The sequence below is a fragment of the Panthera tigris genome, chromosome A2, assembly GCF_018350195.1.
Source record: "Panthera tigris isolate Pti1 chromosome A2, P.tigris_Pti1_mat1.1, whole genome shotgun sequence".
NCBI classification, from domain to species: Eukaryota; Metazoa; Chordata; class Mammalia; order Carnivora; family Felidae; genus Panthera; species Panthera tigris.
Genome location: NC_056661.1, coordinates 94,762,395 through 95,023,375, shown reverse-complemented (window position 1 = coordinate 95,023,375; position 260,981 = coordinate 94,762,395). Strand labels below are relative to the sequence as shown.

Genomic DNA, 260,981 nt, shown 5'->3' with positions numbered 1-260,981 from the left:
GGAAGCAAGATCCATAGCGAGTACTTACGATGTTATTTCAGGGCCCTTTCCCTAGACACCTGGCTTCCTCTTTCTTTGACCTAGACCTGAGACTGGGTCAGGTGCCATGACTATGTTGTGACGACTCCTATCAGACCTTTGTTTATTAAGTGGAAGATTTTTAAATTCTAAAAATCAAATAGGATCTTTGACCATCTATTTTGGTCTTCAGGACCCCACAATTAGTTGGGCAGCACCAAAGAACCCTGTGGGTCAGACCCTTGTAATAAATGCACTGTCTTCTGGTTATGGTAGCCACATCCACCTGGCTTCACACATTGCAGCTACCTGGTCTCTGCTATCCCAGGATCCACTCATCCCCACTGAAACCAGAAAGCCCATTTGTACTGCAGTGTCTCCCTATCAATTGCATCTCCCACCAGTTGTCACAGTTTCTACGGACAGAGTCACTCAACAATCTTTCCAGCACTCTCTCCCTTGCCTTCCTGTGCTCCTTGGCAAGTGAATTACTGAGTCACGTGATTTCCATTACAGCCACACATGGCTATGTGACATAGTTCTAGATAGCACAAGGAAGTAGAAATCCCTGGGACAGGCTTTCTTCCTGAAATGAGGGCACAACGTTTAGAGATGCAGCAACCGTCTTCAAACATGAAGGTGAGAACCATGGGTGACTGAGGCAGTGCAAGAACACAAGGAGCCTGTTTCCCTGAGAGCACCACTGAGGTGACCTACTAGCCCTAGATGTCCTATGCCCAGATTTTTTTATATGCTAGAGACAGATAAACCTCTTGATTACTTCTCTGAGTAGGGTACCTGTTACAACCAAGATCAATCCTAACAAATACACCAGTGTATTTCTAAGGCCTTGTTGAGGGAGTATTTTCTGACACCCTCTCTATCTTGGGGGACATGGTTAGGTAGTGGTAAGTTGGTGAGTTAGACATGATTCATTCACTCAACATGTCTATCTCACAGTCTTTGAATTTCTTCCTTTATGTTACACAAAGGTATTTCAGCCATCTCAGTGAGGTAGGAGGGCTAAAAGGACTCCACTTATTTTTATTTATTACTTTTTCAAAGAAAGTTTTGGTTTATCATTTATTTGAGAGAAAGAGCATGTGCGCACATGAGCAGGAGAGAGGGGAAAACGGAAACAAACAGGCTCCACACTCAGCACAGAGCCCTACTCGGGGCTCTATCCCATGACCATGAGATCATGACCTGAGCCAAAATAAAGTCAGAGGCTTAACTGAGCTACCCAGGTGGGTAGCTACCCAGGTGGGACCCCTAAAGGGTTCCATTTTATAAAGGCTCCATCCCTGCTGTTTTTCTGCTAGGCCTCATTTACTTGTATTCCATATTTTGCCTCTGAAGAAGCCCAAGCAGCCATGTTCTCACTTCAAGGAGGAATCAAGAAAGTCAATCCTTTCCTGAGTTTTGTCCTAGGCCCCCAAACACCTGATGACATCTAAGAAGATCCAGATCCCAAACATGTTCTAAGACATTAGCTTCAAACAAATCTTAGGTTACACTGGCATCAAAACCCCTTACCTTCGGTAATTTATGGAATAACACCTGTAGTTCACCTGACACGCACCTTTGGTCAGATCCTACCCTGGATTCCCCCGGGGAAACATGTACCCTAGATTCCTCCCTTCCAGTACAAACCCCTAACCCCAAGTGACAGACATTCTTTCCTTTCTGAGTCTCCCAGACCTCCATCTGCTACTCTCTACCTGTCACACCACTCAATAAACTCTGTTTTCACTTTCTCTGGCTCATGTTTGATTTCTATCCTGCATAAAGCCAAGGACCCTCCTCTGGGTCCTTGGACCTGGCTTACCTGCATCATATTTTGATGACATGAAGGAACCCTTAGAGGAACAACGGTACCCCAAACTACATCTGTGTAGTACAATTTGACCTCCTCACCATGCAGGGGTACTGGTATGTTCCTCCTCTGGGAAACAGAGTTGGAAAGTACAGGGTTACTTCCTATCTCTGTACTTTTTCTGTGAACTGGACTGTTCTCTGGGAAGAAGGAAATGTGGAAAAACATGTCTGGGGACCTGTTCTCACTCTCTCCTCTCCTGGTGCACCTCCGGGGATCCCAAGACAGAGCAGAATCTCATGGTGGTGCACCAGGGCTCACTGGTGCATTTCCCCGGGCTAGTAACTCAGATGACCACAGGAGGTTCCTCCTGCTCTCTGTGTGCTCTGCTGGCTCCAAGTTTTACTTTCACCACAAACTCTCTCCACTCTGGCTTTTGGACAATTTCAAGGTTGTTGGTTGGCATAAGAGACTGAGTCACTAGCTCTGAAGAAATGGGACTCTTGCTTCTTTTCCCCGAAGGGAACAGTCCTATAGGGAACTCTCTCTCATGGCAACTAATTTCTGGCTCGGCCAGGAATGCACATGGAAGGATCCATTGCTGTGACAAACCCTTACAGCAGTTTTAGACTGCTGCTTGGGAGAAACCAAGACACATCAAAGAGGAAGATCAGTTCCTTGGTGACTATCTGAGAAGTTGTCCCCGTAAGTAGCCCATTCCACCCACCACTTTGTTCCCCTAGAATAGACTCCTCACTGTCTCTTTACTTTTTTGTCCACTGTCAGGTGACTGTGTCATTGCAGCTCTGGTACATCAAGATTGAATTGAGGCAATTACGGGACAGAACTGCCTTAAAGATTGTTGGACAATCCTGTTGTTGGACCAAAGGATGGTCCTGCCACCCCAGTTGCACTGGGTTATTGGATGATGGTAGAGGAGACACACGGCGGGCTGGAAATGTGGCAGGTATGAAGGAGTGGGATTTACACCCAGGCTGGTTTTCTGTCTTTTGTAGACCACACCCTCCTACTCACAGTGCCAGACCTTATCATGCTGCTGTGTCTGCTGTGTCACAGGCTCAGTGGCATCGCTGGGCATGTCCAGAGATGTCTACTTCCTCCCATCCATCTTCTTCTTCCCACTTACCTTTGAGCTGTTTGCTTCACTATTGTTTACAAGCACATTGGAAACTATCCCATTTATAGGATTTGGTTTGTCTGTATTACTATCGTCACATTGATGAATGGCATAATTCCTCGTCCCTCAGAACCTCTCTCTCTCTCTTCGGTTTCTAGGAAACCCTGTGACTTTCATGCACCTCACTCAGCTGGGACCACCAAGGCCAGGAACTCTTTACTCTACCTTAGCTCTCTGGCATTCCTGACAATACTTTCCTAGAATCTTATCCTCCCTCTGTACCCAACCTGATTTTTGTTTAATGCAACACAACTGTTTGACTTCTGTTGTGCATTTGGATCCTTTTGTTGTATTTGCCTGGAAGGACAACATCCAGACCTGTCCTTTGTCTATTTCTGCCTCAAGTGCCATTTAAAACATCTGTTTTGCCAGATTCCCTATTCTGGGCTAGCAAGTCAAATTTCCTCTACCCATTTATATTATACACTTAATTTCAGGATAATTATCTAGCAGACTCCATCTAAAACTTTAGCAGAGTGAACTGCTGTTGCTTTCCTCTTGTGCCTGGAAAGATAAAGGCAGGAAAACAAAGTGCAGAATCTGGGTCTTATGTGACTGAGGGAAACCATAGTGTCACGGAAGAATCCCCACATGCAGGTCCTAAATGGGGCTGCTATGAACATCCCAAGGATGCACTAGGGTGCATCCTAGAGAATTGGGCACAATTTAAATTGGGTAATTTAAAGAGAAACAAATTAATATTGCACTGTAATGAAACTTGGCTTCAATATCAACTGCATGTCGCTGTCCAGGTTTCCCAGCACCACTTGCTGAAGAGACTGTCTTTATTCCATTGGATATTCTTTCCTGCTTTGTCAAAGATTAGTTGGCCATACGCTTGTGGGTCCATTTCTGGGTTCTCTATTCTGTTCCATTGATCTGAGTGTCTGTTTTTGTGCCAGTAAGTACTGTCTGGATGATTACAGCTTTATAATACACCTTGAAGTCCAGGATTATTGATGCCTCCTGCTTTGGTTTTCTTTTTCAAGATTGCTTTGGCTATTTGGGTCTTTTTTGGTTCCATACAAATTTTAGGATTGTTTGTTCTAGCTCTGTGAAGAGTGCTGGTGTTATTTTGATAGGTGTTGCATGGAATATGTAGATTGCTTTGGGTAGTATTGACATTTTAACCATATTTGTTCTTCCTATCCAGGAGCATGGAATATTTTTCCTTTTTTTGTGTGTCTTCTTCTATTTCTTTCATAAGCTTTCTACAGTTTTCAGTGTATGGGTTTTTCACCTCTTTGGTTAGATTTATTCCTAGGTATTTTATGGGTTTTGGTGCAACTGTAAATGGGATCGATTCCTTGATTTCTCTTTCTGTTGCTTCATTATTGGTGTATAGGAATGTGACCGATTGCTGTGCACTATTTTATATCCTGTAATGTTGCTGAATTCATGGATCAGTTCTAGAAGTTTGTTTGTTTGTTTGTTTGTGTGTTTGTTTGTTTTGGTGGAATCTTTTGGGTTTTCCACATAGAGTATCATGTCATCTGTGAAGAGTGAAAGTTTGACCTCCTCCTGGCCAATTTGGATGCCTTTTATTGCTTTGTGCTGTCTGATTACTGAGGCTAAGACTTCCAACACTGTGTTGAATAACAGTGGCGACAGTGGACAGCCTTATCTTGTTCCTGACTTTAGGGGGAAAGCTCTCAGTTTCTCCCCATTGAGGATGATATTAGCGGCAGGTCGTTCATATATGGCTTTTCTGATCCCGAGGTATGCTCCTTCTGTCCCTACTTTCCTGAGGGTTTTTATCAAGAAAGGATGCTGTATTTTGTCAAATGCTTTCTCTGCATCTATGGAGAGGATCATGTGGTTCTTGTCCTTTCTTTTATTGATGTGAAGAATCACACTGATTGTGTTGCAGATATTGAACCAGCCCTGCATCCCAGGTATCAATCCCACTTTGTCATAGTGCATAATTTTTTTAATGTATTGTTGGATCCAGTTGGCTAATACCTTGTTGAGGACTTTTTGCCTCCATGTTCATTAGGGAAATTGGTCTATAGTTCTCCTTCTTAGTGGGGTCTTTGGTTTTGGAATCAAGGTAATGCTGGCTTCATAGAAAGAGTTTAGAAGTTTTCCTTACATTTCTATTTTTGGGAACAGCTTCAGGAGAATAGGTGTTAACTCTTGCTTAAATGTTTGGTAGAATTCCCCCGGAGAGCCATCTGGCCCTGGACTCTTGGGTTTTTTGTTTGTTTGTTTTGTTTGTTTTTGTTTTGTTTTGTTTGTTCAGTTTCTTTACTGGTTATGGTACTGTTCAAATTTTCTACTTCTTCCTGTTTCAGTTTTGGTAGTTTATATGTTTCTAGGAATTTGTCCATTTCTTCCAGATTGCCCATTTTATTGGCATATAATTGCTCATAATATTCTCTTATTATTGTTTTTATTTCTGCTGTGTTGGAGGTGATCTCTCCTCTTTCATTCTTGATTTTATTTGTTTGGGTCCTTTCCTTTTTCCGTTTGATCAGACCGGCCAGGGATTTATCAATTTTGTTAATTCTGTCAAAGAACCAGCTTCTGGTTTCATTGATCTGTTCTACTGGGTTTTTTTTGGGTTCGATAGCATGGATTTCTGCCCTAATCTTTATTATTTCCTGTCTTCTACTGGTTTGGGGTTTTATCTTGCTGTTCTTTTTCCAGCTCCTTAAGGTGTAAGGTTAGGCTGTGTATCAGAGACCTTCCTTACCTCTTTAGGAAGGCCTGGATTGCTATATACTTCCCTCCTATGACTGCCTTTGCTGTGTCCTGGAGGTTGTGGGCTGTGGTGTTATCATTTTCATTGGCTTCCATGTACTTTTTAACTTCCTCTTTAACTTCTTGTTTAGCCCACTCATTCTTCAGTAGGATGTTCTTTCGTCTCCAAGTATTTGTTATCTTTCCAAGTTTTTTCTGGTTGTTGATTACGAGTTTCATGGTGTTGTGGTCTGAAAATATGCATGGTATGATCTCGACTTTTTTGTACTTGTTGAGGGCTGATTTGTGTCCCAGTATGTGATGTATTCTGGAGAACGTTCCATGTGCACTGAAGAAGAATGTATATTCCACTGCTTTAGGATGAAATGTTTTGACTATCTCTGTTAAGTCCATCGGGTCCAGTGTGTCATTCAAAGCCATTGTTTCCTTGTTGATTTTGTGTTTAGATGATCTGTCCATTGTTGTCAGTGGGGTGTTGAAGTCCCCTACTATTATGGTATTGTTATCAATGAGTTTCTTTATGTTTGTGGCTAATTGATTTATCTATTTGGGTGCTCTCACATTTGGAGCATACATGTTTACAATTGTCAGGTCTTCTTGGTGGGTAGACCCCTTAATTATGATATAATGCCATTCTTCATCTCTTGTTACAGTCTTTATTTAAAGTCTAGATTGTCTGATATAAGTATGGCTACTCTGGCTTTCTTTTGGTGACCGTTAGCATGATAGAGCGTTCTCCATCCCCTTACTTTCAGTCTGAAGGTGTCGTTAGGTCTAAAGTGGGTCTCTTGTAAACAGCACATATAGATGGATCTCGTTTTCTTATCCATTCTGTTACCCTATGTCTTTTGATTGGAGCATTTAGTCCTTTGACGTTTAGAGTGAGTACTGAAAGGTATGAATTTATTGCCATTATGTTTCTTATAGAGTTGGAGTGTCTGGTGGTGTTCTCTGGTCCTTTCTAGGACCTTTGTAGTTTTTGGTCTGTCTGTCTGTCTGTCTGTCTGTCTCTCTCTTTTCTCTTCGACTTTTATCCCCTCAGAAACTCCCCCTAAAAATTTCTTGCAGGGCTGATTTAGTGGTCCCAAGCTCCTTTAATATTTGTTTGTGTGGGAAACTTTTAATCTCTCCCTCCATTTTGAATGACAGCCTTGCTGGATAAAGAATTCTTGGCTGCATATTTTTCAGATTCAGCACATTGAATATATCCTGCCACTCCTTTCTGGCCTGCCAAGTTTCTGTGGCTAGGTCTGCTGCAAACCTACCTGATCTGTCTTCCCTTGTAGGTTAAGGACTTTTTTCCCCTTGCTGCTTTCATGATCCTTTCCTTGCCTGAGTATTTTGTGAATTTGACTATAATATGCCTTGCTGATGGTCGGTTTTTGTTGAATCTGACAGGAGTCCTCTGTGCTTCCTGGATTTTGATGTCTGTGTCTTTCCCCAGCTAAGGAAAGTTTTCTGCTGTGATTTGCTCACATAATGCTTCCACCCCTTTTTCCCCTCTCTTAATCTTCTGGGACCCCCCTATGATTCTAATGTTGTTCCTTTTTAATAAGTCACTGATTTCTCTAATACTTAATCGTGCTCTTTTGCCTTAGTCTCCCTCTTTTTTTCTGCTTCATTATTCTCCATAAGTTTGTCCTCTGTATCACTGATTCGCTGTTCTGCCTCATCCATCCATGCTGCTGTGGCATCCACTCGAGATTGCAGCTCAGTTGTGGCATTTTTTATTTCATCTTGACTAGCTTTTCCTTCTTTATCTCTGCAGCAAGGGATTCTAATCTATTTTCGACCCCAGCTGGTATTCTTATCATCATAATTCTAAATTCTAGTTCAGACTTCTTGCTTGTATCTGTGTTGAGTAAGTCCCTGGCTGTCGTTTCTTCCTGCTCTTGCTTTTGGGGTGAATTCCTTCGTTTCATCATTTTGAAGGAAGAAAAGAAATTAATAAGGTAAAAAAATTAAAATTAAAAAATTTAAAATAACACACACACACACACGCACGCACACACACAAATCAAATAAATGATGCTAGATCCTAGGTGTGTTTTGGTCTGGGTGTTTAAAGGAGCTTGATAGATTAGAGAAAAAGTGGAAAAAATAAAAGGAAAATGTTTGAAAATTTGAGAAAATGAATACAATGAAATAGAATAAAATGAAATGATGGAAGTAAAATAGAATTTGAAATATTTACAAAGAATTAAACAATATAGTAGAAAAAATAAAAATATTTTTAATAAAAATTGAACAGAAAAATAATTTTTTTCTCTTTCTGTATTCATGAAAAAGAAATGAAAAAGAAAAAAAGAAAATTAATAGATGGACCAGCAAACGGACTGAAATTCGTGAAATTACATTGTTTTCCCGTTGAAGTCAAGTTATTAGGCACTTTATATTCCGGACACTAACCAGGCGGAGAGACATGTGGTGTTCCTGAAGAGCAAGGTTGGCCCAATTTGGGGGGCTTAGTGCAACGGCTCCGTTCCCCACTAGATGGCGCTGCTTAGCTTACTGGGGTGGATTGTTGTGGTGCTTGTAGGTGTGTAAGCACATGTGCGGGGAAGGGTGGAAATGGTGTCACCCAGCTACCCAGTGTCTAGTATCGTAACTCTGCTCTCCCCAACCAGCAATCGCGTACCCATCCTTTGTCTCTGGCTTCCATCCACTGCCTGCTTTTACAGTCTGTGACCAAGCCATCAGGTTGCCAGGTGGCACCTCCCTCCTGAGTTTTATCTCAATTGCGGCTGTTTTTCCTGCCCCTTGCTTCTGAGGGACGGAAGCTTTGACCTGTTCTGACCCTCTGGGGGAGGGTCTCACTGAGCAAGGCTGAGTGCCGGCCACACCCAGGAATGTTTGCAGGACCATGCTGTTGCCAATGGCCAGAGACTGCAGTTGGGTGGCAGCCTGACCCAATACAAGTTCATGGGATCGTGTAGCAGCAGTGTTTCATGGATTATGGAAAATCACAACACACATCTGGCACCAGGCTTAACCCTTAACAATCTTGTTCCAGCATCAGCAAATATGGTTGTTTTCCAGGGTCCACTGGGGCCTTTGCCTGTGGGGGGAGCCACACAGTCTCTACCAAACAACCTCCCTGCAGTGGAATTGCCTCTCCCCATGTGGCTCAAGGACCCCTGGATTCACTCTGCTCCTGGGGATTTGCCCTTCTCGCCAGAGCACTGTCAGGTATTGACTTGCGGTGTTTCAGACTCTGTGCTATCCCTGTTTATAGAGTCTTAATGGAATTTAAACGCTCTCCTTTCTCCCCTTTTAGTTCAGTCCTTGTGGCTGTTTTCACTTTTCCACTTTCTCTCCAGTTGCTTTTGGTGTTGGTGGGGGGGGAGGGCTTTCCCATACTATCGCCCATCTTTGTCCTCTCTTTGCAAGCAAAAACAGCTCCCTGCCCTCCATGGTTTCCCTCTCCTGTTCACCTCTCTGCGCCTCGTACCTGCTGAGTTCTGTGGTTCGGGTTGTGTAGATTGTTGTGCTAATACTCCAATCAGTTTTCTAGGTGTGCAGGATGGTTTAGCATTGATCTGGCTGTATTTCATGGCTAAGAGACACACACAAAAAAACCTTCCATGCTGTTCTGCCGTCTTGGCTCCTCCCCTTCGTTTTAAATTTTTTTTAAAGTTTATTTTATTTTTTTGACAGAGAGTATGTGCACATGGGAGGGGCAGAGAGAGAAGGAGAGAGAGAATTCCAAGCAGGATCCTCACTGTCAGCACGGAGCCTGACTTGGGGTATGATCCTACACACTGGGAGATCATAACCTGAGCCAAAATCAAGAGCTGGATGCTCAACTGACTGAGTCATCCAGGCACCCTGGTTTTAATTTTGTATACACATTTTACTGACAGATAGAAATTTAAAAATTTTGGGGGGTACCTGGCTAGCTCAGTCTGTAAAGTCTGTTGAGGAAGAAAGTGAAAATTCAATCTTTATTTTAAAAGATACTACACAAGTATTTACCAATTTATAAACACATGGTATTTATTGTTTTTTCAATATTTCCTAACTTTATTAATTAATTTTTAAAAGATTTTAAGGAATCTCTACACCCAACATGAGGCTTGAACTTACAACCCCAGGACCAAGAGTACCATGCTCCCCTGACTGAACCAGCCAGGCCACCCCATTATTTTTACATTTTAATAAGTATCTTACATTAAGTATTTCTTTTCCCAAGTAGCCATTCTTTGAAATTTTCCTAAAATCAAGTATATGTTGATCAATCTGTTGCTCCAAATTAAGAGTATAACCTTGGTGTTTTCTATTTATACCATTAGAAAGCCCCACATTTAAATGTTTAAATGAAATAAATCCAAAGTGAATACAATATGAAAAATACATTTTAATCCAAAAGTTTGAATATTGGCACTTAGCTATTTACAATAGTATTTACAACAAATTTTACTGTAACTTTTGTAGAGATAACTATGTACATAGAACTATCTACAGTTGCTTGCTTCTAACATACAAACCATCACTGTGTAGAAAAATGTGAACAGGTAAAACTGCTACAACTCAAAATCACTATGATTAAATAAGATTCTGACAAATTTTCCTGGAGTTGAAAAATGCTGGTTAAGTCATGACAGAATTGGAGGCACGAGTGTATGGTCCCCACTTCTTCCCATTTTCACATTGTTGTCCCCTTACTTAGCTGGCCTGCATTTGAAGTAAAACTTATACCTGAATTCTGGACAATTTCATAGAAAACAGGGCTTCTAAGTCTAAGACTTTGTTTTAGGCCTGTTACTATGACTCTATAGCAGATGGTAGACTTTTTGAAGATATTAAATGCTTATGGCCCATTAATCATTTTTATGACTGCCAAAAGGTTGTTCTAATGGTAGTCAAGAAACTACCAAGTGGGATGCCTGAACACTAGGTGTCTCCTATGTGCTTTTCATGAAGTTCAGTCTGCTCTACAAAATTTTATTGTTTGATTGGAAACCTTAGTTTGAGAAAGGGAGGTAAAAACAATGAAGAATGAGCAGCTCTGTTAAGATCAACAAAATAATTCTGAATCTGTTTGCTGTAGAATAAAGTTTTAAAAAGCCCAGGCTAATACAATCATCCACCTATCAGTTTCTTTAAGGTTTAAGTGGCCAAGAGTGTACCTAGCATTTTCTAGATGAGAAAATAAAGCTTGTGTAACTTTGTGATAGATACAGTTGGTCATAGCTATATTTTATTTAAGTCCTTAGTCAGAAATCTAAACCTTAATTACCGTTTTGTTCTTGTAGAAAAATACAATCCATTTAGAGAAATACAATCCATGGAGAAAAACAGATACCACCTGTTCCTAATGGTCTCCCTGGAAATTATAGCCTTTGCCTGTAATTTAATTCCTTGTTATCCCTTTTCACTTTCCAAGTGACTAGTAATAAATAAGCTACTGGTTACTGGGTAGTAGAGAAAAACTTCTTAGTCTTCTTTCCATCTAGGAATTTCATGAAAGAAATATGTGGCAAGTCTTAGAGTACTATGAATCCAAGATAACTGGAAGTAAGTTTTACTTTCTAAACTACAAATGGTTGGCAACTGTTTCCTTAATAGTGATTGCAGGAGTAGGTCCAACATGAGTCCATATATAGCCCTTCTCTGGTCTGGTTGGAACCGTGGGAAATGGTGATGAACGTGACTTGAAATATTCAGAAGGTGCGTGACACACAAATTCCAAGTATTCCATCTTCCTTGGAAGATCCTCCTCTGGTCCTAAAAGGCAGTCAGTGGAAAGATTAAATATCTTTCGAACATATATGTCATTTTCACAAAGGGTTAAAATTCCTAAATGGTAGGGCAAACCACTCTGGTGACCTGACATTAGTCCTTGACACATGTATTACTCTGAAGTCACTCTCCACTACTTTTTCTACTTTACCTGTTTAACTCCCCCGAACAGTGACTCAATATAGGAAGGACTCTAAAAATATTAGCACACCAGTGTTTATTATCATGTGCCCATACTGTTCTAAGTACTACACATACACGGATACTTTGAGTCCTCACAACTTTGCTTGGAGGAAGGCACTATTATTATTCCTGTACTATGTATCAGGAAAATGAGGCAAGAGAGATTAAGGAACTTGCTCAGGGCCACACAACTAGTAAGTGCTTGGCTATGAGTCCAGACAGTCTGGCGCCAGCACCTGTGTTCTGAATCTCTATGCCATACTTCCCACTCTAGTATCTGAGGATTAGAGGAGGAGGTGGGAGAGGAGCCCCAGCAGTGATTCTTCACATCACCGCCTCTGCTGAGAACCCAGTCCTAGAAGTCAGGGAGATGAAAGTCCACTCTTCTATGTACCTACAAGCAGAAGACTTAGAACTGATTGTGTATCAAGCTTCACCCATAGGTGAGAATAACAGCAGTAGTTATTTGTCCCTGAGTTCCCTCTGGAAAAAACGAAAAACCCTTCATATGAAAAGTAATGCAAGTTCACTGCAGAAAGGTTGAAAATATGGGGTAATTTAAAAACTCTGAACACGTTTTAAACTGTATTAATCAGCAACTTCTTCCTGCAAGTCTATGAGAAACATTTATACCACTTCTTTTGTCAGCTTTGAAATGCATAAAAGTACAGTGGCTGCCATTCCAACTGTACACAATGACATCATAAACGTCTAGGATGAATATGTGTGACATGTGGAGGGATACGTAATGAAAATTTGTTAAGATGCCAGAAATAATAGAGACAGTTGCTTTTCAAATTATTTTTAACTAGATTTTTATAAGTCAATATGCCTAAATAAGCCTAACTCCTGAGCAATAAATTCTTTTAATAGAGTTTAACCTGGGTCGCTCAGAAAAATCTTATCCACATCACTTGTTAGTAGGTATGTATTGCCCTAACTCAAAAACTGATAGCACTCAAACCCCAACTACATAAAATATCTTTCATATTTTCTATCAAGTTCTTTCCTTTTTAACATTTAATGATGCTTATGTTTCTTTGCCATGGACTGAGTTATAGTCCCACAAATTCATATGTTGAGGTCCTAACCCCTGAAGTGATGGTGTTTAGAGATGGGGCCTTTAGGGAGATAATTAAGGTTAAATGAGGTCCTAGGTGGAAATGCAAGCTGGTGCAGCCACTCTGGAAAACAGTATGGAGGTTCCTCAAAAAACTAAAAATAGAACTACCCTACGACCCAGCAATTGCACTACTAGGCATTTATCCACGGGATACAGGTGTGCTGTCTCTAAGGGACACACGCACCCCAATGTTTATGGCAGCACTATCAACAACAGCCAAAGTTTGGAAAAAGCCCAAATGTCCATCGATGAATGAATGGATAAAGAAGATGTGGTGTATATATATACAATGGAATATTACTCGGCAATTAAAAAGAATGAAATCTTGCCATTTGCAACTACATGGATGGAGTTGGGAGGTATTATGCTAAGTGAAATTAGTCAGAGAAAGACAAAAATCATATGACTTAACTCATATGAGGACTTTAAGAGACAAAACAGATGACCATGAGAGAAGGGAAGCAAAAATAATATAAAAACAGGGAGGGGGACAAAACAGAAGAGACTCTTCAATATGGAGAACAAACTGAGGGTTACTGGAGGGGTTGTGGGAGGGGGGATGGGTTTAATGGGTAAGGGGCACTTAAAGAATCTAGTCCTGAAATCATTGTTGTACTATATGCTAACTAATTTGGATGTAAATTTTAAAAAATTAAAAAAAAAAACAAGTTAATGAAAAAAAAAATGAGGTCATAGGGTAGAGCCCTGATTTGCTAGGACTGATGTTCTTCTAAGGAGAGGAAGAGACACTAGGAGTGTGCACACACAGAGGAAAGGCCATTTGAGGTCTTAGGGAGAAGGTGGTGCCTACAAGCCAGGAAGAAAGCTCTTATCAGAAAGTGATCTTGACAGCACCTTGATCTTCAACTTCTGGCCTCCAGCATTGTGAGAAAACAGGTTTTGTGTTTATGGCACTCAGCCTGTGCTATTTTGTTATGGCAGCCTGAGCAGACTAATACATTCCTTTATGTAATAGTGGAGACTTACCTGTGCCACTTGTCATACTCACCGATGATGTAGGATGCAGGATCAAACTGGCCCCGGGGGCTAGAGAGGGTGGGAATGAGCCACGTCAGTGCGGCACTCTTCTCGCAATACTGGTCCTGGATGAAGCCCCTGATCTGAGCATAGTAGGGCTTTCCATCTTGTTCATCAATCACAGAAACAACGTCTCCAATTTGGTAATAGACTCCCTGGGGGAGACAGAAGATAACCCCATATTTGAAGTAAAAATAAAAACCACAGCTATGAACTGAAACCTCCTTAACATGAAATAAACAGTTTGCGAAGTGGTCAGTAAAACACCTTTGAGATGTTCTAATATGCATCAACATTTACACTGTTGATGCCAATCCTGAAGTTTTTCACTCTTGAATGAAAATTACACACACATGAAACTTGCATCTGGAAGAAACATTTATTATTTATAATGACACTTTGATTTCATATCAGAATTTTCATATCAGATTTTCATATCAGACTTGCTGAAGGCTACATAAGGCAGAGAACGCAGCTGGGGCTCCTTTATCAGCTCAGTGGTCCTTCTCTGTCCTGTACTGAAAAGCATTGCTTCCTGGATGAGAATATGCTTTACACATCTCCCTCATTGGCGTCCATAAAGAAAACGGACATGACAAATTCAAACCCAAAGAAATGACAGAAACTCTTCTGATTATAGTCAGTCTTCAGGATAGGTCTTTTCCCATTCACTTTGATATCCTCCCACAAGACAATTACCTGTATGTCTTTTTTTAATGTATTTTTTATTTATATTTATTTTTTTTAATGTTTATCTTTGGGGGGGAGTGCAGAGAGAATGGGAGACACAGAATCAGAAGCAGGCTCCAGATTCTGAGCTGTCTGCACAGAGCCTGACGCTCCAACTCACAGACTGCGAGATCATGACTTGAGTCAAAGCTGGATGCTTAACCGACTGAGCCACCCAGGTGCTCCTCAAGGCCTCATGTCTTATCCCCACTCTACTTCACAGCCAACTAACTAATCTGTACATGTCCCGTGTCTAGCCCTCCCTATGACTCTGTCTGCTATCTGTTATGTTTTCTCCCCTAGGTCTTGAAAAGGAAATAATCTCTCCTTCCAACACCTATAATGGCTGATCCAAATGATACTCAGCACTTCCTTAGGTACGTGTGGTTCTCAGCTGGTGAAGGAATCCTTGACTTGCAGGAACCAAGTGTGATTTATCACTGCTTCACTCAAAATAGGGCCTTGGCAGCCGGTAAAGCCATTAAAGATATTGTGCGTCTCAACCCTAAAAATAATTCTGAAGAAATACTTGCAGTGAGTGAACTGTGACAGGAGTTTCTCCAGGTGGATACTTCATTCATGTGTCTAAGGCTGACTGCTGTATGTAGATCACTATGGACAGGTAGGGTTAATGGGGGCTACCATCTGCTACTTCCTAGTTCACATCCATCATCATCTGGTCCTTGTAGACACTACTCAAAGTTCTTTGTCATATAAATACTTTACATTTATGGTTTACTTTGTCTACACATAGAATCATTATTCCCAAATTACCAATGATTAGTTTGTTTTTTCACACATAAAAAAACAGGACCTTGCTTATCATAGGCACTCAAATATATGCTTAATGAATATTAACTCAAAATATATAATCATGTGAAAACAGAACTGCAAGGCAAAGACAATATCTTGGTGAAAGATTCCAATGGCAAGCAGTACCTGGCACATGGTAAGTGTTTATTAACATGTGTTGTGTATGTACCTACATAGAGCAATGGACGTGACTAAGGTACTTGATCTAAAGAGTCCCTTCATTTGCAGGGAGGTTTCAGGGTTTTTGGCAGACAAGAAAGAAGGTCAACACAATATACTGAAGAACACTGGATTAGGAGTAAGCAGAGTGGTTCATGGAGCTCTTTTGCCACAGGAAGGCCATTTAACCATCTGGGGTCTTGGCTGCCCATACTCTTGGCCATCAGACCCAGTGGTTCCCACTCAGCTCCCCCTAGCATGCCTGATCTGGACTCCAGTTCAACAGATGGCAGTGACCTTTTAACTCTCCTGCCCTGGCGCTGACCACAGTGGCACTGCAGCGATGGCCTCTGCAGTACTGGGTATGATATCTGCAGCATTACCCGAATATCTGTTGCACTTTGTCCTTATTGTTTAACAAATGTGGATGGTAGACAGCAATAAGAAATCCTGATACTTGTGATAACAGGTCCCACATGCCATTGCCTTTTTGTCAGTTGAGACATGCGTGGAAATCACTAGTACACTAAATCCTTAGCCAAACCAGTTGCTTCTTTTTTTTTTTAAGTTTATTTATTTAAGTAAACCCCACATCCAGTGTGGAGATCCCCAAGATCAAGAGCCACATGCTCTTCTGACTGAGCCAGCCAGGTGCCCCCCAAACCAGCTGCTTCTGGACTCAATCTGTAAACTGTATGTTCAGCTGTGAGAGTGATACACAAATTTGAAAACATGATGGATATCAATTTCTACTCTTCATTGAGTGCTTACTCTGCTAAGTGCTTAACATACATGATCTTGCTTGACCCACTGAGGTAGCTGCTATTTACAATCCCTATTTTATAGATGAAGAAACACAAGAGAGGTTGCCACACAGCCACTTGCCAGTGCAGCCAGGAGCCGAGGTCGCTCCATGACTTGTTGACTATTTTATCTTTGACAAGTTCATTAATTTCCCTGTGCCTCACTATTTTCATCCATAAAGTGGGAATAACAGCAGCACTTCATGGAGGGGATTGAATGAAGTAAAGCATGTGACATGCTCACCTCGGTGGCTGATGCATAGCAAGCACATGCTAAACTTCAGCTATTTTATTCTTAACAATGATGAAAGGCTGGAAATACAGGACAGATGTTTGCCTGTGTATACAGACTGTTAGTCTAGGCTAACAAAAAAAAAAAGGTACACAGTATAACACTTGAGTTTCTCAGTGTTTGGTCCACTTCAGTCAGGTATGAAGCACTAATTTGTGTCACTGCCCCCCAAAAGATAATTCAGACCCCAAAACATCAACAATATTTAATGGCTGCTGCCTGTGCCAGGCCTGCAGGTTTTGGGGCTCTTTTCTATGTTGCAACTGCTTTCCTAAGGCTTCTGGTTAAAAAATAACAATAGGTCATGTCTCTCCGGAGTAGCAGATGTCTGTGGGCTTTGGATCCCAGGAAACCTGACTTCCTCACTCTTGTATCAAAACATTTTGGACTCTTTCACCATGGACTTCTAGTAGATGTTAATCACCACCACTATCCTTATTCCTCTCACTTCTCCTTAAAGGCATTTTAGAATCTCTGTGCCTCCTCTACCCACCAGATATCAGGTCTATACAATCTCTACTAGTCCAAGCCCCTACTCTGCTTTTCACACAGTGACTGTCACAGTGACTAGGATGGTTCACTCTTTCATGACTCCACACTATACGTTAGCATTTTGAGATACTTAAAATAGTTAAAAATAACACGTTTCAATAAGCAACTACCCCTCAGCTCTGGATGAGCTGTCTTATACCAGCCACCTATGAGGGAAAATAGTTTAGAAAAGAACAAAAAATAATCACATACCGTACAGAGGAGCAGAGACCTTTGGACTAACCCAACATTTGGCAGCATCTCACACAACAGGTCCAAATCTTCCCTCAGTGACCCTACAGGTGCTTACCTTGTAGAAGATTGATTCTGCAGTGATTATAGTGGAAACAGACTCAGGAGCTTTGATGGGCTAGGAAAAAAAACAAAAGCAAACATATTAGCACATTCATAGTGTATTATTATATGTGTGTAGTGTGTATAGACATTTTCCCAGCCATCTATGAGAATTCTGTAACTTCAGAAATCCTAAATCTATTTATTGACAAGGAGTGCAATAAAAAGACAAATGATTTTCTGAATGTAGTGGCAAGGCAGTTTGAATATTTCCACGGCTATTTCTGCTACCAGCAGCTTGAAAATTGCTGAGAACCAAAGCGCAAGCTTCTGATTATGCTGCTTAGATCCACTGCATGCACTCTCAAAGCTTTATTACATATTAACATTCTAGTTATAAAAATATCCTGGCTCCGATGGCCTGGGCATGATAGGAGTGGAAGTCATAAAAAATGTGTAGGTGAACACAAGGTGAAAAAGTGTCTCCTTTGAAGACATTTTCCATCTCAGCTTATCTGTGGAACTACTAGGATACTCATTGTCATCAGAAGTAATTTTCTAGCAAGGCTGAACTAAGGCTATATGAAGCTTCCTTGGGAGTTCTTAGTAAATTTGTCACCACCCAACCATTCCTGAAATCCCTTCTAAAGCTGCAGTATACGCTGTGTGCCACAACACAAAAACCAGGCCTCCCCAAATATGTCTTGGCATCATCCTTGAAGAAAGGGGTTGCTAGAGAAATTGATACTGAAATAACTGCAGGGCATATTCAGCCACACATGAGAGGAAAATATGTGTTTAAGTGACACAACTATAGTCAAATGCACATTTACTTAACATGCTTTGTCTAGTCAATAAATGCCTCATTTTAAGAAAACTAAATTATAAAAGTCTTAAGTAAATTAGGGGCAACTCTTCTCAATGGGAAAAGAATCTGCAATCTGCACAAGAATATACTGCAGGGCCCCTCTGTGTTTTACAAATGAATATGACCAACTTCAGAAATGCCTTTGCAGGTAAGTGAAACATTCCTGTTCTGAAAGAACACCATACTAAGGTTTATTTTATTTTATTTTTTTCACCATACTAAGGTTTAAAAAAAGTAGTCTACATTTGTGTTTGACCATTTTCCCCTTGTGTTTACAAAAATCCTGAGTATTTAACTGCAAAAAAAGGCGCTTTCAACTACCCCCAGCACAAGTCTGTCAACCATCTATTTTCTTATAGCAGAAGAAGAAAAGGTTAGCAAAATATTTGATTCATATTCATCAAACTGATCATCATAAATCAGTAAGATACATTTTCTGGGGCTGTAATAACAAACGTAAGTGAATAAGTTACGGTATTATTTACTTCAATCTTTAAAGAATAAAAAGAAATTTTTTTTTTCCTGATATACCTGGTGATACCAAGAACCATAATCCCACCTCCTCCTTTGCACAGAGGACCCAATAAAATGCATTTGAGGCTTAGGTTTCTTTTAGACTCATATTTTATATTTCCCAGTGGAAACAATTAAAAGCTAAAAAAGAGAGAAAGGATATTATTAACTATAAACAGTAAGCCTCCTGCAACAGTGTTAACTTCCTTTCAGGTAGTGTGGACCACTCCCCAGAATACTGCAAGAGCGAAGTCCAAATGAGAGATGAAGGCAGTGACAGACACACTACACACACAATGCCATTACCGTAAAAGACACTGTCCACAATCATCTTACATTTTTTAATTTAAAAATATGTCTTCTCCCTTTTCCTTTGGTGGAAACTTTCTTTTCAGCAGCTGGAGCAGATTTGTATTTAGTGTTTCTCAGCCGAGCAGACCTCCTGTGAATTTCCTGCTTACTCTGTTATATAAACAATTAAAGAACAAAAAAGATAAATAAAATTATAGAAAGACTGCTGTCCCGATACAACCATCTTACAATGACTCCAGAGTACGCACTTTATGCTGATTTATAAAAATTAAGTAAAAATGTACCTTTTCCTTTTATGCTGGGTAATCACAGGAACTGGGCTAATTAGAACGCCCTGGGCAAGCATCTCCATAGCCTCCAAAAACGTGTGAACTACTTAAAGAAGGGCAGGGGGGCAGGAGTGCGAGTAAGTCTAGGCCAAGGCAAGAACTATTCATTTGTTGACATTTATAGTAGTGAACAACCCTTAACGACTGAACTCTCCAGGGCGAGGGTTAGTTAGGTATGGCACTTCCTACAATGGAATACTTATGCTGCCATTTAAAGCAATGACAATGATATTACTTAATATGACATAATGGTAAAATCACTTTAACAGAGAAAGGTCCAGTAGCGTGATCCTGTTTAGTGTCTGTGTATACGTGTGTGTATTGAGATGTCTGGTTACTCCTGCAACTGTTATTACAATGAGGGCGATTTCTGAAGGGTTTTTAATTTTCTTACTTTCTGTACACTTGCAATTTCTGAAAATAACAAAAGGTGCTTACGATGGGCCAAATCAACGAAGATCTTTTCGTGGTGGGAGGAGGCGACCCGCTCTAGCAGGGTCCCACGGTCGGGGAAGGCCCCAGTGCGCGCCCCCTCCCCGCCCGGCCGGCCTCCGCCCACCTCAAGCCCAGTTGGCCTCCGCCTGCGGGAGGGGCCATTGGAGCTCACCTGCTTGCCGCCCCCGCCCCCGTTGCTCTGCGGAGGGGCAGCAGAGGTGCTAGCGAAGGTCGCTGCGCCGAAGCTGCCACCGCCGCTGCTGCCCCCCGTCCCGCCAGTCGCCCCTGTGCCGGCGCCCCCGCCGCCCGCGCCGCCCCGGCCCGTGCAGTGGTGGCAGAGGATCTCCCCTTGCGGGCCCTTCTTCCACATAGAGGACGACGTGGTCTTGCAGACGCTGCAGGTAGGCTTCAGGCCCAGTGGCATCGTGGCGGGCTCGGGCGGCCCCCGCGGGCGCAGCGACACGGGAATGGCGACCGCCGGCCCGGGCCGCCCGCTGGTCGGCCCGCCACTCCCAGCGACAGGAAGAGCGGCGCGGGCGCCGAGCTGTCCACGAAGGGACCAGAGCGCGGCCGCTGCCCCCTGGAGGCAGGAAGGCGGTTCCACCCGCTCTGCGCGGGACACCTACACTCGGAGGCTCTCAGCGCCGGGATGTGGGCTCGGAGGCGGGACCCGGCCTGGGAAACTTCCGGCGATGGGCGGGGCCTGCGCGGCGCTGGCCTGCCCTCCCATGACCGGAAGTGCCCCACCCGGGATTTCTGGAATTGGACCCTTGATCTCCTACTAGGGGAACTGATCTCCTACTAGGGCAGACTTTTGCAAACTTTTTGGCCTTAGGCATGGGACTGGCAGGTAAAATGCAGAATGCCAAATTAAATTTGAATTTCAGATAATATTTTGGTATGGGTGTATCCCATGCAGTATTTGTTTATCTGAAATTCAGATTTAACTGGGTGTGCTGTATTTTTATTTGCTAAATCTGGCGCTCCTACTGAGGACCCCTTTACGGTCTTAAAAATTATAATTTAGAACCCCCTCTCCCCCCCGCCCCCCAATACTCTTGTTTACAGGAGTTACATCCATGGACATTTATGCATTAGGAGTTGAAATACATTTTATTTATTTTTATTTTTATTTTTTTATTTCTTTTTTCAATATATGAAATTTATTGTCAAATTGGTTTCCATACAACACCCAGTGCTCATCCCAAAAGGTGCCCTCCTCAATGCCCATCACCCAACCTCCTCTCCCTCCCACCCCCCATCAACCCTCAGTTTGTTCTCAGTTTTTAAGAGTCTCTTATGCTTTGGCTCTCTCCCACTCTAACCTCTTTTTTTTTTTTTTTTCTTCCCCTCCCCCATGGGTTTCTGTTAAGTTTCTCAGGATCCACATAAGAGTGAAAACATATGGTATCTGTCTTTCTCTGTATGGCTTATTTCACTTAGCATCACACTCTCCAGTTCCATCCACGTTGCTACAAAAGGCCATATTTCATTCTTTCTCATTGCCATGTACTACTCCATTGTGTATATAAACCACAATTTCTTTATCCATTCATCCGTTGATGGACATTTAGGCTCTTTCCATAATTTGGCTATTGTTGAGAGTGCTGCTATAAACATTGGGGTACAAGTGCCCCTATGCATCAGTACTCCTGTATCCTTTGGGTTAATTCCTAGCAGTGCTATTGCTGGGTCATAGGGTAGGTCTATTTTTGATTTTCTGAGGAACCTCCACACTGTTTTCCAGAGTGGCTGCACCAATTTGCATTCCCACCAACAGTGCAAGAGGGTTCCCGTTTCTCCACATCCTCTCCAGCATCTATAGTCTCCTGATTTGTTCATTTTGGCCACTCTGACTGGCGTGAGGTGATATCTGAGTGTGGTTTTGATTTGTATTTCCCTGATAAGGAGCAACATTGAGCATCTTTTTATGTGCCTGTTGGCCATCCGGATGTCTTCTTTAGAGAAGTGTCTATTCATGTTTTCTGCCCATTTCTTCACTGGGTTATTTGTTTTTCGGGTGTGGAGTTTGGTGAGCTCTTTATCGATTTTAGATACTAGCCCTTTGTCCAATATGTCATTTGCAAATATCTTTTCCCATTCCGTTGGTTGCCTTTTAGTTTTGTTGGTTGTTTCCTTTGCTGTGCAGAAGCTTTTTATCATCATAAGGTCCCAGTAATTCACTTTTGCTTTTAATTCCCTTGCCTTTGGGGTTGTGTCAAGTAAGAGATTGCTACGGCTGAGGTCAGAGAGGTCTTTTCCTGCTTTCTCCTCTAGGGTTTTGATGGTTTCCTGTCTCACATTCAGGTCCTTTATCCATTTTGAGTTTATTTTTGTGAATGGTGTGAGAAAGTGGTCTAGTTTCAACCTTCTGCATGTTGCTGTCCAGTTCTCCCAGCACCATTTGTTGAAGAGACTGTCTTTTTTCCATTGGATGTTCTTTCCTGCTTTGTCAAAGATGAGTTGGCCATACGTTTGTGGGTCTAGTTCTGGGGTTTCTATTCTATTCCATTGGTCTGTGTGTCAGTTTTTGTGCCAATACCATGCTGTCTTGATGACAGCTTTGTAGTAGAGGCTAAAGTCTGGGATCGTGATGCCTCCCTCTTTGGTCTTCTTCTTCAGAATTACTTTGGCTATTTGGGGCCTTTTGTGGTTCCATATGAATTTTAGGATTGCTTGTTCCAGTTTCGAGAAAAATGCTGGTGCAATTTTGATTGGGATTGCATTGAGTGTGTAGATAGCTTTGGGTAGTATTGACATTTTGACAATATTTATTCTTCCAATCCATGAGCACGGAATGTTTTTCCATTTCTTTATATCTTCTTCAATTACCTTCATAAGCTTCTATAGTTTTCAGCATACAGATCTGTTACATCTTTGGTTAGCTTTATTCCTAGGTATTTTATGCTTCTTGGTGCAGTTGTGAATGGGATCAGTTTCTTTATTTGTCTTTCTGTTGCTTCATTGTTAGTGTATAAGAATGCAACTGACTTCTGTACATTGATTTTGTATCCTGCAACTTTGCTGAATTCATGTATCAGTTCTAGCAGACTTTTGGTGGAGTCTATTGGATTTTCCATGTATAGTATCATGTCATCTGCAAAAAGTGAAAGCTTGACTTCATCTTTGCCAATTTTGATGCCTTTGATTTCCTTTTGTTGTCTGCTTGCTGATGCTAGAACTTCCAACACTATGTTAAACAACAGCGGTGAGAGTGGGCATCCCTGTCGTGTTCCTGATCTCAGGGAAAAAGCTCTCAGTTTTTCCCCGTTGAGGATGATGTTAGCTGTGGGCTTTTCATGTATGGCTTTTATGATGTTTAAGTATGTTCCTTCTATCCCGACTTTCTCAAGGGTTTTTATTAAGAAAGGTGCTGAATCTTGTCAAAGGCCTTTTCTGCATCGATTGACAGGATCATATAGTTCTTATCTTTTCTTTTATTAATGTGATGTATCACGTTGATTGATTTGCAAATGTTGAACCAGCCCTGCATCCCAGGAATGAACCCCACTTGATCATGGTGAATAATTCTTTTTATATGTTGTTGAATTCGATTTGCTAGTATCTTGTTGAGAATTTTTGCATCCATATTCATCAGGGATATTGGCCTGTAGTTCTCTTTTTTTACTGGGTCTCTGTCTGGTTTAGGAATCAAAGTAATACTGGCTTCATAGAATGAGTCTTGAAGTTTTCCTTCCCTTTCTATTTCTTGGAATAGCTGAGAAGGATAGGTATTATCTCTGCTTTAAACGTCTGGTAGAACTCCCCTGGGAAGCCATCTGGTCCTGGACTCTTATTTGTTGGGAGATTTTTGATAACCGATTCAATTTCTTCTCTGGTGATGGGTCTGTTCAAGCTTTTTTTTTTTTTTTTAATTTTTTTTTTAACGTTTATTTATTTTTGAGACAAAGAGAGACAGAGCATGAACGGGGGAGGGGCAGAGAGAGAGGGAGACACAGAATCGGAAGCAGGCTCCAGGCTCCGAGCCATCAGCCCAGAGCCCGACGCGAGGCTCGAACTCACTGACCGCGAGATCCCGACCTGAGCTGAAGTCGGCCGCTCAACCGACTGAGCCACCCAGACGCCCCCTGTTCAAGCTTTCTATTTCCTCCTGATTGAGTTTTGGAAGCGTGTGGGTGTTTAGGAATTTGTCCATTTCTTCCAGGTTGTCCAATTTGTTGGCATATAATTTCTCATAGTATTCCCTGATAATTGTTTGTATCTCTGAGGGATTGGTTGTAATGATTCCATTTTCATTCATGATTTTATCTATTTGGGTCATCTCCCTTTTCTTTTTGAGAAGCCTGGCTAGAGGTTTGTCAATTTTGTTTATTTTTTCAAAAAACCAACTCTTGGTTTCGTTGATCTGCTCTACAGTTTTTTTTAGATTCTATATTGTTTACTTCTGCTCTGATCTTTATTATTTCTCTTCTTCTGCTGGAGTTAGGCTGTCTTTGCTGTTCTGCTTCTATTTCCTTTAGGTGTGCTGTTAGAGTTTGTATTTGGGATTTTTCTTGTTTCTTGAGATAGGCCTGGATTGCAATATATTTTCCTCTCAGGACTGCCTTCACTGCATCCCAAAGCGTTTGGGTTGTTGTATTTTCATTTTCGTTTGTTTCCATATATTTTTTAATTTCTTCTCTAATTGCCTGTTGACCCACTCATTCTTTAGTAGGGTGTTCCTTAACCTCCATGCTTTTGGAGGTTTTCCAGACTTTTTCCTATGGTTGATTTCAAGTTTCATAGCATTGTGGTCTGAAAGTATGTATGGTATGATTTCAATTCTTATATACTTATGAAGGGCTGTTTTGTGACCCAGTATGTGATCTATCTTGGAGAATGTTCCATGTGCACTTGAGAAGAAAGTATATTCTGTGGTTTTGGGATGCAGAGTTCTAAATATATCTGTCAAGTCCATCTGATCCAATGTATCATTCAGGGCCCTTGTTTCTTTATTGACCGTGTGTCTAGATGATCTATCCATTTCTGTAAGTGGAGTGTTAATGTCCCCTGCAATTACCACATCCTTATCAATAAGGTTGTTTATGTTTGTGAGTAATTGTTTTATATATTTGGGGGCTCCCGTATTCGGCGCATAGACATTTATAATTGTTAGCTCTTCCTGATGGATAGACCCTGTAATTATTATATAATGCCCTTCTTCATCTCTTGTTACAGCCTTTAATTTAAAGTCTAGTTTGTCTGATATAAGTGTGGCTACTCCAGCTTTCTTTTGGCTTCCAGTGACATGATAAATAGTTCTCCATCCCCTCACTCTCAATCTGAAGGTGTCCTCAGGTCTAAAATGAGTCTCTTGTAGACAGCAAATAGATGGGTCTTGTTTTTTTATCCATTCTGATACCCTATGTCTTTTGGTTGGCGCATTTAATCCATTTACATTCAGTGTTATTATAGAAAGATACGGGTTTAGAGTCATTGTGATGTCTGTATGTTTTATGCTTGTAGAGATGTCTCTGGTACTTTGTCTCACAGGATCCCCCTTAGGATCTCTTGTAGGGCTGGTTTAGTGGTGACGAATTCCTTCAGTTTGTGTTTGTTTGGGAAGACCTTTATCTCTCCGTCTATTCTAAATGACAGACTTGCTGGATAAAGGATTCTCGGCTGCATATTTTTTTCTGTTCAACACATTGAAGATCTCCTGCCAATCCTTTCTGGCCTGCCAAGTTTCAAAAGAGAGATCAGTCACGAATCTTATAGGTCTCCCTTTATATGTGAGGGCACGTTTATCCCTTGCTGCTTTCAGAATTTTCTCTTTATCCTTGTATTTTGCCAGTTTCACTATGATATGTCGTGCAGAAGATCGATTCAAGTTATGTCTGAAGGGAGTTCTCTGTGCCTCTTGGATTTCAATGCCTTTTTCCTTCCCCAGTTCACGGAAGTTCTCAGCTATTATTTCTTCAAGTACCCCTTCAGCACCTTTCCCTCTCTCTTCCTCCTCTGGGATACCAATTATGCGTATATTATTTCTTTTTAGTGTATCACTTAATTCTCTAATTTTCCCCTCATACTCCTGGATTTTTTTATCTCTCTTTTTCTCAGCTTCCATTTTTTCCATAATTTTATCTTCTAGTTCACCTATTCTCTCATCTGCCTCTTCAATCCGAGCCATTGTCGTTTCCATTTTATTTTGCGTCTCGTTTAAAGCGTTTTTCAGCTCCTCCTGGATGTTCCTTAGTCCCTTGATCTCTGTAGCAAGAGATTCTCTGCTGTCCTCTATACTGTTTTCAAGCCCAGCGATTAATTTTATGACTATTATTCTAAATTCACTTTCTGTTATATTATTTAAATCCTTTTTGATCAGTTCATTAGCTGTTGTTATTTCCTGGAGATTCTTTTGAGAGGAATTCTTCCGTTTGGTCATTTTGGATAGTCCCTGGAGTGGTGCAGACCTGCAGGGCACTTCCCCTGTGCTGTGTTGTATAACTGGAGTTGGTGGGCGGGGCTGCAGTCAGACCTGATGTCTGCCCCCAGCCCACCACTGGGGCCACAGTCAGACCGGTGTGTGCCTTCTCTTCCCCTCTCCTAGGGGCAGGATTCACTGTGTGGTGGCGTGGCCCATCTGGGATACTTGCACACTGCCAGGCTTGTGGTGCTGAGGATCTGATGTATTAGCTGGGGTGGGTAGGCAAGGTGTACGGGGGCAGGAGGAGTAGGCTTAGTTCGCTTCCCCTTAGGTGATCCACTTCAGGAGGGGCCCTGTGGCAGCAGGAGGGAGTCAGACCCGCTGCCGGAGGGTGGCTCCGCAGAAGCACAGTGTTGGGTGTTTGCACGGAGCAAGCAAGTTCCCTGGCAGGAACTGGTTCCCTTTGGGATTTTGGCTGGGGGATGGGCGGGGGGAGATGGCGCTGGCGAGCGCCTTTGTTCCCCGCCAAACTGAGCTCTGTCGTCCCGGGGCTCAGCAACTCTCCCTCCCTTTGTCCTCCAGCCTTCCCGCTTTCCTAGCAGAGCTGTTAACTTATGACTTCCCAGATGCTAAGTCGCGGTTGCTGTCGGAACACACTCCATCCGGCCCCTCCGCTTTTGCAAGCCAGACTCGGGGGCTCTGCTTGGCCGGCAGGCTGCCCCTCTACCCCGGCTCCCTCCCGCCAGTCCGTGTAGCGTGCACCGTCTCGCCGCCCTTCCTACCCTCTTGCGTGGGCCTCTCGTCTGCACTTGGCTCCAGACACTCCATTCTGCTAGTCTTCTGGAGGTTTTCTGGGTTATTTAGGCAGGTGTAGGTGGAATCTAAGTGATCAGCAGGACGCGTGGTGAGCCCAGCGTCCTCCTATGCCTCCATCTTCTCCACCCACATTTTCTGAAATACATTTTAAAGCCTACGATGTCAAGCATGTGTTCATTAGCTGTTGGGTGTTGATGTCGTCACACGCTCTGTAGCCTCTGATCTTGAGCACTCCACTGAAAGCATGAGAGTGGAAAGGCAAATAACTGGCTTGGCCTTGTTGGAAACACTTTTGACCAGGAGGACCTTCAGAAAGGGTCTTGGGGCCTCCCTGGGCCACACTGGCGAACAGCTGACCTAGTACGAGGGCATTATGACAAGCCAGCCCCCTTCTGTTAATATTGCCAGTCAAACAGGCTTCACCAGGCAAAGGGGTCTCTGCTTTTCAGCCTCACTTCATAGTGTAGTGGTTGCATACCTGTCTTCAAGACCCTGGGTTTTCTAGGCTTGATATACTTGGAGAGATCTCAATGAGTATGTTGGTGGCATCTCCCAAGGAGAAAAAGAAGAAAACTATACTGAAAGGCTATGATATCACAAAATCTCATTTAGTGCTTATGACAACCTTGAAAGGAGTTATTATCCCTATTTTATTGTTAACTGATGATTAACGGAGGACCATGATTTGGACCCGCTGCAGGCACATAGCCTCTGCTCTGGCACCACATCTGGAAAGACCTTCAAAGCAGGCTGTGGCTCAGGCATTCTTGCTCTGAGTCTAGGTTTCCCCAATAGTAAAACAAAATAGTAACTACTTTCCAGGACCGTTATGGGGATTAAGACCAAGTGTAAAAATGGTTGAGAAAAATAGGTAAGGACTATTGTCTCCTCATTTTAGAATAGTGCATTCTGTGAAGGGCACCTAGGTGGTGAATTTCATGCCCCCTAATGCATCTCTCTGTCTCCTAATGTACTTCTCTTTGCAGTTCATCTGCAGATTAGTCCCTCTCTTTCACTGAGAACCTTGACCCCTGGATCACCAGCTTCCTCTCCACCATAGGACACCATCCTGGGTTGGGTCAACATCCACATGTGTGAAAACACCCAACACTGTTTCCTCCATTCCTCCTCAGCCCATATCTCCATCTCCTGTTTTTGTCAGCTCCTACAGCTCCTGGTCATCTCCTTCTGAGATCATCAGGAAGAACTACATTTCCCTCCCTTTTATCACAAAGTAACTGGCCACCAAATCAAGAAATAGAACATTACCACCATGAAAGCCCCTACTTACCCCTTATCCAGAAATAACCAGGGTATTGGCCTCAGACACCATAGATTTTGTATATTCCTCTTGTTGGGTTAAGAAAGTTGCCTTCTGGTTCTACTTTCATCAGAAATGTATACAGTTTTATCAAATAGTTTTCTCTATGAGATGATCACAATGTTTTTTCTTCTTTATCAATGTGTGTGGATAACACGGGTAGATTTCTGAATGTTAAACTAACATTACAACTCCTGGAATGAATCCAACTTGGTTGTGATACACCATCCTTTTCACATATTGCTGGATTTGGTTCAGTAATATTTTTCAAATTTTGTGTCTATGTTCATGAGATGGGCTTATAATTTCCTTTCTTGTAATATCTTTGTCAAATTTTTGCATCAAGATTATGTTGGCCAAAGTAAGGACTTAGGATTTCATTCTGAGTGACACATGACTATTTGAGGCTCTTCTATGTGCTTATATGAAGATAAAGGAAAGAAAGCAATTTATAAAACAGTGTATAAAATATGATCATTTTGCATACATTTGAAAGCTATATGTGTGTGATGAGTATTTGTGTTAGTTGTTTAGAAAGAAAACTTGTCAGTTGATGGTAACAGAATTGGTGAGGGAGACTTTCACGTTTCATTTTGCATTGTTTGAATTCTTTTCACTACATCGCGTGTTCCTTTTATTTATTTTTTTTTATTAAAAAACTTTTTTAATGTTTATTTTTCAGAGAGTGAGACAGAGCATGAGCAGGGAGGATAGAGAGAAAGGGAGACACAGAATTCGAAGCAGACTCCAGACTCTGAGCTGTCAGCACAGAGCCCAATGTGGGGCTCAAACCCACAAACTGCGAGATCATGATCTGAGCCGAAGTCGGACGCTTAACCGACTGAGCCACCCAGGCACCCCATGTTCCTTTTCTTTTAAAAATAGAGAAAGTATCAAATGGGAAAAAAGGAAACACAGGCAGTTTTTCAGCCTTTAAAATCCTCTCCCAGCTGGAGATAGTGTGCAGTGGATTGGGTCTAGTTCAAGGACTGGCAGCCGGATCTCCTCCTGTGGCCCAGGTCCTTGTCTGTAAAGCAAGGATGGTATTGTCCACCTTAGGGCCGTGTGAAGATTTGATCAGTTCTTGTACTTGGTTCGTAGTTCTAAGTCAATAAGTGGGGCTTCTCCCCCAAGCAGCAAAGCTGTCAGTCCTGTGCAGACGTACTAGAGTGTAACAGAGTGGTGTGCTGTGGGGACAAACTGGGCTGCTAGGCAGAGAAGGTGATGCCGTCAGGGGTGGAGAGACAAGTCAGGAGGTGAGGGAAATGGGTGGGAGAAAAGAACTCAGGAAGGCAACTCGATGTAGGCTGTGACCCAATCCCCTGCTTCCTCACGGGTGCCTCAGTAAGAGCAAGAGCCACAATTGGCCAGGCTTGGCTCCCTGAGCTGCTAGAGGAGAGGTCTGAGACTGAAACAAAGACAGAGAGAGACACCCAGCCTGAACCCAAGCGAAGGGTTCAGTTGTTGCCCACAGAGACAAGTTGTACCTATGGGGATGCTTGAGAAAATTCTGTTCATGGTGTGTGTGTGTGTGTGTGTGTGTGTGTGTGTGTGAGAGAGAGAGAGAGAGAGAGAGAGCGCTTTGAAGAGAGAAATAAATACTTCCTAAGGTCTTAAAGTTAACACTAAGGGAAAGGAATAAAGCTTAATTCCCCAGGGAATTCTCAGTGTTGACAGTCTAATTTGCATGGTTCATTAATTTAAAGTCTTAAAATTAAAAAAAAAAGAGAGAGCAGATGCATGAAATATATCACAGGTTGGTTTCAAAGAGAATGCTATTCATCCCAGTGAATACGGGCAGCGTGGAACTCCTTGACCACTCATACCTTTGTCCTTTACATCTCAGGTGCAGAGCACCTGAGTCCCCACTTACTTACCTGTCAAAGGAGGATAATAAGAGCATATACTTCACAGGGTCAATGTGAGCAGTGAGTGAGTGCATGTGAGACTGTAAACGACTTCTGCATCTGATAAGTGCCCAATTTATTAATGTTGATTCTGAGGCCAATAAGAAAGGAGGGGAGGAGGAGGAGAAAGAGGAAGAGGAGGAGGAGGGGGAAGCATTTCTTTTGACCAGATTGGTCAAGGCATTAGTTCTACTCCCCCCTGACATGTAACCTTGGGAAAATGTAGTTAACTCAAGTTGTCAACTGACGACAAACTAGGGAGAGAGATTGTGGACGAGACAGAGATGGTGCAGGAGAGGAGAGCCTAGGCAGATACTCTTGCTGACCTTTCTCTTTGTCATCCTTAGGAGAGGCATCCTGATGTCCACATTCCCCCACAGACACACCTTCCGTGTCATAACCTAATACAGTTGTATGTGTGTCCCATGGCTCCCACCCCCGCGCCTGGAAGCCTTGGACCAAGGTTTTAGGACTCTCCTTCACCTGTAGTTGGTTTTGGAGGTTCAGGGGTAGGGCCTCATTGAGACTCAGGACACAGCACATCAGCCATGACCCTTTAACCACTGTGAGTCTAAGCATAGACTTGACTCAGAGCCCCACTCCTAGGCAGCAGGGACTCTGTCCCACCCCAGGTTCCAACTGCCACTCCCCTAACTGTCACTCAGAACTTCCCTTCTCAGCCTCAGGGTCTGCCTGTCCTTTGGATGACCTCTGGTTTAGGAGACAAGAAAGCTTTCTGAGGACCAGGTGAATGCCTTGTTCTAAGATTAAGGCAGGGCTGACTGTAGTTTCAGGAGAAGAGCTCAGCTGCCTTTGATCTTTGTTAGTTTGTTTTTGTTTTCAAGTGCTTTGAAACTCTTGCTGCCTCCCCAGCTTCTTATTTGCAGGACTGCCTGGGAGGAAACCAGCTCGGGTATTGAAGCAGCTTTCAGCGCTTGTGGGAGGACCGTTTTCCTCAGAGGAGCTCCAGACTTTATCAACACAGAGAAGTGTTTCTTTTTCTCTTCAAAATGTAAATATCTTTTTTTATATAAATAATAAATGCTCATTATAAAAATTCATACAACTCAGAGTGTATTCCCCAACTCTGCTGTTAGAGATAAACATACTAACAGTTTGTAGTATATGTCTTCAGTCTCTGGAAATTGTGTGTGTGTGTGGTGTATATAATTCAAAAGTGTATCGTAGTGAGCTTATGGCATGAATCCATGTATATCTACCTTTTCTTTGCCAAAATCAACCTAACCATTCCTTAATGGCTGATATTTAGTCTGTTTTAAAATTTGGGGCAGTAACAGTGAATAAGGTAATGAGCTCTCTTATACCTGTATCATTGCCTGTTCAGATATTTTTACGGGATAACCTCCTGAACATGTAATTGTTGGGCATTTTGAATCTGATGCTGCCAAATTAGAAGAAAAAGGTTTACACAGCTGCCAACTCCCTGAGGTTATCTCAGGGCTGACTTTGCCACTGGGCACAATAGGCACGTTGCCTAGGGCCCACTGTCTTTTAGGGGTCATGAAAAAATTTTAATTTCTTTTAAAATCAGAAAAAAAATGAATAAATAGTATACAATTAATCCAGCCTGGATTGTACTTTTTTTACACTAGTGCAGTCATAAAATGTATATTTTAATATTTTTTGTGTGGAGGGGGATCCTCAAAGGCAAATGCACGTAGGACCCCCACAAGTCGTAATGTGGCCCTGGGTTATCCATTTTTTCTATACCCTTGCGACTCTGAGATTTATCTTTTTAGTTTTCACCGGTCTTTTATGCCAAAAACAAAAACCACAATTGTTTTTACTTGAAGACAGTTCACAGTTGTTTTTACTTGCACTTCTTTGGATATTTGTGAGGGATTATCTCCTAAGTTCATTGACCATGTAACTTTCCTTTATGAATTTCCTATTTATATTCTTTTCTCATCTTTCTGTTGAATTGCTCATCTTTTCCTTGTTAGAAACTTCTTTTCACAGTAAACATTGCAAACTTTATTTTCACAATTTTGCATTTCAGACTTATTGGTATCTTTTTATAATGATATTTTAAGTGTTTTTGTACCCCAGATTTAGCAAGCCTTTCTTTTATGGTATCATTGTTCCAAAGGCCTATGAAGATTTTTTTGATATTTTCTTATAGAATATCTATGGCTATTAGATATTCTATATTTTATGAGATATTATAATATCTTTAATTCATCTGGAATACATTTTTGTAAAAGATGTGAAATGGTTCTTAACTTTGTTTTCCATGCATAGCTAATTGTTCCAACACCATGGGACAATAATTTCAAACTCCACCTTCATCAGATTTTAAATTCTCATATATACATGGGTCTATTTCTTAAATGTCTTCCATTCCATCAATCCATTTAGCTAGCACCACACTTTTAATTCTATAGCTTCATGATATTTTGGTGTTTGATAAGGTAAATCGCTACTCCCCACCTCCCCATAATCCTTCTTTCAATTTTTTTGATTATTCTCATATATTTACTCTTTCTGATGAACTCTAGAGTTAACGTTTTCAAGTACTAAAAAAAAAAAAAAATCCCAATGAATTTTGTAAAATTTAGAGATTAATTTGAAGAGAAGGACATCTTTACAAAATAGAATCTGTCTCTCCAAGAGTGTGGTGTTCTGTTCAGACCTTCTGTTTATGCCATTCCCAGTTGGTCTATGGTTTGCCCAATCCCTAGCCCTCTCAACAATCTCCTCAGACTTTGTGGGGCAGAAGGCCAGCAGCAAGGGCTTGTCTGAGTCTTTATGTCCTCCTGAGGTTAATGGCGGGGGGCCTTTATTTGCCACTTTTGGTTCATTTAGTTCTGGTTTTCTAAGAACTGTGTTCTGCTCTAAAGCACTGTGGCAGAGCCACCGTAATCTCTTATCTGGATTTCTGGTCTCTTTGCTTCTGTTTTTGCTTATTCTGGCTCTTTCTCCACACTGTGCCTAGTGCAACCTTTCTAGTCAGATCCCCATGGTGCCCTGCTAGAGAAGCTGCAGTAATTCCTCATTGTATTAGTTGTCTATGGCTGCTGTAACAAATTACTATAAACATGATGCCTTAAAACAATACATATTTTCATCTTACAGTCCTGCAAATCAGAAGTCCAAAATCAGTCTCATTGGGCTAAAACCAAAGTGTCAGCATTCCTTTCTGGAGATGCTAGGGGAGAATAAATGTATTCCTTATCTTTTCCAACTTCCAGAGACCTCCTGCATTCCTTGGCTCTTGGCCCCTCCCTCCATCTTCCAAGACAGCAACTCTATTACTCTGACCTCTGCTCCTGTGGTCACATCTCCTTCTGTGACTCTGATCCTCCAGCCTCCCTCTTATAGGTATAATCCTAAGGATGCTTGTGATTCAGCTGGGTCCTCCAGATAATCCTGGATCACATCCCTACATCAGAATCCTTAACTTACATCTGCAATGTTCTCTTTGCTATGGGAGGTAGCATTTGCCAGTTCCAGAGATTAGGATGTGCACCTCTTTGGGGGTGGGGGCATTTATTCTGCCTACCGCAGTCATTACCTTCAGGATGAATTTGGCTTGCCAGCCCCTCATTGACCTGCCCTAACTAGTCCTCTGTCTAACCTCATTCTGCTCTGGAACCTGACCTCTCTGCTGCTTCCAGTTCTGGTCCAGGCTGATTCCCCTGCCTTTCCCCACCTCTTACTCCTACTCATCTTCCAACTTTGGCTTAAACTTCACTTTCTCTGGAAGCTTTTGACAACCTCTTCTACTTCCTGCATATTCCTCCAGATTTCATTAGGGGTTCTCATATCATCCATTCTTCCTGACCCTGCTTATTTTGCCTTTTATATATGTGTTTTTTAATATGAAGTTTATTGTCAAATTTTGCCTTTTATATTATTGTTTGGTTATCTTCTCTTCCAAAATATAAGCACTTTGAGGGCAGAGGTGACGAGGACAGCTGCACACTTGGCACATAAGAGGGAGATTATTAAGTCTTTGCTGAATGAATTTATAAACATTAATTTTATAATAGAATGCAAGTTATTTTACTCTATAGACCTCATCTTAAAAGTATTCATCATTCATCCAATAAATATTTGTTAAGTACTGACTTGGTAAGTACTGAGCTAAGGCAGTTAAAATTAAGAAAAAAAATTCCTTGAATAGTATGAGGATGCTAAGGTTGTAGTGGGTTCATGAGCACAAGGACTTAAATAATGATTTTCGTCCTTCAGGAAAATGGACTTAGAGGTCAGTGAACCAATAGACTTTAGTTCTGGAGATCATCAGCGTCTGGTTCGGAAAGCAGTAGATAGTAACGTCCAGACCAAGTCTAGCGCCTCCACAAGTTCACCTTCATCTGAGCCGCAAAGAAATCATGGAGAACCACATGCAAAGACTAGAGAGCCCATGGATAGCTATGTGGTACAGATTTCAGAGGATACCACCCCAGAGTTCAGCAATACTTTAAGCCATCCGTTCTCAGATTCATCAATCCGCAGAGGTAAGAATAAAGAAATTAACTTTTTGGAACAGAAAAGCAAGTGTTCTCTTAAAATGTTTCCAGAGTGGACTGTTAGAAGACTTAACTTTGCCTTTACTTTTTCCCAGTCATACTTTTACCATGAAGCATGATGTAGAGCCACGATGTAGATGGCCCCAGAGTGGTCCAAGGCATTCAGAAGTTCATCACAAACATATAACTTGTGGTTATAACTTGTGGTTCCCTTAGGATATATGAATTACTCATTGATTGTGGAATGTTGTTACCTATGTACAACGTGATGCCATGATCCCGTCTTAAGTTTTAAAGCATACTAATTCAGTGCCCTAGACATTAATTTTGTATAGGAAATACATTCAGCTGTGAGCAACAGGAACCTAAAACACTATGGCTTAAATAAATATTTATTTTCTCTTTCATGAAATGGGAAATTTGAAGGTAGGCAGTTGAAGGCAAATGCTGCAGGTCCCCAATGATCACTTTGTCACACTTAGACCTTCTTAGGGCCTAGACAACTTAAAGGTGGACTGTGAACTTTGAATCCCATTGCCGACTCCCTGTGGCCCTCACCCCCCATCTTGTGGCTGGAAAGATGCCTTTTGGAGCTCTGGCCTTCCAGATAGGGAAAGGCAAGGGCAAAGAAAGGCCATGGCTGGTCTGCTGCCTTGACAACTGCAAGAGGTGCCATTCATGGGTCTCAGATGTCCTGAGAGTCAGCCAAATCTGACCTCTATTGAGAGGCTTTCCCAGAAACCACACCCACGAATTTCCAATCTCCTGTCATTGACCCTACCAGGATCATGTGGCCACCTCCACGTGTAGGTCTTCAGTTGGGCCCATTGCCATCTTTAACAAGATTTGGGGTGGATAGTGATGGAGCCAGGGAGAATGGATGTCACTAAGCAACTAGTCATCTCTGCCACAGATACCAATCTTTCATCACCAGGTGTTGTGCAAGAGGAATATTTTTGCGTTTGGTCCTTACAACAACCCTGTGAATGAAGTCGTTGTAGTGTTATTTAACAGATGAGGGAATCAGGTTTAAGGGGTTATATTGAAAACATATGTAAAGCCTCCTCACCACTGTTAGAGTTAATTATTTGCCTCTCCTGGAGGGCAGAGGCTGGGACCTTTCCCACTTAAAAAAAAAAATTATATGGTATATTGACAGCACTGTGGAAACAAAGGAAAAATATAGCAGGGTAATGGATTAAAAGTTATGGTAGGGGTGTCTGGGAGGCTCAGTAGGTTGAGCGTCCGATTTTGGTTCAGGCCATTATCTCATGGTTCGTGGGTCAAGCCCCGCGTCGGGCTCTGTGCTGACAGCTCAGAGTCTGAAGCCTGCTTCAAATTCTGTGTCTCACTCTCTGTCTGCCCCTTCCCTGCTCATGCTTTGTGTCTCTCACTCTCAAAAATAAATAAACATTAAAAAAAAAAAAAGTTATGGGGCTGGGGGGCTATAATTTTTTAAAGCAGCTTTATACAATTTATATATCATAAATTCACTCCTTTTAAGTGTACAATTCAATGATTTTTAGCATATTTACAGTTGTGCAACCACAAAAAGAAACCCATATCCATTAGCAGTCAGTCACCCCTCATCCCATCCTCCCCCTGGCCTCTGACAAACCACTAACCTACTTTCTGTCTCTATGAATTTTTGTATTCTGGATATTTCATATAAATGGGATCCTACAGTATGTGATCTTCTGTGATTGCCTTGTGCTTAGCATAATGTGTTCAGGGTTCACTCATGTTGTTGTACATGTCAGTACTTCCTTCTCTATGATCATATAGTAGTCTATGGCTTGGACAGAACACATTGTGGTTATTTTGTAGCAGGATTCTCACACAGAGTCCTGACCCTGAGGCTTTTCTTTCTAGGAAGCAACTTTATTCCTGCCAGCACCACTCAGTTGTGTTCTAACCCAAAGAAATGAGCCCTGAACGCCACGTGGAGTAGTTTTTTTAATGTATTTTTCACTTCTTTGTCTCCCATATATGGTAAAACACAAACATGCAGTCTGATTAAGTGGTCTCATGTTACAAGGTCCTGAGGGATGTTGTCAGGTAAGCGAAGAGCAAGGTTGCCTTGAGGATTTTATTTTTTTCTTTCCTTAGGGAGGGGACCCTACCACATTCCCCCCTTTGATGCTCAGACCCCTCTATTTAGGGTCAAAGAGCATCATCTTGGTTTAGAGGTTTATATAGGCTGTCCTTCCACATATCTAGTATATAGTCCACCTGGGGCCCACCACTTGATAGCTGCGTTGATGTTGTCCCAGGCCTCTCAGAGATGAGAGAAGTTAGACAAGGAGTGGGGATCTGGCTCAAGGTGATCTGGGTCCCCCACCATTGGGTTTTTCAGGCAGTTGAGTTAGAAAATGTTTGGCCTAGGCATGTTAAGTTTTTAACAGAGATGACGATGAGCTTTTTTCACACTAAGCAAGACAGTTTTTTTTCAATAATTGACATTTTGAGAAGCCAAACCCTGATAGTAGGACTGGGGTATTTTGTTTTACTATAAGTTTGTGGGGATCTAACTTTTTTAGTCTTTTATGGCCTTTGTTTCGCCATGTTGGTACCAACGAAGTATCCTATCCACAAAAGGAAGGTGAGTGTTAACAGAAACCTCTTATCACATTTTTAGCTGGCCGGAGCGGCCTCAGCCCATCCTATAGCAAAGAGTAGAGCAAGAATCATAATAGTGAGAAGCAAGGTGTGACAGTGCATCACAGTAAGGAAACATATAGAAAATAAGGAAAGTCTTTTGTTTCACTGGACTGTTGATTCCTCAGGCTTTTGCCCTGGGTAGATTAGTCAGCTTGTGGAGTGACTAAAGCGGGGCTGCAGTCTCCTGGAGCCTCTGGAGTTGCAGACCGCTTCTTCCATATGGTGAGCTTGCACAGCATTGATAGATCAGGAATGCACTCCCAGTTTCGAGATTCCAGCTTCACTCTGCTGTAGTGAATCCAGGGACCCACTTCAGCGATCTGTACTGCAGTAGGGGTGAACAAAATGACAGTGAATGTGCCCCTCCAGAGGGGTTTTAGGGGTTGGACATTTCATTCCTTTATCCATGTTGCATCTCCTGGTTAAAAGGGGTGAGTGTGTGTGGTCAGATTCACATGTAATCGCTCCCTGACCCAGTGGTCTAAGGTGGTTAAGGTAAAGCCAAGGCCCACATCTGTTGTCTTAGGGTTAGATTGTCTGTCTCATTTAGATCCCCCTGCCTTATGCCCTTGATAATGGGGGGAGGGCACCTATACAGGATTTTATAAAGGGAGAACCCCATCTGCTTCTTTAGCCTCCCACTGCAGCCGCAGTCTGCCTCCCTGGATGGCCCTTATATTTCCCTCCCTAATGTAACCCTTTCCCTATTTATTTCTCCCCTCGAATAGGGCCTGTAACTGCTGTTAGGGAACAGGAGCGATAACTGTTCTGGCTTCTCCAAGCTGGTAAGGGATGGTGTAGGGGTATAGCAGTTAGAGTCTACCCATGGGTCCGTCAAGTGGCCCACAGTATGGTTTTACAGGAAGGCTGGCAGGCATGAGGTGGCATAAACATTAGCAGATACCAAGAGAAAAACACAAAGTAAAGATTATACTGACCAATAAGATGGCATCTTAATGTCCACAGTTCCAAATCTGTCAAATAATCTAGGAGAGACCCTGACTTTGTAAACAATATATGTCAGGGAATCTCTCATAACCCAAGTGATGGAGAAGCAGGAGCAGTAAGTAATCAATGGTGGCTCTATTTCCAAGATTTTGGCCCTAACTGAATTAAAAAAAATTTTTTTAAGCATCTAATGCTTGTAAGGTGTTACTTAGAGTTTTGCTGAGTATACGCAGTTTGTTTTATTTTGAGTTGTAAAACTTTTTCAAGAGCCAGGAGTTCTACTAGAGAAAGAGTCAAGGCAGCCATTTACCATTATTAATTTGTAAATTTTCAGGTAAGCCATACCTGGGTATTATTTTATAAAGCAGAATTTTTATTACTTTTTGTCCCTTTTCTATCTTGTAGGGGAAAGCCTTTACCCAACTAGTAAAAGTATTAACCCCCACAAACAGATACTGGAATTTTTTTTTTTTTTTTTTTTTTACTTTGGCATCTGAGTGAGACCTTATTGTTAGTCTTTCCTGGATAGTCTCCAGTTCCTTGATTGTCTGGGAGAGCAAGTTTGTGGTTGAAAGGATTGTTTTTAAGACATACTTTACAGCCTGAAACTACTTGCAGAATTCTCCTTGACAAGTTTTTTCGAGTAAACATCCTTTGGGCCATTTGATAAGTTTTGTCCCTCCCTAAATGAAAGGCCTGGTGCTGTATTTTAATAATCTTTTGCTCTGTGAGCATGGTAACAGTAATTGCTCTGCTCTGTTTGTAACCATTCCAAGGACTGGAGACAGTGTCTAGAAGTCAGACCCCAGTTTATTTCGCAGGGGTGGGGGTGGGGGGGGGGTGCAGAGAGTAGGTGGGATTGAGTCTCCTTTAATAATTCATATAGGAGCCAACTATTTTCCCGAATCCTGTTATCTATAGCCTACAATATCCACTAATTTTCAAAAGCTCACATAATTGTTTATCTGTTTGTAGTTAGTAGCACCATAGTCTCTAATTTACTTATAATGTCTCTTTCTAGCTATGGAGTAAGGCTCTCTGGCATTATGAGGAAAGAATGAGAAGAAATTAGATTTCCCCATCTACATCCCAGGGGCTGAGAGAAAAATTTAGTTAGAAGTTTTCCAGAGGTCACGTTTGGGTAGTTGGCCTGGAGTGGAAAGGAGGACAGAAAAGGTAGCTCTGGTGTTAAGAAGGAAATCAACCAGTTTTTCCTTCTATATTTAGAGTTACCCGAGGCTCTGGGTTTCTGATAGACAGTTGGTTTAGGGGAGCCAGTGTGAAGAGCCCCAGGCCCTGGTTAGTCCCTTCCAGGGACATTGGTTATTTGAGCCCTCACAGATAGAGGTCCTGAGGGCATTCAGATCTCCCTCCAGTGATTGTTTCTATATAAGGGGCATGGATTATGGGGTTTTCATTTTGGTTGTCCCCTCTGAGGATGTTCTCATTTTAGTGCTCTGAACGGCCATATAAATGGCACTTGGTGCCAGGACCGCAGGAAGTCCAGTCTGACATAGTACATAAGGCCACAACTAAGGCCTCAGACTATTTTTTTTTTTTTTCTGGCCTCCTTTTCTGTTTTGTTTATAATATACCCAATTGGCAGCTCATAAGAGCTCCTCCAAGGATCCCTTCAAGGCCAACAGCCAATTTTTGCATTTTCTCTGAATATCTAGGGCTGATTGAGTGACAAATTTATCCTTTAAAATCATCTCAGCCTTAGGGGTGTCAGGGGAGATAGCCATATATTTGATGAGAGCCTCCCTCAACCTCTCCAGGAAGGCCATTGGGCTCCCATTTTGTGTTTGTAAAATAGTGGCTAATTTAGCATAATTTAAAGGCTAGATTTCCTTAAAATTTTTTTTCTCAAAACATCTATCTCATTAAGAGTCTGATTTAACAAAAGCGTTGTATCCTTCCAGGTCAACTCAAAAAAAAATATGTGATATTCTGGAAAGGCTTTATATGCTTACCTGATCGGACAATTTACCTACATCTCCTATTATCTGTCTTAAACCTTGTAATGTAAAAGTTTTTTCTTCTGGCATTCTAGCTTCTTGTAAGGGAAACATGCCTGTTACATTACAGGGAGGGCCTGGATAAGGTGGGTAGCAGGGAGCAGAATTGTATTTTTTTAGATAGATAGATAGATAGATAGATAGATAGATAGATAAAGGACCTGAAGAGGAGGAGGTTGAGGTGGAAGACTTCCCTTCCTCCTTCTCTAGGTCTGTTTTGGGTACAGGTAAGGGGCCCTTAATTGTTTCCCCTCCTGATTGCTGGACTTTAGAAAGGGTTGTTATTAAATTAGGATCCACCTTACATTGCTTACATATATCATATATATATGTAAACATATATCTGTAAGCATATATATATATATACATACATAAGATTTTTTTCTTAAGGCCCAAAAACAATGAACATAAGGGAATTCTCCCCATTTCCTTTCACATTTGTAAAACATGTCCAATTGTAGGGTTGTATTGTCATTGATAGTTTCCTCTGGTGTCCAGGTTCCCTTTTCCAATTTGTATTGGGGCCAAGCCTTGGTGCAAAAGAAAATGAATCATAATGCATTCCAAAGGAGTAATGGCCTTGGTTGGGGAATTACCCATCTATAGGAAAAAGGAAGAAAGTTGTCCCTTATCTCAATTTCCTATAGCCGGCCAGGAGAAACCTCATCTCCCTGGCCTCTTGTTTTGGCTGGCTATGCGACTGGCAGCCAAAAGCCCTGTCAGGCTTGTGAGGTGCTGGGAGTAGTCATTCTTACCCAGGCTTGACCTTACCTCTGAGAGCTGGCCTGGTCTTTCCAGTTTGTTTTGTTTTGTCTTGTCTTTTTGTTTGTTTGTTTGTTTGTTTGTTTGTTTTTACCCCTCTGTTTCCCACCTGTAGGACCTTGGGAGTATGGACTGTGACTAAGCAAGACTTTCCTGGTTGCCATAGGATGTACTAATTTTATTTTGGCCCAACAGTAACTTACATATAGATCATTGGCTATTGAGGGAAGGGGTTAAAGAGCCAAAGTCAAGGTCTATTCCCCTGCCTTTTTCAACAACGCCCACATAAATATGTTGCAGTCATGTGGAAATCCATTTTTGGCATGCAGTGGGCTACGTTTAGTAAAATGGCTCTCATGTATCTTAGTAAAAGCCCTTTGTATATTATCCATCCCTCATATGGCAGAGGCATCCATTCCTCTGCTAAATAGGAACAACACAAATATGAAGGATTTGGAGGACTGCATTAAGGGTATTGTCATCATTTTCCCAGCCTTTGGATCAAAGGAGGAAGAATTTTAATCTCAACCCTGTGTACTTTTAAAATCCATTTATTTTAACCTTAGTCCATCCTGACCACACATAAAATTTCTTTTTAAATATTTTCCTTCACGAACATTCTACAATTTTTCCTTGCATTTAGATTTTGTCCCAAGCCATTTCTCTCCGAATAACCAGTCTCATTTAGGACAAAATTACTTTCTTTTACCTTCAACAAAAATATATTTCCATTTCTTATATCTTTGTTTCATATCTACTACTTTCTACATACAGAGTTTCTTATTTTTATCAGTTTTAACTACATGTAGCAGAATTTTAACTCTTAGAAACCTTAGTCTTCAGTAAAAACTAAGTAGTAACCAGTTGTGAACTCTATGTTACATCAGAATTTTTTTAAATGGCAAACTTATGAATCCATTAAGCACAAAGCGTGTTTTTCAACAGTTCCAAATATCCTTTATTTCTGCAACAAGTCAAAAGCATAAACCTACATCTAGTAATTAGTGGTTTAGCCTCTTATCTCATTAGATATCAAATGAATTCAATCTCAATTTAGCATGCATGCAAGCAAAACTTTAACATTTTAGGTCACCAAAGACTTTAAAAGCTATCTTAACAATTCCGCATGAAAACTTAAGAGACCGACAAAATTAACCGTCACTTTAAGTCATCCTTTTGTTAACGAATTGGAACAGAGATAACATGAGCTTATTTGACCCTCAGCAAATCAAGGTAGAATAAAAGTTTTTTTAATGTTGATAAACATCATCTATCTCAAACCAACAAACTCAAATTAGCTTAAACACTGAACACATTTTACTTGAGTCCACATAAGACAATTTGTTCCCCTTGGTTAATTTTTACTTGCAACGTTGGTGGGGAAATCTGACATCGGTGGTCTTTGTTCCTGGACATCTAGGGTGGGAGGAGGGGCTGATGGTGCCCGAGGCATTGAGGAGCCAGTTGTGCCAGCCGCCCCTCAGGTGGTGCAGAAACAGGAGCGGGGAAGGGAAGGCAGAAGAGACAGGTGCCAGCGGAAGGCAGGGAAGAGAATTCCCAGTTTTAAATCTTGGCAGCTCAGACAGAGGAGCAGACTCCAGGTTTCTTTTGTTTTGTTTGCCACCAGTGGAATGAGACAGTCCATGTCAGTCCTGAGAAGACAGGGAATTTCCCTGAAACAAAAGGAGTTTCGGCAGCTGCTTGGGAATATTCCCTCAAGTCCCCGTTCTGAGGTAGAATAACCAGAGACAGTTGGCTCGAATTATAGTCGTTGACCAAGGAAATGAAGGAGACACAAGTCTCCATACACAGTCACGCGGCAACTCCAACCTGCTGCCCAGCACCAACACCTTAGTGTTGCAGCTTCGTTCCTCGTCCCTTGTGGAACTACTAGTGCACCTCTGGGAGGTGATCAGGCTCCCCTTCTGCCTCTTACGGGCAGGTCTGCCAAAACGAACCTGGGTTCTTAGAAGGCTGATGGGCATCCCTGAGCCGGTTCCTGGGCCTCTTGGGTTCCATGAGCACATACAGGGGTTGTTGCCCCAGTGTGCCAGGAGGGCTGGTCCCCTGTGGATCAAGCGGCCTGCTGGCACCAGGTGAGGCTGCCTCTCCCGGCACCCTGAGGTTTGCAGCCCCAGTGGCAAAGGAGGTGGAAATGTACTGTCTGAATCCCGAACGAGCCCCCCAGTAATGTAGCAGGATTCTTGCACAGACAGTCGTAACACCAAGGCTTTTCTTTCCAGGAAGCAACTTTATTCCTTCTGGCACCGCTCAGTTGGGTTCGTACCCAAAGAACTGAGCCCCAAACGCCACGTGGTGTAGTTTTCTATGTATTTTTTTACTTCGTCTCCCATATATGGTAACACACAAACATGTAGTCTGATTATGTGGTCTCATGTTACAAGGTCCTGAGGGATGTTGTCACCTATGCATATAGTCAGGTTGCCTTGAGGCTTTTTTTTTCTTTCCTTAGGGAGGGGACCCTACCACAATTTATCCTGCAGTTGATAGACATTTGGGTTGTTTCTACTTTTTGGTTATTATGAATAATGCTGTGGTCAATATTCATATTTGAGTTTTTGTGTAGAGATACATCTTCATTTCTCTTGGGTAGATACCTAGGACTTGCTGAGCTATGTGGTAACTCTGTTTAACATTAAGAGGAACTGCCAAACTTTTCCAAAGTGACTGCATCATTTACATTCCAACCAGCAATGTATGAGGTTTCCTATTTCTCCTAAGTCCTTGTCATCATTTCTTATTGTCTATCTTTTTAAAAAAAAAAAAATATTTATTTTGAGAGAGAGAGAGAGAGAGAAATCACCAATGGGGGAGGGGCAAAGAGAGAGAGAATCCCAAGCAGGCTTCGTGCTGACAATGCAGAGCCCAACATGAGACTTGAACTCACAGACCGGACTGTGAGATCATGACCTGAGCCGAAATCAAGAGTTGGACACTCAACCAACTGAGCCACCCAGGCCCCCCTCCATCCATTTTAAACTAATAATTAGTTTTTGTGTATGTATGACCTAAGGAAGGATCCAATTCACCCTTTTGTATGTATTCTCCCCCTCTCTTTGCCCCTCCTTCCTTCCCTCCCTCCATTTCTCTCTCTCTCTCTCTCTCTCTCTCTCTCTCTCTCTCTCTCTCTCTCTCTCTCTCTCTGTCAAAAATAAAATAAGCATTAAAAAAAGCATTCCCTCCCAGTCTCTGAGACATAGTAGAGGTGAAATAAATGTTGATTACATGAATGTTTTAATGTAGGCAGCCCAAAATCGGGCACATATGTTCTGGTATTTTTATTAAGATAGCTCAGTCCCATTTCTTTGTTGTCACCCTTCCTGTGCATAGAAACCACACAGCAAAACGGCACAGTTGACAGTCCTTTAAGTCATCTTTAAGCAGCACTCTCTGGTTTTTTTTCTCCTTTTAAAATAAAAAAAGCTACAAAACAGTTCATTGTCATCTCCAGCACCATATTCAGAGCACTCCAGAAAAACTTGTGCAGTAGGAAGTTAGCAAAAGGAGATGCCGACATGTTCTGTATTGTGCTTGGGAGTGCGGCTGGGAACCCCTTGGTCTTGTAATTCCTTGTGTTACCTGATGTCTGCTCGAGTAGAAGGGAAGGGAGTTGCTGAAGGCAGGAAGGCTGGCAAGAAAAGTGGTGGGAAATCTGCAAACTTCAGGGCAGCCCAAGGCCATCTCCAAGGGCTAACCACCCTCGCTACCCGCAGCTTTGAGGCCTCTCAGTGCTCCATTCTGCATGCATGGGGGAGCTGGATCCCTAGTAATGGCCTGCAATATTCAGAGACTTTCAGGTCACTTGTGGTCCTAAGGAGGACAGGGTGTGAATCATAAGGAATTAAGTTCCTGGGTTTGTCTTTTAGGTTTTTGGGACTTCTGTGGATAAATCCTCAGATGGCCAATAAAACACCTCTAACCATCCAAATGGAATATTTCCCACAAGTTCTGTAGAGCTGTATTTTTGTGGTTATTCCATTTGCTGACTCTAAACTACTACTCCTTTTCCAATCCTCAAAAAAAAAAAAAAAAATCAGAGGAAATATTCTTTTGTTAAGTATCAAAAATAGGTAATTACATTTCTATTAAAAATTTTTTTAATGTTTATTTTTGAGAGAGAGAGAGAGAGTGTGTGTGTGTGTGTGTGTGTGTGTGTGTGTGTGTGAGAGAAAGAGAGAGAGAGAGAGAGAGAGCAAGCGAGAGAGCTAGAGAGAGAGAGAGTAGGGGAAGGGCAGAGAGAGAGGGAGACACAGAATCTGAAGCAGGCTCCAGGCTCTGAGCTGTCACAGAGCCTGATTCAAGACTCGAACTCACAGACCGTGAGATCATGACCTGAGCCGAAGTGACCACTTAACCGACTGAGCCATGCAGACGCCCCTATATTTCTTTTTTTTACTTTTGAACATTGTATCATAAACATAATGTTTCTGTCTCTTCAGCTTTCATTATAAAAGTGTTCCTGATCCTGTCGGCTCAGTTGGTGGTCACTGGGGCGATTATCAGCGTGTTTATTTTCTGGTAAGTCTTTGTTACCGATGTAAATGAAATATTAAGTTGTTCACATTAATTCTTATCGAATCAACTCAATTTTGTTCATTAAAAATTATCTATTTTTTCTTAATCATTCATAGGATATAATATCTCTATGGCTTTGTTGTTTCTGAGGCAACTCTTAGACCAAGGTGTTGGTAGATTTCCACAGTTTTACTTCAACTTCCTAAGCCAAGATCTTTTTGTCTTAGTCTTTTTGGGGCGCTATTTCATTTTCTATTTTCCCTGGCTATTTCCACAGATGAAAGTGGATAAAGGAAAAAAGGTGAGATTATGGAGGCCTTGGAGACTTGGAATGTTGAAATTATTTCAGGGACTATGACCCATCACTGCTTAAACCTATCCTGTGAAAATCTCTATTTACAAAACAAATATATGAGAAATTGATTTTCTTTGCTTTGTACACTTAGCAGTATTTTTTAAAAATAAAAATGTCACCAGGACATTTGCATTCATACATATTTAACTTACAACTTATTATGACTATCTTTTTATAAATATATTTTAAGAAGCAAGGTATGGTTATATGTTTCACCATTTAACTCCTCATTTATCATTGCCAATGATTAAGGGTTTACCCCTTTCCCATGAGATTGTTTTACTTCTACTGAAATAATTACATTAGTTAGAAAAATAAACAATTTATCATTTAAAACTATATTAATTATTTTTTAACCAGGAAGGGTTTAAAAGCTTGGGTGCTCATGAATGCCTGGTTCACCTATGCAATCTTGTAAGTATTCTTGGATTTAATAAAATGTGGTTTTTTTTCTATTAGCTATTGACTGAGGTTCTTTATTAGAAATTAGGTGAAGGTATAACATTCTTGAAATGATAAAATCATAGAGATGGAAAACAAGCAACTTAGTGGTTCTAAGGAGCTAGGGGGTGTGTGTGTGTGTTGTGTACCATAAAGAGATGGCATGAAGGAGATCTTTGTTGAGGTTTTAATGATGGGATAGTTTCAAATCTTGATTGTGGTGCTGGTTACACATGTCTACTCATAGATTTGTGTCCAAGTTCTATGACATAGCATTATATATACCTTGTACCAATGTCAAATCACTGGCTTTGGTATTATATTTATGTAAGATGTAACCTTTGAGGGAAACTGAGTAAAGGATGCATGGGACCTCTGTCTCTTGGCAACTTTTTGTGAATCTATAATTATTTCAAAATAAAATTTTTTTAAATTCTATGGATGAAAATGAGAAAAGTTAGTTTTAAAAGCTAAAAAAAAAGAAGTAAAGGTAATAATCTGCATGCAGTTTTGTTTTATAATAGTGATTATCAGATAATAATGTATATTTCTGTCTCTATTCATCTACCTGTATCATTTGATAAAATCACTGGAAACAAATAACACATGGCTTTCAATTACCCTCAGGCCAGCATTTTTTGGTGTACTTATTGTATTTGCTTGTTGTGGGAATCTCCAGCGTCAGGTGCCTGTGAATTACATTCTCCTGGGAGTATTTGTAAGTAAACTTTGTTAGCATGTGTTGTTAGCTCACCTGTGAAATATATTTTTGACACATTACTAATTCTGCCTCTATCGTGGAAAATCTTCTTGTGGAATAATAGAGATAGAAATTATTTGTGAGATGTCCTCTGGGCTCAATCCTGGCTGTAACAAAGTCATAAACTTGTTTATGAGATCATATCCATGCCCTTTTACTAAAGCTAGAGAATCTGGGCACACTGAGCAAGTCCTTTTGCCAGCGACCTTGCCTCTGGGAGGCCACGTGGGGAACCTGCTCAGAATCCAGGCTTCATTTCAGGAACAGTTAACTTGACTGTTAATGGCCCTCTGCCGGGCACAACAAACACATTCTATTATGGAGAGTGGATTCCACATTTAGTTCACAAACTCATGTGTTTGAAGTATACTTTATTTTTGTAAGAGTTCTCTTATTTCTATTTCAAGTCTCACTGGGTGCAGAAACCCAGGTCAGCGCAGGTTCCCTTAGTTCCCCACCTTGCACCTCTGGCTTTTCCAGAGAGTTGGGGGTGAGGCTGGGGCTTCTGGTCCTGGGCTCTCCTCATTTCAGCACTGTCTGGTTCCTGTTTCACCAGTGCCTCCTGTGGGGCTTCCACTCACAAGGTCTCACCACATAGGTCCTTTCTTTGTGGATCAGTGCTGCTCTCTCTGGGCCACAGAAAATGTGTGGCTCCTTTTCTTGTAGCCAGTTCCTTTCTGTGCTGCCCACAAGGATTCCAGGAACTCAGCACCCTTCCATTGTGAAGATTTATGTACCAATTGATTTATTCCTCATCTGGTTCCATATGAGATTTGAGGTAGCTTATAAAAACACCCACAATATAAGAGGATAAGATAAACTGGTAGGGAAATCTGATGAAAGGAAAAATAAGGGTAGGAAAATAAAGTCAGTGGTTAGATTAGTGTACAAAATGCGTATGCTCCCTGAATAGCCAAAGCAATCTTGAGAAAGAAGAACAAAACTGGAGGTATCACCATTCCAGATTTCAAGATAATTCTAGATTTCAAGATACGCTACAAAGCTATAGGAATCAAAACAGTATGGTAGTGGCTCAAAACAGACACATAGATCAATGGAATAGAATAAATAAACCCACAATTATATGCTCAATTAATCTATAAAGGAGATGAAAATATACAATGGACAAAAGACAGTCTCTTCAACAAATGATGTTGGGAAAACTGGACAGCCATATGGAAGAAAGAATGACACTGGACTGCTTTCTTATACCATAAACAAAAATGAAATAAAAATGGATTAAATACCTAAGTGTAAGACCTGAAACTATAAAACTCTTAAAAGAAAACATAGGTAGTAAACTCTTGTAACATTGGCCTTAGCAATATTTTTTGGGATCAGTCTCCTCAGGCAAGGGAAACAAACAAACAAAAAAATTGGGACTACATCAGATTAAAAACTCTTGCACAGTGAAGGAAACCATCGTCAACAAAACAAAGAGGCAACCTACTGAATGGGAGAAGATATTTGCAAATGATTTATCTTAGAAGAAGCTAATATAGACCTATATCTTATCTGTATAGCTATATAGATAGATACTCATACAAATGAAATCTAAAAAAATCTACCAAAAAATCATACCAAAAAAATCTAATTAAAAATGCACAGAGAATCTGAATAGACATTTTTCCAGAGAAGACATATGGATGGCCGACAGATGAAGAGATGCTTAACGTCACTAGTTATGGAAATGCAATGAGATGTCACTTCACACGAGTCAGAATGGCTAGTATCAAAAAGACAAGAAATAAGTGGTGGCAAAAACGGAGCCCTCTTGGCCTGTTGATGGGAATATAAATTGGTACAGTCACTGTGGAAAACAGTATGGAGTTTCTCCAAAAATTTAAAATTAGAAATACCATATGATCCACTAATTCCACTTCTGGGTATCTTCCCAAAGAATGAAAACACTAATTGAAAAAGATATATGTACCCTATGTTTATTGCAGCATTATTTACAATAGCCAAGATATGGGGGCCCCTGGGTGGCTCAGTCCGTTGAGTGTGTCTAACTCTTGATTTCGGCTCAGGTCATGAGCCCAGGGTTGTGGGATCAAGCGCCCCATTGGGCTCCGCGCTGAGTATGGAGTCTGCTTAAGATCCTCTCTGTCTCCCTCTGCTCCTCTTCCCACCTCAAGTGCGCTCTCTCTCTCTCTCTCTCTCTCTCTAAAATAAGAACAACAACAAAACAATAGCCAAGATATGGAAGCAACCTAAGTGCTCACTGATAGATGAGTGGATAAAGAAGATGTGGACATATGTACAATGGAATGTTATTCAGGCATAGAAAGAATTAAATCTTGCCATCTGTGATAACATGGATGGACCTTGAGGGTAAGTGCAAAGTGAAATAAGTTAGAGAAAGACGAATATCATACGATTTCACTTATATGTGGAACCCAAAACAAAACACAACAAAACAAATGAATAAGCAAACAAAACAGAACCAGACTCACAAATACAGAGAAAAAGCTAGTGGTTGTGAATGGGAATGGGGTGGATAGGCAAAATAGGTGAAGGATTTTAAGAGTTACCAACTTCCAGTTATAAATGAATCAGAGGGATGGAAAGTTCCAGGGGAATATACTCAATAATATTGTATGATGGCAGTTGATACTGTATTTATTGTGGTAAGCATTTTGCAACATATATAATTGTCAAATCACTGTGCTATATACCTGAAACTAACACAGTATTGTATGTCAACTGTACTTCAATGAAAAAATTTTAAAATGCATAATCCTGTGCACTTGAGTGTGATGAGGCTAGATTTGGGCCTGTGCCTTCGGGTGGTCAAAGAGAGTAAGGACACATGACCAGTGGTGACATTCTCAGCATGCAGATAGCTCAGTGTCTAGTGTGATTTATATGTTGGGAAGCACATCTTCCTCTGGAGACTAGCTCTCTGATGCCCACGTCTGGGCATCTGGGCATTCCTTGGCTGCCAGTGCATTGAAAGGCCTTTCTTACCTGGCGTGGATACCTTGCTCGTCACTCGGGGGAGCAGATGGGGTTTCCTAGTTCCTGGACAGACTACACTCAGGAAGAAGTGCAGGTTAAAAGCCAGGCATAGAAAGATAACTATACTAGAGCCTAGTCCTAGAGCAGAGGTAATAGGATGGGGAGAGGAGGTACTTTTCTAAAAATACTTGAATTTTTTATTTAAAAAGTTTCCATGTTTTTAATGTTTATCACAAGAAGAGATCAAAGCTCTCATCTCTGAGGTTTTGTTGTTTATCCCGAAGCAGGGAACAGCTTAAGAGAAGAAATATACAGGGGCAAAAAATTAGATGCATTTTGTAGACTTTATGTTTTGGCTAAGTATTAGGAAATATATGGAGAAACCATTTCAGAAAAGGAGTTGAGGGGAAAAAAGCACACATACCAAAGACAGCTTTTGTCCCATAGAATTTTGAGCCTGTGTTCTGCGCTCTTGAAGCCATCAGGCAGGTTTGACTTCTAAGGCCTCTTGTTCTCCTCTTTGGAAAACTGAAGGGTGGTTTCCAGCTTTAAATCATTCTCTCTCCCTCTACTTCTGAGCCCTATCTTCCTCCCACTATCCTCTCCCCCCCCCCCCCCCCCACACACACACTTATGTGCTGCTAAAGATAGAAAAACATGAAGCATTTGAGCAAGTAGAAGAAGAAAATCTTAAGAGGAAGTTTGGAAGCAAGCACATTATTAAAATATCATGTGGGGGCACCTGGGTGGCTCAGTCGGTTGGGCATCGGACTCTGGATTTCAGCTCAGGTCATGATCTCACAGTTTGTGGGTTTGAGTCCTGTATCGGGTTCTGAGCTGACAGCACGGAACCTGCTTGGGATTTTCTCTCTCCCTCTTTCTCTGTTCCTCCCTCACTTTCTCTCTCTCTCTCAAATAAACTTAAAAAAAAAAAAATCATGTGTAGGGGCACCTAGGGGGTGGCTCAGTCAGATAAGCTTCCAAATTTGGCTCAGGTCATGATCCATGAGTTCAGGCTCCATGTCAGGCTCGTACTTACAATTCAGTCTCTGTCTCTCTCTCCCCCTCCCCCCAGAGTGTCACACTCTGTCTCTCTATCGAACATAAATAAACATTAAATTAAAAAAACAATCATGTATACATGGAACAGATACACTGTTTTTAATCTGTGGTGGAAATAAGGACAGCTTTGGTAGATTTAACAAAGAAGAGAATCAGGCAACTACTCACCGAGTCTGGGAAACACAAAGATGCAATCCAGGACTCTCAGGATTCCAGTTCTTCTCGTCTCTTATCCTATATGATGTTGGCCAGCTGGAGAAGTTCAAAGCCACTCTAGCAGTCCTTGCACCATGGTTAAAATGTGTCTTCATTTGTACTCCTGGAGACCAGAGCATTCTTTCCTGGCTCTTGCCATGGACCAGGGGGTTAGCCGAGTTTCTGGATTTGGCTCTGGTGGAGCTCCCTACCAGCTGGAGAATGTCCTCAGGCCCTTCAGCCACTGTTAACTGTTGCCTCACCCCACCTGCCCACCGTCCTGGAGCCTGACCACGAACCCAGCTACAACCTCATTGCCTTTTTTTGGTCTCTGGCTTGACCACCTGCTGACTCTCAGCACCTGCCCCTCTCCCACATGGCCCCAGCAGACCATGGAAACCCTCTGGCCTGATGCAACCTCAACGCAGCCCTCTTCCCAGCCCTGGATGGGCACCTACAGGTGCAGCCCCACCCTCTGTAGAGATCTGTCCTGGAGCCCCATCCCCAGTCCTGAAAAGGTCTCAATCCTCCTCCCTCATCTGAGGTTTGAAGTTTTCAACTCTCACCCAAGCCCTGTAGGAAAGGTCAGCACTTGAAACTGTTGGTGAAGAATTAGTAGAAACAGAATGTCCTGCTTTGATAAATTGTTAAGGTGTGTCTGTGTGGGTGGGCCCATTTGATCTGGTCTTACAGATAAACCTTTTATTATGGTTTCCATATTCCTAACTAACACATATTTAATGCAATCAATATGCTGAAAGTTACTCCTGCATTCTAAGGAATTTTTACTAATAGAAGAATCTTGTCAGGCTCGGGGGAATGTTAGGTAAATGTTTAGTTCTACTATTTTTGTCCCATAATTAACCTTCCCGTAGCTCTGGGCACCGGGGTTGTGCATATTCCCACTCCCTAGACCCCGCCAACACACACACTCTTTAAATCATCTCTGGATTCTGGGCCTATGGGACCAGGGTTCTGATTGTGAATTTTGTCTTTAGACAGTTCTTCAAGGTCTGCTGCTGGGAGCTGTTTCAGTGTAAGTCTTTGATACATATTTCCTTTCTCATGTGTGCTTTTCTTTGTATGTATGTGAACAATAATCACAGTCTCTGGTTTTAGTTTCTGTAATGCAGAGGAAGTGCTGTGGGCAACAGCAGCGACTGCTCTGGTGACGTTATCGCTCACTTTATTTGCTCTTCAAACAAAAGTATGTATCACCGAAAAAGATTTCTGTCACAAGGGAGTGTGTAGATGTGTTCCTTTGGCCCTTCCTGACCCATTCTTATCTCTCCTCCTTCCTGCTCACTGCTGTCCTGTGGGCCCACCTCCGTAGCTTCTTCGCCTTCTGGCTTCTGACTTTCCTAGTAACCACGTTAAAAAAACAAAACAAAACAAAACAAAAAGAAACAGGTGAATTTAATTTTAATCATATATTTTATTTAACCCAGTGTATGCAAGGTATTAACATTTCAGTAAACAATATAACGCAAATATTGAGACATTTTACGTTCTTTTTTGAGCTAAAATTCAAATTCAGTGTGTATTTTATTATACTTACAGCATACTTTACTTCAGACTAGCCACACTTTGAATGCTTACCTAGCCACAAGTATGGAATGCATAGCTCTAGACAAGTATTTAAAAACAATTTTTTGTAAAATGTTTATTTCTGAGAGAGAGAAAGCAGGGGAGTGGCAGAGTAAGAGGAAGACACAGAATCTGAAGCAGGCTCCAGGCTCCAAGCTGTCAGCACAGAGCCCAACGCGGGGCTCGAACCCACAAACTGTGAGATCATGACCTGAGCCGAAGTCAGATGCTTAACCGACTGAGCCACCCAGGTGGCCCTCTAGACATACATGTTTTATTTTATTTATTTATTTTTTTTAATTTTTTTTTTTTAATGTTTATTTATTTTTGAGACAGAGAGAGAGCATGAACGGGGGAGGATCAGAGAGAGGGAGACACAGAATCCGAAATAGGCTCCAGGCTCTGAGCTGTCAGCACAGAGCCCGACGCGGGGCTTGAACTCATGGACCGCGAGATCATGACCTGAGCCGAAGTCGGCCGCTCAACTGACTGAGCCACCCAGGCGCCCCTAGACATACATGTTTTAAACAGCCATCAGAATCCTCTGGAGGGTTTGTTAAAACACAGATTCTGGACACCCTGGAGTTGCTACTTCAGAAAGTCTGGGACACAGCCCAATAATTTGCATTTCCCAGATAGTGCTGGTTTGAGAACCACATGTGGAAACCTAGTGCTTCTAATTATTCTCTTGGTGTGCAAGAAGTAAGGAGTGAGGGGGGACATACAGGAGTTAGGAAAAAGCTCTTACAAGAAAGTATCCTGGATTCAAGGGTCTTCTTTTGCTGTATAATATCATTCTGTTCAGGTCAGAAGATGAATATTCCCCTTTGTTTAAAAAAATTCCTCAGCTTCCCCAGGCTGTTTTCATCCCTGATTTATGAAGGCAAAACCAAAAAGCATATTAATAAATTTCAAAATTACAAAAGAATCAGCAATAATTTTTGAAAGCTTAGTGTATATATTTTTATTAAAATATATGCATACAAACATGGAAAGGCACCCAGTTCATTGCTGTATTTTATGCACATGCTTTCAGAAATATGACCATACTGTACATACAAATTTACATTCTATTCAATGTACATTTTTATTAGGGGAAATGTCCTATAAATACAAAAATAGAATAGTATGATGAGCCCTCATGTATCCACGGCTCTTGTTATTTCATCCATACTCCTACCTTCTTCTCCCTCATGAAGCAAATTCCAGTCAACACCACACTTTTTTTTTTTTTTTTCAACGTTTTTTATTTATTTTTGGGACAGAGAGAGACAGAGCATGAACGGGGGAGGGGCAGAGAGAGAGGGAGACACAGAATCGGAAACAGGCTCCAGGCTCCGAGCCATCAGCCCAGAGCCTGACGCGGGGCTCGAACTCACGGACTGCGAGATCGTGACCTGGCTGAAGTCGGACGCTTAACCGACTGTGCCACCCAGGCGCCCCAACACCACACTTTTTAATGTAGCGTTTTTCAGTGATAGGGGCAAATGGATGTCTGTGGTTCTCAGAATTGTCCAGGGTAGATTATTAGCAAATGGGCCAATTTCTATCTATAGGACATAAGATGCATCTCTAAACCTCCTGAAATTCCTTCCAGATGATAAGTGAGCTGTTTTTGTGTTATATTTCCTCAGTGGGATTTCACCATGCTAAATGGGATGCTGTTCGTTTTTCTCTTCGTACTGTTAATCTATGGAATTTTCTTCCTCTTCATACGCTCATATGTAAGTGGGATCTCGTTTGGGAACCTCAGAGAATTGTTAGAGGGCAAAGTGCTGGTTGTGTTGGCCTAGATCTTCTGTGAAGCAGACACTCGGTTGGGTGAACTGGGTGAGGACTTGAACGGGAGAAGTGTCTGTGAGAGAAAAGGGGCTGGGGAGTCTCTGAGGGCTGGAAGACGTGCCCCACCACAGTAGCACACCTGACACCAGGTGAAGGGGAGGGAAGGTGGGCAGTGGGAACATTCTAGACATGAAGTCGAGGAAGGTTCAGCAAGGCTGTAGGGGGAGTGTGTGTGGGGGGTTCCTTGAGCTAAAGTTGACTGTAGTCAACTTTACAACTTTATTGTAGGAATAATACAAATATTTATTGTATTGTATTGTGTAGTTCTGTGTCTCCCAGGAAGTACTCTGCTGCTCCCCAGTGACTGACAAGTGACAGGCGTGGCCCAGAAACTCACTGCAGTGGGCTGCACAGCACAGCAGCCGGGCACCTCCCAGTAGCTGGAGGTCTGTGAGGCCTGTCCTTGCGGCCGCCCAGCGTGGTGTGGTTGGGGTCCTGTTGGAAGCGTGGGGCATGAAAACGGAGCTCCTTCTCTATACTATAGCTGTCTTTCCCTACGAGGGTCTTGGGGTGAACCTACCCACAGGGCTGGTCAGACTTCTATACCTGGGTGCTGCTTGTTTGAAGTAATGAAAGTGGAGTGATGGGCTTTTCAGACTTTCCCGATGGCAGCGTAGAGTAATTCCAGCTTGCTTGCTTGCTTTCCTTCCTTCCTTTCTTCCTTATATATATTCATTGACTTCTTACCAGATATCAGATATAAGCCTGTGGTTTTCTCGTAGGCATTACATTTAATTCTCATGACCTTTATGAAAAGTACATGTGTCATCTATTCTTTAGCTAAAAACACATGCTCAGAGAAATTAAATAATTCACCCAGGTCTACACAAGGAGTAAGTGGTAGGGGTGGGATGAAAGCCAGATCTGTGGGACGCCAGTGCCATGGTCTTCCCAGCACACAATCTGTGGATGGAGGCTAGAGGGGGTGTGGGCCCGGCTTGTCATTGGCCCCTGTGGGGAGACCCTATGGGCAGCCAGCTCCACTGAGGATTGGCCTGGAGCCTGTGACCTTTTGACTAAAGCCCTAAGGCCAACTTGGCCCAACTGCTGAATCCAAGAGTTTCTTTGACAACAAGTAGACTTGTTAAGTGATCTTCAGACAGATAACGAAGAGTTAAGCCTGAATTGGTTTAGCTTTATGAATGACTATATAGACTTATAGTTAGGGAGATTTTATTTTATTTTATTTTTATTTATTTTTGTAGCATCTATTTTTTAGAGGTAAACTCGAAGATATAACAAAGATGTGCCTTAAAAGGCCACACAGCTCTCTATTTATTATTATGGCTGGTAGCCATAATAATACAAATTGGTAGGAATAATATTGGTAGGAATAATACAAATATTTATTAGGTTGGTTCCATAGGTCTTTACAATACCATTTAGGTGCAGTTAAGAAACAGTGTTTCCTACTAGATAGACGAAACTTTGTTCCCCCTGTAAACTTCCTTTCACAAATATTTACAATATATAATCTTGCACACATGTTAAAATGGAAGGGAAGACTTTTGATAGAGCCTTGTTGTGAGTATACAGGCTTGTTTGACTTTGGCAATTTTGAATTCTTCAGACTCCAGTAATCAGGTATTTTCTTACTATTAGCTCATTCCAGAAATACTGTCCCTCCCACACTATGTCACTGACTCCTGGTTTATGTCATTGGCCAAGGATCTTCCCTGGTTAGCAGAATGCTCTATTTGTCTAGGATGAGCTTTCTTGTCCTGAAGAGTGAGTGACATTATTTTTCTCAGATGTTCTATACCACTTCTTTATCCTCTCCCTCTATAGAGCCAACCCCTTTGGCATTCACATCAGTCCCATATTCTGATCAGGGCTGTTTTGGTTGCAAGGAACAGACACTACCCAGACTAACTCGAGGCAAAGACCCAGGGAAGCTCATTGAACTCCTAGGTGGGAAGAAGCGGCAGGATTCACAGAAATGGAAATCCCACATTCCTCTCTTGGGCTGAGTTGATCAGCCTTTTCTGTATAGTAATAGCCCCAACAGTAGCTGATGATGCTACAGCCTCTGGGAATCAATTTCTGACTGGCCTGGTGCATCTGTTTGATCTTACTTTCTGGTCAGTCAAGAGAGTCACTACTGTTGGAGTAGACATCTTCCACCTCTTGTCAGTTAGCCCTAGCTAGGGTATATGAGGGTCACTATTTTCGCAGAGCCACCCATTCCAAGAGTGAGTATAGGGGCAGACGCCCTAGAAGGGCTATGCAATGGTGCATAAAGTGAACCGTATCTAGTATGTTCTACTTGTCCTACCATGCGTGAGATGTTTAGCACTTATCTAGCAAAACTGATTCGACAAGGGTAGCTTTCATGTATTTGCTGAATGGAATTGAGTAGATGCTGTTGACCACTATGTTCAAAAAGATGAAATTCCCCACAGATGTGACTTTCCTTAATACTGGGTCCTTATCTGACAGCAGTAAACTAAGTGAGCCCTTTCGTTATTCCAAACCTTTTTCTTAACATACAATTGTTTCTTCTCTTTGCAGTGGTTGCACCTATTGTATGCTGGTCTTGGAACTGTACTCTTCTCACTTGTGAGTCTAATTTCTCCCTCTCTTTGACAAAGAATATGGTCTGTGCATTGACAAGTGCTAGGCCCAGAGTCAAGTAGAGTCAGTATTTCATTTTCCCCTCCTATGCCTCCCCCTCTTCCTTTCCCTCCTTCTCCTTCTTCTTTTTCTTTTTTTAAAAAATTTGTTAAATGTTTATTTATTTTTGCCAGAGAGAGAGAGAGACAGAGCATGAGTGTGGGAGGGGCAGAGAGAGGGAGACACAGAATCCAAAGCAGGCTCCAGGCTCCGGGCTCCAAGGTCTCAGCACAGAGCCCGATGCAGGGGTCAAACTCATGGACTGCAAGATCATGACCTGAGCCAAAGTCAGACACTCAACCGAGCCACCCAGGCGCCCCTATTTTTCTTTATAAAGACAATTTTTAGAGCACTTTTAAGTTCACAGCAAAAGGGAGAGGAAGGCACAGACATTTCCCACATATCCCTTGCCCCCACACACGCATGGCCTCCCCCCCCCCGATCAACATCACTCACTAGGGTGGTACCTTTGTTACATTGCCGAACGTACATTGACACGTTATAATCACCTAAAGTTCACATTAGACTTTACTCTTGGTGTTGTACAGTCAGTCTATGGGTCTAGATAAATATATATTGAGAGGTTCCATCATTATGATATCATACAGAGTGTTTAAAAGCCCTAAAAGCCCTTTGTGTTCCACCTTTTGATTCCTCCCCTACCTCCAACTCCTAGCAACCACCAATCTTTTTCCTGTTGCCAAATTTTACCTTTTCCAGAATGTCATATAGTTGCACACCATATATAGCCTTTTCAGAATGGCTTATTTCACTTAGTGATGTGCACTTAAGGTTCTTCTGGGTCTTTTCATGACCTGATAGTTCATTTCTTTTTAGTGCTGAATAACATTCCATTGTCTAGATGTGCCACAGTTTATGTATCCATCCACCTATTGAAGGACATCTTGTTTGCTCCCAAGTTTTGGCAATTATGAATAAAGCTGCTGTAAACATCCCTGTGCAGGTTTTTCTGTGGAGTTTTCAACTCCAATGGGTAGATAGTAAGGAGTGTGATTACTGGATCAGATGGTAAAAAGTATGTTTAGTTTTTAAGAAACTGCCAAACTGTCTTCAAAAGTAGTTGTACCGTTTTGCATTCCCACAAGCAGTGAATAAGAATTTGTTACTTAACATCCTCAGCAGCATTTGATGTTGTAAGTGTTCCCGAATTTGGCCATTCTAATAGTGGTATCTTATTGTTGTTTCAATTTCCATTTCCCTTATGACGTATTATGAGGAGTATCTATTAATGTATTTATTTGCCATCCATGTATCTTCTTTGGTGAGGTATCGCCTATGTTTTTCAGCCCAGAGAACAAGTAATGATCTTTTTAAATCAGATTGTTTGCTTATTGTTGAGATGTGTGTGTGTGTGTGTGAGTGTGTGTGTGTGTGTGTGTGTGTGTGTGTGTATTTGGGGCAACAGTCCTTTATCAGATGTTTCTTTTGCAAATATTTTCTCCCATCTATGGCTTGTTTTCTCATTCTCTTGACATTGTCTTTCACAGAGCAGAAGTTTTTAATTTTAATGAACTTCAGCTTATGCATTATTTCTTTCATGGATTATACCTTTGGGGTCATATCTAAAAAGTCACCACCATACCTTAGGTAAAAGATCCTCTGTTATCTTCTAAGAGCTTTATAGTTTTGTGTTTTACACTTAGGTCAATGACAAAACAAATATTTGTGAAAGATGTTAGGTCTTTGTCTAAGTTTTTTGTTTTTTTTGCATATGGATGCCCAGTTTTTCCAGCACCATTTGTTGAAGAGATTATCTTTGCTCCATTGTATTTATTGCCTTTGCTCCTTTGTCAAAGATCACTTGACTATATTTACATGAATCTATTTCTGGGCTCTCTAGTCTGTTCTATTGATCTATTTGTTTCTTCTTTCATCAATACCATACTGTCTTACTCCATAGTAAGTCTTGAAGTCAGACAGAATCAGTCCTCCAATGTTGTTTTTTTCCTTTAATGTTGTGTTGGCCATTCACACCAACCCCCCCCCCCCAACCTTTCTTTTTAGTGTAATCATACTATATAGAAGGTTCTACCTTTACTTTTTCACTCAAAAATAATGGTATTCACATATTAGCAGTCATGGATTGATCTTATTCTTTTTTTTTTTTTTAAGTTTGTTTATTTATTTTTTTGAGAGAGAGAGAGAGATTGCAGGAGGGGCAGAGAGAGAGAGGGAAAGAGAGAATCCCAAGCAGGCTCCATGCTGTCAGCACAGAGCCTGATGTGGGGCTCAAACTCACAAACCATGAGATCATAACCTGACTAAAACCAAGAGTTGGACGCTTAGCTGACTGAGCCACCCAGGCACCCCAAGTTCATTCTTTCTTAAAGGCGCATGGTATTCCATTTTATGCTTTTATCATGTCACATATTTTAAGTTTTCCTTTAATTATTTTTGGCATTTCCAAACATACCCAGAAGTACCAAGAATGGAGTAATAAACTCCACATACTATCACCAGCTTAAAAATACCCACATTTTGCTTCATCACGTTCCTTTTTATTAGAATTATGTCCTGTCTATTTTCAAATGTCAGAAAAATTTAGACCAGGAAGTTATGTATGTATAATTCAGTTTTCTTATTTCTTCTCCTAATACCGAAAGGAACTAACTTGTGCTCATTTTCCTTTACTCTTATGCTCTCAGCCTTTGCATATTGATGCCTGCTGTTATATTTCTTGTGTCCTGTTTCAGGCATAGTTTGTTTCCATGCAAAAGTACATTGATGTTTCTGTTCCCAGTTTGGAGGCAGAGCAAAAATTCTTGTAGCCTCAGACAGGTCTACCCAACACTAAACAGATAAAGCAAGAGGGACATTGACATTTTTTCAGGGGGTGGGGAGGGGATGCTTAGCCACCAGAGTTGTAGGGAGTGAGGCAGGGTGTTACTCCCAAATGCTCCTGGGGATCTGAATCCCAACTGGGGCTTCCCTGTGGGCTGGCTGTGTCTTGGGTTGTGTCCTGAACCCCATTCTCCCTGAGGGGGAGGGGGACAGGTGGATCCCAGCTCATCTCACTCTCGCTTTCCTGTCTGCCTTCAAAAACATAATTTCACCTGGAAGGTGTACTCCTAACAACCAAGGCATGTCTGTGAAACGATTAGAAGTTATTATCCCTCTTATGAGAAGAAATAAGGTAAAGTCAGGAGTTCTTGGAGGGGATGAAGAGAGAAAAGCGCTTCTCTGTAGAAGTCAGGACCTCAGGGTTATAAATGAAGTCTGGAAGCTCAGCTGCTGTGCAGCCTGCTTTTTAGGGTGACCAACTGTCCTTGGTTTGCCTGGGACCGAGGGGTTTCTAAGGAAACCTCCTCTAATGTCCTCATGCTGCCCAGGGCTGCTCACCCAGCCACAAACACAAGGGTGAGCGAGCTCTCTGGCTCTTTTCCTGCAGTTTTAGGAGCTCCTCATTCTATCTACTGCAGCTGAGCTACACTTTTTATTTGGGGGAAATATTTAACTATATACAAATCCCACCTTCCCTTAATTCTATGTTTTGGAAATACTAACATCATCATAAAGCCATTCCAATGGCAAGGTTTGAAAAATGCTATCATCCAAAGCTCCAAGAATTTCAGCATTATTGCTGCACATCAATCTAAAGGTCAGGAACCATCTTTATTTTCATTCTTGGTTCACCAAGAACATGTGGGAAAATCACAAATACAGGGCAGTTTGTAGTTTATCTCTGTGTCCAATTGTCCCACCTCATTGGCTAAAGGAACAAAGTTTTCTGGATTTGGAAAGCCAAAGAAGGCTCACAGACTTGATCCTGCTGGCCTCAGGAGGATGAAGCACTTGTAATAGAGTACAAACTCCGGGACATAGTGAATGGTTGAGGCTGTAAAAATAACCTAACTTAGCCATAAATCGACTTTATGCAATATATTTTACTGATGCTAAAATATTTTCTCCAGGTAATTTAGGATACTTATTTGATAGAAATATACCATTTCTGTAGCTAATTCTTCCTTCTTTTCTTTAAGTACTTGGTGATGGATGTGCAGCTCATGGTGGGAGGGCGCCACCATCACTCTGACCTGCACCCCGAGGAGTATGTTTTTGCTGCCCTGAACATCTACTTGGACATAATCAACCTTTTCCTTTTTATTTTGGAACTGATTGGACTGGCACGGTAGTCATATGGCCAAACTGGTTCATGTTGAAAAAAGGGAAGGAGGGATGCTTCTGAAATGTTGCCAGGCTCAGACATGAGAAGGTTACCACTTCATAAACCTTTTGTTAACAAAAATATTTAAAGATACTTACTTTTTGTCAAATTAAATCAAGCATTCAGTAGATGGTAGCTGTAGCTGTGATATTTTTGGTTCTATTGTCACATTGCAAAACTATCTGGGGGACATTTCTAATTTTTATAAATTCAAAAGATGAGTATCAAAATTACATGCTTACAAACATTTGCAAGATGCCCATTACAGTGTTGAAGTTTTCCAGGCAGTATTTCAAGCAGTAAACAACATCTCTCTACATGAATAAATTTGATTACAGAAACCTATATGTACCCATTCTCTTCTCTTGGACATTCTGTGGACATTTTTGAATATTTTGGCATCTGACCTTTTTTTTTTTTTTTTTTTTTTTTTTTGAGTAAGATAAACTAAAGAATTCTGCCTTTTCCCTGTGTTCCAGAGTCAGACTGGAGAGAATAGTAGTATCTATCTAGTAGGGGTCAGAGGAAATTAAGAGAGTTAATGTGCAAAAAGGGCTCAAGATAGAGTATCAGCTATATTGTCACTGTCCCATCTATACTCCCGGGCTTAACTCAGCAACCACCTCCACTGATTGTCTGGAACAACTAAAAAAATAATCATGATAAAACACACATAACAAAATTTACCATCTTAACTATTCTTTTTTTTTTTTAATTTTTTTTTTAACGTTTATTTATTTTTGAGACAGAGAGAGACAGAGCATGAACGGGGGAGGGTCGGAGAGAGAGGGAGACACAGAATCTGAAGCAGGCTCCAGGCTCTGAGCTGTCAGCACAGAGCCTGACGCGGGGCTCGAACTCACGGACCGTGAGATCATGACCTGAGCCGAAGTCGGACGCTTAACCGACTGAGCCATCCAGGCGCCCCACCATCTTAACTATTCTTGTACGGTTCAGTAGTGTTAAGTACATTCACAGTATTGTGCAACCCATCTCCAACAAATGTTTCATCTTGCAAAAGTGAAGCTCCATACCCACTGCAGTAAGAAGTCTCATAGCATTTTCCATCACTTATTTATTTATACATATCTTATATAACTGGTTTGATTACGTTCCTGAAGGTCATAGATTAGACAGGTCTTTATATCCCTTCTGGAGTCTCTCACCTTGTTGGTGTGAGATGCTTGATGAGAAAATTTTCACTGAGATGTAAAAGTTCACAGTTTCAGAGCCATCCAAGTGAACCTGTGGCTACATCCTTGCCTCACTTGTTTCTAATTTCAGCCAGTCTCTGGTGCTCGCCCCAGCAGGAAGCATGTAAGTCACGTCTGCAGGATGAGCAAAGGCATGAAGCAGGCCCACACCTCGTGTGCTTCAGGTGGCTCAGGGAGGGAGTTGGAAAGAAAGATTTATGTAGAGGGATGGTTATGCCAGGTGATTAAGGACCTCAACTTTCAGGCTCAGGATTTCAGACCTTTATCTTGTAGGCATAAGATTTGGATTGCAGTATCATGGTGAAGGTAGTGCTTTAGGAGAATTAGTCTGCATTATGGTGGGTGGGTTAGAGTAGAGAAGGGAGGTGTTAGAGAGGAAGGTTGTATGAGAGCTAATCCAATACACGGAAGGCACGAAAGGACAGTTGATAAATGGGGTAGAATGAGTCAATCATATGTGACCATGATAATGGCCAAAAGGCTTGATGGAGGTTGAGGTATGACTGGATGATTCTTCAGGGCAGGTTTTTACTGTGGGTAATTGTCACTTACTAAAGTAAAGCCTTCTGAAGAAAGAAAGAAATGGCTTGGGGAGTTGTGAGGTGATGTGATAAAATTAGGTTTGGATATTTTGATTACTTGAAAAGAGAGGAAATGTTAATCTGGCAGAGTTTCAGGAGATGAAGCTTGGGGCTAGAGGTAATTGGGAGCCATCACAAGCAAGAACTGAGGCTGAGAGAACAGATGAAATAGGAATGACATAAATAGGGGAGTCCAAAGACCAAGTTTTGGAAATGCCATAATTAGGATATGGAAGGAAGAAAAAGAATGTGGGACATGAAAACAGAGCAGTGAAAGCATAACATTATGGAGGCCAGACAAGCCTTTCAGGAAGGTGTTGATGAAGTGTAGCTATAATTCACTTAGGGCTGTGGTGTTCTAGGCCCTTGAAAATACACATTGTTTCATTTAACCTACACTCAAAGGTCAAGGCACAAAAAAGCAATAACAAACCCAACAAATCTGACAACGACTGGATCACTGATCTGGAGAAGCAAGGAGAACAGAGTCCAGACTTCATGGAGGCAAAAATGGACATTGTGGAAGGAGAGGCCAGACCCTGAGAGAAGTCTGGTTGCTTCATCTCTGGAAGGAGAGAAACAGCAGGGGCAGGCAAAGGTTGTAGTTTTTTTTTTACTTTTTGGTTTTTCACTTTCCAGGACAGGGGAAATTTGGGGCATATTTGAAGGCAGAAGGAAGTGAAGGTACTAGAAATGGGAAAAAAAAAATCAAAATAAGTAGGGATATGAGGAGGGATGGCCTTGGACAGGCCCAGGGCCCTTTTTTCCAAAACTGGAGAAAAGCATTGGAACATTTACCTGTGGCAGCCTCTTTTGAGATCGAGCGGGGAGCTGTGGAGCAGAGGAAGCAGGGTCTGCAGAGCCCATGCTGGGGGAATCAGGGCTTAGAGAAGAATGGAAGAGGTTTGATCTGGCTGCCAGGGACTCTGCATTGGGAGTCAGCCAAAGAGAACTGGGAAAACTCCTTCCTCCTTAATCGAAAGTATTAGAGAAAATAAGGCTGCGAATCAGGCAAATGAACTTCTCAAAATTGATACTCCAGAGAGTTCCAGTTTGGGTAATGTTAGAACAACAGTGGATTACAATTCTGTGATGACTGGATCATGATAGCATAAATCTCTTATCATCAGTCTGAAATGGATCAATTGGCCAGAGATTTAGGCAAGTGTTGTCTGCACAGTCTGTTTGTGATGCTATGGTATTACAAATTAGACAAATAGAATAAAGTAGAATCAGATTGAAAAATCCGGGCTGGGGGAATAAAAAGCTTACTGGGGAAGGAAGTTTGATTCCATTCATTGAGGAGGTTAGTCTTGGTTCTTCAGAGGTCCACAGATAATCATAAAGAAGGCTAACGTGGAATTGAAGTGAACCTGACCGGGCAAAACAATTTGCAAATCCCACCTCTGTTTTCTGTTGGGGTCAGGCATCTGTCTCACAGATGAATTTACAGATCTCAAGTAATACATTTGAATTTAAGTACAAGCACTATAGTCATATACACCTGACTTTTTGGTTACCTATTGTTTCAGATTAGCCCTATCTCCACTACTTAAGTAGAGTTTCTTATGTGTTTATAACCACTTAATACTACTGGCAAAGTCCTGAAGATGAGCATAACCTCTGAAATATGGGCAAGTAGAAGACAAGGGACTTTTTCAAAGCCACCCAGCAAAAAATCTGGGAGGGCCCTCTAAAACTCCTGGGTCGGCATACATTAACAAACATTGCCACGTGTACAACTGCCAAAGGCTTTGGTAGCCAAGTCGTGGTGAATTAATTTAATAAAAGAAGAAAATTCAGCTGGGAAGCTTGAGGTTTTGCATACTCTCCTGGCATCAAGAAAACCTTCCTGCATATAATAGGACATGCTGGCCAATTTCGGTAAGTTTCTGCTGTCCCAGCACCACATTAGGTATTGTTTTAGCAATGTTCACAGCCACACACAGGCTATTGTGTGAGTCTACTGTGTATGCCATTACATAGCGGTGACTTGATTAAAAGAAATTCCAATATGTCTATGACAATCTTTTTTTTTTTTAATGACAATCTTTTGACTTTTGCATTTAGTAAGGACTCTGAGGAAGCCATACCTCTTGGCATCAGTCTATCCAGTGAGATAGACTATCCACTGAGATAATTTATTCACAGTATTAGAAATCTGGCTTTTGAGAAGAGTCCCCAGTTTGGAAATCTGTCAGGAGTGGTCTCTAATGTGTGACACACTTGAAAATCAACTCAGGATGTACTCAATAGGCAATGGAAGCTTACAGGAAAAGAGAGGAGAATCTATAGAATTCTATAATTTTAACTTCTTTTCTTATATTATCCCAAATGGGTTCCCTCATCTAGCTCTAGGTTTCTAGGTTGTGATGAGCACAAATATTTATCTACATACAAGTGGACCTTGCTGAAACTACTCATGTTAAAGGCTGTTGCACAGTCCACTTTGTTCATTTTTAAAAAATTTAGTTTGAGAGAGGAGCATGGGGGGGGGGAGGGGGCGGGGCGGGTGAGGAGGGCCAGAGAGGGAGAGAGAGAATCCCAAGCAGGTTCCATGTTGTCAACATGGAGCCCCATGCAGGGTTCGATCTCACAACTTTGAGATCATGACCTGAGCTAAAATCAAGAGTCGGATGCTTAACTGATTAAGCCAGGTGCCCAAGCTTTGTTGTTTTTAATATCAGTATGCCACTTGGCACTCTGTGGCTCAAAGAATGTCAATAGCTGAAATGCTGTGGCATATACTTGACATTGCTGTCAAGAACAAATGTTGGCAGTTTCAGTAGTTTCAGTAGGTTTACTTAATCCAAGTCATTGAAACAAGTCAACTGCTGAAGATCTCATCAATGGTTCCCAAGCTGCAGCACTACTGACAGCTCATTATGCACTAAGACAACATTTTATTTATGATTGTTGCTCTAAAGATGCGGTCAGCAAACTATAGCCTGCATGTCAAATTTGGCCTGGTTTTTTAATTTTTATTTTGAAATAATGACAGATTCACAGGAAGTTACAAAGAAAATGTAGAGAGGCCCTCTATACTCTTTACCCACTTTCCCCGATGGTTCTTACATAACATAAACACCAGAACCAGGAAACTGACATTGGTACGACATGTATGTATATAGTTCTATGTGACTGTACTACATAACCAAGGTAGCCAAGATAGACTATGACATCACCACAAAGATGACCCTTGTGCTACCCCTTGATGGTCACACACACTACTCCCTGCCCCCACCATCCCAAACTCTTGATAACCACTAATTTGTTTGCATCTCTATTTTGTATTTTCAAATATGATAAATGGAATCACACAATATGTGACATGTTGAGACTGGCTTCTTTCACTCAGCATAATGCCTTTGAGATCCTCCCCAGTTGTTACAAATTGGGTCAATTGTTCCTACCCTTTCATTGCTGAGTACTAATCTAATGCATGGATAGAACACAGTTAGCCATTCCTCTATTAGAGGACATTTTGGTGGATTCCAGTTTTTGGCTTCTATGAGTAAAGCTGTTCTCAACTGTTGTGTACAGGTTTTTACATGGACATGTTTCTCACTTTCACACTAGGTGTGTGGGTGCTGGGTCATATGGTAAGTGGATGCATGGTTTTTAAGGAAAATACCCAACTATTTTCCACTGTGGCTGTGCCATCATCTATTCCAACCAGCGGTGCATGAGTGACCCATTTCTCTTCCTCCTTGCAAGCATTTGGCGTTGATGCTATTTATTTTAGCCACTTTTATAGGTATGTAGTGTGTCCTATTGTGATTTCAATTTGCATTTCCTGATGGAGTAATGTGGAACTTTTCATATGCTTATATATTAGCCATGTATCTTTTTATGTCTGTGGTAAATATTTATTATCTTTCTCATATTTAAAAATGTTAAAATACCATTTTGAACATGAGTGATTCTAGTTTTATTTTATTTTTATTTAATTTTCTAATTTACATCCAGTGAGTTAGCATATAGTGCAACAATGATTTCAAGATTAGATTCCTTAATGCCCCTTACCCATTTAGCCCATCCCTCCTCCCACAACCCCGCCAGTAACCCTCTGTTTGTTCTCCATATTTAAGAGTCTCTTATGGTTTGTCCCCTTCCCTGTTTTTCTGTTATTTTTGCTTCCCTTCCCTTATGTTCATCTGTTTTGTATCTTAAAGCCCTCATATGAGTGAAATCATATGATATTTGCCTTTCTCTGACTAATTTCACTTAGCATAATACCCTCTAGTTCCATCCACGTAGTTGCAAACAGCAAGATTTCATTGTTTTTGACTGCCGACAGATACACACACACACACACACACACACACCCCACATCTTCTTTATCCATTCATCCATCGATGGACATTTGGGCTCTTTCCATACTTTGGCTATTGTTGATAGTGCTGCTATAAACATTGGGGTGCATGTGTCCCTTCGAAATAGCACACCTGTATACCTTGGATAAATACCTAGTACTGTAATTGCTGGGTCGTAAGGTAGTTCTATTTTTAATTGTTTGAGGAACTTCCATACTGTTTTCCAGAGTGGCTGTACCAGTTTGCATTCCCACCAGCAGTGCAAAAGAGACCCTCTTTCTCTGTTTCCTTGCCAACATCTGTTGTTGCCTGAGTTGTTCATGTTAGCCATTCTGACAGGTGTGAGGTGGTATCTCCTTGTGGTTTTAATTTGTATTTCCCTGATGATGAGTGATATTGAGTATTTTTTCCTGTGTCGGTTGACCATCTGGATGTTTTCTTTGGAGAAGTGTCTATTCGTGTCTTTTGCCCATTTCTTCCCTGGATTATTTGTTTTTTGGGTGTTGAGTTTGATAAGTTCTTTATAGATTTTGGATACTAACGCTTTATCTGATATGTCGTTTGCAAATAACTTCTCCCATTCCATCGGTTGCCTTTTAGTTTTGCTGATTGTTTGCTTCGCTGTGCAGAAGTTTTCTTTTGATGACGTCCCAATAGTTCCATTTTTGCTTTTGTTTCTCTTGCCTCCAGAGACGTGTTGAGTAAGAAGTTGCTGCGGCCAAGGTCAAAGAGGTTTTTGCCTGCTTTCTCCTCAAGGATTTTGATGGCTTCCTGTTTTAGGTTTAGGTCTTTCATCCATTTTGAGTTGATTTTTGTGTATGGTGTAAGAAAGTGATCCAGGTCCATTTTTCTGCATGTCGCCGTCCAGTTTTCCCAGCATCACTTGCTGAAGAGACTGTCTTTATTCCATTGGATATTGTTTCCTGCTTTGTCAAAGATTAGTTGGCCATATATTTTGGGTCCATTTCTGGGTTCTCTATTCTGTTCCACTGATCCGAGTGTCTGTTTTTGTGCCAGTACCATACTGTCTGGATGATTACAGCTTTGTAATACAGCTTGAAGTCCGGGATTGTTGATGCCTCCTGCTTTGGTTTTCTTTTTCAAGATTGCTTTGGCTATTTGGGGTCTTTTCTGGTTCCATACAAATTTTAGGCCTGTTTGTTCTAGCTCTGTGAAGAATGCTGGTGTTATTTTGATAGGTATTGTATGGAATATGTAGATTGCTTTGGGTAGTATTGACATTTTAACCATATTTGTTCTTCCTATCCAGGAGCATGGGATATTTTTCCTTTTTTTGTGTGTCTTCTACTATTTCTTTCATAAGCTTTCTATAGTTTTCAGTGTATAAATTTTTCACCTCTTTGGTTAGATTTATTCCTAAGTATTTTATGGGTTTTGGTGCAACTGTAAATGGGATCGATTCTTTGATTTCTCTTTCTGTTGCTTCATTATTGGTGTATAGGAATGCGACCAATTTCTGTGCACTGATTTTATATCCTGGTCATGTTACTGAATTCATGGATCAGTTCTAGCAGCTTGTTTGTTTGTTTGTTTGTTTGTTTATTTTGGTGGAATCTTTTGGGTTTTCCATATAGAGTATCATGTCATCTGCGAAGAGTGAAAGTTTGACCTCCTCCTGGCCGATTTGGATGCCTTTTATTGCTTTGTGCTGTCTGATTGCTGAGGCTAAGACTTCCAATACTGTGTTGAATAACAGTGGTGACAGTGGACAGCCCTGTATTGTTTCTGACCTTAGGGGGAAATCTCTCAGTTTCTCCCATTGAGGATGATATCAGCGGCGGTTCTTTCATATATGGCTTTTCTGATCTCGAGGTATGCTCCTTCTATCCCTACTTTCTTGAGGGTTTTTATTAAGAAAGGATGCTGTATTTTGTCAAATGCTTTCTCTGCATCCATGGAGAGGGTCATGTGGTTCTTGTCCTTTGTTTTATTGACATGAAGAATTACATTGATTGTTTTTGCGGATATTGAACCAGCCCTGCATCCCGGGTATAAATCCCACTTGGTCGTGGTGAATAATTTTTTTAATGTATTGTTGGATCCGGTTCGCTAATACCTTGTTGAGGATATTTTGCCTCCATGTTCATCAGGGAAATTGGCCTAGAGTTCTTCTTAGTGGGGTTTTTGTCTGGTTTTGGAATCAAGGTAATGCTGGCTTCATAGAAAGAGTTTGGAAGTTTTCCTTCTATTTCTATTTTTGGGAACAGCTTCAAGAGAATAGGTGTTAACTCTTGCTTAAATGTTTGGTAGAATTCCCCCGGAGAGCCATCTGGCCCTGGACTCTTGGTTTTTGGCAGGCTTTTGATTACTAATTCGATTTCCTTACTGGTTATGGGCCTGTTCAAATTTTCTACTTCTTCCTGTTTCAGTTTTGGTAGTTTATATGTTTCTAGGAATTTGTCCATTTCTTCCAGATTGCCCATTTTATTGGCATATAATTGCTCATAATATTCTCTTATTATTTTTTTATTTCTGCTGTGTTGGAGGTGATCTCTCCTCTTTCATTCTTGATTTTATTTGTTTGGGTCCTTTCCTTTTTCCGTTTGATCAGACCGGCCAGGGGTTTATCAATTTTGTTAATTCTGTCAAAGAACCAGCTTCTGGTTTCATTGATCTGTTTTACTGGTTTTTTTGGGGTTCGATAGCATGGATTTCTGCCCTAATCTTTATTATTTCCTGTCTTCTGCTGGTTTGGGGTTTTATCTTGCTGTTCTTTTTCCAGCTCCTTAAGGTGTAAGGTTAGGCTGTGTATCAGAGACCTTCCTTACCTCTTTAGGAAGGCCTGGATTGCTATATACTTCCCTCCTATGACTGCCTTTGCTGTGTCCTGGAGGTTGTGGGCTGTGGTGTTATCATTTTCATTGGCTTCCATGTACTTTTTAACTTCCTCTTTAACTTCTTGTTTAGCCCACTCATTCTTCAGTAGGATGTTCTTTCGTCTCCAAGTATTTGTTATCTTTCCAAGTTTTTTCTGGTTGTTGATTACGAGTTTCATGGTGTTGTGGTCTGAAAATATGCATGGTATGATCTCGACTTTTTTGTACTTGTTGAGGGCTGATTTGTGTCCCAGTATGTGATGTATTCTGGAGAACGTTCCATGTGCACTGAAGAAGAATGTATATTCCACTGCTTTAGGATGAAATGTTTTGACTATCTCTGTTAAGTCCATCGGGTCCAGTGTGTCATTCAAAGCCATTGTTTCCTTGTTGATTTTGTGTTTAGATGATCTGTCCATTGTTGTCAGTGGGGTGTTGAAGTCCCCTACTATTATGGTATTGTTATCAATGAGTTTCTTTATGTTTGTGGCTAATTGATTTATCTATTTGGGTGCTCTCACATTTGGAGCATGCATGTTTACAATTGTCAGGTCTTCTTGGTGGGTAGACCCCTTAATTATGATATAATGCCATTCTTCATCTCTTGTTACAGTCTTTATTTTAAAGTCTAGATTGTCTGATATAAGTATGGCTACTCTGGCTTTCTTTTGGTGACCGTTAGCATGATAGAGGGTTCTCCATCCCCTTACTTTCAGTCTGAAGGTGTCGTTAGGTCTAAAGTGGGTCTCTTGTAAACAGCACATATAGATGGATCTCGTTTTCTTATCCATTCTGTTACCCTATGTCTTTTGATTGGAGCATTTAGTCCTTTGACGTTTAGAGTGAGTACTGAAAGATATGAATTTATTGCCATTATGTTTCTTATAGAGTTGGAGTGTCTGGTGGTGTTCTCTGGTCCTTTCTAGGACCTTTGTAGTTTTTGGTCTGTCTGTCTGTCTGTCTCTCTCTTTTCTCTTCGACTTTTATCCCCTCAGAAACCCCCTAAAAATTTCTTGCAGGGCTGATTTAGTGGTCCCAAGCTCCTTTAATATTTGTTTGTGTGGGAAACTTTTAATCTCTCCCTCCATTTTGAATGACAGCCTTGCTGGATAAAGAATTCTTGGCTGCATATTTTTCAGATTCAGCACGTTGAATATATCCTGCCACTCCTTTCTGGCCTGCCAAGTTTCTGTGGCTAGGTCTGCTGCAAACCTACCTGATCTGTCTTCCTTTGTAGGTTAAGGACTTTTTTTCCCCTTGCTGCTTTCATGATCCTTTCCTTGCCTGAGTATTTTGTGAATTTGACAATGATATGCCTTGCTGATGGTTGGTTTTTGTTGAATCTGACAGGAGTCCTCTGTGCTTCCTGGATTTTGATGTCTGTGTCTTTCCCCAGGTTAGGGAAGTTTTCTGCTGTGATTTGCTCATGTAACCCTTCTACACCTCTTTCTCTCTCTTCATCTTCTGGGACCCCCTATGATTCTGATGTTGTTCCTATTTAATGAGTCACTGATCTCTAATACTTAAATCGTGCTCTTTTGCCTTAGTCTCCCTCTTTTTTTCTGCTTCATTATTCTCTGTAAGTTTGTCCTCTGTATAGCTGATTCGCTGTTCTGCCTCATCCATCCTTGCTGCCGTGGCATCTACTCGAGATTTCAGCTCAGTTATGGCGTTTTTTATTTCATCCTGACTAGCTTTTCCTTCTTTTATCTCCACGGAAAGGGATTCTAATCTATTTTTGACCCCAGCTGGTATTCTTATTATTGTGATTCTAAATTCTGGTTCAGACTTCTTGCTTGTATCTGTGTTAAGTCCCTGGCTGTTGTTTCTTCCTGCTCCTGCTTTTGGGGTGAATTCCTTTGTTTTGTCATTTTGAAGGAAGAAAAGGAATTAATAAGGTAAAAAAAAAAAACATTGAAATTAAAAAATTAGAAATGACACACACACACACACACACACACATGCACATGCACACACATATCAAATAAATGATGCTAGATCATTGGTGTGTTTTGGTCTGGTTATTGAAAGGAGGTTGAAAGTTTAGAGAAAAGGGGGGGAGGGAGGAAAACGTTTGAAAATTTGAGAAAATGAATGCAATGAAATAAAATGAAATGATGGAAGTAAAATAAAACTTGAAAAATGTACAAAAAAACAAAAAATATAGTAGAAAAAATATTTTAATAAGGATTGAAAATGAAAATAATTTTTTCCCTTTCTGTATTGAAGAAAAAGAAAAGAAACAGAAAAGAAAATAAAATTGAATAGATGGACCAGCAAACAGACTGAAATACGATTGATATTACGTCGTTTTCTCCTAGAAGTAAAACTATGAAGCACTTCATAGTCCGTAAAGTAAGCAGGCAGAGAGATTTGTGGTGTTCCTGAAGAGTGCAGTTGGCCCAGTTGGGTGGGGCTTAGTGCAACAGCTCCGTTCCCCACTAGATGGCACTGCTTAGCTTGCTTGGGTGTATTGTTGTGGCGCTTGTAGGTGTGTATGCACATGCGCGGGAGGGGTGACAATGGCCTCACCCAGGTACCCAGTCTCTAGAATTGGAACTCTCTGCTCTCCCCGATCCGCAATCGTGTACCCGTCCTTTGTCTCTGGCTTCTCCACTTTACCACTTTCTCTCTGGCTGCTTTGGGGGGGGGGGGGGGAGTAGTTTTCCTGTGCTCACCCCCGCCCACACACACATCCCCCTACTCCCGTCTCTGTCCTGTCTCCACACGCAAAAACAGCTCCCTGCCCTCCACGGCTTCTCTCTCCCCCAGTTCACCTCTCTGCACCATGTACCTGCTGAGTTCTGTGGTTCAGGTTGTGCAGATTGTTGTGTTAATCCTCAGATCAGTTTCCTAGGTGTGCAGGATGGTTTAGTGTTGATCTGGCTGTATTTCATGGACGCGAGATGCAAAGAAAACTTCCATGCTGTTCCACCATCTTTGCTCCTGTCCCTGAGTATTATAGTTTTGATGTTGGAAGGGATGCGTGCCACTTCTAAATAATAGTTTTTAGCTATTTTTGACTTTGTATATAAGTTTTCGAATATATCATCTATAGCTTAAAGCACTATTTCCTGGGATTTGGTAGGAGTTTCTGCTGAGCAATTGAATCAAGTGCAGGCCTTACTGTGTACTGAGACCCCCCACTAAGCCATTGCCTTTTTTTCAGGTTGAAGTAATACATCAAAGTATTTCCTGAAGGGGTACCTACTAATTTATTCATGTAAAATTGAGATACTTACTTCCTTGGTTACTTGGTTACTTGGTTACTTCCAAGTTAGCTGTACTCTCAATTATACCTCTTCTAACATAATTTCTATTTGACTTGCAGGGCCTGTTTGGCCTGTGTTAATTTTCTAATTCCAGCTAACTCACTTCAAATTGGAGAGGTCATCCCAATGAGTCACAAGGCCTCCATGGGTCAGGCATTCAGTTTCAACAAGGGCCTAGCAGCAGGTTGATAGGTGAATGTCTCTAAAATGGTTGTACTTAGTGGCTGCATCAGGCAGGTGGCAATGTTGTGCTGGGAAGTGGTCTGCATACTTTCACAGGAGTGATCTTCCTTTCTCCTGCTGGGGTTTCTTTTATTGTTTCTGTTGGACCACTGGAGAGGAGACAGCCGGGCTAACCGGGGAGCAATTTACATGCCCTACTGTTACTTCTCTGGGTATGGCAGTCCTTGAATGGGAGAAATCCCAGTGACAATTATGAGACAGGTAATCGTAAGCATTAACCCATCAATTCCACATTTGGATTTGGAACCTGCAACATTACACTGAATCACCCATAAGACCCCACTCATAAGGGAAGGCCTCCCTTCTCTGCTGTGGAGCTTGTGTGAACAGTGTAAAATATGTGTGAGTTGGGAGCTATAGCAGGTGGCATATGGGTGCAGGATCCTGCTATCCCCCTACCAAGAGAGTGGGAAACCTGAGGAGGTGGGAGAGGCTAACCTGTGGGGAAGAAACTGAACTGTTGGCTTTTTTCTCCTTTAGCCCCTCACTCCAGGGTCAGTGCTCCAACTAGCTCTCCCATGGCAGTGGTGATGCCTGTCAGCATCCAGAGAGAACCAGGGCCCAGAGGCTCCTTTCTTCTCCACGTGCCACAATGTGTTTTACCCACATTGTGAGGGCCGCCTGCCCTACACTCTCAGGCAAGGCTTTGCATGCACTTTTGCAGTTGAACAGTGTCACGACTGCTTGCAGCCCAACCAAACGAACCTTTAAAGTTTTTGGTCTACCTAAAGCTCTCAATCAAAAAGCAAGTTTCTTATTGCTGACAGCATTTATTTTATGTTTGGGGGCTCCTTGACTCAGGAACTACAGCAATATAACCTTTCAGATAGGGTCACAGGAATTGCTGATTGCTTGTCATGAAAATATTCCTTCCTCTGCCTGCCTGCAGGAATCACCAGCCATCAAGGTACCATTTGGGCAGCTTGTTTAATCCTAGCTTTTATGGTTAAGCCTTTAAACATTAGGTCAACTTCTGTTCAGCAGTAAGTAGGACAGAGGGAAGCCTTTCTCCCTCACCCCCAACCTGTCACCTGGGTGAGAGCATTCACTACCAGGTAGATTCTGGTGAGTCTTATATTCCCAAATCTGGCCCATGGTTCCTCTTCCAGAAAAATCATGTTTCTGTCAGCATTCCATCCCCATAGCCAAAATTGCCAGGTCTGGGATTTGATTTTACCCTATCAGTAAGAACCAGTAAGTTGACCTGTCACAGTATCATGGCTGCTGACAGAAGACACAAGACTCCTGGGTCAGAGGTCAAGGATTTTATTTAGCATTCTTAACACAGCCTGCAGAATGAACATTAGCATGTTTGTTGCAGTTCCCATTGTCCCTAGATCCACATGGGCAATGCACTGGGCCCGGAGAGATGTCAAGCATGCAATTGAGATACACTGAGGGTGAGGAATCCACTTTTACAGCAGGCCTGCTCCCTGTCCTCAAGGTTACTGACTACATACATCCTGAGAAATACCCAGGCAAAACTGTTGTCAGCCCTGTGGTCTTGGCCCACCCAGCAAAGTGTGTAGGTGCAGAAGAGGTGCAACAGAACTGGACAGTCTTGTCTGACAGCTTTTCCAATATTGTGTTTTGTTTGTTCTTTCGTGTATTTCTCTTTCATCCTCTCTGTAAGTGGACGCCCTGTGCAGGCTAGGCCCTTGGGGAATAGATGGCTACAAAATGATGTGTAGCCTAATCAAGAATGTTTTCAAATTATAGTTTCAAAAACTGAAGGATAAGTCCTTTAAAAGTGTGCCCACCACTCAGTATGTCAGCCACCTGTCAGTCCTAAGTGGGACAGAGAGCTAAAGAAAACTTTTCTGGTCCATCTCTCTTTAAGAATTAGGACTACTGCCAGTTTCTAAAATAAGGACAGTCACATAATAGTCTGGAAATGGCCACTTACATTTTTCTAGAAAGAAATCTATTCTGGTGAGAGGGTGATGACTGACAAGGCAGTAATATACCGTTGCTAAGGAGAAGACCCAATAATTATGCTGATGGTACAAGGCTGACATAATATAACTCAGCCCAAGTGTAGAGCATGTGACAATTTTTTTTTCTTACAGAGTTTTTATTTCAGCCTTAAAAAGACTCCCAAAATTTGTTATTTAGATTCCAAGATTTTACTCTTCAGAGATATACTGTTACTGTTTTAAAATTACAAAGCAAACTTCAGTTAAGTCTCAGCTTTTAATTCATGACAGGTAATAAGCAACAACATTTGAGAACTAAAAGGAGAACAAAAATGAGATCGGTGGCTGCAATAAACAACATCTGAAGAATCATTCAGTAGATGGACATTAGTGGTTAAGCTTCAGAGTCACACAATGAAAAACATAAATACATGACTAGTTATCCCTGGCAGACCCCACAAAGCCTGAAGTTCAGATGCAAAGGGCTGTTTTGGTAACTCAGAGGAGATAGAATAATACAATGATGGTGTTTCTATTCATTTGGCATAAACTCTTTTTCCTGTCCTAAGCAGTTTCACAAAACACTTTAAAATTCTATCTTTTCCTGTGTGTTTCTATTAGAGATTTCAAGGAAAAATCCTAACACTTTTCTCCTGAAAGTGATGAAAATAAAAGCACTGAAGTCACAATGTTTTAACACATTGTCATGCAGTGTTTCAGAGTTTATCTTTGGGGTATAAAATAGTAAGTGGGCTAGTGTAAAAAATATTATGCACTAATTAGTTACATGTAAGAACCAAATTAATCCCATTTTTTTTGCAGAGAATTTAATTTGAAGAAAATCAGCTTCCTGACTTGGTTAAAACAAAGACTATAATGTAATGAGACAAAAGTGAAGTAGTTTAAGTAATAAATGTTTAATCAAAGAATTTTACATATTAACAGCATTCATTTGGCCAAACATCTACACGTTTGTAGAATCCTACTGTATATAAAGTGGGAATGTATCAAGTATAGACTATGAAAGTGCAAATAACAAGTCAAGGTTAGAGTAATTTTTTTTTTTTTTTACATTATAAAATTAACTTGTTTACAAAATAGGCTTTGCCAAACTTTATTTCTGAACTGTAAAGTCAGTGACTGTGTTGTTTTTAAAATATGTACCAAGGAAATACAAATTGAATAATGATCATTTTTCATGCTCAGGAGATAGCACAGAAACAAAGGGTACTGCACAAGGCGCAAGGAACCAGAACCCATCACATACACTGTCTTCACACAGCGCACTCTTTCTCACCTTATTGCAGCTTCGCAAGACGCCTCAATGTGATACAAAGACTCTTTCTATTGAAAAGTTACAACTCGGTCTAAAAACTGATTGGTGTTGATATTTTTAATCCAAAATAAATTTGTAAAAAAATCCTTTAATGGACTGTTTCAGTTGAATATACAGTAATACACTGTAGACAAAGTCAGTATTTTCCCCAACTAATTTACTGGGGATTGATATCACTGTTTCTGAAGACCGGAGAAATAAAAGCTAATGTGGACCTTTGATATCCATGGCCTAGGAGCGATTCACACACAGTTTATTCTAAGGGAACCCGGGGAATATTAAGTACTCTAATAGAGTGTCCTAGCCATATGAATTCCAAGTACAAGAGTTTCAGAAACAGGTTTTGGAGGAAAAAAAACCGTAATCACAACTCACATGGATATCCATACTAATGTAACCTTTTACCCAGCCCAGGACTTGCCTGTACAAACTCAGTACTGAAATTTTGGTATCTGTAGATTTCTGGTAAGAATCTGGCAAAACATTAAATGGAGTGTTGCATATCTATTTTGTTTATGTTACGCTAGTTTTGATAATATGTAAGTAAAACAGCCATTCCAACAGTTTACTCTAGTTTTAATTACACACTGTATCACTGTATCTTAATTACAGCTAAGACCAGTATTTTCTTCACAGTAAGACACTGATAACTAGGAAGTTGATTTTTTTTCAACACTAAACAGTAATCACACAGCAAATGAGTATTGTGCAATAGAACAAACACATGTCAGCATTTGCTATTTAGGCAAACAAACCGATTGAACATTTAGTTGTTACATTTACTGTAAAGGCAAGGCCATGGGTGGTTTTATGGAGGTCTTTGCAATTCATAGCATAGTTATTTCAGAAGAGACACTGAAATTTCAATTACTCACTTATTTAACTGGCAACTATCCATTTAGTTAGGCAAAGGCACGGTAACATGTTGCGCAGGATGTTTCATTGAAATTTTTTAATAATTGTGGGATTTACTATAACTCATGAAAACTCCACTTTTTTTCTATTTTATAAAACACCATTAAAAGTAATTGCACCCATTAGTAATTAGAATGCACTGTAAAAGTGTGAAAACAAAGAACTATGATTGCACTTCCAATAAAGTGTCTCTTAAAATACAGCACCGCTGTTGCTAATCAACTGTATTTTAATATTAAAATAAACTGTTTTTAACAGCAGCATTAGGTTTAGTTAACTTAAGCTACAGGCTACATTTATTTAAATGCAGTCTCCATGGCAACAAAAGCCCATTATATTCTGGTACCAAGTGGCACCTTTAACTCCCGAGAAGGCTGAGACTACTCTGGAGCCCTCTAGGACACTACACACCTAAACGCCTTGTTAGTGCACGAGTCAGTTTGGCACAAGTGGACTGGAAATAGACATGAAAAGAAATCTTTGATTCATGTGAATATTAAAACTACACCGTGGTAGACGTAGCACTAAAGAGATGCCTTGGATACCTCAATTCACACCGCTCAGACAAAAAGGAATAAAGTTATAGAAGAGCACAGAGATCGAGGAACAACATGTTATTAGATCTGTCCAAAATAACTTCTAAAATGAAGAAAACTTTTTTCTTTAAAAGAGGAAAAAACCACCCAAGGATTAGGGAGTAAGCCTTTAATTTAAACATTCAATTTAAGTATCGCTGACTTTAGGCTAAACAGAGGACTGCATTTTCTCACAATGTGGAATCTAGCCTATTTATTCCATTTGTGTTTCTCTTACTCTTCTTTTTTGTCAGCCAAAGGGGAAAAGCTATCCAATTAAATACAAAAGAAATTCCCTCTAAGGTAAAAATCAGAAATGAAGCTACCATTCAAGGGAACTCCTTCGTATTCAATACTAATGTCAGTGGTTTATAATTGAGTTGGAATTAAGTGGATCAAGTCTCTACAAAGCATACTCCACTAGAATACCATCTGTACCTGTGATTCATTTAGAGCCCAGAGGTGTGCAGTTCACACTAAATGTACTTGTTCAAGCCAGTCACTTGAGGTCTGAGGTGTTTGGCTTGAAGCATCTGAACCATCCCCATTGTTGGCTGCCTCATTACTACTAATGCCAGCTTGAGATGCTGCTTCCCCAGCCAGAGTATTTTCTTCCAAAGGATTTTCTTCTTCTATTTGGGTTCCTCTACCTTCACTGACCACGGCATCTTGAAACACTGAATCTTCTGGTGGCACCAGCTCCACATCCCTCTTACCTTCTGATTCATCTTTGACACAGGGGAGCTGGGGATCTGCACTGATTTCTGTAACTGCTGGAGGAATCAGGGCGATACTCTGAGGATTCATGTCATGAAACCAAGCCATGATGTTGCCAAGAAGATTGTCATTGATGTTGGCATCCTGGCCAGCTGAGTCAGGGTCACTGGATGAGGGATAGAATTCACTTCTCGCCTCACTGAGAGGGTGTGAACTCAGAGTGTCAGTTGAAAATGGGTCACTCTCTGCTCCTAATCTCATGAGGCTGTCACCAAGTTCCAACAGCTCAGAGCTGCTCAGTGCAGCCCGAGGGCTATCTGTGTTCCTGGGGACCGAGTCTAGTCTGGAAGGTAAAGAGGTGCCTATCGCTCCTAAGGATGCTTCATTATTGAGGAAGTCTCTATTTTCCTCATCAATGGCCAGCCCGGATTCTTGCAATGACAATTGTATTGCAAGAAGTATATTGGGATCATCTTCATCCAAGGAACTCAGAGCCTGAGGCAACAGAAAGTTAAATCACTTTAAAATTTAAAAGGAAAAATTATTTAACCTAATGAAGTTTACCAACTATTCTTTCACCAGATAAATAATACTACCTCTATTTATACAGAATTATTGCTTTATCTACTCAAATCTTAATTTTTTCCTTGTCCATGCTAAAGAGAAAAAAAATTCCTTAAGATAACTCTGACATTTAGGAATCTTTTCCTGTAGTACATCTCTGAAACAAAGATTTTTAATGAAAGGAAGAAAAAGAGCAATAAAGTAAAAATAGGAAGTCAGGCTAAACAGAGAAAGAGCAAAAACAGGAACAATGAGGCTGCCCACAAAGGCTACCTGAAGAGAGTCCTGGTTTTCAGAGCGACTGGCAGGGGTGTAGTCACGCAGGGAAGAGCTGTGCAGCACGCTCATAGATGCGGAACTTACCACAGAGGCACCCGGCCTGCGGCCACTGCCACCATCTGGGATGTCTGTTTCAAAGCAAGTGGAACCAGAGACAATTCAGTCATACAAGATTTCACACATGTTTTTTGCACTTATTTTTTTAATTTTTATGTTAGCAAGCAGGGGAGAGGGGCAGAGGGACATAAAGGGAGAATCTTAAGCAGACTCCACGCTCAGCACAGAGCCCAATGCGGGGCTCAATCCCACAACCATGGGATCATGAGCCAAAATCAAGAGTCGGAAGCTTGGGGCGCCTGGGTGGCTCAGTAGATTCAATGTCCAACTCTTGATCTCTGCTCAGATCATGATCTCACAATTTGTGGGTTTGAGCCCCATGGTGGTGGGCTCTGTGCTGACAGGGTGCAGCCTGCTTCAGATTCTGTGTCTTCCCCTCTCTGCCCCTACCAGGTGCATGCCCATGTGCTGTCTCTTTGAAAATATATAAATAAGCTTTAAAAAAAAAAAAAAAAAAAAAAAAAGTCAGATGCTCAGTGGACTGAGCCATCCAGGAACCCCGACACATCTTTTTATTTTAGTCAATAATTTGTCTTTCAGTGCTGGTGAAAGCCTGTGTTCACATGTTCACTTAATCTTTCAGAGATTCTCCTCCCTATATGTCTCATCAAAATATATCTAATATTACCACTTCAAACACGATTGCTCTTTACGTTTTTGTTTGCATTACATATGGTTCTATTCATAAATGCAAGTGCTACCACCACTCTTGTTTTCTTAAGCAATAACAAAGGTATTTTAGTTTTCAAAGTTCTTAAAACTAAAGAATTTTGGAATTACAATAGCCTGAAGAACAAATCTTTAGGTTCATTGATCCTGATTTATTAAATATGATCTGCTGACATAAGAATTTGAAGATTTTCCATTAAGAATTTAACATTTAAAAGTTGATAATCAAAATAATTGATTTCTAGAGGTGCCTGGGTGGCTCAGTCAGTTAAGTGTCTGACTTTGGTTCAGGTCATGATCTCACAGTTTATGAGTTCAAGCCCTGCATAGGGCTCTGTGCTGACAGCTCAGAGCCTGAAGCCTGCCTTGGATTCTGTGTCAGGGAATCCCTCTCTCTCCCTGCCCCTCCCCTGCTCACATACTCCTTCTCTCTCTCAAAAATAAACATTAAAAAATACATTTTAAATGATTTCAGAAATTTTCTTTTAAAGAATGTTAACGGGAGAAGTGAAGCTAGGAGGAAAATATTCCATGAACACAGTAACAGTGATCAACAGCTACAATTTATTGAGTGCTCTCTAGGTGTTACTAGTGCTTAATTAAGGGTTTTATACACATTATCTCATTTAATGCTCACAATGAGCCCACAATGTGGCACTGTTTTTATTGCTTCTTAAAATGAGGGGACTAAATCTTAGAGAAGTTAAGTCAACCTGACTGAAGTCTTACACTGATACATAGAGATGGGGTCATGAATGCAGGTTCCAGCTGACTCCACAGCCCGTGTTCTTTTTTTTTTTTAATGTTTATTTATTTTTGAAAGAGACAGCGAGCAAGTGCAAGTGGGAGAGGGGCAAAGAGACAGGGAGACACAGAATCTGAAACAGGCTCCAGGCTCTGAGCTGTCAGCACAGAGCCCAATGCGGTGCACAAACCCACGAGTTGTAAGATCATGATCTGAGCCAAAGTCGGATGCTTAACCAACTGAGCCACCCAGATGCCACTCCACCGCCCATGTTCTTAACCTCTCTGGTTTTATGTATCCTGTGACATTCAAAGCATCTGCATATTGATTATATATCTACACTACAAACTATTTCACAAACATTTAAATTTGCCAGTTTTAAGAATAAATTCAAGAGAACTAAAAAGACTAAAACCGAGCCAACTTAAGAGCTTACCTAAAGTGCTTTCACTCGGCTCATCAGGGTCTGGAGGGTTACTGAGCAGACTGTGCACATCTCCTCGACGGCGTTGTTGTCTGTGCCTCCTCCGATACTGAAATTCAGCATATTCCTGCATAAACCAAAGGTTATAAAATACAGAAGAGCATGCAATTTTTTTTAATGCAAATAAAACACACACTTTTTTTCCAGGAAAAAAAAATGTGTGATTTTATATACATATATAGTCACTTGGCATTAACGAAAGAAACTTCAGGTTTTGCCATGCCAAGGAAACAGAAAAGGTAAAATGGAAAAAGAAAAATTTTAAATAGTCATTACAACTGCCTGGATAAATTGGGAATACTTGCAAGCTCCAATGCCAGGGCAGAACTGAGCCTTTTTCATATGCCTGGGTCTTGTTACATAATGTTTAACACCATAACGATTTTGCTAATATGTTAGGCTTTTATTAATATAAGCTAGGCTCTTGGAGGTCTGGTTTTTAAAAAGTGACTGTGATATATGCAACAGAAAGGGGGAAAAAAAAAGTGTACACTACCAATTGCTTATCAGACTATGAGATTTTGCATTCCTTGGGACTACAACATATCATACTCACAAGTTAAATGATTAAAAGAAAAATGTGAAATTAGCTTTAAAATAAGATGTTACTTGGCTTCCTTCCTATATTAGTTAATATGTGGGGCTATCTACAACACAGGCAGAGGGCATATGGGAAGGATGAAGGTATGGGTGGAGGCAGAACCTGGGACCACCTGCTACTATCTGGGTATACACATACTTTTCCAGGTTTTAGTGACGGAAGAGATTAAAAGAGAGGCCAGTCAGTGTGCATGACACTAGCACAGATAGGCTGATTTTGAGAATCATTATAGAATCTTTCAGTGATAAACACAAATATACTCAGGTTTATGATCATCCTGGTTACCCTAGGATATTCAATATGTTTACGTTGTGAAAGTACTAGAATAAAAACAAAGACAAGTTTTTACATCATAAATAATACTTTCACATCACACTACTCTGGTTAAATTTATTTAAACTCCATTTATGTAAACAAGCAGTTGGACTCCAATATGAAATGGGAGGCATCCTACCAGGTTAGAAACCAAGAAAGATCCTACAGGTTCTCAGAGGGATTATTTAGGTTCTTTAAAATTTACTGCTGAGCTGTGGTATGAGTTCTTCCTTTGCTGGAGGCCCATGATCCCAAACTGGATAACTATTATGTGTCATCATGGTTCACTAGACCACTGAGGAACACTGCATTTCTTAGCCAAAGATGGCATGAAAATTTTATTTCAGTTCAAGGTTTATATTTAAGGACCATTTGCTTCCTTTGTACACTCGAATACAGTACAAAAAGTTATTCTGAATTAATAAACTATTAGTTTAGTTACTATTACTATTACTGTTAGTAATAGTAAACTATTACTAACCACATAATACACATATTTCCAATTTAAGAAAACTAAAATTTGGGTTAAAAACAACCATAAAAGAGGGGTGCCTGGGTGGCTCAGTCGGTTAAGCATCGACTTCGGCTCAGGTCATGATCTCACAGTTCGTGGGTTGGAGCCCCGTGTCAGGCTCTGTGCTGTCAGCTCAGAGCCCGGAGCCTGCTTCAGATTCTGTGTGTCCCTCTCTCTCAAAAATAAATAAAACATGAAAAAAAATTTTTTAAAAACAACCATAAAAGAAACTTGTTATAATTACTCTGATGGTAAACCCAATAGCATTCTCTCATGATGCAACAGGCTTAAAAAAATTGATCTCATAAAATTAAACCTATCTGAAAATTTCTAAGAATTCCTAGATTTTTATATAAGCATATGAAAAAGCTTTAGTTGTGGTACTCCAAAAGGTTGAAGAGTGTTAAGGTTACAGACAAGACTGAGAAATTTTAAGATTTATAGGAGAAAAAGCTGCTAGGAGCTTTTTGTTGAGCACTAATTTATTGAGCACCAAATTTATCAGTGACTTAAAGAGATGCTTTAATCCTTCTAGAACTTCCATGGGGTAGATACTGTCATCCATATTTTACAGATGAGAAATTAAGGAAGAATGGGGAGCCTAACGTGTAATAAGTTCCAGAGCTAGACCTTGAATTCAGGTGTCCCTCAGACTTTAACACTATGCTCTTTCCTCTGGGCTCCACTGCCTTTAAAGTGGTACAAAATACTTATGATTGTCACTGACTCAATTTAATTAAAAAAGGAGAAAGATGGAATTAACTTGACTGAAAAAATATAAATTCAACCTAAAAGTCTATTGAAGTTTGGTAACACTAATTTTTTTTTTTCCAAAGTATATATGAAGGCAAAGAGCTAATTTTTAAAGATATTATTTTGGCAGTTACTTGATAGTCAGAATTTTAGAGTTTCACACTGTAGAGTAATTCTTTAGACTTGCAATAAGGTTTACATAAAAGCTTGGTGTTTCAATGTGTCAAAGACTTTAAAGAAAAATAAAAGTAGTTAAAAAATTCTTATAAAACTTATGAACACATAAAAATAAATTTAAGAAGGAAATGTTACTTATACTTTCATAATTGTCAATCTCTGGAGAACAAGAGCTTGATGATTTTATTCATAAATATTCACATGTGAGGTAGCAAGCTTTCCTGTTTTTTACAAAATGAATCTGTGCCAGTCACATTAGTAGGTCCTCAATATTCAAGGACAAATATTTAGGATTCCTAAAGTTACTGTCAGAGCTAGAAGCTACAAGAGATGTGTACATGACTATGAGTACACTGGTAAAGGTTTTATTTTTGCTCAAATAAAGCTAAATTGTTTTCTACCTTGAAATACTGAAATCTTTAGTACTCTTTTTTTCATAACTGAAGCATGTTTTTCATGCTTTTAGGTAGAAATTTTCCATAACATCCTCAAAGTTGTAATAGAATAATAAGCATAGCATAGAAAAAGGTTGATAATTTATTTTATAACAGTTTCAGTAATATATTAAAGTCTTTATGCAATTTAAGTGAATTAAAAATTTTCCATATCAGAGCTCAAAGCACAAATTGTTTTCTCAAGTCAGTATTTTCTTAGATATATCTACCAATACAACAGGCCACAAGGTGATTGCAAGTATCCTCAGTAGCTGAAAAGACAAAGTATCTGTTTTAAATAATCCACAGTCATTTCTAGATAATTTCATTCTCCTTCAGTTGAAGACAACAAATGGGCTATAAATCATAAAGTTTCACTGTTTGTCCTGCTCCCTTCTAAGAACTAAGTTAAAAGGTTATTGTAACATAAACACCAGATAGTATACTGTTTTAGAGAATAAGGAAGGAGAGACAGAAGTAGAGATAACTGCTAAAACCATTTAAAATCAGACTCAACAGGAACAGTGGCAATTTAAATCTCAGAAAATAGCAATGTGATTAAGATTTTCACTCTGTCTTATTTGTGGGAATTGCTACTTGTAGTGTTAGTATTTTAGACTGCATTTTATTTATTTACTTTTAAAGATTTTATTTTTAGGCAATATCTACACTCAACGCAGGGCTTGAACGCATGACCCCGAGACCAAGAACTAATAAAGTTCTTGGTGACTGAGCCAGTCAGGCACCCCCTAGACTATTTGTATCTTAAAATCTATCAATAACAACTAAAAAAAAAACAAAAACAAAAAAAAATCAAGACAAAAACAACCAAGAAGAGGGTGAAAATCTTAAAGAGCAGAAAGCAACTAAGCAAAGCATTTTTTCTGCATAAACATTATTAATGTCAAGTTTCCACCTTAGAAACTGATTTATAAATCAATTCAATCAGGTTGTTGCAGTAACTTAAAAAAATAGACTGTGCAGGTTTTTCATAGATTCAGACTGAAACAAGATTATGACAAAAAATGCATTTCTAATAAATAAAATTTATACTCATTAACCAATTTGAAAATACACTCCAAAATATATGCTATATGTTAGCCTTAATTGTGACTGTTCAGTAATTACAAATAATAAAAAGGGGGATGCATTTAACAATGTGATGATAATCCAATACCACAAATGGCTAAATGCAGGCTCTGCTGAGGCATTTTTATTATATAAGAAAGAGAAAACATTGCCAATGATCTCAGTAGGATTTAGAATAGATAAGGGTGGAAATGCAAGCAAGATATCACTAAGGAAAAATATAATTAAAAAACGAAACAAAACCCCCACAAAACAATTACCTCAGGTGATGCAAATCCTAAATATTCCCAATCCCATGTTCCACCAGCAAAGCTACAAAGAAATTGGACATACCATTTGATTTATTATCAGCACTACAAAGTATGAACAATCAGACCCTTGCCCATTGAACATTATTTTTAATTCCTCTGCTTGCAACTTGCTTAACCAAAGTACACCAACTACTGAATTAAAATGATCTTTCAATTATTTCTTTCAAATTCTAATTGTTTGTGTAAAATAGTATAAAAATAAAAATCATCATGTTATAACAGTATTTTATGATTGCTTCTATTTTTATGTGTTTATGTAAAAATAGGGTCAAAGGAATTTCTAATGAGTATAATTGTTATGAATAAGAAAACATGCTTTAATTTATAGTGGCAGAAATAGTGTAAGTATCTGAAACAACCAAAACTCAGCTGTTCTTTATTGGATGAATATGAATCACTTAAAGTATTAATATGAGATTTCTAATTTCTTCATAAGCTCTTACATAAAAATATAAGTATGACTATAACAAGTTGGCAAGGCTTTCAACTTTGACACTGTAAGATGTTTATGACTATCATATCACTACATACATTACATATTTGAAGTGATGCATTAGAATACTCTGAATTATGAGTTCAATGAAGTGTGAAATTAACCTAATTTATTCCAAGAAACTACACAATGACAAAAAATGAAAAAAAAAAGAAATAGTTCTGTGGGTGAAAATCACCAAAAAGAAGTTAACATGCTTTTATCAGCTATCCATATTTAAGTATAAGTAACTTCCAGGAATATAAACCCTAGTTAGATAAAAAATAAACCTGGTGGCATTTGTGGCTGGGGCTAGGATAATTTCCACAGTGTGCATCTTTTTTACCTGCGCCTTGGAGCTTCTGGTGAGTCTGCAGGAGCAACTCCCCGAGCCACAGATGCCAGGAATTCTTGTCTCTTCTGCTGTACAAGGCATGCTGCCTTGATGATCTTGTGGCGGGGTGTACGAAGGTAAGGCCTATTGACTTTTTGGGCAAGGTCTTCAGTGACCATTTCTAGGTCTGTCTATGGTTAAGAGAGAAAAAAGAAGGATTATAGGCTGAGTACGTTAGTCAATTGCAAATCCATGGTCTATCTGGTTTCTTAGTTAAATCTAACTCTTTTGAAGTCAGAAATTAATCCAAATTATAAAATAACTTCCTATTTGACACATACTTCTTTTTTACAAATTTCACAAAAATAGCACTCATTTGATAGACATTTATAACAATGTAGAATGGTATGGATTACAAAGACATAGTATACCAGCTGTCTACAGGAAATTTATCATTTGTCTATGTGAAAAAAAAAAAACGAGTAAATTTCAAGGCACTACACATGCAAACACATGACTGCGTAGTGTAGATGTAGATCAAATGTAAATGCTGAAGGAATCTGAGGCAAGGCAAGACCCCTGTGATCTGGGGTTAGGTCTGAAAGGCTTCATGGAGAAAATTAATATTAAGCTTTTAAAAGAAATGTAGGATATACGTTAGTAGAGAGCAGTTCAAAGGGGTGACATGAAAATTGTAGCAAGAGAAGAAAGTTTGGTGGATTAAAAAAAAAGAATGTACAATGAAGTTGGTTAGCCACAGTGATGTCACTTGGCTTAGGTGTTTTTGTTTTTAAATGCTGTAACTTTTTCAATTGGACTTTTAATATAAACTGGTAAATAGCAACTTTCCCATCTAGTATGTAATGTGGTTTCATCTTTGAAGATAAAATTTCTAATTACATAATCAGAATTAGGCCATATTTCAACATCAGCCAGTGTAAAACAAGCAAATAAATGTGGTAGGAAATGTTTGCTCAGTCAATAGCTCAGAATTGACTCAGATCTTACAGTGGCAAATTTAAATACAAAAAAATTTCAGTTTATTACTGGTTAACTTTTCCTTTATTTAAAAACCATTCTAAAAATGAAAACAAAATTGTTTACTGGTCACACCCAAATAAGATAAAACTTAGTTACGTGGTTGAAAAAGGACAAAATCTGTTTTTTTTATAATAACTGCATTTAAATTTAATTTTAAAAAGATATCTTACTTGCATGAGTTCAAAAATTTCTTTCTTTGTGCTTTTAGGTTCTAAGAAAAATCCATATGGATAAGAACACTTGAGAATGCGTCGAGTTTTTAAGAGCACATGAACTGCATCTTCAATGAAAGTGGTATCTGGACAGCCTCCTTCAGCTATAAAGTAAATCAGGCACAGTGAAAAAAAAACTGTTTTGCAAATATGCTGTTATACTATTAAATGACTGAGTTTTCTTAAAAAAACACTCACAACAAAGGATCTCTGGGAAGAAACTGAAGTAGCTGTATGATAATAATAATTTGGACGACTAAAAACCTACACAAAACATTCATGTGTGGCTTGTATACATTTATAAATGAAGCACACACTGCAGCCACCTAGGAGCACTAATGGCAATCATGAAGGAATGTGTACACGAAGTCTGGATTCTGTTCTTACCCTGTTGGTTAAACAAATCTAGCTTTAGGTCAACTCCTCTTCACTATGTTTTTCAGGTTATCTTTACTGAAACTTTGCTGATTAAGAGATAGGGGCACCTGGGTGGTTCAGTCAGTTCAGCGTCCGACTTCTGTTCAGGTCATGATCTCACAGTTCACGAGTTCGAGCCCTGTGTTGGGCTCTGTGCAGACAACTCAGAGCCTGGAACCTGTTTTGGGTTCTGTGTCTCCCTCTCTCTTTGCCCCTCTCCCGCTCATACTCTGTCTGTCTCTGTCTCTCTCTCTCTCTCTCTCAGAAATAAATAAAACATTAAAAAATTAAAAAGGAGTTGAAAACAAAGGCGGGTGGTGTCTGGCTGGCTCAATCCGAACAGCATAAGACTCTTGATCTTGGGGTCATGAGTTTGAGCCCCACATTAGGTGTACAGATTACTAATACAAATAAACTAAAAAAAAAAAAAAAAAAAAAAAAAAAAAAAAGGAATTAAATGCCCTGGTAAGTTGTTTGCTAGGAAAAAAAAAAATAGCCTAATTATGATTATGCTTCTGCAAAAAAAAACATTGTAAGAAAAAGATATTATGGAGGGACAACTAGAAAACTAATGCTAGTAAATAAAATATATCAAGGAGAGAAAGAAAGGGAGGAAGACTGAGGAAAACAGGAGATGAAACTGCCTTAATACTGAGACTATTCCTTTTCCAAGTATCATTATAACATTCTAGCTTTCTCCTTTAACTGCAAATAAAGGGAAACTAAGCAGTAGAATCTAGATTCATAAGTACTTTTAAAAATAAGATTATTCTGCATGCCCGTGGAAAGAAATTACATGTGTACGTACACACACTGATATATACAGACTATTCCAAAATACCTACCCTAGAAGAGGGATCTGAACTAAGATGTAAAAAAGGAAAAACAAAACAAAACAAACACCATCCCCCACTATGACATGTGTGAGAAGTATGTGAAGGTTTGTTTCTTAAACCTTTCCAATTCTTACATCATTTAATGTATCTTATTATGTTGTCTAGAACCACCGGAAGGTTCAATATAAGCAGTAATTCACACCTACAGATATTTACTAAATGTTTGCTATGTGTCAGGCATTGTAAGTATTAGGGACAGCCTGAAAGAGACAAAAATCCTTGTTTGAAGAAATGTAGAATGTGTGAGGGTTTTGTCCCTTCAATTTTCACTATGGACAGTACCTCAAGAGTTTGATAATGGCAATATAGTTACATCATTACCAAAGTCTAAAAACGTAATTAACAAGGAGACAAAGCTGCTATTGATACTTTTTCTCCTACTCTAATTTATTTAATTTATGCTTACTATCTTAATTAGGGAATTACCCTCATGAAAAGGGGCTTTTTATAAACTAGAGCAAATACAATTACAATTGCATTTTTAGGCTGAAAACCTTTTATATATGTTATGATTATATTAAAAATATGACTTTAAAACAAATATGGTAGAACCTATGCTCTGTGTGGTCATTGTGAGATATTATATTTTAATGATGCAAACAATTCTTAATCCAATTTAGGAATTTTTTTGGATTTCCATCTTAGGATCTGTAAGTCAGCCCTATCACGTCTTTGCTTTTAGACTCCGATGTGCATTATTTATCAGTGAGATGATTTCTCCCAAAATTGTACTTGACTTCCATCCCATTAGGCACTCTGCTAAATTTTCTCAAGAAACTTTGGGACTTCAGTCACACTACAGTTGGGGGGGGGTGGGGCATGTGAATCTTGCTCTTTTGACTATATCAAAGATGCTTTTTAGGCACTTTTAGGGCCCATCCACTGTTTCTGATATTGTAGAACATTAGCAGTGGCGCAGAGGAAGCAAAACTATAATGTATGTTTATCTGCTAATAGCACAGGCTACATTAAGAGGAGCATATGAGGTAGTCTGGGTAGAAAATCTAATTACAGGGGACTCAGCCGCTGAGATGTACTCTGGGCTTCAGAGAACTCTAAGCAGTACCAGAATGAGCTAATGGAGATCATGTTTTCCTTGAAGGGCCTTAACCTCCTACCAATTAAGTGACTTAAGCATGGAAAAGGCTATTTTATATTAATTATCACACATACCACTTATAACTTACTTTCTTTGAGAGCTCTACTCAATTGCTCCATCTTTTCTTTGGCTGTTTTAAGAAGGCGTTGTTCTAACTAAAGGAATAGAAATACATAATTTATATAATTTTATTTATTTACAACAGTATAATTCAGAGCATTTGAAATGATTTGGGACATACCTGATAGCTATGCTCATGGTTTTTAAATCTTGTATAATAGTGCATAAATCTGTCAAGTTCCTGAAATCGTTTGTGTTTTTTCTCAGCCTAGGAAACAAAAGTCCATAAATGACTTTTATAAATAAAATACTAGCTATTAAGATTGGGGACTTTTGTCACTTAAAATTTTTATTAGTAATAGGTAATTGTGTATACTGATTTGCTGATTATTTTATTGAGAGAAAAAAAACCAGTACATTTTTAAGGCTACCAGAACAAAGTCTTGCATTTGTATTCTCTGTGATAAACCATTGAATCTATGATCCCAGAATGTAAGGCAAAGATGCCTCTCGAGACCTTCATTTATCAGATCTTTGATGTTTTACTACGTTGCTTGTTGCTATGGGCTGAATTGTCTCCCCCCAAAATTCATGTTGAAGCCTTAACCCCCAATGTGACTGACTGGATTTGAAGACAGGGCCTATGTATGAGGTGATCATTAGGGTGGGGCTTTAATCCAGTAGAATTAGTGCTCTAATAAGAAAAGAAAGAGACACCAGAGGTTTCTCTCTCTCCATACCACGTGAGGACATAGCAAAAAGAGAGCCAGCCCTCTGCAAGCCAGGAAGAGAGTCAACTACCAGAAATCGAATTGGCAGGAATCTTGAACTAGGCTCCAGAACTGTGAGAAATACCTTTCTGTTATTTAAGCCACTCACTTTATGGTATTTTGTTATGGCAGCCAAGCAAAGAGATTTATTATATGCTATAACATAATACTGTATTGTTGACATGATGCTAAAACTGTTAAGTCATTACAGAGACAGGGATATCTGAGACTTATCTCTACCAATATAAAAAAAAAAGGAATATTAAAAAAAAAAAGCTCTCAAGTTGATAGACCTATTGTGTTTAAATTAAAGGCTACTATAAAGGCCTCATTATAACAAAGGTAGGAAAAGAAGAAATGCAAAATACTTGCAATGGTATTAAGTGGCTTAGCCAGAGGCCTTAATTTAAACAGTTGTTTACCTCCACAGTCATTTCCTTGGATTGCTCCTCCACATGTTGAATGACTTCATAGCGAGTACATCTGTAATAACCTCCTGTGGAAGAACTATGTTTTTTCCATTCTTCTAGGCAAATCCAGCAAAAGTCATACTTGCACTTCAAAAGAAAACATATATGCAAACATCACCCTGTGTTAAGATGCAAATTGTTTTCTGATTTCAATCAACCACTTTGTAGAGATTAAACAATTCTGCCTCTGTGACCAGGAATAAATCTTCATAAAGACATGCCATGTTTTTCAATGTGTCCTCTGGGAACCTCATCTGCACTATGAAAGATGTGGGGGTAGTTCAAAATTACTGCTGATGAGGATAAATGAAAAAGTAAATCATAATATTATGAAGTAGTATCAAGGAATCTTTAAAAATAACAATAGGAGGGGTGCCTGGGTGGGTCAGTAGGTTAAGCGTCTGACTTTGGCTCAGGTCATGAACTCGCTTTCATGAGCTCGAGCCCCACGTCAGGTTCTGTGCTGACAGATCAGAGCCTGGAGCCTGCTTCTGATTCTGTGTCTCCCTCTCTCTCTGACCCTCCCCTGCTTGTGCGTGCTCTCTCTCTCTCAAAAATAAAGATTTTAAAAAATTAAAAAAATATATCAATAGGATATTCTTTCCCAGTGATAAAGACAGATACAATATTTAATATTTGATTTTTCCAGTGCATGGTAGTCTTACTTTGGTCTCTGAAGCTTCACCAGTCTTCATCAGAAGTTGTTCTGATGACTTTGACAAATTGGTTTTGAAACCAGAAACAAGTTTGAAAGGTTTCTAAGTAGGAGGACTGATATAAAACCTGTTTCTCATTTTTAAGAAAATTTCACTTTCTTAATTACCAAAATTAGCAGATAATGCCAAAAATATGAGAATCCCAGTATGAAAATACATCCTTTTTAAATGCTTACAGATTGGGGGTCAGAAAGATCTTCTCATTTTAAGTCTGTTTTCTTCTGGCACTTTATTTTTTTTTTTTAAACAGTTAAATATTGGAGCTGTTCAGAATTTATCTGGGTATACTGTATACAGTATGGATTCAACTTTCTTTTCCACACAGCTACCCAGTTATTTCAATTCTATTTACTGAACAGTTCATGTTTCTCAACTGATTGGAGATCCTCCTTTATGTAATATATACTAAATTCCCACATATCTGTGTCTATTTTCTGGGCTTTCTATTATGTTTCTAGATTAATCTCTAGATTCATGTCCCACCACCATGATGTTTTAATTATTGAGCTTTTACAACAGGCTTAGTATCTGACAAGGCTAGTTCCTCCTTAATGTTATTTTTCAGAGTTCTCCTAGCTGTTCTTGCTTTGTTTCTCCATGTGAACTTTTGAATTAGCTTATCTAGATACAGAAACAAAACCTGCTGGTATTTTTGTTTGGAATTTTTCTATCCAACAACTTCATTACCTTTCCAATTATCATCTTTTGTGTCCTACACAAAAGGGGGTCTTAAGGTTTTCTTCATATAAGTTTTGTGTATTTCTTAAGTTTCTTTCTAGATAAATGAGATTTTCCTTTTTAGTTTATATTCTATTTGGATGTTTTTGGTACACATGAAGGCTATTGCTTTCTGCATATTAATTTTCTACTCTAATTTACTGAATTTTGTTAGTAGTTTTTAAATTGATTCTTGTGGGTTTTCTGCAATCTGCAAAAAAAATTTTTTTATCACTTCATTTCTAATTTTTACATCTCTGATTTCTTCCTATTGTCTAAATATGTTGACTGGTATCACCAGTCCAAGTTAATACTATTTGAACAGCTCCTTATCTTGTTCTTGATTTTAGGGAGAGTACCTCTAGTATTTCCCATTAAATATCATGCTAACTTTTGGACTGAAGTAGATTTATTTTTATCACACTAAGGAAGAGTCCATCTATACCTATTTCTTTGAGTGTCTTAATAAAGAATGGTTGTTGATTTTTTTTGTCAAATGCCCTTTTGGCACCTATAGAACATATATCTGGTTTTTCTCTTTGGATCTACTAATAAGACAAGGTATAGCAATTGCTCTTAAAAAGCAATAGCTTAAAAAAAATTTTTTTTGGATGTTTATTTATTTTTGAAGGAGAGAAAGAGCTTGAGGGGAGGGGCAGAGAGAGAGGGAGACACAGAATCAGAAGCAGGCTCCAGGCTCCAAGCTGTCAGTACAGAGCCCGAGGTGGGTCTCAAACCCGTAAACCATGACCTGAGCCGAAGTTGGAGGCACAACCGACTGAGCCACCCAGGTGCCCATCATTTTATTTTTTAATGTTTGTTTATTTTTGAGAGAGAGAAACAAAGTATGAGTGGGGGAGGGGCAGAGAGAGGGAGACACAGAATTGAAGCAGGCTCCAGGCTCTGAGCTGTCAGCACAGAGCCTGACATGGGGCTGGAACTCACCCACAGTGAGATCATGACCCGAGCCGAGGTCAGACGCTTAACTAACTGGGCCACCCAGGCACCCCCAGCAATAGCTTTTTATTTTTTTTTTATTTATTTTTTATTTTTTTAATTTAAAAAAAAAATTTTTTTTTTCAACGTTTTTTAATTTATTTTTGGGATAGAGACAGAGCATGAACGGGGGAGGGGCAGAGAGAGAGGGAGACACAGAATCGGAAACAGGCTCCAGGCTCCAAGCCGTCAGCCCAGAGCCTGACGCGGGGCTCGAACTCACGGACCGCGAGATCGTGACCTGGCTGAAGTCGGACGCTTAACTGACTGCGCCACCCAAGCGCCCCCAGCAATAGCTTTTTAAAAATTTTTTTTTTCAACGTTTTTTATTTATTTTTGGGACAGAGAGAAACAGAGCATGAACGGGGGAGGGGCAGAGAGAGAGGGAGACACAGAATCGGAAACAGGCTCCAGGCTCCGAGCCATCAGCCCAGAGCCTGACGCGGGGCTCGAACTCACGGACCGCGAGATCGTGACCTGGCTGAAGTCGGACGCTTAACCGACTGCGCCACCCAGGCGCCCCAGCAATAGCTTTTTAAACACCGAACCATTCTTGTATTCCGGAAATAAACCTCATGTGGTCAATTACTTCTTTTTTTATAAAACAAAATTTTCTAATTGAGATACAGTTAACAATTATATTAATGTTTTCTGCTGGATTATATTTGCTAAGATTCCCCCCTCTCTTATTTAGGACTTATGCATTATTGTTCATAAGTAAGACTGATCTATAACTTTCTTTTAATATTTATAATCTTGTCAAGTGTTGATATCAAGGTTCTCACTTTATAGTAATTTGAAAGTTTTCATTTTTTAAAAATGTTTATTTTTGAGAAAGAGACAGAATGTGAGTGGGGGAGGGGCAGAGAGAGAGGGAGCCACAGAATCTGAAGCAGGCTCCAGGCTCCAGCTGTAAGCACAGAGCACCACACAGGGCTGGAACCCACTAACAGTGAGATCCTGCGCGACCTGAGCCAAAGTCAGATGCTTAACTGAGCCACCCAGGCGCCCCTCATTTTTTTTTTTTTTTTTAAACAACTCCCAGAAATAGTTTAAGTCACAATAGAATTGCCTGTTCTTTAAAGGTTTGATAAAATTCTATTGTGAAACTGTTAGGGCCTATTGCTTTAAAGGGGGGAGATTGCTGAAAAACTTTCTGTCTTCTATGGAAATAAGTTTGTTTGGGTATTTCTTCTAGGATCAGTTTTAATAAATTATACTTTCTTAGAACATCAATCCATTCCACTCCAGGGCGCCTGGGTGGCTCAGATGGTTAAGTGTCCGACTTTGGCTCAGGTCATGATCTTGCAGTTTGTGAGGTCAAGGCCCACATTGGGCTCTGTGCTTGACAGCTCATACCCTGAAGCCTGCTTCCGATTCTGTGTCTCCCTCTCTCTATGACCCTGCTCTGCTCATGCTGTCTCTCAAAAGTAAAAATAAACATTAAAAAAAAAAAAAAAAAAAATCAATCCATCCAAATTCAAGTTTGCTTTATTTATTGATTAGTCCCCTTAATTCTTATATCATATTTTTGAACTCCCTTATCTTCATTTTTTTCTTATGTAAGCTTAATGGTTTATCTTATCTTAAAAAAAAAATATTTTTTGGATTTATTAGTTGTATTGTTTTTCAGTTTTTAAGTCACTGATTTCTGCTTAAAAAAAATCCTTCCTCCTGGTAGTCTCCAAGTTTATTGTTTTTCTAATTTTTAAAGTCATATGCTTAAATCATTCCTTATTTTGTATTGCTTTAATAAGGCTAGGGGACATTTCTGAGCAGTGCTTTAGATATAGGTACTCAGGTTCTGATAAAGTAATATTTTCATTATCCTAGTTTTCTATATATGCTTTAATTCCCACTTTTACAACCTTTTTTTTTTTTTTTTTTTTTTTTTTTACTCAGGAGTTGAGAGATTTAAATTTTCCAAATGGAAAGGCCTTTTGTACCTTTATTACTAATTTCTTTTTTTTCCTTTTTTAAATTAACTTTTTAAAAAAATTTTTTAAAATTTACATCCAAATTAGCATATAGTACAACAATGATTTCAGGACTAGATTCTCCAGTGCCCCTTACCCATTTAGCCCATCCCCCTCCCACAACCTCTCCAGTAACCCTCAGTTTGTTCTCCATGTTTCTGAGTCTCTTCTGTTTTGTCTCCCTCCCTGTTTTTATATGATTTTTGTTCCCCTTCCTTTATGTTCATCTGTTTTGTCTCTTAAAGTCCTCATATAAGTGAAGTCATATGATTTTTGTCTTTCTGTGACTAATTTCACTCAGCATAATACCCTCCAGTTCCATCCACATAGTTGCAAATGGCAAGATTTCATTCTTTTTGATTGCTGAGTAATACTCCATTGTAGAGATATATATACCACATCTTCTTTATCCATTCATCCATCAATGCACATTTGGGCTCTTCCCATACTTTGGCTATTGTTGATAGTGCTGTTATAAACATTGGGGTGCATGGGCCCCTTCAAACAGCATACCTGTATCCCTTGGATAAATGCCTGGTAGTGCAATTGCTGGGTCGTAGAGTAGTTCTACTTTTAGTTTTTTGAGGAACCTCCATACTGTTTTCCAGAGTGGCTGCACCAGCTTGCATTCCCACCTTTATTACTAATTTCTATTTCATTCCATTATGATAAGAGAATGCTACTATTACTATTTCTATTTTCTGCAGTATTACTGAGATTTTCTTTGATGAACAATGGTCAATGTTTTTGCTAATGCTCTATGGATACGTGCAAAGATGGTGTAATCCATATTTTCAGGATATAGAGTTTGAATATACAGCAATCAGATATACCTTAGTAATTATGTTAAATCTTCTGTATCTTTACTAATTTTTTCTTTACCTGATAGGTCATGAACACAGAAATGAAAGTCTCTGTATTCATCTAGCTCTTCACTAACATGCATTTACACAATAAATTGTGGATATCAAGGTTCTGAGAGTATGCAGGTTTTGTTGTTTGCTATTAGCAAACTCTGTGCCTAATTTGATACAAGTACCCTTCAGTACAGCTTTACTGATATCTCCAAATTAGTGGCAAAACTTTCTACAAAATAGCCAAATTTCATATTCTATTAGAAAAATAATACAGAATTTAAATAACTTTTATTTTTTAGTTGCAGCATATAGTTTTACAGACTCAGTTGAAGAAAATTACTGTAAGTGATTTAAAATGTGCAAGAATGCAAAACTTAAATAGTCTCCTAAAAATTATCTAAAAGGAAATGAATAAAAGTGGGTTTTTTTCCTGAAATATACAAAACTATTTTTATAAGGCTAAATTTGTTATTCTGTTTTTTTAAAAAAATTTTTTAATGTTTTATTTTTCAGATAGAGGCAGAGTATGAGTGGGGAGGGGCATAGAGAGGAGACACAAAATATGAAGCAGGCTTCAGGCTCTGTGTTGTCAGCACAGAGCCCGATGTGGGTCTCGAACCCACGAACGGTGAGATCATGACCTGAGCCGAAGTCGGATGCTTAACTGACTGAGCCACCCAGGCGCCCCACTATTCTTCTAAGATGTTTAACAGTTTGATTCCAGAAAGTAAAAACTGTGCATTGCGTCACAACACTGTGACATTAATAAAAGTAGACTATGACTTAGTCATTATATTAGAGCATGGATTCAATTACACATGATCTATTGTTCCACCTTCACATTTAAATTTTTTTTTTTTTTTTTTTAACGTTTATTTTTGAGACAGAGAGAGACAGAGCATGAACGGGGTTGGGTCAGAGAGAGAGGGAGACACAGAATCTGAAACAGGCTCCAGGCTCTGAGCAGTCAGCACAGAGCCCGACGCGGGGCTTGAACTCACAGACCGCGAGATCGTGACCTGAGCCGAAGTCAGCCGCCCAACCGACTGAGCCACCCAGGCGCCCCTCCACCTTCACATTTAAAAAGAAAATTCTAAAAGTATAAAATTTTTCTGTAGCAAGGTTATTACTGTCTAGATGTCTTTCTTCTTCTGTGTCCTAAGAATTATTTGTTAGTTTCTTTTGTTCAATGCAAATACTTTAGATGGTATATTAGACAAGACTATTACATTTACATAGTGTGCAAGTAAATGTTTCTTTTAAATGCAACAGAAGCTTAAGCAAAAAGCTGTTTAAGATAAAAAATCTTAAATCATTAGCCTGATGAATTCATGAAAATATTCACTCAATACGTATTTAGCAACTACTTACTACTGGTAGGTGTTTGAAGGAACTCTTTACTGACTCTTTATTAGTAGCCCAACTGCTGATTTTTATGGTCAACCTGTATTTCTTTACACATCTATATAGTCTGTATCAGATTTTCTAAGAAAAAACTAATAATGGATATTGGAGAGAAGACCACAAATAAAATACTTTTGGCCTGACCAGCTGAACTAATAATAAGCACCTCTGAGCATTTTGCTCAGAACACTGTACTACATTTTTTTCTAAGAAGGATTTTCCTAAGAAGGAAATCATTACTGTCTCACTAAGACAACTAATTTATGTTAATTTTATAGTACTAATTAGCTTATAAAAATGATCTGGTAACTGCTATCATTTTTTATGTAATAATGATAATGATCATTAGCTTTAATATTAAAGCTCAAGTCATACTGGGGCTCTTGGGTGACTCAGTTGGTTAAGCGCTGGACTCTTGATTTCAGCTCAGGTCATGATCTCATGGTTTATGGAATCGAGGCCTTGTTGCGTTGTCAGCTCTGAGCTGACAGTGCAGAACCTGCTTGGGATTCTATTTCCCCTTCTCTCTCTGCTCCTCTGCTGCTTGTGCTCTCTCTCTCTCAAAAATAAATCAATAAACTTAAAAATATATATTAAAAAAATCAAGTAATACTTAGAAGATATTGATGTATTTAATATTGGAATCTTCTGAACTATTTGGGTTTCTTTCACAATGTAAATTAGAAAAGTTACATTATCCTCTCAATTTTAAGTAATTATTTTTTTGTATACATGGAGCTTCCAATGAAAAGAAAAAAATTGGATATCATTATAATTTTAAAACAAAAATGTTTATAAATTTGGCATGGATTAATAAAATATTTATTAACCTAATCCAGAGAATTTATTTTCAATATGGCAGTTTCTTTCTATGCAACTATGTCAGGAGGGTAGTCTTCCAAAAGTCATTATTTATATTAGTTATTTTTTGGTCAAGATCTTTGTTGGCATTTTCATTTCCATTATTTTTAAGTTTATTTATTTACTTTTGAGAGAGAAAGTGAGAGCATGAGCAGGGGAGGGGCAGAGATAAGGGAGGGGAGAGAGAGAATCCCAAACAGGCTCTATGCTGATTGTGTGAGCCTGACGTGGGGCTCAGTCCCATGAACCATGAGATCATGACCTGAACCGAAATCAAGAGTCGGACACTGAACTGACTGAGCCACCCAGATGCTGCAGCATTTTCAATACAGGAAATAATTACTTGTTTGATTGATGATTTCATTAGCAGACTTAAAGTCTGCCTACAATCTTAGGTACTTTTATTACATAGCCACTTACACATAGACACCAAGATTTAGATTTGGACCTAGCGGAATTGCCTGGGTCCTGACTTGGGCTTTGAAACTAAGCTGTGTGCTCAAAAGCCAGCTTTGTAAGAGATCTCTATATAAAGTAGCACTTTATCATTTAATATTATTATTTATATACAGGCAAAACTCTCAAAATAATCACTAGGAGAGATGATTAGCAGGGAAAGATTCAGGCATTTTTGATCTTCTGGCCAAATATCACTGAATCCTTAACCTATTTTTAACATTCATCATGAGTATAAAATTTAGTAGTATAAAGCAATACTTATGTCATTCAACAAAGAATATAGAATTTAATCTGCTAGAATCCATCTGAAACCCAGCAACATTTTTATGCTTGTTTCTTCTTTGGATTAACAGATTAAGATTCTAACAGTAAAGCATGCGAAATCCTCTTTAACTTCTTACCTTGGCACACTGCATGTGATTGCATCCCTCATTCTTCTGTATCGGAGACTTACAGTTAGCACAAGGCTTGGAGTTCGTTAACAACCAGAGACAATTGGCAGCATCCTCATAAGCTTCACTAACTCCTACAACTTTAGGATATTAAGCACAAACACAATATACATGATTTAGTGTATAACTTCAGAGGGAACCTCCCCCTACCCCCTGTGAAAGTGTTCTTTGTAGGCTGTCTCTAAGTTTTAGCCACGTATTTTTTTTTCTTTTTTTTAAATGTTTATTTATTTTTGAGAGAAAGAGAGACAGAGCACAAGTAGGGGAGGGGCAGAGAGAGGGAGACATAGAATCTGAAGCAGGCTCCAGGCTCCAAGCTGTCAACACAGAGCCCGATGCGGGGATTGAACTCAAGAACCAGGAGATCATGACCTGAGCTGAAGTTGGACGTTTAGCTGACTAAGCCACCCAGGCGCCCCAAACCATGTATTTACTTTCTTATTAGGATCTATGGCAAAGTTTTAAAACTGCTTTATTCTGAATAGCAGGATTATAGGATAAGGAGGTTATTCCAAAAGCTTGATATATGAAATATGATTTAAAGATTTCTTTCTAAAGTTGTGTTCAAATAAATTGGGGAAGAAAAAACCCATTTTAAAAAAGCAATATATTACTGTCTGTTTAACTATTGTAAAAAGAATGGCCCCTAGACCATAATTTCTTGTGGGTCAGTTGTAAACATAATGACCAGATACTTTTCACCATAGTAAAAAACATGAAAGTTATATTGAAATATCAATACTTTTATCCATGAAAACTTCAGATAAACTAAAAATGAATCCCATGTGACATGTCTAAAACTAAACTTATCATTTCCCCTAAACCTGCCTCTTTCTCTATTCCCTGTCCTAGTAAATGATATGATCATCAACTCAGAGTCAATCCAGGAAGACCATGATTTTGGACACCCTCCTTTCCCTCACCTGCCACATTCCATTGTTTCTACCTCTTTCTCTTTATGTCTCCTCTCAATTCCCACTGCTTACTGCTTTAACTAAAGTACTCCACACCTCTTGCCTAGACAATTAAAACACACAAAAAAACAATCTATTTCCCTGGCTCCTTCTTCTGCCCCCGACTTCTACTATACTGCCTACACAGTGATCTTTTAAAAATACAAATTGCTTTTTGGGGTACCTGGGTGGCTCAATTGGTTAAGCGTCCAACTCTTGATTTTGGCTCAAGTCATGATCTCACAGTTCCTGAGATAAAGCCCTTACATTGGGCTCTGTGTTGATAGTGTGGAGCCTGCTTGGGATTCTCTCTCTCTATCTCTCTCTCTCTCTGCCCCTCTCCCACTTGTGTGTGTGCTCTCAAAATAAATAAATGTCAAAAAAAACAAAACAAAACAAAACAAAAACCCAAGTCTCCTTTAAATCTTTAAGATGCTCCCCACTGACTGCAAGATAAAATAAAACTGCTTTAGCAAAAAATGCAAAGTCCTTCATGATTTGGCTGCTGTCTACCTGGCAAGCTTCTCCTACCCTCTAACCCCACACTAATCTTCTATTCTTCATCTGAAACTCAATTTATTCTACTTTGATTTGAGATCTGCAGTCTTGCGGAACGTCATGGTTTTTAAAGATGCTAAATCTTACATTTTATGTTTTATAACCAACACCCCTCCCAGCACCCCAAGAGGAGAGTTAGGAGCTAGAGAGAGTTGCAGATGCACAATTAAAAAATCATTTTTTTCCTCCCTGTCAGTATGAAGTTTGTTTTGTTTTCTAGCTCTAAGTGCACAGGGAAGCTCTACCTTTTCTTTCCTGAAAAAGATGTCCAAAACTCACTTTGACATCAGTGCACATGGCCCATCCAATCAAGGCCCTGAGTACATGCAGCCACTCTCAGAAGGGTGGGGTAGTTAGTGTACTGTTAAAAGCAGGTGAGAAATCAGACTCTTTGAGTTTTGAAGTTTAAAAGGAAAAATTACCCAACCCTAGAGAGGGAAGGGAGACAAAGGTTTGGGCTGGCTGACCTCTGGGATGTGACTCAGTATATGAACTGGAAGAGCTGAGCACTATGATTAGCCCTTCGATGGAGCTTAGCAGTGGAGGAGGGCTGTCTTGCTGCAAGGAACCCCAAGTGCCTACCTACTTACGTTTGTTCAACAACAGAACAGCAGCTACTGCTGGACTATGAAGCACTGTTTTTCAATTTCACCACATAGCAAAGTGAGACAATAACAGCAATGAACAGACCAGACTCCACTCCAGTACTAAACCCACTTAGTAGAAGATGGTTTGATTAGGGTGTTGCTACAGAGAACTCTCAGTTAATTTAGTGGAGAACAGGAGTTTCAGAAAGAACTTACTATACTTATGGTTAATCAGCTCAAGCTGTGGAGGTAATGCCATTTACAAAGGGTACTGCTTTAAAACCTAATCACTAAGTACAATGTCTAATTTTTTTTTTTTTTTTTTTTTTAAGGAGTGGCCTTTCTCCTCCTTTCAGCATCAACATTATTTTTAGCTCAGAGGCTCTAACATATTCTTATGGCCTTTATTGTCCATTGTTATAATAAATAAAGCACAAAGCCATTAAAACAAAGCAGCTTGTGTGGCCTGCAACATAACAGTTTTTTCCTACCACCCTCGGAGAGAATGCTAGTTCCTGTGTTCTAGAGGACTGTATGAAGTAAATTGTGTTCAAGAAATAACTATTATTAAAACAGAAACTTGTAGTGGGAAAAAGGCCTTTACTTCTAGTTCTCTGAACATGCTCATTTCATACATGTGCCTTTTGTATATACTCTTCTTCATACCTGCAATATCTATCTCCCTTCAGTCTACCTGGTGAGTTTTCTTCACCCTGAGTTCCAGACTCTTCTCTTCAATTACATGACTACTGTATCTTGATCTTCCTTCCTCAATAATCTAGTGTGCTTAGGTCTCTTTGTAAGAAATATTAACTTCATTTAATCAAGTATTAGAACATAACAATCTAAGATCTACTAGTAGAATCAACATGTATGTGAGTGAAAAAAATGTTGATTTTAAAGACTGACTTCTTAAAAAGACTATTTGAATTCTATTCAATAACCATTTATTATGTAGTATGGAAAAACTGGCCTGAAAATTTTTATAAATTAGCTATCTTTTCACAGAATATATAATCATTCCCCTTCTTGCTCTCATTAGACATAATAGAGGCAGTTTCAGTGCTGAAAAATAGTATTTGAATCCTTATATTGAATTCTTTGAACTAATCTTAGTATATGTTCTAATACTTTTTTATCATTAGATTTTGTCACTCCTTTTGAGTCTCATAATTCAAAGACTTTGGAAAATTGGGCATAAAGGAGAAAATGATCTCAGGAATTGACAAGTTCAGTTGAAAATGCTTATGCCAAAGATATGTGACCATGATCCAAATTAATATGTAAACAATACAGCATTAAATCATACTTTTCTTTCTTGGAATATTATTTTTATATATTTAATGATGATGTTCTACTTAAACATTTCAGTTGGTCCACTATTGTTTGCATGAAGCCTTATCCTAAATTTCATAAACTTCAGTAGCCATTAATAGTGGTCAACAGGTCATCACATTTCAGTATGGAAGACAATGAGAAAATTCCTAGGTTTTTCTCAGCAACTGGGAACTTTTCTGCAGTCTTGGCTTTGGTCCTTCTCTGGTAGACAACTTTTTAGGTATCCTCAGTCTTTTGTCTTCTATCCAATTTTCTAAAGTTCCTCCATGTTTCTGAATTAAAACCCTATTTGGAACTCTTTAAAGGAATCTTCGGTTTTTAATTTGAGGTCTCCCTGTCTCTGGCCACCAAAGTAACTATGTATAGACTATATATACCATTTTCTAGTGCTTCTATTTCTCTTCTCTTTTCATTATCAGATTCATTATCGTATGTAAAGATATTCTGTCACAGTTCCACCAATAATCTGCACTTACTAGCTAGGTTGTTCTCTCTCTCTCTCCCTAGTAAAAACTTATTTGTGGGTATGGAATGATTGACCAATTTTACAATGTTAAAAGATAACTAAAAATAATCACCCATTTCAAAATGCTTGTTTTATATCTTAAATCAGACATGGCCATTTTCTACTCAAGAATTCAATAATATATTGTACTAATTACTTCCTGTTGTGCATTAAGTCTTCTAGGCAACTGGTAAGTACACTAGATTTACAACTTAATAAAATTACATCTTCTTAACTCTCCTCTCCTACCTGCATTGCCTCTGTCTTGTTCCAGCCCTCCTATCCTCTTACCTGGACATTCTGAAGTTTTCTCAGAAATAATGTTCTTACCTACTGTCTCAATGGTCTTTATTCACCATCCACACTTCCACCTGAGTGTTCTTTCTCAGTAAGCATCTTTGATTATCACTCTCCGACTCAAAACTCCTTTTCAGTGTCTCAGGATGAAGTCAGACCTCCCAGCATTGCACATAACCTCTACCTCGCCGCACCCGTGACACCTGATTTGGACTTCTGCCTGTGCAGTCTCATCTCTGGTGCAGCACCTTTCTTTGCACTGGTTTGTACTCAGTATCTGCAGCCCTTGAATACACCATGCTATCTCACAGCTCTGCTTCACCCAAAGCCCCAGTACCCTTCCTGTGTGCGTGAAGTACATCTACCAGTTCTCAAGAAGCAGCTCAAGCACCAATTCTTTTATAATGCTTTTCCTCACACTCTCGTAGAGAACTGGTCTTCTCTTGCTCTCTTCCCTCCCTCACAATGTGCCACAGGTATGCTGTTCTTTCACAGCATTAATAATATTTCTTTTTCTTAGTTTTGTATATAGCTGTCTTCATCTCTAAAATGTAAATTTCAAGTAGAGGTCACCTTATTTCCATATTCAAATATAAAATACCACTTAATAAATGTTAAATAAATAATAAAGATATCACTTAAAAGCAACAAGTTATTTCTAAGTTTTCTCAGCATCTCTTCTAAGCTGCAGATAAGCACTTGTAAAATCCCACTGGACATCTCCACATATATGTCCTACAAGTACCTCAAGTTAACAATGTCCGTGACAAAACTCATTATTGTTCCCTGAAAGTTACTGTTTTTTAAAAAATATTTATTTATTTATTCGTGTGGGGGTGGGAGGAGGGACAGAGACAGAGGGACAGAGAATCCCAAGCAGACTCCACGCTGTCGGTACACAGCTTGATGTGGGGCTTGAATTCATGACCTGTGAGATCAGGACCTGAACTGAGATGAAGAGTCGAACGCTTAACTGACTGAGCCACCCAGGAGCCCCAAAAGTTACCCATAACTGAATTTCCTAGGCTGACCAATGATCTACCCTCTTACTCAAATTAAAAATTCCCCTCCCTACTTTGATCTCTCCTTCAGTCTAACCTTCCTAGTCATCACTTATCTTTATAAAAATATCTCAGATGCCACTTCCCTACTTAAAAAATGCATTCTATAGCTTATTCTGTTAATAAAATAACTTCAGACAATTTGGCAAAACTTCACAATCTGGCAACACCTATCTTTCCAGCCTCATCTCTTACAAATTCTCCCATGGACATTAATGTTAGGCTTCATATAAATGTATAAAGAAATGTAAGTAGGTGGGCAATAGCAAACCATGTCTAATAAATATGTTTCTTGGTTCCCGAAGCAAAAAGAGAAAGCAAAACCCAATTGTCTTGTCATGTTTAAAGGTGTTGCAGGATATGAGCATTAATCTATGGAACTCACACATGTACACAGACCCATACATATCAGGAGAATAGGGAAAATGGATGGGTGTCAAGGGAGCAATGGCAAGCTATTATCTGGGATTCAAGAAAGACACACAACGTACCGGGGGAATAAAAACAATCTATACAGGTGTTTTTGATTTGGGAAGTTCCTAGCATGTACCAGGTACTCAAAAAAATATTTGCTGAGGAGGGTCTGGGTGGCTCAGTCAGTTATGAGTCCGACTTCAGGTCATGATTTGTGAGTTTGATACCCGCTTCAGGCTCTGTGCTGAAAGCTCAGAGCCAGAAGCCTGCTTCAGATTCTTTGTCTCCCTCTGTCTCTGCCCCTCCCCTGCTCACACTCTCTCTCTCTCAAAAATAAATAAGCATAAGCAAAATTAAAAAAAAAAAAGAATTGGAAATATTAAAAAGAATTGTTGATTGAATGATGGAACGTACAGGGTAGAAATGTTTAATTGGATCTCACCATGAAATGTCCTAAGATGATCCATTTCTTTTTCTCCTGGATAAGGGACATAAGCCTTCTCATCATGTGAAAGGTATCTCCCTCATTATCAATTAATAAACTGATATTCTGGTTTACACAGTAGTCTCTTCTTCATGGATTTGAATGACCCTGAGTCAATGCATAAAATGAATCTTGTGAATCTAAAACGCTAAGGACAAGCTCTTGGGCAATGGTATATTGCCTGATAGAATACAAAACTGTAGGGTTTCATAGCTGTCAGCCAGACTCTGCCAGCGTCACTTCAGCTGCTGACAGGAATAACTGCCAGATCTCTGCCTCTGCAGATATGCTAAAACCCAATTCCTCTCTCACTGTCTTCAGGAGGATTCTTTAAAAAAAAAAAAAAAAAAAAAAAAAAAAATTATTTTTTTTAACATTTATTCATTTTAGAGAGAGCACGAGTAGGGGAGGTGCAGAGAGAGAGAGACACACACAGAATCTGAAGCATGCTCCAGGGTCTGAGCTGTCAGCACAGAGCCTGACATGGGGCTGAACTCACGAGCCGTGAGATCATGACCCGAGCTGAAGTCGGATGCTTAACCGACTGAGCCACCCAGGTGCCCACCTTCAGGAAGATTCTATGACACCCGCCTGCCCAGCCTGATTTACTCTCATCTTTATCCAACTATAGTAGTTATCATGTGATATTGTAATGATCTGACTGCTTCCCTTCTAGCCTATTACTTTTTGAAGGCTGGCATCATCATCATGTGCTTTGCTCATAATAAGTATAGGTTCACTGAGTGAATTTTTTTTTTAATTTTTTTTAATGTTTATTTATTTTTGAGAGAGAGAGGGACAGAGTGTGAGCAGAAGGGCAGAGAGAGAGGGAGACACAGAATCCGAAGCAGGCTCCAGGCTCTGAGCTGTCAGTACAGGGCCCAACAGGGGCTCAAACTCACAAACTGAGAGATCATGACCTGAGCTGAAGTTGGACGCTTACCCTACTGGGCCACCCAAGCGCCCCTGAGTGAATTCTTTTTTTAAAATTTTTATTTATTTTTAATTTTGAGAGAGAGAGCACATGTGCAGTTGTGCATGAGCGGGGCAGGGGGACGGGCACAGAGGGAAAGAGAGAGAGAATCTTAAGCAGGCTCGATGTCCAGATGAAGCTCAGTGAAGGCCTTGATCTCATGACCATGAGAACATGACCTGAGTCGAAATCAAGGGTCGGATGATCAACTGACTGAGCCACCCAAGTGCCCCAGTCAATTCTTAATCCTGATTTGTAATACCTCCAACTAATTCCATTATATAAAAAGTTAAAAAAATTAACTTTTATATTAATTTGAAAATAAACAGTTGTCATAAAACACTTCAGGGGATGAGAAATTATTGCAAAGCAGATATATTTACTTGTTAAATGCAGGAATTGCTATTAGGAAGGCTAATTCAAACCCATTCTGTTTCTAGGCACATACCCTGTTCCTGATGTCACTCATTCCAATCTAAGGGTTAATTTCCTCATCTGCAAAATGGAATTACTAACACCAATTTCATAGCATTTCTGTAGGATTAATATTTATAAAAATCTCAGTTAAAATAGTTATAGACATGGCATTTAATATAAGTAAATCTACAGAGCCACATAATACCAAGAAATTAACTTATCTTATCATCCAATGGAAGATTCCAGGGAAGTAAGAAACTTCCTCTCACTACAGTTTATACATTTCTTCCCTTAAAGTACAGAAAAGCTAGTTGGTCTACCCCAGGATAAAGGGGAATGGCTGTAGGAGAAGGACTTAAATGTGACCCCTGTTTACCCTGTTTATCTTAACTTAAAACAGTCCGTTAGAAATATGGAACCTCTGGGGCGCCTGGGTGGCTCAGTCGGTTGGGCGGCTGACTTCAGCTCAGGTCATGATCTCGCGGTCAGTGAGTTCGAGCCCCGCGTCGGGCTCTGTGCTGACAGCTCAGAGCCTGGAGCCTGTTTAGGATTCTGTGTCTCCCTCTCTCTGACCCCCCCCCCCCCCCCCCCCGTTCATGCTCTGTCTCTCTCTGTCTCAAAAATAAATAAACGTTAAAATAAAATTAAAAAAAAAAAAAAAAAAAAAGAAATATGGAACCTCTGATTCACCATTGCAAAAACCTTGTGATGTCCAAAAGGGTGTTGGTTAGAGGTGTAATGTTAAACAGGAGAGCTATAGCATTGAAAACTTACTTAATGAAGACTCTAAGTAATATGACCATATTATCTTTTGAATGCTATTAGAACATATAGTATAGCTTTCTAAGATTCCTCTTACGTTCTTCTGGTTTCATTTCAGTTATTTTTTGTAGCCAATTCTTCCATGTTTGGCAGTCACAAGGCTCATGTGCTTCACCAAGGCACTCCCTGAAGAGGAAAACATAGAAAAGGCAATTAAATATTCTTTATCAACATCAAGGCAAAAGAACAGGTGAAAAGTGTTCTTCCAATTAAAAAAACATTTTTTTAAAGTTTATTTATTTTTGAGAGAGACGGACAGCGAATGGGGGAGGGGCAGAGAGAGAGAGAGAGAGAGAGAATCCCAAGCAGGCTCTTGTCTGCAGTGGCATCACAGAGCCCAATGCCAGGCTCAATCTCATGAACCATGAAATCATGATCTGAGCTGAAACCAAGAGTTGGATACTTAACTGACTGAGCCACTCAGGTGCCCCAGTGCTCTTCCAATTTTAAAGCTGAGAAAACGGAAGCACAGTGACTAGTGAGAAATGAAGTATTTCAATAGAGGAAGTGAAAATATGATTCTAGAGCTTGATACTGCCAGGTCAATTTTTTTTTAAAGCAGCACATTCATTTACACATTTTTAAAAGTTCCAAATAGATTACCTAACATTTATAATTTAGTTTTGCATGCTATAAGTTATGAGCTATAAAATATTTTTATCAGTTAGGTTCTGTCCTCACTAATACTACTCAAAGTTTGTTCCCTGGGATAGCAGCATTGCCACTGCTCAGGAGCTTGTTAAACATGCAGAAGAGCAAGCCCATAAGACCTACTGATTTAAATCTACATTTTATCAAATTACCACGTGACCTGTCTGCATTTTGAAGTTTGAAAAGTACTGTTTTACATTACATTTTTGTTACTTTGACCTTGGAATCCCCAAGTAACAGCTAGGGCAATTTAATTTACCATTGAGTTTGCTGAATCCCAATTTTCTGTTTAACTGGAATTTGGCAAATTTTGATTTAAATAATTAAGAACATCAATTTATCATTTGTAACTTGATTTTACATTCTTTCTATAGCTATATAAAAAATCCAACAGGCTTAAGGGGGAGCCTGGGTGGCTCAATTGGTTGAGTGTCTGACTGTTATAATCTCAACAGTCATGGGATCGAGCCCTGTGCTGATGGCTCAGAGCCTGCTTGGCAGACTCTCTCTTCCTCTCTCTGCCTCTCCCTCACCTCCTCTCACAATAAATAAATAAACATAAAAAAAAAAAAAGGCTTAAGGCCTTTAAAAATTACTTATTTTAATTCAATACAATGGTATATTTTGTAGTACAAAGGAAATTTTACAGTAAATAACAAAATATCATTTTGAAAGGAGAAAAACCCAATCTGTAGGTGCCATCATCATCATCATCATCATCATGTGTTATTTTAAACAAAGATCTTATTTGCAAAGTTTAAGTCTTAAGAAGACACACCTGTTGATGCAGGTAGAGTCTTACCAACTATGAAGAACATTTTACTATATTAAGAATGTTTTGGGGCACTTGGGTGACTCGGTTAAGCGTCTGACTTCAGCTCAGGTCATGATCTCACAGTTTGTGGGTTCGAACCATGCACAGGGTTCTGTGCTGACAGCTCTGCTAAATTTCAGTATCTCCCTCTCTCTCTGCTCCTCCCCTGCTCACTCCATCTCAAAATAAATAAACAACCACATAAATAAATAAATAAATAAACAAACAAAAAAACAAATAAATAAATTGAATGAATGAATGAATGAATGAATGTTTCAATTCTCCTTCAAGCCCATTAGAGTAACTACTATTAAAAAAATAAATGCTAACTAGTGTTGGGAAGGATGTGGAGAAACTGGAACCCTTATGCAGTGCTGGTAAGAATCTAAAATGATGCAGTTGCTATGGAAAACAGTTTGATGGTTCCTCAAAATTTAAAACACAGAATTATTACATGATCTATCAATTATACTCCTAGATATATACCTAAAAGAATTGAAAGTTTCACAATGACTAAAATTTTCTCACCAATGTTTACAACAGCATTACTCGCAAAAGCCAGAATATGGTTTACAACCCATATGTCCATTAACAGATGAACAGATAAACAAAATGTGGTGTATATACACACAATGGAATTATTAGTTGGCCATAAAAAGGAATGAAATTCTGATACACACTCAACATGGATGAAACTTGAGACATTATGCTAAGTGAAATAAGTCACACACAAAAAGATAAATATTGTATGATACCACTTACATTAAATATTCAGAAAAAGGAATTCACAGACAGTAGAATGGTGGTTAACAGTGGCTATGGGGCAAGGGAAGATGGGGAGTTATTGTTTAATGGTTAGAGTTTCTGTTTGGTATGAGGTTAAAAGTTCTATAAATGGATAGGAAACGGTTGCACAACATTAGGAATGTACTTAAAACCACTGAATTATATACTTAAAAATGCTTTGAAGGGAAAAAAAAAAGCATCAATTATCTTGAAAGAGTAATTTAGTTTCCTTAAGTTCCTGATATTACTGGGGTGCCTGGGTCACTCAGTTGGTGGAGCATCTGATTCTGGATTTCAGCTGAGGTTATGATCTCAAGGTCCTGGGATTGAGTCTTGAGTCGGACTCCGAGCTGAACATGGAGACTGCTAAAGATTTATTTTCTTTCTTTTTCTTTCTTTCTCTTTCTTTCTTTCTTTCTTTCTCTTTCTTTCTTTCTTTTTTTTTTTTCTTTCTTTTTCTTTCTCTCTCTCTCTCTTTCTTTCTCTCTCTCTCTCTCTCTCTCTCTCTCTCTCTCTCTCTCTCTCTCTCTCCCTCCCTCCCTCCCTCCTCTTTCTCTTTCTCTCTCTCCCCCCACCCTGCCCCCCTGGTCCTCTGCTCCACTTGTGTGCTCTCTTTAAATTAAAAAAAAAAAAAAAAAAGTGTTAAAAAAAATTCCTGACATTACTGAATCTGGCATTTGGGAAATATTTTCCGTAAGTGTGGTTTTATAAAGTTCCTTAGGAATTTAGTGGTGACTTAACAGTCATTCAAAAAATATTGGGTTGATTAAAAATGGAAGTAAAAAAAATGCAAGTAGACGTATTATATATTACATTCACTTTAGTACATATTAAAATCAACTCTGCTTTCCAGAAATATAAGGGATATCTGTGATAACTGTTAATTTTAATTTGGCACATATACTAGCATACACTAGAGTAAAAAATATGCCACAGATCTAGGAACAGTGTTTCCATATGGTGCTTAGGAATACATGCAGGAATAGAGTGTCTAGATTTGTCATGACTTATTAAAAAACAATTTAGGTGTAAAATAGACTTCTATATCTGCAGTATCTAAATGAAGCCAATGAAATAAATTATTTCTGTTAACTTTAAAGTTTTTTCCCCATGAAGATTAAACAACACATTGAATATTTTTCCCCTACTAGAATCAATACCAGTATGACTGGCTCTGGTGTCAGAACATTTTCTGACAGAACCAGGAAAATAATCATGAGGGGTGCGAGGGGAAAACCCAATGTTTACAAATGGAATCTGAAAAAATAAATGCTATTTCTTCAAAAGGCCATAATTGCTTATCAGTGTGCTTGGTTCTCTAAGGTGCTGCATTAGACAGCAATACAAATGTTCTTTTCCAGAACCTCACTGGAGGATATAGACCTGCTGCTTCCTCAGGTGCTAGCTCAATCAGCAGGATCACTCTGAATGTTATAACTAGGCGGCACAGTTTCCAGAGCAATGCTAAGAGTGGGTATATAAATAGGAGAGGCTTATAAATAATAAATAAGTTAGAGCAAGGACTGTAAATTAAAAAGGGAGTTATTTTAAAACTAAGGCATTTGCGAAAATAAGCCCAAACTACTTTAAAGTATAGTAATAACAATGTTACCAGACATTACATGGTTGAAAATCTGAACTATGCCATGTGTAGGGAAAGGGTTATTCTGAGAGAAGTAATAAAGAGACTGGAATGTTCTGCAAACACTGGAAAGTTAAATATCTGAAGAAAGTTTCAACCAAGACACCAATAACTGGTGACAAGTTTTCTGACAGACCTAGCACCTGCTGTTGAGACTGTACCTCAAAATGTCACTAAAAACAAGTGAATTGGAAGAGGAATTTTGTTATATAGTTAAATGAGATGTAGACACACCAATAGAGTGAGTTCACTAAGGGGAAAAACTGCTTCGTTATAAAGGAAAAAGAGGTTATCTAATATAAAATCCTTAACCCTGTCCAAATATGATAGTTAACTAATATCAAGAGATCAAGGAATGGTTCTTTCCTTGAAAATTTGTCAATATGCACAACCGTTGGCAGGAATATACAGTGACTCCAAAGGATTCTGGAAAAGTAAAGACCTTCTACTAAAGTTTCATCATCTGATGGAAGAAATTTCTATCAAGAAGTTGACAATTTCAGTTCACTGTCATTTTAGAACTATATTAATGATGAATCCTGATTAAGTAGAAATCCTCATTTTATGATTTTCTTCCTTTAGTTAACTTTCTCCCTTAATTAACAAATCAACAAAAAATAATAATTTAAAAAAACTAGAATTTGGGGGGCACCTGGGTGGCTCAGTTGGTTAAGCATCTAACTTTTGGTTTCGGCTCAGGTCATGATCTCACAGTTGAGGAATTTGAACCCCAAGCTGGGCTCTGTGCTGAAAGCACGGAGCCTGCTTGGGATTCTCTCTCTCCCTCTTTCTTTGCCCCTCCCCCATACTCTTGGAAAAAAAAAAAGCTAGTAGTTTTGAGTATACCAGGCAATGTTGTAATACCTTACATATACTGACTCATTTAATCCACATAACAACTCTTTCAAATTGGTACTATTATCCCCATTTTTAAAAATTTCTTTCTTTCCTTCTTCTTCTTCTTTTTTTATAATTTTTTAATATATATTTTTGAGAGAGAGACCAAACATGCACATAAGTGGAGGTGGGGCAGAGAGTGAGAGAGAGTGAGAGAGAGTGAGTGAGAGAGAGAGAGAGAGAGAGAGAGAGAGAGAGAATCTGAAGCAGGCTCTGCACTATGGGTGCAAAGCACGACATGGGGCTTGAACTCACAAACTCAGTGATCATGACCCGAGTCGAAGTCAGATGCTCAACTAACTGAGCCACCCAGGTGCCCCTATTATCCCTATTTAATATTTATTTATTTTTGAGAGAGAGAGAGACAGGCGTGAGTGGGGGAGGGCAGAGAGCGAGACACAGAATCTGAAGCAGGTTCCAGGCTCTGAGCTGTCCGCATAGAGACTGATGTGTGGCTTGAACTCAAGAACCATGAGATCATGACCTGAGCTGAAGTCGGACACTTAACCAACTGAGCCAGCCAGGTGCCCCCGTATCATCCTATTTAAAATGCACAGAGAGGCTCAATACTCTGCCAAAGGTCACACAAGGAGCAAGCAGATGAGCTGAGATTTGAAGCCAAATTGTTTGACTTTGGAACTAGTACATTTTATGTTGACTGCATCAGTTACAAAGGCTTCAATTGTATCACTGTATTATAAGAGAAGATGCTTGTTTATCATCAAGTCACACAGCTAGTTAATGGCAGTTAAGTCTCAAATGCAGGTCCTATGTTTCCCATGTCAATCATGTGCTCCACTGAAATCTGATAAATTGAACTTTCAACAGTATTTATTTAGATGGGTATGATACTTTGTATAGAGTAGACACGATATTTAAACAGGGTCTTATGATCGATTTCTATCAAATAAATATCATGTTTCATTTCTGGGCCTAGGACAAGCTGGTGAATATATTCTGCTAGTTAGCAGGACTCTGATACTAAAATAGCTAAATACTGCCAATCTGGAAAATTTTTTTCCAGAGCCAGAGCTTATTAAGCTAAGTAAGGGTTTGAGACTCTAATTTTGCAAGAGAAGATGAGACTCAACTATTAGGGTCCACAAACAAGAACAACATCATGTATTTTTCCCAGAGGACTCTTAAAGAGTCTGTTGAGTCTTAAAGAGTCTGTGGAGGAGATGAAGCATGAAACTACTGCTTTAACTCAATCAAGATTCATGATCCTAACAGGAGAGTAGGTTTTATCAAAATCCTTATTGTGGGTATTGGAGGAAAACAGAATGAGCTGACAATATTCATGCAGACATTTACTTGTGAAGTTTCCTGAAATACCTGACAAGTCTGCACATTGTACTTTGATTCACTGGAAACTTCAGTGGACTAGAAACCTGACGCTGTTGTTTCTCATCAGTTGCATCACTATAATCCAAATCTTCTTCTTGGGTTCAATTTGTTTCATGGTGATGGTGACACTACTTTAAAGGGTTCTTTGCATAGTTTCAGAAAATAAATGCTCCACAGCTGGGTGATATATTAAAAACCACATAACATTACTGTTTAGAATATTCATGCCATTCAATTTTATTCAATAACTCAAAAGTATGTTTGACAGTCTATGGATTTAGAAGAGATGAATTCTATTTAAGTTCTCCATTTCCAATGGCAACAATGGTGATTAAAGGGACTGGGGACAGTGATATAGGAAAGATAAGACCATTATACATAAGGTTAAATTTGAGTTCTTCTCCTCACAGATTAGAATTTGGGTGGTATTAAGAAGTATTTTTGACAATAAATCTTTAAAAAGTTGCCTCGGAAAAGAAAGACTTTGCATTAGTTCAGAGGGCATAGAAGTTACATAGTAGCATATTCTACTTCATAAAGAGGGAAACAGAGGGGAAATGCTCATTGGCTCAAGTTATGAACCCGGTCTATGGACAATATTGTCAAGATCAGACAAAATACAATTATACAGGCTAAGGGAAGAAAGCATTCTAGGTTCAGTTATTAAGGGGACAGAACTGGTGGGTGAAAAAGTTACAAAAGAAAGGACTACTTTTTGGTGGGAAAGGAAATGTATACTCCTACCTTCCCTCTTATCAATAAATATGTTGTTATACCCAGGCCCACATCCTTCTTGGGGATGGCTCTCAACTCATTCTGTCACATGCAGCTCTTAAAAAGAAGGAACTATTAGGGGCACATGGGTGGCTCAGTCAGTTAAGCGTCTGACTCTTGATTTTGGCTCAGGTCATGACCTTATGGTTTGTGAGATAAAGCCCTGTGTCGGGCTGTGTGCTGACAGCGCAGAGCCTACTTGGAATTCTCTCTCTCCCTCTCCTCTGCTCACGCACTCTCTCTCAAAATAAATAAACTTAAAAGAAGACAAAGACGAAGAAGAAGAAGAAGAAGAAGAAGAAGGAGGAGGAGGAGGAGGAGGAGGAACAATTATTGTCTTTTCTCATGGTTTTTGTAATCATCTTTAGAGAATATTTCTGAGGTTTCTGGGGAAAGAAAGAAACCGAGAATCATATACCTTTATTTTATAAAGATTTCTCTTACAAAGCTTTCATTTGCATAGAGCTGATTTTGCCTCTTTTTGAAATACTAGATAAGGGCAGTAGATTTCTACTTAGAATTGTTTTAATTTTTAGAATTTCTGATTACAGACAAAGCTCTTTTATTACATGAATAAGATTAGGAAGCTAAGAATGTAAAAACAGAGACTGCAAATTAATGCCTAGAGATGTGAAACAGGCAATGTAAAAATCCCAGAATAGGATTTAGAACTAGAATTGCTATGTCCAGAAAATGATGGTTCTTTTTGCTAAGCCCTCTACTACCCTTATGAATAAGAGCAAGAGAAATGATTACCAAATGTGACTTTGAATCCATGTGGCCATTCACAGATCCTCTGAACTGGGATAAAATTCAAAAGAGGGCCTGTGATCTTGGCATACAGTACCACCCAGCCTGACTGGGGTGTGACAAAAAGCAAGCTAATATAATTCTCCAAACACTGGTCTAGAAATGTACAATTTGTAGCATCATATATGTTTATAGAAACATTGATACAGCTTTTAGAATCTGTCATTGGTAGGTTTTTCCATTAGTGTCATCATGTTCAGTCAAACCAAATCTACTACTTGTAGCATACAAAGAAAGGTGGGGAAGAACATAAAAAAAATTAGCTAATCTGCAATAAAAACTAGTAAAAGCTAGACCACAGAAATCATAGAGCTTAAGAAGACAATGCCAATCATAGGTTCTTCCCTCCCCTTCAAAACTTTTTATTCTCTGATCTTAGCAAATACTATCTTCTTAGTTTCTAAATGTTTTATTAATTTACCTTTTCTATTTTTGTAGCTTCTCCACCAATCCTCTGAATTAGCCTTGTTCAACCAGGATGCTTACATGAACCAGAGAACTCAGAAACTGATTTATGTGGTAACTTGCCTCAACGTTCCCAAGGATAATACATAATTAGTACCATTTTAGATGCACAGGGTGCACACGATGGGGTGCCTGATGGCACATGTGCTTAAATTTCTGAAGGAACTCCACACTAAGTCAGAACAGGGAGCCCCTTTATTTTTCTTACTTTAATTTTCTTACATTGTAGTAAAGTGGGTTCATATTCATCTAAGGACTATTTATTCATGAACAATTAAACTCTTGTGTATTCATTAACTCACTTGTCCCTTCTGAGCTGGATCCTGAACTCCTCTGGTGAGGTAGTAAGGTGGGGTTAAGAACCAATCCGCAAATAGTAAAAATAAAACATGTAAAATTAAAAATTAGGAATTTGTCTTTTAAATGTTTTGAGAAATTACTATAGTTCTTAAAATATAATAAATTACTATTATATGTGGATATAATCTATTACTCAGTAATTTGTTGCTGTTTTACTTTCTGAGTCTGATTTAGCCATGAAAGTAGTCAATATGGTTTTCCTTTCATTAATCCCTTCATTCAAGCACCTAGTACAGAAGTCTAGCAAACTTTTTCTGTAAAGAACCAAATGATACATATTGTGGGTTTTGTAGGCCATATGGTCTCTGTTACAACCAGGCAATGCTGTCATGGCCTGAAAGCAGCTATACACAATAGGTAAACAAACTGGCATGAATGGGTATGGCTGTGTTCAAATAAAAAATTGGTGGGGACAGTAGTTTTCTGACACCTGACCCAGAGTTCAGTGGTACATATAGACTGACAGTTCAAGAGATATTTTTAGCTAATGATAATGATGATGAGGGTAAGAAATAGACCTTTCAGGGTAGGAATATTTCCACAACTACGCCTTTTTACTACTTAGCAGTGCTAGAATTTGACTTTGGTTTCTGATAAGTAGATAAGAGTTTTATACCCACCTAAAGTATATCCTTGCATATGTGATAAATTTGGGAATGAGAAAAAAGGAGAACAAATACTATTTCTTATTGTGATCATTTAATTAACTAAAACAAAACAGTTAATTATGACTGAATTGACTCTGAACAAAGCAGAATGCTGATGTCAGATATATAGCCAGCCTATCCATTACTGATTTATCACCAGTTCATACTTATTAAGTACTTTCTTTATTAAACAAAACACAAGACACACAAAGTGATTCCTAAGTAGGACTGTGCATTAAGAACCACCTAGAAGCTTCTTTCTTGGGGCCCTACTCCAAAATCTATTATCAAAATCTTACTTGTTGGTGTCTAGATGGAAATTTGGGAAAACTGTCTTAGTTAATTCTGGTTATCCCTGGAGTCTTCAATTTTAAGAAAAAAAGTTAAGCTCTAAACATGTTCTAATCTATGGTCAGCAATTTGGTATTACTGTTTAAGTGCATGAGCTCTGGAGTCAGAGCTGGGCTCTAAACCCATTTTTGCCATTTCCTAGCTGTATAACCTGGGCAATTTCTATATGCCTGAGTTTCTTTATCTGTAAATTGGGTATAATAACAGCATTCAACTCATAGCATTGTTGGGAGAATTCAATAGGTGAAAATATCTGGCATAACACCTGGCACACATCAGTCACACAATAAATATAAACTATTACTACTTATCACACATTTTTTCAATTACTAACAATGATATCAAAATATACTACATTTTAAAGGCCTAATTCAAGGTGCATAGTCTTTTAAAAAACTGTTAAGTGAATAGGCTATTCCAACTTGTCTTGTACTGACCAGCAGAAGAGGTGTCCTTTTCCACAGTCCACAGCAGGAGCTCTGAGCAAGGGAAAGCTGAGTGTATCAGACCCAGATGTATTTGACCCTTGTTTTGTAAGTCTGACTGCTCTTTCACAGCCTGGAGTAGGACACCATTTAATGGCAGGATTATTTTCAACAAAGGCCTGTTGGAACAGCAATAACAAAACATGACAGGAAATATTTTAATACTAAATTCTCAGAGTATATCCCATGTCAATTTAATTTAGAGGGGAAAAAAAAGGCGTGAAATAAAAAACAAAGAGTAATCAGTCTAAAGAGACTTAAAATAGTACCAGAAAGTATGAAACTTAAAAGTAAGAAGGAAAAAAGAGGTAATTACTTTAGTAACAACATGACTTTTTAAATTTATATTTTCTTTAATCTAAAAACCAGGTAGGGGTGCCTGGGAGGCTCAGTTGGTTAAGCCTCCAATTTTGGCTCAGGTCATGATCTCATGGTTCGTGAGTTCGAGCCCAACATCGGGCTCTGCACTGGTGGTGTGGAGCATGCTTGGGATTCTCTCTCCCTCTTTCTCTCTCTGCCCCACCTCCACAGTTGCTCTCTCTCAAAATAAATTAAAAAATATATAAAAAACACAAAAGCCAGGTAGATGATGATGAAGTAAAACATAACTATTTACAAAGAAAATGTGTAATTTAAACATGTTTTCTCATACAATGTGCTGCTTTTCTAATGGCAAATAATTATAGAATAGAATCTTGTATGTGATTATTAGTTACATTAGAACTGCCAATTTCTAAATGGTGCCCTAATAATACAGAAGTCAATATTATGATGCTTTCTATGTTATGAAACAGCAGGATGTCTTTTTAAAAGTCCGTATGTTATAGGGGTTAGACTACAAAAAAATCTGCATAAAGCAGTCAAAGTATAATTTTTAAATCACACAAGAAAGTAACTTACCTATGCTTCTGCACAACTCTTAAACAAAAATAAAGAATGCAGAAAAAGAAACATAATTCATTATATGAAACTATTCTTTCAAAAAACCCATTCTAAATTGATAATCTTTATTTCTGAATATTTACATGTAGTAATGTAAAATATGTCTTTTAGAAAACTTCAAATAGGTACTACCTGCTTTGAATACTGTTCTCATCAATCAGTTATACAAGTGCCAACAGGCAAATCAGCATACAGTTCTGACCAACATTTTTTATTTTCTGTAAATTACTACTTCAGCTTTTAATTTTTACTTGTTTTTTAAAATTAAAAAAAAATATTTTAGGGAGCGAGAGAGCGAGTGGGGGAGAGGGGCAAAAGTGGGGAGAGAGAGAGAATCTTAAGTAGGCTGCATGTTCAGCATGGAGCCTGGTGGGGGGGCTTGATCCCACAAACCTGGGATCGTGACAAGCCAAAATCAAGAGTTGGACACTCAACCTACTGAGCCACCCAAGTGCCCCAACTTTTACTTCTATCATGACTACAAAATAATGCTTTAGCTTAAAACTGTAATTAATGCCACCACTCCTTCATGCAGTTTTTCTGGGAGACAAAAGTCAGAGTCCATTATTCCACGTGTTTTCAAAAAAAAAAAAAAAAAAAGTTAAATAAAATCTGTTACACAGTTTTAATAAAATTAAAATGATGGAAATCAGATAATTGGCAGCATACCTTAATATCAAACTGTAGGTATCGTTTGTCCATCTCCTTAGAAACTACACTTTCTATGATATCCACAGGCACAAGTTGGAAGCAATCATATGCAGGGCAGAAAATGTTGTGAGCTTCACCTTCTTGAATTTTCAGATTCAAAAATCTATTAAAATTATCAATTGATAGGAAAAAAAAAGGAAAAATATAACTTATTTTCACATTCTAAGAATTTTTTCTTCATGCTCAATTTTCTTTTAGAGTATAATTAAAATAACACCAATGAACAAAGTGTGGAATACCAATTATAATACAATTGATTTAATAAAATATATATAATTCACATAATTCACAAACATTATTAAATATTATTTGCCCAACCATTCATTCATTTATTCATACATACACACATATGAATATATATACTCATATTTATGTTATATATATATTTTATACATGTTCCTCTTTTGCTTTATTCTAAAAATCTGAAACAATATACATAACATTAAAATTTAAGAAATGAGTGATTTGGAAAGGTCACATTCAATTCTCAATATTCCGACTTTTAAAGAAAAGGGAGCAATTGTACAGAATTAAAATCCTGGATAATCCAAGAGATTTGGGAGTGGCATTGCAAAATGGCATACCTTTTTGAAGAAAAGACTTTCTGCTTATATTTCATTCAGACGAGTATTAAGTTGCATGTCCTACTCCAGGCACACTAGCTGACCTAGTCAAACTAGTTCCCTAGTTGCCCAGGGAAAAGGCATCCTGGAGAGTGACAGGAATGTAGCCCTAGGTGAATTAAGTGCTTAAGAGCAGGATTTTGAGTTAGACAATTTCAGGTCTGCCACTAACAAGTCATATGATCTTTAGCAATTTGTTTACCTGTCTGCCCCTCAGTTTCACTATCTGTAAAATGGAGGTAATAATAAGCATTTCTTGGGGTTGTTACACAGATTATATGATATAATGTATGAACATCTCCATGGTGCCTGGCATAGATAAGAATTCATAAATTTTAGCAAGGGTTTTATTTTTATTATTAATATTTCCTATGGACAAACAAGAAGAAATGAGCTTTTAAAGTGTGATTTAACACTTAAACCTAGAGAAAATAAATGGAAAGCCAGGCAATTAAGTCACCATTCTCTAGTGATCACTATCAACTGTTTGACTCTTCTGCCTGCAGTATTTTTCCTTCAGGTTCTCTCAGGCTCTTAATTCTACTGCACTTAAAAAAAAAAAAAAAAAAAAAAAAATCAAACTTACTGTCATCAGATCTACCCCCTCTGCTCCATTTCCTTCTTCCACAATTTCATCCTGGCACTTTTAGGAAAACAGAGCCCTCTCTTTTGTTTTTTTTTAATTTACTTATTTTAAGAGAGCAAGAGAACATGTGCTGGAAGGGACAGAGAGGAAGAAGAGAGAATCCCAAGCAGGCTCTGCACTGTCAGCACAGCCCAATGGGGCTCAAACCCACGAACCATGAGATCATGACCTGAGCTGAAATCAAGAATTGATGCTTAACCTACTGAACACCCAGGTGCCCCCAGAACCCTCTCCTAATACCCTTTCTAACATACCCCAGACCTAGCCGTATCTTTAGCTGTCTCTGCCTTCTCACTTCAGTGAAAGAGGGCTTCCTTCTTCACCCCCAAGCTAATCCTTAAATATTCTGGCCAGCTCTGGAATTTTCACAATCCAGAAACCTATCCCCTCTTTGTCTCTGTTTCTGTCTTTCTGTCTCTCTGTCTCCCTAATGGCTCTTTTCCTTGGCACAATACATATGATCAAGTTTTTTTCCCACCCTGAAACATTTCTCAACCAAATGATCCTTTTTAGCTCTACTTTCCTTTCATATCAAATTTTCTTGACAAAATAGTTTGATGATTTGTCATTACTTCCTCAAGTCCATCCCATTCAACCTGCAACACTCTGGCTTTTGTCACCTCTTCACTGAATGGCCACCTCTCAACAAGGCCATAAGACTACCCATTAGCCCAAGGATTCAAGACTTCTCAATTTTTATCTGCATTGACTTCTCTGGAGCATCAGACACCGCTAAACAGTTCCTTCTTTCAGATTCTCTCTTTTCTCTGGCTTCTAGGACTTATTTTTTTCTGCTGGCATTATCTTCGTACTTCTGGTTGCTCCTTATCCATCTTTTTCACTGTGACTTTTACTCCTCTGATCACTGATTTTTACGTTCTCTAGGGTTTTCACACCAAAACTCTTTTCTTCCCATTCCATTCAATCTTCCTGGGTGATCTGAATATTAACTTGGGGTGCCTGGGTGGCTCAGTTGGTTAAGTGTCTGACTTTAACTCAGGTCTCATGGTTTGGGGGTTCGAGTCCCGTGTCGGGCTCTGTGCTGACAGCTCAAGTTCCTGGAGCCTGCTTTAGATTCTGTGTCTCCCTCTCTCTCTGCCCCTCCCCCACTTGCACTCTCGCAAAAATAAACATTAAAAAAACTTTTTAAAATACTCCTAACTTAAACTACCACCTATATGCTAATAACTCCGAAATTTAAAGCCCAGATATCTCTCCTTAGCTATAGATTTTACTACACACAATATTTGTTTAAATGCTTCATATGCATTTAAAATTCAACATGTTTAAAATCTTCCCTTCTATTTCTCAGTATAATTTAAAAACCACACACACTCCACAAAACTGACGTATGTCAACAGAAGGCCACTCTGTACCTTAGTTACTAATTAAAAATTACCTGTATATACTCTGTGTCAAGAAAAACAATTTCACAGAAATAAAGATGGATGAAGTGTTTAGGGGAAATGCTATAGAGCAGCAGTTCCCAAAGTGTGATCTGTGGACCTGAGACTTTTCAGGGGGTTTATGAGGTCCAAACTAGTTTCATAATGGTATTAAAACTTTGTTTTTCAGTTAAAACTGCTGATGCTGTAGCAAGAATCATGGCAGTGGTGCTAAAACCGTACTGGTAGACTTTATATTCTTCACTGCTTCACACTTGTAGTTAAAAAGCCAGTTTCATTTAAGAATAGCCTTGATGTAATAATTATGAACTACTGGTTATTAATAAATTTTATTATTTATTTTATTATAGTAAGTCTTAGCCCACAAGTACACATCTTTTGGGTATGCTGTGCATAGAAATGGGAAGTAAGCATAAGGAACTTCTGCTGCATACCAAACCATGCTAGTTGTCTCGGGGACAAGTACTTAGGAAAATGTTCAATTTAGAAGTGGACCTACCTACTTTTATCATGGAATGCTATTTTTATTTGAACACTATTTATTTAGAAAATTAATTAAATGAGCCTGTCATGTCAAGGAAAAAAGTTGACAGTATTTGTTGCCAATGATAAAGTCCAAGACTTCACATAAAAATTAGAATTTTGAAAAATTCTTAATGCTACTGTGAACTTGACAGCCTCCCAATATTTATAGACTTTTCTTTTTTTCTTTTAAAAACTTATTTATTTAAATTCAAGTTAGTTAACATACAATGTAGTATTGGTTTCAGGAGTAGAACCCAGTGATTCATCACTTACATATGATACCCAGTACTCATCCCAACAAGTGCCCTCCCTAATGCCCATCACTCATTTAGCCCATCCCCCTGCCCACCTCTCCTCCAGCAACCCTCAGTTTGTTCTCCGTATTTAAGAGCCTCTTATGGTTTGCCTCCTTCTCTGTTTTTATTTTTCCTTCCCTTCTCCTATATTCATCTGTTGTGTTTTTTAAATTCCACATATGAGACTTTTCTGATGAGTTTGGTGATGACAGTAATTAATGTGCTTTTTTTTTTTTTTTTTTTTTTTACTATATTTATGTGTAGTGAAATATGTTAACACTGGAAGATCTACATAACCCAGTGAATCAATATTTTCCAAAATGATGCAGTGCAAGACAGACCAAGATTTTAATGTAGAGTTACCAAAAAAAAAAAAAAAAAAAATCTATTGATAAGGTTTCAGATTTTATACTGCAGCTAACCATTAAGAAACTACCAGTATGATGTATATTAGAGTATCTAAACTTATTAATATACTTCTCTTTTTTCCATCTACACATCTTTGTGAAGCCAAATATTCTTTATATATGTCAACCAAAACAATATATTATTATAGACTGAAGGTATGGGAGTACAGCTGTCTTTTATTAAGCTAGACATTAAAGAGATTTGCAAAACAACATGACTCTTCTAATTTTTTAATTGAAAATAGTTAATTACTCACAGTAAATGTTATTTATGTTAACACATAAATAATGGGTTATTATTCCTTTTAGCTATGAATAAGTTCCCTGAAAAGCTGAATATATCTTAATAGTCTCCTGTGAAAGTGCACTGTTTGCTTACAGTTCCTATATGATGATGTTTTGAATTTTATGTACTCTAATCAGAGCAGGTTGAACTATCTCTGGGGGTTTAAATGACAGAACTGAGAAGATCTCAACTGAAAGCAAGATCATTTCCCTGTGAGCCATGCTATTAATCTTCATCAAGATACAATTTCCCACTAAATTTATGAGCGGAACATGGAGCTGATGAACGTTAATAAAAGGGAGAAATCTGGGGCAAACTTTACTTACATTTTAATCTTGTTGGTTACCCACCCTTAGGAAGATAACAATAACTACCATTTATCAAGTGGTAACTATGTGCCAGGCCCTGTTCATTCTCAGTATTTTACATACATTAAGTCATTTGACAGTAAACTGACAACAATCTTATGAAGTACTATTATCACCATTTTATAGATAAGGAAATGGAGGCACAAGGAGGTTACCACTTAGCTAAATTAACAACTAATAAGTAGCAGGAAGATATTCTAGGCTGGGTAGAAAATAATTTTTTTTCATTTAAGCCCTCGGAGTAGATGCTTCCAAGCACCTGGCTGGATTGATGACATTATGGGGTAGGGAAGAGTGAAATAAATTGAAAGGTTTTTCAACTATCTAAGGATCTTTTAAAATTCTTCCAACCTTATTAAACAAAGAAGTTTCTTTTCTATATGCCTAGAAAGGGCTACATTTAATTTAAAAATGATTTTATCAACATATAAGTCACCCAACCTAGAACCTGTTTTACTGCTGCTTGATTTGACAAGAACTACTGGCAGGCTGATGGAAGGGGAATCCTAGGTAGGTTGATAAAGTACCACAGAAAATAATAATTAGATCTTTCAAATTTAAATCTTACCATAAACTTCCCATGGCTAGTCTGATGAGTATGGGAGATGGTTCCTGTGACAGAAGTGTGGCGAAGGAGGTAAAGGAAGTTCAAAAAAATTCAAGTAAATCCCTTGGGGAGGCTGAGTTTTCACACAGAAACCAAGGTCCAAAGTAGCAAACTTGGTAGAACCCAGAAAATACTCCCTAATGCAACAGAGTTAACAATTAAGCTAAACAAAGTATTGTACGTGTGGAAGATTTTCTGCATCCAGAACTAGGTCAAAGTTAGCTTTGGATTGTAAACCCTGACCCTTACCAATTAGGTTGCTTGTATTACCTGTACTAATTTGATCTTATCTAATTAGAGTCTAGTCTATGTTTAAAGAAAAAAAAAACCCGACCATGTAGTCTCATTTATTCTGACTTTTTAAGAAGCAGTATTTCCCCCTCCAAATGAAATCTTGCGCTATACCCTGACTTAAAAAACAAAATGTACTTAAAACCAGAATGACAGAAAGATGAGTGGTTGTCTACAAATTGGAGGCAGGAGGGTGTGCAGAGAATGAGGGAGATAGAAAGGAGGACTGGAGGGATTTCAAGGAGAAATGAAGTTTTGGGGGATGATGGATATTTTTATTATTTTGATGGTGGTAATGGTTTCATGGGTGTGTACATTTGCCAAAGCTTATCAAATTATTTATTTTAAATATGTGGTTTATCATATGTCAATTATACTCCAACAAAATTTGTTTAAAAAAATCTGTTTATAAGAAAAACAGAAAATTTGCTCAGGTTCTTGCTCTCTCACCCAACACAGTATTCCCCAGGTCCCTATACTTGGTACCTGGTACTCCATGAAAAATAATACTTTGAAAACTTCTGATTTTTAAGATTCCTTAAATACTAATGACATGCTTTGCCTAGGTCATTAATCAGTAGATTTATGTGCTCCAGAGATAACATGGTTATTGTATTGCTCACTAATTACATTGATCTTCTCTTTCATTTTGTTTATAAACCTCTCTTGAAAAGTGCGACATTAGAGCAAAGTTAATGGATGGAAAGAAAGTATAACTCTTGGCAAGATAATGGGAAGGAGAACAAAAATAAACATGAGAAACAAAATAAATTTCCCATTTTTAAAATATACCCAAACCATGTCTAGAAGAGACATTGAACTCTGAATAGGTTAAAAGGGGATTTAAAAAAATTTTTAATGTTTATTTTTGAGAGAGAGAGAGAGAGAGAGAGCAAGGGAGGGGCAGAGAGAGAGGGAGACACAGAATGCAAAGCAGGCTCCAGGCGCTGAGCTGTCAGCACAGAGCCTGATGCGGGGCTTGAACCAATGAACTGCGAGATTATGACCTGAGCCAAAGTTGGATGCTTAACCAACTAAACCACCCAGAAGCCCCTAAGAAGGGATTTTAAACATCCATCTTGTTACAAATTTTCAAGGCTATTTGCTTGTCACAAAAAATTTAGAGAAAGCATAAACAAATGTTTACAAATTATTGGAATATAAAAAAAGTTATTCTTGATATTTAGGTGTAGGCTTGAAACTTACATTAGATGTAATATAAATGAAAATACTAAGGAAACTTATTTATGCATACCTGCTTTGTTACCAGAAGTACCTTACATTAAGTGAAATAACATTTATTACTAAATTAAATGATTTTACTGTATTAATAAATGGGAAGATGTAAAAATAAGGAAAAAAAAATTCTTCCTTAGTAGTAAAGTATATTTCAGTGTAACTCTGAAACCAATATTAATAATCCATATCATTAAATATCAAAAGCAAGCAATTTCATTACCAAATCAGAGCGCTGTCATGCAGTAAGAAATACTAATAAGCTGCACATATACTCACGACTCCCAACATCCTCTACAAAAGTCATGTCCACAGGGCATATCCACTGGGTCTTCAAATACAGAAATACTGCACATACAAATGTCACACTGGAGATGAAGAAAAGCAGTGATTTAAATGAAGTTATACTTTGTAGAGAGAACAATATATTCATTCGTTTGTTAGTTTAATACAAAAATGCTACTGTAGTAATTACAAAGTTAAGTGTTTCATAGTTATAAGGGAAGTTAAAGTTAGTACACCTATTTTTGACTGAATACCAAATACCATGCCTACTTCATTATAAACTATTAAGGGATTTAAATATTTTAATGTACAAGTCAAACTCTTAAATTCCAAATTTCCCAAATGCAACTATCCATTTGGGAAGAAAAGTATAAGAAACAAACCATTAGAGTCTATTCAGGTCCAAAAAAAATTAAAAAAATCTACTCAGGTCAAGATCAAATTGTCCACTGCAAAATAACCATTTCAATATCATGTTCTTTAGCCCATACTCATCCCAGAAAATCTACAAAAACAGAGTAACTTTGTGTATTCAACATTAAAAACTCAGGATATTTAGAGTAGCAATTTAAGGATTTCTACCCAGGGAACCCTGATGCAAGGCTATGTATCTTCTAAACAATGACTTATCAGGAGCAAACATTCCAATGTTACAGATGCAAACTATAGAAGTAGGATCCTGTTTTCTGAGAAAGCCGAGATAAAACCCAGAATACTTTCATTTTTATCACATATTTGAGTATAACAGCATAACAATGGTATGCCATTTAAAAATGCAGACAATGGCAGTATTGTTTCTCAATAAAAAACAAACATTTACTATGGAAATCTAGATGATACACTCAAGAAGCTTTACTGAAACAAATACATAATTATCAATATTTTATTGTAAGCGTTTTCATATTTTTTATTTAAAGTGCCTACATAAACTCAACTTTTAATATTTCAGCATGGTGTGTTTAAAACTTTAAACACCTGGAGATTTTAAGTAAAAATACAGTAGATGGCTTTCTCAAACTCTTTTCTGTTTTCTGTTTTGAAATGAAAAAAGAAGAGCTTTTGTTTTTCAATCTGTAATTCAGAGATCACCAAAATATTCTATGATAATAAATACTTACCAAAGGGTGAAATAACTGAACCCTTTAAGAAGGGTATAGGATTCAATTATAAGAATTTATCTAAAAGGTTCCATGAAACAACATTAAATAAGTTAAAAGTGAAAAGACTAAACACAAAATTAGGGGAAATACACTGAATACCGAACCATACCAAACTGGTGTCCAAATCCCCAGGAGATAAACTTATTTCATCTGGAGAGGTGACAGAAGAACGTGTAGTCCTTGGAGTTCTTGGAGAAGGGAGCGTATCCCAGGCATTATACCCACTCGGTGGTGGAGTTGGCATTTGAACACCTGATCGTTGGCAGCAGTTCTCTGGGTTGGACATCCAAGCCTCAAGTAATTTCTCCCTGTCCCAGTCTTTAAGAAAAATGGAATAGATAGCTCTCAAAAAACAGAAAATATGGTGATGTTTTAAGAGTTTCATAATAACAAAAGAGGATAAATTAAAGTGATATAGGCTATCTCTTCTATATGAAAGTAGTAACTGCAAATGAGTATTCAGGTATGCTATATGCACTAATACTTTTAAACAAGAATTTAAACTTTTATAATCTACTGTGGTTTACAAATATGTCAATATCTACCAATATCACAAAACTCCTAGTCATTTCTAATAACCAAAAGAAATGCCTCATCACTTTTGGAAGTTACTAAATTTTTTTTGGCATAGGTTTCATTTAGCCATTTTACTCTTTTCAAGAAAAATATGTAAATTTTGCAACTGGTTTCACCACTGTCAAGTGGTAAAATGATTGGACAGCTTACTATAAACATGTCAAAATGTCAACAATAAGTCCAAAAATCATTTGATATACAGCTTGAGAGCAGAAGAAACTTCTGAAGGGATTATGGTTATAAAGTTTTAGTGAATTAAGTATAAATTCTGTATTGAGTTCACATCTGACTGAACTAAAGATGATCTTCCTACTATGAACACTTTTTTTTTTTAATGTCTATTTAGTTTTGAGAGAGAGACAGAGCGTGAGTGGAGGAGGGGCAGAGAGAGAGGGAGACACAGAACCCAAAGCAGGCTCCAGGCTCTGAGCTGTCAACACAGAGCCTGACGTGGGACTCGAACTCACGAACGGTGAGATCATGACCTGAGCTGAAGTTGGGACGCCCAACCGACTGAGCCACCCAGGCACCTCCCTTACTATGAACACTTTTAAAATAGCCAAGTGAAGTGTGTTATAAAGTCCAGAGCCATAAAAACTAACCCATTAAAAATAATAAATAAGTACATCCAATTTTGTTAGCTGTTTTATAGACATTACTTAATTTATTCCTCCCAACAAACCTTTCAATCATTATTTAGGTGAAGAAACCAGGACTCAGGAAAGTTATGTAACTTGCTCTGGCTCACACAGATAGTGAGGAATTTGAAATCAATTTCTGTAATTCCAAAACCTGTTTTCTTTCCACTGTAGCACAGTGAAGTACAGGGTCAAGAGTCATTCTAGTCATTCTAGAGTCAATTACTCAACGTAGGCCCATTCTATACAATTTTACAGCTCTAACACAAAGAACTATAGGAATTTCCTATGCAAGACTTTTTCCGACCATATTAAATCAGTGTATTTGGTGGTTTAACAGCATAATTATTATAACTCAGAGGTGCAATACAGATAGACTGGGTGTGTTTCTGGCTGTGTAAACCATTTGTGAAAAGGCACAGAAGTATAATGAAGAGACATGAGCAATTCTGTAAAGTTATAGCATATCATACTGTGGTTTGAAAAGATGGAAAACAAGATTGGAAAAGGAATCAGATTACAAAGAGGAAGAAAAATCTAACAACTGAAAAAAACTGTATGAGTGCATTCTAGGAAATGTTGCTACATGGACATCAGTGTTTTGATAGGTCATTACTTACTTAAAAAGTTAAAATTACTTTTCTTCGAACAGTAGGATTATTTTCCAAAGTATCCATTATGTCACTTTTTAATAAAGGAAAAAGAGAGAACTACTATAATTTTTATAAACAGATATTAAGTATGCTAAATTTTAGTTTTATCTACTAGAAATATTTTTCAGCACAGATTCTGCTTGGATTCTATAACATTCACTTAGCAAATATTTACTAAATGTCTTTTATATGCACTGTCAGGCAGTAGGGATACAATGGGAGGAATAATCAGGCATGATTCCTGCCTTTATGAAACTTATAGTCTAGTAAGGAGAAAGACATGAAGTAAAAAATCAATACAATAACAAAAGAATCATCACCGTCAGAGTGCCATGGAGGAGAGGGAGAGAATCTGAGTCAGAGAAGGTGACGCTGGAGAAACAGTTTGGAGTGGACAAATGAAGGATGAGTGGGAGTTAACTAATAAAAGGGGGGGGGGAGACATTTTAGACAGGCTGTACACAGCATGTTCAAAGACCCTGTGGTAGCAGGGAAGATGGCATTCTTGTGAAATTAAAAAGGTCAGTGTAGGGGTGTCTGGGTGGCTTAGTCAGTTAAGCATCCAACTCTTGATTTTGGGTCAGGTCATGATCTCACAGTTCATGAGTCTGAGCCCCGCATCAAGGCTCTGTACTGACAGTGTGGGGCCTGCTTGGGATTCTCTCTTTCTCCCTCTCTCTCTGCCCCCTCCCTGCCCCTGTTGTCTGCCTCTCTCTAAAAATAAACAAATAAACTTAAAAAAAAAAAAAAAGCGTCTCTTAAAAGAAAAAAAGGTCAATGTAGCTGTAGCATGGAGATCAGAGGGGAGGCATCGTATGAGATAAGGCTGAAAAAATAGGCTGGGTCTAGATCATGCAAGACTTTTTAATAACACTTCTATCATCAGCTTAGGAGTGATAGATAGTCACTGAAAAGTAGAGCTTGGGGTTAAGAAGGACAGGTTATCACAATCAGATTTGAAAAGATCATTGTGACTACAACAAACAAAGAAACTGGACAGGGCAGAAGTAGAGAGAAGATAGTCCAAATAGGATGGTAATGGGCAGTATAAGTGAGAGATGAAGCTAGGGCCAGGTGGCTGCAGTGGAGATAAAGAGAAAGAGAGAAGTTTAAGACATGGAAGGTGAAAGTGACAATTTGGTGATGACAGCACATAGGGTCTGAAGGACAAGATATGCCAAAGTTGGCGTCCCAGGTTTATCCAGTTGGCTGGCTGATACCATCTATGTAAATAGGGACTACCAGAGAATGATCTTAGTTTTAGACATACTGAGGTTTAAGAAGCTTCTGAGATATCCTAGAGATGCTTTAAAATAGGCAATTATGTATAAACATGTGGAGCTAAGAAGTCTAGTCCAGAGGGAAAAATCTATACCTATACAAACCTTGAGAGAAGATATAATATCCTAGGAAGAGAGCAGACTGAGAAGATATAGGCCACTGACATTTAATTGCCTACAGAACATGACGAATCTCCAAAGGAGCTTAAAAAAATACTTCAATGTAAATGAACTCTAAGCACAAAATTAGCCTTGGTCTCATATTTTGTAAATTTTACTTATTTTCTTATTAGGTAGCATTCAATTATGTATTACTTGTATTAATGAGGCAATACTTAGACAATGACCTCTGTATTCCTAACAGAGTCCTCCTTAAAATTCAATTACTGCTCAGCAAATACTGCTCAACATTTCGGTCTTATGCTTAATCTAGATCAACTTCATTACTTTGAGACTAAATTTGACAACAGATAATATAGTGCTCAAATCTATTTTCCTGTGTAAAGCTGAGTGAATGTGACCAAGGATATAATCTATAAATCTTCCAAATAGTTCAGTTTAATAGCTCTGAAACAAAGCCTATTCAGGTTTTGAGAGCAATTAGTATAAACTCTGGCTCTGTGCACTATTTTATTCTCTAACATCATTTATATCTGTAAATATTATTTGATTGTCAAATGTCACTGTCACCAATACTACCCAAACAATTAGAAGAGATGTCCATTTGAAAACCCGCTAGCCTCTATTTTATTCCTTAATAGGGAAGTAAAATACAGAATATGTAAGTAAGTTATCAAGAAAGTTATCACAGAATAGATAAATGCCAAATAGGAAAATTCAATTAGATATCACCTTATTAGAACTGATCCCTATTATGTAAAAGAAGTAACAGGAAAATATCAATGGAGTAAAAATGGAGTTGATTATTTAATAATACTTGATGATATAAGGTAAACAGATACAGATGAAAATGTTCTTTTAAAAAATTATTGGTAAAGTTAGCCTTGGATTCTCTCTATATTGTGACTTGGAGCTATGATACATTGTATTATCTAGGTGACTGTAGATTCCTAAGGCAAAAATGGCTACAAATACACAAAAAATACTGCAGTGCAGAACTGCTGTTTGCAGTTAAGTGTGGCCAAGTGACCGAATTCTAGCCAATGCAATATGTGCAGGAGTAATGTATATATAAATAACATTTCAGGTATAGTACTTATTATGTATTATTCTTTCTGTAAACATTTTCTGAGGGCTTAATGTATGTCAGATATTTTGGAAACAAAAAATAATAAAAGCTATCCTCTAAGAGATCTCAGGTTAAGCAAAAAAGAGATTATCATAATATTGTATTTCCCAGGTTAAGCTCCAGGAAAAGCAAAAAAAGAGATTATCATAACATTGTATTCTAAGTGTATGACAGAAGATATAGTAGGAATAGACAGGAAGGGTCTCAGTGCAGACTTGGGAACACATAAGCAGAAAAGGCTTCCTGAAAGACATGGTTAATTAAGAAGGCATAAGTAAAGGAATGGGGTGACTGACAGTTCAGGTAAAGAAATTTGGGTCATAAAGGTCTACTAAAGAGTCTGGATGGTTTTAAGTCTGTGGAATGCTAGTGAAGGATTTTTCAGCAAGGCAGTGACATGCTCAGATGTGAATTTTAAAAGAACAGTAATGGCAATATGAAAAATTAATAGGGTGAAAGAAGAATGGCAACATGGGAGACCAGGACTCAGGAGAATACAATTTAGATGGAAACTAATGACAGCCTGAATTTAAGTCAGTGACAGTGGGAATTGGGAATGGAAAGAGCTAGAGACGGTGGGGGTGGGTATGCTAGGAGGATGAGAGACACTTAAGAGAAATGGTAAGATTGTGGCCAAATTTAACAGAGATGGAGGAGTAAAGTAGACTTTCAAGTTTCTGGCAGGATAATTTAATGAATGTTGATACTCATGTATCAAGACAATGGGAAAAAAGAGGAGTTCAGGTGTGAACATCCTTAGAATGGGGAGAAAATTGTTAAACAGACATTTAGAAATGCAAACCTTGGGGCACCTGGGTGGTTCAGTTGGTTTAGTGTCCGACTCTTTTGACTCTTGATTTCTGCTTAGGTCATGATCTCACAATTCATGAGATCAAGCCCTGAGACAGGCTCTGTGCTGGAGTCTGCTTGGAATTCTCTCTCTCTGCCCCTCCCCCCACTCTCATGTGCACATGTATGTACTCTGTCTCAAAATAAACAAACTTAACAAAATGAAGTATTTGAGGTTGTATTTCTTTTTTTTTTTTTTGTAATGTTTATTTATTTTGAGAGAGAGAGAGAGAGGTGTGAGCAGGAGAGGGGCAGAGAGAGAGAATCTCAAGCAGACTTTGTGCTGTCAGTACTGAGCCTGACACAGGGCTTGTTCCCAGGAACAGTGAGATCATGACCAGAGCTGAAATCAAGAGTCAGATGCTTACCGAATGAGCCATCCAGGTGCCTCTCAAATACTTTATTAAAGTCAGGTTGTAGATACACTCTTTATTCTTTGGGTGGTTTTTGAAATCTTGGGTTTCATTAGATAAATGTGTGCAGCAATGTTTCTCAGAGAGTGGCCCACTTGTAGGCATCTCTACAACACTTACTTTAAGCCTCATCCCTCACCTAATGACTTGGACTCTGTGGAAAGTCCAGGAATCTCTGGTTAGTTCCCAGGTAATAATCCTTATTTATATGAAAATTTAAGAATCACTGGCATATAAAGTGGAAAAGAGTCTCAAGTACAGAACTGTGGGAAATTTCAATACTGAAGGCAAGGATTCTAGAGAGTTATATTCCAAATTATTCATAGTGATGATCAAGGGATGATGAAATATGGAATTTTAAATTTTCTTCTGATCAAAAGATCATATATTTTTGAAGTTGACATTCTATTTTAGTATAGATGATACAGATTTATAGTTAAAATAGGTAAGCCAAGTAATGACTAGAATAGTTATTTACCTCTCTCTTTTTAAAACTAATTTTTATTTTATTTTTTTATTACCATCTTATTTTAGAGAGGGAGAGTGTGAGCAGAGAGAGGGGCAAAGGGAGACAGAGAGAGAGAGAGAGAGAGAGAGAGAGAGAGAGAGAGAAAATCTTTTTTTTTTTTATGTTTATTTATTTTTGAGAGAGACAGAGACAGAATACAAGTGGGTTAGGGGCAGAGAGAAAGGGAGACACAGAATCCAAAGCAGGCTCCAGGCTCCAATCTGTCAGCACAGAGCCTGATGTGGGGCTTGAACTCACAAGCTGTGAGATCATGACCTGAGCCGAAGTTGGACGCTCAACTGACTGAGCCACCCAGGTGTCCTGAGAGAGAAAGTCTTAATCAGGCTCCATGCTCAGTGCAGAGCCCAGTTCAGGGCTTGATCCCACATCTCTGGGATCATGACCTGAGCTGAAATCAAGAGCTGGATGCCCAACCAACTGAACCACCCAGGTGCCCTAAAAATAATTCTTAAATCGGAAAAAACTTAACTTTGAAACGAGACAAAATATCAAATATGAACTGTGCAATGAGAAGGTCCAGCTCACCATATGACAACTCCCAAAATGGCTGCCTTAAGTATATCACAGAAAACTTAAAATAAGCTGAGTACTTTTCCTAAGTTGGTAATGTTCTTAAAAACAAAACAAAACAAAACAAAACAACCTTAAAAGGGATAGTATATTCCTGCATTGACTCTACAATTTCACTTTGTGCATTTCATGGCAAGAAACACCCTTTATATAAAATAAATATAACTGACAGTACTAATAACACAATTGTTAAATATTTCATTGACTTTAGTAAAAATTAATGTCAAAACTAGTACTAGGACTACAGATTCCAACTTTCAATCCTGCTTAAATCAGACACATTTCTAAAATTAGACAATCTTTAAGCTGATTTAGTAGCCATGATTTTTATTTTTTTTTAATTAAAAAAAATGTTTTTTAAAAAATTTTTGAGAGAGAGAGACAGAACAGAACACAAGCAGGGGAGTGGCAGAGAGCGAGAGGGAGACATAGAATCCGAAGCAGGCTCCAGGTTCTGAGCTGTCAGCACAGAGCCTAACGTGGAGGTCGAACTTATGTACTGTGAGATCATGACCTAAGCCGAAGTCAGATGCTTAACCGGCTGAGCCATCCAGGTGCCCCTAAAAGCATGATTTTTAAAAACAAATTTCCCATTTCCCCTCTAGGATTTACAGGCAGTTTATACTTCAAAATATAGAATGTTCTGAAGATGGTGGATACTGCAGTAACCACTGCACAAAAAACAACTTAGGCTTGTTTAACAAACTATTTTGTTTTATACTGAAATAGTAAAATGGCTATATTTTAACTCTGAAAAGTTTCAAAAGGCACTCATGTTCTCAGAAGCATAAGACATTTTTCATTACCATGAGCTCGAAGTAAAGCTTCAGCAGTAAACAGTGGAGCCTGAAGCATGTCTGCAGTTTCCACAATAAGCATATCTTTCAATCTACGAAGATCTTGAGGCCTTAATCCTTCATATGGCTTTGAAAAGAAGAAAATCAAGTTAAATTGGCTGTTATACTCTTAGGAAATTCTAAATGCCTAGAAACAAAATTATATGATTATCATTTATTCAGTCTTCCTATTTCAGTTTGATAACTGAAGTTAAAAAGGTTCTATATGTTCTACAACTATGGACTTCAAACTACTCTTTCACAGGTCTTATTATAAAAGCTAGAAAGTGGAATGAATGCCAAGGTTCATGCACCTTATCTAAAATAAAGGTATCATACTATAATGACAAGACAAACTTACTTTATACCTTTGAAAGTTTGGATAATATAAAAATTAGAAATGAAAACCTTATAATACCACCACTGAGCAATAATCATTATTAAAGTTCTAAGTGTTTTTATCCAGTCTTTGCTTTTAGCAAATCAATTACGTGTAAATATGTGTTCAATGAGTTTATCCACTGAACCACAAAACATTTACACTTATTAAGATCCAACTTGGATTATTAGTGGTTTACATGATACTTATTAATTAATTTGGGGAGAAGTGACTATGCCATACTATTCAGAGCTCTTAGTCACAAACGTATTACCTCTGTTTATTCAAGTGTTCGTTAATGCTCCTTAGTTTTCATTATATAGGTACTATATCATATCAGGTTTTTAATTTTTTTGTTATCCTTTATCTTTTCTTTTAACAGAAAACAAAGAATAAAAATCACAAGTGTTTCACTATTCAGAAACAATTACTGTTTTTGCTATACTTGTTTCAAGTCCTTTAAAAATTTTTTTTAATGTTTATTTTTTTTGGCAAGAGAGCAGGCCCGCGAGTGTGCATGAGTGGGGGAGGAGCAGAGAGGGGAGACACAGAAACCGAAGCAGGCTCCAGGCTCCAAGCCGTCAGCACAGAGCCCTATGCAGGGCTTGAACCCACGAACTGTGAGGTCATGACCTGAGTCAAAGGATGACACTTAACTGAGCGTCCCTCAAGTCCTTTTTAAAACACAATGAAACAAAAGAAGCAAAACTTTATATAGTAGTCTCCCCTGCAAAACCTCATTGGTGGGGGAATGTGTGTTCCAAGACCCCCCACCATTGATCTGTGAAAACATGGATAGTACTGAACCCTACATATACTGTTTTTTTTCCTAGATATACATACCTATGATAAAGTTTAATTTATAAATTAGACATAATAAGAGATTAACATCAATAAAAAAGAACAATTGTAATACACTGTAATAGTGGTACGAATGTGGCTTCTCTCTCAAAATATGTTAATGGACTGTGCTCACACTTCTTGTGATGGTGTGAGATAGTTAAATAACTGCGTGATGAGATCAAGAGAGGTAAATAACATAAGCATTATGATACAGTGTTAGGCTACTACTGACCTTCTGAGGATATGTCAGAAGGAAGATCATTTGCTCTGGATTGTAGTTGACTGCAGGTAAATGAAACCTCAGAGACAAGGGGTGAGGGATTATATAAAAGTAAAATAATCTGTGACATGTTTTCCCCATTACATTTCCCTAACTCTCCTCATCCTTGCCTATGGAAATCACTATCATGAATTTGACATATGGTTGTCATAACATTATGGCATAACATTATATCACTAGGCAATTTCCTTTTATTTTCACTCAATATTGTTATTATTAATATTGATACACATGTATTCAAATCTTTTTTTATTATAAAAATTTTTTTAATGTTTATTTATTTTTGAGAGAGAGAGACAGAGCACAAGCAGGGGAGGAGCAGAGAGAGAGAGGGAGACACAGAAACCAAAGCAGGCTCCAGGCTCTGAGCTGTCAGCAAAGAGCCTGACGTGGGGCTCAAACTCACAAACCCTGAGATCATGACCTGAGCCGAAGTTGGACACTTAACTGACTGAGCCACCCAGGTGCCCCCATGTATTTCAATTCTTTAAACAGTTGTAACCAGATTACTACAGTAAACATAGACTAAAGGCCATAGCTTAAAAAGCAGTAGAAATTCCAAAGAACTGAGAATGTATTTTGGCAGCATGTATCACAGTCTCTAGAGAATTCTGGTTAATTAGCAAACCTCATCCATTTTAGCTGATTTACAGATATTTTAGAATAATATATTACCTTTATTTCTTGCTTCATTTTTTTGGTATCATGGAAACCATTTTACCAAGTCTTACTTAACCTCCTATGACTGCGATTCAATAGGGATAATTTTTCTCAGTTGACATGATAAACTTTCCTGATCCTTACAATCCCAACTATCATGTATAGTTTGCTTTTAAACTAATTTATGAACCACATTTTCCCCTGCAAAAACTTAAGAAATCCTTTTATGGTTAAATTTATTGTATTCACTCCAGTATAGAAGTTACACACTATGTAGAACATTACTTCTAAAAAATATATTCCAAGTTTATACTTGGGATTCCAGGTACCTTTCCTGCCTCAGCAATGAGAATGGATATTTCTCTCTCTCTCTCTCTCTCTCTCTCTCTCTCTCTCGTTTTTTTAGAAGAAGAGAGTGTGTGTGCATGATCAGAGGAGGGGCAGAGAGAGAGAGAGAGAGAGAGAGAAATTCCAAGCAGGTTCCACGCTCAGTGTGGAGCCCGATGTGGGGCTCAATCCCATGACCCTGGGATCATGACCTGAGCATGACCCTGGGATCATGACCTGAGCAGAAACCATTGGATGCTCAACTGATTGAGCCACCCAGGCACCCCAAGATTAGGTACCATTCTGCTTTCATTTATGTAATCCAAATAAATTTTGAGTACATGTATATTAAAAAAGAGAGACTATAAAGCAATCTGCATATATTAAGTTTAAAAAATGCATAGTTTTAAACTTAAAAATGTTACATTGGAAGAAAAATAGTTCTTGAAGGACAAAGATATACTGCCTTCATGGGCATGTGACATATTCACTCTGAATCTCTGCAACAGAACTATAATTAGGTCATGTGAAGCATTTCAATACATTGCTCAGTCCCAAGTGGGCACTAGCCCTCTCTTCTGCAAGAAGAATGAAAATGAAGGTGCCTTTCTCTTTCTTGTTGCAAAGATAAACTGCTTCTATTTTCAGATTAAACACAATCTAGCAATAACCTTCAAAGCAGTCAGTACTGATACATAGAAAGAAAACGGAAACTAATTTAAAAAGGAAGACAGTGAATAAAAGTACCTCTTTTGCATCAATGCATACTTTGCTACCAAAATACCACTGAAGAAACGCGAAAGAGCCCAACATACAAACTGTACCCCTTTGATATAAAGTATAAAGTGACAGTTATCTTCAAAAACTGTTTCAGAAAAAAACTATGACAAAGGATTTATGAAAGAAGAAATTTGTTTTTATGTTTTTCCACAATGAAAACAGCTTCCCCTTGACTATATAGGTAAAACATGCTTGTTGTTAAAAATGAAAAAAAAAAGGGGGGGGGTACTTATTTACTCAATTATATTGGTAATTGTTAAAATTTTAGAAGATGTGAAAGGCACTCAGGGAAAAAAGAGTATTTCCAATTTCTCTTAATATCAATCTCTCATTACCTGATCCATGAGCCTAGCCTAGAGGAGAAAGGGTAAAGAACAGCTAAAGAAAGTCTTTAGAATTCTAGGACCCTTCCCTTTGTTTTAGTTTCCTTGCTCCTTACTCAGCTGTTCTCCCCTGGGATTAAGACAAGGTCTACCCTGATCTGTACTTTGACCTAAGAGGAAGGCAGCTGCTCTCGCACAGTAGGTTAAACCAGCTAAGGCAATGTCCATCATACGGGTTCCATGCCAGAAAAACAGCCTGAGCCTTCCTGGGTTAGAAGACCTAGAGAGGAATTGGGAGAGGGGATTCTTCAGATGGCTTTCATAGCAACATATTGCTCAGTTTTCCCTTCATTTACTACATGTAGCCACACAAGCTACTCCTACAGAGCCTGACCCCTACCAGGCCCAATACCCACTAGTTTCTTTGTTCTGCCTTTCCAGATTTATATAAATTAAATACAGTCTTCCCAGCTATCACTCCAACACAACACCTTGTTTTTATGCCCCTATAGCAATTAGCACTCTCACAAACTGTGTTCATTTACTTTTTAAGCTTATTTGTGTGCATCTCTATTGATGCTGGAATATAAGCACCTAGAGGGCAGGGGTTTATCTTTGTTCCTCAATGTATCTCCAAGCTCCTAAAACAGTGTCTGGCAGAGTAGTCCCTCTGCCAGTTTTGTTGAATGTCCCTCAACAGTTTTGTTGAATGATGGGATGAAGAAGTAGATTTTATTCATTTGTAAACTAATCTGAAGGAAAGAACTTAATTAAAATGTGTCAAGAAGAAATTATAGAGATATAATATTATACACTGTTCAGATCATTAATTGAATCAAGAAACTTAGCTAGAAAAAACACTTCACCTTGGAACAGGAATCTTTTAAACTACCTAATTATATAGTTTAATACAACCACATAGTGGGTTGTATATAACTATTAGCATAGGCAGAATAATCCAAACACTGGTCAGGGTCAAAGTAGAAAGTATAAAAATGAATTTTGAAGAAAGCAATTTTGTTTGGTTTTATTTTTATCTTTTTTTTTAAGTTTATTTATTTTGAGAGAGACAGAGAGAGCGTGTGCATGTAGGCACGAGGGAGGGGCAGAGAGAGAGAGGAAGAGAGAGAATCCCAAGCAGGCTCCTCGCTGTCAGCATGGAGCCTGATGTGGGGTTTGATCATGCAGGGATTGATCTCACTAGCTGTGAGAAGATGACCTGAGCTGAAACCAAGACTTGGACACTTAACCGACTGAACCACCAAAGCATCCTGGTTTTATTTTTAAAATTGTTATGAAACACACATTACTTAAAGTTAACAATTTTAAAATGTATATTTCAGTGGCCTTAATACATTCAATAATGTTGTACAACTACCACATACATCTAATTCCCAAAATTCTCATCACCCCAAAAGAAAACCTCATACCCATTAAAGTAGTCACTCCCTAGTCCTTCCTCCTCTTCGGCCCTGGCAAACACTAGTGTGCTTTCTGTCTCTATGGATTTACCTATTCTGTATATTTCATATAAGTGGAGCTATTTAATATGTGACCTTTTGTGTCTGCCTCCTTTCACATAGCATGATGTTTCTGAGATTGATCCATATTGTAGAATGTATTAGTACTTCTTTCCTTTTTGTGACTAATATTCCATTGTATATGTATGTATACCTCACGATTTATCCATTCATCTGTTGATAGAGATTTGGTCTTCAACGTTTGGTTATTGTGAATAGTGCTGCTATAAACATTTGTGTATAGGTATTTGTTTGTGAACGTATTGTTTTTAAACATTATAAAATATCAGACAAAACGATCCTAATAAGGATTAAAAACAAAACTAGAAAACTAAAAAAAAACTGGGGCATATGATTACAATATTAACATTAAACAAATTCAGAAGCCACGGAGTAAGAAAAATTTACATCTCTGAATATCCTAAGTGAAAACAGAAAAATACACAAACTTTTCTTGGAAAGCATTAAGAACACACAAACCATCCAAAGAAAAAAACTCAAATGAACAATCAATTTACAGAATAGTCAAGTAAAAAAATTCAAACAGGTACCATTTGTCTAAACTAGCAAAAATAAAAACACTGATAATATGTAATGCTAGCAGAAATATGTGGAAAAGAATTCTCTAACATGCTACTAGAAGAAAATAAACTGATATAATCTTTTAGGACAGTCTAACAACATCTATTAAACTATAAAATATGTACATCTCATGATCCATCAAACCAATTTCTACAAATTTATAGGGAATATACTTTTAAAATATGTATATAAATGCAGTAACAATGATATATGATGACCATGATTATAACAGCATACATTTAGATAAAACATATAATGATTCAGGCACTGTTCTAAGTATTTACATGTATTAACTCATTTAAGCATCACTACAATTCTATGAAGTAGGGACCATTATTATCTCCATTTTAAGGAAAAAGAAACTGAAGCAGAGGAATAACTACTTAAGGCCACATAGTATGTCACTCATAGGACTAAAATATGAATCCAGTCAGCATGGCTTCAGATCCATGTTTCAAACCACAATAATGACACAACTAGATAAAAATATATACGAAATAAATAGATAAATATTCACTTTAGCCTGTTTTTAATATCAATATCTAAATTATTTAAATATTCATCAATAGGTAAGTGGTTAAAATGTGTAGATCATATTCTGATTTAGGAAAGATGGTCACGATATATTGCTAAGTTGAAAAAATATTTTAGAGTTGTGGAGGATGTGGAGAAAAAGAAACTCTCATGCAACTGTTTGTGGGAATGTAAATTGTTATAGCTACTGTGGAAAATAGCATGGATGTTCCTCAAAAAATTAAAAATAGAAATACTGTATTACCAAGTAGTTCCACTACTAAAGAACTCAAAAACACTAATTTGAAAAGATATATGCACCCCTATGTTTATTACAGCATTATTTACAATAGTCAAGATATGGAAGCAATCTAAGCATCCACTGATAGATGAATGGGTAAAGATGCGGTGTATACACACATACCTGATGGAATATCACTAAGCTGTACAAAAAGGATGAGATCTTGACATGTGCAACAACTGGATGGACATACAGGGTATTATGGCTAAGTGAAATAAGTCAGATAGAGACAAACAAATATATGATTTTACTTAAACATGGAACCTAAGAAAAACGAATGAATAAAAAAAAGAAGCAGAAACAGACACATACGTACAGAGAACTAATGGTTGCTAGAGGGAGGGATGGTGAAGGGGTGGGCAAAATGGGTGAAGGGGAGTGTGAGAAACGGGCTTCCAATTATGGAATAAATAAGTCATGGGAATAAAAGGTACACATTAATTTATTAGGGAATAAAATTAATGGTATTGTAATAGCATTGTATGGTGATATATGGTAGCTATATATTTGTGGTGACCACTGCATACCATATGAACTTGTTGAATTTTGTACAACTGAAACGAATGTAACACTATGTGCCAACTATACTTAAATTAAAAAAAATTTTTTACAGAAAAAAAATATTGTAGCAGAACTCAATGACCTTCCTTTTGCAATAAAAATTCTATGTTATACGTTTGTTTATATCATATGTATGTTTCTTAAACAAGACATACACACAAGAAATTGTTACCACTGTGGGGTAGAGTCAGGAAGGAGGAAATTTTTTACATTTTTTAGCAATAAATACTCATTATAAATTTTAAGAAATGCATGAAAATAGAAAAATAATAATAGTAAAAAAACTTATCCATACCATAATTAGCATTTTGGCATACTTCAATCTCAATATATACTAGTCTTTTCTATATAATGAGTATCAAACTGTTATGTAACTTTTTGTTAACTTAATAGTTTATTATAGTTACATTAAATTCATTTAGATCTTAAGTCCATTGATAATGAATACTATTATTTTTCTGATTTAATTATAAGTTAAGATAGTATCTTTGATAAAAAGCCTAAATATAGTCATAAATGTTTTTCAGTTTAATCACATTATTTTTAGAATATTACTGTTTAAATATTTTCTTCTGACTAAATTACATTAATTATTACAGTAATAGTATGTATATATGTATGTATGACTCAAGATGATAGATTATGAAAAGACAGACAGTATAGCAAATAGAGATGCTTCGGCTTGAAGTCCAAAGAATCGGTTTAGCTCACTTTGATCCTGGTAGGTTATTTTCTGGTTTATCTTCCTCATTTAAAAAAAGAAGGGGGGCATAACAGTTACTCAAGCTTACTGTGTGAATTTAACTACCATGTGAAAGTGTTTAGGACATTGGCCTCTCTTTCTATGTGTGACTTAACCTGAAAAAGCATTCCGATAAAATAACCTAATTTAAGAGACACAAAGGGTAAAAAAATATAAATTTCGTAATTCCAAGAAACTCAGTTCCTTTGGTAATCTGGAATACTGAAGCTCAAAATACTTAAGAAATACCATCTATGGATGTTCACTGTATAAGCAGTGTGTCAGACACTGAAAATACTCTGTTGAATAAGGCAGTTATGATTCTGGCCCTCATGGAGTTGACAATCTAATAGGAAAGAAGGGGAAAAAAAAGAATAAATACATAAACAAAATCATTACAGCATGTGATGAGTGTTATAAAAAGTAGGGTGTTATGGTAAAGAATAATGGAAGGAGAGGGACCTATTTGGGAAAGAATAGCCCAAGATTGCCTCTCTGAAGAACTACTGAGCCAGCCAAAAGAAAAACTGGGAGATTTCTGATATAGAAAAGAGCAAATGCAAAAACCTTACTGTAGTCTAGGTATTATAATTAGAGCAAAATATGCTGGGAAGAAAGGTTTGAGATGATGTTGGGATAGGTAGTAGTGAGACCATAAGGTTTTATATCTGAGAGAATAGTTTGGATTTTATTGCAAGTACAATGAAAAGTCACTAAGTAATTTAAGAGATTTATATAATCTAATTTAAGTTTTAAAATGTCTTTCCAGCTTATGTGTACAAAATGGATTCTAGGGGGACCAAAACAGTAGGAAGGAGGTCAGTTAGGAAACTGTTACAGTACCTCAGATGAGAGGTTCGGGTGGAGAGGGCCTGGGGAGGTAGGAGTAGAGACTAGGAGGAGTAAATGGATCTAGGTTATACTCTTGGAGGTAAAATTGACAACATTCTCAGATTGTTTGGATATAAGGACAAATGAGGAACTGAAACGCTTGCCCATTTATGTTTAAGCAATTCAGTGGAGGGAGGTAATGTTTATTGAAACAAGAAAGACTTAAAGGAAAACCAAAGAACAATGTCCCTGAAGCTAAGGGAAGAATGCTTCACTAAGAAGGGAATGGTCAATTGTGTCAAGTGCTGCAGAGGAATTCAAGTAAGAGTGGGAGAGAACAGTACCCACTGGATTTGGCAAAATGGCAACTCTTGATATCCATGACAAATGCACTTCCAACAAAATAGAAAGGAGGAAAGTCACGCTGCAAGAGGCTCAGAGATATGGGGCTACAACTGAAGGGGGAGAGGGAAAAAAGTGGTCAATGGAGTGACTGTTTTGCTGTTTTTGTTTTGTTTTGTTTTTAAGATAAAAGTTAGCAAAGCATGTTTGTTGATAAGAGCAACCTAGAAGACAGGAAGGACTGAGGAACAGGAGAACTGCAGTTTTAGAACAGTAGAAATGGTTAGGAGTTCATATTACACATTAGCATCTCTACTTAAATATAAGTAAACATATATACATATTTTAGAGGACAGTTACCACCTCCAGGTTTTCTAGATGTATTTTTATACTTATGGCTATAGAACATTTTTTTTTTAATGTTTATTTATTTTTGACAGGGAGAGAGAGACAGAGCATGAGCGGGGGAGGGGCAAAGAGAGAGGGAGATACAGAATGCAAAGCAGGCTCCAGGCTCTGAGCTGTCAGCACAGAGCCCAACATGGGGCTCGAACCCACAGACCACGAGATTATGACCTGAGCCGAAGTCAGACACTCAACCAACTGAGCCACCCAGGTGCCCCTACTTATGGCTATACAGATGAAATGGTGTTAAGCATATTGCAGAGAAGACCACACAAACTGGATTTTAAAGTAAAAAATAAAATTTAATATAAAATCCATATCATTTATTTAAAAAAAAAAACAACACCTTACCTCTCGTTTGTCTAACGCAGCATATTCAGCTTCTATTTCTTCAGCTTCAGGATCTCGTGAGAATACCATTTGTGATTCCAGATTGAGGGCCAAATCTTTGTGGTGCTGCTTTTCAGCACAATCACAAGGAGTATCTTTATTCTCATTCTCAGCAAACAAGTCTCCTCCGTGTTTTACTAAAAGCTAAAAAAGATTTTTTCAAAAACTTGCAACCACAGATTTAAACAGGTTACTTCATGCTACGTATTTGAAAAAATTAACAATATAATGAAGTGTAACAAAAATACAACAGTATGTACTTGAAATAACAATAAAAATTTAGATACCAGTGACTTTTTAAAAAAATATTTTTAATGTTTAGTTATTTTTGATAGAGAAACAGTGCGAGCAGGGGAGGGGCAGAGAGAGAGAGAGAGAGAGAGAGAGAGAGAGAGAGAGAGACAGACAGACAGACGCAGAATCAGAAGCAGGCTCCAGGCTGTCAGCACAGAGCCCGATGTGGGGCTCAAACTCACAGACCACGAGCTCATTACCTGAGCTGAAGTTGGACACTCAACCCACTGAGCCACCCAGGTGTCCCAATACCAGTGACTTCTGATTTTAAAATGGTAATTCTTGTTTATTAGCATTTAAAAAAAATGTTTACTTTTGTGTGTGAGAGAGAAAGAGAGAAAGGGAGGAGACAGAGACTGGGTGGGGAAGGGGCAGAGAGAGAGAGAGAGAGAGAGAGAGCGAGCAAGAGAGAGGGAGACAGAATCTGAAGCAGGCAGAAAATCCAAAGCAGGCTCTGCTGTCAGCGTAAGAGCTTGATGCAGGGCTCGAACCCATAAACCATGAAATCATGACCTGAACTGAAACCAAGAGTAAGACACTTAACTGACTAAGCCACCCAGGAGACCCAAACAATCTTTCAATTTTTAAAAAATATTTTATTATTTTATTATTTTTAAGAGAGACAGTGCGAGCAGGGGTGAGGCAGAGAGAGGGGAGACACAGAATCCAAAGCAGCTCCAGGCTCTGAGCCGTCAGCACAGAGCCCAGAACGGGGCCCGAACCCACAAGCTGTGAGATCATGACCTGAGCCAAAGTCAGACGCTCAACCAACTGAGCCACCCAGGTACCCCTACAATCTTTCAATTTTTAAAGGTAGGATTTCATTCCAAGAAATCTCACCTTAAAAATACATGGAAAAGGGCACCTGGGTGGCTCAGTCAGTTGAGTATCCAACTTTGGCTCAGGTCATGATCTCACAGTTTGTGAGTCTGAGCCCTACATCAGACTCACTGTTGTCAGCGCAGAACCTGTTTCAGATCCTCTGCCCCCTCTCTCTGCCCCTCCCTAGCTTGCTCTCTCTCAAAAATAAATACACATTGGGGCGCCTGGGTGGCTCGGTCGGTTAAGCGTCCAACTTCGGCTCAGGTCATGATCTCATGGTTCGAGCCCCGCGTCGGGCTCTGTGCTGACCGCTCAGAGCCTGGAGCCTGTATCAGATTCTGTGTCTCCCTCTCTCTCTGCCCCTCCCCTGTTCATGCTCTGTCTCTCTCTGTCTCAAAAATAAATAAACGTTAAAAATAAATAAATAAATAAATAAATAAATAAATAAATAAATACACATAAAAAAATACATGTAATAGTGGCTTATTTATTACTATTGAGGTTTCTGACAGTTTTGCAGAAGTTAAATATGTTGTTACTAGAGGCTATAGGTTCAAATTTCCCCATTATGTCTACAGAAACGTTAGGAAGGACATTATGCAATGAGGACCATAATCTAGGACGCAATCTACCCTAAAGGACAGCCTGACAATTAGTCATGGAGCTGATTCTTTTATAGAATTCAGTCATGATCATAATAACATAGTAACGGCCACCATTTATTGAGTGTCTTCTAAGTTCCAAGCCTGATGTTAAGTAATTCAAGTACACATTCTTATTTAATATTAACAACCCCAGGGATATTATAATGTCTCAGAAAAGTTAGGTAACTTGACCAAAGTTACCCACCTGGCAAGCAAGAGAACTGGGATTCAGACAAAAGTTTGACCAATTTCTTATAACCATAATTGGATATTGTACAGACACACAGAACAGGCTGATCACGTAAATTAAAAGAAGTCAAATACATCCTGGGTCCACCATCAAGTTCTACCTAGATCTTACTTATGATCTAAAAGTGAATAGTGTTTAGGTTTTATGGCATTTCATAAAAAAGGTAGCTTCTTCCCATTTTCTTCCATATAATTTTACCTTCTCTCCCTACAACAAACATTCAGATCTTCCTATAAAGTTTCTTTATTGCTTTTGGAACTGGAATCCTTATGATTCCTCTATAGCCATCCCAAGAGGCCTGAGAACACAAAGGACTTATATCAATGCCGGGCCTGAAAGCTATGGGCTAACTTGACAAGCCCAATGGATATGACCTTCAGTTTCTTGCTCTAGGCTGAAGGTATACCTCAGAGCTAAAATGGTTTAAAAAAATTGTTTTTAATTGTTAAAAACAAGCATAGAAATAAATCAGGAAGAATACAGCTTATGGCCACAAAGCTTAAAGTATTTACTCTTTACATCTGGCCCTTCAAAAAAAATTGTTAAGCATATCTCTAAGCAGTCACTGCTGTAGCCACCTTCTAGAGCCTGCTATTTAGCACCTAGAACCTTCCTAGTCAAAGTATCAACTGGGAGTTTGTTAGAAATGCTGAATCTCAGCCTTAACTACCCAAATCCCTTCCACTCCAGTCCTCTGAATCAGAATCTGATTCTGATGTCCAAAAGATTCTTAAGCACATAAAAGTCTGATAAGCAGTGACCCTAGACTATCACCTATGTGTCTGTGGAAATGGATGTATTTACATTTTATAATATACTCAATACTGGGGACTTGTAGTAAGTCCAGAGACTTATCATACCTATAGTACAGTCTATTACTATTTTTTAGCTTTTCTGCTTCACAGGGTACCCAATCCTAACAATTAACTATTTGCTTCTGATTGCTATTGCACTAAGAGAGCCGACTTTATTTTCTGTTTTTATATTCAGAGTAGTCGGAAAATGATTTCTAAAATGAACACTGGGAAAGCTTTCAAAGCCATGATGTATGTGATTTACTTTCACAACAGATATTACCACAGAAGAGATTTAAATATTAGCCAATAAGATAAATCATCTTTAACTTAATGCCCCAGTCCTTAACAAAAGCAAAGACAACAAAATTTAAGAGGTTACGCCATTCCAGAATACTGCTGTGGGGAACCTTCTTAAGAGGATATACTGGAGTGTAGAGTGCATTCCTTGGGGTTAAAAAAAAATGGGGAGGGGGGTGGCACCTGGGTGGCTCAGTTAGTTAAGCGTCCAACTTCGGCTCAGGTCACGATGTCAAGGTTCTTGGGTTTAAGTCCTGGTCAGGCTCTGTGCTGACAGCTCAGAACCTGGAGCCTGCTTTGGATTCTGTGTCTCCCTCTCTCTGCCCCTCACCTGCTTGCACTGTCTCTCTCAAAATAAATCAATATTAAAAAAATTTTTTTTAATTAAAAAAATGGGTGTGTGAAGAGGGAATGTGTGAGAAGCCATCGTTGAGAATCACTGCTGAACATATTTAGAACTTGGATAAGATTTCTTGCCTTCATTGGTAATCTATCTTCAAAAGGGGTCCCCAAATGACTGGAGTGGAGGCAAGGGGACTACAAAGAACTATATCTCATTGCTGCAATTGGCACCTGTAGAGAAATTCATAATCGGTGATAAAATGTAGGGTCCATTTTTGTAGCCATTTGTTTTGGCAAGTTAAGTCAGCATGTATGTACCTTTGGTATAGAAGCTAGTTAACAGCAGTACTGCTTGACACTGGAGCAGTACTTAAACAGTATTCCAGCTTGGGGTGCCTGGGTGGCCCAGTTGGTTAAGCGTCCGACTTCAACTCAGGTCATGATCTTGCGGTTTGTGAGTTCAAGCCCCACGTTAGGCTCTGTGCTGACAGCTCAGAGCTGGAGCCTGCTTCAGATTCTGTGTCTCCTTCTCTCTGAGCCCCTCCCCCACTCATGCGCATGCGCCCTTTCTCTCAAAAATAAACAAACATTAAAAAAAATTTTTTTAAAAGTTATTTCAGCTTGCTGACATTTGGGGCATCAGGTTGGGAACACCAATAAGTGAAAGATGTTTTAGGTAGGGATATCCATGAAATCGATGCTGCAAAAAGTCAGATGTTCTGCTTTTATACAGTAAGGGAGTTACTTGGGGTTCTGAACAGGTAGTTTTTGTTTTTTTTTTAATTATTATTTTTTATTTATTTTTTTTGAACAGGTAGTTTTTAATCACCTTCCTTACTCTCAAAGCAAGGAGGACTGAATACTTTATTCAAACGTGATTTTTAGTCTATTTTATACACTTGGTAGTACTTGAAATGTTCTACCTTAAAAGAAACATCTGATTATTACTATGTCAACACCTCTGTTCATCTATTTTGCCTTCCTTTCTGTTTATAACCTCAAAGGGAGAGGGGTAGGGCAGCCCCTAGCATTCAAGACAAATCCCTCCCCAACCCTTTGACCCATAATCTAAGTGGCTGGTAACTCAGGACAAGTCAATTGACTTAAGTCTCAGTATACACAAATCCATGGGTAAAATGAGGTTTATACAATCTTGAGAAAAGATGTTTAAAAAAAGGTAATTGTTAAAGTCTGTTCTGGTTGAAAATTACCATTTCATCATCTCTATTTCCTGTATGACCTTGAGCAGTCCATTACCCCTCTATCTTCCCTCTACAACTTTTTATTGGCTCCTGGTACAGGCGTTCTTTATCTTAATTTTGTTATCCATCTAGTTACTTTCCCAATGTGTTCCTTTCTTTCCCGGCCACATTTCTCAAATTAGTGACTGACACCCACTGTCTCTCCACTTCCCCAGCAAATGACTCAATTACTCCCAGCAATGACTTTTACCCTGATCATTTCACTAAAACAGTATTTCTGAAAATCGTAAGTACTCTCAAATTCAACAGCCATTCTTGGTTTTCTAATAGCTTTACCTCTTTGCAGCATGTCACATGACTGATTATCTTCTACCCTTGAAATTCTCTTGGCACCCTTGACAGTGTTATCTCAGTTCTTTTCTCTGCTTTTTCTTTTTGCTTCATAGGCCACCTCTTTTTTTCACTCCCTTTAAATACAGGTATTCTCCAAATTGATGCTGTGACTTTAACTCTGTAATTTTGTCTATAAGTTAAAGTCTTTTCCTTAGGCTACTCATCTATACCTTGTTTTTAGTTTTTGACTCTATGCAGATGACACTTAATTCTAAATCTATATTCTTTACTCCCAAACAACTAGTCCTAATTTTCAATAACCTGAATACCATTTCATGTAGCTAATCCAGGACCTCAATATCCATCCTTCTAAATGAAAACTCAATTCGGTATTTGAACAAATTCCTTTACCTCATCTTACTTTTTTAATGTCTGTTAATTGATAGCAGGCTTCAAAGTAATCCAGGCTCAAAACCATACTCATTCTACTTAAAAATAATTTGCTTTACTCTAATTATAAGTATGACAGCAGATTGCTATAGAAAATGTGGAAAATCAAATCATTCAAAGAGAGCTTAACATTAACATTTTAAAGTCTCCATCTTTTTTTTAAGGCACAGATTTTACTTTTTTAAGTAAGCTCTAGGCCCAATGTGGGACTTGAACTCCCAATCCTGAGATCAAGAATCAGGCAGGTGCCCCTAAAGCTTCCATCATATTTAACCCTTAGTCTCCCACACTTTCTTGTATCAATTGACCAAGTCACCAAATGCTACCAGGTCTTCACAATGTCCCTTGCATCTGCCTCATTCTTTCATTTCTAATACGACCACACAAATCCAGGCTTTTTTTCAGTTCATACCAGAATTAGTGCAGTAATTTAGCTCCTATCACTCTCTTTAGTACACTGGTTTTCAACCTTGGCTGCCCACTGGAACCATCTGGAGAAGTTCAAATACTAGTGTCTACGCCCCCACCTCAGAAATTACAATTTTATTGATCAGAGATAGGGTCTACACTATGGGATTTTTTTGCATGCAGCCATGTTTACAACTACTGTTCCAGCACAAAGGCTTTCAAACTGTTTTAAGAATCATCTGGGTAGCCTGATAGTCATATTAGGGGGAAATGGGGTGGGGTGGGATGGGGATAAGATATATGCACTTTTTTACAAGAAGCGTTATGATTCCACTATAGGTGTCTCACTGACTATCCTCTATGCCAGGACTTCTGAAACCTTAATGTGAATACGAGTCACCTTGGTATCTGGTTAAACTACAGACTCAGATTTGTTTGGTCTGGAGTGAGGCCTAAGATTCTGCATTTCCAACAGGTTTCCAAATAACGCCAGTGCCAGTCTGAGGACCACTGTTTGTGTGGCAAGGCATCAAGAAACACTGCTTTACAAGTATCCCATTCAAATCTATTCTACACAACAACCATTAGGCTAATCTTAACCATATTGGCTTTCATAATAGCACTTCTCTGATCAAAAATTTTCAGTGGCTCAAATTTCTAGAAATCTCAAATTCTTGGCCTTGGCATTTAGTATTTTCTACTTGGTATGGCCTCTATCTTTATTTTAAGTCATCTGTCTTATCATTCTTCTGCAAAATGCTTTAATCTGCATATGTCTGAGACCTGGAACAGTGCTTCTCAAACTCTGACATGTAAACAAATAACCAGCAGAACTTGCTTAAAATATTCTTGGGAGTTTACCCCGAGAGATTCTGATTTGGAAATGTGGAGACCTGGTGGGGCCAAGATTTTGTATTTATAACAAGCTCCCAGTAATAGCTGATGCTACAGGTCCGAGGGGCACACTTTTAAGTATCCTCCAAATACTAATATCTCACCCACTCAAATTATACTACTACCAATGAATTCTTCCAGGATAAGTAAAATTAAAATGGTCTTTCTCTTCAATGCCTTTAACATTTACTGCCCAAATAATTAATATAGCCCTTAGCAAAGAAACATTTGGAGGTAGAAATGAGATCACAATTTTCTTGATTAAATATTAGAAAACTGAGGCTCAGATAGGCAGTTACTCAGTTGCTGAGCTGGGACTACAATTTCTGTATTCTTTTGAGTTTTAAAACTCCAGGTGCTAAAAAACACAATATAATTAAATAAAACTCTTCAGTTTGACCTGTGAATGGTTTTTATGACTTTCCAATGAAGTGTGAAATGCTCTGATAGCTGCCAAAGTGTCAAATAGGCCTTATGGCTGTAAAGAGAAAAGTGATTTACCACCTTTGGTTTTCTAGTGACCTCTATTTGATCTAACAATAAGCATCCATACTTAAAGCTTTGAATAAGCAAGTAGGACAGGGGTGCACAGGAAATACCCAAGATAATGCTCATTTAAAAACACACTTTTCACAAAGAATGAAGCACTATCAAAACCAATAACCTCTGCACATCAACCATTTATCGAATGACTATGACAGGAAAAACACTAATACAAATAAAATGAGGCTTAATGACTAGGCTGAGGAGAAAGATCACTGGGCTTTTAATTGGGGCATGCTAATAGAACTAACCCATCATTCCTCTCCAAAGCCATCTCTATTCCAAAGAAATAGAAAAACAAAAACTCAGCAACTAAGAAAAAATGCATTATTCACTGTATTAAATAAATTCTTTTAAGATTTATATTTTATTGGAGTTCCATTTTTGGGTACTGGGTATCCATTACATAGTATTTTAAAAATTATTTGTATAATTAAAGCATATAGGACTTGCTACACATTGAAAGTGTGTTATTTTATATATTTAAAATAAGCTTGTGAAGTGTGAAGTCATCTTTGCTTCCCTTTTCCAATTCTGTGCATAATATAGGGGTCGAAGGCAAAACCGTCTGTGAGCCAAATTCAGCCTGTTGTCTGTTCCTATACAGTCCATGAACTAGAAACTGTTCTTACATTTTTAAATGGTTGAATGAAAAATCAAAAGAATATTTCATTATATGTGGAAATCATAAGAAAGTCAAGTGGGAGTGTCCATAAACAAAGTTTTACCAAACACTGCCATGCTCGTTTGTTTACATATTATCTATGGCTGCTTTCAGGCTACAATGGCTGAGTTGAGCAGTTGCCTAAAATATTTACTATTTGGCTTTCACAGAAAAAAAGTTTGCTGACCCCTGGAAAAATTCTTTGAAATATAAAAAAATTAGAATTAGAGGGGCTTCATTTATCATTTGTCCTTATATATGTTTAACATACAAGCATTTTCAACTTTCAAACAATTGCAGCCCACTCCTCTTTGTGTTACTTTTATCTCCTAAATGAGTTTGAATCATTTGTGAAACTCCAGATTTTCCTACTTAACGAAGTTTTGATAAATACACCAAAGTGAGGATTCAATATAAGCACCTGGTTACAGAGTAGTCAACAGAGATTAAAAAGGAGGCTGGCCAAAAGAGAAAAGGAACAGCTCTATTCTGCAAATGAGTGGCATGAGTTTGATGCAAAAAAACAAAAACAAAACCAAAAACCAGTACAAGGTAAATTCAGGTATCAAGATTAGATATAGGGATAATGATGGCATCACTAATAGAAGGCAGTCATGAGGAGGAGCTAGAGGGTAGAAACGACTAAGTACAGTTTTTGAAATGTTGAATTTGACAGACTCTTGGAATATCAATACAAGGAAGTCAACTCAGCAGCAGTGTAGCAGGAGAACTACACACTCGGTTGCGGTATCTTATATAGAGCCACTGATACCGCCACACTTGGAAGTTCCCAGAAGAACCCTATGATTGAGTTTTTTCTCATGTTGCGTGTGTGTGTGTTTTGTACCTTTAGCTTACTATGCAACACAATTATTACAAGGAGAAGGGGAAGTTTTAAAGTTAATCTTTCATTTTTATGGTTTGAAATAATGAGCCAAAAAAAAAAAATAAAGAAAAACGAATCTTTTTAATTATTAAATGTACATAAGAAATTATCACCTGATGAGTTCATCAACTCTGTCTTTAAATAAACATAGAAAAACATTTTAAAGAATTAGAGAAGGTATATTTTCACAGAAATGAGTAAAAAAAAAAAAACAAAACCAAAGCTTGGCCTTAACTATGCAATAAAATAATCAATTTAGCCTTAAAGGCTATACACTGAAAATGGGGTCTATTTTATAGCAATCAAAGATCAACAGAAAATTAGTGCTAAAAGGGGTCTTTTGAGGTAATGGTGATAATTTGCTCTTGGACGGTTGGAACTGATAACCTCAAAGAGATTTAGTGACCCACTCAAGGTACTACAGATAATCACTGTGAAGACTAAGTCCTTTAGCTTTATGAAAAAATTAATAAATACCTGATAACACTCTTTTAACTCAAGGAGTATGACACTACATGAAGATAACTATAGACTAATACTGTAAGAAGTATTGTTATTAGGTTCTTTATTTCAATGTATTTATTTTATGTACTAGTATTATTAGAAAACACAGTAAGACATCTGGAAATTAATTACACTTCTTACGGAAACTCTTCTAGTTTAATTAGTAGTAAGCATTACCAAAAGTCATTCAAGGCCTAAGGCTGGGCAAGTGTACACTCATGTATGTATACAAGATTAAAGATAACTTTATATACGTAAAATGATACGCTGGATGTTGAGGAAAACAAGAATAAATACAACCAAGGTATTTATAGGGCTCTTTTTGGATTTTTACATTTGGGCAAAGAGTTCCTCTGAACACAGAAAAATGAAAATAGTCCCCAAACGGTGTGGTTTATGAATGTGATTTGCTGACAGATCAAACAGTTGAAACATACACACACATTCATTCACACAAAGCAAATCATCAGGCCTGTTAATTCAGAATAAACCTAGCACTAATCTCCTTCACTGAGCAAAAAATAAAACTGGTAAAAACACTGTACTCAATTTTGGAGAACAATTTAATAAGCATGTCATTGTAAACATACTTCAAAATCAACAAGTACTAAAGCAATGCTTCTAGGGAATTTTTGGAGGCAAGATATTAAAGCAGCAAAATAAGAGAATTATTACTACTATCAAGAATACGCTATTATCTACTCTAACCCACTTGAGAAATATGCAATCTCATCAATAATGATGAGTCACTATAGCAGAGATTCTTTCATAGGAGGTGGGCACAGAACAATACACAAAAAGGTTTGTATAAAAAGTCAAAAAGGTTTGTAGAAAAAGGAATTCAGGGCACCTGCATGGCTCAGTTAGTTAAGCATCAGACTCTTGGTTTTGGCTCAGGTCATGATCTCACAGTTCGTGGGTTTGAGTCCCGTGTTGGGCTCTGCGTGGAAAGTGTGGAGCCTGCTTGGGATTCTCTATCTCTTCTCTCTCTGCTCTCTCTCTGTCTCAAAATAAATTAAATAAACTAAAAAAAAGTCAAGTCTCAGGAATTCTACTGATAGCACCACCATCCCCAAATCCTAGGACATCCTTCCACCACACTATAAATCAGTGTTAGAAAGCACTGCTTAAAAAAATAGTCTCAGGTTAAATGACTGTCACTAACTTGCTAGTGGGCAAAGGTGACACAATCTTAAGAGACAAAATAGCAAAGATTCTAAAAGATTTTTGATGTTTTTAAATGTTTTATTTATTTTTCAGACACACACACACACACACACACACACACACACACACACACACAGAATTCAAAGCAGGCTCCAAGCTCCAAGTTGTCACCATAGAATCTGATGTGGGGCTCAAACCCACGAGCTGAGAGATCATGACCTGAGCCAAAGTCAGAAGCTTAACCGACTGAGCCACCCAGCACTCCTAACTAAAAGATTTTTTTAAAGTTTGTTTGTTTGTTTGTTTGTTTTGAGAGAGAGTGTGAGTGGGGAAAGGGCAGACAGAGAAAGGGAAAGAGAGAACCCCAAGCAGCCTCTGTGCTGTCAGCATGGAGCCCAGTGCTGGGCTCAACCTTATGAACCGTGAGATGATGACCTGAGCTGAAATCAAGAGTCAGATGCTTAACCGACTAAACCAAGGCGCCCCAAAGATTCTAAAAAATTAACCGGTATCACAAATAATACCAATAAATAAAACATAAGATCAGAAGTATATATTTATAAAGTGTATATAAAAATATATATTTAAATAGATATGAATATATATTTAAATATACAAATTTATATATATTTATATTTTATATATTTATATTTATATCTATTTAAATATATATTTATATATATGTAAGTATATACTTATATACTTACATATACACAAATATATATATATTTAAAGAAACACTAAATTTTCAGATATGTATTTCAATCTGATTAGGATCATTGCTTTTCCATCAAAGATCTACATTTTTGGTAACATAGATATTCTGTGATCCAATCTATAATGATCCCCACTCACACTTGAATATATCTACAAAAGAACTTTTATGAGTTATGTACAGATTGACATGAATGTAGCTGAGAAAAACCCATTTTGTTGTATGTATAGTAGTGATGATACTATAAAGAGTAATGATTTCTTAGCTAAGATCCTGTATTATATGGCTGATTTTACCTAAGCCTGTTGTTATATATGAAATATATATATGGAAAAATTCAAATGCAATATAGTCTTCAGGAGCACATTAACATTAATGAAGATTAAACAGAAAATCAGCACATTTTAAATTACAAATGTTTTGGGGCACAGAGCCTGCTTGAGAGAGGGGGATTCTCTCTCTGCTCCTCCCCAGCTTACATACTGCACCCCCCCCCAAAATAAACATTTAAAAAATAAAAAAATAAATTACAAATGTTTTTTTGAAAGACTGAAATAAATATATTCATTAATATTTATCCCTTGCTTAGGGAACTGATCAATTCTAGATAATATAGCTGTAAGTGACACTTGCTAAGATGTGCCACATCTAATATGTATAAACTGGTTTCTAAAAATCAACGCAAAAGTAGAACATATCTCTATTAAAGCCGTTGCTCTCAGTGACAGGGTTTAATTGATGACTGTTATCTTCTGGGATGTTAGCCAATTTTTAACTGCTCTTGATTCCATTTTATTCCCAAGGTAGACTTGTTTATGGATTTGTTTTTAATCTTTCCCTAAAATAAGGGAATGAGTTTATTTAAAATGGGTCCAGATTCTTGTAGAACCACAAAGCAGACAAAAAGGACTAGTTAAAGTAACTGTTAAGCAAAACAAGCTCTGATTATTACGTATTACCAAATACACAACTTTTAGAGTATTAGAAAACAAAGTTTTACCTCTACACAGGTTTTCATCCCTGAGGCAGCAGCATAGTGTAGGGGTGTGTTTTTTTTGTTATCAACAGCATCAATAGCTGCTCTCTCATATTCGCCTTGGTCAAGTTTTGCTCCTTTCCATCTTAAGATCATCTGCAGACAATCTGCTCTTCTGAAATCATCTTCTGCCGGGCGTGCTAAGCGAGGATGAAGGGCTCCTTCAGATATCATAATTTGAGGTCCCATACACAACAAATGCATAGATGTTTCATTGTGCACATTCCGTTTATTTGGATTTCCATCTCTACCAAAAAGAAAAGTCCTAAAATGGTAAAGAAAAGAAAAAATGAAAACCAGTTTCTTTCTATCTTGAAATAAGAACACACAGAAGATAAATTTAAAAGATAAACTATTCCTAAGATGTTAATAAAATGTCTATTGAAGTACTATTTTACAATAAGCTAAATGACTAATTCTTACAGTTATAAAAACTCCATTCTAGAATAAAATACTAAAAGAAAGCAAGCTGAATATCTTTATGGTATTGGCTAATAAAAGAAGAGGGACAGGAAGAGGAAAAGGAACGAAAAATGAAGAAGTGAAGAAAAAAGGGAAGACAAGAAAAAAGGAAGGGGAGGAAGAAAGAAAGCAACAGAAAGGGCCATGTATAGATTAATATGTCAATTACATAGATGCTTTAGGGTACATTCTTAAACATTTCACAGCAACTTTTTTTTATTATTCTTCCCTATTTCTCTCAGGTACATCTTTACTTAGTAAGGATGGTGGCAATGAATATAAGTACAGCGAGTAATGCATAAGTCTAATTTTTAGACCTAGGAAAAATTTTTCTACTTGATAGTCATTGGCTAGCCTTTGAAAGAATAAGATATATGTTTGTGCAGTGTAATACTGTTTGAGGAGAATAAGTTGTGGTTAGTCCTAGAAGACCAAGATCTAATTCCACAGTGATAGCCTTTACCAATGACAGGTCTAGGTGAGCTCCCTTAACTAATGCCAAACCTAGACCTGACAGTTATGCCTATTTCCCTGATACATCTTTGTACTAGGATCATAGGATTAATAATTGAGCCAATTTAGTGGCTATAATAGGATATTGGAAAATAGGTTGGGAAAAACAGCTGCAATATAGTCAGCCTATATGAGAAAACACACAAATACATTATGAAATGGGCATATAAGTCCCATAACTGAGGATGAATGCCTACATTTACTGTGGAGGGATGATATCATTTGCATTTCTATGCCCAAGTCCAGAATAGCAATGGGAGGGTAGCAGAGCCAAACTCTAACCCCTAGTTACAGTTGGGTTGCTTTTAGGTTAGTTTCAGCTTAGACATATGGGTCTGATAGAAAAAACGGACCATAAAGGAACTAGGATGGACTCTTCAATTTGAATGAGTTAGCCAAGCTGGGAAGCTCTTATGAGAAAAAGGCTGAGTAAGAAGAGGTCCTATATATCATTTAGTCTCTCTTTCAGTTTATTCAGGAGACCTCAGGTCCTCATCAACACGGAAAATTTAATGCAAGTTGGAAGCAGGTCAGTTGATACAGAGAGATCTCTTTCTCTTATTAAAAATCTCTAGGTCCTCCCCAATATAGAGAAGAGACAGATCATTTTGCAAATGTTCTCATATCCAATCTGCCAGACTCTGATTAATCAAACAAAAAAGTTTATTCTGAAGTTAAAATATTAAAATAGCTTCTTTATATGTATTTACTCAGGAAAGGTTCGTAAATTTATTAGACATAGTACCACACCTCTATAAACATTCTGTGCTAAAACTATAAATGGGGATAGGAAAGGCTAGATAAAATGTGGCTTACACAGAACCCTACAGAATCTGAATTTTATTTTCTAAATAAATTTTTAAGAAATGAATTTTTTGTTGTGAATTAAATGCTTCTTAGAAAAGGTTTTAATTTTGAATATACTTTTAGAATATCATTTTAATTTTAGTTATCTACTAGAATCACACTATATAATTCAACCATTATAAATACATATTATCATCAATTGTTGACATGGGGAAAATACTGTATGTTTTCCTTTTTTTTTTTTTAAACTTATAAGCAATATTATGGTCATATAAACAAACAAAACTACCCATGTTCCTGCCTCCCTAAAACAACTGTTAGAATTATTCTGTATACTTGGGGCACCTGGGTGGCTCAGTTGGTGGCATCCGACTTTGGCTCAGGTCATTATCTCACAGTTTGTGGGTTCAAGCCCCTCATCAGGCTCTGTGCCGACAGCTTACAGCCTGGAGCCTGCTTCAGACTCTGTGTCTCCCTCTCTCTCTACCCTTCCCCCGCTTGTGCTCTGTCTCTCTCAAAAATAAACAAACTTAAAAAAAGATTTTTTTAAAGAATTCTGTATTCTCTTCTAGTTTGAGGTATAGTATATGTGCTGCCGAAGCGAGCACTAGTTTGAGGTATAAACATTCATAGCTAGACTTCATAATCTTTTATTGTATAGAATACTAAGATTTATGTTTCCCATTTCTCCTATAACCAGACATTTAAGTGATGCCAAAGTTTTTCTATTTAAAGTAACACTGTGTTGAATGTCATTGTTCCTATAGATATTTATTTCTTATAAGTAATTTCCTTTAGGATAAATTTTCAGAAGTAGATTTACCTAGTCAGAAGATATGAGACATGTATTAGTTGTTAATGAGCTATTTATTATGTAACTTGCCCAATTTCACATAGCTTAAAATGACAGAATTGGGATTAGAGCCTGGCAGTCTATATTACATGTCATGTTCTTGACCAGTCTATTACACTGCTGGCTTGAGAGATCTACGGTGCTGTCTTGAGAGATCCCCAATGCTGTGTCACCAGTCTAGATCATAAGAGTAATATATATTCAATTCATCTGTCAAAATTATAGCAAGAAACTGCTGTGACACTGTACTGAGGATTTCAGGAAGAACAGGATATAGACCCTGCCTTAGAATCCCCACTTCAATATGACTCTAATCTTATCAATGCGTTGAAATGGCCCTCGTCACATCACCAGGAATTTCCTAAGAACTAAATTCATCATCATTGTCCTTCTCAAATATCTTTTTTCTTTTTTTTTAAAATTTATTTATTTAAATTCAAGTTAGTTATCATACAGTGTAATACTGGTTTCAGGAGCAGAACCCAGGAATTCATCACTTACATATAACACCCAGTGCTCATCCCAACAAGTGTTTTCCTTAATGCCCATCCCAACTCAACTCTCTTCCAGTAACCCTCATTTTGTTCTCTGTCTTTAAGAGTCTCTTATGCTTTGCTTCCCTCTCTATTTTTATCAAATTTTTCTTAAACATTTTTTTAGCCATGATGATAGCTCTACTTCCTAACCCCTTATTGGAAGCAAATTCAGTTCTTGAATCCATTTTCTTCTTCATATAACCTCCCTCCTTCAGAGAGCAAATCTGTTCTCAAAGCCATCTATTTTTCAATGGTTTCTGTGAATATGTTTTGAAATGGTAAAGTATTATCAGAACCCAAATGATAGACAATGGTGGTGCAATCACAGTTTTTTTTTTTTTTAATTTATTTATTTTGAGACAGACATAGTGCAAGGAGGGGAGAGACAGAGAGAGAAGGAGAGAATCCCAAGCAGGCTCCATGGAGCCCAATACAGGGCTTGATCTCAGGAACCGTGAGATCATGACTGGAGCTGAAATCAAGAGCTGAACGCTTAACCAACTGAGCCACCCAGGTGCCCTGGAATCAAGGTTCTCTTAAAGGGCTTCTATTATTACTTTTGTGATATTTGTTAATGCTCTATCATCCTGTCTGATTTCTTGTCTGACCTCTAGACCATATTCTAACTCTTTATAGGCTCCTTTCTTCTGCATATTCCACTATCATCTCATATTCAGCTGATCTCCCTCCAAAATAATAGTCAGCCCTGTCAGACCCTCAATTTCTTGCCATTAACATTCTTATTCTTCCAGTCACTAACATGTATATATTCCCTTCAGTTCCTTTTAAACCTTCTCTTTCATGCAACAAGTATTTATTGAGCAGTTGTAACTTGGCAGGTATTATTCTAAAACTTAGGCATATTGTGAAGAAAACAAATTAAGTCCCTGTCCTTATGGGGTTTGCAGGCAAGGAGGGGTAGGAGAGGAGAACTTCAATCCATTTAATTCATTAAAAGAACTTAACTCCTAAAATACAAGAGTCAAAAAATAGAAATCAACAATTAGAAACTCTTTTAATTCTCAAAGCTTGATATTAATGTATGTTCTAATAAAGGTCTTAGATTTTATTTACACCATAAGATAGTCCCCTTTTATTTCCAAAGAAGCAAAAGAGGCTACTCTCTAAAATCTAAGGAACAGCATAATTCCCATTTTATACATGACTTTCCAGAAGATAGAACTAAAAAGTTATATATCCCAACTAGGACACAATGACACACTGAGTGCAAAGTCTAACAGTCTTTTTGCTATATTAAGTAGTAGCTATTTATGAATATGGATTTAGTTTCTCATGAAGAAGGCAATGTGGTATGGTATAAGGTAAATACAGAGAATTTGGGTTCAGAGAGATATGGAGCTCCTAAACTGTAAACTACCCTTCTTTTACCTTATTCTGCCTAAGAAGAGAGGAAATTTATGCCTGCTGTTGCAGGTACCATAAAGCTAAAGGAAATAGTGATAAAACCAAAGTCTTATTCCACATAGAGGCTTTATTTACTTTCTGGCCGCTAGGTCCTTGACTAAATATATCTACCTTTGTCTATCCATATATATTTCATGGGTTAGGAATCTAGCCAAGCTGAGCCTAGGGTATATACTGAAGCCAGCAGACAGGTACTCCAGATTAAATGAGGCATCATGAGAAAATAATGGCCATCAATTTGTCAGAAAGTCTACAAGGTTAAATACAGTGAAATATTTGAAGCTTTTTAACCACAAATAATTGAAACAGACTTGCTATTTTATTTAATATTCATGAGTAAATGCTATTTATCTTTATTTTATATGACAGTGTTAAGAAGAGTAATTTCTTGGGGCACCTGGGTGGCTCAGTTGGTTGAGTGTCTAACTTTTTTTTTTTTGAGAGAGAGAGAGAGAGAGAGGACACAAGTGAGCGAGGGGCAGAGAGACAGAATCCCATGAGTGGCAGTCCCACAAGGGCAGAGAGTGGTAGAGAAAGAAAGAGACTGAGACAGAGAGAGAGAGAAGCAGGGCTTGTGTTTTACCTGAAGTAGGGCTTGTGCTCACCTGATGTGGGACTGGAACTCACGAACTGTGATACCATGACCTGAAATGAGGTCAGATGCTTAATGACTGAGCCACCCAGATGCCCAAGTGTCAAACGCTGGACTCTTAATTTCAGCTCAGGTCACAATCTCACAGTTCATGGGATCAAGCCATGCATTGGGCTCCACGCTGACAGCGCTAAGCCCGTTTGGGATTCTCTCTCTCCCTCTCTCTCTCAAAATAAATAAATTTTTAAAAAATTAAAAAAAAGATATTTAAAAATATTTATTCATAAAAAAAACCATTACACAGTAAACATTCTTAACATCCTAAAATGAAAAAAAATATTTAAAAAATTAAGCAAGAGGAATGGCATTGTTTTACATGTTTATAAATTTTTTTTAATGTCTAGCTAACAGAAGACAAACTCATAGTATTCTATCTGTTGTGATACGTTACTTTGGTTCAAAGCATATGAAGAAAATCTAGCCTTTATATAGTTAGAAAAGTAGTATTCTAAAATGCCTTTTCAGATAACGTGAATATTCATATTTGATACAATACCAGAAATTTAACAAGTGGCCACTTCTTAGGTTATTTGTAATGTAAAACCTGAAATCATATCAATGACTTTTTGTACTCTGTTACATTAAAAGCTATTGGTCTACCTTGCACTTTGAATAAATCTTTTACCCATGCATAATTTAAAAAAATCATATACTATCTTTTGAAAAATACTGATTCACTGAGTTATACAGATCTTCTAGATATTGTCACTTTTTACCATACAATACTAAGGAAAATCACATTATCACACTGCCAATCTTATAATAAAAGTCTTTAAGTACTGGGAAGCTGCCAAGCTAAAGACAGTGATACAAGTTTTTTAAATTTGAATATTCACCTGAAAGCTCAAATTTTATAATTTTCAACAAATACTGTCAGCTTCTCTTTGAACTGATAGGCTCACATAATTCATTTTCAAGAAAATGTGAACCAAGTATCTCAGTCTGAATAACCATCATTTTTGTTGTGGTTAGTTTAAAATAGTGTTTCATGAAAAAAGCTGTGGTTGCAACTTGCAACTCAAACAACAGTACAAGTGTTCTTATTCAAAGCTATCATGATACTTCAGTATGCAGAGCTGCTTCAGGCACTCTTCCCATCTGCCACATGGAATATTAAGATGTGTACTGAAGGATGGAGATTAATTAAAAATAATAATTTTTACTGCTTCATCAAGGACACTTCTAAGGGAAATGCTTGGCCTTTCTTTTCTAAAAACAGCAAGTGGCTAGCAGTAATGAATACAATGATTGCTAGTTAAGGTTGGGTGCCACTGTTTTAATTCACCTACAGGCATCAGCAGTTTTAGCCTCCAGTTTTTGCGCTTTCACCGCAAACGTCAACACAGTGAAAAGGGCAAATAACACTTTAGCATTAGTACAAAAATAGATTTGACCACATGTACCTCCTAAGAGTCTCAAGATCCAGGAGTCCTCAGAACACACTTAAGAATTACTACATTAGATAATTTTCTTAATAGTGTTTTCCAATTTTAGAACGTATATTTGTAAATTACACTATAAACGGTTAAAAAACATTTTGCTACTTGTTTTTTATGTTAAAATATACATATTATTTTAGTAATAATATGTAAATATATTTTAGTTTAGTATTCCAAGCAAGTTTTAATTAATCATGTAACAAGACTTGATACTAAATATTATTGTAGTGTTCAATGTTAGGAAGCTAATGCAATACAACAGTTCTGTAATCTCAATATAAATATTTAACTTCAAAAAAAGAAAGCTTTAATAGATTAAGCATTCAATAGCTAATCTATCGAGAACATTACCAAGTGTCTAGCACTGTATTTACAATCTTTAAAACGAAGTGGAGAAAATGAGTTTAATAATAAGATGGTTTAAAATCTAAGTTGTAGGAATTTCAGAAAACAAAAAATACTGCAGGTCAGAGTAGTTGTAGATAAATTAATGAAAAAGGCAGAAACCAAGTTAGGACTTAAAGGAGAGGGAATTAGAGAAGAATCATTGGAGAATCAAGGAACAACAGGAATAAAGTGAAGGGGGTAGCATTTCTAAAGGTGGGGAGAGTACAAAGGAAGTCAATCAACTAGTCCCAATGATGAGAGCATGCTAGAGAGTAATGAGATTGGGTAGAATGAGGGCAGAGTCAAAAGAGCTTTGGAAGCCAAAGAGAATAATGCAGACAATAGGGTATTGTTACAGTTTTGTCATGACAGAAAAATATTAAAAAGGATACAATTGAGCAAGATTAACCTGGCCACAAGATTACGACAAGAAAAGATTTGCAAAAAGAACATTTAGGAATCAGATAATTTCAATATTGGGAGCACCGGTTGATAAGAGTGAGCTAAGCTTGGGGCAATGGGAATAGAAAGAAATGAATTCCAGAGATAAGACTTAGTGAACTTCATATCAGCAGCAGGTTATGTAAAGGAGAAGAGTAAATCAAGGATGACTTGAAGATATTTAGGGTTACAGAGATGAGAAGTAATAACATTACTGAATACATATTGTATCCTAGGCAGCATGATAGACGTATAACACATTAATTAAATTGTCCCACAGCTGTATGTAATAGCAATCTATTTTACAGATAAGGGAACTAAAGCCCAGAGTGATGAAGTAACTTGCCTTGCTAATAAGTGGCTTAGGCAGCCCTGACACATAGGTTTATCTAACTGGAGAGATAAAAGGCTATCACAATGGTTAAAAAGCCTGAAGCCTACAAGTCATTTGCCTAGGCAATTAGCTTTGTCACTTACAAGCTGCTAGAGACCTGACAAGTTGCTTAATCTTTCTGTTCCTGTTTTCTCACCTCTAAAATACAGACAGCAAACTACTTCACAGAGGTGTAATAAGGATTAAATGAGATAATGCATGGAGACACTGTTAATAGTGCCTAGAAAATAGTAAGCACTCAATACAGTTGCTATTATCATATCAGCACAATATACTAGTGTCATTAACAGAGAGAAAATCCAGTTTGGGAAGAAAAAACAAAATTCCAAACAAGATGAGTTGGAGGTGGCTTCTTTAAAGTTAATATTTTCTTTTCTTTCTTTCTTTTTTTTTTTGAGAGAGGGGGTGCAAGTGAGCAAGGGGCAGAGACGGAGAGAGAGAGAGAATCCTATGCACTATCAGTGTGGAGCCTGAAGTGGGGCTTGAATTCACCCCATGTGGGGCTCGAGCTCACCCTATGCAGGACTCAAACTCAGAAACCATGAGATCATGACCTGAGCCGAAGTCAGAGCCACCCTGGAGCCCCATAAAAATACTTTCTTGTGTGATTTTATAAAACTGTTGTTTACTTTGTATAAGATACTATGCTAGATGCTAAAAGTACAAAGAAGGAAGGTAGATAAAAGAGTAATTTAGGTAGAGAGAAGATAGACAAATTATAAAGTACAATGATACACTATATACCAAATAAGCAATACATACAAACAAAAAAAGCCCCAGAAATTTAAAAAAAAAAAAAAAAAAAAAGATTGAGGTTCCCTTGACAGGCTAAGATAGATAAAGCCTGCACAGGACCTTGGAGGAAGGATAAGACTTAGATAAGAAAGAGAAAGCTGAGAAGAGTAAGGAAGGAGATCTGTCAGGAGAGCAGCATGCACAGGGCAAACAGCTCACATGATATGTTTCAGAGAAACCAAAAGGAGCAGCTTAATGGGAACAACAATTTGCAGTAAAAGATACATTAAAAAGGTTGAAAGTTTTTTTTATCAAGTTCTAAAGAGCTTTGAATACTGCTTTATGGACTGTGTTTCACTATGTAAGCAAAGAAGCGTCTCTTTAGTTTTCTAGCATCAGACTTCTCTAGCTACATATCTACTTCTAAAAACACTAAATTTGTTTTAGAACTACCATCCTCTGCGTCTTTCATTTTATAAGCTAGCATATATAAAATACGATCATACTCAAATACGATCATGACTAGATGAGGCAAATGAATCTGTTCTGTCACCTTAAACTAGCTAATCAGAGCTTATAACTTTGCCGTAGGCACCATTTTTTGACAGCTGATAAGTACTTTTCTAGAATTGAAATGCTATAAATTAAACACTAAATTATTACCAAGATTATCATGCCATGAAACATACTGAGGATCTAAATAAATTTACAGCCACAAGAATATGTGAACCAACCTCACTATTAGAACTTCTGGTCTAATTTAGGCATGATAAAAAAATCATAATAACTTTAGCATTATCAGTTTTAAAAGTTTATTAGAATACCATAAAACATGCACATATGCACATATATATTTTCAAAGATCAAGGATTTTTTTTCCCTTTCACTAATTTATTATTAATTGGTTTACGGTATTACTTACCCTAGTATTCTATTCATTCCATGTCTAGCAGCATAGTGTAACGGAGTATTGTGCTGGTAGGGCTCTCCATAAGATATATTTGGATCAAGGGATTCTTTTAGCTGAGGGTTGTTTTCATATATTTGGCAGGCCAGGTTTTCATCACCATTGATAAGTGCTTTACGGAATTTGGTGGTTGTATTTCCCATGTTTTCTTTTGTTTTTTTTTTGATAGGCAATGGCACTTTTTTCCTTCCCCCTTCAGCCACTTCTTAAATGTTTCTGCAACATGTTTCACATTCTAATGGAAGAAAAAATTATCAAATTAGCTTGTGAAGCAGTACCCTAAAGAAACAATAACACAATTAGGAACACTAATAAAACATAGGAAGCATATACAAGAGAACAAAATAAATTACATTTTGCCAAATTCATCTTAACAGCCAAAAAAACTCAAAATTTTAACATTGCTCAAATTAACTTCTTGTTAAACTGTACCATTTACCCGCACAAAAACTTTAAGGCTGCACTTTGTACTATGAAGAGTATTGTACTATGAAGTTATCTACATATATGAGACTTTCAATTTTCCTCTTCACATAGGCAGGAAATAACTTGACTGAATTTTATGATTGCATACACTTAAATCTCTGTATAAATTATGTATAAGATGACTCGGCCAATTTTTGGGAGAGTAAAAAAATGTAGGAAATTTTGCTCATACATGAACTTCAGAATAGGTGTTAAGTTATAATAAAAAAACACACAGTACTTGGCTAGCATGCTCAATAAATGCTAGTTTTGCTCCATTTCAATAAATCTTCCTTCCTTCCATCCTTCCTTTCTTTCAGTTATTTATTTTGAGAGAGAGAGAGAGAGAAGAGGAGGGGAGAGGAAGGGAGGGGAGGGGAGGGGAAGGGAGGGGAGGGGAGGGGAGAGGAGAGGAGAGGAGAGGAGAAAGGAGAGGAGAGGAGAGGAGAAGAGAGAGGAGAGGAGGAGAGAAGAGAGGAGAGAAAATCCCAAGCAGACTCCGTGCTATCAGCACAGAGACTGGTGCAAACACACAATGTGTGAGATCATAACCTGACCTAAAATTAAGAGTTGGACGCTTAACAGACTGAGCCAACCAGGAGCTCCTCCAACAAATGTTTCTGAATCTATTCTTGAACTATGATCAAAATTAGTGATAAAGGAAATAGCTATGTGAAGGCAGGTATGAAATAAAAGGACTCTTCAAAGAATGATCAGTATAGATGGAGTTGAGGGTTATCTAGTATTGAATTCACAGAAGATAAAAAATGAAAATAGGTTGGGGCCAACTAAGAAACTTATACTTTAATCTGTAAAGAATGGGTGTTAAAGGCTTTTATGCATGGCAGTGATACAATTATTTTATGCTTTAGAAAATTAACCATTGGGACAGCATAGAAGATAGACTGGAAGGAGAAAAATTAGAGGCAGAATACAGAGTCCATCATGTTACACATTAACTCAGTGAGAGGCAGGCTGGACATTAAAACATAGCTTTTAAAAAAATTTGAAAACAATATGTACTTGTTCAATACAAGTTTTATATAGGGTAGTAACAGTTTCAACATAATACAAATTAACAGACTAAAAAACAAATGAGTTATTTTAAAAGCTTGCTACAAAACAGAGGCTCTCCACCTTGGCTATACATTGAATAACATGGAGAACCTCAGGGTCCCAACAGCCAAGCTACACTCCGGACTAATTAAATCAGTTTCCAGGGGGTGGCACACAGGCACTGGTATTTCAGCTTCCTTGGGTGACTTCAATGTGCACACACTACTGTAAAAAAACTCCTAACTCCGTCTAGGCAAATGGTTACATCTGAGAATGTAGATGAAGGTGAACAGGCAGGATAAGACATGTACTAAACCTATTTTAGAGACAGGTGTTGACTACTAACTATAGCAGCATTGGCACACATCTATATACTTAATGAAGTCACCATTTGAGTCTTTCAAGGGCTCTTTGTTATTGACATTTTTACTTTAAATATGCAAATATATACACATAGTAGAATGAATAAAGAAAACCAAAAGATAACCGGAAGATAACCACAATTAGCATTTTGATATATAACTACCCTATTTATAATGTACGCAAATATGTGTCTTATGCATAACATATACACTATAAATATTTATATACATAAACTGGATCACACTACATTAATTAAAAATTTTTCATTTAATTTTCCAGAGGGTTGATGAACTAACTTTAGACTAACGTACTACTCTTTTATCATTTCGTCTAGAATAAAGAAAATCCCTCCCAAAGACAGTCTTCTACTTGTCGTAATATACTATAGACACTTTGGAGATTTTTCAGGGACACCTAGTATTTTTTTCTTTTGTTTTTCATAAAATCTAGGAGCCATGTGTTTATTCTCAGCCAAATAATTTGTGTTTTGTTGTATTGCTTCAAGCACTTTAAGGATTTATTATTTTTAATGAGAACTCCATTCAGTTTACTGTATATTTCAATCTATAACCAAATATAAAATATATCATGTAGATTCTAAGCGTCTTACCTAAAGGATTTGAAAACATACAGTTGTTTAGTCTTACCTTTCTTCCCTGTTAGAATGTAGCTCAAATTATAAACATTTTTGGAGTTTGGATTAGATTAATAAACAACATATTTTCTTTGATTTACATTATACTTTAGCTAATATTCTATAAGAAAAGTAAATTCTATCCAAGATGTGAAAAAAAGAAATATCTAAGAAAGCAATGTTATCTTGGAGTAATTAGTTGAAATAACAGGATACTTAAAAAAAAAAACAATAATTCTCTAAATGTGTACTGAACATTACTGTCACTCATGGTGAAAAGCATAATGGCATCTCTAAATCTTTTTGTGGTTCTCAGTTATTTTAAGGTCTGTTTCATTTTTTTAATTTGAGTTCAATAAACCTGAAAGTCAGCAGGAAATGCGTCACTTAAAATTCATAGCTCCATTAGCTCAGATTATTCTCATGTCTTATCTAGAAATTTACCAGATGTGTCCTTTAACTTTTTCATAGCCACAGCTAGTATAACCTGAAGTGACTGTTTCCTCTGAATCAAACTCTTAAATAATATGTTCCCAACTCCAAGATAAATTTATGTATAGAGTTTCATGAAGCAGGTGATAGATTACCAAAGAGGTGAAAATAATTCCTTATTTGGGGGTTTTAAGTTTTACAGGAAAATCTATACAAAGTTTCAACTGTCAGTGGTAGAATACAGCATCTGATAAGTATTTAATGAAAAAAGTAAGAAAAATATAGACTATCAATGGACTCTAGAAAGCTTTCTCTAATTCCTGATTAATTTAACTGTGAGGAGCTCCATAACTCTTGCTTTAAATCTTTGTCTCTCAACTTCTGTTTTCATAGGTTAATAATCTGCAACAAAAATTCAAGGGCACTTAAATTAATAAACTATTACCAGAAGTCTTTTATAGAATATGAAGTTCTTCAGAAATAACTTTCTCTTAACTTATCTGTTTCCACAGAAGTAAATTATTTTTAAAGTCATAATTACAGATTAAAGTTGTTGACCTAAGTGAAATAATTGGCTTCCATTCTTCACTTACCTAGAAGAAAACCCATTACATACATACACACACAAACACATTCATTAACCATCTACCCCCAATTCATCTTTCTTCAACTGTCTGCCATATTGATAAGAATAACAATTGTAAATCTACAACTAAACGTCTCTTTAGCCAGAATAGAAACAAATAGAAAGTTTATTCAAACAGTAAGTCCCAACCTCATTCCACTCTAGGTTGAGAGATGTACCTCAAAGAAGATTAGAGAAAGCTCTACATCCAGAGAAGTAGAGGATGGTTTAAGAACTAAGAGAACTTTCAAAGGACAAGGTAAAAAAGAAAAAGAAAAAAGAAATAAGGATAGGAGAAAAAAAGCCAGGAAAAGTCAATATACTGCAGCAGACAAAAACCACGTGGACAAATAATATATTAAGCTATCAACTCTGTTCATTCACCATTCAACAAGCACTATTAAACTGTAGTCATTTTCATTTGTCACTATGCATCAGAATCACCTCAAGAGGTGATTTCAAGTGGTCTAGGGAGCACAAGGCCAGAACAGAATTTTAAAAGCTTCCTAGTTGATCAAACCCTGCAGGTCAGAGCTGAGGACCATGGACTCATTCTGAAATCATGCCAAACCATAGGTACTAGAAAGCAGTGTGATGGCATGGAAAGTGTAGGAGTTAGAAAGACTTGTGTTCAAATTCTATTTTTATATTACCAACTAACTTAACTTTTGAGTTGTTTCTTCATCTGTAAACCAGTAGTATTAACATCTACTTTCTTTAAAAAAAAATTTTTTTTTTAACGTTTATTTATTTTTGAGACAGAGAGAGACAGAGCATGAACGGGGGAGGGTCAGAGAGAGGGAGACACAGAATCCGAAACAGGCTCCGGGCTCTGAGCTGTCAGCACAGAGCCCGACGCGGGGCTCGAACTCGCGGACCGCGAGATCGTGACCTGAGCTGAAGTCGGCTGCCTAACCGACTGAGCCACCCAGGCGCCCCAACATCTACTTTCTTCAGCCAACTAAAATAAATGACCAAACATAAGCATCATTGTACCTATGGAATTTATATTCTAGTGGGAGTAGAGGAGATAAACATTGTAAGGCTTTGATTTTATTCTGTGTCCAACAGGAAGCCATTACAGGTTTTGAGCTACATCTTTCTCAGGGTTTAGCATTTTTAGAAAAATGCAATCATGGTTTATCCATGCTGACAAATTAATCAAGTAGTTCAATCATTATTATTGCTGAGTAGTATTCCATTGCAAGGATGTACCACTAATATTCACATATTAAAGGACATGTTGATTGTTTCCAGTTTTGGGCAATTGTTAATAAAGCTATCATAACATTCACATACAAGTTTTGTGTGAATGTATACTTTAATGTCTCTTGGGCAAATATCCAGGAATGGAATTGCTGAGACGTGTGCTAAGGCATTTGTTTAACTTCATAAGAAACCATTAAACTGTTTTCCGGAGTAGACGTGCCAATTCATTCCTAACAGCCATGTATGAGAGTTACAGTTGGCTCTGTATCTCAGTCAGCATTTTGAATTATCAGTTTTTTGGTAGGCTTTTGTTGTTGCTGTTGTTGTTATTGTTGTTTTGTTTTTGTTTTTGATAGCCATTCTAATGGATGTATTGTGGCACCTCACAATGGTTTTCATTTCTATTTTCCTAATGATTAATGATATAGAACATGCTTTGATATGCTTACTGCCACAACTATATCTTGACTGTATATCTAAAATGTCTGTTTAGATCTTTTGACAATTTTTAAGGCGGATTACTGTTGAATTTGAGTTCCTTATACAGTCTGCAAAAAATAAGTCCTCCGTTAGAAATGTGATTTGCAAATATTTCTTCTAGTCAGTAGCTTCTCTGAAAAGTCTCTTAACAGTGTCCATAGGCCACAAGTTTTAAATTTTGAAGAAATCAAATTTATCATTTTTTTTTTCCTTTGGACTGTGCTTTTGAAGTCATATATAAAACTTGCCTAACTCAGGTCACAGAGATTTTCTCCGATATTTTCTTTTAGGAGTTCTTTAATTTTACGTTTATATTTAAGTCCATGATCATTGTGAAATCATTTCCATATAAGGTTTAGGTGTGGATTGAGATTCATTATGTTTTATGTATGGACAGCTTCCTTTATTGAAAAGAGTATCCTTCCTCCACTGAATTAATTGCCTTTTTACCTCTACCAAAAACCAAATGACCAGCAAAGTGAATTCAAAAATACATTAAAAGGCTCATATACCACCACGATCCAGTGGGATTTACTCCAGAGATGTACTGGTGGTTCTGGAGTAACTGCAATGGTTCAACACCTGCCAATCAATCAATCAATGTGATACACCACATTAACAAAATGAAAGATTAAAAAATCATATGATTACTCAATAGATGTAGAAAAAGTATCTGATAGGACCCTGGGAAGATGGCGGCGTAGGAGGATGCTGGGCTCACCGCGCATCCTGCTGATCACTTAGATTCCACCTACACCTGCCTAAATAACCCAGAAAACCACCAGAGGATTAGCAGAACGTAGTCTCCGGAGCCAAGCGCAGACGAGAGGCCCACAGAAGAGGGTAGGAAGGGCAGCGAGGCAGTGCGCGCTCCACGGACTGGCGGGAGGGAACAGGGGTGGAGGGGCAGCCTGCCGGCCAAGCGGAGCCCCCGAGTCTGGCTGGCAAAAGCGGAGGGGCCAGATGGAGTGTGTTCTGAGAGCAAGCGGGACTTGACATCTGGAAGGTTATAAGCAAACAGCTCTGCTCGGAGAGCCGAAGGCTGGAGGACAACGGGAGGGAGAGTTATTGAGCCCTGGGCGACAGAGCACAGCTTGGCGGGGAACAAAGGCGCTCGCCAGCGCCATCTCCCCCCGCCCATCCCACAGCCAAAATCCCAAAGGGAACCAGTTCCTGCCAGGAAACTTGCTTGCTCCTCGCAAACACCCAATGCTGTGCTTCTGCGGATCCATCCCTCTGGTGGGTCTGACCCCCTCCCGGTGTCACAGGGCCCCTCCCAAAGAGGATCTCCAAAGGAAAAGCCAGCTGAGTCTGCCCCTCCCGCCCCTCCCTCCCCTGTGCACCTTGCCCATCCACCCCAGCTAATACGCCAGATCCCCAGCACCACAAGCCTGGCAGTGTGCAAGTAGCCCAGACGGGCCACGCCGCCCCACAGTGAATCCCGCCCCTAGGAGAGGGGAAGAGAAGGCACACACTAGTCTGACTGTGGCCCCAGTGGTAGGCTGGGGGCAGACATCAGGCCTGACTGCGGCCCCGCCCACCAACACAAGTTATTCAAGACAGCACAGGGGAAGTCCCACACCACTCCAGGGACTATCCAAAATGACGAAACCGAAGAATTCCCCTCAGAAAAACGTCCAGGAAATAACAACAGCTAACGAACTGATCAAAAATGATTTAAACAATATAACAGAAAGTGAATTTAGAATAATAGCCATAAAATTAATCGCTGGGCTTGAAAACAGTATAAAGGACAGCAGAGAATCTCTTGCTACAGAGATCAAGGGACTAAGGAACAGCCAGGAGGAGCTAAAAAATGCTATCATGAGCTGCAAAATAAAATGGAGACAACTACGGCTCGGATTGAAGAGGCAGAGGAGAGAATAGGTGAACTAGAAGATAAAATTATGGAAAAAGAAGAAGCTGAGAAAAAGAGAGATAAAAAAATCCAGAGTATGAGGGGAAAATTAGAGAACTAAGTGATGCACTAAAGAGAAATAATCTACGCATAATTGGTATTCCAGAGGAGGAAGAGAGAGGGAAAGGTGATGAAGGTGTACTTGAAGAAATAATAGCTGAGAACTTCCCGGATCTGGGGAAGGAAAAAGGCACTGAAATCCAAGAGGCACAGAGAACTCCCTTCAGACATAACTTGAATCAATTTTCTGCACGACATATCATAGTGAAACTGGCAAAATACAAGGATAAAGAGAAAATTCTGAAAGCAGCTAGAGATAAACGTGCTCTAACATATAAAGGGAGACCTATAAGACTCGTGACTGATCTCTCTACTGAAACTTGGCAGGCCAGAAAGGAATGGCAGGAGATCTTCAATGTGATGAACAGAAAAAAATATGCAGCCGATAATCCTTTATCCAGCAAGTCTGTCATTTAGAATAGAAGGAGAGATAAAGGTGTTCCCAAACAAACAAAAACTGAAGGAATTCGTCACCACTAAACCAGCCCTACAAGAGATCCTAAGGGGGATCCTGTGAGACAAAGTACCAGAGACATCACTACAAGCATGAAACCTATGGACATCACAATGACTCTAAACCCATATCTTTCTATAATAACACTGAATGTAAATGGACTAAATGAACCAACCAAAAGACACAGGGTATCAGAATGGATAAAAAAACAAGACCCATCTATTTGCTGTCTACAAGAGACTCATTTTAGACCTGAGGACACCTTCAGATTGAGAGTGAGGGGATGGAGAACTATTTATCATGCCACTGGAAGTCAAAAGAAAGCTGGAGTAGCCACACTTTATCAGACAAACTACACTTTAAATTAAAGGCTGTAACAAGAGATGAAGAAGGGCATTATATAACAATCACAGGGTCTATCCATCAGGAAGAGCTAACAATTATAAATGTCTATGTGCCGAATACAGGAGTCCCCAAATATATAAAACAATTACTCACAAACATAAGCAACCTTATTGATAAGAATGTGGTAATTGCAGGGGACTTTAACACTCCATTTACAGAAATGGATAGATCATCTAGACACACTGGTCAATAAAGAAACAAGGGCCCTGAATGATACATTGGATCAGATGGACTTGACAGATATATTTAGAACTCTGCATCCCAAAGCAACAGAATATACTTTCTTCTTGAGTGCACATGGAACATTCTCCAAGATAGATCACATACTGGGTCACAAAACAGCCCTTCGTAAGTATAAAAGAATTGAGATCATACCATGCATACTTTCAGACCACAGTGCTATGAAGCTTGAAATCAACCACAGGAAAAAGTCTGGAAAACCTCCAAAAGCATGGAGGTTAAAGAACACCCTACTAAAGAATGAATGGGTCAACCAGGCAATTAGAGAAGAAATTAAAAAATATATGGAAACAAATGAAAATGAAAATACAACAATCCAAACGCTTTGGGATGCAGCGAAGGCAGTCCTGAGAGGAAAATACATTGCAATCCAGGCCTATCTCAAGAAACAAGAAAAATCCCAAATACAAAATCTAACAGCACACCTAAAGGAAATAGAAGCAGAACAGCAAAGACAGCCTAACTCCAGCAGAAGAAGAGAAATAATAAAGATCAGAGCAGAAGTAAACAATATAGAATCTAAAAAAAACTGTAGAGCAGATCAACGAAACCAAGAGTTGGTTTTTTGAAAAAATAAACAAAATTGACAAATCTCTAGCCAGGCTTCTCAAAAAGAAAAGGGAGATGACCCAAATAGATAAAATCATGAATGAAAATGGAATTATTACAACCAATCCGTCAGAGATACAAACAATTATCAGGGAATACTATGAAAAATTATATGCCAACAAACTGGACAACCTGGAAGAAATGGACAAATTCCTAAACACCCACACGCTTCCAAAACTCAATCAGGAGGAAATAGAAAGCTTGAACAGACCCATAACCAGCAAAGAAATGGAATCAGTCATCAAAAATCTCCCAACAAATAAGAGTCCAGGACCAGATGGCTTCCCAGGGGAGTTCTACCAGACGTTTAAAGCAGAGATAATACCTATCCTTCTCAAGCTATTCCAAAAAATAGAAAGGGAAGGAAAACTTCAAGACTCATTCTATGAAGCCAGTATTACTTTGATTCCTAAACCAGAGACCCAGTAAAAAAAGAGAACTACAGGCCAATATCCCTGATGAATATGGATGCAAAAATTCTCAATAAGATACTAGCAAATCGAATTCAACAGCATATAAAAAGAACTATTCACCATGATCAAGTGGGATTCATTCCTGGGATGCGGGGCTGGTTCAACATTCACAAATCAATAAATGTGATACATCACATTAATAAAAGAAAAGATAAGAACCATATGATCCTGTCAATCGATGCAGAAAAGGCCTTTGACAAAATTCAGCACCTTTCTTAATAAAAACCCTTGAGAAAGCTGGGATAGAAGGAACATACTTAAACATCATAAAAGCCATTTATGAAAAGCCCACAGCTAACATCATCCTCAATGGGGAAAAACTGAGAGCTTTTTCCCTGAGATCAGGAACACGACAGGGATGTCCACTCTCACCGCTGTTGTTTAACATAGTGTTGGAAGTTCTAGCATCAGCAATCAGACAACAAAAGGAAATCAAAGGCATCAAAATTGGCAAAGATGAAGTCAAGCTTTCACTTTTTGCAGATGACATGATATTATACATGGAAAATCCGACAGACTCCACCAGAAGTCTGCTAGAACTGATACATGAATTTAGCAAAGTTGCAGGATACAAAATCAATGTACAGAAATCAGTTGCATTCTTATACGCTAATAATGAAGCAACAGAAAGACAAATAAAGAAACCGATCCCATTCACAACTGCACCAAGAAGCATAAAATACCTAGGAATACAGCTAACCAAAGATGTAACAGATCTGTATACTGAAAACTATAGAAAGCTTATGAAGGAAATTGAAGAAGATATAAAGAAATGGAAAAACATTCCATGCTCATGGATTGGAAGAATAAATATTGCCAAAATGTCAATACTACCCAAAGCTATCTACACATTCAACGCAATCCCAATCAAAATTGCACCAGCATTCTTCTCGAAACTAGAACAAGCAATCCTAAAATTCATATGGAACCACAAAAGGCCCCGAATAGCCAAAGTACTTTTGAAGAAGAAGAGCAAAGCAGGAGGCATCACGATCCCGGACTTTAGCCTCTACTACAAAGCTGTCATCATCAAGACAGCATGGTATTGGCACAAAAACGGACACATAGACCAATGGAATAGAATAGAAACCCCAGAACTAGACCCACAAACGTCTGGCCACCTAATCTTTGACAAAACAGGAAAGAACATCCAATGGAAAAAAGACAGTCTCTTTAACAAATGGTGCTGGGAGAACTGGACAGCAACATGCACAAGGTTGAAACTAGACCACTTTCTCACACCATTCACAAAAATAAACTCAAAATGGATAAAGGACCTGAATGTGAGACAGGAAACCATCAAAACCCTAGAGGAGAAAGCAGGAAAAGACCTCTCTGACCTCAGCCGTAGCAATTTCTTACTTGACACATCCCCAAAGGCAAGGGAATTAAAAGCAAAATGAACTACTGGGACCTTGTGAAGATAAAAAGCTTCTGCACAGCAAAGAAAACAACCAAGAAAACGAAAAGGCAACCAAAGGAATGGGAAAAGATATTTGCAAATGACATATTGGACAAAGGGCTAGTATCCAAAATCTACGAAGAGCTCACCAAACTCCATACCCGAAAAACAAATAACCCAGTGAAGAAATGGGCAGAAAACATGAATAGACACTTCTCTAAAGAAGACATCCGGATGGCCAACAGGCACATGAAAAGATGCTCAACGTCGCTCCCCATCAGGGAAATACAAATCAAAACCACACTCAGATATCACCTCACGCCAGTCAGAGTGGCCAAAATGAACAAATCAGGAGACTATAGATACTGGAGAGGATGTGGAGAAACGGGAACCCTCTTGCACTGTTGGTGGGAATGCAAATTGGTGCAGCTGCTCTGGAAAGCAGTGTGGAGGTTCCTCAGAAAATTAAAAATAGACCTACCCTATGACCGAGCAGTTGCACTGCTAGGAATTTACCCAAGGGATTCAGGAGTACTGATGCATAGGGGCACTTGTACCCCAATGTTTATAGCAGCACTCTCAACAATAGCCAAATTATGGAAAGAGCCTAAATGTTCATCAACGGATGAATGGATAAAGAAATTGTGGTTTATATACACAATGGAGTACTACGTGGCAATGAGAAAGAATGAAATATGGCCTTTTGTAGCAACATGGATGGAACTGGAGAGTGTGATGCTAAGTGAAATAAGCCATACAGAGAAAGACAGATGCCATATGGTTTCACTCTTATGTGGATCCTGAGAAACTTAACAGAAACCCATGGGGGAGGGGAAGGAAAAAAAAAAAAGAGGTTAGAGTGGAAGAGAGCCAAAGCATAAGAGACTGTTAAAAACTGAGAATAAACTGAGGGTTGATGCGGGGGTGGGAGGGAGGAGAGGGTGGGTGATGGGTATTGAGGAGGGCACCTTTTGGGATGAGCACTGGGTGTTGTATGGAAACCAATTTGACAATAAACTTCATATATGGGGAAAAAAAAAGTATCTGATAAAATTCAACATCAGTTCATGATAAAAAACCTTCAACAAAGTGGGTAGAGGGAACATACCTCAACATAAAGCCAAATATGAAACACCCACAGCTAAATCATACTCAGTGATGAAAAGCTGAAAGCTTTTCCTCTAGATTCAGGAACAAGACAAGGATGTATACTCTTGGCCACTTTTACTCAACATTGTATTGGAAGTCCTAGCCAAAAAAATTAGGGATGATAAATAAAAGGCATCCAAATTAAAAAGAAAAGAGTAAAATTGTCACTACTTGCATATGATTTGATACTATATATAGAAAACCCTAAAGATTCTGCCCAAAACATTTAGAATAAATGAATTTAGTAAAATAGCAGGATACAAAATCAATACACAAAAATATATTCTGTTTCTATATGCTAATAAATGAACTATCAGAAGGAGAAACTAAGAATAATTCCATTCATGACTGCATCAAAAAAAATACCTTAGGAATAAGTTTAACCAAGGAGGTAAAAGACCTATTCAGCAAAAATTACAAGACACTGATGAAAGAAACTGAAGATGACGCAAATAAACGCAAAGATATTTTGTGGTCATGGATAAGAATTAAAATTGTTAAAATGTCCATTCTACCCAAAGCAATAATCTATAGATTCAATGCAATCTGTATCAAAATTCCAATGGCATTTTTCACAGATATAGAACATCCTAGACATTGTACAGAAGAAAAGACCCCAAATAGATAAAACCATCTTGAGAAAAAACAGCAAAACTGGAGGCATCAGATGCCTTGATTTCAAACAATATTACAAAGCTACAGTAATCAAAACAGTATGGTATTGGCATTAAAAACGGACACATAGATTGGGGCACGTGGGTGGCTCAGTTGGTTAAGCCTCTGACTCTTGATTTCGGCTCAGGTCATGATCCCACAATTTGTGAGTTTAAGCCCTGCATCAGGCTCTGTGCTGACGGTGTGGAGCCTGGTTGGGATTCTCTCTCTGGCCCTCCCTTGCTCTGTCTCTCTCTCTCAAAATAAATAAATAAACTTAAAAAAAAAAACAAAAAATAGACATGGTTCAATGGAACAGAATATAGAGCCCAGAAATGAACCCATGCAAATATGGTCAATGAATTTATGACAAAAGATCCAAGAATAAACCATGGGGAAAACAGTCTCTTTACTAAATGGTGTTGGGAACACTGGACAGCCACATGCAAAATAATGAAATTGGAACACTATCTTACACTCTATATAAAAGTTAACTCAAAATGGATTAAAGACGTGAATGTAAAACTGAAAACCATAAAACTCCTAGAAGAAAACAGGTGGTAAGCTCCTTGACATCACTCTTTATGATTTTTTGGCACTGATACCAAAAGGAAAGGCAATAAAAGCAAAAATAAACAAGTGGGACCATATCAAACTAAATAGCTTCTGCACAGCAAAGGAAACCATCAACAAAATGAAAAGGCAACCTACATAACGGAAGAAAATATTTGCAAATCATTTATCTGGTAAAGGGGCTAATATCAAAACACATGAAGAATTCAGTTAACTTAATAACAAAAACATCCAATCAAATTTGGACAGAGGATCTGGATAGACATTTTTCCAAAGAAGACCTATAGATATATGGCCAACAGGTATATAAGATGGTCAACACCATTAATCATCAGGGAAGTGCAAGTAAAAGCCATAGAGACATCAACTCGTATCTGTTAGAATGGCTATTATCAAAAATACAGGGAATAATAAATGTTGGCAAGGATGTGAAGAAAAGGGAGCCCTTGTACACTGTTGGTAGGAATGTAAATTGATGCAGCCACTATGGAAATCACTGTGGTGGCTTCTCAAAAAATTAAAAACAGAACTACCATATGGATTCAATAATTCTGGGTGTTTATCCAAAGAAAACAAAAACACTAACCTGAAAAGATACACGCACCCCCATGCAGCACTACTTACAATAGCCAAAATATGGAGACAAACTAAATGTCCTTCAATGGATAAATACATAAAGAAAAAAAAAAATATATATATATATATATATACATAATGGAATATTCAGTCACTTAAAAAATGAAATCTTGCCATTTGTGACAAACGGTTGGACCTTGAGGACATTCTGGTAAGTTTAACAAGTCACACAGAGAAAGACAGTGTTATGATCTTATTTATATTTGAAATCTTAAAAATCAACCAACCAAACAAAAACAGCAAGCTCACAGACATAGACAGGGAGTCAAAAGGCACAAACTTCCAGTTTTAAAATAAGTAAGTCATGGGGATGTAATGTACCGCATGGTCACTAAGTTAACCATACTGTACTGAAACTTGATATGAGAGTAGACCTAAAAAGTTCTCATCACAAGAAATTTTCTATGTGTGCTGATGGATGTTAACTAGACTTACTGTGGTGATCATTTCACAATACATATAATTACTTATTCATTATGTAGTACACCTGAAACTAACTTAAAATTGTATATCAATAATACCTCAATTAAAAAAAAACAATTAACTAGGGGCACCTGGGTGGCTCAGTTGGTTAAGTGTCTAACTTCGGCTCAGGTCATAATCTCACGGTTTGTGGGTTTGAGCTCCGTGTTGGGCTCTGTGCTGACAGCTCGGAACCTGCAGCCTGCTTCAGATTCTGTGTTTCCCTCTATCTGCCCCTCCCCCATTCATGCACGTGCGGGCTCTCTCTCTCTCTCTCAAAAATAAATAAACATTAAAAAAAATTAAAAAGCAATTGACTATATTTGTATGCATCCAATTCTGGACTCTATTCTGTTCCATTTTTCTGTGTGTCTATTCTTTCAGCAATACTACCTTGTCTTGATTACTGGGAGAACTGACATCTTAACGATATTGAGTGGCCCAAGCCATGCACATGGTATTTCTGTCAATTTATTTATGTCTACTTTGATTTTTCAGTGAGTGATTTATAAGTTTCATCATACAAATGGTATACATATCCTGTTAGATTTATACCTAAGTATTTATTTTTGGGGGTGCCATTATAAATGGTACTACAAAAAATTTTAAGTTCTCATTGTTCATTTCCAGTATACAGTAATACAACTGAATTCATGTATTAGACCTTGCAATCTAGAAGTTTGTTAAATTCACTTATTCTAGGAGTTTTTTGGTAGATATTTTGGGATTGTTAAAGCAAGCTCATGTCTTCTATGAAAAGAAGCAATTTTATTTCTTCCTTTAAAATCTACATGCCTTTTCTTTTTCTTGCTTTATTACACTGGCTAGACTGATTTTTTTTTTTTTATGTTTTTATTTTTGAGACAGAGAGAGACAGAGCATGAGCAGGGGAGGGGCAGAGAGAGAGGGAGACACAGAACCTGAAGCAGGCTCCAGGCTCTGAGTTGTTGGCACAGAGCCCAACGCGGGGCTCAAACTCACAGGCCGAGAGATCATGACCTGAGCTGAAGTCAGACGCACAACCGACTGAGCCACCCAGGTGCCCCTAGACTGATTTTTTAATTAGTCAGCAAAAGTTTGAGGAAAAATAGGATTATCTGTATAGAGTTAAAGTATCTCCCCTCAGATATTTAATAATCACAAAGTGAAAAATGGCAATTTTACAATGAAGAAATATGGGAAATATCACTTTAACCAAGGGATTAAGTTAATACCACCAGTAACATATTGACACCAGTAACACCACCAGTAACATGTTCCCTGAATTAATACACTAAAAAAAAAAAAAAGCACATTACTTCTGTAATATTCTTGTGAAAAAATGCATAACATCAATCTAAATATACAAAAACATTACATAAACACAAATTGAGTGACATTCTACAAAATAACTGGCCAGTACTCTTCAAAAAAGTGTCAAAGCCATTAAAGACAAGAAAAGACTACAACTGCTCACAGATTAGGGGAAACTAAGGCAATGTGAGAACTAATGTCATGTGGAATCCTAGATTAAATTCTAGAACAGAAAAAAAGTCATTAATAGAAAACTGATGAAATTCAAGTAAAGCATATTGTTTAGTTAATGTTGTACCCATGTTAATTTCTTAGTTTTGATAACTGTACTATAGTTATGTATGATGTTTACATTAGGGCAAGCTGAGTGAAGGGTAGGTCTTCTCTGTCTTCTCTGTCCTATTTTTGCAACTTTTCTGTATGTCTAAAATTCCTTCAAAATAAAAAGGTGGAAAAAAAATTTCTAGCTTCTGTGTTGAGAAAAGACCATAGGAAGGCACAGACAGAAACAGGGAGACTATCTGGAGGATACTAGGGTAACCCAGTCAACAGATGACAGTTTTATAGATCAGGATGGTACAAATTGAGGTGATGAAAAATATTTGCATTGTAGATATATTTTGAATAGTATCTCCTGAAAGAAACCTAAAGAGTGTAGAAAAGGAGCAGTCTGCGTTGTTATCTGATAGAATAACAAAAGGAATAAAATGGGAACAATGTCTTAAATTCCCAAATCTTTGAAGAACTGCTCCCCACTGGGAAATGAGTAGAATGGACACTCCAAGAAAAATCAATGCTATTTATTACTAATTTTGGTACCAAACTTCTAACCCCTATACAGTCTCTTAACCCAGAGTATTTAGCTGTGCCATGTATAAGTCACAAAGTCCACTGGCCCTTCTAGCCTAGGTTTCTCTGATGGTGAGAAGAGACAAAGAAAGACAGGGGGAAAGGTTAAGACTAGCTGCCTGAATCCATCTACATTCCTGCTTCTTGTAACAAAAGGTACAAACCCTAGTAGTCAGGTCTGACCATATACCTAAAGATTCCATGATGTTAAAACATTTCCTTTAGAGTGGAATAAGGAAAAAGTCATATCTTGCCCTCTTTTAGAGCCTAAGGTGTAGAGTTTGCTTCAGTGACAAAGGGTTTAGGATGTGTTCACAGAAGTGTGCAGGTGAGGGGGTAGTGGTAGTCTTTTGGATTTACTTTCTATAAAATATTCAATGGCTTATGATGACAGATTATAGTCAAATTCTTAGGAAATGCATAACTAAGACTGTACCATAAAAGTGTTTTTAAATGAGTTGGGGATTTGCATAGAGGACTAAGTAGAGGTAAGGCTGAATAGCTAGGTAGGACTGGACCCTTAGATTCCTGTCCTAACTTTGGCTTCAGCTTTCAACTTAATTTCAGATCATCACAGTTCTTAATGATATTTCCTATTTCTGAAATGATATGATTATTATGATATTTATATAATTATTTTGACTTTAAACTTGGCCAGTGTAATTTGGTGTTATGTATATACTGTTTGCTCTGACAGATTAATTAATGATATGGGGTGTAATGAGTTGAAAGAGCTGTTTTTAAAAAAATTTTTTAATGTTTTATTTATTTTTGAGAGCATGTGAGCAGGGGAGGGACAAAAAGAGGGAGACAGAAGACCGAAGCAGGCTCTGCTCTGAGAGCTGCAAGCCTGATGCAGGGCTCAAACTCACGAACCATGAGATCATGACCTGAGCCAAACCCAGATGCCCAACTGACTGAGCCACCCATGTGCCCCTGGAAAGAGCTTTTAAGCTAGGTAGACCTAGAATGCTGGCAAGTCTCTTAATGACAACATCCATTTTCTCATGAAGAAAGTAATACTTATTTCTGAGGGCCCTTGTAAATATTAAATGTAATAATATACATAACATTCCACAGCTTATAATAACTGATACAACATATCTTCTATTCCCCTAAAGACTATAATGTACACCGATACAATAAATACCTTTTATTTTCCTGTATGAAGAAAATTTGTAGTATTGAATTTTTACCAATTAAACTCACAAAATCACAGAAATAGAAAGGGCTACATTTAAATGCTATCAGCATATATTCCCAAGACTTACCCATAAAAGCTTTAATGGCTTGTAAGTAACTAACTGCCTTCCACATTAGACAATCTGAAAAGTGTATCCGGAAATTGACCATAAGATGATCACTGAAATCTTGTATGAAATGTATTTGGTACTCTTTCATACTTCATATAGATTTTAGAAAACCATGGGCATTTAGTGAGATACAAGTTGCCCCAAAAGATAATGCCAAGAAAACATGATTAAAAATTAACATGACTTAAGGTTCACTTTTCCCCCACCTTGTATTCTTTTAAGAAGTGGGATGTCAAAGATTAGAGAACTGCTGTTTTTTTTTAAAAGTCCCATGCAGATTTTAGCAACTAGTAACAACAATAGAAAGTACTGCAGTAAAATGAAACTGGCATAGTTCCTTATGAAAATGACTTGAGATAAAAAGTCTGAATCTGATCGACCAAAGGGCAATAAAAAACACCTTCAGTTATATGATGTCAAGCCAGTGAGACTCTACTGAGGAATCTTAAAACCTCCTGTAAGGTTACATACTGTAGCAGCTGGTGTCTATGCACCCTTCGCCCCCCAACATATATCCCTTGATCTTAATTCTATTACTATCACAGATTCAAAAAATTTAAGCTATATTATACTTTATTACAAAAAAACTGTATTTGAGTGCAATCATTAACACGACTGAAGGTACAGCTTAAATTCATAAATATACTACTGAAATGTTAACTCATATTCACCAAAAATAAAACAAAAAATAAGGAAAGCAATTTAGGCTTGCCATCACAAGAAAACTTAAATGTTTACAAGTATCGATTTTTAATGAATTATAATACACAGAATCATAGATATAGAAAGGACAGCCAACAGTTTATCTGTCTTCCTCATTAGATTATGGGGAAACTACTTTATTGTTCTTGTCTCAGTCTAATGTTTCCGTAAGATTGAAATGTATATTACTGAATGCACACTCAGTTCAAATTCACCTCTAAGCAATGTATGGGGTGGTGCAGGTGTCAGCAAACTTTCCTTTTCGTTTTCTTAACCTTTTATTTAGAGATAATTGTACATTCACATGCAATAATAAGTACTTTTAAAAAGCACTTATTAGCACAGTACCTGGCACACAGAAACTCTCCCAGGAAGTGTTAGCTATTAGATAATTAGAAAAAAGGAAGAAGGCATTCAGGAAGGGCCTTTGAGGAAGGAAGAGCTTCTCTACAGAATGCTTGACGTGTATACATACCAAGCTTAGGTGATCTTTCCAACGACCTTAACAAGCAGGGAAAAAAAAGGGAGGGTGAATCAGGATGGTACCAATCCTGGCCTTGCTATTAACTGGCTATGCGCCCCTGGCTATCAGTCAGCCTCATTTTCTCACTGACCAAATGGATCATAGGGCCCTGGTATGTTCTGGCCTTAGCTATCCCCTCTCTTACCTTATCTCCTGCTTTTCCCCTTATGGTGTTGCTCTAGTCGCACTGTCTGCCTTCTAGTTTTTCTACATATATGCTCTTGACACCTTCTCACCTGCTCTTCTCCCAGTTTGGAATGATCTTCCTCAGAGAAGCCTTCCCTGGATACTTTTTAACACTTTATCCCTGCTTATCTTTTCTTCAGAATACATATGAAATCATATAACTAGTGATTTAACTTGTTTTGTGTCTTCTCCACTAAAGCAAGTTCCATGAAGGCAGCCTTTGTTTGCTTTACTACCATATCCCAGTCCCAAGAGTATATATCAGACATTCGTTGAATGGATAACTGAAGTGTGTGTATGTATGTATGTATGTATGTATGTATGTATGTATGTATGTATATGTGGTGCCTAAAGTCTCTTTCCAATTCTGGTATGCTATGATTAACTCATGGGCTTGTGGAATTGGAGAACATCTCAGAAGTTCAAGCCTGAGCCTTAGATCTAAACTGTCCTTTTGGCTCCAACTTTTTAAAAAGAATTTCTATGCTCAACTTGAGGCTCAAATTCATTACTGAGACTAAGAGACACATACTCCACCGAATTAGCCAGCTAGGTGTCCCTTTTGGCTCCAATTTTTGATAACTGCTTTGCCTTAGGTGGATCTTTAAAAACCATCTCCAAATATAACACACACATGCTAACACAGAGCTACACACATGTACAAAGATAAATATCCCTTAATTTAGGAATCATTATTGTATGCTGTGTGAAACACAATACACACACAATATTTCCTTAGCCTGGAATATTAGTCCTCATAAAGTTTAATACTAACTTGCTTTAATAGCTTCAATTCTAACCAAACTCCTTTCCAGAAATTCTATACCTTGGCTATAGTGGACTATTTATCCTTCTCTGAGACACACATGTAAGCTTCTTCTATGCCTTAGTTCTCACTGGCCTGTTTGCTGGAAGGTACAGATTCCCTTCACAATTGCCAAACACCTCATCTTTTACAACTGTCAATGTCTCTTACATCTTTGAAGTCCAACTCAAATATGACCTCTTCTGTGGAGCTTCCTTCATCTCTCAGGGAATTAGTGTCCACTCCATATGCTTCCATCATAGTGATCATCATTGCAGTCTACTTACTTGCTTGTCCTCTTCAATCAACTATGGGCTTCAAAGGCCTCGACCATGTGTCTGCCTTCTCCTTATTGCTAAGGACCTATGTGTGCCTGGCACAAATGTTTATCAAATTGGATGTTAACACAGAATCACAACTAAGAACGCTTCCTAACGTTTACCGGCAGTCTTCATCAGGTAGTTTCTCCTTCATACTGTTCAAAAGTTGGTTCCCTTAATATTTCTACCCACAGCAAACTTCTTCTATAAAAGGCCAAATAGATATTTTAGGCTCTGTGAATCATACTGATCTCTGTTGCAACTAGTCAATTCCACTGCTGTAGCTTGAAAGCCACAGGCAATATGTAACAGAATGGGTGTGGTTGTGTTCCAATAAAACTTCACTTACAAAAATAGGCAGGGAGGTTGGGCCCATGGATTATAGTTTGTCAACTCCTGATTTGATGGAAGGAGTATAGCATAGAACAATTTGGGTTGGAATCCCATATTTACTATTTCCTAGTTCTAGCACAAATTCCTTAACCTCTCTGTACCTTAATTTCCTCATCTGTAAAATAAGGTTAAGGCCACCTATCTTGCAGGACTGTCATGATTATCTAGGTAAAGTATGTAATCTGGTGCTTATCAGATACTAGTTACTCAATAAATTTTATCTCCCTTCCTCTTTCAGGATCTGTAAAGCAACTGGTAAAGATTCAGTTGTTGCCTTTAAAGAACTCAATACTCATTCTTTTTAAAAGACAGTGAAACCTTAAGAAAAATGTCACCAACTCTATGTTCTATATCAGGAATGATATATAACTGGTAGTCTAGACTTTATCATTTATCAGGTGTCTGGCTGTTGGCAAGTTAAAAAACATACTTTTTTCCACTGTCTTCTGAACCAAGGTTAACACCATTTTCACTTTATTTCTAGGTCACTGCCAATATTCATAAAGGTCTCTCCTATGTAACTGCACTTAAAATTCCAAGTAAAATGGATATAGAATTGAATACAAAGCAAGGAGACAGAATCTCACACTGGAAGTAAGTGCAAACACATATACACACAAAAATACCCACCTTTGGCAGGAAGCAAGAGGTCTTAGTCTTAAAATATTGCTAAAAATGAAGTCTGGTTTAAGAGCTTTGGGTTTAGCTTGCCTAATTGCATATTAAGTTAAAGTCAAATGTGGCTTTACCTTTGGTGGCTTCCCAGAAGTTCACGAATATCTCCAGTTTACAGGAAAACTTTATGAAAATGACCTGAGCTCAGAAAAATCTTTTAACAAAGAATGCAACTTCTCAGTCATAGGCATTCCTGATTTAAAAATTACTTTGCTGTTATAACAGTATCTTAATATGATAGTATTCAAAATACAACTACACAAACACAAAAGCATTATCATGATAGTACTAAAAAACTCTGTGGCAGTTTGGCTGCCTGAGGTTTCTCAGCAACCAAGGTAAAGGAGATAATCCAACATATTCTGGCTGTTCTTGGCTATCTTTTATATTTACACAGCTTTCAGTGTAGAAAAGGATGCTGCAGTTAGAAAAGAAGAAATAAAAACAGCTGCAAAGGGCAGCAGCTGTCTCTTTTAGCCAAACCAGCAAATGAACACTGAAAATAGCTAGCATGAGGTCCACAAGTAGAAAACTGTCCAAACTTGGGATACAACCACTGTATAAAACACCACTCTTACTTTTCTGTTTCCTACTAAAACATAAGTATTTGGAATGATCACAGACTTCAGAACTCACCACACAAATATTTACTTATTTTTCTTTCTTTTCTTTTTTTTTTTTTTTTTTGAATATAATTTATTGTCAAGTTGGTTAACATACAGTGTGCTCTTGGTTTTGGGGGTAGATTCCTGTGATTCATTGCTCACATACAACACCCAGTGCTCATCCCAACAAGTGCCGTCCTCAATGCCCATCAGTCATTTTCCCCTCTCCCCTGCTCCCCCCCCCATCAACCCTCAGTTTGTTCTCTGTATTTTTTATTTTTTATTTATTTATTTAAAAAAATTTTTTTTAACGTTTATTTATTTTTGAGACAGAGAGAGAGCATGAACGGGGGAGGGTCAGAGAGAGGGAGACACAGAATCTGAAACAGGCTCCAGGCTCTGAGCAGTCAGCACAGAGCCCGACGCGGGGCTCAAACTCACATACCGCGAGATCGTGACCTGAGCCGAAGTCGGACGCTTAACCGACTGAGCCACCCAGGCGCCCCTGTATTTTTTAGATAGCTGCAATTTTTCTTAGGCAATACTCAGCTTTCATATATTTGACTTTCCAACTACTCAAAAAGTTAATGTATTATACTCTAACTTGTCCTTCACAACTACTTTTCATACTTTGAATTCAGAATTTCATTTGGTGCTGAAAATTTAACATTTTGGTCTCTAATGCTATAGTGCTGTCGGTAAATAGCTTAATTTCAGCAACTTTGGCATCTCTGACTATTGAGCAGTATAAGAGATGAAGGTTGCCTAGAAAATTTGAAAATGATAGACCCATCCCCATGAAAGCTGGCTCACAGATCCTCTTGGTGCTTCTGGCTATACTGGCTAAAGAGGGCAGGGGGTGGGGGGTGGGGACATGGAAAGGGAGGAAGAAGAGTATATCCCAGGTGATCTCTCTCTCTCTCTCTTTTTTTTTTTTTACATTTCGGCTTTTTTTTTTTTTTTAAAGAGGGAGACAGAGAATCCCAAGCAGGCTCTCTGCTGTCAGTGCAGAGCCCAACACAGGGCTCAAACTCACAAACTGTGAGATCATGAACTGAGCTGTAACCAAGAGTCTTAACCGACTGGCTTAACAGACTGAGCCACCTAGGCACCCCTGGAGGTTTGTTTTTTTTTTAACATATATTTTTATTTTTTTATTATATATATATAGAGAGAGTGCTAGTGGGGGAGAAAGGCAGAGGGAGAGAGAGAATCTTAAGCAGGCTCCACACTTAGTGCAGAGACTGATGCAGAGCTTGATCCCATGACCCTGGGATCATGACCTGAGCCAAAAACCAAGAGCTAGATGCTCAACTGACTGAGCCACCCAGGTGCCCCCACTTCTGGAGTTTTAATAAGCAGTTTTTACAAATAACCCCGTGAAGAAATGGGCAGAAAACATGAATAGACACTTCTCTAAAGAAGACATCCGGATGGCCAACAGGCACATGAAAAGATGTTCAACGTCGCTCCTTATCAGGGAAATACAAATCAAAACCACACTCAGATATCACCTCACGCCAGTCAGAGTGGCCAAAATGAACAAATCAGGAGACTATAGATGCTGGAGAGGAGGTGGAGAAACGGGAACCCTCTTGCACTGTTGGTGGGAATGCAAATTGGTGCAGCTGCTCTGGAAAGCAGTGTGGAGGTTCCTCAGAAAATTAAAAATAGACCTACCCTATGACCCAGCAATAGCACTGCTAGGAATTTACCCAAGGGATACAGGAGTGCTGATGCATAGGGGCACTTGTACCCCAATGTTTATAGCAGCACTCTCAACAATAGTCAAATTATGGAAAGAGCCTAAATGTCCATCAACTGATGAATGGATAAAGAAATTGTGGTTTATATACACAATGGAGTACTACGTGGCAATGAGAAAGAATGAAATATGGCCTTTTGTAGCAACGTGGATGGAACTGGAGAGTGTGATGCTAAGTGAAATAAGCCATACAGAGAAAGACAGATGCCATATGTTTTCACTCTTATGTGGATCCTGAGAAACTTAACAGAAACCCATGGGGGAGGGGAAGGAAAAAAAAAAAAAAGAGGTTAGAGTGGGAGAGAGCCAAAGCATAAGAGACTCTTAAAAACTGAGAACAAACTGAGGGTTGATGGGGGGTGGGAGGGAGGGGAGGGTGGGGGATGGGTATTGAGGAGGGCACCTTTTGGGATGAGCACTGGGTGTTGTATGGAAACCAATTTGACAATAAATTTCATATATTGGAAAAAATAAGCAGTTTTTACTTGCTAATGAGCTTGTGTGAAATGAAATTTCTGATCCTTACAGGCTGATGATTTTTCAGCCCAATGTATATATTTTTGAGTGGGTCGATTTGGACTCTATGATGGATAAGACACAAAGGCTAATAAGAAAGCTTTAGCTTATTACTTGGATTTGGAACACAGTTGTTGGGCCTTGTAGAGTCTCAGCTTTGCAAAAGACTAGGTTTTTTGGAATTCTGAATTCACGGGGCCTAGTTGCTTGATCCTGACTCTAAGCTAAAACCTGCAGCTGTCTGATACTGGCTGTTTTAGTCTCAGCACAAGCTCCACTGAACTGAAAGTAAGCAGAGGCTCAATGAACAGAATTCAGACTCTGGAAGCGTTGTATATTTAGGACACTCCCTGTGGGGCCCTAAACTATGAAAACATCAATGGATGCTAGCTGGATTGTCTGGGTCACATCCACATGCCCACAATAAATGTCTTATTCTCTGATGGGACCATCTAAAATTAGGCTACTAATAGGCTCTATATTTCTGATGCAGAGGCCAATTGCATTCCTAACTTGTGATTCTTACCAAAAGGTCCAAGTTGGAAGAGGGCACATCATAAGGAGTGTGACCCCACCACTCAGTACTGGCAGAATGGATTCTGGACTTCCTCCCGGGGATGGCCCACTCCTGTTGACTTGTGTTCAGGTTTCCAGATTAGTTACAATTTACAACAATGGACTAATAGCCTTACTCTAATTCCATCACCTTTCTCCTCGTAGATATGCCTCAGTGAGGCACTCTGATTATTTAACACAGCTGTCCCTAAAAAGGAATTGATCTTTTCTAGGCTGCTCACTAGATAATTAACCAGGACAAAAGAGAGAAGTTATGTTAACTGATTTTGAAAAATTTTGAATTATCAGTATTTAATCCTGACCAATTCCTTAACATAATGTCTTTCTGGTCAAATTACATAAAAATGCTTTTCTATGAAAATGCTTTTGTCCTTCTTGTAGTCAATCCTTGTGGATAAAAGGTCTGGGTAAGAACAGGGAATGATTGAAAAAATGTAAAGTTAAGATTGTTAAATGAGACACAATGATTTTGTAACAACATAGACCAAATAAAAAATCTGGCAATTGGGGAGGCATGTGAAAGAGTATTAATAATGATCTTTGTTTCTCCCAGAAACAAAGAACTATTCTTGGAGGTGTTCTTTTCTTCCTGAAGGAGGCTGCCTTTCCAAGAGGCTATGAGCATTCCAAGTTCATACTGACTGCTGAGCTATGATCACACCTGACAGTCCTGACTACAAGACAACAAAGTGTGTCCTACTTCTTGTACTTTCCATGCAGAACATCTCTAGATGTGGTCCATACTTATCAAGCAAATCATGGTCAAGCAAATCTGTTTGGAACTTTCTGCCTTCAGGCAGTCCTGAGGCCAAATAATGGACTGAATTATTTGGGACTGGATGGGGAACCTTAGGGTAGAACACCGCACAGTAGGTGGTCACATGAGGGGCCCTGTTACCTGTACTGCCTAATATATGTCCTGCTGGGGGTTTCCTAACAATTGTGAATTGTTTGTTTCCAGGGGTATTACATATGGCCTTTAGAACTATACTTCTTTGTGTGTATGCTGACTCTTGAGGACACTGCTTCAGCCCTAAAAGGCATTTAGGTCACTTTCAACTTATCAGTCAGATTTGTGCTGTGTCTTAATTGATGCCTTTGGCTAGATAAAAAAAGAAACTTAAATACAAAAACTTAAAGAGAAGCCACCTGGCTTTCTAAGATAGACCTTTATGATTAATTAAATTTAACCATTTAGAGGTTCAGCCTAAACTCTGAACATCTTTTTTAAGTTTATTTATTTATTTTGAGAGAGACACAGACAGCATGAGCAGGAGAGGGACACAGAGGAAGAGAGAGAGAACCCCAAGCAGGCTACATGCTGCCAGCTGCAGAGACCGACATGGGACTTGAACTCACGAACCATGAGATCATGACCTGAGCTGAAACCAAGAATCAGTGGCTTAAATGACCAAGCCACCAAGGCTCCCCCTAAACGCTGAACATCTTAGAAGCACAGATATCAAGGACTTCCAGATTTCAAACTACACTACAAAGCCACAGTAATAACTACAGTATGGTACCGGCACAAAAATAGACACACTGACCAAAAGAACAAAATAAAGAGCCCAGAATTAAACCCTGACATATATGGTTAATTAATATTTAACAAGGAATCAAGGAATACTCAATGGGAATGGAGAAAGGACAGGCTCTTCAACAAATAGTGCAGGGAAAACTGGAGAAACATGCAGAATAATGAAATTGGACCCCTATCTCACACCATTCAGAAAAATTAATTTGAAATGGATCAATGACTTAAAACATAAGACCTGAGACCATAAAACTCCTAGAAAAAAATGTAGGAAAAAAGCTCACTGGTATTGGTCTTGGCAATAATTTTTTGTTATAATGCTGAAGGCAGAAACAACCAAAGGAGAAATTAGCCAATAGAACTATGTCAAACTCAAAGTTTCTGCACAAAAACAGATGCAATTACCAAAACGAAAAGACAACCTACAGAATGGGAGAACATTTTTGCAACCTATAGATTGGATAAGCGGTTAATATCTAGAATACACAAAGAACTCAGTCAACTCAATAACAAAAAGCTAAACAATCCAATTAAAAATATGGGCAGAGGAACTAAATAGACACTTCTCCAAAGAGGACATCAAAATGGCCAACAGACACTTGAAAGATGCTCAAATATCACTAATCATCAGGGAGATACAAATCAAAACCACAATGAGATATCATCTCACACCTGTTAAGAATGGCTACCATCAACCAAGAAGACAAAAGACAACTGGTGCTGGCAAGGATGTGGTGAAAAGGGAACCCTTATACACAGCTAGTGGGAATGTAAATTAGTCCAGCCAGTATGGAAAACAACATGGAGGTTATTCAAAAAATTAAAAATAGATCCATGGAACTATACAATCCAGCAATTCTACTTGTGAGTATGCATTTAAAGGAAATGAAAACAGGATTTTTACTAGGTATATGTACTTCCATTTTTACCACAGCATTATTCACAATAGTCAAGATATGGAAACGACTCATGCTGAGCATGAAGCCTACTTAAGATTCTCTCTCGCGTGGGGCACCTGGGTGGCTCAGTCGGTTGAGCGACCGACTTCAGCTCAGGTCATGATCTCACAGTCTGGGAGTTCGAGCCCCGCGTCGGGCTCTGTGCTAACAGCTCAGAGCCAGGAGCCTGCTTCAGATTCTGTGTCTCCCTCTCTCTCTCTTCCTCCCAGCTCATGCTCTCTGTCTCAAAAACAAATAAACACTAAAAAAAATAATTTTAAAAAAGATTCTCTCTCTCCCTCTGCCCCTCTTCCCTGCTCGTGCACTATCTTAAAAAACAAAAACAAAAAACCAGAGAGTAAAACAGTGGTTACGAGGGTGAGAGATAAGAGTAATGGTGTTTAAGGGTATAAACCTGTAATGAGGAATAAATAAGACACAGAGATCTAAGGCACAGTATAATGAATATAGACAATAATGATTATATTGTAATCATGTAAGGTGATAAATATCGCCATATTGGCAATCACATTACAGCATATACATGTATCAAAATAACATGTTGTACATCTTAAACTCTTAAACATATATAATGTTAACGTGTCAAATTTATTCATAAATAAATAAATAAATAAATGCCATGGGTAGAGGGAGAAAAAGAAGAGAAATGTACCAAATTGAGGTAGTTATTTGGTAAATATGATAGTCACATTTTTCCCTTGATACAATCTTAGGAATTTACTTCACACAATAAAAATCACCAATATTAAATTTGAAAAAAAAAAATAAACAAAGCCAAATGTAGCAGCATGCAATTGGAAAATAAGAATTTTAAATTCAATTTCTATTTAGCATCAAAAATATATTTAAAAATAAATTTAACACAAGAAGTGAAAGACTTCTGTGCTTAAACAAGTATTGTTGGGATTAAAGACCTAAAAATATGGAGAGATAAACCTTGTTCATAGATTGAAAGACTAAATATAGAACAGATCAGAAAACCCCTGACAGATACACAAAGAGACCTGTACACTAATGCTTATTTTGTCATTATTTATAATAACAAAGCTTGGCAACAAGCAGGTTGCACTGTAGCATGAAACTGGCTGGGCAGACCAGCTGCAGAATGTTTACACCTATTCCCTCAGGCTAAATGGAGGAAAGAAGCAGCTGGGGTAGGTCTCACTACATAGTATGTATATTTCCACCTAAAGTCATTTCCAGAATGGTGCATCACTCTCTGCTGTCTGTCCTTGTGCTTCTGTCAAACTTTGTGCAGATGGTATTATCTCCTGTCTTCTTCCAGCACAGAAATGGAGCAATAGCTCAGCTGCACAGAATGGATAGAGGATCTGGCTGATCTTTTACTCCTCATCAAGATTTTTAAATCTCTGTTTTTAGCCATGTCCCTTCTTCATTTAGAGAGACCTGTGCCTCCAATTCCTGCCTTTTTTTCTTTCACAATTGTTGATTTGACCTCTGATTCATCAGTTTAGTTTTGCTAAATAAATCAGTTGTCTTTTGTGCAACTGCTGTCAGGCTTTCAAAACTTTTTTGAAGCATTTCTTCCGCTATTATTTCCTCTCTTGTTCTTTTTTACCTTAACATAAAATTTACCATTTTAACTATTTGTAGGTATACTGTTCAGTGGCATTAAGTACATTCACATTGGTGTGTAACCAACACCAACACGAATCTCCAGAAGTTTTTCACTTCAAACTGAAAGTCTGTTCCCATTAAATGATAACTCTTCCCAGTTTCCACCGTTCTATTTTCTGTTTCTATAAAGTTGTGTGGTTCTTTTTTAAATTCACTTTTCCAAAACAGAGCTCTATCTCCTTAATTCAGTTCTAGGACAAATTCTTTGATCATCTCTGCCTCTCCATTTGTATTCTCCCTTTCTGGAACAACTATTATTTGGATAATGGATTTCCTAGCTATATTGTCTAATTTTTTAATCTTTCTCTTCTTCTTTACCTCTGCCTTTTTGTTCTACTTTCAGGGAGATTTCCTTAACTTTATTTTCCAGCTATCCTATGGAATTAACTTCCAGCTGTATCATGTTTTAAACTCCATAGTTCTTTCTTGTCATTTGGTTGTTCCTTTTCCTATAGTATTCTATTTTGGGGTCATTGAGGTAATAATATCTAATCTCTATGAAGATAGTAATCTTTTTAAAAAGTTTTGTAGACTTGACAGAGTTAGAGATATCAATTCTCCATAAACTGACCTACAGAGTTAATGAAATTACAATCAAAATCACAGTAGGACTTTTTATAGATATAAACAAGCTAATCCTAAAATTTATATGGAAGGGCAAAGGAACTAGATTAAAAACAGTTCTTAAAAGAAGAATAAAGCTGTAGGAAAAAATACTAATTCAAAACTTACCCTAACACTAAAATAATTAAGACAGTGTGCTACTGGCAGAGATATATATACAAAGACTCATGGAACAGGGGCGCCTGGATGGCTCAATGGGTTAAGTGTCTGACTCTCAATTCTGGCTCAGGTCATGATCTCACAAACTGTGAGATTGAGCCCCACATCAGGCTCTGTGCTGGCAGGGTGGAACCTGCTTGGGATTCTCTCTCTTTCTCCCTCTCTCTTTGCTCCTCCCCCACATGCGTGCGTGCATTTGCTTTCTCTCTCTCAAAATAAACAAACATTAAAAAAAAAAAACCTCCAGGGGCACCTGGGTGGCTCAGTCAGTTGACTGTCCGACTTCAGCTCAGGTCATGATCTCACAGTTTGTGGGTTCGAGCCCCACATCAGGCTCTGTGCTGACAGCTCAGAGCCTGGAACCTGCTTCAGCTTCTGTGCCTCCCTCCCTCTTCTGCTCTCTCAAAAATGAATACATGTTTAAAAAAACAAACAAAAAAACTCCAAAAGTGTACCTACATCTAGGGATTGCTTTTCTTTCTATGTTGTGCTCTGTGCTGACAGAACAGAGCCTGCTTGGGATTCCCTCTCTCCTCTCTGCCCCTCCCCCTGCTCACATGTACATCATACTCTCACTCTCTCTCAAAATAAATAAACATAAAAAAACAAACCAAACCAAACAAACAAAAAAACAAAAACACAGGGCTCTTGAGTGGCTCAATTTGTTGAGTGTCTAACTTTGGCTCAGGTCTCACCTGATCCTGAGTTCAAGCGTCTCACCATTCCTGAGTTTGAGCCTCGCATGGGGCTCTGCGATGACAGCTCAGCACCTGGAGCCTGCTTCAGATTCTGTCTCCCTCTCTTTCTCTCTGCCCCTCCTCCACTTGTGCATGCACATGCAGGCTCGCTCTCTCAAAAATAAATAAACATTAAAAACAAACAAACTAAACTAAAGATTCGTGAAACAGAAAACAAGAGTCCAGAGATACACCCATACAAATACGGTCAAATCATTTTTGACAAGGGTGCAAAAGCAGTTCGATAGAGAAAAGAGGTTTTTATTTAAATAATGTTGTTCAAACAACTAGATATCCACATGCAAAAACAAACAAACAAACAAACAAACAAACAAACAAAAAACCAGAACCATAACCTAAAGAGTAAGAACAGCTTACACAAAATTATCTAAAAACAGCTCATAGATCTAAATGTAAAACTATAAAACTTTAAGAAAACATAGGAGAAAGTCTTCATGACCTGAGATTATGTACAGTTCTTATTTAAACAATTTTTAAATGTTTACTCATTTTTGAAAGAGAGCATGCATATGAGTAGGAGTGGGGCAGAAAGAGAGGGAGACAGAGAATTTGAAGCAGGCTCCACGCTTTCAGCGCAAAGCCTGATGTGGGGCTCAAACTGTGAGATCATGACCTGAGCTGAAGTTGGACACTCAACCGAGCCACCCAGGCACCCTGTATTAAGTAGAGTTCTTAACATGATACCAAAAGCTTAACCTAAAAAGAAAATAAAAAGATAAATTAAGACTTTATTAAAATTAAAAACCTTTGATATGCAAAGACAGCTGTTAAGAGACTGAAAAGACAAACTGGAGAATGGGAAAAAATATTAACAAATCACCTATCCAACAAACAAAATGCCAAAGTGGATGACTCTCAAAGGCATTCTGCTGAGTTTAAGAAGCCAGGCTAAAAGGATTACGTACAGTATGATTCCATTTATACAACACTCTCGAAAAGACCAAACTATAGTTATGGGCAACAGATCAGTAACAGACAGGGGCTATGGGTGAAAGACTATAAAGGGACAGGACAAAGGAGTTTTTTGGGGGTGACAGAACTGTTCTGCATCCTGATTATGATGGTGGTCACACCAATCTATATAACGTTAGAACTGTACACCCAAAAAAGTCAGTATTACTATAAAATTTAAAATTAAATGTAAAAGATTTCTTCTGTTCTTCAAATTATGGAAAAGTCATATGGACTTCTCTCTTTTTGTTTGTTTCAGCCTCTATCATGGTACACATGTTCCTCAAATGTCTTTTGAGCTCACTATTCACAGTTAAGAGTGGAAATTGTAGTTAGGCAAGAAAGATAATGGAATGCTTTCAGTTGTGGGAAAGGAAGAGAATACGATGCTGATTAACCAACATATCTTGGGCGATGCTGGCTAACTCCTTGGAAGTACCGATGAATCTAGTTGCCTTAGGTTTATGTAAAGTTAGAAATATTCTTGTCCATACTAGGACTACAGGATCCCACCAAATAAAATCTTGATAGGAAAAGAATTTTCAAAAAAAAAAATCACATATTCAGCCATTCTTCACAAATTCAGATGCTGTTACTGAGCAATCACTATGTGTCGAGCAAAGCACAAAATAACAAAAGAACTTTTCTATGTGGTTAGCTCTACTTCCTTTCTCTTACTTAAGGAGTAAATCACAATACAAAAACATTTGTTTTTCTATCTGGTTCTACTTCCCTTTTTTATATGAAAAATCATTCCAGGATCACAGATTTACCTGATGAAAGCCAAACTCTTCTATTGCTAAACAGCTATAGCCCTCAACCTAAGAAAACTAGTTTAGAATCTGGGGACATTTTATTATTTTCCTGTCCTTCAATGCTATCCTACTGATTCAATCTGAAAAACATGCTATTCTGAAAGAGATTTCAGAAGAAAGTGAAGCTATCTTACAGGCAATGGTATTGTATTTCAATTTTAAGATGAAAGACAACCATTTCCAATGTTCTTTGTGTTTAAAGTCAAACATTTTAAGAAAAGTCTGGCAAACACTGTGTGGTCCATTGCCAGGTCTGCAAAAGTTATCTTCTTGTGATGAATAATTTATACTTTGGAGTAATACCCTCTCCCAAATACCTTACTGTAAACTGGTAGAGAAAGAAGAAATGCAAGCTGAAAGGAAATACCTATAGTCCACTGTTTTTTGGTTTTGTTTTGTTTTTAAGTCAAAAGACACTAACAGTAAAGACAAATTGTAAAATAAGATTAAAACCTTTTAAAACATAATTGCTTCAGTTTTTAATTCACTGATTTTATAAAAGAGACTATCATACTCCTTTGAAGATAAAGGGTCAAGGAATGCTTTTCTCCATTATATTCCAATATATTTTTATCTCCTTAACAGCTGCTCCTTCCTTTTCTGGTAAAAGCAATCCAATTTTTCTGGAGAAACCCCCTTCCATCACAGTCAAGAAATGGTTTTGATGGGGCTGGCTCCACCAGGGGGTAGGGGTTAAGGCACAAATTTGGCTAATCGGTTTTCTATTCACCTAACCACAGCGATTGGTTCATGTCATCCAAACTGGACCACTGACTTAATTCTACAACTTTTGCTGGAGGAACCAAGAAAGAAGTGTTTCCTTTTAAACAAAAGACAGACATGTGTAAGTTGCCATGTTTTATATCATGTGTTCCCTGCATTACCACTGGCCCATAGCTACTTAGACTAAGGATGGACATCTGATCCAAAATGAACCTTTTAGGCAAGTTAGTCACCTATTACAAGGTTTAATTCCAGGGTTTTACCCCAAAAAAGGGGCTCTATACTGGATAGTGACTAACTTAACCAATCAAATTCTCTCTCAGAGAATCTGAAGGTATGAGAAAGAAAGAACATGAATGAACTGGGCATTCACACTTTATCATTTCTCCTCAATCCTCCACAGCCCTTCCCTCCTATACCTACCTTCTCAAGACCCACCCTTATTTCATGAACAGAGCAGACCACACAGAGAATTCCATTGTCTTCTCATAGCCAAGCTTATAAACCAACCTGCATTTGCATTCATTTTTCTCTTCTTAGAATGAAAGTCATCCCTTTCAAAGCAAAGACAAATATGCTATGGATCCCTTCCTTCGCAAAAATGTTTCTTTCCTCTTCAGAAACTATGTCCTTTCATTTACCTTATCCCATTCTTATGCCATCAGTTCCCTAGAATATAGAAAATGATCTAGGCCTAGATCACCTTTCAACAAGCAAACATGTTCTATGATTTTCCATCATTAAAAAATCTCCTTCTTTAAAGAATGTTCTTCTCAACAAACGCTTGGTCATCTGTATCCACATGGAAAAAAAAGAATCTTGAACCCTACCTACAGCTCCACACAAAAGTAAAATTCCATATGAATTGCAGATCTAAACTGGGGAAGGTAAAACCAATAATGCTTTTTCTTTCTTCTCTTTTCTTAGAGAGAGAGAGAGCATGCGCACAAGCATGCTCAGGGGAAAAAGGGGCGGGGGGGAGGGGGGAAGGGAGAGAGGAAGGGAGGGAGGAAGAGAGAAAGAGAGAGAGGAAGAGAGAGAGAGAGAGAGAGAGACAGGGAGGGAGGGGGAGGGAGAGGGGGAGGGAGAGGGAGAGGGAGAGGGAGAGGGAGAGGGAGAGGGAGGGAGAGGGAGAGGGAGGGGGAGAGGGAGGGGGAGAGGGAGGGGGAGAGGGAGGGAGAGAGGGAGGGAGAGAGGGAGAGAGGGAGAGAGAGAGAATCTTAAGCAGGCTCCATGCCCAGCGCAGAGCCCAACGCAGGACTCGATCCCATTACCCTGGGATCATGACCTGAGCTAAAATCAAGAGTAGGACGCTCAACTGACTGAGCCACCCAGGCATCCCATAATAATGCTTTCAAAAGAAAATATGGAGGGGCATCTTCATAAGTGCAGGGTAAACAAAGATATCTTAAGACATTGTTAATGTTAATTTACTTCATGTCCAGAATGTCACTGTCTTTTCCTCTGTAATTGTTTCAAATCTCTTTATTTTTCAAAGATATAACATATAATTAGATTTTCCTTCTGCCACAATTCTTTCCCTTCCTCTCTCTCAGAAAAACTACTTTGAGGGGCACCTAGGTGGCTCAGTCGGTTGAGTGTCCGACTTTGGCTCAGGTCATGGTTTCCAGTTCATGGGTTTGAGCCCCACACTGGGCCCGCTTCTGTCAGTGCACAGCCCACTTTGGATCCTCTATCCCCCCCCCCCCCGCCAAAAATAAATACACATTAAAAAAAGAAAAAGAACAATCACTTTGAAGTTGGTTTTTTAAAACTGGAATAATCTTGTTATTTATCAGTAGGAGAACAGAAAAATAAATGGTGGTTAATCATGTAATAGAAAACTAATAGTTCAAGTATACCAAAAAGTCTACATGATCACTGTCTAATGGAATGTTTTTTAACCAGTCAAAATGTAAACTTATAGTTAAATATAGTTTCCTATTTCTTTCCATTTCCCATAGAGAAGAGTGTCCATATTTTCCAAATCCAAAATTAAGACACTTGAATAGAAAAATATACAGCCCAAATGTAATAATTGATATCATAGTTGTCCTGGACTTTCTGGAAGGTGGTGTTTCATGTACCCATAAGCAACAGTGTACTCTGAACATCAAAGTAAGCAATGTATATTTACCTACCTACCTACCTACCTACCTACCTACACATTATATTGCCTATAATAGATATCATCAGCTGGACTCAATTCACCATACTTAGGTGTTTCAGCAGCCTTTTACACTAACTTCTAAACAAAAGTACGAAACTTGAAAAAGATGTTGACAGTAACACTTTCCCCCATTCCTAATGATTTCCTCCATTTGCAAGGAGCCCAAATGGTGTAATATTCTTGACCCTTATCTACCTCAGGGATTTTAGCATATCTGGAGAGGAAAAAAAAAACTGGATATGCTTACTGTTTTGACCTCTCAACTAGTTCAGAGCTTAGGGGAGGAATAAAAGCCCTTGCAAATTTAACAAAATACTAAGTTTCTTAAAACATCTTTTAAGGAAGCTGAGAAACATAAGCTTTGCTCCTTTTAACAAAGTATCATTGATTCTCATGAAAATGAAACTTCCAAAAATGACTGCAAAAATGCACTATATAAACACAAAAACTACAAAAAGCGAAATGCCAATCAACTGATTTTGTTCTTTAAAGAAATGCAATTTACAGGTTTACTATTATAGTAAATTTCAGATAATGTTGTCAATGGAAATATTCAACAACAGTTTGAATAATACATGTGCAGAATCTGGGGCTCCTGGGTGGCTCAGTTGGTTGGGTGTCCGACTTCGGCTCAGGTCACGATCTCACAGTTCGTGAGTTCGAGCCCAGCCTCTGTGTGGAGCCTGTTTCGGATTCTGTGTCTCCCTCTCTCTGCCCCTCCCCTGTTCATGCTCTCTGTCTCAAGAATAAACATTAAAAATACATACATATATATATATATATATATATATATATGCGCAGAATTAGACTGAAAAAAAAAAAAAAAAAGCCAGAAGGCTGTAACTATAACAAGATCTCATGAAGGGGCGCCTGGAAGGCTCAGTTGGTTGAGCACTGACTTTGGCTCAGGTCATGATCTCACGGTTCATGAGTTCAAGGCCCACAATGAGCTTGCTGCTGCAAGTGTAGAGGCCTGCTTCTGATTCTGTCACTCCCTCTCTGCCCCCACCTGCTTGTACATTCTTTCTCAAAAATAAATAAAAAACATTAAAAATAAATCTAAAAAAAAAAAATCTCATGGGAAAAAAACTTGTCCTATGCTTTATGTTCCTTGTGCCATTTAATATGCACAACAATTCCACCACCGACATTTTACAGTAAAGAAACATAAACTTCGGGAGTTAAATTATTTTGGAATGGCCTTATGGTATATACAGAAAATTCTGCAAACTGCAGTATTAATCCTGGCTGTAACATTTACTAGCGTACAAGCCACTTAAAAGTTTTGAGACTTTTTCCTAATATGTAAAAGTAAATAATTAAGCCTCTGTTGCTGGGCAATTATAAAATAGGGTAACAAAATATATAAAATACATTCAATATTTGCCAAATAGTAGGTAATCAATATAATGTAGTCATCGTCACTGTTATTAGTAACTTGCCTAGAATCACATAGCTGTATCTAGTTCCAAAAACCTTTTTCCTTCTTTTAAAAATACTTAATAAAAAGGGTGCCTGGGTAGCTCAGTGTTTAAGCATTTGATTCTTGAATTCGGCTCAGGTCATGATCCCAGGGTCATGGTATCGAGCTCCACGCAGCGCTTCATGTTGAACACGTAGCCTGCTTGAGATTCTCTCTCTTTCTCCCTCCCCTGCTGCTCACATGCTCTCTAAAAGTCATGTTTAAAAATAAAATAAAATAAGAACACTTAATAAGGTTATACAGAGTATAAAATTGGAATGTATATAGAAAAATATAAAGAATAAAATAAAAAGATCACTATAATCCTCAAACCCTATAATAATGACTATTAACACATTGGCATGTCTTTTATATAGAGAGAGCCTTCTTTTTTTTTTTTAATATATGAAATTTATTGTCAAATTGGTTTCCATACAACACCCAGTGAGAGAGCCTTCTTTTAAGTGAAGAACTGGATTGTGCTGTATAATGAAGTTGCAATTTTTTTCTTTTATATTTAGGTTTTATCATTAGTCTCCTCTCTATAACTTTACATTAAGCAGGTTCTAATGTATCCACTATAATAAGTAAACTTATGTGTATCTTTGAACCTATGCTTTTTTCCCCCCAAAGAATGTCTTAAGCCAAGTAGCAATATCTCTGTTTTTAGCAAAGCTCCAGCGACTACATGTTAACATTCAAGTATTGGTTTGCATCTGAAAGAATTCATTTATACTTTATATATTTTTACTACTGATAGTGAATCTTAGCATTAAGATTCTATCACATTCTATTGCCATAGCAATGAAATATAATTAAGGCTAAGGGCTTCCTCATGTTTGTTCCTGCTGTCCAAATCACAGCCCCAGTCTGAGACTGGAAACTCTCCAACATCAGAAAATAAGAAACTGAGTCCTATGTATTTGACTTAATGTTTTCTAATCCATTTTATATTCCACATATCTTAATGAAATAATGAAGGACATAAGAATATGACAGTCTTTAACACCTAAAAGAGTTTAACACCTAAAAAAGACATGAAGAATTGAGATTTGAGCCATGCTTTCCTGCATCCTGAAGAAATGGAAAACTGAATGAACATAAGTGCTTCAATGACCCTTTCAGACTGAAAAGTTAGAGGACATGATTCAAAACATGACCTGATAAAAAGGCACAATACCTGAAATGAAAAATCTAACATGTATGACCTCCATTGCAGGTACATAAAATTCAAGTCTTTTTGAGCCACGAGAAAATGAGTAAGAGAACGAAGTATGTCTGTGGAACCTAACTGATCCAATAGTTATTAAGCACTGGCTACACAAACAACATTAAGACCTACAAAACTCTCTCAAAAATCAAAAAAGGACCAAGTACTCTCAATCCAGATTTACAAGGGAACAGGTATTGACCTTTCTTAAATAATACGAAAGAAGCTATGGTATACAGTTGTAAATCATGATAGTCATGTAAAAGCAAGATGCATACCAAAATACCACTATGACTGTTAAGAAACACCATATCCAAGAACAATGAATAATTCATATACTTTACAAAGGATTAAAGAATACTTAATTATTTCCCAAGATAATACATGAATTTAGGAACTACAATTTATGCAAATTGTATGTTGCAATAAAAAACAAACAGTAATTTCAAATTGAACAAGAGAAGCATAAGATATGTTATTTTTAGAAATGGGACAAGCCGAATAATAAGTATTGGAAGTCAATGATTGGTAGTCTATGCTAGAAGCACATGATTATCAGGTGCATTTTTCAAAGGAAAGGCATACTCCTCAGGCAGATAAAATCATAATTCATGCCACATATATTTACTGAGCACCTACCATTTGCCAGACAAGTAGGGAAATACAACAAAACAAAATAAACTAAAATCCCTGTCCCCATGGAGTTTACAACATATTCGTGTAAGATGTTATTTTAACAACAACAACAACAACAACAACAACAACAACAACAACAAAGCCAAGAAGGGGATGGGGTTTTGGGATGCTGTAATTATTCAAAGGACGATTAGGGAATGTAACATTTGAGTAAAAAAGGTAATATTTTATTAATTCCAATTATAATATTCCAGGCAGAGGAAATAGGCAGTGAAAGGAGCGTGCTCAATACATTCAAGGAACAGAAAAGAGGCCAGTATTATTGTAGTGTATGTACACTGAGGAAGAAAGGAGTAGGATATGAAGTCAAGAAAAGTAATGGGGCAGACAGACTTTTGAGGGTCTTAAAGGGTCATCGTAAATTGCTAGGTAAAAATAAAAAAGAAAAGAAAAACCACTAGAGGATTTTTAGGAGAGGAATGAAAGACTTGACTTAGATTTAACAGGATCACCCCGGCTGGCTATCTACAAGACTAAGGGGAGAGGCAGCAATGCTAGAAGCAGGGAGACTACTTAGGAAGTAGCTGCAGTAATCCAAGTAAAAGTTGATGGTAGCTTGGACCTGGGAGGTAGCAGTGGAGGTGGTGTGAATATTTGATCAGATTTTGGATGTACTCTGAAGGTAAGGATGGAATTTGCTGACAGATGGGAAGTAGGAGTGAGGGAGAAGAGGAAGATAAGAATGACTCCACAGTTCTTGGCCTGAACACCTAGAAGGCTGGAATTACTATTACTGAGAAGGGATGATTGCAGGAGGTGAAAATGTGAGTGGGAAGGTGGGGAATCTGCTTAAAATTGAGCATACTACATTTGAGAGGCCTACAAGACGTCAGGTAGGCAAGAGGATATACCAACGTGAACCTCAGGAGAGAAGTCTGGGCTAAAGATACAGTTTGGAAGTTAACAATGTATAGATTGTATACTATTTGTGTAAGTAATTTAATATTAAATATAAACCCACTGACATTTTCTATACTTATTTTCCCAACTTTAAAATACTGAGATTTTTCTCCTGCCAATCTAATAGAAACTAATGACTTATAAGTTATTTAGTATATACATGTTAAAAATGATTCAAAAATAGAAGCCAGAAATCAAACAACATCAAGGAGTAAAGGATATGAAAAAGCAAGGTAGTGAAAGGAATCATTCAGACCTTTAGGCTATATGACTTTTAGGTTATGCATTGGCACACTGACATTATGGTACATACTCTATTTAAAACTGGTCCTTGACATGTAGTTGATGTGACCTAGGTTTAAGGGCACAAAATTCCAAATGAAGAGAGGTCTCTTTAAAATCATATTCTAAATAGCAGGTGGATAAGAGAAGTTCCTAAGTAAATGGACTTGGAACCTGTTTTTTCCCACTCCGATCCTTCCTGCACCTATTAATCTTATGTCCATACAGCTATGTGTTTACCTTCTCTTATAAGATAAGATTTGGAATTATAGTAAATTTCCTTCATTTTATCTCTCCCATCAGAGTTGCTCATCTAAAGAACTTTGGAGACAGGGCGCCTGTGTGGCTTTGTTGGTTAAGCGTCCGACTCCTGATTTTGACTCAGGTCATGTTCATGGTTCATTGAGTTCGAGCCCCATGTTGGGCTTTGTGCCTGCTCGGGAGTCTGTGTCTTCCTCTCTCCCTGCCCCTCCCTGCTCTCTCTTTCTTTCTCAAAAATAAATAAACATTAAAAAAATAAAGAGCTCTGGACACAGAAAAATGATTTGAGGAACAGTTTTTAAAATTCTTCCACTGCTTCTATACAACTAGTACTATTTTAAGGGCCTAAGAGAGGCATAAATTAATTTCATACAATAGTTGCCAGGAACATCAGCAGCACCTGAGACATTACTGGAAGTGAAAACTCTCAGGTTCCACCCCAAATTGACTGAATCAGAAACTTTGGGGGTGGGGCCAGCGATCTGTGCATTAACAAGCCCTCCCAGTGATTCCAAAGCATTTTAAACTTTGTGAACTTCTAGCTCAGAAGACTAGGGATCAATTCTCTCAATGAATATCAATTGAAAAGGCTGCTAGGCTATAATCCTTGAGCATAAGAATCTTACTACTTTGCACTTTCACTGCATGAATCTGGCATTTAAGCCACATTCAAAGATTGTGAATAGTCAAAAAATCAGAAGTAACACCTCCCTCTGAATTTGTTTTTCTTCATCCTAGGATACCAAGTTCTCAGTACAACTTCTATCTTTCCTTCCTAGTCCTCCTTACTCTATAGAAAAGGTAATTTTTTTCAATCAGAATATCATACACTAACTTTTAAAGTAATTCTGTAGATGTCATGTCAAGTCACATTTCAGAGCAAGAAATACTCTAAGATTACAGTTGGCCCTTAAGCAACATGGAAGTTGGGGTGCTGACCCTACAGTCAAAAATCCACATATAACTTTTGACTCCCCCAAAACATAACTACTAATAACCTTCTGTTGACTGAAAGCCTCAATATAAAGTTGATTAACACATATTTTTAAAAATAATATATTTTTTAAATGTTTATTTTTTTTTGAGAGAGAGCAGGGGAGGGGCAAAGAGAGACGGGGGGGGGGGGGGGGGGGGGACACAGGATCTGAAACAGGCTCTGCGCTGACAGCAGAGAGCCCAAAAGCAAGGCTTGAACTCATGAACCGTGAGATCATGACCTGAGCTGAAGTCCAATGCTTAACAGACTGAGCCACCCAGGCACCCTGATTAACACATATTTCATACGTTATGTGTATTATATACTGTATTCTTGCCATACAGTAAGCTAGAGAAAAGAGAATGCTATTAAGAAAATCATAAGAAAAACACATTTATAGAACTTTACTGTATTTATCCCAAAAAATCCACATATAAGTGGGCCTGTGTTCAGATCCATGTTATTCAAGTATCAACTGTATTTATCCAAGTGTATCAACTTACAAGTAAGAAAATTGGGGCCTACAGACATTACATGGCAAGTACATCCTAACAGAGGTGGACAGACACCAAAGGATAAAATTATCGTCTCCAGTCATCTCTACCTGGACTGAGTCAAAATAGTTCCTCTAACAGATTTAAATAAAGGCATTAGAAAGACTGAAAGAAATACAAGATAATCTTTACTTTTCCAACTGTTTTCTGGAAATACAAATAAATACATCATCAAAAACCATCATTGATGGGGCACCTGGCTGATTAAGCTGATTAAGCATCCAACTCTTGGGTTTTGGCTCAGGTCATGATCTCAAGGTTTGTGAATTCCAGCCCTGAACCGGGCTCCATGCTAACAGCGACAGCAAGGGCCTGCTTGGGATTTTTCTACTCCCCTTCCCTCTTTGCCCCTCCCCACTTGCGCACATTGCTCTCTCTCTCAAAATAAATAAATAAACTTGAAACAAAGAAACCCATCACTGCTTTATTTCCTTGCAATAGTGATGTCTTTTTCTCATTTTGTGCTCTATATACTAACTGGAGAAAAAGACCCTTAACATTAATAGGAACACTCTGCAGCTATCTAGTGAGGTGGCATGCTGCACGCACCAGAATCTTGTCCTCCACTGTCCTATCAGTTCAATACTAAATTTCCCAGAAATGAATCTCAAGACTGTTTACAGCAACTATTTCATTCAGATAATGTGGCAATTTTTCTGACCAACACTTACCTTCCTGGTTATACCCCATTCAACACAGAGACTGCCTGGAGAAAACTAGAGTGTAGCTCCTTTGATACTCTGTGCCCCAAGTTGAAAACCATTTTTTAAATTTATTTTAAAAATTTTGTTTAAGAGACGAAACAGATGAACATAAGGGAAGAGAAACAAAAATAATATAAAAACAAGAAGGGGGACAAAACATAAGAGACTCTTAATATGGAGAACAAACAGAGGGTTACTGGAGGGGTTGTGGGAGGGGGGATGGGCTAAATGGGTAAGGGGCACTAAGGAATCTACTCCTGAAATCATTGTTGCACTATACGCTAATTTGGATGTAGATTTAAAAAAATAAAATTTAAATAAAATTAAAAAAAAATTTGTTTAAAGTTTTATTTATTTATTTTGAGATACACAGAGAGTGCATGAACTGGGGAAGGGCAGAGAGAGGGAGAGAGAGAATCCTAAACAGGCTCTGCACTGCCATTGAGGAGCCTGACGGCGGGGCTGTAACTCACAAACCATGAGATCATGACCTGAGCTGAAATCAATAGATGGACACTTAACCAACTGGGCCACCCAGGTGCCCCAAGCTGAAAACCATTTTAATTGTACTCTAATCTTATTTCACAAGGGTTCTGCGGTAACTTACAAGCAACATTCTGATAAATAAGTTAAGGGGAATTAAGTGTTGTGGAAGGTAGCACAGCCTTCCACGTGGAAAGAATATGAGCTTTGGAGCCACGAAGATCTACTGGGTTCACGTTTTATTTCTAGTCCTTAGTTGCCCTCATTTTAAAGGACAGAAGCCATAATATTAGCATTCTGCCTTACATTGTTGATATATTTAAGTTTTTAGTTATTTTAAAATATAAACATCTTGAGAACAGGAAGTACATTTTATATATCTCTGTATCACTCACATCATATCCACATAGGTGTTCAACAGATATTTAACTAATATGGAATAGATTTTATTATTATTTTTTATAGTAAGCTCCCTGCCCAGCATGGGGCTCAAACTCATGACGCTGAGAGTTACATGTTCTACTGACGGAGCCAGCCAGATAGCCCTAATATGGAATAGATTTTAATATATCAGATAAAACTCCTAATAAGTGCCCTTGCTTCCAGATTCCACTCCCTAAAGCACCCTCCCCCTCAACTACAACTAGCTTACCTTTATCAAAAGACACATCTGATTTTGTCCAGTTCCATTTTAAAACTTTCCCAAGGCTCATAGCCTTTAAGAAATTAAGGGAAAGTCTCTGCCCAAACCAGAATTTATCTCATCCTACCCTATCTCTTATAACTCAGGCCCACTTCTGAATTACTGAAGCTCCTGGAATGTTCTTCCCATGACCCTAACATGCTCCTCTTTAATAGGCTAACGTCTACCAGTCATTCAGGTCTCAAAAGCCACAGTTCCTCAACTCTTAACATAGTTAGATGTCCTGCCTCCCTAACTTGATAATACACCCAACTTACCATCTAATACTGAATATGTACTAGAAATGTATCTACTATCTACTATCTAGTATCTACTAATACTAGAAATGTTTATTCTGCTTCTCCAATTATCTGTAAACTTTTTGGGGACAAGGGTCACACTGTACTGAGTTTTATATGCACTGTTTATCATAGTTACTGACACATAAAACACCTTTAATTAAGATTTATTGAACATAATGATAAAGTCCAATGTTCTCAAAATCATTAGTTTCCAATTTGATAATATAATCATGTTTATTTCCCTGTCTATAAATAATTTTGGGGGGAAAAAACCATAGCTGCCTAGTAGGTTAAAGAAAAAGATTCTGGTGCCTTATTCTGTACATACATTTATTATGACAAAGAAGAAAAAATGAGCATTATTACTTTCAAAGAACAGAGAAAATATTTCACAAGAACTTGTTATTATCAGGGGACCTGCTTTGTGCTGGCCTCATCCCCAGAAAAGAGAAGGCATTTATAAACATGGAAAGAAAGAAGGTGAGAAAAAATCCTGGAGTATTAGACTGGAATTGGAAGTACAGGGACGAACTTATGGTTTTATAAAATATACACCTAGATACAGAAAAAATTATGGATATATATGTATGTATTACATATGTGTGCATGTATGCAAACCATACTTGCGTAGTCACACATTTCCTAGTCCCTATAAGTAATGACACCCCAGAAAGCAAGAGCACACTAAGCCCCTAAATCTTTTTTAATTTTCTTTAATGTTTTTATTTATTTTTGAGACAGAGAGAGACAGAGTATGAACAGGGGAGGGGCAGAGAGAGAGGGAGACACAGAATTCAAAGCAGGCTCCAGGCTCTGAGCTGTCAGCACAGAGCCTGAAACGGGGCTCGAACTCACAGACTGTGAGATCAAGACCTGAGCTGAAGTCGGACACTTAACCGACTGAGCCACCCACATGCCCCTAAGCCCCTAAATCTTTGTTTTTAAATACCATCTTTTACAAAAACAAACAACAATGACAAAGACCAAACAGGGCTCCTTGGAGATATGGCTGATTCCAGGGCTAGACCAGGCAAAGTACAGAATGAACAAGGAACAGCATGTTCTGCCAGAAATGCAGAATGAATGAGATGGGAGAATGATAAATAGGCAAATAAGCCAGCTTGAAGGGGCTCCCATGGGTTAAGTCAGGAACAATTTAAACAGCAAAGTAAGTAATAATAGTAACAAATCACAACAAATTAAATAAAATTGAAATCCATGAGTCCTTACTGATTTAATACACAAATGGGGGAGAAAGGAACGTTCCACCTTACAAAAAAATACCAACTAATACAAGTAGAAGGAATAATAGAAATAGAGGAATATCATTTGGCAATCATCATGTAAGTGGTTAATTAAGGTGAGAGCCTTCACTGATACCCACATTAAGGCTAGTAGTACAGATGTCTGATGAGAAACAAGATGCTGGCATAATTTTGGAATACCTCTCCACAAATACTGATCAAATGCAAAAGGATTTCAATATGATCAAGGTTTTAATCACCAACAGTGGCAAGGTTTGACATCATATGCCTCTGGATGCAATGCACTAAGAAGGGGACAGACCTATTTCTGTGGTATTCCTGGCCAGGAATGCATGAACTGATTGGAGTCATGAGGAAATATTACACGAACCTAGGCTGAGGGTCATACAGAATGTAGGGCCTGTGCTTCCTAAAACTGTCAAGGACAGGAAAGACAGGGAAAAATGAGGCTGAAGAAGTCTGAAGAAACATGACAACTAAATGTAAAATGTATTCCTGAACAGAATCCTGAACCAGAAAAGAATGAGATATTGCTCGGATTGTCAATGAAATATAAATTGGTTCTTTGCACTAGATGGTAGTGTTGTACCAATGCTTATTTTCTGATTTAGAGGGTTATATGTTGGTTATATAACAGAGTAACTTGTTTTTGAAAAATAGACACTATAGTGTTTACAGGTGCTGGGACAGTATATCTGCTGCTTGCTCCAAAATGTTTAGAAAAAGGCTAATACAGGATAAATATATATATATATATTTTTACACACATATATACACACGTATGTAGCATTATGTATGGAAACAGAGGACTGGCAATAAAAGAAATGCAGTAAAATATTAACAATGGTGAAATGTGAGGGAAGGGAATATAGGAGTTCTTTGCTATCTTCTGGCATCTTTCTGCAAGTCAGAGAAAGTTACCTTTTCTGTAAATCACTTTTTTCTGCCAGAGGCCAGAAAACAGAATAAAAACCCTGGCCTAATATGTTTATTTACATACTTTCCTTTATAATACTCTGAGGGGATAGGTTAAGAAGGAGGACAATGTTTTTTAGGCTTATTTGGAAAAGAGCATCATTGAGTTTTTAAATGAAGTTTCCTCTCTTCGTAGATTTTCAACAGGCATTTTACAGTTCAATGAAGAAAGGAATCTTGACTTACTCATCTTTATGGTCCTAACACCTAATGCATTTATAATTTAGTCACTATTATATACCGGAACAGGAATTCTCAACATTGTTCTAATCAGAAAACAGTGACCTGAGTAACAAGAATTCTGCTACACAGAAAGGGAAAAACTGTCTATGTCAAGTGAAAATATGTCTGAGAACAGGAAAACAGCAAGGATTATCTTTCTTAGGAACTTGAAGGAGGATTATCTGCTCTATAGTCCTAAAAACAGAAGAATGTGTAACCAGTAGCAAAGGCCTTAACTTAAAGAATGGCAAACTGCTGGGAGTTTATGGTAAAAACAAAACAAACCAAACATACAAACAAAAACAGAATAAAATGTTTAGAATAGAAGTGAGGTTTTTGGAGAAAACAATGGACAGTGGAAGATCATCTTTAAAAAAAAATGTGAGGGTGGGACGTGTGGGTGGCTCAGCTGATTAAGCATCTGACTTCAGCTCAGGTCATGATCTCATGGTTGATGAGTTTGAGCCCTGCATCAGGCTCTGTGCTGCCAGCACAGAAGCTGCTTCAGATCCTCTACATCTCTCTCTTTCTCTGCCCCTCCCTGCTTGTGTGCACGCTCTCTTTCTTTCTCTCAGAAAAATAAAAACATTAAAAAAAAACCCCTTTTTTTTAATGTTAGGAGAGTCTTGGTGGCTCAGTAGGTTAAGCATCAGATTCTTGATTTCAGCTCAAGTCACACGGTCTCACAATTCAAGAGACTGAGCCCCGTGTCCCGTGTTGGGCTCTGCACTGACCATGCAGAACTTGCTTGGTATTCTCTTTCTCCCTCTCTCTCTGGCCCATTTCTCATTTCTCAAAATAAATAAATAAACATTAAAAAAAAAGTGAGACTTTGGAAAATGATTAGATAGAACTATATTAAATCATTAGGATAAACCATATATATTTAAAGATTTTTAAACCTGAAGGAATACATTTTCACTGAAATGTATTCAAACCTTCAAGACATCAGACAGTTGTCAAAGTTAAACTCAAAACTTAAAAAGCTGAATAGATTTCATATAGCTCAACATCCTATCTTTCCTGGAGAATTTTTTTGGTACATTTTATAAGCTGTTGATCCCATTGCTAAACTAGAAGAAAAAAGAAGTTATGTACCTGAAGATCTATAATACGATTAACCATAATGGACTTCCAAATTATCTTTTCGAAGGTTTCAATAACTACTGAAAATTATATTTATAGTACATAACTCATCTGCTTTAGAAAATAAAAGATATTAATACCTTAAGAAATGAGAATTTTTCTATTCAAAGCATTAGAGAATTAAAAATTGCTATATCTATATTACAACTTCTTTTCCTGATAGAGGAATCTAGCATATTACGAGTAAAACAACATTCAGTATTACTATAAATCAGAATCTGTATGGTTTTTAAATGGAGGTAAAACACTTCTTATGACTATTATACGAATTGAATGAAATTATGTATATAAAGCATTTAGCATGGTGGCTAGTGTGAGTCAAGCACTCAGTAAATGGCATTAAATGTGTTTATTCTCATAGAAATGATGTGAAACAACCCTGAAATATGGTGAAGTGACTTCAAAACCTATTAGAGATGTCTATAAAGGCAGATGGATAGAATCTAGACTGACAAATTCGATAAGGAAAGGAATTCTTACTTAAACTTGTAGTCCCAGAATCTAACAGTGCCTGGCACACATAGTAGGCATTCAATAAAGGTTTACTGACATGAAGTGAATATGAAAGGAAGTTATCTGTAAAAGAAAAAAAGAGGTAGCATGAGATTGTCTGAAAAATAAGCTTACAGTCCAAGAATTACTATTCCCTAAGCAAGTCACTTTGAGAAAGTAAAGAAAATACAGAAACATTTTTAGAACCATGCATAGAAACTCCTCTGACTGGCCTTTTAAATAATAACAGAGTCACTCTCAAGTCTGTTTTGGCAAATGTGTCACATATGAAGTCTAATATTATAGAAAAATATTTTTAGGGGTGCCTAGTTTGCTTAGTCGGTTGGGCAGCCGACTACAGCTCAGGTCATGAACTCACTGTCTGTGAGTTCGAGCCCCGCATTGGGCTCTATGCCGTGAGCTCAGAGCCTGGAGCCTGCTTCCAATTCTGTGTCTCCCTCTCTCTCTGCCCCTTCCCTGCTTGCTCTCTGTCTCTGTCTCTGTCTCCCTCACAAAAATAGTAAACATTAAAAAAAATTTTTTTAATAAAAATAAATAAAAAAAGAAAAGTATTTTTAAATTTCATCTAAATAACTGTTGTATCCATCCTCAAAGAGTGAAAAAGCACCCACGGCACTGAGAAATATTTTCTAAATTCCATTCAAGGAGAATCAGATAAGCTTAATTCAAGTTTTTCCATCTATTTATACAGAAAAATTACCTCGGAACTTTTACTTACAAGTACATTGTAAATATACATATTTCACTTTCACAAATTCATCTTGAAAATCAATTGTCAAAAGTGAGCAGTGCTACCGGAATACAAAAGAGTAGCTAACGAACTTTTCTCCCTTGTCTCAGCAGCCACCTGTTAGAGCTCATCCTGATGGCACAATCTGCATGGTTTTGCAACATTTTCATACTGAAAACTCTAAATTCTCAGTGCAGCTGGCAAAGAGAAAAGTATAATACGAAAATACAGTCCATCTTCCCCACTCTATTTCCAAAGATAATAGGAATCAATAGACTTTTTTTTTTAAAAAAGGCTTTTCTAAGTTATGGCCCATCACCTCACTTTTATTTGGAAACTGATCAATTTTATGCAAAGCAAATCACGTCTTTAATAATACACTCAGTGCTTGATTCTGAAACAAGCCAGTAAAGTACACTTCTAGACAGACAGCTGGAGCTACATCTCCTGAGCCTACTTCAAACTAAAATCTGTGAACAACGTGAAGTTACAAATCAAATAATAATCCAAAATCAATTGCTGGAAGAAGGTTTTGAAAACAACAATAAAAATCATCATTAAACACATCTACCTTTCCTAACAAAATGACTATGTCTTCAGGAAAAAAAAATGACAAAACTACCAGTTTACATCACAGAACAGTTTACAGAATAGTAACAAGGAACCTGCAATATGCAGAGAAAAATTATTCTTAAATTATTATTTGCTTCCTGCAGTGCCCTGTAAAGTGTCAAAAGCATGAAGGCCACTGACAATATTACAATTATTTTTTCATCTAATTTCTGGAAAGTTCTGCAGTGGCAGTTTAGAAAGCAAACTAAATTTTGAAGAGAAAAAATGCTTAGCCGGAAATCTGGAAATAAACATTTCGTTTATTTTTTACACTAAGAAGCAGTAAGGTCATAGGGGCCAAAATGTGTAATATCTGTAGGTGGCTGATCCAAATCAGTAAAAATGGGTCTCTCTGGAATTAAGGACTTAAAATAATATCTTACCAATACAATCTGACATGATCTTTAAAAATCACTTTTTTTAATCACTGACAATGCAAAACTTTCCAATACAAAATTTATTTCAACAAACACAAACACATACTTCATAAATTCAGAACTAAATGTAAATCCAAAACACTAAAAATTACTTAAAGACATGAAAAAACATATTTGAAACATCAGACTTTTGTTTTTACGTTCATTTCTTAGATCTACTAGCAAAGCTCTTCTGGAAAGGGTCTTCATTCCAATACAAGATTGTTTAATATGCAAATTCCGTGTGAATAGAGCTTTTGAGACTAATTCTTAAAACCTCCTTAGGAGATGCTTAATTACAGCTGTAGTTCCAATCTCCTGCGACTCAAACAGTAATGCACAGAAAAGAGCCTATACACAGTTACGGTGAGGAATGAAGGTCCAGGAGAGACCCATCCTTTTGTTTTGGTGGCAGACGCTGCAAAAATAAAGGTCCAATAGAGCTATCTGCACCTGTCCCCACCCATCACAACCCTACAGAGCACTTTCACCCATCCACTCAAGACCCTCTAGCTCACGAGATTTGCCCAACCCGTGGCTTTCCACGTCTGAAAGGATGGGCGGGGGAGGCTGCGAGGTCTGGGATACAGATAGAAAAAGGGGGAGAACACAGATCTTTGAGGACAGAGGGACAAGGAACTGCATCTGGACGAGGATGGGACGTGCCACGGAGACTTGCAAATTCACTGGGAGAAAAGCCCCATGGGACCAACAGAGGCTGTTGCCTATTCAAGGATGGGGACAGGCGGAGGTACAATCCTCCACAAGAGGAAGGAGACACATTTGTAAGAGACCCGGGAGGGCGTGGACTAGGCAGCGCCGAACTCAGAGCCCAAAAAGGATTGAGATAATCTCAAACACATTCGTATGGTGAAGCTGAGACTTACGGTTACTTCCCGGGCTGAGGATAAGGGTCAGGTGGACCCCGAAGCTCTGCAGTTCTGCCAAAGCCGTGGCCGCCTCAGCCTCTCGCGCCGAGCAGGTGACCTCAGGTACCCTCCCGCCCCACCCACCCAGGCGGGTGCCCCCTCCTCGCCGGCCGGAGTGCGCCGGGCAGAGGCTGCTGGGGCCGAGGGTGCGCACTAGAGGCCCGCGAGGAACGCTGCGTGAGACGGAGGCACCCGCGACGAGGCTCAGACTGGGCGGGCGCCCCCCATCCCTCTCTGGCCGCCTCGCCGCCTCACTCAAGAGAGGGGAAGAGGGGGCGGTGGCTTTTGCCTCCGCCTCGCGGTCAAGTCCGGCTCATGCTCCAGCCTTGCACGCGCGCACGCAGCCTGGGCCGCCCTCCTCCCCACCCCCGCCTCCGGCTCAGCCGCTAGCGTGTCGGCCGCTGCCACCCCCGTCCTCGAGCCGCCGGCACCACCAGCACCAGACAGCCCGCAGCCCCAGCGGGAAGCAGCAGGAACGGCAGCAGCTAACCCGTCGACCCGGAAGCTTTTCCGTCGCCAACCGCGACGCTGCGAGGCGCATAAACCCGGAAGTGATTTTCTCGCCCCGGTAGCGGCGATATGGAAATCAAAGGCTTTTGAAGACCTGGAAACCCTTACTTTCGGGAGAGTGTGATATGGTGCTGAGGTCCGAGTAGAGGGAAGGCCAATAAAGAACTAGGCGGCAAGAGTTTCTCCGAGTCCAGAGACTCGAGCGCTTGAGGCGCATTTTGGGAAGAGCGGCCGAACACTCCAGAAGGCTTCTGGTGGCTACGGAGGGTTTTCCTGTCACAGGAAGTTAGGCCTGGCTGCTGGGAAAGAGAAGGAAGGAGGAATGAGAAAGCGGTGACAGCACCCCGCCCCGCAGGTGACTGTCCCACCCAGTGAGTTGAATGTAGAGGTCCTGGAAGTGCTCGGCCGCCCGCACGGGTGAGACGAGGAGGAGCGAGAACCAGATTCCCGCGAGGGAAAACAGAGGTGGGAGGCTGAACTACCTCCACATCTAGTTTCTCCAGGCAAGGAATTTATTTCTTAAAAGTAGTAACAAAGAGGCCAGAGCCACTTCTGGGGTGGCAGCTCTTTGAGCAAAGAGACGTGCACGTCCTTTCCCGGTAGTGGACGTTGGGTGGTGGCGGAGGAAAAATCTGGCAGAATGTTGGAGATTTTGTTTTTGTTTTTGTTTTTGTCATTTCGGGGAGGCGATTCACAACTTGTCATTCCAGCTCATCTAACCTCTTAACACTTCTATCTTTTGAGGCTTTGGGCTTTCTCTGCTTTTTATTTATGGTGTATTTATCTTTAAAAGAAATCATTGATCTAGCTGGCCTAACTCAGGATCTCACTCCCATTCCCTTCTGACTCGCTTAGAGAACTTGTGCGCCTTCACAATTTGTTTGCAAATGCTTCTTTCTCTTTGAATCTATAGTCTCTTAACTGCCTTGGTGGCCTCATCTTATTTGGGGGAAATGACAAAAATTCAAATATGTTTTCAAAAAAGTATAAAAACGATTCATTCCATGATCTTCTCCAGCCCTCACACCATGCTTTACTGTTAGTTGGTTCACCTAAATATTGGGTTGCAGAACTATAGTGGCAGCTGATACACAGCATATTTAGTACACTATGTATGAAATTATGCTCCCCCAAATAACCTTAAGTAACATTGGTGTTCACTGTAGGATTTCATTTGGTTCCCAATGTCAGTATTACTTAGTTCCTTCTGTATTAGCCATATTTAGTGTAATTGCCTTCAAAAGCAATTTGAAGATTATTAAATATCTTAAGTTACAGAACGGAATGCCACTTAACAGAAAGAAAGTCTTTGAAAATTATCAGTGACACTTGTTGACCTTGATAAGTGATGATTAGAATTGGTGGGAGGGACAAGGAGAAAGCAAGCTTACTTAGAAGTAGCACCAATGGCTATTTTCTGTTCTACTTTATTAATAATTCCTCTCTTTTTAGCAAAAGGATGAGATTTCTATGGTCAATAAATCCCTATGGAGGAATTCTTACTGATAATTTAGTTGCCATCTCTTCTCTTTAACGTTATAATGCTATAAAATAGTGAATTGTTCCAAGAGAATAGGGAAGGGTCAAATAACTTAGCTACTCTACCTCAGCTTTTTTCCTGTAACATGGGGATAACAGTAATAATACCTATTTCATCAGGTTTAGGGGGGAACAATGAATTAATGTATGTAAAGCATTTAACATAATGTCTAGTACATAGTAAGCATTGTAAGTGTTATTCACATTATTTTAAAAACATATTAAGCGTTATATTGAGAAAATGAAAGCAACAAAACCTAAGGACAACTTGATAAAATCACTTTGACTGGTGGGGATAAAAAATATGCTTTCTCAGTGATTTTCAACTATGTGAATAGAAACATTTTGTGGGTTTGGCTTGGTTTGGTTATTTCAAGTTGACGGGAGTTAAACAAAAGATTGAGAAACATTGTTTAAGGATGAAGAAAGGGGATCATTTTCTGTCTCAGGAACATTTTACAGAGACATAACGTGACATCCCAATTTTTGGTTTTTACTTATGAAGATATACTTTCTGATCACTGCTGGTAATTTCCTTTTTTTTATAAGTGAAATGTTTTATTACTTCTTTTAATTTAATTTTCTTTTTAAATTTACATCCAAGTTAGTTAGCATATAGTGCAACAATGATTTCAGGAGTAGATTCCTTAATGCCCCTTACGCATTTAGCCCATCCCCCCCCTCCCATAACTCCTCCAGTAACCCTCTGTTTGTTCATATTTTGAAGTCTCTTATGTTTTGTCTCCCTCCCTGTTTTTATATTATTTTTGCTTCCCTTCCCTTATGTTCATCTGTTTTGTCTCTTAAAGTTCGCATATGAGTGAAGTCATATGATTTTTGTCTTTCTCTGACTAATTTCACTTAGCATAATACCCTCCAGTTCCATCCACATAGTTGCAGATGGCAAGATTTCATTCTTTTTGATTACTGAGTAATACCCCATTGTATCTATATACCACATCTTTTTTATCCATTCATCCATTGATGGACATTTGGGCTCTTTCCATACTTTGGCTGTTGTTGATAGTGTTGCTATAAACATTGGGGTGCATGTGCCCCTTTGAAACAGCATACCTGTATCCCTTGGATAAATACCTAGTAGTACTGTTGCTGGTTTGTAGGGTAGTTCTATTTTTAATTTTTTGAGGAACCTCTATACTGTTTTCCAGAGTGGCTGCACCAGTTTGCATTCTTACCAGCAATGCAAAAGAGATCCTCTTTTTCCGCATCCTCACCAACATCTGTTGTTAGCCTGAGTTGTTAATGTTAGCCATTCTGACAGGTGTCAGGTGGTATCTCGTTGTGGTTTTGATTTGTATTTCCCTGATGATGAGTGATGTTGAGCATTTTTTCATGTGTCATTTGGCCATCTGGATGTCTTCTTTGGAAAAGTTCATGTCTTTTGCCCATTTCTTCACTGGATTATTTGTTTTTTGGGTGTTGAGTTTGGTAAGTTCTTTATAGATTTTGGATACCAACCCTTTATCTGATATGTCATTTGCAAATATCTTCTGTTCTGTCGGTTGCCTTTTAGTTTTGCTGATTGTTTCCTTCACTCTGCAGAAGCTTTTTATGTTGATGAGGTCCCAGCAGTTCATTTTTGCTTTTGTTTCCACTGTTGGTAATTTCTACTAGCGTGTACTTTGTAAACTGGTAAGTCATCTTGTCAACTTTGACTTCTGCTTACTAAATTTGCAATACCCATATTCACATGCTGAATCTTCTCTTCTTCTCCGGCGTAAAAGGCTCTAGTTTGTTCATCTGTACTCAATATAGCAAATGTTTTTTTTTTAAGTTTATTTATTTTGAGAGAGAGAGTCGGGGAGGGGCAGAGACAGGGAGAGACAGAATCCCAAGCAGGCTTTGTGCTTTGGATCCTCTGTCCCCTTTCTCTCTCTGCCCCTCTCCAGCTTGTTCTCTCTCTCTCTCTCTCTCTCTCTCTCTCTCTCATAAATAAACCTCTGTCTCCCCCCCCCCCCCCCCCCGTCTCACTCTCCCATAAATAAACCTAAAAGAAAATCATTCCTTTGGGGGAAAAAAAAGTATTTTTGATGTTTTGTTAAACAGAACTTTCTGGAATAGCAAAGAAATGTAACAAGCCTGCCCATGGGGACTAAATGGCATTTGTACACCTCCCCTTTTCCAAAGTGAAAACCAGAAATGCCCCTACATGCTTTCAAATGATCCCAGGTAGGGTACCACCCTTAGTTGAGAACCACTTCTATATATTTGTAAGACCTTATCGCTTGGAACATTATCAGTTATACCTAAGCATTTTTCAGAATAGAACGAGCCATAACAAAATGTCACCTATTTCCTGTACTTAGTCACTTGAACTTTTATCTAAAACTCAGTCTAAACATATTACTAACTGTAGTTATACCTTTCTCTATTATTTTTTAGCTCAAGTTATTCTTTTCCAGTCCCTCTGCATGTGTTTCTGCCTTAGCAGTTTTGCCTTGATATGTTAACAACTTTTGTTCTTTTCCTAACTTAATTAAGCCTTTGTTTTCTTTTTTCATGTCACTGAAAATGTGTGTATTTAAAATATTCAAGTATGAATATTTCTTGAAAATCAATTTTTAGAATCTTTGGAGGATATGTTAACATTAAATGATATAAAAACAAAATACCGTAACCCTCATGGTTGTGCCTTTTTTCTATTACATCACATTTGTTTATGTTTTAAAAGGTGAGTGGACTGTGTAGTACTATATATTCCAGAGAAATTATGAGTATTAATAAAGCATTTTCCTAGATTTTTAAAAATGTTTATTTATTTTTGAGGGAGAGAGAGAGAGAAAGAGACATAGAGTACGCATGAGGGAGGGTCAGAGAGAGAGGGAGACACAGAATCCGAAACAGGCTTCAGGCTCTGAGTTGTCAGCATAGAGCCCAACGTGGGGCTTGAACCAACGAACTGTGAGATCATGACCTGAGCCAAAGTCAGATGCTTAACCGACTGAGCCACCCAGGTGTACCCCTCCCCATTTTTTTAATGGAAGTTTATCAGCACAGGAATTGATTATTTTATATTGTGTCTAGAAGATTAAGGATTACTTGATTTCTCTTTTAGGTGCTTAACAGAAAAAAAGGTTTGTGTAATTATGCTACATATGTTATACAATGTATTCACAACACAGTGTCTTTTTTTTTTTTTTTAAACAACCAAGAAAGTGCTTGAAATTCAAATACTTTTTGGAAATTCACCAGTGGATACTTAAATTAGTCTGGGGAAAAGGTGTGTGTGTGCACACAAGCGTGTGCATGTGCATGTGTAAAATACATATTTGGAAGAAAAAGTTGGAGTTATCTAGGGAATTGATAATGGAAGTGGAAAAGATTCTTAAATCATCATCAGAAAGATTTTATCAACTGACCAAGTGTTTTTGATTCTGCAATAGGCATCTCCAAAGAAAATTTGTAAGGTATATTTTAGCTAATCCAAATGTCAAATATCGAAGTTCTTTCTAAAGATTTTGGAGAGAATGTCAATGGCAGCTGCCTATTTCCAGCTTCCAAGCTTTTAACAATATGACATTTACTGGTGTAATTTATAGAAAATAAGTGTGTAGAATTCTGAATTATTATCTCAGGTCATTATTTGCTTAGTATTTATAAGACATTTTATAATCTTTTTTTTTTTTTTTTTTTAGGTCCAAAAGGCAGATTCTTACACAGTTTAGACATACAAAATTAATATCTCCATTAAATTTTTTCACAGAAAAGGAAAAAAGGAACATGAGAAAATCTTAAAATTATAAGCTAAGATTTTGAATAGTTCAGTGGTAAGATCATCATCTCTGGTTTGCCTTTTAGGTAGTATATATATTCTAAGATAGAAAAATAAACACGTTATTTTTGAAATTGTTTTTCAAACTGATTATGTTGATTATGTGTTTTTTAGTATTTCAGAGGATTTCTGTTTGTTTGTTTTATAAAGCAATGGGAAATCCAGAAAACATAGAAGATGCATATGTTGCTGTTATTCGTCCAAAGAATACTGCCAGTCTCAATTCTCGGGAATACAGAGCTAAGTCCTATGAAGTGAGAACAATTTACTAACATTTGATTTGCTACCATTGAATGTCATTTTTGGTTATTTTCATTTACATATATAGTCTCCTCATATCCTGTGAATTTTGGTTGACAACCTAGATCTTGGAAAAGTAGAACTGATGCTTCTAAAATCTCTGCTCCTCACCGTCTGCTTATCTGTTGCATGCCTTGTGACCATTTTTTAATTGATAGGTGTAAATTATTAGATATTAAAGGCAGTCATTTGTGTTTTCTTTATAATGTATAGATTTAATTTTTAAAAAGTACAATTTATGAAATGACTCTAAAAAATTAAGAAAAACATTGCAAAAGTCAGCTTATTCCAAGTTCCAATGTAAATATTGTTCTTGGTTATTTCCCCAAAGAACTCTTTTTTAACAGTTCATTTTAAAATATCTTTTTAACTTTAGTTAAAGTTTTAGGCAATTAAGTTACTTCTCTGTAGTCCGGAATTGTATTACATATACTAATAAACGTGATTGAGGCCAAAAAAAACCCAACAACAACAAAACCTAAAACAGAATTATCTCTTCTATGTGACAGATTCTAGGCATCATAAAATACTTCTAACTCCAGCTAATTTCTCTAGCTTAAATTGCTTTCTTAAGGTTAGTTATCTGAAACCTATTAAAGGATATTGCAGAGGTTCTCAGGAGGTTGCTGCTTCAGTAATGCTCTGGCTTACCAGTTCTCAATCCTGAATGTACTGTTGAATCACCTGGGGAACTTTAAAACTTTCACTACCAGGGCCCCACTCCCCACACATGCTGACTTAATAGGTCTGGGATGAAGCTAGGAATTGCTATTGTTTTAAAAGCTTCCCGGGATATTCTAATATGAAGCTAGGGTTAAGAAAGACTGTTGGCTTATTATAATCTAGGGCAAGTAAATTTTATTTTAAATTTTAATATTTTTCTCATCTAAGATTTTGTTGCATGAAGTTCCCATTGAAGGACAGAAAAAAAAGAGAAAGAAAGTTTTATTGGAAACTAAACTTCAAGGCAACAGTGAAGTAACACAAGGCATATTGGATTATGTAGTAGAAACTACCAAACCAATTTCTCCTGCAAACCAGGGTATCAGAGGTAGGAAACTTTTTCTTTTCCTTTTCTTTCTTTGTTTTTTTTTTTTTTAATACAGTTTCCTTCAACTGGTTGTGGAGAAAGATATTTTTAAAAATATATTAAGATCAATTTCTTTGGGTAGCCTGGATAGCTCAGTTTTAGAGTGTGTGACTCTTAATCTCAGGGTTGTAAGTTCGAGTCCCACATTGGGTTTAAAGATTACTTAAAAATAAATTTTTTATTTTTTAAAAAAATGTTTATTATTTTTGAGAGACAGAGAGACAGGGTAGGAGCGGGGGAAGGGCAGAGAGAGAGGTAGACAACTGAATTTGAAGCAGGCTCCAGGCTATGAGCTGTCAGCACAGAGCCTGATGTGGGGCTTGAACCCATGAACTGTGAGATCATGACCTGAGCTGAAGTTGGACACTTAACTGACTGAGCTACCCAAGCGCCCAAAAATAAAATCTTTAAAAAAAAAAAAAAAAATCAATTTCTTTTTATGTTCCTTTCCATTAAAAAAAAAGAAAAAAGCTTGAAAAAGACTCAGATAACTTTTTTTAAGGTGTAGCAAAGCCCTTCAAGAAATAACTTGACTGTAATGTTCTTTTAAGTTGAAAAATATTTAAATAAGTTGCAGTGTTAATGATTTGTTCAGTAGAGATAGGAAACCAAGGGGTGTCTTGAAAACTAAGAGAAAATTCAAATCACTTTTACGAGAAATATAGTTCTCAATTTAAGTGTCTTTGAACTACAATTTTTATTTATAAGGAAGCTGTTTAAAAATTAACCAATTGGGGTATCTGGGTGGCTCATTCGGTTAAGTGTCCAACTTCAGCACAGGTCATGATCTCGTGGTTAGTGAATTGGAACCCCATGTTGGGCTCTGTGCTGACAGGTTAGAACCTGGAGCCTGCTTCAGATTCTGTGTGTGTCTCTCTCTGCCTCTTCTTCACTCATGCTCTGTTTCTGTCTGTCTCTCAAAAATGAATAAATGTTTAAAAAAAAAGTTACAAAAATTATAAACTATGTCCAAGATTCAGGCATTATTATTAAGAAGCTAAAGCCAATTTCAGTCAAACAGCTGTTGAAAACAGTTGTTGATGAGGTAAGGCATACCTCTCTGTGCCTTTTTTTTTTTAAAGCTTATGCCGTGTTTTTTTTTTTTTCTGTTACTCTGTCTAGAAATTGTCTAATTCATCTGTTTTCAGTAAAGAGACTATTTATGTTGCAGAGATAGGGTTGAATCCTGTGGTTTCAGTTATTAGTTATTTTGGGTATTTGTTGTCTAGAGACAGTTGAACTGTAAGCCTCTGATTCATAATTTTTAGAGTATTATTCACCATATTTTACCTTTTTTTTAATGTTTATTTTTGAGAGAGAGACAGAGACAGAGCATGAGTGGGAGAGGTGCAGAGAGGGAGACACAGAATTTGAAGCAAGCTCCAGGCTTTGAGCTGTCTCCACAGAGCCTGACGGAGGGCTTGAACTTGTGAACCATGAGATTGTGACCTGAGCCAAAGTTAGACGCTCAACCAACTGAGCCACCCAGGTGCTCCCATATTTTACCTTTCTAATAGGTAATCTCCCTAAGAGGGCCTGAAGGGTAGAGGCTCTAAGGCCTTACAACTCAGTTATAATAAGTTACTGCATAAATTTATTGATCTCTGATACGTATTCTAAGTCCCTTAAAGAGATCTCCTTTCCCTAATCATCAGATTGATTTTTTAATAAAATGATCTAGAAATTGATCTTAGCTAAAAAGGGGACTATCCTTGTTGGTGATGAAGGCACATAAAAGGCTCTTTTTGGACGCCACAAATTTGTCAGTCTTTTCTACCTTAGTCTTGAACTTCTCTTATAAATTTTCATCTAGACTTGTTCTACTGTTGCCAAATTGTTGTAATTATCAGGATTGATCCTGAGATCAAATTCCTGAGACATATATCCAGATCACATATTTGAGCTAAGCCAGAGGAGTCATAATTTGTTATGTGAATTAGCCATACTCTGCCACTCAGTCCATTCACCCATAAGGGGGATGGAGTGGTGTCATTGTTAACAAAGATGTCCTCTGGCCCAGAGAAATGGGTAGTGCTTTTAGAAGATTTTCCAGGAGATGTAAAAAATTTTTTTAATGTTTATTTTTTGAGAGAGAGAGAAATGGAGAGAGAGAAACAGAGCATGAGCAGGGGAGGGGCAGAGAGAGAGGGAGACAGAATTCAAAGCAGATTCCAGGCTCTGAGCTGTCAGCACAGAGCCCGATGCAGGTTTGAACCCACAAGCTGTGAAATCATGACCTGAGCTGAAGTTGGATGCTTAACCAACTGAACCACCCAGGCGCCTCTAGGAGCTTTTAATAAGAGAAATTAAAATGGCGAACTTTAACCTAACTAGTTATATTAGTTATAATAAGCCATACCACATCCTGACTATACTTTTTGTATTGAGTTTTCTAAATATATGAAATATTTTTGTAGAGTAAGAGGATTCCTTATACAAGCATCACATGTAAATCACAAAGACTTTATAATAGCAGTGGTTATACCTTAATTTTTTGTGCAGTGCTATATATCGTTTATAAAAGCACTTTCACACCTACTTATTAATGAAATTCTTAAAAAAATTTTTTTTTAATGTTTATTTATTTTTGAGAGAGAAAGAGACAGAGCATGAGCAAGGTCAGGGCAGAGACAGAGAGGGAAACACAGAATCTGAAACAGGCTCCAGGCTCTGAGCTATCAGCACAGAGCCCAATGCAGGGCTCAAATTCGGGAATGGAGAGATCATGACCTGAGCTGAAGCTGGATGCCTAACTGACTGGGCCACCCAGGTGGCCTTTAATGAAATTCTTAAATTGGTCCTGTGAATTGGTATATGGTCATCTTCACATCTGTAAAATGGAAATGCAGACATAGGATAGTACTCGTTAAGGTCATACTCCCATTAGTGGAGGAGTTAGGACTAGAACCTTCATTTCCCAACTTGTAGTCAGTGCTTTTATTTTTTCCCCACAACAGATCTCATTACATCTATCATTTGCAAAGTACGCAATTAAACAATGGATCAGAACTGGGTTTAGGGATGCAGCAAAATAGGAAAGATAAAGTGGGACAGGACCTCAAGCTAGACAAAAGAAATTGCCTCTGAAATTTATTAGATGTTATCCTCTATGTAACACTTATATTTTGTACACATGTCCAATTTGTAAAATAATTGGGGGCTATAATAATCACATATATTGACTCCAGTATTTTGTGAATAAATGAAGCTGCTTGAACTCTTAGATTATCTACCTGTCCATAGAAGGTATCCAGTCAGTCTTCCTACTTGGGTCAGGAACAAGTTTCTGTATCTTGGAGTGGGTAAATTGGAAGAGTTGACAAAAATCGTGGCAAAGGTGTCCAGATGAGAGGTTTTAGAGGGCACGATTTGTAGGTTATTATTTATAGCCCCCTTGTGGCCAAATCTGGAAAAACACTAAGAATGGAGGTTACAATTCAGAATACAGTAGTAGTTTGTAGCCCAATCAGATTTTAATAAACACTGACATTGAGGGTGGAGGTTGAGTGTTAGCTTTAAGACTTTGCAACTTACATATACCACCCTCCTTATCCACCTGAGATCATAGTAAAATTCTTCCCATCTGTATCTCAGCTGAATGAGGAAGTACTGTATATGGCTCTTGACTGGAGGGTGCCTTGCTATTCAGCTGCTCTGTCAGTCTTTAGCAGGACAGTTTTCTTTGCTATACATAGGAAGCTTCTCTTTTAGTCAAGACCAGGACCATGAATCTACTGGTTGATTGTGCACAGAATAATTTGCATTATTATCAGGATTAAGATTTTTCATTAGGGCATATAATAAAATTGGCTGTTTTTATATTTTAACTTCTTTTAATGCTGCCTTTTAAAAAATTTTCTAGTTCTCAAAAAATAAAAAATGGGATAAACTAAAAAAACAAAATCTTAACATATAGAGAACAAATTAGTTGTTACCAGAGGGGAGGTAGCTAGGGGGTATGGGTGAAATAGGCGAAGGGGATTAAGAGCACTTATCCTGATGAGCATTAAGTAATATATGATATTGTTGAATTCCTATATTATATACCTGAAACTACTACAACACTAGATGTTAACTACATTGGAATTAAAGTATTTTTTTCTAATTCTCAAGGTAATTTATAAAATTTAAAAGACCTTTTTTTTTTTTTTTTTTTTTTTTTAATCAAATGGTTAGGAAAACGAGTGGTCCTAATGAAGAAATTTCCTCTGGATGGAGAGAAAGTTGGCAGAGAAGCAGCATTATTTATTGTTCCATCAGTTGTCAAAGGTAAAGTCTAAGATTTACCTTATGGATCTTTATATATTTTAGACACTAAGTTAAAATCTCCTGAGGACTTTAGGAATTTATATTCATAGTTACTATTCTAATATTGTTGTAAAATACGTATTTTTAAATTAGTAGAACTTAAAAAAAGATGTTTTGATTTCAAAGTAATATTCAGCCTTCTGGACTAAACAGTAATGTTTTTGTTTCTAGTTTTAAAAATAGAATACAGAAGTGAGGAAGGAAGCCATAATTGAAATAAAAAGTTTTCAGGTTATAAGGGATTTTTCAAAGGATATGACTAGAAATAGATATTTCATTATTTTGGAAAATTAACAGACTATCATCAGGACCTATCTGGCATAAGAAGGTGTTAATAACAGTTCTAAAATATTCTGTCCAACAAACAGTATCGGTATTATTTAAAGACTTTAGATCAAATGTAAAAATTTGAGCCCTTGACATCCTGGAATAATTGAAAAATTACTAAATTTCAATGCAGAACATGTAGCCTACTAATTTTGTGCTCTTGGGCAAATCACCTCTTTAAGCCTCAGCTCTGTTTGTAAGATGGGTATCTGCTCCTACCCAAGTTCATTGTGCTGGAAGAATTAATTAAGGTATTAGGTGTGAAGATCACTTTGGAAACTTTAGAGTACTACTCTCCTATAAGGCAGTAATAATACTGATGATAAATTAATGACCCAGTGGGGATATGCCATCAGCCTGCTGCTAACATAGTACTTACACATATTTTATTAGCCAGCTCTGGCATTCCAATTATATATATTTTTTCCCAGTCATACTTAGACTAAGAAGTACAGTATTTTAAATGGTGTTGGAAATGTTATTAATCAGAGTTTTGCTACATTGTTAAGGAAGAAAACAAGGAAACAATTTCTGCAATCCTCTAAGAATATAGGTCTTCTAATTCCAAGTGGATAAGGTCACAGAACTGGTCATCAGTTTAATCAAGGTCTTCTAAATCCAAATCTAAAACAATTCATGTTACACTTAACTATTTTTTTAATGAAAAATATGTTATTGTAAACCTTATATGTGATGACATTATTCATTTTTCTTTTTCAGATAATACTAAATATACATATACTCCAGGATGCCCAATTTTTTACTGCTTACAAGATATTATGCGAGTCTGTAGTGAATCCAGCAGTCACTTTGCTACACTTACAGCAAGGATGTTAATAGCCTTGGATAAGTAAGAAATACCACTAAAAATATTTTTTAATAAGCCAAATACAGCTTCATAGTAGAAATTAGCTCTGTTAGAACAGAAGCAAATAATATGTATGTAACACAATGTTAAGTTTTTGAAGTAAAATATAAAAATGAAAAGCTCCAAAGACAGGATTTTCCTGGTTTGCTTACAATGGGCTAATTTTTTTCCAAAAATGACAAAGACTGCCTGGATGAAGGATTAAGATTCCTTGATTTAAAACTAGATTTGGGGTTTTTTTTGTTTGTTTTTTTGTTTTAATTTTCAAGTTGAGTTAACCACTGCCTTTGTTTTCCCTCCTACTTTTATACGAGATCTCTTATTTCCATCTTTCCTCCACTGCAGTAGTTCAATAGAACTAATTATGTCTTTAAAAATAATTAGGAGTGCCTGGGTGGCTCAGTTGGTTAAGTATCTGACTTCAGCTCAAATCATAATTTCACAGTTCATGGGTTCGAGCCCCGTGTCAGGCTCTGTGCTGACAGCTGGGAACCTGGAGCCTGCTTTGGATTCCGTGTCTCCCTCTCTCTGTCTCTCCCTTGCTCGTGTTCTGTGTCTCTCTCAAAAATAAACATTAAAAAAAAGTTGTTTTTTTAAACAGTTAAATACGCAATTGACTGAAGTTCTCTTTCTGTTTTCCCTAATGCTGGGCCAAATGGCTCCTCGAGTTGTTCTGACAGATTTAGTATTGAGTTACTCTGAGTGAGAGTAGACAAGAGTAAGTTAGACAAGTTGTTTAAACCTATCATGCCTTTGTCTTTCTGTAACAACAGAGCAAATGTCACCTACATCTCAATGGTTCAGATCTTAAAAGTACTTCATGTTTTTTGAAAGGCGTTTTATTATAATGGTATATGCATTTTTTAAAATTTAATTATTTTGAGAGAGAGACAGAGCACGAGTGGGGGAAGGGCAGAGAGAGAGGGAGAATCCCAAGTAGGCTCCATGCTATCAGTGCAGAGCCCCATGTGGGGACTGAACCTACGAACTGTGAGATCATGACCTGAACTGAAATCAAGAGTCAGATGCTCAGCCAACTGAATCACCCAGGTACCCTGGTATAAACATCTTTAAAAATAGTTTGCTGTGTCTATTAACAAAAACTTTTATTAATACTAAATGAAGTACTTAACACTAGTTAAAAATTATAAAAATCTGAATGTGATATTAGAATGTATCACACAATAGGGGGCACCTGGGTGGCTCAGCTAAGCATCTGAGTTCGACTCAGGCCACGATCTCACAGTTTGTGATTTCAAGCCCCACATTGGGCTCTCTGCTGTCAGTGTGGAGCCCGTTTCAGATACTGTCTCCTCACTCTGCCCCTCCCTAACTTGTGCTTTCTCTCTGTCTCAAAAATAAATACAAAAAAAATTTTTTTTAAAGGGGCACCTGGGTGGTTCAGTCAGTTACTGAACTTTGGCTCAGGTCATGATCTCACGGTTCGTGGGTTCAAGCCCCACGTTGGGCTCTGTGCTGACAGTTCAGAGCCTGGAGCCTGTTTCATATGCTGTGTCTCTTTCTCTCTGTCCCTCCCCTGCTCATGCTCTGTTTTTATCTCTCAAAAATAAATAAATTAAAAAAAAAAAAAGAATGTATCACACATCAGAGTTGGATGGTCTACTTTCTTCATCTTCACTTTTGAACAAATACTTCTACTACCTCTTCTTTTTTATTTTGCCAGGTGGTTAGATGAACGCCATGCACAATCTCACTTTATTCCAGCTTTATTCCGGCCTTCTCCTCTTGAGCGGATAAAAACTAATGTCATAAACCCTGCATATGCTACTGAATCAGGTCAAATGGAAAACTCATTACATATGGGCTACAGTGCACTAGAAATAAAGAGTAAAATGTTAGCCCTAGAGAAAGCAGATACCTGTATTTACAACCCTTTGTTTGGATCAGATCTTCAATATACGAACCGGGTAAGAGTTGAATGAATTTTGGCTCTGATTTCAAAAGACATTTTATGTCAAATGTAATTTTTTCCTAAGGTAAATATACCTGTTAGATGACATATACAGTTAGTTGTATTTATGTCTATTAAAGCCAAGTATCTGAAGCTCTTAAGGGGTTTTTGTTTTTTCTATTTTCCCATTTTAGGTAGATAAAGTGGTAATAAATCCATACTTTGGTCTAGGAGCTCCAGACTACTCAAAAATCCAAATTCCCAAACAAGAAAAATGGCAGAGAAGCATGAGCAGTGTCACAGAAGACAAGTACTGTTTTGGTTTTACTCCACATTGCTTTTTTAAAACTTATATTCTAATGTTAAAATATTGTTTAAAATGATATATGCAATTAGTATGCAATGTAATCATTGCATAGATGATATAGTTTGCAGCTGCTAAGTGACCAAAGCTTTCATATATATATCATGTTTGTTTTGAAACAGTTTGAATTTCAAAAGTGCTTTATAAAAAAAAAAATTGTTTGTTTTTAATAATTAGGGAACGACAGTGGGTAGATGACTTTCCTCTCCATCGAAGTGCCTGTGAAGGAGATTCAGAATTACTAAACCGTCTTCTCAATGAAAGATTTTCAGTCAACCAATTAGATAGTGACCACTGGGCGCCCATTCATTATGCATGCTGGTAAATGGATTACTTTTTTTTTTTTTTTCTTAGAAGGAATGAATCTTTAGTTATAAACATTAGTGCTTCTTTTCAGGACTATTCTCATTCCGGCTCCTTTTTCTCTACCACTTTTGCCTTATGAGCTTTCTATTTAGATATCTGATTACTATATATACATACCACTGTTCAGAATTACAAGGTCTGCCCCATGAGAAAAGTATCATTGGTGTTCTTATGCATTACCAGGTCATCCTGTGTAATAGCTAATCATTAGCAAGTGTCATTATATAGCAGTAGGTCCTTTATTCACCCTTGTAATTTCTATTGTTTTGTATTAGATAAATGTTTGTTTTACTCTTCTCTTGCTATGAAACTTACATGAGGTAACTACTTATGTTTTGATGTTGATCATATTAGATAAGTATCCATTTAGTACTTTGGAAAACCGTGGCATCAAGAAACTCCCAAAAGCCTTCATTAGAATCAAAGCCTTCCATTCTTTATTTTTTTTAAAGCGGAATTAACTCACAAGATTGGGGTTATTAACTCTTTGTACTCACTGTGAACTTGTGTTCATTACAGTATTTAAGTGTTAGCTATAGTTTATTCTCTAAAAAGGATGTAATGAAGTGATTTACCATTATTTCTTATGGGTAAGCTGCTTTTGAGTTACTGTTGAAAGTGAACTTCCTTGGCTAGTTTAAGAAGTGCCTACATTATTCACTTCCTGTTAAATGTCCACTTTTTCTTTTTGAAGGTTTATTTCTTTATTTTGAGAGGGGTAGAGGGAGAGAGAGAGAGAGGGAGAGAGAATCCCAAGTAGGCTCCGAGCTGTTGGTATAGAGCCCAACATGGAGCTGGAACTCATGAACTGTGAGATCATGACCTGAGCCAAAATCAGGAGTCAGACACTTAACCAGCTGAACCACCCAGGCGCCCCAAATGTCCACTACGTCTTATCTGAGCCACATTTAACAAGATATTTCACCTCTCCGCGTCTGTTTATTTATCTATATGTAAAGGCATTAATTCGATCATTGCTCAAACTTATTTTGATTTCACTGATTCCAAAATTTGTGATCCAGTAGCTAAATATAGTTGCTTTTAATATACATCTTTTCTCTCTTAAAAAATATGCTGTTTCCCTAAAACTATGCTAGTTTATTCCAGAAATATGCTCTTAATTTTTTTTCTATTTCCTCAAAACTAGGCTTCTTTATTCTGTGTGTTCTTAATTGTTTTCCCATTACAGGGAATTTTCTATTCATATTTGGAGTTACCTTAAATATATATATATATACACATATACGTATATTTGTATACATATATATGTATATGTATATATATATATACACACACACACACATGTATATATTTTAATTTTTTTATTAGAGAGCTTGAGCTGGGGAGAGGGGCAAAGGGAGAGAGACAGAAAACCTTAAGCAGGTTCCACACTCAGCACAGAGCCCAAAGTAGGGCTCAATCCCAATACCCTAGGATCATAACCTGAGTAGAAGTCAGAAGTCAGACGCTCAACCGACTGAGCCACCCAGGCATCCCTACCCTAAATATTTTTTAACTGAACTTCTGTTTGTTTCTTCAGATTACTAATAAATATTGGTAGCAGCAGCAGTACAAAAAGAAATCACGTGCCTTATATGGAACTAAACGAAAAGAGGTAGAGAATATACTTCAAATCACAAGAAAGTACACTATGGAATTGGGAAGGATGGAGGCAGAGAATTTTAGTTGAGAAATCCCAAATTTATATTTGGTTAATATTGTCCTTTTTTGTGGCATGGGTTATTTTCTAATAAAAGAATGGTAATATTTTTAAGTATCTATTACATAAAAACAGAAGTATGGTATAGTATTTAATGTTCTTTGGAATGTACTTAGGTTTTAGTCGTAATAATTCTTATTTCCTAAAAGTATGACCTTTGGGAAGTTACTTAATGTCTCTAAGGACCTGTGTCTTTATCTTCAAGATGAACTTAATATATTTCTTAAGATTAAAGGAGAAAATGCAAATAAATGCTTTGAGGGTACCTTGCACATAATAAGTATTCAATAAATGTTGGCTGTTATTAAAATATTGTAAAAATTTAAAGATTTTGATTTCTAAATCAAATTTATAAATCTGTAGTTTATTTATTTTGTTTATTTATTTATTTTTTTTAGAGAGAGAGAGAGTGTGTGCATGCCAGCTGGGGAAAGGGGCAGAGGTTGAGAGAGAGAGGGAGGGAGGGAGGGAGGGAATCTCAAGCAGGCTCTATGCTCAGTGTGGAGCCCGACATGGGGCTCAATCTCATGACTCTGGGATCATGACCTGAGCCAAAATCAAGAGTCTTAACCAACTGAGCCAGTCAGGCGCCCCTAACCCATAGTATTTTTAATTGGAAAATCTTACTACTACAGTATACAGTATACAGGAAAAGAGTTTTATCCTTAGATAACATTTTCTGTCAGTTAGAAATAATAATCATGTTTAATATATCAGGAGTAGTATGGGCCACCTTGCAATACTTTCATCAGATGAATCATTTAATTAATGTGAATTTGAATGAAGGTAGATTTGACCATTTAGTAAGAACTTAAATTACTTTAGCTTGGAAATGTACTTTTATTTCCTAATTAGTATAAAGATCGAGGATGGGAATACTAGGTTATCTCATTAAGAGTTGGATTTGAGGCCTAACTTTATAAGCTTAGACAAGATGTTTTACCCTCTTGGTCTGTTTTCTCATCTTAAAGTGAGGGTTTTTATTAGATTGATGGTTCTCAAACATTTTGGTGGCAGGACTCCCTTTTCACTCTCAGAAGTTACAGGATCCCGGGATGCCTGGCTGGCTCATTGGTTTTAGCTCAGGTCATGATCTCGTGGTTTGTGGGTTGGACCCCCACCTGGGCTCTGTGCTGGCAGTGCAGAGCCTGGTTAGGATTTTCTCTTCCTCTCTCTGCCCCTCCACACTTGCACTGTCTCTGTTTCAAAATAAATAAACAGAAACTTTTAAAAAATTATTAAAAAAAAAGTTACAGAATCCCAAAGAGCTTTTGTTTATGTAAATTATATCTAGTGTTGTTTATCATATTAGAAGTTAAACCTGAAAAATATTTTAAGTATTTATTAATTCATTTAAAAATGTTTATGAAATATGCTGTATTTTTCAAAATAAAAAAAAATTAATGAGAAGAGTAGAATTGTTCTACATTTGTTGCAGTATTATATGTCACATGGCTTCCTGAAAATCCCACTGTACACTTAAGAGAAAGTGAAAGTTTAAAGGATCAGTAGCATTTTAGTATTATTATTAACGTATGTTTGACCTAGAGGATACCTTGAAAAGATTTCAGGGATTCTCAGGGGTTCCCAGATCACTCTTTAAGGACCACCCCTAAGATTACTCCAAGCTTTTAAAATTCTCATATTGGTGACCATCTACCTGAAAACTATTCTGTACTATTTTCCAAAACTGTTTAAGTTGCCTTTCTTCCCATATGGGTAACTTACCAACCACTCAGTAAATGTTTCACCGACATCACATAATCTATGACCTTTCTCAAATCAATGTCTTTTTTCTCTGATCCTATTTTTAGGTTTCATGTTATTGCTAGAGAGTATTTTTGAACTATGAGTATTTTATTCCCTTCAAATTACCCCATCTTCACAGTAGCTTAGCTGTCTATCCTTTTGGTCTCATTTATCCTGTCAGCCATTTAGTCCTCCCTTATGAGCTGTTCTAAACCTTTGTAGTCATAAGCACTTAAACTCCCACTACTTCCTTTCTCTCCTCTTATCAGGTAGTTTTACCTCCCTATTTTCAAAGAAAATTGAAGCCATCAGAAATGTCCTTCTGTATAGTTTTTGTTCTCATCTCTCTCCTGTGTCATGCAGTATGCAAGTAAAAATCCTTGTTTGCCATTAAATTCACTCTCTCCTTTTCTGCATTTTCTTTTTTATTGCCTTCAAACATGTGTGGTCTCTCCCTCTTGAAAAGAACATTAATTTGGCCCTGCTGCCTTTTCTGGCCACTATCCCGTTTCTTTCCTTCCTTTCACAGCTAGATCTCAAAGGTGAGTGGGTCACACTCACTGTTGTCTCTTTTTTTACTCTTCATGAACCTTCTTAAACTTTTCTGAGTTTTTAATCTCTTTCCCTGCTCTCCAGCATTAAATACTGTTGACCACCCCTTCATTCTAAGAACAAATTGGAGTTGAAGGGGCATAATGGAGCTATAATGAAGGTCAATACAAATGCAAATTATTATTGTTACATTATTAGTATTCTTGAAATACTGGCTTCCATTCTGTGACCTAAGCGTGTGTTATCGTATGGAAACTGCTATACTAAGATTCAGAAAACTGGATTCTAACACTGGCTAGTAACCATGGGACCTTCAGAAAGCTACTTACCTGGTTCAAGTTTCATTTTTCTTAACTGAGCAATAAAAATACTTCTGCCTGCCTCATAAGTTGTTTTGAAGATTATATTAAGTAATTATATATGAAAGTACCTTGAAAACTTTAAAGCATCATACAGAATGTATGTTTATATTAATTATTTGTATTACTTCTTGAATTGCTGTCTTAGACATGTCTTTTCCTGTCCTGAAAGATTGTTTTTCAAGATGCATTTCATTGGTCGAAGATAATTTTTCTCTAAATTCTCTCAGAATGATTTCATCCATTCTCCCAGCCTTAATGGTAATTCTTTTCAGTTAGATGAATTTGCCTCTTCTCAGATAGATATGCCAAGTCTTTGCCTTCCTCCTGAGTACTAAGCATGCATTTTCAAATGCCTACTGAACAGTTCACTCATTTTTTGTGCGTAAGGCAGTTTATAGAATGCAGAGCCAGGGTACCTACCCTCCAGGAATTTCTAGGCTACCTCTTTGTGTGTTATATTGTATTTACTCAAAAAATATATTTAGAAGGAAAAAGGTTTTCTACCCATTGTTCCAGAATAATAAGGGGGAAAGTACATAAAATAAGTCCCACAAAAGAATGAAAAATGAAATGCTGCAGGTAGTGAGATTATAGAAGGGGAAGATTTTAAACTGTTTCTGAGAAATAACAGAATTTAACCTAAACAAAATGAGGAGGAGGGAAAGGACATCTCAAGAATAGCAAAGAACATAAGCAAAAAGTGAAATGAATAAAAAAGAGTAGCATACAAGTGGCAGGTTTAGGGTATAAGAAGGATATGTGAAAGGAGAAGAAAGGAAAGTGGACGACAAATCAAATCACTTTTAAAGATGTGTAATTTTCCCTCAAATGTACCAAATTTCCTTTCCCTTTCCCCCTCCCACCCATTTATTTACAAACAATGAATATACTTTTCCAATATTGCTTCAGATTGTAGCCTTATAGAAGTCTTTGGCTCTGACCAAATTGTGGACTCAACTGTGTCTGACACAAGCCTTTGTACTCTTTTGTTTTTGTTTTTGTTTTTGTTTTTGTTTTTGTTTTTAAAGTAGGCTTCACACCCAGTGCAGAGCTCATTGCAGGGCTTGAACTCACGGTCATGAGATCAAGACCTGAGCTGAGATCAATAGCTGGGTGCTTAACCAACTAAGCAACCCAGACACCCACCATGCTTTGTACTCCTCTGGGTCTTTGTTTAGTTACTCTTTTTCCCCCTACCTAAAATATTTTTACCTCTCTTCAGCATCTCTTCTGTTCCTTCCTATTTAAAGTCCAGTTCTAATTCTTCTATCAAAACATTTCAGGAAGTCTTAGACTGAAGTCCTGCCTTTTCTGACATTTTTTTAAAGTGTTAGTTATATATCATTTTGACTTGAGAAATAAACAATGCTTATTTTGTTGTTATTCTAAGCTGTTTCTTAAGTTTTACAGCATAATGTAATTTATCCAATGTTTTTGTTTTACCTCTGTGATTACACTGTAAGCCTTTATCCAAGCAGAGACCATGTATCTTCTCCATCTTTATGTCTTCCACATTGCCTAATACAACAGCTACATATCAAATTATATCTTTGGGCTTATTTTACAAATCACAATCAGACCTAAGTGAAAAGCATTATGAAGTTTATTTATGAGTTACATTCTGATTCTGAACCTATTTTTGACTAAAAATTTTATTTCCTTAGTTTATAATTTTTGTACCTTGCATGTGGTAGTTCTTTCTCATCTTGTATTTGAGGTTATAGTCCCTCCTAGTTGATCAGAAACAGAAACAGTTGAATTGAACCAGAAGAATTCGTAAGAAATGCTTAGACACTGAAAAACATTTATGTCAGTATCTTACTTAAAAAAGATCTTAAATTTCTTTGAGATAGTATCTGAGATTTAACTTTTTAAGACATCTTGGGGGCATCTGGATGGCTCAGTAGTTTAAGCATCCAACCCTTGTTTTCAGCTCTAGGTCATGATGTTGCAGTTGATCAGATCAAGCCCTGTGTTGAGCTCTGTGCTGACAGTGTGGAGCCTGCTTGGGATTCTCTCTCTCCTGTCTCTGCCCCTCTCCTCCTCACATGCACATTCTCTCTCTCTCTCTCAAAATAAATGAATAAATACTAAAGATAATAATAAATTTTTTTAGTGTTTCAGATTATTTTGGGGGGTAAGTTTCATTTTTTTTTTTTTTTTTTACAGGTATGGAAAAGTTGAGGCCACTCGCATATTGTTAGAGAAAGGAAAGTGCAATCCAAACCTTTTAAATGGACAGCTTAGTTCTCCTCTTCATTTTGCTGCTGGAGGAGGACATGCTGAAATAGTACAGATTCTCCTAAACCATCCAGAAATTGACAGAGTAAGTTATTTTCCAGGGTTTTTTTAAATGTCTAAGCAATGAAAAACCAGTAATGACACTAAAATGTTCAATTGTATACTTGAGAAACCAACTGAAAAAAATAAATTTTACTTAGTATGTAGTATACGTAATATCTATGTATAAGCTTTGATTTTATACATGTTTTTATTGTGATAAAATATGCCCCACATAAAATTTACCATTATAGCCATTTTTAGATGTATAGTTCAGTGGCATTAATTACATTCATTTTTTTTAAATTTATTTATTTTATTATTTTTTTCTTTATTTTTTTCTTTTTTCAATATATGATATTTATTGTCAAATTGGTTTCCATACAATACCCAGTGCTCATCCCAAAAGGTGCCCTCCTCAATACCCATCACCCACCCTCCCCTCCCTCCCACCCCCCATCAACCCTCAGTTTGTTCTCAGTTTTTAAGAGTCTCTTATGCTTTGGCTCTCTTCCACTCTAACCTCTTTTTTTTAATTACATTCATATTGTGGTGCAATCATCACCACCATCAATCTCCTGCATATACATAAAATTTAACCTCTTTTTATGTTACGTTGTATTTCCTCAAAAAAATAAGAAAGAAAAAGAATTCCCATTTTTCAGAATTTGTGTTAAGAAGTATTTTAAAGGGGAAAATAATCGCTTTAAACAAAACCTTTGTTGGATCTTATAATCAGAACTTTTAAAAAAACAATCACATTGATTAGTGCTTTGAGTCATCTTTATCAATTCATGTTTATTTTAAGTATTGTATGTGCTAAGTGTGGTTAATATTTAATACTTGACAAAAGTCTGTTTTTTGTGAAACTGTGACATTTTCACTTACAATACCATAGATCTGTAATACTTTTTTCTTTATATTTTTATTTTTTCCAACATTTCTAGCACATAACGGACCAACAAGGAAGATCCCCCTTAAATATTTGTGAAGAAAACAAACAAAATAACTGGGAAGAAGCTGCAAAACTGTTGAAGGAAGCCATTAACAAACCAGTAAGAATTACTTTCAGAAATAGAGCCACACCAACTGTTTAAATTAATAAGTAATTTGAGGATCTGTGGCAAGAGTGGAATGGATGGATGGTTTCTTTATTGCTTTTAGAAAACCTCATAGTTAGATCTCTTAAGTATTAAATTTGTTATCATCCCTAACATTAAGACATTTATTCTTGAATAACAAAATAAAATTGCATGATAAATCTTTCAAGCACTTAAAATTAACCTAATTTCCAGTATAATCTCAATACTTGATAATGTCTGAAATAATTAGCAATAACATTAAGATAGAGAAGAATTAACAATTAGAAAAGCTCAGTTTGCCTAATAGTTACAGTTATGATAAAATTATGATTAATTTAAAAACTGTGAAAACTTGCAAACCAGATAAAAGGATTTATATCAACAGATAAAGTGTAAAAGTTTGATCTCAACAAATACAATCTCTGATCCTTTCCAGACCTTTCCATCAGTTAGGCAGTAAGTATTTGTGGAGTATTTCTGTGAATTTAACACCTTGAAATGCTGAAAGTGACAAATGATAAAGAGTAAACATATGATCTCTGCCTTTAAGAATATAAACACACAAACTCACCACACAACAGATTTTGTCAAAATACTGTTCCATGAGCACAAGACAAAGTCAAGGAAGTAGGTAACAGTACAGGCACCCTTCTATTATACTTTATTACAATTTTTTTTTAATTTTTTTAATGTTTATATATTTTTAGGAGAGAGAGTGTGTGTGTGCAGGCGAGGGGTAGAGAGAGAGGCAGACACAGAATCTGAAGCAGGCTCCAGGCTCTGAGCTGTCAGCACAGAGCCTGATGTGGGGCTCGAACTCATGAACCACAAGATCATGACCTGAGCCGAAGTCAGACTCTTAACCGACTGAGCCACCCAGGTGCCCTCAATTTATTTTCTAATTATATAGAACACATTATTATTCCTGGCATAATTTTTATATTCTAAATGAACACGATAAGAGGAATTAGGTACTTTTATCTAAAATGAACTGGCCTGGAAGTTATTTGGGGGCTTCCAATATAGTAAAATGTGTTGAGAACATATTGAGTTACTTCCAGTGACAATAAAAATGTATTGAGGATATATTGAGAAACCACAATTAGCTATTACCTCACACCAATCAGAATGGCTAGTTTCAAAAAGATATAAGAAGTGTTGGTGAGGATTTGGAGAAAATGGTGGAACCCTTGTGCAGTGTTAGAATGTAAATTGGTGCAGTCACTGTGGAAAACAGTATGGAGGTTCCTTAAGAAATTAAAAATAGAGATACCATATGATCTGGTAATTCCAGTACTGAGTATTTACACAAAGAAAAGGAAAACACTAAATTAAAAAGATACATGAAATTGCTTCTCGACCTTTTGGCTAAAATCAAATATAAAAAGATACAGGTACTCCTATGTTTATCACAACATTATTTATAGTAGCCAAGATATGGAAGCAAACTAAGTATACATCAATAGATGAATGGATAAACAAGATGTAGTACATATATACAATAGAATATTGACCATAAAAAAGAATGAAATCTCACCATTTGCACCAACATGGATGGACCTAGAAGGTATTACACTAAGTGCAATAAGTCAGAAAGACAAATGCTGTATGACTTCACATATATGTGGAATCAACAAAACAAAAACAAAAAAACAGACTCTTAAATACAGAGAACAAAGTGGTGGTTGCTAGAGGGGAGGTGGGTGAGAGAAGGGCAAAATAGGTGACAGGAATTTTTTTTTTTTTAATGTATTGAAAATATTATTACTCTCTGAGATTTTTCTGAAGAGGAGGAAAGAAAATGGCTCAAGGTCCGTTGTTCCATAACTTTCATGTGTACGGTCTTCCATCACAGATTCCTCTTAGGACAAATTACTGCTAGTACACATTTCTACCATATAATCTTTAGCCCACTAGACTCATAAGATACTTGACTAACACCAGATTTAGTAACCAAGTCTGTATCCCCCATAGGATACCTACTTTGTACATGAAGAGCTTTAAAACATTTCCTAGAAGAATCCAAAGTTGAATATTTTTTAGGAATCATTCACCTTAGTCTCTCAAGCTTACATGATCATGAATCATCCAGAGGAAAAAAAAGTGGAAAATATACATAATGGAAATAAAACTTTTTTAAATAATGCCAACAGATACTCACTTGAAGTAGTTTCCTGTTATTTTCCATTTTAGAAATCTATAATAAAGCATATGAAGTTGAAACTGAAGCATTTTGTTAGGTTGGGATATATAATTTCTAACCAGATTGCATAATTTATTATTGTCTTTTGTCCTAGTATGAAAAAGTTCGGATATACAGAATGGATGGATCATACCGTTCTGTTGAACTGAAACATGGAAATAATACCACAGTGCAGCAGATAATGGAAGGAATGCGTCTCTCTCAGGAAACACAGCAATATTTCACTATTTGGATCTGTTCAGAAAACCTCAGTAAGAAAGTTGTTACTCTGTTGTGTAAACCTCACTATTTTTGAGAGTAGGTTGGCAAACTTAAGTATAGCATCAGTTTTTTAATGACTTTCACATTTTCAAATGATACAGTGATCTTCTCTTGTATATAAATTACTAGCATTCCAACTGTTGAAATAGGTAAGCCTCTGGGCCCCGCATCCCTTGCTTCATTCAAAGCAATTTTTAATCATTTTAAAACTTCTTCTTTAACCATGGAATTTAACTTGAATTCCATTAAATGTATTGCTCCTCCAACTTGCCTTTATTGTCAGTGCTCATTTCACCTGAAATAATGCAAATATTTTTTGTGTTAGTTTTCTATCAAATCTTTTTTTAAAATTTTTTTTTTAACATTTATTCATTTTTGAGACACAGGGAGAGACAGAGCATGAGTGGGAAAGGAGCAGAGAGAGAGGGAGACATAGAATCTGAAGTAGGCTCCAGGCTCTGAGCTGTCATCCCAGTGCCCAACGTGGGATTCAAACTCACAGACCGTGAGATCATGACCTGAGCTGAAGTCAGATGCTTAACCAAGACTGAGCCACCAGGCGCCCCTCTATCAAATATTTTCATTTAAAATTATCCTGATGTCACTATAGATTTGTCTTTCAAGCAAATACTGCAAATATATAAAGGAATTAATTGAGGTTATTGTGATTGGTTAATGATTTGTCTTTTTTTTTAACTCTAGATTCTACTGATTGTATCATAAATAGGCTATCATGGAATTAAAGATCTTATATACATTTGATACATTTTGTTTGTTTTAGGAATTATCATAATTCTTATATTCTTTAATTTTTTACAGATTTTGTTTGTTTGTTTCTTTCTTTATAAGTAGGCTCCTTGCTCAGCACAGAGCCCAATGCCAGGCTTGAACTCATGACCCTGAGATCAAGACTTGAGCTGAAAGCAAGAGTTGGAGGCTTAACCGACTGAATTACTCAGGCACCCTTTTAAGATGTTATTTTTAAGGGGCGCCTGGGTGGCTATGTCGGTTTAGTGTCTGACTCTTGATGTCAGTTCATGTCATGATCCCAGGATTGTGGGATCAAGTCCCATGTTGGGCTCCATGCTGAGCATGGGGCCTGCTTAAAATTCTTCCTCTTCTCCCTCTGCCTCTCTCCCCTTTGCCCCGTGCATGCTCTCTCTAATTAAAAAAGAAAAAAAATTTTATTTCTAAGTAATCTCTATACCCAACATGGGGCTCAAACTTAAAACCCTAAGATCAAGAGTCATATTCTCTACAAACTGGGCCACCTAGGCGCCCCTCATAATTCTTAAATTCTTTTTTTTTTAATGTTTATTTATTTATTTTGAGAGTGAGTGAGTGCATGTGTGTGCAGGAGTCAGGGGGCTGGGGAGGAGGTAAGGAGAGAGGAGAGAACCAGAGAATCCCATCCCAAGTGGGCTCTGCCCTGTTAGCACAGAACCTTGCGTGGGGCCTATCCCAGGATCCATGAGACCATGACCTGAGCTGAAATCAAGAGTTGGGTGCCCAATCAACTGAGCCACCTGGGCACCTCCATAATTCTTACATTCTTAAAAACAAAAGCTCTTCACCTAAAATTGGGTAGTAATATTATTGGTTAAAGTCAGCGTTGATTAGAATTTAGACCTTTACTTTGTGTGTATTCAGCACTTAAGTACAGATAATTTAATACAAATTTTCCATGTGTTGATATAATTTATTTTTACATTATCATTTATAAAAGGAAAGATGTTTTTCAGGCCTTCAACTCAAGCCTTATCATAAACCATTGCAACATGTTCGTGACTGGCCAGAAATACTTGCTGAATTAACTAATTTGGATCCCCAAAGAGAAACACCACAGCTTTTCCTAAGAAGAGATGTGAGACTTCCTTTGGAAGTTGAAAAAAAGGTTTGTGTGGAAATCTTATTTTAGTCATTTAAATACACAGAATCTATTGAGTTCCTGTGGTAGGCACTAGAAATAAAAATTGTGCTTTTCCTGTATGAGGACGAGGAGATTTTCTGTTTTTCTGTTCAATCCTTACATCCCTGGGGTAAGTGGTAGAGTTTGAGTTAGTTTACTTACAAAGCCCCTGGTTGGTTTTCCTATTTCTACCTTCATTGTTGTAGAAACAAAAGAAATAGAGAATCTATTGTAAAGAGAATTAGCAACCAGATGGAAGATGGATTATACAAAAAAAAAAGTTTTTAGTATAGTTAGGAAGTACAGTATCAAAGATAAATTTAATAAAGTGCTAATCAGTGGTAAACTTCAGACGAGCAAAGAGATATGTTGATGTGGGAGGAGAACAGAAAATATATTCTGAATGGAGAAGATTATATTTGCAAAGGGGATATAAAAAAGTTATTCTCAAAAGTCAGTAAGTGGCTATTTTCAAATCAAGCAGAAATTATATAGATGGTAAAAAATGAGAATAGAATTTACATTTGATAAAAAGATCTGTTCCATACAAGTACACTTGGATTTGAATTTCTGTAAATTTTAGAGGATGTGGGATAATGCTATCTGAAAGATGAATGGACAACAAATAAATTTAAGGTAGATATCACAAGTTAAACTAAGTGTGAAGGCTAACTACAAGAGTATCTTTGAAATTGAAGAAAAAAAGTTTCAAGGTCTCATAACTTTGGTGAAGAAAAAATATACAGTGCATTTCCTGATTGTTATCCAAGGGAATATTAAACAGACAAGGTTAAGCAAAGTTATATGAAAAGTTCAGTGGCCATGTACAAACTTGATAAATGTTTTGTATCTAACTATTCATATTGTCCCTTTTATATTATCAAACCAAAGATAGACTTGATCCTCTCACTGAAATATACTGGCAGTTACATAAAGAGTGTATGAAACTTACCAAAAACAAAGATCTTAATTATTCATTAAAAAATGTGTTAGATTTTCATAAGTAGAACAAAGGGAAAAAAAAATAATTTATCATCTCAATTGACACAGAAAAGATAGTTGACAAAATCCAATACCCTTTCATGATAAAACTCTTATAATAGGAATAGATGGGAACTTCCTCAACATGATAAATGGCATTTATGAAAAACCTACAGCTAACATACTCGATGAAAGGCTGAAAGCTAAGATCATGAAAAAGACAAGGATGCAGCTTTCACCAATGCTATTTAACACTAACCAGAGCAATTAGATGAAGGAAGGAAGGAAGGAAGGAAGGAAGGAAGGAAGGAAGGAAGGAAGGAAGGAAGGAAAGAAGGGGAAAAAAATAAAAAGCATCCATACTGGAAAGGAAAAAAATAAAACTATTCGCAAATGACATGATCCTATATAGAGGATCCACAAAAAAGCTATTAGGGGTAATAAATAGATTCAACAATGTGCAAGTTACAAGCTTAACACACAAGAATCAGTGGTTTCTACATACATCAATGAACAACCAAAAAAGGAAATTAAGAAATTAATTAAAATAGCATCTTAAAGAAAATGCTAGGAATAAATTTAACAAAAGAGGTGCAAGACTTGTACACTCAGAACTATAAAACATACTGAAAAAAACTAAAGATCTGTGTAACTGGAAAGACATCTGTGTTAAGGGTAGGAAGATTTAATATTGTTAAGATGTCCACACTAGCCAAGCATGTACTGATTTACCACATTATCTAAAAAAAATTCCAAAAGCCTTTTTGTAGAAGTGGAAAAGGCAATCCTTAAATTCATATGTAATTACACAGGGCCTTGAATAGCTAAAGCAACCTTGAAAAAAGAATAGAGTCGAGGGATTCACACTTCCAATTTCAAAACTTACTACAAAAGCCACAGTAATTAGGGACAATTATATAGGCCAATGGATTAGAAACGAGAGTACAGAAATAAACCCAATACATCTATAACCAAAATCTATAGTCAGCTGATTTTTGACAAGGGTGCCAATGAAAAAAGAGTGGTCTTTTCAACAGATGGTGCAAAAGCATGAAATTGGACCCTGAATCACACCATATATAAAAGTTAACTCACTGGATCAACAACCTAAATGTAAGAGCTAAAAACCATAAAGCTCTTAGAAGCAAACCAACAGATAAACCTTCATGACCTTAGATTTGGCAATGGATTTTTTTTTTAAGCTTACTCATTTATTTTGAGAGTGAGAGAGAATGTGCAGGGGGAGGGTGACAGAGAGGGAGAGAGAATCCCAAGCAAGCTCCATGGTGTGGGCCTGACATGGGGCTTGAACTCAAAAATTGTGAGATCATGACCTCAGTCGAAACCAAGGGTTAGACACTCAACCGACAGCTACTCAGGTGCCCCTGGCAATGGATTTTTAAATAGGACACCAAAACTGTGAGCAACAAAAGAAAGTATACATAAATTGGACTTCAAAATTAAAAACATTTGTGCATAAAAGGATATTATCAAGAAAGTGAAAAGACGATTTACAGAATGGGAGCTACAACTCAACAACAAAAAGACAACCCAGTTAAAATGGGCAAAAGACTTGATTTCTCCAGTGAAGATACACAAATGACTAAGAAACTTGTGAAAAGATGCTCAACGTCAATGGTCATTAGGGAAATGTACATCAAAACACAATGAGAATCTACTTCACACCTCCTAGGATGGCTATTTTAATTAAAAAAAAGAAAATAATGAATTTTGGTAAAGTTACAAAGAATTTGTCATCCTTATACATTGCAGGTAGGAATGTAAAATGGAATAGCTGCTGTGGAAAACAATAGCGGTTCTCAGAAAAACTAAACACAATTACCATATGATCCAGTAGTTCCACTCTTTGATATATACCTGAAGAATTAAAAATAGGAACTTAAACATATCTATATGCCAGTGTTCAAAGCAGCATTAGTCACAATAACCGAAATGGTGGAAACAAACTAAGTTTCCATCAAGAGATGAATGGATAAACAAAACGTGGTATACACATAAAATGGAATATTATTCAGCCATAAAAAGAAATGAAGTTCTGATACATGCCATGACATGGATAAACCTTGAGAACATTATGCTAAGTGAAATAAGCCAAGCCAGATGCAAGAAGAGCACAAATATTGTATGATTCTACTTACACTAAGTATCTAGAATAAGAAAATTCATGAAGTAAATTAGTGGTCACTACAGGTGTTAGAGTGTGGAGTTACTGCTTAGTGGTTAACAGTTTCTGAATGATTAAAAAGTTGTGTAAATAGTGATATTTGTACAACATTGTGAATGTAATTAATGTCACTGAATTATACACTTAAAATGGTTAAAATATTTTTTGTTATGTGTATTTTAGCACAGTTAAAAAAAATATTAGGTCCATAAAGTCTGCAAGTAATTTAAGTATACTCAGTCTATCTTCCTTCTCCACCTAAGTAATATTTTAAAAGTTGATTGGTGGAGAAAAAGAGCAATAACGATAAAACTTGGATGATAAATTAATTGCATTATTATAAAGAATATAAAGTGAACTCAGGTGAAAAAGAAGCAAAGTTTAGTAAGTACCTTAAGACAAATCAGAATATAATGATCATCTGATAAGATAGTTGTGTTCTTTCATTATGTAATTAAGAAATTCCAATTTGTACTGTCTGAAAAATGGAAGAATTACATTTATTGGTTGCATTATTCCTTTAGGATGAAAATGGCCTGATTTCATTAGTAAAGAATAATTGTTGACTAATGCTCACTAAATACACTGTTAGGAATTATAACGCTTAACTACTCAAACTCTTTAAATTCACTGTTAATTTTGAGAAATTAAAGCCCATAGGAAAGTTGAAAAGGTAATAAAATTCATTAAATTCACTAATGGCTAATATTTTGCTTTATTTCCTTCATCTTCTCTATTTTTTCTTTATGAACCATTTAAAAGTGTGTTGCAGACATCATAGCACTTAATCCCTACGTATTTTACATATATCTCCTAAGAAAAAGGACATATGAACCTTTTTCAACCATTTTCAACCTAGAAAAATTAATATTTCCATAATAATGTCTGATATGTGATCCATATTCAGATTTTCCCCAATTGTTTAAAAGTCTTTTTTTTATAGCCCCCATATGTAGGATCTAGTCAAGTTTCATAATTTCTATTTGGTTATCTCTTTAGTCACTTTTAATCTAGAACACTCCTCCCACCTTTTTTCCCCGTGAAATTCTCTTTTAGGTTTTTAATATTATATAGAGCATTATAGGATATTATTTTAGTTAGTAAGACAAAAGTAACTTTTACCACAGGGAATTGAGATCACTTTGAATTATATTTGGAAATCCTTTAAGTATTCTTTCAGAAACTCTAAAATTGGTGACTATTTCTAAGCATAGGTATATTCTATAGGTTAGCTTTTTTCAATCTTTGTTAATCCTACTTGATAAAGTGAAACTTCATGACGTTTTTGAAACTTAGGGAAAAATCTTCTGCTCTCCTTTAGTGTTATTTGGAAGTACCAAGTAGTTTTAGTCAAATGAAATAAAAAATGTTTTAAAATAAAATTTTTTAAAACTACATGTACACTTCTAGGAATTAATACACTTTCTTGTATTTTCCTTGAGGTTCACTACTATATCGTATGAAACATGTAGAATAATGTTTGAGGAATATAATTGATTTAGGTAAAATTGTGGTAGAAATTATCCATATCCATAAACTAATGATAATCTTTTATTAGACTGTAAATCAGAGGTTAACAAACTATAGCCTATTGCTGTATCTGACCTGCTGTTTATTTTTATATATTTGGTAAGGTATTAAAGTTTGAAAAAATTCAAAAGGATAATATATCATGTCATGTGAAAATTTTATGGGTACCAAATTTTGGTACCCATATGTAAAGTGTTATTACAACACCATCACAGACCTGTTTGTTACTGTATTGTCTATGGATGCTTTTGTGCTCAGAGAGACTATGTGACTCATAAAGCTTCAAATATTACTCTCTGGCCCTTAACAGGAAAAATTTGTCAACCCCTGCTCTAAATAACAGCTCATTTATATACAAATATGTAGCGTTTGTTTTTCCATATTAGACAGTGACAAGTTGTATATTTCTAACAGGAAATTGTAGCCCAATAACCAAATTCTGCTTTTTCTTTTAAGATTGAAGACCCACTAGCTATTCTTATCCTCTTTGATGAAGCCAGATATAATTTATTAAAGGGCTTTTATACAGCTCCTGACACTAAACTGATAACATTGGCAAGTCTACTGTTGCAAATAGTTTATGGAAATTATGAGAGTAAGAAACACAAGCAAGGTTTCCTAAAGTAAGTATTTAATACAGTATGTGGTCTTGTGCTATGTTCAAGATTCTATTTAACCAAGAAAGTTTAAAAATGTTGTTAAGAAATATTTATACTTTGGTTTGGAACTAGAGGATATGAGGAGGCATGAAATGAAGGGAAAAAATGGTAAAGCATTCTTAAAGTTATATTCTCTCCAAAATTATTTTTCTTACGTTTGACTCTGGTTTGATACACCTTTTTTTTTTTTTTTTAAAGATTTTATTTTTTTAAGTAATCTCTACACCCAACATGGGGCTCAAACCCACAACTCTGACATCAAGAGTCACATGCTCTACTGACGGGCACCCCTTGATATACCTTATATTTTTTCTTTAACTTATCTTTATTATATGTTTAAATATAAGTTCATTAAAACCTGACTTGATAAGTAGTAGAAAATGTCATAAGGCAGATTTCAGTTTTTGAGAAAAAACGCTGAGGTTTTAAACACTGAAGTTTGTTTATTGTAGTTTTCAATTTTCAAAAGTATTTTGTGGTTATTGAAAGAAGAAACATTCTCTTAAATGAGAATGTTAGGATTGTGGCTTTTGCTTAAAATTTTTAGAGTTCTCTAATATTTTACAATATATATTTTTCAGCTCAAAAATCATGTTACTTAAAAAAAATCATGTTATTTAAAGCAATTTGTTTCTGAGTGATTTATGTACTTTAGCTACTAAAGATGATTTATTTAAAGCATGTTGGCCTGTTTGCTTACAGTGAAGAAAACCTAAAATCCATTGTACCTATTACCAAATTGAAAAGTAAGGCACCTCACTGGACAAACCGAATACTTCATGAATATAAGGTAAGCTGTTTAACAGAAATAAAAAGACATTTTATACCCTAGTTGAAATTTTGTAAATTAAATCCTGTAATATGTTTTAAATGTAGTTACATTAAATTTATAGTACTGAAATTAAAAATTCATCTTCTAGTTCACATGAAACTGAAAGTAGCATATTTTTATTTTTAATAATGTGGAATCTTTTACTGAATACCTTCTATATGCTGGATACTGTGGTAAGGAATAGAGATTAAACACACACACACACACACACACACACACACACCTCACACACCATGTTCTATATGCTGGATACTGTGGTAAGAACTAGAGATTAAACACACACCTCACACACCATGAAATTATACACTATCCTTGTCCATGAAACACTTAAAACCTAATAGAATAGACAAGCACTATTTTTATACTTTGATATTTCTTTCTTTTTTGAAGTATTAAGAACTGCTCTTGGGATAGTTCACACAATTTTATTCTTCTCTGGGGGCAGCCACGATTTTAGAAACTGCTTAGTTGACCTACTTGGATTATCAAAAGTGTGTTCTCTTTTCACATCTCTTTTATTTTACCTTATTTGTTTTTAGAATCTTAGTACAAGTGAGGGTGTCAGTAAAGAAATGCATCACCTTCAGCGCATGTTCTTACAGAATTGTTGGGAAATTCCTACATATGGAGCAGCTTTTTTCACAGGACAGATATTTACAAAGGCAAGCCCCAGCAATCATAAAGTCATCCCTGTGTATGTAGGAGTGAATATAAAAGGACTTCATCTTCTCAACATGGAAACTAAGGTAGATTTTCAGCTTTACAGCTGTTTTTGACCAATGTCTTAAAAAAATTGTACCAGCATACCTGAAAAATCTAGAAATGACATATATAAAAGTATTCATTGCAATTTTATTTATAATAGCAAAGGAAGAGGGATGAAAAGTAAATGATTGTCAACAAAGTGTTAATTATTAACATTAATTGTATTCTATAATTATGTAATGTATTAATCATAGTACATTTCTACATTGAAATACTGTGCAGCCATATAAAAGAATGAAGAATGTAGAGAATGATTTCCAAGATACATTTAGTGAAAAAGTACATTGGTGGACCATATGTAATATGCTGTTATTTGTGTAAAAACGAGGGGAAGTCAAGACCATATTTACATGAATACATATTGCTTGCGTATGAATAAAAAGTTTCATGAAGCCTTTAGAGAAGGCAACCAGGTAACTGGAAACAAGAGTAGAAGGGAAACTTTACTAAGTACCATTTTGCAACTTAAAAATTTTTTAACTGTGATTATATTACCTATTTTAAAAATCAATTAAGTTTAAATGAAAAAACACAGGTTAAAAAAAGAAAAATATATTGGGGTGCTCAGTCGGTTAAGCATATGACTCTTGATTTTGGCTCAGGTCATGATCTCATGTTTTGTGAGATTGGGCTGGTGTTGGATTCTGTACTGACAGCACAAAACCTGCTTGGGATTTCCTGTCTCCCTCTCTCTCTGCCCCTCCCCTGTGTTTGCACATGCTCTTTGTTTCTCAAAATAAATAAATAAACATTAGAAAAAAGAAAAATGTAATACCTGTCACAAGGGATTCACTTTGAAAAGCAGAATTAGTTATAGGAGCCTTTTGGGGAACAGGCAAGATGAAGTATGGAAGGGATTCAGACCTTTCCCATCAGAGGCTTGTTACTATATTATATTCCTTTTTCTAATCAAAGTTGTTATATATAAAATATGGAATTATGAATCATTTTTAGCATATTTAACACATTTATCTGGATGAACAGCTTTCTAGCTTTAATAGCTAATAAAAATCAAATTTATTTTGTTCATTCAGATTTGTTTAAGAATAGACCATTTCAGGTCTGTTAAAGTAATAACTAAGCTTATACATTAGAAAAGGTATTTTAGGGGTACCTGGGTGGTTCAGTTGGGTAAGCGTCCGACTTCAACTCAAGTCATGATCTCACGGTTCGTGAATTTGAGCCCCACATTGGGCTCTGAGCTGATAGCTGGGAGCTCGGAGCCCAGATCCTGCTTCGGATTCTGTGTCTCCCTCTCTCTCTGCCCTCCTTTCTCCCCTGCTTGCACTTGGTCTCTCTCTTTCTCTCTCTCAAAAATAAACATACATTTTTAAAAAAATTAGAAAAGTCATTTTAGGTTAGGAAATTTTATCATAAACCTAATTTTTATTTTCACCATTTTTATAACCCTTACTTTGTAATCACATAACTTCTGAAAGTAGTTTAGTCACTTCATGATAACTCAGGATCATCCTTATGGGCAACAGCTATTTTTACCATGCTGTTAGATATGCCCGTGAATGGAGGTAGAGAATATGTACGGACATAGGGCTGAATAGGGACTGAATTCAGTAGCTTATCTAGAACTTGATTTTTTTGGAAGCCTCAGATGTCAGCTTGCTTTTGGATCATTTGCTTATTATCATTTTCTTTTTAAGCTACTTTACTCACAAAAAATAGCCTGCTTCTAATTAGTTTGTAACCAGTTTTCTATTTCTTTTGTACTAAGTTTATTAAAGGAAATCAAAGGAGAAACTCCCCTCACCATTTCAATAAATTTCTCCTCTGCTATTTCAGAGCATTTTCTACAACATTTACAAATCCTTTACCAAACTGAATGGTGACACTGTGGGTGTGATGCTGAGCCTTTTCTCTAAGCTATAGTTTATATTTGCCTTGGCAGCATTCCAGGTTTAGGCAACCATAAAATGTTTTATTTAGTTCCTAAATGATGGTTCAGCATTATAACATTTCACATGAATAATACTATGGTCCAGGAATCGAGTAAGTGAGATAGCAATTGGAGGCAGAGGATGATAACAATGTTATTAGTGAGTAGTCTGCTTTTTTTAAGATAAGATGTTCGATTTCTAGAAATATAAATTAAAATGCTGTCCTTGGGTGATTAAACCAAAGAGTAATGATGTTTTCTGTCCACCTGATCATTACCTTGTGTTCTGTAAACCACTGATAAATTTACAGCACCTATGAAAGCTTTAAGATGATTATATTTTCTAATCATCAAAGGTGGGAGCAGGCAGCTTGTCCTCAGTTGTGTTAGAGTCATCAAGATATGCTAGGGTTGAATTTGACAAGTTTAGAATAAACAACTTCATTTGCAAAAATACCTTCATTTACATTAAAACTCTGCCTGCGATACAGTAGCTTCAGAGATTAATTCTCATGAAAACCCATAGAATACAGCTGTGTTTTTTATACCAATTACTTCTACCTTCTATATCTTGTTTCTCTTTGAAATAAGAGAGTTTTCCATTAGGGAGTATAACTCAGCCAATTTCATATGCTCATGAGAGCATACTTACATAAAATGTAGACACTATTGAATATATAACACACTGTGTTGTGAATCATTGTTTTACTATAGTGAATGTATTTCTGTTTCATAACTAACTGTGCTTGTTGATATATCTTTAACCATAATAGTACTATTGCCACACCCAAGCAATAGATACCCTTTGCTGATGTCAGTTTATGTTGGCCATAATGAATGCCCTTCTGAAATAAAACTGGTTATTTAGATATCCACATAGTGTCATTCTTCCTGATCAGTTATCAGCATCACTGTTTCTCCTGTCCACTGGCTGGCTATTTGCTACTTGTCACTTCTGTGGTCTTCCCTTTTCTGCTCTCAACTATCCCTGACATTTTCTCTTGTGCCTTTTGATTTCCCTCACTAAACAACTTGACCCTTTGTAGGTTTTATCTCGTAAAGAGAACTACTTTTTCCTTCTAGAGTACACTGTATCTCTCACAGCTACCATATGGACTCTGACTTTTCAGTTCCATTGAGCTGCTTTCATTATTGTGGGTTTCTCAATCTCTTCCTTTGTGCATAGCAACAAAACCTTTATTTTTAATGTACAACCCCAGTATTTTTGTTAGTAATTTAGCCCCCATATAATTGAGGACTTATACTACAGATGTATTTTTTTCTATATATTAAACTGTTTTGAGACCATATTAATGGACTATTTTTTGCTTCTTGATTAAACAAATTTCAAGCAACTGATCTAAAAAATAGACAATGTAAGGTATTACGATATCTTGACTCAAATGTTGGTAAATAGCTATTTTAGCATATCATATCCATAAAGTTATATTTTACAATATAAATACAGGTGGCTAATTTTAAAGAAGATGTTCTTAGTTTCCCATTATACATAATATACACTCATGTAAATTAATTGTACTGTTTCATTTAAGAACCTCACTTTTTTTTTAAGCTTATTTATTTATTTTGAGAGAGAAAGAAAGAGAGAACACAAGCAGGGGAGGGGGAGAGAGAGAATCCCAAGCAGGCTCTGCACTATCAGCACAGACCCCTATGTGGGGCGGGAGCTCAAACCCACGCATGGGAGATCATGATCCTAGCCAAAACCAGGAGTTGGACACTTAACCAACTGAGCCACCCAGTGCCCCAGTTTAGGGCATTTTTAAAGTGAGGTTCTTGGTGTGCCTGGGTAGCTCAGTCTGTTAAGCACTGGACTTTTTTTTTTTTTTTTTTTTAGTTTTTGTTAATGTTTATTTTAGAGAGAGAGCGCGAGCAAGGTGGGGGAGGGGGGAGGGCAGAGAAAGAGGGAGACACAGGATCTGAAGCAGGTTCCAAGCTCTGAGCTGTTAGCACAGAGCCCCGTGAGGAGCTCAGACTTGTGAACTGCGAGATCATGACCTGAGCTGAAGTTGGATGCTCAACCGACCAAGCCACCTAGGCATCCCAGCACCAGATTCTTGATTTGGGCTCAGGTCCTGATCTCATGGTTTGTGAGTCCAAGCCCCATGTCAAGCTCTGCGCGGACAGCACAGAGCCTGCTTGGGATTATGCTTCTCCCTTTCTCTGCCCCCCACCCCACACTTGCTCTCTGTCTCTCTGTCTCTCATAATTAATAAATAAACTTCAAGAAGTATGAAAATTATTTTTTAAAATGCCCTAAAACCACATCCTTTTCACATAACATTAATTACCTGTAATAAGGGGGCCGGGGTGGCTCAGTCATTTGAGCATCTTACTCTGGGTTTCAGTTCAGGTCATGATCTTATGGTTGTAAGATCAAGCCCCACCTCAGGCTCTGTGCTGAGCACCCAACCAGCTTGGGATTCTTTCTCTCTCTCTCTCTCTCTCTGCCCCTCCCCTGCTTGTGCATGCACTTTCTCTCTCTCTCAAAATAAATAAAAATAAACATGTTATCAACATTTTAAGAACTGCTAGTCATAGAAAGCAATTTTTTTATGCTTTATTTATTTTTGAGAGAAAGAATGTGAGCAGGGGAGGAGCAGAGAGAGGGAGGGAGGGAGGGAGGGAGGGAGGGAGGGGCAGAGAGATGGGGACAGAAGATCAAAGCAGGTTCTGCGCTGACAGCATCAAACCCGATGCCAGGGTTCAAACTCACAAACCTGAGCTCAAGTCTGACGCTTATCCAACTGAGCCACCCAAGTGCCCCTGAAAGCAAATGTTTTTAAACGTGTATTTTAAAGGATGCACAAACACTTTCTTTGTATATGTGTATATAAATAATATATTTTTAGGGCAAGAAAATGCAAGTTGCTAGGAGAAATTCATTTTAAAATAATCAAAAAAGTATATTGAATGCTTATTTAAATTTAAGTTTTTTGTTAGGAAAGTGTAGGAATAGGTTTTTTTTTAATAGTTTTTTTTTTTTAATTAATTTATTTATTTTGAGTGGGGGGCAGAGAGAGACAGAATTTCAGGCATTAAATAATTTGATGAATTTATGAAGGCTATATTAATTATTAAAATTATGCTTATTTTTACCATAAATATATCACCATACTTATTTTCAGTGAGATGGAATTGCTTAAGTCAACCTGTTACCTCATTACATAAATTTCAGATCTGAAAGTACTATGTGAATATTCAAAAGGTACTGAATAAAGTGAAAGGGATTTTTTTTTAACGTGCAGAAAGTAAAAACTTGTACATTTAATTTTCTTGAAAGTCACTGAGAGAATAGGCATCTTCTCAACTTTACTGAGACATAACTGACATAACATTGTATAAGTTTAAGGTGTACAATGGGTTGATTTGATATGTATTGCAAAATGATTAATACCATAGCATTAGCTAATACCTCCACCATGTTACATAATTGCCATTTTCTTTTTGTGATGAGAACACTTAAGATCTACTCTCTCAGTAACATGAACTATATAATATAGTATTATTAACTATAGTCACCATGGTGTACATTAGATCCCCAGAAATTACTCATCTTATACCTGAAAGTTTGTACTTCATGGCCGACATCTCATGTTGGCTGTCCCCCAGCCTCTGGTAGCCACCATTCTGTTTCTCTCTGTTTCTACGAGTTCAGCTTCTTTAGACTCCACATGTAAGCGATATCCTCTTTAGTCTTTTTCTGACTTATTTCACTTAACATAATGCCCTCAAGGTCTATCCATGTTGTTAAAAATGGCATTATTTTCTTCTTTCTGATGGCTGAATATTATTCTTGTGTGTGTGTGTGTGTGTGTGTGTATACATACCACAGAATGGGCATCTTTAAAATGTTTGTCAGTGTGATATAAAAGATACCATTGCTGAAGGCAGTCTCCTAAGAGTCTACCAGATTCTGTGTGGTTCTGTACTTGAGGCTCTGTAAGGTTATTGAGGGAACTTTGAATACAATTTATTGTAACATTCAAAACCATTATGTTTGGACATGACTAGATCATTGTAGATAATAAGAGAAGATAGGTGTTGTTTTTAACATACATTTCAATATAACAATTTCTAATTATATTGCAGGCTTTACTCATCAGTCTTAAGTATGGTTGTTTTATGTGGCAATTGGGAGATGCTGATGCATGTTTTCAGATCCATAGTATGGAAAATAAAATGAGCTTTATAGTACACACAAAACAGGTAAGTACTTATCAGTTGCTCTGGACTTCTAACAATGAACTATTGTATTAGTAAAGATTCTTTTTTTTAAGTGACAATCCATTTTACTTCAAGGAAAACCTTTGATATTATGTGAAATTAAGATATTTAAGACCAAGGATAAAAGGCAGGCCTTTCCTAAGCAAATAAGCCAGAAACTTATCTGAATAATTTATTTAGTTTTATAACAATGAAACTCTGTTTTCTGGCGTTTCTTTTAATTCTAGTTAGTATTCCCTATCTCTTTTATCCAGGTGTCTGTCAGGTAATCCTTCCCTCTTGATAAGTATTCTATCTGAGCCACTAGTTGCATCCTTCAAAGCCTTAGTACCCCCTCTATTCTTGATAAACTTCCTCTAATAAGAAAGTTTCTTTTCAGATAGATAGGGAACTGCTCGCTGCCATGTATGTCATTTACACATCCTTACATGTTTCACATTTACTGTTGACATATATTTTACTTTATAGGCTGGCCTTGTGGTAAAACTATTAATGAAGCTAAATGGACAGTTAATGCCCACCGAAAGAAATTCATGAGAGGAAAGCAGCTGATACTTAAACTACCACATTTTGTAATGCAGATTTTTTCCATGAAAGATTTCTTAAACTATCACTTTTAACAAGGCACTTAGTCTCTTGTAATATATGAATGTATACTACTACATTGTACAGAATCTGTACTTACGTTTGGTGTGTAATATACCAATTAGTTTTGTATAATATCCTCATAAGCTATTCTAATTTTTGAGAGAAACACATAAAAATATGTAGATTGATCATCTGTATAATAATGGACAAAATAGTAAGCTTTATAAAAAGTTATTTTTGGTAAATGGTAAAGAATTTGGAGTGGGATGTAATGAAATTAAAATATAGCTTTGGTATAACTTTGTGTGTCATTTCAGAATATACTGAAACTCAACATATTTGAATAAAGAAAATATATTTTCTACTTAAACCACATAACACTGTTATTTCAAACATTTTTCTGTAATCTATGAACATCTCTCAGTATGTTTTTAAAATTCTTAGTTAAAATGTGTAACTAGTATAAGCTAGTATTTCTCAAAGTATAGTTCCTGAATCCCCTGCATCAAAATTAACCTGATGCTTCTTTAAACAAAGATTGCTGGGACTCAGTATATACAAGTTCATTCACTCTCTAGAAGTAACAGGGCCTAGGAATCTTAAGTTTTGGGTTTTTTTTTCTGTTGAAATGATTCCAGATGCAGTAATGAATTTGGATTATTAAAGTAAATTACACAAAAGTGCCTGGCACATAAGTACTCATACGTAGACACACAGAGTAAGTGACAGTCTCTGGATATCAGTAGTTGCATTTATTATGTACATGTTGTATTTTTATGATTTAGCCTGATGAATTATATTGCCTTTATCAAAGTAGATCACCAAATATCTGTTTCATTTAGGGGAGTACTGATATCATAGATGAGGAGCTCACTGAATTATGATGCTATTTAATAAGCTTAGAAACTGGTCTTTCTGAGCCAGTAGACGGATATGTTCTTAAATTTTTTTTTAAATTTTTTAAT

General features: G+C 37.7%; 4 protein-coding genes and 1 long non-coding RNA gene across 15 annotated transcripts; 2 read left to right on the top strand and 3 right to left on the bottom strand.

The window, feature by feature from the left end:
- Nucleotides 1-10,072: 10,072 nt before the first annotated feature.
- On the bottom strand, nt 10,073-20,402 carry GATAD1 (GATA zinc finger domain containing 1). Its single transcript, XM_042966376.1, has 5 exons — nt 20,072-20,402; nt 19,160-19,285; nt 17,459-17,518; nt 13,793-13,976; nt 10,073-11,462 (listed from the first exon to the last, which is right to left on the bottom strand). The coding sequence occupies exons 1-5, from the start codon at nt 20,321-20,323 to the stop codon at nt 11,272-11,274; spliced, it is 813 nt and encodes a 270-aa protein (XP_042822310.1). The 5' UTR covers nt 20,324-20,402; the 3' UTR covers nt 10,073-11,271.
- A 10,541-nt stretch (nt 20,403-30,943) lies between these two features.
- On the top strand, nt 30,944-62,075 carry LOC102952128 (protein lifeguard 1). Of its 4 annotated transcripts, none has more exons than XM_042966332.1 (11): nt 30,944-31,054; nt 31,195-31,319; nt 34,523-34,791; nt 45,653-45,731; nt 46,444-46,497; nt 47,152-47,242; nt 52,501-52,538; nt 52,622-52,709; nt 54,724-54,813; nt 57,443-57,490; nt 61,546-62,075. In XM_042966332.1, coding segments are annotated over exons 2-11 (912 nt in total). In that variant the 5' UTR covers nt 30,944-31,054; nt 31,195-31,317; the 3' UTR covers nt 61,699-62,075. The 4 variants fall into 4 exon arrangements, with proteins under 4 accessions (XP_042822266.1, XP_007076774.1, XP_042822273.1 ...); XM_007076712.3 differs by having other exon boundaries at nt 30,945-31,054; nt 31,181-31,319; XM_042966339.1 differs by lacking the exon at nt 54,724-54,813 and having other exon boundaries at nt 30,945-31,054; nt 31,181-31,319.
- On the bottom strand, nt 52,672-58,115 carry LOC122233532. Of its 3 annotated transcripts, none has more exons than XR_006211124.1 (3): nt 58,035-58,115; nt 53,838-53,959; nt 52,672-52,863 (listed from the first exon to the last, which is right to left on the bottom strand). It is a non-coding gene; the product is annotated as an uncharacterized LOC122233532 (long non-coding RNA). The 3 variants fall into 3 exon arrangements; XR_006211123.1 differs by having other exon boundaries at nt 58,012-58,097; XR_006211126.1 differs by having other exon boundaries at nt 58,001-58,088.
- A 14,932-nt stretch (nt 62,076-77,007) lies between the features above and the next one.
- Nucleotides 77,008-219,102, bottom strand: ANKIB1 (ankyrin repeat and IBR domain containing 1). Of its 3 annotated transcripts, XM_042966256.1 has the most exons (21): nt 218,801-219,102; nt 216,123-216,218; nt 168,327-168,606; nt 158,725-159,025; nt 146,474-146,656; nt 136,704-136,821; nt 129,250-129,458; nt 127,975-128,063; nt 120,963-121,107; nt 119,304-119,470; nt 109,360-109,448; nt 100,863-100,993; nt 92,428-92,562; nt 91,417-91,503; nt 91,264-91,330; nt 88,722-88,867; nt 87,523-87,701; nt 86,654-86,705; nt 82,463-82,577; nt 80,490-80,623; nt 77,008-80,147 (listed from the first exon to the last, which is right to left on the bottom strand). In XM_042966256.1, the coding sequence occupies exons 3-21, from the start codon at nt 168,512-168,514 to the stop codon at nt 79,407-79,409; spliced, it is 3,276 nt and encodes a 1,091-aa protein (XP_042822190.1). In that variant the 5' UTR covers nt 168,515-168,606; nt 216,123-216,218; nt 218,801-219,102; the 3' UTR covers nt 77,008-79,406. The 3 variants fall into 3 exon arrangements, with proteins under 3 accessions (XP_042822190.1, XP_007076775.1, XP_007076776.1); XM_007076713.3 differs by lacking the exon at nt 216,123-216,218; XM_007076714.3 differs by lacking the exon at nt 216,123-216,218 and having other exon boundaries at nt 82,463-82,559.
- A 284-nt stretch (nt 219,103-219,386) lies between these two features.
- On the top strand, nt 219,387-260,386 carry KRIT1 (KRIT1 ankyrin repeat containing). 4 transcript variants are annotated; one of them, XM_007076717.3, is made up of 17 exons: nt 219,387-219,707; nt 224,835-224,938; nt 225,876-226,035; nt 230,251-230,343; nt 231,430-231,559; nt 233,262-233,505; nt 233,684-233,799; nt 234,031-234,174; nt 240,772-240,928; nt 241,830-241,937; nt 244,262-244,418; nt 246,171-246,322; nt 251,490-251,656; nt 252,395-252,482; nt 253,064-253,270; nt 259,294-259,410; nt 259,897-260,386. In XM_007076717.3, the coding sequence occupies exons 2-17, from the start codon at nt 224,837-224,839 to the stop codon at nt 259,963-259,965; spliced, it is 2,211 nt and encodes a 736-aa protein (XP_007076779.1). In that variant the 5' UTR covers nt 219,387-219,707; nt 224,835-224,836; the 3' UTR covers nt 259,966-260,386. The 4 variants fall into 4 exon arrangements, with proteins under 4 accessions (XP_007076779.1, XP_007076778.1, XP_007076777.1 ...); XM_007076716.3 differs by having other exon boundaries at nt 219,387-219,817; XM_007076715.3 differs by having other exon boundaries at nt 219,387-219,855.
- The last annotated feature ends 595 nt before the right edge of the window (nt 260,387-260,981 follow it).

Coding starts and splice junctions, on each gene's coding strand:
- ANKIB1 (XM_042966256.1), bottom strand. CDS start 168,514: ATGGGAAATACAACCACCAAATTCCGTAAAGCACTTATCAATGGTGAT. Junction 92,563..100,862: donor ATCACATGCAGTGTGCCAAG/GTAAGAAGTTAA, acceptor TTTCTTTTGAAG/TGCAAGTATGACTTTTGCTG. Junction 87,702..88,721: donor AAATTTTTGAACTCATGCAA/GTAAGATATCTT, acceptor TCTTAACCATAG/ACAGACCTAGAAATGGTCAC.
- LOC102952128 (XM_042966332.1), top strand. Junction 34,792..45,652: donor AGATTCATCAATCCGCAGAG/GTAAGAATAAAG, acceptor CTGTCTCTTCAG/CTTTCATTATAAAAGTGTTC. Junction 46,498..47,151: donor TGGTTCACCTATGCAATCTT/GTAAGTATTCTT, acceptor AATTACCCTCAG/GCCAGCATTTTTTGGTGTAC.
- GATAD1 (XM_042966376.1), bottom strand. CDS start 20,323: ATGCCACTGGGCCTGAAGCCTACCTGCAGCGTCTGCAAGACCACGTCG. Junction 13,977..17,458: donor CAGAATCAATCTTCTACAAG/GTAAGCACCTGT, acceptor TGTCTCCCCCAG/GGAGTCTATTACCAAATTGG. Junction 11,463..13,792: donor TCCTGCATCCTACATCATCG/GTGAGTATGACA, acceptor ACTGCCTTTTAG/GACCAGAGGAGGATCTTCCA.
- KRIT1 (XM_007076717.3), top strand. CDS start 224,837: ATGGGAAATCCAGAAAACATAGAAGATGCATATGTTGCTGTTATTCGT. Junction 230,344..231,429: donor TGTTCCATCAGTTGTCAAAG/GTAAAGTCTAAG, acceptor TTTCTTTTTCAG/ATAATACTAAATATACATAT. Junction 259,411..259,896: donor TTATAGTACACACAAAACAG/GTAAGTACTTAT, acceptor TTTACTTTATAG/GCTGGCCTTGTGGTAAAACT.